At 45.5% G+C, this 246080-nt stretch overlaps 2 protein-coding genes across 2 annotated transcripts; both read left to right on the top strand.

The window, feature by feature from the left end:
* Positions 1-54538: 54538 nt before the first annotated feature.
* Positions 54539-55498, top strand: LOC144279994 (olfactory receptor 2AT4-like). Its single transcript, XM_077841692.1, is given in 1 exon segment — positions 54539-55498. A coding segment is annotated over 1 exon segment (960 nt).
* Positions 55499-85367: 29869 nt separating this feature from the next.
* On the top strand, positions 85368-199215 carry LOC144259713 (olfactory receptor 2AT4-like). Its single transcript, XM_077808012.1, is given in 5 exon segments — positions 85368-85377; positions 86328-86732; positions 86735-87212; positions 89402-89437; positions 199086-199215. Coding segments are annotated over 5 exon segments (1059 nt in total).
* The last annotated feature ends 46865 nt before the right edge of the window (positions 199216-246080 follow it).

Raw genomic sequence — 246080 nt, 5'->3', positions numbered from 1 at the left:
ATATCAATGGAAATTCCCTAAAGGATTAACAACTGCATGAGCTTTCTTGGCTTATATTGGTGGGTTGCAGATTTAATCTTTATACACATCACTGGTCCAGAGAGCTGTTATCTTATTCTAGCAGCTATTTCCAGCATTTTGTTTATTACCCCCTACTGTAATCTTGTAGCTTTCAAATATGCGGTCTCTTCCTCCTACTCTCTGCCCCTCCCACCTCCGCCCCAAATAAGAGCCACCATGAATTCATTTCCCTGCTCATTTGCTCCGAAAATCAGAATCAGTGAAAAACGGCTGCACCGGGCAGTATTTCAAGGGCAGCAGGCAAAGGTGGCAGATCAATCATTTTAAATAGTGTCATTGACCCTAGCACAAAGCTCTTTAAAAAGCAGCATTTCTCCTAGGGGAGCAGAAAACTGTTTACTTATTATATGCTTGAAAGTAAATTCTTAAGCTCTCAAGGAGAAAGTACTGCTCCCATAAAACTTGCAGGGACTTTCCACGTTTCTGACAGGCGTTAACAGAGCACAGCCAGATGCAAGGGCAACCAGATTTCAGTTCACGCAATCTAGGTCAAAGTTTCATGAACTGATATTTACACTGCAGGGGACTCGGACAAAGGTCCCTCTTGTTTGGCGTCTAAGACGAACAGATATAAAGCACTGAGATAAGCACCCATTTTGTATGCTTCATCTAACTCAGCCAAACCTTGGAGAGCTGTGGGAATGGTCCACCAGCCGCTAGTCAAGGTGCTGAAGGTTGGCTCACTTTCCTGTACCAACAATATTGAGGGGGAGTCAGCATATTATGCACATGGGCCTCTCTTAGCCATTTGAGGATTTTAGAGGTACTGGGGCAGACCTTCAGCTACTGTAAATTGTAACAGCTCCAATGGATGCCAGCAGAGAATCTGCCCCATTAACTTTGGGGATGAGAACTTCTCTTAGATGCCATTTTCTCCTTTTTATTTCTGTGGTCTCAGAGGCCCTGAGCCTCAATAACCCCCTCCTCTGGCCTGGGAGGATGTGGTTCCGTCCTAAGTCCATCAATGCAGATCCTTGAATCTATCATGCATGCGTTGCTTGGAGCAGTACTCCAAACCTTTTGAGGTGGGGGCGGGGGCAAGGTACTGAGCCTAGAATTTGAACTAAGATCTCGAACAAGGCCAGCCTGCTATAGTTATTTTTAAATTACAAAATCTTACTAATGTAAAGTATGACTACCAGGGATTCTGATGTTTTCCTTGCCTAAAGCTCTTATCATTGTACTCTGGATTGCTGCACTTGGGGGGAATGGGTGCAGCAAACCCTGAAGAAACACCCAGCAAAGGTACTGTAGGGAACAATTCTTTAGTGGTAGTGAGATAGATTACCTAGTCTAATACGTCTTTTCCATCTATAACTTCTAATATACTAGTCTTGATCCAAGTGCTCCATTCTCATTTATTAATAACACTTTTATTAATAGCAGCACAGGTCTTATTAGCTGGGGACTTGAAAAAGGAAACACTCCTGTTAGTACTTGAGCTTAGTGGAGCTTGCGTAAATGGAGGAATAAACGCAGCAAATTAAAGCTCAGCAAGGGACACACACACAGCTTAGCAATATCGAGTTAGCTAGCTTCCTTTTACTAAATTTGCAGATCATTTACAATTTACTAGCTATAAAACTGAAATACTTAAATTTGTGTGTATTAAGTGAAAATTTTCAGTGAAGAGGACAAGCTACCATACCAATAAATATAGATGACATACTATACATGACATCTTCTCCTTGGAATAAGAAAGAAAATGGATTTAAACATGTATCCAAAGACTGGTACCCAAACAGTACCCAACAGAGAGCAAAGGAGTGAACGCTAGCTAAGACTAACTTTATAACTCTTTATAATGGAAATTATTACAAGGATATTGGAGAAATCCCATAGAAATGAAAATAAAAATGAAAGAAACTATTTTTGGATTTTTTTAAGCCATCATGAGACATAAGAAGTTATTTAAAAGAAAGAGGAAAGTGTCCTCTACTGTAAACTGGTGTTGTTAATAAATATGGACTGAAAATAATACTCTGGGTTCAGGAGATTTAACAAAGCCACGGTTAACAACTGAGCTCTATTGTTATAATGAGCCATCATATCCTGCAGCACCTTTTGATTTTCTTTGGCAGTCTCCTATCCAAATACTCCTGGACCTACAGTAGGTTAGCTAATGAGATTTAACTAGGTCACAGCCTGAAGTGATATGAATGCACCAGAAACACCAATTTAAAATAATTTGGTTGCGGTTAAGACAATTATAAACTGAAAATATACACAAATCTTCCCATGGTACCCTCTCACCTGCTGCCCACTCTGCCTATCAGTTCTGCCTGCCCTGCCAAACTTTTCCTTACATCTAATCCTAGCAGAAGAATAGCTGTGCAATTATTCCTCTACATTGTGTGCATGTTAAGGCACCACACAATGGGGTTCTTAACCCCAAGAAGATAAAGGTATGTAGGAAGAGTATGTGGCAAAAGCCATTGGCTGAGTATCACTGTATTAGTTAGTTACAGATTTATGTACAAATCAATGTAAATCACTAGTTTACAGACACAATATTAACTTAGGGCATGTCTGCACTGCAAAATTAAGTCAACCTAACTTATGTTGGCATACAGCTGCTGCCGTAGTTACGTCGCTTGTGCTTGGTCCCCACCAGAAGCGCTTGCACCAATTGAACTGTCTGTGTGGGGCATTATGGGATGGCTCCTGAAAGCCAGCAACAGTCGATGTAAGCAATGCAGTGTCTCCGCTGACACTGCGTCGACCTAACTGCATCGACATTGACTCTACGTGTCTTGTGGAGGTGGAGTTATTAAGTAGGTGCAGCAGGTAAGTTATGTCAGTGGGAGCTAAATTTTAGAGTAGACACTTCCATAGTTTGATGGACATAAGCTGCCTTGCGTTGATCTAACTCTGTAGTGTAGACCAGGGCTTAATAAGCCACATTTCAGCTAGAGGCGTCTGAGCCAGGTGAGTACTGGGAATGAGAAGTGAACAGGAGAGAGAGTGGATTGCATACTAGTCAGAGGAAAGAAGACTGAGGAAATTAGGACCAGCTCTAAGTTCATTGGTGCTTTAGGTAATGCCTCTGTACTGGGAGGCTGATTGTCAGGAGCAGGTGTGGAGTGATTGCAGGCCTGAGTTCCAGGTTGGTTCCTGAGGGAGTGTAGTGGCTGGTGTAGGGGGTACTGGATAGTGAGGGACTTTTGTACATCACATGGAATGTATTTGGAAAAGATGTGTGCACAAAATGAAAGGAGCTGAAATGACTTTATGTTCAGGATCCTCATCTGCTCACCTTCCTGCTTTCCTACCTGTTGGTCTGTAACTGTGGCAGATGGTGCCATGCCAGGCATTAGAATGTGCGCTCTTCAGGACAGGGAGTGAGTCTGTGTTTGTAAGATGGATACAATGAATAAACAACAATAACAAAGGCAGTTCCTGTTTTCTTGATGTTTCCTGGGTTGTTCTTGATCCAGTTTTCCATCCCCTCCCCTCAGCATCTCTATCTATCCTTAAATACCACTCTTTAGGGCAGGGTACTTATCTTCTGGCCATCTGGTCTCCTCCTGTGATTATTATTTATTATGTGTACTCTGGTTGTGACTAGAGGCCAAGACCCCATTGTGCTAGGGACTGTACCTGTTCTATTGTATTGTATATAGGTTCTTATATCATGCTCATTGTTGTAGTATGTGAGCATTTTCCAGTAGTGTGTTAAGTGACGTGACATGTGGATTGTTCTTTCATCCTCTTCCCATGTGAAGAACTGTGTGTTCAATGGAGTGTTTAGTTTTAGTAGGGGTGGTTGTTGTTATGCAATGCACAGACAATCCAGGAAGTTTTTGGAGAGTGTTGGGGACAACTTCCTGGTACAAGTGCTGGAGGAACCAAGTAGGGGCCGTGCTCCTCTTGACCTGCTTCTTACAAACGGGAAGAATTGGTAGGGGAAGTAGAAGTGGGTGGCAACCTAGGTAACAGCGACCATGAGATGGTTGAGGTCAGGATCCTGACAAAAGGAAGAAAGAAGTGTAGCAAAATACGGATCCTGGACTTCAGAAAAGCAGCCTTAGACTCCCTTAGGGTACTGATGGGCAGGATCCCCTGGGAGGCTAATATGAGGGGAAAAGGAGTCCAGGAGAGCTGGCTATATTTTAAAGAAGCCTTATTGAGGGTGCAGGAACAAACCATCCCGATGTGCAGAAAAAACAGCAAATGTGGCAGGAGACCAGCTTGGCTTAACAGTGAAATCTTCGGTGAGCTTAAACTCAGAAAGGAAGCTTACAAGACATGGAAATTTGTACAGATGACTAAGGAGGAAATTTCTTTGAAAATTCATGGTGATCAGGGGAGGTCCTGGATGATTGGAAAAAAGAAAATATAGTGCCCATATTGAAAAAAGGGAAGAAAGAGAACCCGAGGAACTGCAGACCGGTCAGCCTCACTTCCGTCCTTGGCAAAATCATGGAACAGGTCCTCCAGGAATCCATTTTGAAGCACTTGGAGGGAAGGAAGGTGACAGTCAACGTGGATTCACCAAGGGCATGTCATGCCTGACTAACAAAATTGCCTTCTATGATGAGATAACTGGCTCTGTGGATATGGGGAAATCGGTGGATTTGATATATCTTGACTTTAGCAAAGCTTTTGATTCGGTCTCCCACAGTATTGTTGCCAGCAAGTTAAAGAAGTATGGATTGGATGAATGGACTATAAGGTGGATAGAAAGCTGGCTAGATTGTCAGGCTCAACAGGTAGTGATCAACGGCTCAATGTCTAGTTGGCAGCCGGTATCAAGCGGAGTGCCCCAGGGGGTCAGTCCTGGGGCCAGTTTTGTTCAACATCTTTATTAATGATCTGGATGATGGGATTAATTGCACCCTCAGCAAGTTCACAGATGACACTGAGCTGTGGGGAGAAGTAGATATGCTGGAGGGTAGGGATAGGGTCCAGAGCGACCTAGACAAATTGGAGGATTGGGCCAAAAGAAATCTGATGAAGTTCAACAAAGACAAGTGCAGAGTCCTGCACTTAGGACGGAAGAAACCTTTGCAGCACTACAGGCTGGGGACCGACTGGCTCGGCAGCAGTTCTGCAGAAAAGGACCTGGGAATTACAGTGGACAAGAAGCCAGATACGAGTCAGAAGTGTTTCTTTGTTGCCAAGAAGGTCAACAGCATATTGGGCTGTATTAGTAGGAGCATTGCCAGCAGAATGAGGCAAGTGATGAATCCCCTCTATTTGGCACTGGTTAGGCCACACCTGGAGTATTGCGTCCAGTTTTGGTCCCCCCACTACAGAAGGGATGTGGACAAGTTGGAGAGAGTCCAGCAGAGGGCAATGAAAATGATCAGGGGGCTGGGGCACATGACTTACGAGGACAGGCTGAGGGAACTGGGCTTAGTTAGTCTGAAGAAGAGAAGAGTGAGGGGGGATTTGATAGCAGCCTTCAACTATCTGAAGGGGGGGTTCCAAAGAGAATGGAACTAGGCTGTTCTCAGTGGTGGCAAATGACAGGACAAGGAGCAATGGTCTCAAGTTGCAGTTGGGGAGGTCTAGGTTGGATATTAGTAAACACTATTTCACTAGGCGGGTGGTGAAGCACTGGAATGGGTTACCTAGAGAGGTGGTGTAATCTCCATCCTTAGAGGTTTTTAAGGCCTGGCTTGATAAAGCCCTGGCTGGGATGATTTAGTTGGTGTTGGTCCTGCTTTGAGCAGGGGGTTGGACTAGATGACCTCCTGAGGTCTCTTCCAACCCTGATCTGCTATGATTCTATGTACATGTTGCTATATGCTTGTACAAGAGAAGGCAGGTCAAAAACTGCCTCGCACTTGGAGCGGAAGGTGGTGAGATTTGTAATGGTCCTTAGTAACATGAGCTGTTCATTTCACAGTCTGGCACCAGCCTCCAAAAAAGCTCTGTCTCCTGCACAGATGATCTTTATGCATGTATTTTGCAAACATATAATATCGATCTAACTCTCTACATGGTGGTTTAATCTGCACTAGAGGAATGTAAATTCTAATATGCACTAATGTGTTGCACACTAATATGCCCATGTGAACTCTGCTTTCAAACACTATTACATTGAGAGGCACTTGGGAACTTTGAGTGTGCACCAGGAGGGGCCACACTGGCCCGTTACAGAACACAATAGGCTACTGCAGACTAAAGCACCATGTAGACAAACTCAGAGAGACAGCCTCTGCCCCAAACAGCATTCTGGAGATAGGCTTCTGACCCATGACGTTCTTCCGGCCCATTGCGTGGTTCTGCAATAGAATTCATACAGGAGCCATGGAACTCTCCTTGCAACATGGTATCCCATGTGGCCACTTACTCAACGCCTAAAGCTCACCTTGGAGGAAACAGATTAAGGAAAGAAGGAGGGGCTGGTTTTGTAACTGGTAATTAGTATAGAGAATAGTCCTAAGGACTGGGCACCTCAGGCAGTGCTGATCTGAGCAACATAGCCACAGTAAATTGCACAGACAGTTCACATTCAAGGTAATTTGTGGTTGTCACTCTACACCAAAGCCACTCACAACTTCATGGAGACTCCAGGGAATAAAACTCCTGCTGCTAACACTCCTGTTATGTGGGCTCAGGGAGAATCACCTGTGGTTTATAGTAGTATAGGACTCCGACTCACAGCTGAGCACTTTTGATTCCATCTAGCAGAGGGCAGTGGTACACATACATACATAGGCAGCTCAACACACTACAGTTTTGTTTCGTGTCTTTCATACAAACTCAATCCCCAAAAGCTCATGGAATTGAATCCACCAGTCATGTCCAAAGATAAACAATTAAAAATAGCAGAGAGAAGGAAATGAGGAGGTTACACACAAGGCAGAAGAGAAATCCTTTTGCTGACACTTGAAATCTCAGCATGTTACATAAATGGAGAAGATGGGTATTATGCAATATCAACCTGTTTGAATAATTTCTCAAGACAAAGCTTCCCCATTGTGTTGATTATTCTGTAGCAGATTTTACACTCCTATCTTCATGCATCTGAAAAAGTGGGTTTTTTACCCACAAAAGCTTATGCCCAAATAAATCTGTTAGTCTTTAAGGTGCCACCTGACTCCTCATTGTTTTTGTGGAAACAGACTAACACGGCTACCCCTCTGATAGTCCTGTCTTCATGACCATGTTTACTTTACAAAATTTTCAAAGCAGTGTGTCTAAAGGTTGGCTCTAACAAAGGGATATGTAGAGTCAGTATTTTGAGAACGTCCAGAAGCAGGATGCCTTGTGCTGACACACAGCATTCCCATTACAGCCTCAGGACGTAACCAGGACTAGTGGTTTTTGCTAGCTGATGTTTGTTCTGAAGTTCAATCCACTTTGATGAGTGTTGATGAGTTAGTGGTTGTCTGGTTTTTGTTTTGTTTTTGTGAGGGTCATATTGCATAACTAGTACTAGCTGAAGTCAGCCCCAGGACAGGCAGAAACCAGACAAACTGCCTATTTCAGTCCTAGGTTTCTCTCAAGTATAGTCTTTCCCTCAAGTCCAAATTCTGTGGTGTATTAGCATTTGCAGTGCTGACAGATGACAGACTGTATTCTAGGCTAAGGCTACTGTCATAGGGTGATTGGCCCCTTTAAGGGGAGAAGGGGCCACCCACACTGTGCTATATTTAATTAGCTGCTTCCCAGCCTGAGAAGACAGGACTACAGAAGATCATATGATAGTCCAATGGTCCCCTGTGTCTTATAAAAATGACTGAGAGAGATCAGCCTGGGAGGATCCACAAGGAGTGGGAGGGCTCATGTAGAAGGCCCCGAGCCAGGTCTGCAGGAGGCTGGGTACTCCAAGGGATCCCACGTGGGGAACAAGTGCTCTATACCAGATCAGGGGAAATACTCTGAAAGGTAGTACAGAAGGGACTAGGAAAAGGGCCCAGAGGGCAGGCTGAAGAAAAGTTCTGAAGAACAAAGGACTATTTTTGTTTGGGGCTTTTTTGTTGGACTTTCGCTTCCTTGGAAAGGGTTAAGTTTATCACTTGGTTGTAAGGGCTGAACCATATCTCCAACACAGACCAGTGTCTGGAAAGCTGAGGAGACCAACATCAAGGATGGAAACTGAGGAAGGGAGTGCGAGCTCCATCATACTGTGTTATAGGGCAGCCATACCCAATGACAGCTACCAAATTATTTCAGTAGCAACCTTAAGACAGCATTTCGACCCAGGTCCCCAAATATGAGCAATTACTGCAGTAACTCTTTGTATCACTCCCTCATGGCTTTAATTCTGACTAATTCTTATGTTAGGTCTCTGCGAGGGTCCTCAGCCTGCCTTACTATATTTACCATCCTGCTCCAAAGATGCCCTGCTGTGCCTCACTATAGCCCTGCTCCAGTGCTCTGCTAAAGAAGGAGGCAAGAATCAGGTTTTAATTAATATCTGACCTGTTTGTGTTCCTGGGCTGAAGGAAGTCAATGGGGTTGCACAAGGTGTAAGTCAATGAACAGTTTGTGCACTTGTTTCACACCCACTGTCTGGGTCAGTTTGGATATTTGGATGCACATGCGTTGTGGGCAGAACCAAGGATTTTTAGTTCCCCAAACCAAACTCTACTCCCGCTTTGGCTAAAGGAGAATCTTCTTTAGTTGCAGTAATATTAGGCTTTCTAGCCTCTCTAGTTTGCTGCCACTAGATACAAAATATAGATACAAAAAATAGATAGCCACAGAGATACAAAACCTTTTAGCAATTCTGATGCCATCCAGCTGAGGGCAGTTGTGCATATGCCTACCTGCCCGCATATTGGGAGAGTGAGAGAAGCAAAACCTAGTTTTATAAAGATTTTAAGAAGTACTTTCCTTCATTCACAGTCTAAAGGAAAGTCCAGGCTGTCACTCAGATGCTCTCCCTTGTAGACTGACACTGAATGGGTATTATCATGTTTGGGAGAGGTTACAAATAGAAGGGACTGGTTATGATTTTCTGCTCACTATACGGTAGTTGTATATCAACAACAATCCTGAAGAGCTAGGAACTGCCGGAAGAGGGTTCTCTGTTAATACTTTTTATGGCTATGGCATCTTCTGTCTGAGGGGCTCAAACATTTGCTCATTGAGTCTCACAGCTCCCGTGTGCGGTAGGCAATTTTACAGATGCAGGAATCTGAGGCACAGAAAAGTGACAGCTCAGATCCAAAAAGAGATTTGTGCATTACAATGCTCAGCATCACAACACCTAAGTTTTAGGTGCCTAGAAAATCACAGGACTAACAGCACCAGCCACTGAGTTAGGCGCTTAAGCCCCCTATACAATGGATGGGGAGAGTTAAGTGCTTAACTATACAATCCACAAAAGCCAGCATGCTAAGCATGGAGCTGCCTGAGCCATCCAATAGGAGATGCCAAGGAGAGGAGGCTGTCCTAAGCCACACCCATCTCATAGAGATAGGCACTTAAATCAAGGCTATAGGGAGGCACCGATCGCTGCTTGCAGTCCACAGCCAGGAGCCCTGCACTGAAGTGACACGGCTTAGGTGCCTAAGTCATTTCTTGTGAGAAGTAGCGAGGCAGGCACCTAAATCCCTGCAAACTTGTCAGATGAGGAGGCGGTGCCATCACCCACCATATAACATTTAACTCAGCGGTTAGAGAGCTCACCTAGGATGCGAAAGGTCAGATTCAATTCCTCACTGTGCCTGAGGGGGAGAGAATTTGAACAGGATCTCCCACACCTCTCGGAGTGCTCTAACTATGGGATGTTCTGATGGGGAGTGTCCCTCAATCTCTCCTGGTGAAGCTGTTCCACTGTGGATAAATACTTAGAGTCATTGACCAGAGTGAGACAAGGTCGCCTGGTAGTTAGGGCATCCACTTAAGAGGCGGGAGATCCAGTCCCTCTCCTCCAAAGACTCTTTAATCATTTATACACAGTTGAGGCACCTACAGGATTGGGAGACATCTAAAAGGCTATTTTGTGGGTTGCAGTGATGCCTAAAACTGGGAATCGGGTGCCTAAGTACCATTGTGGATCTTAAGCCTAAGTCACACAGGCAGTCTGCGGAAGACAGGGGATTAAACCTTCATCTCCCATTTCCAAAACACGAGGGTCACCGTTCGTCTCCCTTGATAATGCTAGGTGAAAATGGAACAGTGGCATCTATAAAATGTTTTACGGTAGTGCTGTAGTTCAGAGCCTTTCCCCTAAAGCTCAACAGATCAAAGGCAGCCAAGTTTAGCAGTGACTGAAAGTCATTACCAACTGATGACTATTCAGTGTCCTTTGTGAAAAGAGTTGGATGACTCTTAGTCCAGTCCCTAGGGGACAGACATCCCCCTCATAAAAACTACCATCACAACTGGTATCATTGTCTCCCTGGCCCTGAAAGAAAATTTCAGCTGAAACATTTATATGGAGAAGAAGAATATCTAAAGTTCTAACAGTTAATGGTAGCAAAGGAAAATAGCACAGGAGATACAACGTCATGTTTCTGGGTTTAAATTATCTCGAATTATTAAGGACAGGGGAAAACCTTCATGGGAAGCAGTTTATCCCACATCTGGCTATTGTGAGGCTCTTATTTTCCCTTTGAAGCATCACATGCTGGCAACTGCCAGAGACAGGGTACTGGACTACATAGCTGGAGCTCTGGTCTGAACCAGCATGGCAATTCTATATTTCTGTGACCAAGGACTAGACGAGTTGTGGAGAGCAAAGCACTCTCTCCACCCTAGAGTTGAGCCAACTAAGTCAAGGCTGAGAAAGATTGCTGGGACAATGCAGGGGAACCTGCAGTGAAACTGCTATACTGCTAAACTGCTTGTTCTGTGACTTGAAGACTCCGCTCTCCAAAGCTAATAATTCCACCCCATTCGCCGGCAGGCTGTTCACATAATAAATAAACGTGCTGCAACATAGCATGATGTTCACTCTGTACACCTGCCATGCAGCCACTGGAACTGCTGGGATCACTGTCACCATACAGTCTGTGTAGAGATGCAGCTCCGCTAGATTAATGCTTGATTTTTCTGTCACTCTAACACCTACGAGCTCCTTGTCACAGTCTTTGTCATCTGGCCAAGGAGATGAAGCAGCAACATGCTCCTTGATTGATTAGATGAGTCTCTGGTCAGGAATCCAGTCCAAGTCCCTCTCCTTGCAATACAGAGCACTATTTCCATGTCACCAACTTCAGGGGTTAAATATACTCAGACATAGGAAACGGCTTATGTCTCCCTAGAAATCCACCCTGCCCTAAAATAAATGCAAGACATCAGAAAAGTGAGTCTGGGTTAGTGAAATCTCCTACAGTGAAATGACTTTCTTGAACAACACTGGAACTTTTGTTCTATTTCACTAGATTATTTCACTCCAAGTGGGTTATGCCTAAGGCTGCAGTGTAAAAGTATGGTTGTTTTGTTAGAACAAGAGACTCAAAGAAATAAAACAAGAACAGAGAACTCCTCATGGAACAAACAGTACAGAACATTTGTGCCCACTCCCTCTTTTTGAGCTGCTAAGAAATCCAAGTCCTGCACAGTCTAAGAAGTTGTATAAAAGTAACCCACTGGGGAAAGCAGCTCAGGCAGCTACGGATTTATAGACACATGAGCTGTGCTGAGGTCTGAATCTGGAGGAAAAACCAAAACAAGTTAAGCAACAAGCAGCTCAATTACCTTCCTTCTTATAACAAAGCACTCGGGATACTCACAATTTCTAGACACCCCTTTTCATAGTCTCAGTGCTGCTGTAGCAAACAACATTCCTCAGCCCATGTGTTTTCTAGCCATAGACTACTTTAGTTTTCAGCGTGGGGCGGGGTGTTTGTGTGGAGGGGAGGGACTTAGCGTATGCTTCTGATTTGAAATTGCCAAAAGTTTTTTTTCTAACTTCCAATTTTGCGATCTGTCTGTCTGCACTCGGATTTTCTGTGATTTGTGTTGGTTTTAAGCCTTTTATTTACACATTTTTGGAGCCAAAAATTTCAGAGGCTGTTTGTTTGAATTTTTAGCCAATAACTTTGAAAATGTAATAGCCCTTGATTTAAAAAAAAAATCCCAACAAAAACAGCAATCTTTGCTCTTATTCTATCCATATTGCAAAATTCCTGTTTCTCACCCCTTCCCCTCATATATTGCTAGGATCCACCTCATGTTGGATTATCAACCCTCCAGGATTGCCCTGGAGTCTCCAGGAATTAAAAATTAATCTTTCATTAAAGATTATGTCATGTGATGAAACCTCCAGGAATATGTCTAACCAAAATTGGCAACCCTAATCTGATGTGCTTTGTTCATCATGTTTGACTTATTCTAATTTGTTACTTGTGGCTTTCTAAGATGCGGTGTTGGTTATGCATTTGTGATTTAGAGCATTTGTTTCTATAACTAATCACTATAACATTTTCAGATAAGAACAAGAGACAATAAAGTACAGACACCACCAGCTAAATCTGTCAAGGGAGAACAGGGATTTCTCTCTTCAAGCTTGTCATTTTAAAAAATTGTTTACAGTGTTCATTGAGTACATACTGATCCACTGGAATTAGTGGTCTTCTCACTTTTATTTGCTTATATATCAAGGACACACACACTTCATGCAGTATTTTATATTTTTCCATGTAGAGATGGTCTCCTAACCAGGACTCCCAATCTAAGCAGCCTCTAACTTTAGAAGGGGTGAGGAGGTCATTTCAAATTGGAATCCAAATATAGTAGCGTGCACCTATATCTTTAATAGGCTGACCCAAACTTTCCTCGACTTTAGCAGGGCCTGTATCTGAACTTTGGTGTCAAATGTTCATCAGTACTCAGTTACCAGCACAATCATTCACTGCAGATTATAGATTAGATCTAATAGATTAGATTAGATTAGATATCTGGCAGCGATTGTGCTGACACCTGTATTTATCAAGCTAATCAGGATTGTTTCATATATATTCTGTCCTCCTCCTCCATCTATTTGTTTTATCCATTTGCTTTTATTTCATCATGCTTTTCAATTGGGACAGGGTGTGTACATCATAGCACCACAGGGTCCTGATCCCTAATCAGGTCCTCTAGGTGCTACTGTAATAGAGGTAATAAGAAATAACTTTTGAGAGCTATAAATAGGGACATTTAGGAATGGGGAGGAAAAAGACACACCTTCCAACTCCACTGAAGTACAGAGGCTAGCTGGCCTTTTTTGGAAGGAAAATATGTGCAGAATGGAAAATATTTTCCTAAAAATAAGGACGGCTGGACCCTCTTAAATAGGGAGAGTGCACTACTCCCATGCCTTGTTTTACCTTTTAGACAAGAAGAAAACCTATTCTGATAGTTAAAACACAACCTGGGATTCAGGAATTCTGGTTTCTACTCCCTACTCTGCCACTGACTCGTTGCTTGGCCTTGGCCAAGTCACTTAACCTCATCTGTAAAATGGAGGTCACACTTCCCAGAATAAGGTAAAGTTTAACTTTTTAATGTCAGGAAAGTGCTTGGAAAGTTTAGATGAAAAGCACTAGAGAAATGCAGCATATTAATATTGACCTTAAGTGTCAAATGCAGAGCTAGTATGAATGGGAACAACTCCACTGAAGTTAGTGGGACAAGTTCACTCACTGCATTCAATATAATTACACTTGGTTATGCCAGTGGTGAATTTAGCCCCAAGTGGCAGCACCTGCTTACACCAGGATTGGGCATGGCCCTATGTATTTTGGTCCTGAGACATAGCTGAGGTGGCCTTTGACAGGTTTGGAGATTTGGTTCAGATAAGCACCCAGACATATGGATCCTTATCCTAGTCCCTTCTGCTAAACTGGGTGTAAATGTCAACAGACAATGGCAATATGAGCAGTAGTTGCCCCTGATTTACTATGTACCGTGCTAATTAGGTTCCTTGGGAGGGAGGAAGAGATCAGATACACAGTACGTGCTGCTTTTTCTGCTTATCTTTTCCTGGTGCGTAATTTTTATTTCTGTTTGGAACAACTGGGGCCCAGTTGTTTTGGAAGCTACAGAATTAAAATATTGGTTGTGGTTTTGAAATGGGTCAAAGTCAGAACCTTGTTATCAAATCCTCATATTTGGTGGATCAGGTAAAATAAGACCCACAGCTGAGCAAGCCCAAGTTTTGATTCTACGAAATCCAAACCATCCCGTTTTCCATATTAATGTATTCAAGATTCTTTTATTTGTCTCTGCCTCCTTTTAGCATAAAATGAGGATCTCAGTGGATGACCTCAGAGACATTTTCTCAATGCAGTTCACTAGACACCCCCTGAGTTTCCTGACTTTCATTCTAGGACATCAAAACCTATTGACACACTGCTTCTTCCACATATATTCTTAAGGCGTCCACAGGATACACTACAATTAACTTAGGCTTGTATAAAGACTGGAAGTGGATGGGTCATTACACAAAGTAAAACTATTCCCCCCCACCCACTGTTCCTCAGACGTTTTTGTCAACTGATGGAAATGGCCCACCTTGATATTCACGACAAAAGGTTTCCCCCCCCACCCTCCCACTCTCCTGCTGGTAATAACTCACCTTACCTGATCACTCTCCTTACTGTGTGTATGGTAACACCCATTGTTTCATGTTCTCTGTGTATATAAATCTCCCCACTGTATTTTCCACTGCATGCATCCGATGAAGTGAGCTGTCGCTCACGAAAGCTTATGCTCTAATAAATTGGTTAGTCTCTAAGGTGCCACAAGTCCTCCTTTTCTTTTTGCGGATACAGACTAACATGCCTACTACTCTAAAACGTGACCTATTTAGGATCATGCTGTCTGACTGTAAGTTCCTTGGAGCAGAGTCCATTGTTTTGTACAGTACCCAGCATGCTGTTGGTTTATAAAAAATAGTATTAATAATTTAGAAATGATACTTGAGAAGAGAGAGGGTAACAGACTCAGTAAAAAGTGCAAATACGTGGAACTGTTCTACTTTGACTGTAAGCACAATCTTCAAGGAAGGAAGCATACTGAAGGCCCACAGTCTGGTGCTTTATTCCTTCAGCAATGCTGCCACCTAGGGACAAAGAAAAGGAGGACTTGTGGCACCTGAGAGACTAACCAATTTATTTGAGCATAAGCTTTCGTGAGCTACAGCTCACTTCATCGGATGCGTACTGTGGAAACTGCAGAAGACTTTATATACACAGAGACCATGAAACAAGCAGGAGAGTGAGTTTGTGTGTGTGTGGGGGGGGGGGGGTGAGAAAACCTGGATTTGTGCTGGAAATGGCCCACCTTGATTATCATGCACATTGTAGGGAGAGTGGTCACTTTGGATGAGCTATTACCAGCAGGAGAGTGAGTTTGTGTGTGTATGGGGGTGGGGGAGTGAGAAAACCTGGATTTGTGCTGGAAATGGCCCACCTTGATTATCATGCACATTGTAGGGAGAGTGGTCACTTTGGAAAAGCTATTACCAGCAGGAGAGTGAGTTTGTGTGTGTGTGTTTTGGGGGGGGGGGTGAGAAAACCTGGATTTGTGCTGGAAATGGCCCACCTTGATTTTCATACACATTGTAAGGAGAGAAAAGGAGTACTTGTGGCACCTTAGTCTGCTGCAGTTTCCACGGTATACATCTGATGAAGTGAGCTGTAGCTCACGAAAGCTCATGCTCAAATAAATTGGTTAGTCTCTAAGGTGCCACAAGTACTCCTTTTCTTTTTGCGAATACAGACTAACACGGCTGTTACTCTGAAACCTGTCATTGTAAGGAGAGTGGTCACTTTGGATGGGCTATTACCAGCAGGAGAGTGAGTTTGGGGGGGGGGGGGTGAGAAAACCTGGATTTGTGCTGGAAATGGCCCACCTTGATTTTCATACACATTGTAGGGAGAGTGTCACTTTGGATAAGCTATTACCAGCAGGAGAGTGAGTTTGTGTGTGTGGTTTTTGGAGGGGGGGGGGGGGGGATGAGAAAACCTGGATTTGTGCTGGAAATGGCCCACCTTGATTATCATACACATTGTAAAGAGAGTGGTCACTTTGGATGGGCTATTACCAGCAGGAGAGTGAGTTTGGGGGGGAGGGGGGCGGAGGGTGAGAAAACCTGGATTTGTGCTGGAAATGGCCCAACTTGCTGTTTATATTGGTGACCTTCTCTGACCAATATAACAGGCCTTGATCCTGCAAAGACATATGTGTGTGTATTGTTAGTTCATAGAATATATGTGTGTGATTGACTTTACATACCATGAGTTAGTCTCATTGACATAAACAGAAATAACTCGTTTTAAAAAATGCTTAATTTTTTAAAAATAGTCAAGGGGAGCTAATAAAGACTGATGAATGTGGGAAGTCTGAAATACCTGAGTCTTGAGAGCTTTAAGTTAATGTTTATGGACATGAAATGCTTTTAATAAAAAGTATTCATATTTATTTCATAACAGTGCGATTGTTCCTTATAGGGAGTTTTCTAGTGTTGAGTCTTCCAAAAGAAGAGGTGGAAGCACCATTGCTTCAGAAGAGATTATAAAGCCAAAGCGATCGTCTTGTCTGATCTCCTGTGTAATACATCCCATTGGACTTCCCTGAATTAATTCCTGTTTGAATTACAGCAGATTCTTTAGCCATATAAATAAAAAGAAAACAAGGAAAGAAGAAGTGGGACCACTAAACACTGAGGATGGGGTGGAGATTAAAGATAATCTAGACACGGCCCAACACCTACTAGAATACTATGCCTAAATTTGTAATGAGGGTAATGAGGATTTTAAGAATAGTGGCAGGGTGGACAATGAAAATTAGGATATGGAAGTAGAAATGACCACATCCGAAGTGGAAGTCAGACTCAAACAGCATAATGGGACCAACTCTGGAGCCTGGATAATTTCCATCCAAGAATATTAAAGAAACTGGTAAATCCACTAGCAAGGATTTTTAATGAATCTGTAAACTCAGAGGTCGTACCCTATGACTGGAGAATTGCTATTATAGTACCCATTTTTAAGAAAGGAAAGAAAAAAGTGATCCAGGAAACTATAGGCCCATTAGTTTGACCTCAATTCTGTGGAAGGTTATGGAACAAATTTTGAAAGAAAAAGAGAAAGTAGTCAAGGCCACAGAGGTAAATGGTAATTGGGATAAAATACAACATGGTGTTAGAAAAGGTAGGTCATGCCACACCAGCCTAATCTCTTTGAGAAGATAACTGGGTTTTTTTTAGATAAATGAAATGCAGTAGATCTAGTCTACCTGGATTTCAGTATGGTATTGGGTACAGTCCCACATGGGAAATTATTAGTTAAATTGGAGAAGATGGGGATTAATCTGAAAATTGAAAGGTGGATAAGGAATTGTTTAAGGGGGAGATTACAACTGGTCACACTGAAAGGTGAACTGTCAGGCTGGAGGGAGGTTACTAATGGAGTTCCTCAGGGACTGGTCCTGGGACCAATCTTATTTAACATTTTCATTATTGACCTTGGCACAAAAAGTGGGAGTGTGCAGATAAAATTTGCAGATGACACAAAGTTGGGAGGTATTCACAATACAAAGGAGGATCAGAATAGCATACAAGAAGAGCTGAATGACCTTGAAAACTGGAGTTATAGAAATGGGATGAAATTTAATAGTGCAAAGTACAAGGTCATGAATTTAGGGACTAACAGCAAGAATTTTTGCTATAACCTGGGGACTTATCAGTTGGAAGCAACAGAGAAGGAGAAAGACCTAGGTGTATTGGTTGATCACAGGATGACTATTAGCTGCCAATGTGATGCAACTATGAAAAAATGCTAATGCAATCCTAGGAGGCATTAGGAGCGATATTTCCAAGAGATGGGGAAGGGTCATTACCATGATACAAGGCACTGGTGAGACCTCATCTGGAATGCTGTGTGCAATTCTGGTTTCCCATGTTTAAGAAAGATGAATCCAAACAGGAATTGGTGCAGAGAAGGGCTGCTAGGATGATCTGAGGAATGGAAAACCTACCTTACAAGAGGAGACTCAAGGAGCTTGGCTTGTTTAGCCTAACAAAATGAAGGCTGAGGGAGCTCTGATTGTTTTCTGTAAATATGTCAGCAAGGGAGAGGAGTTATTTAAGTTAAACATCATTGTTGGCACAAGAATATATAGATATAAACTCTCCATCAACATGTTTAGGCTTGAATTAGACAAAGGTTTCTAACCATCAGAGGAGTTTCGAGACTGATCTTGATACATTTATGGAGAGGATGGTATGATGAGATTGCCTACAATGGGATGTGGCCCATCTGAGAACACAAGTAGCAGATATTCCCAATGGCAGGAGATAAGACAAATGGGGAGGGCTCTGAGTTACTGCATTGAATTCTTTCCAAGGGGTCTGGTTTGTGAAACTTGCCCATGTGCTCAGGGTCTAACTGATCACCTTATCTGGGATCAGGAAAGAATTCTCCCCCAGGTCAGATTTGCAGAGACTCTGCTTTTTTCCCCCCTTCCTCTGCAGCATGGAGCATGGGTCACTTGCTAGTTTAAATTAGAGTAAATGATGGATTCTCTGTAACCTGAAGTATTTAAATCATGATTTGAGGATTTCAGGAACTCATCTAGAGGTTATGGGTCTATTACAGGAGTGGGTGGGTGAGGTTCTGTGGCCTGCAAAGTGCAGGACACCAGACTGGATGATCATGATGGTCCCTTCTGGCCTTAAAATCTATGAGATCTTTTGGAAAAAATATCCAATTTGTTGTAAAAATTTCCAGTGGTGGAGAATCTACCACAACTCCTGGTGAGCTGTTCCAATGGTTAATTACCCTCATTGTTTGCACCTTATTTCCAGTCAAATTTGCTTAATTTCAACTTTCAGCCATTGTATCTTGCTATAGCTTTGTCTGCTAGATTGAAGAGCCCACTATTATCAAGTTTTTGTTCTTCATATAGGTATTTATAGACTGTCACCCCTCAACCGTCTCCTTGTTAAGCTAAACAGATAGACTCAAGGAGCTCTTGAAGGCATCCCTTCAAACCTTTAAAACTAGACGGGACAAAAGACTACTAGTATTTATTATGTGCTGAGTGGCACCAGTCTGCCAGAGTCTGTACAAAATATAGAAGAAATGGGTCCTGCCCCAAGGGTCTCACTGTGACAGATTTGGAAATTTCCTGCAATATCTTTAGGAGACCTTATTGAATTAAGTTTAAATACCTTTGGGATCCATAGTAATAAATTAATGGTTTATGTATTATTGTGGGCTGGGATTGTATGTAACCTCTTGAGACAGATGTGAGAGCCTGAGGGTTCAAAGGATTATACTGAACAGTGTGCCAGACAAGAGTGTACTCTTCGAACAAAACATGGTCAGTGTTTTTCCTAGAGAATATCTAGGGGAAAGTAAATGCAAATTCCCCACTTCTATTTATCCAAAAACTTTTGAAGTTATGTCCTGAGGAGGGGGCCATTGTCTGCTGATCACCTGTTACATGAGGCCAAAATCAAAGGCCCAGTCTGTGTAAAGGAAAGACTTAGCTATTCACGGTGGCTCTGGTTCTAAATATGAGACAGTAATGAGCTTGAAGGACTGATCACCTATCAGAGCCCAAGGTTAGAGCTGGGGTGACCCTGGTAAGTTTTTTAGCATACACATAGATTCTTGTTTCAGAGTAACAGCCGTGTTAGTCTGTATTCGCAAAAAGAAAAGGAGTACTTGTGGCACCTTAGAGACTAACCAATTTATTTGAGCATGAGCTTTGTAGGGAGAGTGGTCACTTTGGATATGCTATTACCAGCAGGAGAGTGAGTTTGTGTGTGTGGTTTTTGGAGGGGTGTGAGGGGGTGAGAGAACCTGGATTTGTGCAGGAAATGGCCCACCTTGATTATCATACACATTGTGAGGAGAGTGGTCACTTTGGATGGGCTGTTACCAGCAGGAGAGTGAGTTTGTGTGTGTGTGTGGGGGGGGGCGGAGGGTGAGAAAACCTGGATTTGTGCTGGAAATGGCCCAACTTGATGATCACTTTAGGTAAGCTATTACCAGCAGGAGAGTGAGTTTGTGTGTGTATGGGGGTGGGGGGGTGAGAAAACCTGGATTTGTGCTGGAAATGGCCCACCTTGATTATCATGCACATTGTCGGGAGAGTGGTCACTTTGGATAAGTTATTACCAGCAGGAGAGTGAGTTTGTGTGTGTGGTTTTTTTGGGGGGGTGAGGGAGTGAGAGAACCTGGATTTGTGCAGGAAATGGCCCGCCTTGATTATCATACACATTGTGAAGAGAGTGGTCACTTTGGATGGGATATTACCAGCAAGAGAGTGAATTTGTGTGTGGGGGGGCAGAGGGTGAGAAAACCTGGATTTGTGCTGGAAATGGCCCAACTTGATGATCACTTTAGATAAGCTATTACCAGCAGGAGAGTGGGGTGGGAGGAGGTATTGTTTCATGGTCTCTGTGTGTATATAATGTCTTCTGCAGTTTCCACAGTATGCATCCGATGAAGTGAGCTGTAGCTCACGAAAGCTCATGCTCAAATAAATTGGTTAGTCTCTAAGGTGCCACAAGTCCTCCTTTTCTTTTTATAGATTCTTGTATTCATTTTATAGTTTTTCTCTGTAATGCTTTCACCTTAAGAATAAATATGCTTGCTTATAAAGAGTTGTTTGTGGTAACTTGTGACGGTTGGCAATTATAGCTGTTCATAACCTTTTGAAAGGAAGCAAAGCATAAATGCTTGTTTGTTTAGGCAGTCTGGCTTGCTGGGGATACCACACTGTAGGCAGGGAACTGTGCAGCCTGAAAAAACTGTGGTCAGGAGTGAGAGAGATGTGGGGCTCAGCCCAAGAGAGATGACTACTAAGGACCCGGGAGCCTAGATTAGGTGTCTTCAAGGGACCATAGAGGGGGAATACAGCTGCAATTGTCCTGAATTGTGATGCTCACAGTCTAGAAAACACTATCTGGCAGAGAACGATCCCACCATTGCTTAGGGTGGAGAGTTGGGGGTGCCTCTCTCAACTCAAATATCTCTTTTGCTATGATCTCTTTCCAAGAATTATATAGGGTTTGAAGAGAGACTGCAGATGTAATACCATGCTGTGGGATCCCATTTATTTTCTACCAGTAACTTTCCTGTCAGATTCTTTCACTTTCCAGTGCTTCAGTAAATGTACTCTTCAGTAAAAAATGCAAGAGCTCGGAGTGTATCTTTTGCAAACATATGTGAGGAGAGGATTATCCTCTCCCAATCCGAAAAGACACAATGAACATAAGGGTACGCCTTGAAAACTTAAGCCCATACTAATATCACAGAAGCAGACAATGCATATGGGCTAAATTGACCAGGGACTTAATGAGGTTTGAAAATTTCCACTTGTTTCACAAGGACAGTATGTCAGCATATCCACAAAATGTGTTGTAACGCTGACAGACTCTAGTTGTCAGTGGGCAGGATTGAACCTGGGGCCTCTGGAGCTTAGTGCATGAGCCGCTACTGCATGAGCTAAAAGCCAAGTGCCTGTTAGCTAAGGCTGGAGAGCAGACTCATTTTATATCTCTAAGGGGTCTTGGTGCTACTAGATGGGACAGAACACCACACCCAGGAGGTATGTGAGTTACATTATATGACTATATATTTAACAGTGGACCATATAGTCTATTTGAATGAGACTAACTTTATTTTCAGTTATCAAAAGAACTCATTCCCAGATCTGTGTATAAAACTCATATATGCTCAAGTCTTTCAATTAGCGAATAGTGTAAACAACTTCCATTTGCAGTCAGAGATGGGACACCAGGATTGGGATATTAATTTTACAGCATTTACCCATAAAAAATCTAATCCTTCCAAGCCTATATATAACGGACCAGGCCCAAACCCTAGCTCCACTCTCAGACTGATCTCCTGATTCCCTTTCCTGTGCCTTACCCACAAGACTAGCTTTCCCATTTTAAAGAAAAGGGACATACAGGAGGGAATACAAATATAGTATTGTATATTGCGTACAAACTGTGTCCTAAAATATTTTAATAGAGAGAGAGAGAGAAACCTAAAGGTATATATTCAAATGAAATTTAAAATCTCACAAAGTCAGTGCAATGGAGAGATACAGGAAAACAGAAACTGCACTGAGGAAGACTCTTGTGCCAACAGTAGCAATATTTTTGAAGTGACTGAGGGGAGGCCCCCATTAGGTGAACACTGTGAAAGGAGTAGAAAGAGAAAAAATTTCATCCTAGCCCTGTTCTGCTCTTGGACAATTGTGCACAAAGGCCATGGAACTCATTTGGATTTGTTTTTGTCCACGGACAATATTTAACCCGTAAGATGCCTTCAGTCTTTGAAAATCAAAATTCCTTTTCCATAACACAGAAACAGTAATGTTGCCTGAAGGGCATGGTTTTTCTTTAATATCTTTCACGGAGGATTAGTGCTGGCATATGCGATGAGTTTGTACTATCTGTGTTATGTCCTTTTACATTGTTGCATAATTGCACAGACACATTTCTTTAACAGTCTCAGGTGCATTATACTGTTCACTCCATGATGATTTAGTGTATTAGAAAGCTGTAATTTATGGGCAGAGCCTGTCATATACTGAATACATGTGTGATTCGGACTAGGCTAGCTATGAGTCATATCTCCAAGATCCACTCCAGAGTTTTCCCCCATCATTAACTTTAACTGTTATGTCTTAATTAGAAGATCTTTGTTAAATATCATTATGCAAATGTTACATTTTAACAGACAAATAAAGCTAAATGGCTAAAATTTAAACAAGCATAGAAAGAGAAGAAAGTGAGGAAAACATTATACTCTTCTTTCTTTCTTTTCTTTCTTTCTTGTGAAAGATCCTGATTTGAGATCCTTTGGAGAACAAGGTCCTTCCTTAATCCAGGATGCAGCACTTCTGAGAGCTTTCTCACACCATCCTTTCAATAGATTTCAACCTTACTCTTAAGAATCCAACTCTAGTTGGTGGAACCATTAGCTCAGTTTTCATTGCCAATTATGATGGTGGTCCTTGGGTTGTAGATACTTGTTCCCCAGGAACTGGACAATGACAAACAAATTGTGTTATATATGGTACTGTGAAAAGCCATCAGATAGGAACCAAGTCAGCACTAACAACCTGATCTAAATTCAAATCGACAGATGAAAGGTTCTGCAGCCTGTTACTGCTCTCCATAGCCAACCTGTCAGTACAGGGTTATAAGTGCCCTTAACTGCTTTTAATGACCTGAATATTAATAGCACTACCGGGAGCTGGCTAACCTAGTGAGGAGGGCTTTAAACTAGGTTGACCGGGGGAAGGAGACCAAAGTGGGGAAGTGGGATACCGGGAGGAAGCACAAGCAGAGTGTGAGAGGGGAGGGCTCCTGCCTCATACTGAGAAAGAGGGATAATCTGCGAGATATCTCAAGTGCCTATACACAAATGCAAGAAGCCTGGGAAACAAGCAGGGAGAACTGGAAGTCCTGGCACAGTCAAGGAATTAGGATGTGATTGGAATAACAGAGACTTGGTGGGATAACTCACATGACTGGAGTACTGTCATGGATGGATATAAACTGTTCAGGAAGGACAGGCAGGGCAGAAAAGGTGGGGGAGTTGCATTGTATGTAAGAGAGCAGTATGACTGCTCAGAGCTCCGGTATGAAACTGCAGAAAAACATGAGAGTCTCTGGATTAAGTTTAGAAGCCTGAGCAACAAGGGTGATGTCGTGGTGGGAGTCTGCTATAAACCAGCAGACCAGGGGGATGAGGCGGACGAGGCTTTCTTCCAGCAACTAAAAGAAGTTACTAGATTGCAGGCCCTGGTTCTCATGGGAGACTTCAATCACCCTGATCATCTGCTGGGAGAGCAATACAGCGGTGCACAGACAATCCAGGAAGATTTTGGAAAGTGTAGGGGACAATTTCCTGGTGCAAGTGCTGGAGGAACCAACTAGCGGCAGAGCTCTTCTTGACCTGCTGCTCACAAACCAGGAAGAATTAGTAGGGGAAGCAAAAGTGGATGGAAACTTGGGAGGCAGTGACCATGAGATGGTCGAGTTCAGGATCCTGACACAGGGAAGAAAGGAGAGCAGCAGAATATGAACCCTGGACTTCAGAAAAGCAGACTTTGACTCCCTCAGGGAACTGATGGGCAGGATCCCCTGGGAGAATAACATGAGGGGGAAAGGAGTCCAGGAGAGCTGGCTGTATTTTAAAGAATCCCTATTGAGGTTACAGGGACAAACCATCCTGATGTGTAGAAAGAATAGTAAATATGGCAGGCGACCAGCTTGGCTTAACTGTGCAATTCTTGCTGATCTTAAACACAAAAAAGAAGCTTAAAAGAAGTGGAAGACTGGACAAATGACCAGGGAAGAGTATAAAAATATTGCTCAGGCATGCAGGAGTGAAATCAGGAAAGCCAAATCACACCTGGAGTTGCAGCTGGCAAGAGATGTTAAAAGTAACAAGAAGGGTTTCTTCAGGTATGTTAGCAACAAGAAGAAAGTCAAGGAAAGTGTGGGCCCCTTACTGAATGAGGGAGGCAACCTCGTGACAGAGGATGTGGAAAAAGCTAATGTACTCAATGCTTTTTTTGCCTCTGTCTTCACGAACAAGGTCAGCTCCCAGACTACTGCACTAGGCAGCACAGCATGGGGAGGAGGTGGCCAGCCCTCTGTGGAGACAGAAGTGGTTCGGGACTATTTAGAAAAGCTGGACGAGCACAAGTCCATGGGGCCAGATGTGCTGCATCCGAGAGTGCTAAAGGAGTTGGCGGATGTGATTGAAGAGCCATTGGCCATTATCTTTGAAAACTCATGGCAATCGGGGGAGGTCCCGGATGACTGGAAAAAGGCTGATGTAGTGCCCATCTTTAAAAAAAGAAAGAAGGAGGATCTAGGGAACTACAGGCCAGTCAGCCTCACCTCAGTCCCTGGAAAAATCATGGAGCAGGTCCTCAAGGAATCAATTCTGAAGCACTTAGAGGAGAGGAAAGTGATCAGGAACAGTCAGCATGGATTCACAAAGGGCAAGTCATGACTGACTAATCTAATTGCCTTCTATGGTGAGATAACTGGCTCTGTGCATGAGGGGAAAGCAGTGGACATATTATTTCTTGACTTTAGCAAAGTTTTTGACATGGTCTCCCACAGTATTCTTGCCAGGAAGTTAAAGAAGTATGGGCTAGATGAATGGACTATAAGGTGGATAGAAAGATGGCTAGATTGTCGGGCTCAACGGGTGGTGATCAATGGCTCCATGTCTAGTTGGCGGCCAGTATGAAGAGGAGTGTCCCAAGGGTCGGTCCTGGGCCCGGTTTTGTTCAATATCTTCATTAATGATCTGGAGGATGGCATGGATTGCACCCTCATCAAGTTTGCAGATAACACTAAACTGGGAGGAGAAGTAGATATGCTGGAGGGTAGGGATAGGATACAGAGGGACCTAGAGAAATTAGAGGATTGGGCCAAAAGAAATCTGTTGAGGTTCAACAAGGACAAGTGCAGAGTTCTGCACTTAGGACAGAAGAATCCCATGCACCACTACAGACTAGGGACCGAATGGCTAGGCAGCAGTTCTGCAGAAAAGGACCTAGGGGTTACAGTGGATGAGAAGCTGGATATGAATCAACAGTGTGCCCTTGTTGCCAAGAAGGCCAATGGCATTTTGGGATGTATAAGTAGGGGCATTGCCAGCAGATCGAGGGATGTGATCGTTCCCCTCTATTTGACATTGGTGAGGCCTCATCTGGGGTACTGTGTCCAGTTTTGGGCTCCACACTACAAGAAGGATGTGAAAAAATTGGAAAGAGTCCAGCGGAGGGCAACAAAAATGATTAGGGGATTGGAACACATGACTTCTGAGGAGAGGCTGAGGGAACTGGGATTGTTTAGTCTGAGGAAGAGAAGAATGAGGGGGGATTTGATAGCTGCTTTCAACTACCTGAAAGGGGATTTCAAAGAGGATGGATCTAGACTGTTCTCAGTGGTACCAGATGACAGAACGAGGAGTAATGGTCTGAAGTTGCAGTGGGGGAGGTTTAGGTTGGATATTAGAAAAACTTTTTCACTAGGAGGGTGGTGAAACACTGGAATGCGTTACCTAGGGAGGTGATAGAATCTTCTTCCTTTGAAGTTTTTAAGGTCAGGCTTGACAAAGCCCTGGCTGGGATGATTTAATTGGGGATCAGTCCTGCTTTGAGCAGGGGGTTGGACTAGATGACCTCCTGAGGTCCCTTCCAACCCTGATATTCTATGATTCTATGATTCTATGAGCAGGGGAGAGTGTTTCCCCCTAAATAGAGAATCTGACTGGAAAGCAAGTAGTTACTCAGGTTGACTGCACAATAGAGTTGAAAGTGCACTGCCACAGGATGCTTAACAATTGAAGGAGCTCCTGCTTCTTAGCAAAGCTTTTATCTTGATCAAATTGTCACAACATTTTAAGTGAAATTAAAATAATATTGAAAAAAGTTATTCTTTCCTCAGCTATCACAGTGATCTGAATGTTGATTCTCCCCACCCCTCCTTTTGCTAAGTCCAGCAATGAAATGATGTATAGCTAACCGTGCCACTAACTGGTTACAAACTCTGCTAAAAGTTGTAGTGTACACAGTGCCTAGCTAATACTAATCAAACTAGAGTGCCCTTTGTTTGGGAATAAAGCTGTTGATCTAGGGCTTCTAATATAGTAAAATTAGCCTTCTGAAAAGTTTTGTTAAGACTTTATTTTGTCTTGATTTTCAAGTGCTCTTCAGCTTCTACAGCCTAACCAAGTTGTGAAGCCAGATCTGCAGAGATAACAACACTGAACATGTCATTATTTAGGAATTTACATCTTCAAAGAACAGCACAATATGTAACTAATTAACCTAAGATGAAGAAAAGCTAGGGCACTGACCCATTCTGCTTCTGATCTCCAAGCCGCACAGTTACAGTCCTGTTATCAGACAACTTGGCCAGTTATCAGAAGCACTGAGCTTAGCTCGAAATGCACAAGTAAAATATCTTCCAGCAAATATGGTAAAATATGCACAAGAGGAATTCATGCTCATCACACCCTTCCTGAACAAATCTTGGTGCTGTGATCCTGTTAGCTTTGCATAGTAGGTAGCATCCAGCTAGGTTATTACATGCATGAGAAATCTCCAAGGTTCTCTGTGTGCTGCAGGAAGAGGGGTTGATGATTTGGTTGGTGGTGCTCACACAGCAAAGGAAGTGGGAGACCTCTAGATAGAAAACTGAGAGGGTTATAATACCCTTGTCTCCCCACTTCCCCATATGCTGTGATCCCTATTTTTCATCGTTTGCTGAATACATTCTTAGACAGTGACATTCATCTGATGACACATACTGTTGTGTATGCAGTACATATGAGATCTCTCATACGTGGCCCATCACTAAACTGAGAACTGCAGAGATCTTGTAATGTACAGCTATGGCCTTAACAGCATCTGTCAGGGTTCCCTCCCCACTCTGAACTCTAGGGTACAGACGTGGGGACCCGCATGAAAGACCCTCTAAGCTTATTTCTACCAGCTTAGGGTAAAACTTCCCCAAGGCACAAACTTTTTGCCCTTGGAGGGTACGCTGCCACCACCAAGTGATTTAACAAAGAATCAGGGAAAGGACCTGTCAAGGTTCCTTCCCCACTCTGAACTCTAGGGTACAGATGTGGGAACCTGCATGAAAGATCCCCTAAGCTTATTCTTACCAGCTTAGGTTAGAAACTTCCTCAAGGTACAAACTTTGCCTTGTCCTTGAACCCTATGCTGCCACCCCCAAACGTGTTAAACAAAGAACAGGGAAAGAGCCCACTGGGAGACGTCTTCCCCACAGAATATCCCCCCAAGCACTACACCCCCTTTCCTGGGGAAGGCTTGATAAAAATCCTCACCAATTTGCATCGGTGAACACAGACCCAAACCTTTGGATCTTAAGAACAATGAAAAATCAATCAGGATCTTAAAGGAAGACTTTTAATTAAAGAAAAAGTAAAAGAATCACCTCTATAAAAATCAGGATGGTAAATACCTTACAGGGTAATCAGATTCAAAACATAGAGAATCCCTCTAGGCAAAACCTTAAGTTACAAAAAGACACAAAAACAGGAATATACATTCCATTCAACAGAACCTATTTTACCAGCCATTAAACAAAAGAAATCTAACGCATTTTTAGGTAGATTACTTACTAACTTTTTATAGGAGTTCTGAGCTGCATTCCTGATCTGTTCCCGGCAAAAGCATCACACAGACAGACAGACCCTTTGTCCTCCCCCACCCTAGCTTTGAAAGTATTTTGTCTCCTCATTGGTCATTTTGGTCAGGTGCCAGCGAGGTTATCTTAGCTTCTTAACCCTTTACAGGTGAAAGGGTTTTGCCTCTGGCCAGGAGGGATTTTATAGCACTGTGGACAGAAAGGTGGTTACCCTTCCCTTTATATTTATGACAGGACCACTTTCCTATTCCCCCAAAATATCCCCCAAGCCCTTACACCCCCTTTCCTGGGGAGGCTTGAGAATAATATCTTAACCAATTGGTTACAAAGTGATCACATAGCCAAACCCCTGGGTTTTAGGACCATAGAGAAATCAGTCCCAGGCTCTTAAAAGAAACAGAACTTTATTAGAAAGAAAAACGGTAAAAGAAGCACCTCTGTGAATTAGAATGGAAGATAATCTCACATACAGTTAGATTCAAAACATAGAGAATCCCTCTAGGCAAAACCTTAAATTACAAAAAGACACAAAAACAGGGATACACATTCCCTCCAGCACAGCGAATTTCACAAGCCAAAAACAAAAGAAAATCTAACGCATTTTCTAGCTAGATTACTTTCTAACTCTATAGGAGTTGGATTACTTGCTTTCTTGATCTGTCCCCGGCAGAGGCATCACACAGACACACAAAGCCTCCCCCCCTCCCCAGATTTGAAAGTATCTTGTCCCCTTATTGGTTATTTTGGTCATGTGTCTGCCAGGTTACTTGCTTTATTTTTAATCGGAATCAACCCAGTGCTGTATTTATACTGAAGTTATAGCTAACTGTAGTAGGAAGAGAGCCTGAGACACAAGCCCTTTTATTAGAGGCCTGGTACGAGGCCTGAGGCCTGGGTTTAAGTAGCGGTCAAAACTTTGCTGATATAAAACAAAATCAGGCTGTGAGCTAGAGGCAGGCCCTGCTCACAGAATCTGCAAGATCAGAGCTGTTACTGCAAAAACACACATTCCTAAGAGGTGCAAGCCACAAAGCACTTATGCAAACACATTCCAGAACACCTCGATACCAACACATTCCCTAAAGATCACCTGCTTAGGGAACACGCTGGGTGATAACCGGCTATGTCAGAGGCTGTTAACTAAGTACATCAGAACAGCAGTACATAACTTGTTTGTATTGATGTATAAAATGGAGCCTCAAAGGGAGTGTCTCTGTCTAGTCTAGGGACGAATGGAAAGTCCCGCCATTCACTGAGCTGGTTCATTGTTATGGGCATACATGTATTAGTGGTCCAGTAGAGTCTGCGGGATACTAGTACCATGCTTCATCGACAATAAACCTGGCTGGGTGCCTTCATACCTTAACGGATCTTGTGGTCATTGGGTGGTTCGCTCGAGGTCTGCTGTGCCAGCTGTCTGCACAGAGCTGGGACAGTACATAGGAAGAACACACACACACACACAGAGCCAATATCTGACCACATACAGTTCTCGTGATAAGCTGAACAGTTTGCCTCTTTAGAGGAGTAAACAAACCTCATTAGTCCCTGAGCAGTTCAGGAAAGAGCTGGACATTGCAGAGCACATGGTTTTGGGAAAATCTGGGAGTCGGTGGGGGGTGCTGGGGTCATCTTGCCAAGTGTATCCAAGGCTAGTGTGTACCAGAGCATGGCTGCTGGACTCAGAGTTGCTGGTTCAGAGAAGATTATCACACACACACACACACTCAGTGCCTATCTGTGTCCAGGCTGTAAGCCACAGCAGAAGAGCTTTTAAGGCATTCAGGGTTATAGGGCAAGTGGTGACACAGCCTGTCATAGATCTAGATTGCACCCCAGAATATGACAATGGTAATTTCTTGGAAATTAAAAACGTTGTAGGAATCCCTCATTCCCCTTACAAAAAGATTAAGTTAACCAATAAGAAGGGGAGGTGATCACCCACCCTTTTGAAGAATGGGCATTTTAAAGTCTTTGCCTTTAAATACTGCTTTTCTGTACCATTTGCAGGGAAACTAGACAGCTGTCTTTGGGGCAGATCTAGGGAACCAGCCACTGCTGTACAACAAAGTAGAAAGGCAGTTTAAGTTGTAAGAGGTAAACCAAACCCGATCTTTTCAACAAGATGAAATACCAAAATAATGGTCTTTTTCCACAGGAGAGAGAATTTTTCTACATTGCTGTATTGTCAATCTAATACTCTCCTTTCATAATCTAGTACTTCCCAAAGGTTCCTGTTGAAATTCTCAATCTCAACCTCCATCAAAGGAAAATCCATCTCTGACACTCATCACACAGCTTTACAACTGCACTAATTACACCCTTTGGGAACTATCATACCAACTCTGTTCCCAAAATTATTCAATCTTTTATCGAACTGAAACTTCTGGAGAATAACTTCACCCAGGAACTAATTTCCTTGAAACCTTCAACCTACAATCTTAGCTGGAAGGAAGAAGCTTGGTATAAAAAGATCTATGGAACAAGCTGCCAAGATGCCAGGAACAAGCATTTATGGCTGATCACCACAAACAACTATCCCAAGAAGGGACTGAATAATGGGAATCAATAGTCGTGAGTGCCAGTTTATTCATAAACAAAGTCAACATCCAGATCTGCAATCTGACCTTGGACAAGACACTCAACTTTGCATTTGTCACCAAGACCTACTCAGATTATGATGTGTATGTAGGAAACCAAAATCTTTGGTCAAATATGAAAAATACACATGAGAACAATGGGCTAGATTGGGACATGGCGTATATACCTATAAAAGCAAGGAAAAGGTGAAAACTTCCCTTACACCTGTATGCCAGCTCCCTGGACTTTGTGTCCAGCGTGAATAAGAACATGGGCTGGGTGCCTGATTACTCCCATGCCAAGGAGCAGGTGGGAAGTATGCCAAGCACTGGTTCTGTTACCACCTTCTTGCTAGCCAGCACAGCTGATTGGATGTGGATGGGTTGTATAATTTGCTGTTGTATAAGCAAGCAACAAGTTACTACCCCTGCAGAGCAAGAGGGAAGCTGGAAAGCAATTCTAATTCAGAGGTATGTTTGCTTCACAATTTTGATATATATTTTGGTCACTAGAGGAGATGCTAAATACCCCCAAGGCTGGGAGGATCACAGTCACCACTCCCAGGAGGAAACATAGGGTAGTGTTGGTCGGTGACTCTCTTCTCAGGGGGATAGAGGCACCCATCTGTCACCCTGACATGGCATCCTGGGAAGTATGCTGCCTGCCAGGGGCCCAAATCCAAGATGTTACAGAGGGATTTTCAAGGATTGTCTGGGCCTCTGACTACTACCCCATGGTACTTGTCCATATGGGCACTAATGATACTGTGAGGTATGACCCTGAGCAGATCAGAAGTGACTGCAAGGCTCTGCAAGTAAGGGTGAAGGAGTTGGGAGCACAGTTGGTGTTCTCTTTGATCTTTCCAGTCAAGGGTAGGGGCCCAGGCAGAGACAGATGCATCCTGGAGAAGAAACCTGGCAGCAGATGGTGTTGACAGGAATGCTCCGGTTTTCTTGACTACAGGATGCTGTTCTGGGAAGGACTGCTAAACAGAGATGGGGTGTACCTATCAAGGAAGGTGAAGAGTATATTTAGATACAGACTAGCTAACCTAGTGAGCAGGGCTTTAAACCAGATTCAATGAGGGCAGGTGACAAAATCCCACAGGTTAGTCCAAAACATGGAGACTTGGAAGAAGGGTTGGAATCTGTGGGGAGCAGGGATTGTTATAGCAGGCAGGGATAAGGGAGAGACAAGAGAGAACATAGGGCAGAAATCAAATCAGTATCTTAGATGTCTGTATACTAATGTGAAAAGTACGGGGAATAAGCAAAAGGATGAGCTATTACCAGCAGGAGAGTGAGTCTGTTTGTGTATGAGGGTGTATGGGGGTGGGTTTTTGGAGGGGGGTGAGGGAGTGAGAGAACCTGGATTTGTGCAGGAAATGGCCTAACTTCATTATCATGCACATTGTGTAAAGAGTTGTCACTTTGGATGGGCTATCACCAGCAGGAGAGTGAATTTGTGTGGGGGGGTGGAGGGTGAGAAAACCTGGATTTGTGCTGGAAATGGCCTAACCTGATGCTCACTTTAGATAAGCTATTACCAGCAGGACAGTGGGGTGGGAGGAGGTATTGTTTCATATTCTCTGTGTATATATAAAGTCTGCTGCAGTTTCCACGGTATGCATCTGATGAAGTGAGCTGTAGCTCACGAAAGCTCATGCTCAAATAAATTGGTTAGTCTCTAAGGTGCCACAAGGACTCCTTTTCTTTTTGCGAATACAGACTAACACGGCTGTTACTCTGAAACCTGTCAAAAGGAACTTGAAATTCTTGTTAAAAAACACAACTTTGACATAGCTGGCATCCCAGTTTTGGTGGGCTAATACACATGACTGGAATATTGGTATAGAAGGGTACAACTTGCTCAGGAAGGACAGGCAGGGAAAATAGGGAGGTGGTGTTGCTTTATATATTAAAAATGTATACACTTGGACCGAGGTTAAGATGGAAACAGGAGTGCCCATCTATAAAAAGGGAAATAAGGGCAACCCAGGGAATTACAGACCAATCAACTTAACTTCACGACCCAGAAAAATAATGGAGGAAATAATTAAGCAATCAATTTGAAAATACCTAGAAGATAATAAGGGGTAAGTAACAGTCATCATGGACTTGTCAAAAACAAATCATGTCAAACCACCTAATAGCTTTCTTTGATAGGGTAACAAGCCTTCTGGCTAGGGGGAAGTGGTAGATGTGGTATATCTTGACTTTAGTAAGGCTTTTGATACTGTCTCACATGACCTTCTCATAAACAAACTACGGAAATACAGCCTAAATCAGTGATGGGCAACCTGCGACCCACAGGCCGCATGCGGCCCATCAGGGTAATCCGCTGGCAGGCCAAGAGACAGTGTTTACATTGACCGTCTGCAGGCACAGCCGCCCACAGCTCCTAGTGGCCACGATTCACTGTTCCCGGCCAATGGAAGCTGTGGGAAGCGGCGTGAGCTTCCCATGTAAACACTGTCTCGTGGCCTGCCAGCAGATTACCCTGACGGGCCACCACTGGCCAAGATGGAGCTACTATAAGTGGGCACATAACTGGTTGGAAAACTATCCCCAGAGTGCAGTTCACAATCAAACTGGAAGGGCATACTGAGTGGGGTCCTGCAGGGATCAGTTCTGGATCCGTTTCTGTTCAATATCTTCATCTGTGATTTAGATAATGACATAGAGAATACACTTATAAAGTTTGCAGACAATTCCAAGCTGGGGGTGAGGAGGAGGGGTTTGCAAGTGCTTTAGAGGATAGGATTAAAATTCAAAATGATCTGGACAAACTGGAGAAATGGTCTGAAGAAAATAGGATGAAATTCAGCAAGCACAAATGCAAAGTACTCCACTTAGGAAGGAACAATCAGTTGTGCACATACAAAATGGGAAATGACTGCCTAGGAAGGAGTACTGCGGAAAGGGATCTGGGGGTCATAGTAGATCACAAGCTAAATATGAGTCAACAGTGTAACACTGTTGCCAAAAAAGCAAACATAATTCTGGGATGTTGTCACGTTATACTATTAAAATATACCATGTAGATCATTGTTGCTACCACTGTTATATAATTGCAACTTGTACAAATTAAAGTGCCAATTGAAAAATTATGGTTTGCTGAATATGATTATCATATTTGTATACATGTATCATTTTGTATCTGAAGTTATTAATATTGACTATGTACCCGTATTTCAAATGAGTTTGCTCCAGAGGTAACACCCACAAGGTAGTTTGAATCCAGTCTAGCCAACACACTGTGAATGGACTATTCAAATTGATGGCCCATCCATGAACACAATGAGCCATGGAAGAAGCTTATCCCAACCTGATAGACTTTCCTGTGGACGTTCCAGCCAGAATATGGGTAATGGCCCTTGCTATGACTCATCGAAGCATGCAATGGCATGTGATCAGCTCATGCAACACTGGACTCCATGTTGTGCCTGTACTTTTCCACTGACTGTACTGAGAGCAGACCCACCTTAGGGCAGAAAGAATAAATGGCCCTGGAAACATCTCCATATTGCATCTAGCCCAGTATCCTGCCTTCCGACAGTGGCCAATGCCAAGTGCTCCAGGGGGAATGAACAGAACAGATAATCATCAAGTGATCCATTCCCTGTCGCCCATTCCCAGCTTCTGGGAAATAAGAGGCTAGGGACACTATCCCTGTCCATCTTGGCTATAGCCATTGACGGACCTATCCTCCATTAATTTATCTAGTTCTTTTTTGAACCCTGTTATAGTCTTGACCTTCACAACATCCTCTGACAAGGAGTTCCAAAGGTTGACTTTGCGTTGTGTGAAAAAATACTTCCTTTTATTAGTTTTAAACCTGCTGCGTATTCATTTCATTTGGTGACCCCTAGTTTTGTGTTATGAGAAGAAGTAAATAACACTTCCTTATTTACTTTCTCCATACCAGTCATGATTTTATACACCTCTATCATATTGCCCCTTAGTCGTTTCTTTTCCAAACTGAAAACTTCCAGTCTTATTAATGTCTTCTCATACGGAAACTGTTCCATACACCTAATCATTTTTGTTGCCCTTTTCTGAACCTTTTCCAATTCTTTTTTGAGATGGGGCAACCACATCTGCATGCAGTATTCAAGATGTGGGCATACCATGGATTTATACAGAGGCAATATGATATTTTGTGTCTTATTATCTATCCCTTTCTTAATGATTCCCAGCATTCTGTTAGCTTTTTTCACTGTTGCTGCACATTGAGTGGATGTTTTCAGAGAACTATCCGCAATGACTCCAAGATCTCTTTCTTGTGTGGTAACAGCTAATTTAGACCCCATCATTTTATATGTATAGTTAGGATTATGTTTCCCAATGTGCATTACTTTGCCCTTATCAACATTGAATATCATCTGCCATTTTGTTGCCCGGTCACCCAGTTTTGAGAGATCCTTTCGTAGCTCTTCACAGTCTGCCTGGGACTTAACTATCTTGAGTAATTTTGTATCGACTGCAGATTTTGCCACCTTTTTCCAAATCATTTATGAATATGTTGAATAGGACTGGGCCCAGTACAGACCCCTGGGGGACACCACTGTTTACCCTTCTCCCTTCTGAGGAACAGAAGAACCCTTTGGTTGATTACATTGGTTTTAAATAACCACTCATCATTAAGTCTAGTGTCTGGGTGTTGAAACAAGAGCTGGGATACCTAAGGACGCTGCATTTCTGCTTTCTTATTAGCCAGTGTGGTGAGACAGTTTACTTTTGTTGGCCAGGTAGCCAGACTCCGCAGTGTGGGGCTGGACCCTGCACCCTTCTGTGTGGAGTTTAGCAGCCAGGACCCAGACCTTGCCGCACGGGGCCAGGCAGCCGGGACCTGGACTCCGAGTCTCCCTGCACAGGGCCAAGCAGCAGGGCCAGGCAGCCTAAAACCTGCTGCAGCATCCCCACAAACCCCTATTTCCCAGTGGCCCCCACCCCATCACTGCCCAGAGTGTTCCCCCCTCCCCACAAACCTGCCCAGAGACCCACTGTCCCACACCCTGCCCCCTGCAGCACTCACCAGCCCCCGGCTAGTAGGAGCGCTCCAGCAGGCTGCCAGATGCTGTCTCCGCCTCAGCCAGCCCCACCCTCTTTCAGATCACAGTGGCAAATTCTGAATTTTTAGAAAATTTAATGCCTTAATACTTTGTACCTACTATTGTACCTTTCATCCACGGTTTTCAAAACCCTTTTAAGAAGTGGGTCATGATTTGCAAATGGAGAAAGAGCACAGAGATTACACCCCAGACTTTCAAACATCTAGGTACAGACATGTGTGCAATTTTCCACATTCCTGATTGATGTATGTGTCAAGCTAAATGGGGATTTTGCATATAGATATGGTAAGTATATGCAAGGGTATAAGCTCATACCAGCTGACTTGGGCTCACAGAGCTTATGCTAAGGGGCTGTTTAATTGCAGCATAGATGTTCAGACTGGGGCTGGAGCCTGGGCTCCAGGACCCTGTGAAGTGGGAGGGTCCCAGATCTTGGGCTGTAGCCTGAGCCTGCAAGTCTATCCTACAATTAAACAGCACCTTACCCCCACCCCACAAGCCTAAGTCCGCTATCGCAGGCCAGCTGTGGGTTTTTAATTGCAGTGAAGACATACCATAAGTGTAAATCTCTGATTTGTGTGTGAGCACTGAATGTTTTGCAAAATATGAATGTTATTTATTTACCAAAAATTACACAGCAAGTGATTGGCAAAGCTAGGAAGAGAACCCATAGCTTCCTGGGATTTTGGCTAAGATCAAAGGAAGGACCAGAATACAGGTTTACCTATTAGAACTATTCATTACTACTTCTCTAGTCCTTCACCTCTGCATATCTGCATTCAAATTGTACTCTGGGTCACAAGGAAAGTGAGGTTGGTGGTCTCAGTTTAATTCTTAATAATTAATACAATTATTAATTATTGGTCCACAATACACAACATGAGATCACCAGCCATTTTGGAAGCAAAGGCCTGACCAGAAGTCCCTTGTAGTCAATGGAAAGAGTGTGGATGTTTGCTGTTTAATAAGGCATTTATAAAAGGTGAATCTTAACTCGTGCTGAGGATTTTACTGAAGAAGCAAGTGGCAGGAATATTAGTGTCACCATCTGTGCTAGCCATAAAGGGTAGGGCATAGCCCGGGCCCACACCCATGAGGACTGTTGCAGAGAGAAGCACATGAAGTATCTTTCTCAAGGGTTTACCAGTTACTACTTGTCCATGTGCTTTCCCTATTTCTCTCAGAGATTATCTGCCTGCCAGTATCCTATGCAGTCTGAATGCCTCCAGCCATGCCCGTTGTGGCAGAGCCTGAGTGGTTTAAAACCCACAACGTATTCCTCCCTGTGTCCCCCAATGGCCAAAATACAATTAACTGATCATCAGTTTAAATTGTGGCTCAGGCCTCATTGAGGGTTGTTGTGTATCACAGTGATAATCCAATAACACAATCCAGTAGTAATAGTAAAAACACTGATCACAGTCCCTGGGTATTAATTACCGTGGAGAAACATTTTATATAACACAGAAGACTGGCAACCTCAGAGACCAATTTGCGGTGTTTTTTACTGGTGAACCACCCAAGTGTAAAAATTAATCTATCAAAATAAACATGTTTTGAAATGAAACGGTTCCAATTATGAAATGTTTACAGTAAGCTTTTTTTTCCACATAAAAGACAGGAGCTCTGCTGACAAATAGGCCACATCCATTTAAACAAAATAAAGAACTTGAACATCAAATTGCTTCAGCAAATCCTGATTTAAAATATCTGTGTAGGTTAGCTATGTGTCTATACTGTCCCTGTTTCAACTGTATACATTTAATGACCATTAGCAATAAGTGCTATAGCTCAGGTACGTTATTCTCCCAACATACCTCTCCCAGTCTTGGGCCAGATTTTCTGGCCTGAACCTGTTGTCTCTGTGCCATAGGCACAGAAAGGGAGCAGAAAGCCCTAATATTTTTCCTGCTGTGGATTTCCCTGTGGTGCCAAAAAAGACACTGAAGAAGTGACCACAGAAATAAGAGGAGAATCACGGGAGAACTGTGTCACAAAAGCCAAGGGAGGACAAGATATCAAGCAGGAGGGAGTGATGAACTGTCTCATAAGCAGCTGAAAGATCTAGGAGGATGAAGATGGAGTACAGGCCTTGAGATGTGGTCAGGAGGAAGAGGTTATTTTAAACCTCAGTGAGAGTAGTTTTAATGGAGCGTAGGGGACAGACATCAGATTGGAGGTGACCCAGGAAGGAGCTGGAGGAGAGGAACTTGAGATAATGGAGGAAGATAGCTTGTCTGATAAAAAAAGAAAAGGAGTACTTGTGGCACCTTAGAGACTAACCAATTTATTTGAACATAAGCTTTCGTGAGCTACAGCTCACTTCATCGGATGCATACTGTGGAAAATACAGAAGATGTTGTTATACACACAAACCATGAAAAAATGGGTGTTTATCACTACAAAAGGTTTTCTCTCCCCCCACCCTATTCTCCTGCTGGTAATATCTTATCTAAAGTGATCACTCTCCTTACAATGTGTATGATAATCATTTGGGGGTATTTTTGGCCCCCTGGTTAAGGGTTGATGGGTGCTAAAGGGCTTAGGGATCAAAGCCTTGTTAAGAAGCTCTCAGCCTTGCCTAGCAGGCTGCTAGGCTCAGCACACAGTCCCCCAAACAAGCAGATCACACGGTATATTTCAGTGAAACAGCAAACACACCACAAACACACACACACATACACACACTACAGACAACAAATTTACCCCAAGGATCACATAATTGCTCCTCCTTTGCTTGGAGAACTCCCTCGCAAAACTCCCCCGTTAGCCACTCCTGTTTGCTAGCTCTCACTGACTTCAATGGCACAGGAGTCGGCACCAAGAGAGGGTGCAGAGCAAAGTTGCTGCTGCAGGACCCTTAGGAGGCATTCTGGCTGATTCAAACAGAGACTCCCTGGGAACACACTGCAGTGACAGCTCTGACAGCTTTTAAAGAGGTTCAGTGTGCATTTCTCTCCATGCCTGCTCAGGTGTGTGCTTGAGGGAAGGGAGGGGGACCTCCTCCTCACATTCTTTGAGGAGGTTAGAATCCTGGGTAGCATGAACAGTGGCTTTGCTCCCCAGCCCCACTGATAGAGGCTACGCTACTCAGGACTATTCTAGAGAAGATGGTGGCCACAAGAGCAGTCAATGCCAGTGACCCTGCCTATGCTAGAGAGCCTCCAGTTACTGCCACTAGTGGAGATGCACGGTTGGCTGTGCGACAGTGGGATAGAGCTCAAAGTCGATTGCAGGCGGAGACATTTTGGTCCCTGTGCAGGGTTTGGGAGAGCGGTAAATCATAGACTCCTAGACTATCAGGGTTGGAAGGGACCTCAGGAGGCCATCTAGTCCCAACCCCTGCTCAAAGCAGGACCAATTCCCAACTAAATCATCCCAGCCAGGGCTTTGTCAAGCCTGACCTTAAAAACTTCAAAGGAAGGAGATTCCCCCACCTCCCTAGGTAACGCATTCCAGTGTTTCACCACCCTCCTAGTGAAAAAGTTTTTTCCTAATATCCAACCTAGACCTCCCCCACTGCAACTTGAGACCATTATTCATCATTCTGTCATCTGCTACCACTGAGAACAGCCCAGATCCATCCTCTTTGGAACCCCCTTTCAGGTAGTTGAAAGCAGCTATCAAATCCCCCCTCATTCTTCTCTTCCGCAGACTAAACAATCCCAGTTCCCTCAGCCTCTCCTCAGAAGTCATGTGTTCCAGTCCCCTAACCATTTTTGTTGCCCTCCGCTGGATGCTTTCCATTTTTTTCACATCCTTCTTGTAGTGTGGGGCCCAAAACTGGACACAGTACTCCAGGTGAGGCCTCACCAATGTCGAATAGAGGGGAATGATCACGTCCCTCGATCTGCTGGCAATGCCCCTACTTATACATCCCAAAATACCATTGGCCTTCTTGGCAACAAGGGCACACGGTTGACTCATATCCAGCTTCTTGTCCACTGTAACCCCTAGGTCCTTTTCTGCAGAACTGCTGCCTAGCCATTCGGTCCCTAGTCTGTAGCGGTACCTGGGATTCTTCCGTCCTAAGTGCAGGACTCTGCACTTGATCTTGTTGAACCTCATCAGATTTCTTTTGGCCCAAAGGCTCCTTGCACTCTCCCATCTTTGAGCCTCTGCCTGGGGCCACCACATTCTAATCCATAACATCAACCAGCAAATACGTGCACCCTTCAAACAGCTTTATGAAGTTCACTAACTGATTATACATGTAAACACCACTAGTATGGCCTTAAGGACATACATGACCAAGGGCATACAATGTAACTTCCAAGTGTAGCAATCTGCTTGAAACAGTGTAGTCCTTAAAGGCTTGATCCTGTTCCCATGGATGTCAATAGCAAAACTCTAAATACCTTAACTAGAAGCAGGATTGGGCCCAGAGTGTGCAATACATCCCAGAACACAAGAGGTTAAGAAATTTGCTGGTCTGAGGAAGTGATTGTCACTTTTTAGCACGTTTTCATGATCATTTGTTGAGAATGAATTGAGCCCAGATAATCCCAGGATCATGTACAGTAGCTGTAATAAATCTGTTTTTAATTAAAGTGTAGAATCTAGCTGACAAGACAAGACACGAGCACAGATCAAATGGTTTATAATCAGCAGTAAATGCCACATTACAACCCTACAATGACATTTTCTTGCTTGTTTCCATGGAAGAAATTCAGAGCAAGCTGATATTTCCGGAGTGCAACAGCAACATCCAGTGGCCATGAAAAGAGATTTCCAAGAAGCGTTTTATTCTCTGAATTTGGTAATGAATTAATGTGCTTTCCAAAATTTCAGATGCCTTTATTTGTGCAATGCAGGTAGATTCTAAGCACAGGAAAACTATATTCCATAGCTTCTGGGTGCTGCCAGTTTATTACTAAGTGGCCTCAAACAAGGGTCTCTATTCAATTATGTTTTGAAATTCCTATTGTGACACAGCAAAATGTAAGGGTCGAGTTTTACCACCCTCCAACGTAATTACTTGGAACAAGATACTGATCAACATAAGGCTGGAAGAATTGGGTCCACAGTGGAAGAACCCATGTGAATCTTGCACCACAACAAGCTTCGTGACCACTTTGAGGCGGCCTAAGGCAAACAGCCTTGTTCAAGGAAGTTTGCTTGGCTGTGACAGTAACAGTGCCATTAGTATAGGGATGCATAAAAGTAACTTCCAAGGTAACACATTACCTTAGTACTCTCTCCAGAACTGGACTGAGACAATATTGGTGGGACTCTGGGAAAGAATCTTGCAGTCCTGCTGTACTGGTACCATGGACAGAAGACTTCAGTCTCCAGTCCTGTCAATCTCGTACTTTTCACAAGCATTAAATTCACTAGCATTTTTTTCCCCAAAACCTATAAAGCTATTGCATATCCTTTATCTTTCAAAAAGTTTCTGACAACCCAAATAAATAAATTGATACGCAAACTTTGTTTTACATATTTAATTAGACAGAGAAATGCAGTAGTTAACTCAAGCACACACAGATCTCTCTCTGGTCTGCAGAAATCCACACATTTCAAATCTGAGGGAATCCACTTTTGCATGAAAACAACAATGTATTTTTTAAAGTAATGGGTTGGGCAATGAACATATAACAACTTAGCAAACCTCTTAAAGGGCCAAATCCAAAGCACCAAAATCAATAGGAGTGTTGCCTGAATAAAAATTGCATAACGACTCTTTGGCTTAAAGGACGGAAGTTCACGTTATGAGTAATTTGACTACTCTTAATGTATCCTCTTAATGATACTCTTAATGTATCCCCTTGTGCTAGGTAGACTTTGTTTGTATTTTTAACTAATTGCTATATTGTAGTGATTGGTAGTGGTCCCTCCTTGTCAGGCTCAGAGGAAGGCCACTCTGCCTCTCTGTGTCAGGCAAGAAACCCACGGTTAGTTAGTAGCCTAGGCCCTGGCCCTTTGGGTGACGCTGAGGAGCAAGTGGTCTTTAGCCCAAGCCTCCAGGCTGGGGCAGACAGAAAACAGCCTGGGGCTGTGACCTTTGGGGCAGGGCAGAGCAATAGGCAGTCTTTAGCCCAAGCCTCCTGGCTAGGGCAGACAGCAAACACAGTCTGGGGCTCTAACCCTTGGGGGTGGTGGGGAGAGAGCAATAGATAGTCTTTAGCCTAGCTTCCTTGTGGCCCTGAATGCACATAATAATCCACTCGTATGTTGAATCCTGCGAGACATATGCCCACATAAAGATGCTGTGCTCAAAAACCCTCAGCACCCTCATCTTTCTGAGACCCCATCCAGACATTGGGTAGCCATTACCCTGGACCTTATAGTCGAGCTCTCCATGTCTAAGAGGCACTCTGTAGTCCTCATGGTGGTCAACCAATTGACAAAAAATGACCCACTTCATCCTCATTATGCACCTGCCCTCCACAGAAGAAATGGCCCAGCTCCTGGTGAGTCACATCATCTATCTCCATGGACTGCCAGAGCAAGTCACAATAGATCGGTTTCCATGATTTGTATCATGATTTTGGAGTGAAAACCTATGATTGCTTGGGGTCTGTGCTTATACATCCACCACCTATCACCCACAAACTGACTGTCAGTCTGAACAAGTGAATCAAGGGTTGGAACAATATCTGGGCTGCTTCATGAATTTCCACCAGGACAACTGCAGGAGCCTCCTGCCCCAAGCAGAGCTTGCTTATAATGATGCTGATTAAATCTCCACTGAACAGAGTCCATGCTAAGCAAACTGTGACTTCCATCCCCAACTCTACCTATCATGTCTACCAATCCAGCAGGCGCCAACTGGGTGTGCCAGATCTATGAGAGCCAAGAAGAACTCAAGGCACATCTGTACAAGGCCAGGGATGATTACAAGCACAGAGCCGGGAAGCCCAGCATTCACCATCGAGCAAAAAATGTGGCTCTCAGCCCAACAGCTCTGCACTGACTGGACATGTTGTAAACTGGATTACTGATACCTCAGGTCATATTCCATCAGCCAGGTAATCAACCCAGTGACCATTAGGTTTCAATTACCCAGATCCCTCAAAATCCACCCGATGATCCACATATCCTTGCTAAAACACTACACCAACAACTCCTTCGCTCACCAGACCCAACCACTACCCTGTCCAGTGTGGGTCCAAGGACATGAACAGTAAAAAGTCCATAAGATACTGGACTCAAAAATCAAATGCAGCTCCCACTGGTACTATGTAGACAGGAAGGGCTATGACCCAGGAGAGCAATCTTGGGAGCCAGCATCCCAAATCTATGTCCTTGACCTTATGGCAGCCTTCCAGATGGCCCGTCCAGACAAACTTGAGCCAGTGGAGGGCACTTCTAGAAGGGGGACTAGTGTAAAGCCCAACAGGTCTGGAACATGAGCCTGCAGAGCTGCCAGGCAGAAGAACCCAGTGGCAGCTACAACCAGCTTGTGCTCTACTACACACGACCCACTGTGGACACAGACAACAGGAAGTCCCACCTCAAGGGGTCCAACAGGAAGCAACCTCATGGCTCCTGATTAGCTTCCCACCCAGTGTAAACCAATGGGTGTCCAGAAAGTGTTCAGGCAGCAGCATGCATCTCCTGTAGTGGCCATGACCAGTCCTTCTCCCTTCTCTTGAACTCCTGGCTCTGACCTTGTCTTGATTTGGACCTCTCCGTCTCACCTGGACCCTGAAACCTGAGACAGACTCTGATGCTTGGTATTGACCCTGGCCTGGAACTTGACTACAAACTCCTCTGGTACACTCAGCCTCAGGTTTGACCCTGCTTTGACCCTTGGTCCTGACTGCCCTTGTCAGGATCCTGACTGTAAAGCTGACCACTTATCTTCCCTAAAATCTATTAAAATCTAACATTGCTGTGATCTATAAATTGCTGCCGTCTGGATGTGGTTTGGCTAGCTGAAAGGTCTATTTTTCTGGTAAACTCTGTTCATTTTATGTTACCTCATCCTCCCATCCCCACCACATTCATCTATCTTCTCAACCTGTTACATTCTGACACCTAGACTGGATGGCCTCTGGGGCAGGGACTGCGCAGTATCTAATGCAATGACCCTTGACTGGGGTTCCTACACGCTACCATAATAAATGGTATGTTTTTCCATTAGCTTTAAGATCAATATTTCATCTAAGAGAAAAAATTACTGGAACGGAATCCAGTCATGTTTTTGGCAAATGAAGAGAGTATTATAAATGCAAGATATACATTTTGATTTTATCTCTATATAATGGAGCATAATGAGAGACAGATCTCAGGCTCATCCCACTGTGCCACTTACCTAAAAACAGCAGCAGGACCTTCATCAGAAGCTACAAAGCAACAAATGGGGAAATCTTTTAAGTGTTGGAAAGGACTTCTTCTATGCCAGAAGGTAAGAACATAGGCTCCTACACTGACATGCAACAGAGCACTGAGCAGGGCATATTATAAAAATGTAGCTAGATTAGACTACATTGACCATTCTTACATCTCATACTATAGGACAATTAATATAGGTCTAAGAACAGATGCTCTGGCATGGATGTAAGTATTATTTATTTGCAATTCTTTTATTTCTTTATATATCTGTGTGACAAATATGGGGGTACTCTTTAATAATTGTTCATGCTGGATCTGGCAGTAATGCAGTGGTTTTACACTGTACATGGGTAATGCATATTTTACATAAAAGTCTGTCTGGGTATCAGGAAGGGCAGCAAGAAGGAGGCCCTTTCTAATAGTCACCTAACAGATTCCATTTAAGGGCGGTTCAGGGCAATGCCTGAACAATTTGCTGTAGTGACTCTGGCTTGTTTGCTGAACAGCCTATCAAACTGCTTTGGCTGGCATATGACAAAGCCAAGGGTAATGGGGCGGCTGCCCCATTCCAAGGTAAAAGGGACTAAGAGCAACCGAGGGAGGCTGGCAAGGTAGTGTGCCCCAGGTGTGGCTGCTTAATCAGGCCACAGCTGGCCTGGATAAAAGGGCTGTGGGGCCAGGAGCTGAAGGAGTCTCACTCTAGCCCTGGAGTGGAAAGGGCTAGCTGCCTGAGAGGAAGGTACCTGAAGTAGAGCAGTGCTGGGGAAGGGCAAGAGGAGCTCCAGCCTGGTAACCCCCCAGGCTGCAGGCCTTGGTGAAGGCCTACAAAGGTACTGGGGCTATAGAGGTGCAGCCTGGGAATAGGCAAAGGCAGCTGGTCCAACCCCCCTTGCCAATGATGAGTGGCCATTATAGACTGCAGTTTGCCCCAGTGAAAGGGGGCTAGATTCATAGATACTAAGGTCAGAAGGGACCATTATGATCATCTAGTCTGACCTCCTGCACAACGCAGGCCACAGAATCTCACCCAGCCACTCCTGCGATAAACCTCTCACCTATGTCTGAGCTATTGAAGTCCTCAAATCGTGGTTTAAAGACTTCAAGGAGCAGAGAATCCTCCAGCAAGTGATCCATGCCCCATGCTACAGAGGAAGGCGAAAACCTCCAGGGCCTCTTCCAATCTACCCTGGAGGAAAATTCCTTCCCGATCCCAAATATGGCGATCAGCTAAACCCTGAGCATATGGGCAAGATTCGCCAGCCAGATACTACAGAAAATTCTTTCCTGGGTAACTCAGATCCCACCCCATCTAACATCCCATCACAGGCCATTAGGCCTATTTACCATGAATATTTAATTACCAAAACCATGTTATCCCATCATACCATCTCCTCCATAAACTTATTGAGTTTAATCTTAAAGCCAGATAGATCTTTTGCCCCCACTGCTTCCCTTGGAAGGCTATTCCAAAACTTCACTCCTCTGATGGTTAGAAACCTTCATCTAATTTCAAGTCTAAACTTCCTGGTGGCCAGTTTATATCCATTTGATGATGACTGGCAGTAGCCACTGAGGCAAGGTGGGGATAGAGGGGTGGGGGTTCCCCTGGGAGGGGAGATCCAGAGACTGGGGGTACTTCTGGAGCAGAACTCCAAAGTAAAGGGGCAGCGGGGTCCGGGAAGGACACGGGCCCTGAGGAAGGCAAGACACCAGCCAGCAGAAGATACTCCAAGGCTGGAAAAGAGCTAATTCCCAGATGACCAGCAGGAAGCACCACACCGGTGGGTCCGCAATCTGCTACACTAACCAACACTTGACAAATTCTTTGACACAGATGCGCATTAGTGGTTTACTATGTGTCCGCAACTCCTATGAAGCCTGACAAACTCACTACACCTAACACATTGCTCTCATGATATTTAGCTGTAAAGAATGTCGTGTGAGATATTCAACGAAAGGCAGTGACACACTGGTCATTAATATAACTGTGAAATGTGTGTATTAATGCTATATGAAGGATTATGGATACTTACTGATATTATGCTTTAAAGTCTGTGATCAAACAATGGGAAAAAAGAGATTTTGTTCCAGACAAAAGGGAGGATAGTTATTTCCCTGTCTCTAATGTAAATTGAATTGAGCATGGTGATGCCAGAGGCAGTGGGCAGTTCATTTGAATCAGAGGTTAACAGAAGGAACAAATTAAAATGAGGATGTGAAATCAGCAGGGGAAGAACTGAAAGCTGAATCCTAGGGGTTCATCCTGACTCTAGTGACAAAGACAAACTTTTGGGAACATAAGAAGAAACAAAAAGACGTGTTGGTTAGCCATTACTTAGAGTACAAAGCGGCCAACGCTTTTTGAATTGAGGATCTCCTGCCATGCGAGTGGGTGATGCTGAAAGGTTGCCTTAGGTAAGATTCCTTTAAGACAGTCTTAGTCAAGGATTGCAGCCGGTTAAGTGTGTTATACTTTTGTTTGCAATCATTTCTGTCTCCATTTTTCTTGCCCAGTATCACTTAATCTCGTTCTTTTAATAAACTACACTGTTTTATCATAAGTATATCTCAGTGCTGTTATACTATGCAGAGTATGAATTCCTGGTTAAATCGAGCAAGTTGGTGAGTATGCTGTCTCTTCAGATACAGTGGACTTGATAATTTTGGTATGTGTCCAGTGACAGTGGCTGGCTGTGGCACAGAGAAAACAGTTTGGAAACTGAAGTGCACCAAGGGTTTATGCAAGGCCAGGTTAGAGTCCAGTGGAGTCTTGAGGAATCTGTGGGGCTGGCTAACAATCTGGGGTGGCAGAGAGATGTGACTCAGTTTAGCACCAGCAAATCCCTTTTATGCCATGGCAGAGGGTAACAGCATAATTTGCATTTCTAGACACCCCGAGAAACTGTCTCAGTCTCCCTGAGAACAAAGCAGCATTGTAGGGAAAGGACACTCTCTTGGAGGGGCAAAAGGAGAACAAGATGGAGAGACACACAAAGACAGGAACCCACAGGATGTCTGAAGAAGCTAAGCCTCTGTAGGTCACCAATGGAGTACTTTAAGACAGACATGCATATTTGGTGGGTGTACATGAAGTAGTGTACTTGGGTCCCAGTCAAGGAGTAGAACAATTGCAAGGCTTAACCCTGATAAGGGCAAGAAGCCTAGCATCTGAATGGGTTGAATCCAAAGAGACTCAAAAGGTGATAGGGGTGCAGCTAGCCCCAAAACCGCAAAAATGGGCAAATGATGATAAATTGTCTTCTGAGATAGACTTCTTTAGGTACTTTAAAACAAGCCAACTACCTCTCTTTAAACTGTCCTGAAATGAGAAAAATCCTGGATAAAGGGTACCGAGGTAAAAGAGGATGCAGTAAATACATATCTAGAGACAGATTCTAATCCTAGGCATTCCCATGTAAATTTGGACTAACTCCATGTATATGTGAAGTGTCGCTGGATTTAAACAAAGGTAGTAACATCAGACTTTGGCCCTGGATCTCTGGTACTTTACACATTATAATTACAAGATATATTTTCTGGATATGGCATAATACTGATCTGTACCTTGTTAAACCCTTTCTCCAAGCTATCGAAAGACAAGACAGACTATCTGAAGAGCTCAGTTGCACCAGATTCCTGGACTTCTTGCACCAGATCTTCAGATTACTCCACAGTGTGTAACACAAGGAAGATGTGGAATGTTTATATGAATGCATTAGAATGGAGATCACCTTGTACAAGGATCCCTGTATTTTTCAGTCATGTCCTTAAGAACTGTTCTGTGGAGCACTTATCCTTGCTACAGTAAATCATTTGGTAGAAAAAAGTGAAAAGGAGATGCCAATGTTGAAGCTAATAGTTTGGGAAAGGGGAAATCTTCAGGCCCTTCCCAGGGTGAACAGACTGCTGCTTCCCCTTGCAGCTCAGACTCTTCTCTACCCAAAACTTTTCTGGAGAATTGAGGAGAAAAGGGTTATTTATCAGTAGTCACTTCCCTGGCCTCCCAGGCATGAAACCATTAGAGCAGTACTAAATTTTACAGTGAGCACACATGTTCCTCAAAGCCCAGGGTTCTTGTCACTTCTCTAACAGATTCATAGATTCTAAGGCCAGAAGGGACCACTGATCATATAGTCTGACCTCCTGCATAAGCAGGACACAAAATAAATCCCATGTCCCTGCTGACCTCCCTCAGATCCTCACTACTGCCAGGAAACTTAGGACATAAGCATTTTTTGATGATTAGTTGACTCCCTGGATGTCTGGCAAGTTTTAATGAATGTGGCCTTAAATTGTTTCACGTAATGCAGAAAGTTTGGAATTACACAATTGGATCGAACAATCTCTCATTGAAGCCAATGGCAAAATTCCAATTTTCAATGGGAGCAGGACTGAGTCACATATAAAATAATGGCTACCATGACACATACTGATGAAGTTGTATCATGCTGCGCACCCTGTATTTCAAACACCTTCCTTTCATTTTCTTGACTGTGCAAATCTTCAATGTCATTTACACAAATTATGAGCTCTGCAGTGCATTGATGTTCCAATCTCTGCTGGGATTGTTTATCATGAAAATAACTACATGCGCATGAGTCTCTTAATTTTAGATAAGAAAACAATGTTAATTTAATCTTTGGGGACATGAAGGTGAAGAAAAGGATGACACAGTTTGTTCAAAAGAAACGCAAAGCCTCAATCAACGTATTTGCCAGAGATATTATTGCAGAAGTCTTGCATCTATCACTAAAAGTAACACCAGTAAAAGCAAAGCTCTTGTAATCTCTGGAATCACAAGTGAGTTTCAGTTTATATTATTATATTAAAATGTCAATAAATTTCATATTAATGCTTCATTTTTATTTATTTTTTTCTCATAGTATCCAGCATGGAAAAAAACCTTTTTTAATATAATTTATGTTATGTTAACAGGCACCAAAGGATGTGATTTTTTCATTTGATTTACCATGTCTGAGAACAGTTTCAAGAGATTATAACAGTAAACTTCCAATATTTGTTTTCTGTACTAGGGATAGCAGAACTGAGCATCACAGAAAACTTGGTGGAACAAGGATAATCAATAGGACATGGTAATAGCAGGGTAGAAAATATATAGGAATGACAGAGTAGGTCATGATGATGGGGGAGTGACATTACATGTGAAAGAAAGCACAGAGTCAAACAGAGTAAAAATCTTAAATGATTCAAACTATACTATAAAATCTCTATGGATAGAAATTCCATGCTTGAATAATAAGAATAGAGCAGTAAAAATATACTAGTGACTGCCTGATCAGGATGGTGATGGTGACTGTGAGATGCTCAGATAGATTAGAAAGGCTATAAAAATAGAAAACTCAATAATAATGGGGGATTTCAACTATTTCAGTAATGACTGGGTACGTCACTTCACAACAGGATGCAGAGATTAGGTTTCTTGATACTATAAATGACTGCTTCTTGGACCAGCTAATCCTGGAACCCACAAGGGGACAGGCAATTCTTGACTTAGTCCTAAGTGGCGCACAGGATCTGGTCCAAGAACTGAATATAGCTAAACCACCTGGCAATACTGACCATAGTATAATTAAATTTAACATCTTTCTAGGGGGATGATAGCAAAGCAGCCCACCACAGTAGCATTTAACTTCAGAAAGGGGAAATACACAAAAATGAGGAAGCTAGTTAAACAGAAATTAAAAGGTACAGTCCGAAAAATGAAATGCCTGTAAGCTCCATGGAAACTTTTAAAAAACATAATAATAGAGGCTCAACTTAAATGTATACCCCAAATTAAAACACATAGTAAGAGGACCAGAAAAGTGCCACCAGGGCTAAACAACAAAGTAAAAGAAGTGGTTAGACGCAAAAAGGCATCCCTTGAAAATTAGAAGTTATAGCCTACTGAAGAAAATAGAAAACAGCATAAATCCTGGCAAGTCAAGTGTAAAAGTATAATTAGGCAGGCCAAAAAAAGAATTTGAAGAACAGCTAGCTAAAGACACGAAAATTAATAGCAAAACATTTTTTAAGTACATCAGAAGCAGGAAGCATGCCAAATAATGAAAGGGGCCACAGGACAATCAAAGTGCTAAAGGAACACTCAAGAAAGACATGGCCACTGCAGAGAAGCTAAATGAATTCTTTGCATTGGTCTTCACTGCGGAGGAGGTAAGGGAGATACCCATACCTAAGCCATTCTTTTTAGGTGACAAATCTGAAGAACTGTCCCAGATTGAGATGTGAATGGAGGAGGTTTTGGAATAAATTGATAAATTAAATAAAAAGAAAAGGAGTACTTGTGGCACCTTAGAGACTAACCAATTTATTTGAGCATAAGCTTTTGTGAGCTACAGCTCACTTCATCGGAGGCTCACAAAAGCTTATGCTCAAATAAATTGGTTAGTCTCTAAGGCGCCACAAGTCCTCCTGTTCTTTTTGCGAATACAGACTAACACGGCTGCTACTCTGAAACCCATAAATGAAACAGTAAGCCTAACTTCAGCGTGAGACTAATTGGTTGAAACGATAGTAAATAACAGAATTATCAGACACATACGTGAACATGATTTGTTGTGGAAGAGTCAACACAGCTTTTATAAAGGGAAATCATGCCTCACCAATCTATTAGAATGCTCTGAGGGGGTCAACAAATACGTGGACAAAGAACGCCTGCGCATGAGGGTGATCCTCTAGATATACTGTAATTGGACAAAATCTCTCACCAAAAGCTCTTAAGCAAAATAAGCAGTCACAGGATAAGAGGGAAGGTCCTCTCCTGGATAAGTTACTAGTTAAAAGATAGGAAACAAAGAGTAGGAATAAATGGTACATTTTCAGAATGGAGAGAGGTAAATAGTGGTATCCCCTGCTGATCTGTACTGGGAATAGTGCTGTTCAACATATTCATAAATGATCTGGAGAAAGAAATAAACAGTGAAGTAGCAAAATTTGCAGATAATATGAAACTACTCAAGATAGTTAAGTCCAAAGCAGACTGTGAAGAATTACAAATGGATCTCACAGAAGTGGTTGACTGTGCAATAAAAAGGCAGATATAATGCATTGTTGATAAATTCAAATTAATGCACATTGGAAAACATAATCTCAAATATATATACAAAATGATGGGATCTAAATTAGCTACTACTGCTCAAGAAAGAGAACTTGCAGTTTCCGAAAACATGTGCTCAATGTGCAGCAGCAGTCAAAAACACTAACAGAATATTAGGCAACATAAGGAAAGGCATAGAAAATAAGACAAAAATTTCACAATGCCAGTATAAAAATCCCTGGTATGCCCACACCTTGAATATTGTGTGCAGTTCTGGTCACCCCATCTCAATATATATATATATTACAATTGGAAAAAGTACAGAAAAGGGCAACAAAACTGATTGAGGGCACAGGTGTTGGAACTAGGGGTGCAACAGCATCCTCTGGCTTGAAGTGGTTTCCATCTTTTCAGGGCTTACAGTTTGGTTCAATGGCTCTCAGCACCCCGACTATACAAGTTGTTCCAGCACCCCTGATTAAGGATATGAAACAACTCCTGCATGAGGAGAGATTAAAAAGACTGGAACTTTACATCTTGAAAAAGAGATGACTAAGAGGGGATATGACAGAGTAAGTTCATGGAGGATATGTCTGTTAGGGGGCTTATTCCTTCACCCACCCACTTCCCTGGTCCTTCTCGCATGAACAGAGAGCAACAAAACCCGAAGTCCAAAGGTGCAAACAATTCGATGTTTATTGGGGTGAACTTCCAGCAAGCAGGATTCCAGTTTCCTTCCGTAGTATCCCCCTTCCCAGCTCTGACACCACAGAGCCTTATCTGTGTCCCTGTTCCTGTTCCCCCCTTAGAAAAACATTATTCCAATTTCCCCCCCATTCCCTGTTCCCATTTCCCCCCCCCTTACTTCCTGATTGACTGCAGACTATATAGTAAAACTTGAGTTCTGCTTTGCTATACCTTAACCAATCGTTTTACTGAAATTTAACTAACCAATCCTAACATATTGTAACATGATTGTGTAATCAATTATATCCCACCACCTTAATTAGTTTACACCCAGCAAAATTAATTATACATCAGACAGATACAATCACAGAACCAGACAGAGATTATACAGACAAACAATAGGGAAATGGGGACTATAGTGATAGAACAACAAAGAAATGAGGATTTCACATCTCAGCTATTGATAAGTGAGTTCTTGACAGACAAGATGCTATTAAACTAAGTTTCCTTTTACATCTTCTTGGCTCTTCCCTTTCTCTGGAGGTGATAGCCTTTATCAGGACAGGATTGTATTCCTAACAGCCCAATAGCACCTTCTTTCAATGTGACTAGTTTGGAATGTGAGGAGGTAACAGGTCGCTTCCCAGCTTATGGCTGCCTCTGCTGCTTAGCCAAAGGCCTTAGCCTAAGAACAGGGCCTCAGACTGTCACAGTAAGAGAAGGCCCTTACACCAGCAGTGATTTTGATTCTTTCTTTTATACCTCTCTAACTAGCTAAGTGATAAGAATACACCTAAATTCTTAGAGTATAGGCCTTTACAGACAGGCCTGAATATCTATATCCTAACAATGTCCATCACTGACTATTAGCCAAGATGGTCAGGGATGCAACCACATGCTTTGGGTGTTGCTAGCCTCTGACTGCTAGAAGCAGGCATTAGATGACAGGGGTTGGATTACTCGATAATTGTTTGTTCTGTTTATTCCCTCTGAAGCACCTGGCATTAGCCTTTGTTGGAAGACAGGATATGGCGAGGCAGACCATTGGTCTGACCCAGAACGGTCATTCTAATGTTATCTTATTTTGTTCTCTTTGTTAAGCTAAATAGATTAAAAGTTTCAGAGTAGCAGCTGTGTTAGTCTGTATTCGCAAAAAGAAAAGGAGTACTTGTGGCACCTTAGAGACTAACAAATTCATTTGAGCATAAGCTTTCATGGTTATGCTCTGTATAAAGTTGCTTTCGTGGTTTTGCTCTGTATAAGGTTGCTCTGTAGCTCACGAAAGCTTATGCTCAAATAAATTTGTTAGTCTCTAAGGTGCCACAAGTCCTCCTGTTCTTTTTAGATAGATTAAAAGGATATCAATCACTACAAGGCAGGTTTTCTAATACTGTGATGATTCTCAGGCTCTTCTCTGAACCCTCTCCAATTTATCAACATCCTTCTTGAACTGTGGGCACCAGAACTGGACACAGGATTCCAGCAGCAATTGCACCCGTGCCAAATACAGAAGGAAAATCACCTCTTTACTTCTAGTCAAGATTTCCCGGATTATGCATCCAAGGATCATATTAGCTCTTCTGGCCACAGCATTACGCTGGGAGCTCATGTTCAGATGATTATTCAACATGATTTTCAGAGTCACTGCTTCCCAGGATAGAGCCCCCCGTTCTCTAAGCATGGCCTGCATTCTTCGTTCCTAGATGTATATCTTTACATTTACCTGTTTTTTAAAGGATATTGTATGTTTGTGCCCAGTTTACCGAGCAATCCAGATCACTCTGAATCAGTGACCTGTCCACTTCGTTATTTACCACTCCCCCAATTTTTGCACCATCTGCAGACATTATCAGTGATTATATATTTTCTTCCAGGTTATTGATAAAGATGTTAAATAGCATAGGGCCAAGAACCGACCCCTGTGAGACCTCACTGGAAACAGAGCTGCTCAATGGCAATTTCTCATTTACAGTTACATTTTGAGACCTAAGTTAGTTAGTTTTACATCCATTTAATGTGTGCCAAATTAATATCTTAGCATTCTAGATTGTGAATCAAAATGTTGTGTAGTGCCAAGTCATACGCCTTACAGAAGTCTAAGTATCTAATGTCAACACTACTGTGTTTATCAACCAAACTTGTAATCTTATTAAAAAAAATTAGTTTGACAGGGTCTATTTTCCATAAACCAATCTCCTGTTGCAACAAAGATTGGAAAAAAGCAGGCTGGACAAGTGCTTATATCTGTATGTCCGTCAGGACTACTAAATCGATGATCCGGCAAACAAATCAAATAACATCTCCATCACATCCTGCGACCGATTCCTCTCTCCACCACCTTCACCTGAGTCTTAATTGCATAAAGAGAGCCTGAGCTAGTACACTTGGCCAGATGTACAGATGAGTAACTACATCATCGAGATCCAATGAAACAGATGTATTGTTCATCGCCGTCAACATAGTACTTAAACCATCTCACTCCCTCCCCAGTGGCTTTATATACATATCCTATGGGATGGAAGGCACTCTAAGTTAACTGAAATTGTGTGAGGGGGACTTAGCTACAAGAATATAGCCAATATGTTATTTTACCTACAAAGATCTTCAGCAAAACACACATCATTCATTACCCTACAATCTTTCTTGTAATAATTAGGATGGTTTCCTAACTGTGTTTTTCATTCTAGATGTTTTCAACAATCAGAATATGAATAAATGCAACAGCAATTCTTCCGCTAAAGATTTTTATCTCATTGGATTTCCTGCACTTCAAGATTTCTAGATCCCTCTTTTCCTTGTATTTTTGTTATTCTACCTGCTAATACTAATTGGTAATATCATTATTATAGCTGTAGTTGTGGTCGATCAAACACTTCACAGACCCATGTACTTTTTCCTAGCTAATCTTTCTGCCTTGGATATACTGCTTACAACTACTACCATTCCCAAAATGTTGGCAATGTTTCTGGTCAATGCCAAAACTATTTCTTTTCATGGTTGCTTTCTACAGATGTATTGTTTTCATGGTCTTGCGGTGACTGAATCGCTGCTTCTTGTAGTCATGTCTTACGATCGTTATGAAGCAATTTGTAATCCTTTGCATTATCCAGTTAAAATGACAAAAAGAGTAAACATTCAACTGACAGCATGTGCCTGGGTAACTGCATTGTTAATACCAATACCTGTCGTATTCCAGACCTCTCAGTTAACATTTGGAGACACAACCGTAGTTTACCATTGCTTTTGTGATCACTTGGCAGTTGTGCAAGCAGCTTGTTCAGATTTCAGTGCCTCTTTTCAGACTTTCTTGGGGTTTTCCATTGCCATGACTGTTTCAGTCGTGCCGCTTATGCTTGTCACCCTCTCATATGTTCACATCATTATCTCCATATTCAAGATTAACTCTAAAGGAGGTCGCAGTAAGGCATTTTCTACTTGCACTTCTCATTTGATTGTGGTTGGCACTTACTATTCGTCCATTGCCGTGGCATATATTTCCTACAGAACCGACATGCCTATTGATATCCATGTAATGAGCAATGTTATTTTTGCTATTTTAACTCCTTTGTTAAATCCACTCATTTATACTTTGCGAAACAAGGAAGTAAATTGTGCAGTAAAAAAGATTGTTTTTCTGAAGATTTTTCCTCCTTCTGAAAAACTGTAATCTCATGGGAAAAAATTAGCTCCAACACAGAAGTTTCACTGGGAACCTATACATCATATCATATACATATACCATACCATATACATCATATCAACCCCCTGTAAAGGGGTTAAGTAGGGCTTAAATCAATGGTTTTCAAACTGTGGGTCATGGGTCACGGAAGGTAAGGCACTGGGTCATGGTGGCTCTGGTCTGGAAGTGCTCCCTGGCTAAGGCAGGGTAGTTCGTACCTGTTCTGACACTGCAGTGCACCCCTGAAGTGGCAGGGGGGGCCACATCCGCTTCCTATAGAATGGATAAGTAGGGTTTAAATGGCTTGATATGGCTTCCTCTGCACTGGGGTGATTTTCATCCTATTTATATCAAGTATTTTTGAACATACTAACTTTCCTCTATATGCTGAAAGGGACAAAATAATTTGTTTTATAATTTTTTAGTTTCAGGCTGAACTGGGGGCAGTACTGCACATGCATTGCAAAATCTGCTACAGTGAAAGTGTGGTGTGTACTGGTGCCTTACAACATGTGTACTGTGAACCGTGACTTTATAAAAAGGGTGTCATCATGCATTGTGTTTATTATCTCCCAGTGATTCTGGATCAAATTTGTCCAGTTTAGAAGTGGAAAGAGCTTTTTCTTTTTCTAAATTGCAGCTCTTGGACCTGGGAGATGAAGTGAGATTGTTCTTTCCTTCTTTTGGACAATTACCTGTGAACCTGACCCAACTAAAGTGTATTAGAGGTGTAATTGTGGTATAGCTGGGCTAGGCTTTCCCCATAATATGCAATGTAATTTTAAACTCTGTTTACAATTAAAATATTTTAAAAGTCTAATGATGGGGTTTTATCCATGGTGCAATGGAAAGAAGTTAAAAGGTTGCTCTGAAATAGTTATAAAACTTTTGATCATTTTGAAATATCAACTCATAATATGCATAACAGTAATTAACTTGTATATCCAGCTGCTCATAAGAGCTGCCTATTGACTAACATTTTGCTTAGTCATGGAAGCATTTCCAGCACTAAAACTTCCAGTGAATATACCAAATAAAGGTAAAACTGAAATGTGATTCTTAATCCTTTCCTGTATACATTTCACCAGGTTGAATTGACCATTGTTTTATTGTCTCCATTTAAGAGATTCATACATGTCAGAAGTTATTTTCCTAGTATAGAGTCTAGAAATTACATTATACTGCATACTTCAGAATGAGGGGGAAAGAATGAGAGGAGCTTGAAATGCAGTATGTAGAGCATAATGCTTTTTCACCTCTAGGCAATAGGAAGTGCCATCAGCTCTCTTATTTTATCATATTGTGCAATTCTAACATTTCTGCATGTGAAGGAGTCCTATTCAGCGCAGGTACTCCGCCTCGTGGCTAGGTCAGGGAATTAGTTCTTGCCCCATCTGGCACCCCCTTCCATCAGTTGCTTGCACTGTGGCCCTTCTTTCTTTCTGTGACTCAGGTTATTCCCTCTTCATGACTTGGTCTTCCAGCCACATCACTCTGTAGTCTCCACTTTCCTAGTGGCTGGTAGGGGAACCTGGGTCTGCCCACTATTCCAGGGAACCTATGCCTAGCAACCTAGGTATGCTCAGTGTCAATACTGGTTGCTGCTTCTCTGGGCTTCTTCCTACCCCACCTCTCTATCTCCTTGCCTAACTCTGGGTTTACCACCAGGGTTTCCTCTGCTCTCCATGGCTCCTTCACCCCTCTCAGCATCTTGTCACAGACCCCAAAGTCTTTCTTTCCTCTGGATTTCCTTTTTGACCCTCGCCAATTCCCTTTCTGTCCAGAGAGTGACTGCAGACCTCAACCCTGCAGCTCCTTTCCTGCTCTTACTTCCTGGCTTTATAAACCTCTCCCAACTGGGCTTCATCTGCAATTAGTTCTTATCAATCCTTGGCTCTTCTCCAGATGCAGTAGGTAAAGTTACTGACTTCTGTAGGCCTACATTACTAGCTCAGGGCTTGTGCAGATGGACACCCCATCACACATGTTTACATAAAGTCATATTCAGTAAAATATTTTGGTGGATAAAACTCAAAAGGTTCTTACATTTAATTAAGCATGAACAAGTTTGGATGCTTAGCTGGAGTTTATATAGGCTAGCTTATCCATCTCAGACTAACCATCTGGTGCAATCAGGCGACTCTAAGATTACTGGTAATTTCTGGTTTCTTCCAGGCTGGAAATAGTGAAACAAGATCCTTTTTTATGGTATTTTACTATCTTCTCAGAACAGAAATAAAAAGTACACTTTGTTAAAAATGTACTGTTTCAAAGCTCATTCAAGATTTTAGGGTCAGTTGAGTTTGAGTTGTGGACACAAAGCTTTGGTCCACTCTCTTTTTATTTTTACTGAATCTCCCATCCATGGTTTAAATAAATTCAGCCAGCAGTGTCTGTTGGAGCTGTGCATGCACCTTGTAAGCCTTATACCCTCCTCCCAAGGCCATGAAGGACAGAACACTCCTCACCATCACTTAGCTCCTTCAGTGAGACAGATGTCCAAGAGTAGGACTCTATGTCAGTCAGAATGGACAGCAGGTTATGGAATCCATGTGGACAAAAGTATCTTGAGGACCTCCAATTATCATAAGGTAAGTAACCTCTCTGTCATTTTTGAACATTTGTCCACAGAGATCCTACTGAAGGTTGACTGACTAGCAGTTATTTCTCAATAAGGTGGGTTATAGGACTTCTCTTTGAATAATGACTGGGAGACAACCCTGCCATATTGGGCACCTGATCTAGAAGTTGCCACAATGGAGTAGTGACTGGTAAATGTATGAACAGAGCTCCAAGTAGCTGCCTTACAAATGTCTGAGATAGGCACCCCTCTAAGACATGCTATAGATCGGGGTGGGGAACCTATGGCCCATGGGCCGGATCCAGCCCGTTGCTTAATTTCATCCGGCCTGCACATGGGCGGCGGGTCCCATAGGCTGGGGGTGGCTGTGCCTCCCCAAATAATCAGGCGTGGACCCGCACATGCCCCGTCCTGCCCAGCGCCCCCTCCCCTGCACCCTGTTTACTGCCATGCAGTCTGTGGCTCCTCCAGTCACCCTGTGCTCCAGACTGGGCTGGGGGTCTGTGGGAGTGCTACCCACTCACGCTCGGGGCTGGGGAGACTGTGGCTGTGTGCCACCCACCTTCCCGGTGCTCCAGGGCTGGGGAGGCTGCAGCCACGTGCCGCTCGCCTTCCCGGCACTACAGGGATGGGCCCTTGGACCGCCCACCCTCCCAGTGCTCCTCTGGTGCTGGGAGGCTAGCCTGGGGTGGGGCTCGGAGCCGGTGGCCACAGTATTGTGGGGGACTCAGAGCTCCGGTGCAGGATGGAAGGGGCAGGGCTGGGGGCTTTGGATCAAATCCTTGCTTTTTACTTGTGTGACTTATTTTTTCTCTGGCTAAATGGCCCATGATAGAAAAAAAGGTTCCCCACCCTTGCTATAGATGTTACCTGAGGGACAGGGAGGTGGAATGCAGAGTTGGTATAGGCTGGAATTGAACTGAATATCCTTGCCAGGTAAATTCTAACATATACTAATTAGTTGAAATAACAGCCTTCCCCCAGCCCCCCAAAAAAGAAAGGCAATTATTAAAAGGAGACAAGTACGTTTATAGATTTTCTCAAGCTGGTCCTCGACTCTTGGCCACAGCTTCAAACCTGCAGCTTTTCTCCTGATGGAGAGTATGTAGTGCCAGTAGATGAAGAAGGCCATCTCTCTTTTTTTTTGGAAGTGAGGCCTCTTCTTATATAATCAGCCCTTTGATGGTACTCGTATGAAGACACAGGACCTTAAGAAGGATGGCCGATTAGACTGCTTCTGGTATGGAGTACAGAGGCCAAAATATTAAATGGTTGCTGTCGAGCCCTTCAAACTGTTGCCGGCACCCAGTGCCCAGAGGCAAAACAACAGCAGGGGTTCGTTGCCCGGTGTGCATCACCCAATAAACACAACGGGGTGGAGAAGCATAAAAGTTTATTTGGAATTCCAAAGAAAGGTACAGGGAGAGAAATCTCAAATCCTGCACACCAGAGCAGGTCATTACACACACTTTTATATTCCTTAATGCTACTGCACTACACATCAGCCAATCAAAGTTTTGCACAAATACTCTGCCTTCCTTATATGGGTTACAACAATGTTTATTTCCTGCAACCTCTAACAAGCATTCCTAGCAACTTAAACAACCAGCACATCCTGTCTGGCCTTGTAGCTGTCTCTGCTGTTATCTTTAACTTGGCGTCAGCGAACCTTACACTATGAGGCATTATCTACAACTGCAACATTGTTTTAAGAGCAAAAGAGCTTACTCAAACCAGTCAGGCCTGAGTTCTATTAAGGGGGGTTGAAAAGAAGCCCTTAGGCCTACAGCAGGGGGACTTCCTCAACCCTTATGGCCTTCCATCCCCTTGACTTAACTAGTGGCCATGCCCTGGGGTCTCCAACAAAACAATAAGATGTTTCATCTGTCTTTAAGCTGAAATTATTTCGACTCTCAAAAGGTAAGTCCTCAACCATGGTCTGGACTTCTTTTGGAATTCCAGGCTATTGCAGCCACAATTTCAGTGCATAGTTACTGCTATAGCCCTTGTCCTGGCTGCAGTGTAAGTAGCATCCAGTATTGCCCCACAATGCAGTCTTTGCCATCAATTGGCCTTCTGAGACTACAGCCTTCAACTCATCTTTAATATACTGACTGAGCTATTATTCACCAGCTGTAAGACTCTGTCCCACTAAAGAGAGCTGTATTTGGCCAACGAAGCCTGATAATTTGTTATCCATATCTGAAGACTAGCCAAAGAATATACCCTTTTCCCTAGAAAGTCCATATTTGGAACAGAGGGTCCTTATCCCTAGGCATCAATTTAGGAGGACCAAGCTGCATTTATTTCTCATGAGCAGTTGCTACTACTAAAGACTCAGGGGCTAGGTTTAAAAAGAAATAGCTCAAGCCCTCAGGCAGAGATTGGTATTTGCAGTGTGCTCTCTTTGATGTTGCCTAAATCAACACAGGGTTTGGCCACAAATCTTTAATGGGTTTGAGGATAATCTCATTGATTGGCAAGGCCAATTTGCATTGTGAAACCAGATGTAAAATGGTGCATAATTTGAGACCTTTCTTGAATGACCTCTGTGATGCTAAATGATTGAAATACAACCATGAATATCATTGATATTGCCAATGTTAGACAACTGCAACAGATCTTATACAAAGTATGTCATGTAAGGTGTCAAAGGAAAAGTGCTGATCTGCTAAATAAGATGCTCTTGTCTAAATCCATGTATCGTCACTGTATGTGAAATTATGAATATTGGCTATATAACTGTATCACAATTGTGTTTGTTCCTGGGGTAACACCCAACAAGGTAGTTTACATACAATCTACGCAGCACATTGTGAATGGACTACTCAAGTTTAATGGCCACTTAGCTCTCACAATAGTCCATAGAAGAAACTCATTCCACCCAGATGGCTCTTTCTGTAAATGCCTCAGCGTCCAAGAGGCCTGTCAGGGTTCCTTCCCCACTTTGAACTCTAGGGTACAGATGTGGGGATCAGCATGAAAGACCCCTAAGCTTATTTCTACCAGCGTAGGTTAAAACTTCCCCAAGGCACAAAATCTTTGCCCTTGGATTAGGTAAAATGCTGTCACCACCAAGTGTTTTAGACAAAGAACAGGGAAAGGACCACTTGGAGTGCTAGTCCCCCAAAATATTCCCCCAAGACCTACACCCCCTTTCCTGGGGAAGTCTTGATAATAATATCCTCATCAATTGGTACAGGTGAACACAGACCCAAACCCTTAGATCTTAAGAACAATGGAAAATCAATCAGGTTCTTAAAAGAAGAATTTTATTTAAAGAAAAGGGAAAAAATCACCTCTGTAAAATCAGGATGGTAAATACTTTACAGGGTAATCAAATCCAAAACATAGAGAATCCCTCTAGGCAAAATCTTAAGTTACAAAAAGACACAAAAACAGGAATACACATTCCCTCCAGCACAGTGAATTTCACAAGCCAAAAAACAAAAGAAAATCTAACGCATTTTCTAACTAGATTACTTACTAACTTTACAGGAATTGAAGGGCTTGCATCCTTGATCTGTTCCCAGCAAAGGTATCACACAGACAGACAAAAGCCTTTCCCCCCCTCCAGATTTGAAAGTATCTTGTCTCCTCATTGGTTATTTTGGGTCAGGTGCCAGCCAGGTTACCTTAGCTTCTTAACCCTTTACAGGTGAAAGGATTTTGCCTCTGGCCAGGAGGGAGTTTATAGCACTGTATACAGAAAGGTGGTTACCCTTCCCTTTATATTTATGACAAGGCCAATGGCTTGTTTAAGTAACTTTCCACAGACATGGGCTGTGAGCTTTGTTTGGGACAGTAAAATTCCAAACACATGGCAGAGGATATAAAAAACTCTGGAATATCTCCACGTTCCCTCTTTTCTGCTCTGATTCTCTGGACTATGTGATTTACAACTTAAAAGAGCATATTGGACTATGGACTGAGGACGTTCCAATCTTTTGAAAGTTACCAGAGACTTTACAAGCCAACAGTGTGTAACAACACTGCTACAAACCTGATATAAGAACATTGCCATTATTGTATGTATATGATTGATCTATTAAACATTTTAACTCTCTTCTTTTCTTTTATTAATAAACCTTTAGATTTTAGTTACTAAAGGACTGGCAGCAGTGTGATTACTGGGCAAGATATGAGTTATATGTAGACCTGGTTATGTGGCTAATCTCTTGAAATCAGAAGAACTCTTTGTTTGATGAAATTCATGTTCAGTAACCACTCATCATAAAGTCTAGTGTCTGCATGGTGAAATAAGGGCTGGAATGCCCAAGGAGACAGCATTTTTGACTTCTTGTTAACTAATGTGGTGAGAGAGAAATTTACTTTTGTTACTGGCTTGGTATATGTAATGATAGAATAACCACCAGTTTGTGTAAGTCTGCCCTGTTTCTCAGCAGTTTGTTCTAAATCTGGTCTTCTCAGCTGTCACCCACAGAGGCACAGTAACAACCTCAAGGGGTATGCAAGATCTCTGTGACCCGTAAGGCCTTAAAATCATCAGCTGTGGAAGGAACAGATGTAGTTACTACTTTATGTGGAGATAAAGATGATATAGTCAAGGGTATGGGTTGATCTTCATATTCTTCCACAAGATCCTCCTACTCAGAATGAGGTTCCTGCTCCACCTCTTAGACAATCCCCTAGATGATTCTTCGATTTGGATCTAGATAAATAGTGAGCCAGAAAATGCTGAGGGTTCCACACTGATCTGTAAGGCCAAGATAACATCCCATATGGGAAGGGCATATGATCCCACAAAGGTGGAAATCAAAATGCTGCAGACCTCTCAGATGTTTGGTATCTATGGCAAGGTGGACTCCTTTTAACCCTTTCAGAAACCATACTGGGAGAATGAGGAGAAAAATCTAGTGTGACAGGGCAAGGCCAGAAGGCTATAGAAAAGTAGTGGGAGATAGATATATTAGCTCCAGGCCAAACAAATCCCTGGTACCAGGATAAGTGAAATGGCAGCTGCTCCAGGTCAATTAAGACACCTAGGGCCAATTAAGAACTTTCCAGAAGGCAGGGAGAAGGCTAGGTTGATTGGGACAGCTGAAGCCAATCAGGGGCTGGCTGAAACTAGTTAAAAGCCTCCCAGTTAGTCAGGTGGGGGTGCATGTCAGGAGCTGTGGGAGGAAATTGCACTGTTGGAGAGGCTGAGTAGTACACACCATATCAGGCACAAGGAAGGAGGCCCTGAGGTAAGGGTGAAGTGGAGCTTGAGGAAGTGAGGGCTGCTGTGGGGGAAGTAGCCCAGGGAATTGTACATGTTATGTTTCTAAAAGGTCAGCTACCATAACTGATACTATTAGGGTCCCTGGGCTGGAGCCCGGAGTAGATGATGGGCCCGGGCTCCCCCCCGACCTTTGCCCCCTGATTAATCACTGAGACTGGGAGACAACAGAGACTGTGCAAGGAAGGATAACTTCTCCTCACCTCCCTTGCTGGCTTATGATGAAAATGGCTCAGTAGACTGTGACCCTTGTCTCTAGAGAGAGAAGGGTTACATGCAGGGTCACAGTGAGCCTCTGAGGCTAGCGAAATCCGCCAGGAAACGTGGGACCCACAGAGGCAAGGACAGAGCTTTGTCGCACTAGGAGAAGGGCTTTCACTGTTGTGAGATGATGAAGATGAGTAGAACTCCATGGGTGGTGCACACTTCTGTGGTGTTACAACAGAACAAGGAAGAGCAGACTCCAGTCTCTGATAAACATATATTGGCGCCAAAGATCATGGTTCTAGGGAGATTTTTAAAATCAGTACCCTTGGTTCCAATACTGGAATGGACTCGGAGCCAATAAAAATGGGAGAAATATATAAGAGAGTAGACTCCAGTTCTAGAGTAATGATTATGTCCACAGAAGTTGTAAAAGCAGTTTGAACTGGAGTAGGAAAGGGTACCAATGTATTTGGTACCAAGTTTGACACTATCAATGTCGTCATCTCAGAAGAATGGCCACTGACTTAGCCAAGAATTATAGAAGAGAAGGATCGGCAAGTTTGAGAAGCATGAGATCTCTTAGAGCCAGAAGACCTGCCAGCTCCTGGAGCAGAATCTGTGTTAGCCGGAGCTCTGATAGAAACAGGTATCAGAACAGTAGATTGTTTCCACAGAGGGACTCAGAGTCAGAAACACTCCTCATTGACTTATTCATTAGAAACATTGCTAAGCAGGTGTCATAAGCTCTCTGTGAACACTAATAGAAGAAATCGCAAATTGGACATTTGTCCAGAATATGTGATTCTCCTAAAAAAAGACATTTAGCATGTCTGTTGCTCACAGGTATAGGTGATTTGCAAATGGGACAGATTTTAAAGCCTAAAAACTGAGTCTCTGCCATGAGACTCTGGAGACTGAGGCAGTACCCTGAGGAGAGTCAGAGGAAAAAATAGTATTGTTGTTTTGTTTTTGGCACTGAGCATGAATAAAATTTATAACAACTACTAAAAAAACAAGAGAAACACTAACAGAGTAGAAAAACTCTCCTAACACTATCTCAGATACTGTGAAGCAGCGTCGTGGACTCTGTAGATCCATCTCGCTGCCATGGGTGGTAAGAAGGAACTGAGTGGCAACTGGAGCTGGTCCGACCTTCATGCCTGACAGGTGGGGGCATGCAGGGCACATTCACAGCCCTAACAGACACTGCTAGCTAAATGTTTCCAGCCTCACATGTGTAGGACAAACATACCAACAGCAGAATTCATGTTGACAAATGCTCAGAGAAGAAGTATCACTTACTGTACATCTGTGCAACCAGGAATATAGGTGCAGTGAGATACTTTGTCTACTGCTGCTCGTCAAGCACTGAATAGAGGGTTTGAGAGTATGATTGCCCTTTAATGGGAGTTAAGGGGATGAAAGAAGCAAAAGGTCACAAGTGGCTAAACTCTTAAAAGCAGTCAGTGTTCAAAGTTATGTGTTAAAGCATTTATTTATGCTATTTACAAGGCAAAAACCATACAGCAAAGAAAACAATATAAAGGACAATGCTGATATCCTATGTGTTTTTAGTAAGCTTTTCTTTGAGGAAGATACACATAAAAGTAAAAAATCATAAGCATCTGAGAAATCTTGATCTGGCTTGTGTCTTAGGCCTTTTCAGGCAGCTTGTATACTCAATGTAACTATCAGCATGGATGGATGAAAAATAATTTGTTCAGTATTAGGGAGTAGCCGCATTAGTCTATATCTACAAAAACAACAAGGAGTCCAGTGGCACCTTAAAGACTAACAGATTTATTTGGGCATAATCTTTCATTGGTAAAAAAACCACTACTTCAGATGCATGGGGTGAAAATTACAGATGCAGACGTAAATATACTGACACATGAAAAGAAGGGAGTTACCTCACAAGTGGAGAACCAGTGCTCACAGCGCCAATCGATCAGGATGGATGTAGTTCACTCTCAATAATTGATGAGGAGGTGTCAATTCCAGGAGAGGAAAAGTTGCTTTTGTAGTGAGCCAGCCACTCCCAGTCCCTATTCAAGCCCATATTAATGGTGTTAAATTTGCAAATGAATTTTAGTGCTGCAGTTTCTCTTTGAAGTCTGTTTCTGAAGTTCTGTTGTTCAAGTATGGCTACTTTTAAATCTGTTATAGAATGTCCAGGAAGATTGAAGTGTTCTCCTACTAACTGGCTTTTGTATGTTATCATTCCTGATGTCCGATTTGTGTCCATTTATTCTTTTACGTAGAGACTGTCCAGTTTGGGCAATGTACATGGCAGAGGGGCATTGCTGGCACACAATGGCATATATCACATTAGCAGATGTGCAGGTGAATGAGTCCCTAAATCAGTTAGTCTTTAAGGTGCCACCGGACTCCTTGTTGTTTTTGTAGATACAGACTAACCCAGCAACCCCCTGATACTTGACACCATGCAAGGCACTGAATTTAGCCATATGGAGTGGAAATCCATCAACCTCATCAAAAAACTAGCACAGATACAGGCAGACATAATCTTCCTCTCCAAGTGCAAACAGATGGACATCATACCAAAGGGACAAAAGGTAAAAAATCCATTGCTATCAACATACTACACTGACTATGGCGAAAGACTGTGCCACACACTTTCAAAGAAACTGAGGAACAACCTGATCAGCGTCTTGTACAGAAGACAGGAGAAGATCAAGAATGAACTCTCAAAACTGGAGACTCTCATACAAAACCAAAATTCCACACAAACTTCCACATGGCTGGACTTTACAAAAACGAGACAAGTCATTTACAACACACACTTCGTTTCTCCACAGAGGAAAAAGGACAGTAACTTATCTAAACTCCTACGTGCTACAGGGAGCTACAACAGTGGTACCCTAAACTCACCCAACAATATTGTTAATCTATCCAACGACACACTTAGCCCAGCAGAAGAGTCTGTCCTATCTCGGGGACTCTCTTTCTGCTCCACCACCCCCACAAACATGATACAGTTCTGCGGTGATCTGGAAGCCTACTTTCATCATCTCCAACTCAAGGAATATTTTCAATGCACCACTGAACAGTGCACTGATCCACAGGAAACCTCCTACCAACACTACAAGAAGAAGAATTCTGTGTGGACTCCTCCTGACGGTCGAAATGACAGACTGGATTTCTACACAGAGTGCTTCTGCAGATGTGCACAGGCTGAAACTATGAACAAACTGCATCACTTGCCCCATAACCTCAGCTGTACAGAACGCAACACCATCCACAGCCTCAGAAACAACTCTGACATTATAATCAAAGGGGCTGACAAAGGAGGTGCTATAGTCAAAATGAACAGGTTGGATTATGAACAGGAGGCTGCCAGGCAACTCTCCAGCACCACATTCTACAGGCCACTGTCCTTGGATCCTACTGAGGAGTACCAAAAGACACTACACCATCTGCTCAAGAAACTCCCTGCTATAGCACAGGAACAAATCTACACTGACTCACCCCCAGAGCCCCGACCAGGGGTATTCTATCTGCTACCCAAGATCCATAAACCTGGAAACCCTGGATGCTGGCACTCTTACAGCAGGATTATCTGGCTATCTGGACTCTCTCCTCAGACCCTACGCTACCAGCACTCCTAACTATCTTCGAGACAACACTGACTTCCTGAGGAAACTACAATGCATTGGTGATCTTCCTGAAAACACCATCCTGACCACCATGGGGATGTAGAATCATACAATATCAGGGTTGGAAGGGACCTCAGGAGGTATCTAGTCCAATCCCCTGCTCAAAGCAGGACCAATCTGCAACTAAATCATCCCAGCCGGGGCTTGGTCAAGCCTGACCTTAAAAACTTCTAAGGAAGGAGATTCCACCACCTCCCTAGGTAACGCATTCCAGTGCTTCACCACCCTCCTAGTGAAAAAGTTTTTCCTAATATCCAATCTAAACCTCCCCCACTGCAACTTCAGACCATTACTCCTCATTCTGTCATCTGCTACCACTGCGAACAGTCTCGATCCATCCTCTTTGGAATCCCCTTTCAGGTAGTTGAAAGCAGCTATCAAATCCCCCCTCATTCTTCTCTTCCTCAGACTAAACAATCCCAGTTCCCTCAGCCTCTCCTCAGAAGTCATGTGTTCCAGTCCCCTGATCATTTTTTTTGCCCTCCGCTGGATGCTTTCCAATTTTTTCACATCCTTCTTGTAGTGTGGGGCCCAAAACTGGACACAGTACTCCAGATGAGACCTCACCAATGTTGAATAGAGGGGAATGATCACGTCCCTCGATCTGCTGGCAATGCCCCTACTTATACATCCCAAAATGCTGTTAGCCTTCTTGGCAACAAGGGCACACTGTTGACTCATATCCAGCTTCTCGTCCACTGTAACCTCTAGGTCCTTTTCTGCAGAACTGCTGCCTAGCCATTCGGTCCCTAGTCTGTAGCAGTGCATGGGATTCTTCCGTCCTAAGTGCAGGACTCTGCACATGTCCTTGTTGAACCTCATCAGATTTCTTTTGGCCCAATCCTCTAATTTGTCTAGGTCCCTCTGTATCCTATCCCTACCCTCCAGCATATCTACCTCTCCTCCCAGTTTGGAAGCTCTTTACACCAATATTCCACATGAGGATGGACTACAAGCTGTCAAGAACAGTATCCCTGATGAGGCCATGGCACACCTGGTATCTGAGCTTTGTGACTTTGTCCTAACCCACAACCATTTCAGATTTGGGGACAACTTATACCTTCAAATCAGCGGCACTGCTATGGGTACCCACATGGCCCCACATTATGCCAACATTCTTATGACTGACTTAGAACAACCCTTCCTCAGCTCTCGTCCCCTAGCGCCCCTCCTCTACTTGAGCTACACTGATGACATCTCCATCATATGGACCCACAGGAAGGAGGCCACCTGGATTTCAACAATTTCCACCCAACCATCAACCTCAGCCTGAACCAGTCCACACAAGAGATCCACTTCCTGGACACTACAGTGCAAATAAGTGATGGTCACAAAAACACCACCCTATACCGGAAACCTACTGACCACTGTACTTACCTACATGCCTCCAGCTTCCATCCAGGAAACTACAATACCCACCACCTGGGGAAGTGAGGAAACAGATTGACAGAGCCAGAAGAGTACCCAGAAGTCACCTACTACAGGACAGGCCCAACAAAGAAAATAACAGAACACCACTGGCCATCACATACAGCCCCCAGCTAAAACCTCTCCAGCACATCATCAATGATCTACAACTTATCCTGGAAAACAATCCCTCACTCTCACAGACCTTGGGAGTCAGGCCAGTCCTCGCTTACAGACAGCCACCCAGCCTGAAGCAAATGTTCACCAGCAACTACACACCCACACCATAGGAACACTCACCCAGGAACCAACCCCTGTAACAAACTTCGTTGCCTACTCTGTCCCCATATGTACTCTAGCGACACCATCAGAGGACCCAGCCACATGAACCACACCATCAGGGACTCATTCACCTGCATATCTACCAATGTGATATATGCCATCATGTGCCAGCAATGCCCCTCTGCCATGTACATTGCCCAAACTGGACAGTCTCTACGTAAAAGAATAAATGGACACAAATCGGACATCAGGAATGATAACATACAAAAGCCAGTTAGTAGGAGAACACTTCAATCTTCCTGGACATTCTATAACAGATTTAAAAGTAGCTATACTTGAACAACAGAACTTCAGAAACAGACTTCAAAGAGAAACTGCAGCACTAAAATTCATTTGCAAGTTTAACACCATTAATTTGGGCTTGAATAGGGACTGGGAGTGGCTGGCTCACTACAAAAGCAACTTTTCCTCTCCTGGAATTGACACCTCCTCATCAATTATTGAGAGTGAACTACATCCATCCTGATCGATTGGCGCTGTCAGCACTGGTTCTCCACTTTGAGGTAACTCCCTTCTTTTCATGTGTCAGTATACTTATGTCTGCATCTGTAATTTTCACTCCATGCATCTGAAGAATTGGGTTTTTTACCCACGAAAGCTTATGCCCAGATAAATCAATTTGCTCTCAGTTTTAACTTATTAGACCCTTATTCCTCCCCATCTCCTTTCACAAGTGGCAAGGGACAGGTTACTTATCTGTAACTGTAGCTTTTCAGTGGTGTGGCTGCTGTACATTCCCTCACATAGGATGAGGCACAACAGCACAGCAGGGTCCCAGAATTAGATATCTGTGCCTGTTGGGAGCCACACAAAGGCCCCCTTGTGGCACCAAACGTGCAGGTCCTAAGGTGATATAAGGGAGATTCAGCACCAACCTCCTTCATTCAATTCACCTGAACTCTCACAGTGGAAGGCAGGCAGGGAGTGGGCAGGTTCTGACCCAGAGCTTGTTGCTGGGGGCAGGGCAGAAGACACTGTGATGGAAATGGGAGAGAGGAGCAGAAAGGCCTGGTGTGGAAGCGTCATGGGCTGCAGAGTCCCTATGCTGTCCCAGCCACTAAAGGATTAACAAGGAGCTGAGCTGCCTTTTCAGTTGTGGATGACTGGTAACCCTGCAACGATCTGGGAGATAAAAAGTATGCAGATCAACTGGGAGGGGTAGTTATTGGAAAGGCTGAGGTACCTCTGAGAGCAGGAGCCTTCAGCAACAGACTGGTGGGAAGCCATCCATGTGGCTGGCCCTACCATCCCCAGCAAAGGGGTTAGTAAAACCTGAAAAAAGAAGGGGATTCAATCTCAGGAAGCTGGAGGCTGTTGAAGCTGCCAGAGTGTTACCAGTCTCCTGACTGACCAGACTCTTTACTATGTAGGGAGAGACTATTAACAATCCAGCTCAAGGGCTGGAGTCACAGTGAAGAACTGCAAAACATGGGACTAAATGGTGATTGGCTGAACAAAGGGGAAACTGAGGCAGAATTGTGCTAACACCATGTTCAGCTCCAAGGGGGTACCATTGGCAGAAAGCAGACGTGGACAGGAAGTATAGAGAGAAAAAGGATACAAAGAATTCAGGGGAACTCCATTGATATGTTGGAGACTCAGTATAGGGACAATGAATTCAAACTGGGAGAAAAGAGGGATGGAAAAATGAGGGACTCGGTGGCATGGTGGAGAGAAAAGACAGGGGCATGGAAAGGGGTGTGTGTGTATGTGTAACCAACCATTAATCCAATTTAAACCAGTAGGAGCCAGACTTAGCTGTTCAGTGAGTTCTCCCAGTCAGACCCTGCTCTGCAGCACCTACTGTTACCTTGGCCTTCAGCTCAGGAGAAGGTCTTCAGCGCACAAACCCAATGCAAAGACTGGAGGCAGGAACTGGAAGCCAACCCCTGTGAGTCGGACTTACCAGCCCAGGTGGTCAGCGTGGTCACTTTCTTCTCCCACACAGTGGCCTCTGGGGGATGGGTCCCAATGGATACAACCAGACAGAGATGGGCCCAGACAGAGATGGGCCCAGGGCTCAAGTCCCATGCGGGTGGGACTAGGGGTAGGGGGCACGGCTAGAACGAGGAGGGGGTGGGGCTCAGGGCACTAGCTGGGAAAGAGGCTGGAGCTAGGTGGCAGTTGGAGCCTGGGGGGGAGCGGCTAGGTGGCCGTTGGAGCCTGGGGGCGAGGGGCTCGTGCTGGGCAGGAAGCAGCTGAGGTCATTTGTCTCAAGGCAGGTGCATGGCCAGTGTCCGTGTGAAGCCTGGGGGCGGGGGAGGCTGCGGGGCTCAGCACCACTGCAGAGGGCTCTGCTTCCGCTCCTCAGCCTGGGTGGAGATGGGGAGCAGGTCTGGTGATGCCAGAGTGGGGAGCAAGGCCTGTGAGAGGGAGAGGAGCTCTGGGGGAGCAGGACAGATAAAGGGCAGGGAGGCATTGGTGAAACAGAGCACAGAGGAGGTGCGGGGCGTCTGAGGGTGGAGCAGGGAAGCATGGAAACAACCAGAATTTTGCTAAGGAGGGGGCCCAGGTTACCTGTGCAGCTGCCCCAGATTTGTGTGGTATTCTGACCTTGTGCATTGTGATGGAGGCAGCTGGGCCAAATCTGTGTGGTGTTGCAACCTGCCACACTGGGATGCAATGCCACTCACCCGAATTTGGTTCAGCCACCTCCTGTCATGCCAGCAGGGAAGGGACTCTGCCATTGTGCCACCCAGCTCCAGTCAGAGGACAAGGGGGGCACCTGATCTCTTCCTTAATGTGCCCTTGCATAAGAGGGAGGGGTTGTGAATGGCAAATGGATGCCCCTTGAAGTGATTTGTTAGTTGAGAGGGAGGGTATGTGGCCTGCTGAGAGCTGGGTTGGGAGGAAGAGAATGGAGAGGAATTGGGTGGGGGCATCTAACTGTGAGGGGGGACTGACTGGGTGGAGCTGTGAGGGGATGATTCAGGGATAGGGGGAGAGCAGGGGCTGGAGCTGGGAGGTTCCGGAATCAAAATTGGGTCGGGTTCTGGGGGTAAAGATGTTGCTTAGAGGGAAGGTGATATCTTCTCAAGGCTGGTGCAAGCCTGGTGTCTGTGAGTAGCTGGTGGGAATAGGGCTGCCCCGCCTGGGACTGGGGCTCAGCACGGCTGCAGGGGTTTATGTGTCTGCTCCTCAGCCCAGGGGAAGAGGGGGTCTAGTGGTGACAGAGAAAGAGGAAAGGCCCATTGAGATAGGGTAGTTTGGGGCAATCAGCATAGATAAGGGACAGCTGGGGGTTCAGTGGGGAAGGCACAGAGGAGTTGTAGGGTCCCTGAGGCAGTGGAGCAGGGAATAAGGGCTAGGAAAGGGAGGAGTTGTGAATGGTAAGTGGGACCCCACTCAAGAAGGTTTGTGTGGTGGGAGGGAGCAGGGAAGGGAAGGAGTAGGGCCTGATGAGGGGAGAGTTGGGTAGCAGAGAACAGAGGGAGGATTAGGGCCTAACTGTGGTGGAGGATTGGCAGTGTGGAGGTACGAATGGTATCAGGAATGGCTGGGCAGGACGGGAGGAGGGGCTTGCCTATGTTGTGTGCCGGGTTGACATTTGGAGGGTGAAGCTGAGAAGTGTTGGAGTCAAGTTATGGCAGGGTTCTGGTAGAGGGGCATGCAGAGGTTGGAATAAGGAAGGGATGAATCTAAGACTTGGTGGGAAGCATCTGAGGCAACGTCTCTCAGTGCAGGTACTTAGCCAGTGTCGCAAAGGAGCATGTGGGGATGGGCAGAAGCCTCCCGCAGAAGCCTCCCATTGTGATCACCCAGTCTGACCTTCTGCATACCATAGGACGTCCCTGAATTAATTCCTGCATCTAGTCCAGTAGCTGTGGATGAATTAGATCATTTCTTTAATTAAAATAGTCAATCTTGATTTTATCCCCCTCCCCCCCAAAACTCACCACCACCATACTAAGCTAGTCTACTGGCTAATTAGCCTCATTGTTTAAAATGTGTGCCTTATTTCTAGTCTGATTTTGTTTAGCTTCAACTTCCAGCCATTGGATCTTGTTAAACCTTTCTCCATTAGACTGGAGAGCACTCTATTATCTATTTTTTGTTCCCCATATAGGTAGTTAATGGGTGACAGATTTTTATAATTTCAAAATGACATTAAAAGACTACCCCAATTCCAAATAAAATCTTTCATGCAAGCTAAAAGCCTTCCCTTCCTCTTGGGGGAAAAAAACCCTGAGTATAGTCTAAAGATCCATGAGATCTTCTCTCTTATCCCATGACAGCTTACTTTGCTTTAGAGCCTTTGTTGAGGGATCTTGTCAAGGGCTTTCTGAAAATTTAAGTACACTATATCCACTGGATCCCCCTTGTCCACATGCTTGTTGACCTCCTCAAAGATCCATTATCAGGTTCTCAGACTTGAAAGTGCAGAAAATACCACTGAAGGTCCAGCTGGTAAGAGAGAGAGAAAGAAGAAAAAGAGAGGGAGAGAGAGAAAACACCAGTTGGACCTGCTAGAGAAGCAGAACCAGAGACCTTCAACCTCAACGACTACCATCACTTCAAAAATCCACAAATGGGAACACTTATGTCCTGCATACAGTGAAGAGGGTGATATTTCTGAATATCTGACTACCTTCAAAAGGCCATGTGTAATACATGAAATCCCTGATGATAAGACAGTTCCTTCCCTGATTGTGAAATTAACTGGTAAAGGTCGAAATTTATTCAATGGAATGCCTATTGAAGATGCTTTAGACGATTGTAAATTTGAAGATACTGTTTTGCGAAGTTTTCAGATTATCCCTGAAAGATATAGAGTTAAATTTAGGAATCTTAAGAGGGATATTGGTATGAGTAATGGCGAATATGTAAACAAAATGAAAGATTTGCTGGGAAAATGGGTAAGGGGTAAAGAGGTGGCAAGTTTTGAGGGGATGTTAGATCTTGTTGCTCAAGAGCATTTCCTGATGTAAAGCAGCATCTATGGGACAAAGATGTAAAGTCTGTGGAGATGGATTTTTTAGCTGATGCCTTCGAACAGAATCAGGCATCTATTGAGGGCAGGTCACAGAAAGAGGGGTTTAAAACTGGTGGGAAGGGAGGGTCCCATTTTGCCTCTGAAAAGAGAGAAGGGGGTTGGGAGAGTAAACATTTTCTTACCCAAAACCATCCCTCTACTGCTAACCTTCATCCCAAATCTCCTGTAAAAGCAGAAGAGCCCAAAAGGTGCCATCAGTGTAATTCCACTGATCACCTGAGGAATAAATGCCCTGTGCTAGGAGGAAGTAGGCAACCAATAGCTGTCGTCAACACAAAGACCCTCCAGGCAATTGAAACTTATCATATTGGTTTTGTGAGATTAGCCTCTGCAGAACCAGATATGGAGCATGTTAAGGCTGTCCAAATTGATGGCAGGGAATACTTGGGGAAGAAGGATACAGGGGCTCAGATCTCTCTGGTTAAGCAGAATGTGGTCCCAAAGGCCAGTATGCTACCTGGCCAAACGGCAGAGATTGTGAGGGTGGGCGAAAGCAGATTACTTGTACCACTAGCTAAAATCCATGTGGTTTGGGAAGGTTTGGAAAGTGTTTTGACTGTGGGAGTAATAGAACACCTCCTAGTCAACCTGCTTCTTGGTAATGATTTTTTCCATGTAACTCGGGTTAAAGTATTTGCTTGCAGCAGGAGGGAGTTTTATGCTGGGACCCCTGAGGGAAAGTGTAAGGTCTCAGGAACTGCTGAGAGAATGGGAGAGAGTTTCCTTGATTCTTCTACAGCAGGGGGAAGGCACATGCTTCCAGATGGGAGGGTGGTTGAGACCAACTCCTGCACTGCAGCTGGAGGCAACACCACATCAGGAAGAGATGGGGGTGTAATGCCTGCCAGGGAGAGAACTGTCCAGGTTGTTAGCTGCCAGCCGGTCGTACCTGAACCAGAGGCAAAACTGGCTCTAGGGAGCATAGAGCAATGTGCCCCAGAGGAGAGCCCAGAGAAGGGGCAGAGGATCTCAGAAACCACTAAGGTGGGTGAGGATTTCTGTGACTCTGTAACACAGGGAAGCGGTGTTCTTCCAAGTATGGGAGGGGCTGATACTAATTCCTTTCCAGCAGAAGGCAACATGCCTTCAGGCGCAGGGGCAGGAGAGGTGTTGTCAGTGATGAAGGAAACTGTCCCAGTTGTTAGCTGGCAGAGTTTTGCAGTTGATAGAACCCTTCCTAGGGAGCACAGAGAAATGTGCCTTAGGAGGGGGCCCAGAGGAGGAAACTGTGGAAGGAATAGTTGGGGTACAGGAATGTCTCCTCACTAGTCACTTGGAACAGGATGCCCAGGACAGTAGGAGGATGGCTGGGTCAGCATCTGTGCACCCAGGCACTCAGCATGTGACCCAGGTTTTGAGAAGGAACTGTGTAACTGACCTCCTTGAGGGGAGCAGTCACACAGCTGACTTCTCAGGGACAGAGAAAGGGATGGGGGAGGTACCCCAATCCAGGTCCCAGTTTGTCAGGATGCTATTTTTGATAAATTTTTGGAACATAACTGTGTCTCTTTAAATCAAGATGCAGTTCCAATGCCTGTGATAACAGAGGAGTTGGGACCAGGAAATTGCTAGGTGGTAGTCTGTCAAATTTCACATTTGGGGACAATATATACCTTCAACTGCTGTGGGTACCTGCATGGCCTTACAGTATGCTAACATTTTATGGCTGACTTAGAACAACGCTTCCTTAGCTCTCGTCCCCTAACACCCCTACTCTACTTGCGCTACATTGATGGCATCTTCATCATCTGGACCCATGGCAAAGAAGCCCTTGAGGAATTCCACCATGATTTCAACAATTTCCATCCCACCATCAACCTCGGCCTAGACCAATCCACACAAGTGGTCCATTTTCTGGACACTACTGTGCTAATAAGTGATGGTCACATAAACACCACGCTATACTGGAAACCTACTGACCGCTATACTTACCTACATGCCTCCAGCTTCCATCCAGGACACACCACACGATCCATTGTCTACAGCCAAGCTCTAAGATACAACCGCATTTGCTCCAACCCCTCAGACAGAGAAAAACACCTACAAGATCTCTATCAAGCATTCTTACAACTACAATACCCACCTGCTGAAGTGAAGAAACAGACTGACAGAGCCAGAAGAGTACCCAGAAGTTACCTACTACAGGACAGGCCCAACAAAGAAAATAACAGAACGCCACTAGCCATCATCTTCAGCCCCCAACTAAAACCTCTCCAGTGCATCATAAAAGATTTACAACCAATTCTGAAAAATGATCCCTCACTCTCACAGATCTTGGGAGACAGGCCAGTCTTTGCCTACAGACAGCCCCCCAACCTGAAGCAGGGCCAGTGCAAGGACGTTTCACGCCCTAGGCAAAACTTCCCCCTTGTGCCCGCCCCCACCCCAGGAACCCTGCGGCAGCTCCCCTCCGCTGCCCCCCCTCCCCGGGCCTGGGGAGCTCCCTCCCATGGCAGCTCCCTGCCACCGCCCCCTCCCCTCAGCCCAGGGAGCCCCGCCCTCCCCGCGGCAGCTCCCCACCGCCCCCTCCCTCCCCTCAGCCCGGGGAACTGCATGTGGCAGCTCCCTGCCCAACTCACCTCTGCTATGCTTCCTCCCCGAGCGCGTCTCTGCTTCTCCCGCCTCCCAGGCTTGCAGTGCCAATCAGCTGTTTGGGACCCAAGCCTGGGAGGGAGAGAAGCAGAGCGGGGCGGTGCTCAGGGGAGGAGGCAGAGCAGAGGTGAGCTGGGGCAGGGAGCGGTTCCCCTGTGCTCACCCCCCACTTTACTTGCTGCAGGCGGCCCTCCCCACACCCCGCTGCCCCAGCTCACCTCGGCTCCACTACTGCCTCCAACCACTTGGAGCCCTAGGTGACAGCCTAGTTTGCCTAGTGGTTGCACCGGCCCTGACCTGAAGCAAATACTCACCAGCAACCACACACCACACAACAAAAACACTAACCCAGGAACCTGTCCTTGCAACAAAGCCCAATGCCAACTCTGTCCACATTTTTAGTCAAGTGACACCATCATAGGACCTAATTACATTAGCCACACCATCAGGGGCTTGTTCACCTGTACATCTACCAATGTGATATATGCCATCATGTACCAGCAATGCACCTCTGCCATGTACATTGGCCAAACCGGACAGTCTCTACGCAAAAGAATAAATGGACACAAATCTGACCTCAGGAATCATAACATTCAAAAACCGGTAGGAGAACACTTCAACCTCTCTGGCCACTCACTAAAAGATTTAAGGGTGGCAATTTTGCAGCAGAAAAGCTTCAAAAACAGACTCCAATGAGAAACTGCTGAGCTTGAATTAATATGCAAACTAGATACCATTAACTTGGGTTTGAATAGAGACTGGGAGTGGCTGGGTCATTACACATATTAAATCTATTTCCTTAAGCTAAATATCCTCACACCTTCTTGTCAACTGTCTAAATGGGCCATCCTGATTATCACTACAAAAGTTTTTTTTCTCCTGCTGATAATAGCTCATCTTAACTAATTTAGCCTCTCACAGTTTGTATAGTAACTTCCAACTTATCTGTGTGTATATATATATATATATTACTATATGTTCCATTCTATGCATCTGATGAAGTGAGCTGTAGCTCACGAAAGCTTATGCTCTAATAAATTTGTTAATGTCTAAGGTGCCACAAGTACTCCTGTTCTTTTTGCCAGAGTAAAGATGACCCAACTTGCAGAGGGTGCGGTGCTTTTCCCGGGCTGGTGAGAAACAGGAAGCAGTTATGGAAAAGCTGCTGGGGAAAGGTGCATCTGATCAAAGGGTAAACAAACCCTAGCCCAGAGAGCACAGATCACAGCCCTCTAGGGGGCAAGGAAGAACTCAGTGCTGAGAGGGGGAAACACAGGGTAACCCCAAAAAGGGAGCTCGATTTTCTGCATATGTACAGTCCTGGGGTTGGGAGACTGCTCCCAAAGGGGAAGCCTATGTGCAGGATCCCCCTGAACCCTTATCTTGCCAGACCCTGAGATATCAAAATGCCAGAAACATGATTAAATTAAGAGCCCAGACAGAAGGGAACACTGGAGGGAAAGAAAAGCCAGTGACTGATTACAAGGGAGAGAGTCAAAGGACACCATGGATAATGAACAAACTAACCTCAAACCAGATTATCTGAACAGAGGGCATGCTATCATAAAGATACTTGTAAACACCCATCTGTGATAAACATTTTTGATATTTATGTTAAGTTTTGGGAATAAGAATTTTGACACGGATGTTAAACCTGATGGTAACACTAGTTCTCAGTTAATACATGTAAACAGATTCAAAGCTATCACAGCAGAGAAACCATAATAAACCTGGTTTGTTGTGTGTGAAAGGGGAAACTGAGGCACACTGCCTCATGGCCTTAATGGCTGGATGTCAAGAGAACTATAACACAAACTGCCTTCAAGCTAGTCAGTGACTAACCCTCTTGCAGTAAACTAAGGACATCCTGTACCTTGTGGGAATACCCTGCACCTCCATGTTCATCCTTATAATATAATTGTGTGGTATCTAATGCAAAGTTTGTCATATTGGGTGTCTTTGGAAGGCTCATGGTGCACTGAGTATTGTCTTAGTGATGTTATAGTAATTGTTATAGGCTATAATTTCATGTATATAGTTGTGAGGCTGAAAATGTGTCTTCATGGCTTAAAATAAGTCCAGGCAAAAACTTTCCAAGAGCAGAGAGGCAGTTCACACTTCACTAGGGCATGTATAGGACAAACGCAGCCCAGCCTCACAGGAACAAAGGACGCTGGCCTAGGCAGCAACAAAAGGATCTGTTGGAATCTCGAGGACACACCCCTTTCTTTGGTCAGTCTGGGACTGTAATGAGGTAATGCTCACCTGACTCTGAAGGGGGGGCAAAGCCAAGAGGGAAGAAAGAACATGATAAAAGGAAGAGACGTTTGCCGTGCTCTTCCTCTCTCTTCCACCTTCATCTACAGCCATCACCACCAAGCAACTGAAGCGCTGATCTAAGGGGAGAGCCTGGCTGAAGGGCAACCAGCCAGCCTGTGGTGAGACGTATCTAAGCTTGTAAGGGCATTGAAAGTGTTAAGATCAGCTTAGAATGTGTTTTGCTTTTATTTCATTTGACCAAATCCAACTTGTTATGCTTTGACTTATAACTTATAATCACTTAAAATTTATCTTTGTAGTTAATAAATCTGTTTGTTTATTCTACCAAAAGCAGAGCATTTGGTTTGAAGCGTGTCAGAGACTCCCCTTGGGATAACAAGCCTGGAGATATCAATTTCTTTGTTAAATTGATGAACTCATATAAGCTTGCAGCATCCTGCAGGCATAATTGGACACTGCAAGATGGAGGTTCCTAGGATTGCATCTGGGACCGGAGATATTGGCTAGTGTCATTCGATTGCACAACTCAAGGAGCAGCTTACGTGCTAGAGGCTGAGTGTGAACAGCCCAGGAGTGGCGGTTCTCACAGTAGAGCGGGGTAAGACTGGCTCCCAGAGTCAAGTATTGGAGTGACCAATTGCCCATTGAAGCCAATGTCAATGGGAGCAGGACTGAATCAAATATAAAATAACGGCTACAATGGCACATCCTGATGAAGGTTTATCATGCTCTGTTTTTCAAATACCTGGCGTTCATTTCCTTGATTGCACAAATCTTCAATGTAATTTACAAAAAATATGATCTCTGCAGTGCATTTGAGATTCCAAATTCTGTTGGGATTGTTTATCATAAAAATAACTACGTGTGCACGAGTCTCTTAATTGTAGATAAGAAAACAATGTTAATTTCATCTTTGGGGACTGAAGGTGGAGAAAAGGATGACACAGTTTGTTCAAAAGAAACGCAAAGCCTCAGTCAGTGTCTTTGCCAGAGGCTTTATTGCAGAAGTTTTGCATCTATAACCAAGTGTAACACCAGTGAAAACAAAGCTCTTGTAATCTTTGGAATTCAAAGTGAGTTACAGTTTACATTATCACATTAATGTACATAAATTTCAGACTAATGCTTCCTTTTGATTTAATTTTTTTCTCATGGTATCCCGCATGGAGAAAAACATTTTTAACATAATTTAACAGGCACCAAAGGATGTGATTTTTTTTCATTTGATTTACGATGTCTGAGTTTCAAGTCAATGCTAATTTTAAGACTATTAATTGGTGAATGTTTTCATTCAGTACAGTACAACAATTTCACATTCAAATTGTATCGTCAAATCTTTACAGAGTTGAAAAAATAATAACACGGGGAAGAGAAAAATGAAGAGGCATAGATATGACAAATCCTTGAGATTATAGCAGTAAACGTCCAATAGTTACTTTCTGTATTAAGGATAGAGAAACAAAAAAAGGTTTAAAAGATTAATTCAGATTAACGTAGGACTGGAAGGAACTTAATGGCTCATCAAATCGAGTCTCTTGCTATCACAGGCAACCACATCCTATCGTCCCATCCATAAACTTGTCAAGCTCCATCTTGAACTATTATAGGTTGCTTTCTCCACTATTCTCCTAGAAGGAGACTGTTATAGAACCTCACACCTCCGATGGTTAGAAAGCTTTTTCCAATTTCCAGCCATTTATTCATGGCCAGTTTATAGCCATTTGTTTTTGTACCAACATTGTCCTTTATCTTAAATAGCCCTTCTCCCTCCCTAGTGTTTCTTCTCCTGATGTATTTTATAGAGGTCAATCATGCCCTTTCTCACCCTTTGTTTTGCTAGGCTAAACAAACCAAGCTCTTTTAGTCTTCTCTCATAAGATCGATTCTCCATTGCCAATAGAAGATATTACTTCACCCACCTTGTCCCTCTAAAATCCTCAGACTAACACGACCACAACACTGCATATAGCTGAAATTCTTATTAGTACTTAAGTGCATGACCTTCAAAAAATGTAGATGTTTATATGAATCTTTACAGTGTGGAAATCAAGTTGCCAATCTAATGAAAACCAGGCTGTTTTTGCACAGAATTCTGGTATTGCTATTTCTGCTGCTGGCTATAATCAGGGATTATAGAAATGAATATGTGGTCATGAAAATAATGTCACTGACTACAGTCACATATATTGGATACATAAGCTACGTAAACTTCCCAGCTTTACCATGACTTGACACGCATCTGTATTCTCTAGAGGCTCAGCAGCGTAGACGCTTTCTAACCTCTTCTGTGTCACATTGGCAGCAATAGGAATATTTAGGCTGAATACAGAAAAATCTTCCTAACAATGAGATTTATGAGAATGTGGAAGGGTCTCCCAAGAGAAAGCATGGGAATCCCTCCCTTGAAACATATACAATTAGCTTAACAAAACAGTGATAAATATATAATTTTGTATGTGTATGTTTGTGTATTATATATACCAGGAGAGAAAAGGGAACAATCCCGTACTGGCTGAGGGGATGAATTACATCCATGTCTAATTACTATTAATCTATGAATAACTTAGTATTTATTCATTCAGTTTATTCAGTGTAACTATCAATAACTCAAGTCACACAAAAATAAAACAACAACAAAATACTCTAGTTAGATTTTTATCATTTCAAAATGACATTAAAAGGCCACCCCAATTCCAAACAAAATCTTTCATGCAAGCTAAAAGCCTTCCCTTCCTCCTGGGGGAAAAAACCCTAAGTATAATCTAAAGATCTTCAGGTTGAATCTCCCAGCTGATCTCAACTGCTGAGTTGCCCTGTAGGGATAGGGGATCTTTAAAATTGCCAAGATCCAAATTAATAATGGCTCTATAGATCAAAACTGAATACTTTGAATTCAGAAGTGCAAGATACTGCACATTGGAAGGAACAGCGAGAATTACTCATACACATTTATGAGTTCTAAATTAACTTGTAACCACTCAGGAGAAAAACCTGCCCCTTATTGTGCACAGCTCAATGAAAACATTTCCTCAAAGCAAAGGACCACTCAGAAAAGCAAACACGATGTTAGACTTTATTAGGGAAATGATAGAGGATAATACAGAATATATTATAATGCTGTTACATACACTTATTGGCTGGCCTTGCATTGAATGATGTGTTCAGTTCTAGTACCAATTCAAAAACTGTTCTGCAAGGGGTGTCTCTGGTGCAAAAGTGTAAGATGTGCTCCTTCCCTGAATGGTGCACAGTAAGTGATTAGCTGAATTCAGGCTAGACCAGAAGACTACTTGGAAACTGCAGCAGTCTCTGAAGTACAGCATGTTGCAGTAACCATCTGAAGGAGACAAAAGCAGAAATAACACATATGTGATTGATGTGATAGAAAGATTTATAGATTTTGAGGCCAGAAGGGATCGTTGTGATCATCTAGTCTGCCATCCTGTATAACACAGGTCATAGAACTTCCCCAAAATAATTCCCCGAGAAGATGTTTTAGAAAACCATCCAATCTCGATTCAAATATTGCCAGTGAGGGAAAATCCACCACAACTCTGGATAAAAATTGTTCCAATGGTTAATTACTGTCACTGTTAAAAATATACCGTTAAAAATATACACCTTATTTCCATTCTGAATTTGTCTAGCTTCAGCTGCCAGCCACTGGATTATGTTATACTTTTCTCTGCTAGACTGAAGAGCCCATTATTAAATACTTGTTTCTTGTGTAGATACTTATAGACTGTGATCAAGTCACCCCTTAACTTTCTAGCTAGTGAACAGGAGCACCTAACAGGGGAGTTTTGCGAGGGAGTTCTTCAGGTGAAGGAGGAGCGACTATGGGATCCTTGGGGTGAATTTGTGTGCTGAACCTAGAAACCTGCTAGTCAAGGCTGAGCGCTTATTAATAAGTCTTCGATCCCTAAGCCCTTCAGCACCCATTAACCAGGTGGCAGTGCTACTAAGGGACAACAGGGGTTTAAAAAGCCAGCTCCTAAGGTATCAGATGAGCTAGCAAACAGGAGCAGCTAACAGGGGAGTTTTGTGACAGAGCTAAGAGAGGGAACATGAGAGCTAGATACACTTGATTAATATTCTCAAAACTTAGAGCAATAAACAGTTCCCGCCTCCTCCCCACCAAAAAAAAAAAAAAAAAAGACCAACAAAAAACACTACAGGAGTAACGAGAATGCAGGCTGAATTCCAGAAGCAGAATAGGGGTTATCCAGTTTATTGCACTGAATGCAGCATGTATGGTTACCTGCTTTGTGGCATGTGTGTGTACTAGGTGCAAGGAACTCATGGTCCTCAGAGATGGACTATGGGCTCTGGACACCAGAGTGGCTGAACTGGAGGAGCTAAGGGAGACAGAGAGGTACACAGGTGAGACTTTTTCTAGGACACAGTAAAGTGGTTCCATTCCCAGTCTGACTGTCTCTGTGCTGTTGAGGAGGATGAAAGTCTCAGGAAAGGAGAAAATCAAACTGGAGTGGAGGGAAATGATCTCATAGTTGGGACCCTCCTCCCAGATGATGTCAAGGAATCCTCTTGTACTGGGAGGAGGGAATCCTAGTTATTAGAAAGACATGGGTAATAGTTGTAACTCTTCTCCCAAGTGGAGCTGGCAGCAACCAGGGCTGCGTTTAATACCTAGGGGTTCCTTTGCAATAATACATCACAGAATGAGCTCAAGTCCCCACCCAGTAACCTGGGAAAATTACACACCACCCCTGGGTGCCTCTGAGAGGCAATACTTCCCCACTCACAAGCACAGAGTCTGAGTGTAGAAAAGAAACTTTTAATGAAAGGGGGGAAGTCACCTGACATTAATTAGGGAAAATGCCACAAGCAGGATTCATAATGATAAAACTGTGATCAGGACATCCACCCCAGAGTGCGTGGGGTAGTGCATTCTGCCTCATGTTCTTGAGTCCTACAACCAAAAGTTCCTTTTCTTCAGTCACACCTTTCTGCTCCCTCACTGTACCCCACTCATAGTGTTTGTCCTTGGTCAGTGAGGACCCAGAGGTCAGAGGTACATCTGCATGAGTTCACCTCCCACCCATGAGCATATGAGCACATGCTCTGGCTGACTGCCCCGCCAGCTGCAGCTCCTCTCTGCTGGCAGCCCCTCCAGCTGCTCATTCTCTTCCCGCCTGCTTGCTGCTCCCACTGACTGATGGTTATTTATCTTCTGCTTCCACCTGCCTCTCTGCTGTGACCTCTGCAGGTCAGTCTCTTAGTTATTGTCAGCTCTTTGTGATTTTCAGCTTTTAGCCAGCTGGGCAGAAATGCTGTCCCACCGCAAGTGATTTCAGGTCTCATTTAAGCAGTTAAAATAACAACGGTTCCTAATGGAGCCTATTTAGCTCTATCTTTGAACAGGTGGGAGGAACAGATTTAACCAGACCAGGGACCCCCATAGGGAGAGTCCACAGCTTCTGGCTGGGACACCTGTCCCCACCCCTCTTACTTTCACAGGGGTCTGGCATTTGAGTTCCTGGCTTAACGAGGTCCTTTCAGCTGAGGGTGACCACCTCATTTGGGACAGGTTAAGGACAGTTCTGCTCCCCTTTATTCATACAATAAAGATAAAAACATTGATAACAACATTTCACTACCCCTGTATTCAGTACTAAAGTGATTTGTAACCCAACAACAGCCAAAGTTTATCACTTTGAGCAACATCACTCTATCTGCTGGATATCTTGGAAGAGTAGGTGTGTTCATGTAAATACAGTTTGCTTCTGAAGTCTCTCCCCCCCCCACACTTAGCTGTTGGGGAGAACTCATGCAGACCCTGCTTACATAGTAATGGTGGATTTGGTCATTAGAAATATAAATAGTTGGGTTTGTGATGACTGGAAGAACCACATAATGAATTGCCTCACAGGTGTGATGCTCTCAAGACATCTAAACAGACTTATGTGCAGTGCTGAGGAGGAGCCAGTGGTTGTGGTACCAATGACATAGGGAAAAGTAGGATAAAGCTCCTGGAGGGCAAATTCAGGCTGCTAGGTAAGAGATTGAAGTCCAGGATTTCCATGGTAGCAATCTCCAAAATGGGAAAGGAGTCTTTTGGGAAAGGAGACGCCTATACAGGAAGGATGGGCTTCATCTAAACCAAAATGGAACCAGATTTTTGGCACGTACAATTATAAAGGTTGTAGAGGCACGTACAATTATAAAGGTTGTAGAGAAGTTTTTAAATTAAGGACTGGGGGAAAGCTGACAGGTGCAGAAGATCACACAGTTTGGACAGAGACATCTCTTAGTGGAAATTCTCCATAACCTAGTAAGGAGTATGGAAGTTGATAATGTACAGGTAGGAACTGAAGAGAAACAATCAAATGAAAAAAGAGTCCCATTCAATTACATCACATGAAGGCAGGCAGCTAAAAAGTGACAAGTTTTATAAATGCTTGTATTTAAGTGTTAGAAGTCTAAATACCACTGCATGAACTTGAATGCCTGGTATTAAATGAGGATATTAATATAATGAGCATCACAGAAACTTGGTGGAATGATGATAATCAATGGGACACGGTAATGGCAGGTGGTGGAATGACAAAATATATAGGAAAGGCAGAGTTGACCGTGCTGGTAGGGGAGTGGCACTATATGTGAAAGAAAGCACAGTGTCAAACAGTAAAAATCTTAAATGACTCAAACTGTACCATAGACTCTCTATGGATAGAAATTCCATGCTTGAGTAAGAGGAGTATACCTGTAGGAATATATTACTGACCACCTGACCAGGATGGTGATGGTGACTGTGAAATGATTTCAACTATCCCCATACTGCCTGGTTACATGTCACCTCAGGACAAGATGCAGAGATAAAGTTTCTTGACACCATAAATAACAGCTTCGTGGAGCAGCTAGTCCTGCAACCCACAAGGGAAGAGGCAATTCTTGACTTAGTTCTTAGTGGCACCCTGGATCTGGTGCAAGAGGTGAATATAGCTGAACTGTTTGATAATAGCAACCACAATATAATTAAATGTAACCTGCTTGTGTGTGTGTGTGTGGGGGGGGGGGACATGAAAGCCCACCAAATAAGTATTTAATTTCAGAAAGGGGAACTACACCAAAATTAGGAAGCTAGTTAAAAAGCAATTAAAAGGTACAGTCCCAAAAGTGAAGTGCCTGCAAGCTTTCTTGTTAAACCCTGGATTTGTGCTGGAAATAGCCCAATTTGATTATCATACACATTGTAAGGAGAGTGATCACTTTAGATAAGCTATTACCAGCAGGAGAGTGGGGTGGGGGGAGAGAAAACCTTTTGTAGTGGTAAACACCCATTTTTTCATGGTTTGTATGTATAAAAAGATCTTCTATACTTTCCACAGTATGCATCCGATGAAATGAGCTGTAGCCCACGAAAGCTTATGCTCAAATAAATTGGTTATTCTCTATGTTCCACAAGTACTCCTTTTCTTTTTGCGAATACAGACTAACACGGCTGTTACTCTGAAACCTGTCTTCTACTAAAGACTTTTATCTCATTGTATTTACTGCACTTCAAGATTTCCAGATCCCTCTTTTCCTTGTATTTTTGTTATTCTACCTGCTAATACTAATTGGTAATATCATTATTATAGCTGTAGTTGTGGTCGATCAAACATTTCACAAACCCATGTACTTTTTCCTAGCTAATCTCTCTGCCTTAGATATACTGCTTACAACTACTACCATTCCCAAAATGTTGGCAATGTTTCTGGTCAATGCCAAAACTATTTCTTTTCATGGTTGCTTTCTACAGATGTATTGTTTTCATAGTCTTGCAGTGACTGAATTGCTGCCTCTTGTAGTCATGTCTTATGATCGTTATGAAGCAATTTGTAATCTTTTGCATTACCCAGTTAAAATGACAAAAAGAGTAAACATTCAACTGGCAGCATGTGGATAACTGCATTGTTAATACCAATACCTGTCGTATTCCAGACCTCTCAGTTAACATTTGGTGAAACAACCACAGTTTACCATTGCTTTTGTGATCACTTGGCAGTTGTGCAAGCAGCTTGTTCAGATTTCAGTGCCTCTTTTCAGACTTTCTTGGGGTTTTCCATTGCCATGATTGTTTCAGTCATGCCGCTTATGCTTGTCACCCTGTCATATGTTCACATCATTATCTCCATATTAAAGATCAACTCTAAAGGAGGTCGCAGTAAGGCATTTTCTACTTGCACTTCCCATTTGATTGTGGTTGGCGCTTACTATTCATCCATTGCTCTGGCATATATTTCCCACAGAACTGACATGCCTATTGATATCCATGTAATGAGCAATGTTATTTTTGCTATTTTAACTCCTTTGTTAAATCCATTCATTTATACTTTGCGAAACAAGGAAGTAAAATGTGCAGTAAAAAAGATTATTTTTTTGAAGATCTTTCCTCCTTCTAAAAATTGTAATCTCATGGGGAAAAATAAGCTCTCACACAGAACCTATACATCACATCAACCCTCTGTAAAGGGGTTAAGTAGGACTTAGTTTTCAAACTGCAGGACGTGACCCAGTACTGGATCGCAAAATGTAAGGCACTGGGTCACGGTGGCTCTGGTCAGCACCGCCAACAGGGCCAAAAAGTCCTGTCGGCAGTGCTGCCCGGCTAAGGCTGGCTAGTTCCTACCTGTTCTGACACCACGCTGTGCCCTGGAAGCGGCTAGAAGCAGATCCGGTTCCTAGGCAGGGCAGCCACGGAGCTCCGCACGCTGCCCCTGCCCCGAGCACTGGCTCTGCCCTCCCCTTGGCCGCTGTGGTGGGCAGTGCCTGTGGGCGAGAGACATATGGACCCGCTTGCACACCTCCACCTAGGAGCCGGATCTGCTGCTGGCTGCTTCCGGGGCGCAGTGTGGTCTGCGGTGCCAGGACAGGCAGGAAGCCTGCCTTAGCACCCGTGTGCTCCGCTGATCGGGAGCTGCCTGAGGTAACCCTGCGCCCCAACCCGCTGCTCCAGCCCTGAGCCCCCCCCCAACCTGGAGCCCTTTCCTGCACCCCAAACCCTTCATCCCTGGCCCCAGCCCAGAGCCTGCAGCCCCAGCCCAGAGCCCTGACCACCTCCTGCACCCCAACCCCCAGCCCAGTGCCCCCTCCTACACCCTGAACCCCTCATCCCCAGCTCTGTTGGGTCGCGGGAATCAACAATTTTCTTCAACTGGGTTGCCAAAAAAAAAGTTTGAAATCCATTGGCTTAAATGGTTTATCTTGTATTGAGTTCCTCTGTATTGGGGTGATTTTCATCCTACTGATATCAAGTATTTTTGAACATACTAACTTTCTCTCTATATGTTGAAAGGGACAAAAAGTAACTTGTGTTTAAAGTTTTGCAATTTAGTTTACAGTTTTCCTGTACCTAGAGATCTGAATGCAGTCAGAATCTGAGCTGGGGGCACTACTGCACCTGTATTGCAAAATTTGCTACAGTGAAAATATCTGTACTGTGAACAATGACTTTGTAAAAAGGTATCATGATTCACTGTGTTTCTTATCATTCAGTGATTCTGGATTAAATTTGTTCCATTTACAAGTGGAAAGAGTTTTTTCTTTTTCGAAATGACAGCCCTTGGAAATCAACCTGGGAGATTAAGTGAAATTATTCTTCCCTTCTTGTGTAAAGTTACCTGGGAACCTGACCCAACTAAAGTGTATTAAAGGTGTAATTTAGGTTTAGCTGGGCTAGGGTTGTTATGTAATGTGCGATAGACTTAACTATTTTAATAGTAAATAGAGTTTAAAATTACATTGATGTGTTTTTTTTTACCTGTGATGCAGATGGAAAGAAATGAAAAGGTTGATCCTAAATCATCAAAGCATTTTATCAGACTGAAATATTGACTCATGCTGTGCATAACAGTAATTAACTTGTATCTTCAGCTGCTCATAAGAACTCCTATTCACTAACATCTTGCTTAGTAATGAAAGCATTCCCAGCACTAAAACTTCCAGTAAATACACCAAATAAAGGTAAAACTAAAACAAGATTCTTAATCCTTTCCTCTCTACATTCCACAAGGTTGAATTGAGCATTCTTGTATTGTCTCCATTTAAGAGATTTATACATAGCAGAAGTTATTTTCTTGACAAATAATCCCAGCAGAGTCTGGAGTGTAATTTCCTAGTGTAGAGTCTGTAAATTACATTATATTGTAGATTTCAGAATTAGGAGAATGTGACAGGGTCGGGCCAGATGGCTACAGGAGAGTAATTTTTTTTTTTTTGAAGCAAAAGTTGTATTTTTTATTTGCATAACACACTTACAAAGTAAAAACAGCAGCATATGCAATGTGTAACACAGCAACCAATCACAATTGTTTTCTCATTAGCTTCAGGGGAGGGAAGTGTTCAAGCTTGCCTGGGCCCAGAGCGGGGGTGCTTCCTCGACTCTCGTGGTCTTCCACCCTTCTGAGTTACCTGGTGGCCCAGAGCGAGGGGGCTTCATCGACTCTCGTGGTCTTTCACCCCCTCAAGTTACCTGGCGCCATGCCCGAGTGTCACCAACAATTCCCTCCTCTGAAAGCACCCAACAAGAGGGGCAGGCTGTGGGGTGGAGAATCCGGGGGGGAGGGGCACGTGCACCCACATGTGAAAGGACCTCTCTAAGGTGGTGGTGTCCGCAGCAGCAATGGCTGGGGTTGGGGTCCCTTACTCTCTCCCCCAATCAAAGGGTCAAACAAAGGGACCCGGACGGGGACACTGAGCAGAGAACCTCGGACAGCACCCACCACTCCTCAAAAGCATCAAGGGAGTTGGTGGATGCTGCCCAGAGGAACTGCGCCCGAATACGTAAACGGACCGAGGATCGGAAAACGGCCCCACAGTTACAAGAAACTCCATCGGCCAACCTCCTCTCTCTGGTTTTATAGATGGCCATTTTAGCCAGGGCCAGGAGGAGGTTAACTAGGAGATCCCGCGACTTTGTGAGGCCATGGATGGGGAGTGCATAAATAAAATGGTGAGGGGAAAAATGCAACCAAAAACGTAATAGGAGATTTGTGAGGACCTGAAACAGGGGCTGCAGCCTGGCGCACTCCAAATATACGTGCGCCAGGGTTTCCCTCACTTCACAAAAGGGACAAGTATCTGGGACGGGGGTGAACCACGCCAAGTACGCGCCCGTGCTCACAGCTCCATGAAGGAGCCACCAACTGATGTCCCTGACGGGCCTCAGAACCAAGGTGGAATATAGGCTGGACCACGGGGGCTGCTCACCCTCCAAAGGTGGCAGAAGGTCTCGCCACTTTATGTCGGGGTGGGACACTAGGGTGAGGGCGTGGAGGGTGTGAAGCACGAGCGTGTATAGATGTTTCCTTGGCGCGGTTTGGAAGCATACCGGCTGCAGTTCATGCAACCGGCTCGCAGTGAAGGGATGAGGGGGTCGACCGGGTCTGCGGGGCAGGGGTCCAATTAAAAGTTCTGGTGGGCCTGGGGTAGAGGGTGGGTGGGGCGTGCCCTCGAGTAGGACCCGGTCGAGGTAAGCTAGAGCAGCGGGCGGCAAAGCGGCCTTCGCCTCCTGAAGTACGCGCCGAGGGGTGCGAGGTCTGGAGAGCCCCATGCGCTGGGTGAGCGGCAGGGGATCCAGCCAGTCTCCCCGGTCGTAGTCCAGGTGGTCTCCGACTCTCATGACTTCTGCCAGGATCAAGCTCTGGTGCACCGAGTGGGACTCCGCCACCTGCACACGGAGCTGGGGGTTGTGTAGCAGGGGCTCCAAGAGGAGATCTACCGCCTCAGTGGCCATCACGGACCTGGTCATTAAAAACAGTTTCCAAGTCTGGAGGAGGTCCTGGTAGAAGACTGGCAGCCCCAAGAGGTCTCGCAGAAGACCTCCCGGATGGAGATAAAAGAGCTGCCGGTCATATCGGGGCCCTCGGATGTGGTGCAGGATGGTGTGCACCAGTGTGCTCCACGCCGAACTGCCTGCACCATAGAGGAGCCTCTGTAGGGCCTGGAGGTGGAAGACATGGACCTGAGTGTGTAGACACTTCAGGCCCTGTCCTCCTTCCTTCATGGGTAGATGAAGAACCCCTACAGGGGCCCAGTGCGTTCCTGACCAAAAGAATCCCAGAATTGATGTCCAGAGGTTGGTCAGGAAACCTGGGGCCGGGACCAGGGTGTTGAGCTGGTACCAGAGCATGGACAGGACTAGTTGATTAAGCACTGGCGCTCTCCCTCAGAGGGAGAGACATCAGAGTAGTCCCATCCATTTCCGGATCCGCTCTATCACCCCACCCTCTAAATTTTCCCAGTTTTCCGGCGGAGAGGGATACATGGCAGAAAGGTAAACGCCAAGGTAGAGCAGCGGACCCGCGCTCCACCGGATGGTCTGAAGTGCGGGTGGGAGGGAGTTTGCCTGCCGCCAGTCTCCTACCGCCAAGCCAGAGCTCTTGACCCAGTTGACCCGGGCGGAGGAGGCTGCTGAATAGATGGCCTGGCAAGCCTCCACCTGCGCCAAGTCGCTGGGGTCCTGGATCACGAGGAGCACGTCATCAGCGTATGCCGACAGGACCAGCCACAGCTCCGGCTCCCGCAGCACCAACCCTGTCAACCTCCTGCGGATCAGACAGAGGAAGGGCTCGATTGCCAGAGCATACAGCTGGCCCGAGAGGGGGCACCCCTGCCGTACTCCTCGCCTGAAGCTGACTGGTTCAGTCAGGGTCCAGTTGAGCTTAACCAGATACTCTGCGGAAGTGTACAGCACCCGGAGAAAACCCACAAACTGGGGTCCGAAGCCAAACGCCCGCAGAGTGCTCAGGAGGTACCCGTGGTCCACCCTGTCAAACGCCTTCTCCTGATCTAGGGACAGGAGGGCGAATGACAGACCATCTCTACGCCTGAGTTCCAAAAGGTCCCAAACCATAAATAGGTTATCAAAGAGACTGCGGGACGGTGTAGATCTGGTCTGGGTGGATCATGTCCGCCAGCACAGACCCTAGCCGCAGCGAGATTGCTTTCACTACAGTTTTGTAGTCCGTGCTGAGGAGCGAGACGGGACACCAATTTCATAAATCGCAGAGGTCCCCCTTCTTCGGCAATAAGGCGAGCACAGCTCGCCTGCACGAAAGAGGGAGGACCCTGCTCTGCAGAGACTCGGCCCAGACGGTGACTAGGTCTGGGCCGAGGACGTCCCAAAATACGGGGTAGAACTCCACGGTCAGCCCGTCCATGCCTGGAGACTTATTAGTGGGCATAAGATGGAGGGCTTCCGAGAACTCGGCCAGAGTGAGAGGTAACTCTAGCCAGTCTCGGTCACTCACGCTGACCGTAGGGAGCTCCTCCCAAAGCACTCTGTAAGTGCTAGGGTCGGTTGGATCTGGGGAGAAAAGACTTGCGTAGAAGACTCGGGCCCTCCCGCACATCTCCGCCAGTTCCGTGAGGGGGGTGCCGTCTTCTGCCAGGAGGCAGGTGACGTGTTTCTTGGCCCCCCTCGTTTTCTCCAGGGCATAGAAGAAGCAGGAGCCGTGATCCATCTCCAGAAGGAGGCGGATGAGGGATCGAACAAAGGTGCCCCGGGCCTGATGGTCCTTGAGGGCCAGAGCTCCGCCCACTTCTCCCAGCATGCTCCACAGAGGAGCAGGTGTTCGGGGCTGGCGCCTCTCCAGCTCTAAGACCTCCCGTTCCAACTGCTCTATCGCCGCATTTCTCCGTCGGCTGGTGCCCCGGCGGTAGTCGCAGCAGAAGAGCCTGGCGTGCACCTTCCCCAGGTCCCACCATCGCCGCGCCAAGGGAGAGGCGCGCCGCTGCCCTCACCAGGCCAGCCACAATTCCCGGAAGGACGTCATGAAGCCCTCATCTTCCAACAGGCTGTTGTTAAAATACCAGTAGGCCAGCCCTGGCCTCTCTGCACAGAGGGAGGCTGTCACGGTGGCTAGGTGATGGTCAGAAAATGGGGCCAGCTGAATGCTGGAGGAGTGGGCTTGTGAGAGATGGAAGCATGATAAATAAATGTGGTCCAACCGGGAATGGCTCGACCGATGGGCCTCCACCCAGACAAAGGTGAACGTGGAAGTGTCATCCGGGTGGTGTTCACGCCAGATGTTCACTAGGGAGTGATGTTTCACTATCTCCCGGAGGGTGTCCACGGCGGCTGGGCTCTGCTTGGTCCCCAAGCGGTCTCGCTCCTCGAGGGTGGTATTAAAATCCCCTCCTAGGACCAGGCACTCGTGAGAATCTAAGCCGTGGTCTACACTAGGACTTTAGGTCGAATTTAGCAGCGTTAAATCGATGTAAACCTGCACCCGTCCACACAATGAAGCCCTTTATTTCGACTTAAAGGGCTCTTAAAATCCATTTCCTTACTCCACCCCTGACAAGTGGATTAGCGCTTATATCGACGTTGCCAGCTCGAATCTGGGGTACTATGGACACAATTAGATGGTATTGGCCTCCGGGAGCTATCCCAGAGTGCTCCATTGTGACCGCTCTGGACAGCACTCTCAACTCAGATGCACTGGCCAGGTAGACAGGAAAAGAACAGCGAACTTTTGAATCTCATTTCCTGTTTGGCCAGCGTGGCAAGCTGCAGGTGACCATGCAGAGCTCATCAGCACAGGTGACCATGATGGAGTCCCAGAATCGCAAAAGAGCTCCAGCATGGACCGAACGGGAGGTACGGGATCTGATTGCTGTTTGGGGAGAGGAATCCGTGCTATCAGAACTCCGTTCCAGTTTTCGAAATGCCAAAACCTTTGTCAAAATCTCCCAGGGCATGAAGGACAGAGGCCATAACAGGGACCCGAAGCAGTGCCGCGTGAAACTGAAGGAGCTGAGGCAAGCCTACCAGAAAACCAGAGAGGCGAACGGCCGCTCCGGGTCAGAGCCCCAAACATGCTGCTTCTATGATGAGCTGCATGCCATTTTAGGGGGTTCAGCCACCACTACCCCAGCCGTGTTGTTTGACTCCTTCAATGGAGATGGAGGCAATACGGAAGCAGGTTTTGGGGATGAAGAAGATGATGATGATGATGATGTTGTAGATAGCTCACAGCAAGCAAGCGGAGAAACCGGTTTTCCCGACAGCCAGGAACTGTTTCTCACCCTGGACCTGGAGCCAGTACCCCCCGAACCCACCCAAGGCTGCCTCCTGGACCCAGCAGGTGGAGAAGGGACCTCTGGTGAGTGTACCTTTTAAAATACTATACATGGTTTAAAAACAAGCATGTGAAAGGATTACTTTGCCCTGGCATTCGCGGTTCTCCTAGATGTAGTCCTAAAGCCTTTGCAAAAGGTTTCTGGGGAGGGCAGCCTTATTGCGTCCTTCATGGTAGGACACTTTACCACTCCAGGCCAGTAACACGTACTCGGGAATCATTGTAGAATAAAGCATTGCAGTGTATGTTTGCTGGCATTCAAACAACATCCGTTCTTTATCTCTCTGTGTTATCCTCAGGAGAGTGAGATATAATTCATGGTCACCTGGTTGAAATAGAGTGCTTTTCTTCAGGGGACACTCAGAGGAGCCCATTCCTGCTGGGCTGTTTGCCTGTGGCTAAACAGAAATGTTCCCCGCTGTTAGCCACAGGGAGGGGGGAAGGTTGAGGGGGTAGTCACGCGGTGGGGGGAGGCAAAATGCGACCTTGTAACGAAAGCACATGTGCTATGTATGTAATGTTAACAGCAAGGTTTACCCTGAAAGAGTGTAGCCACTGTTTTATAAAATGTGTCTTTTTAAATACCGCTGTCCCTTTTTTTTTCTCCACCAGCTGCATTTGTTTCAATGATCACAGGATCTTCTCCTTCCCAGAGGCTAGTGAAGCTTAGAAAGAAAAAAAAACGCACTTGCGATGAAATGTTCTCCGAGCTCATGCTGTCCTCCCACACTGACAGAGCACAGACGAATGCGTGGAGGCAAATAATGTCAGAGTGCAGGAAAGCACAAAATGACCGGGAGGAGAGGTGGCGGGCTGAAGAGAGTAAGTGGCGGGCTGAAGACAGGGCTGAAGCTCAAATGTGGCGGCAGCGTGATGAGAGGAGGCAGGATTCAATGCTGAGGCTGCTGCAGGACCAAACCAGTATGCTCCAGTGTATGGTTGAGCTGCAGCAAAGGCAGCTGGAGCACAGACTGCCACTGCAGCCCCTCTGTAACCAACCGCCCTCCTCCCCAAGTTCCATAGCCTCCACACCCAGACGCCCAAGAATGCGGTGGGGGGGCCTCCGGCCAACCAGCCACTCCACCACAGAGGATTGCCCCAAAAAAAGAAGGCTGTCATTCAATAAATTTTAAAGTTGTAAACTTTTAAAGTGCTGTGCTTAAAGTGCTGTGTGGCATTTTCCTTCCCTCCTCCACCACCCCTCCTGGGCTACCTTGGTAGTCATCCCCCTATTTGTGTGATGAATGAATAAAGAATTCATGAATGTGAAGCAACAATGACTTTATTGCCTCTGCAAGCGGTGATTGAAGGGAGGAGGGGCGGGTGGTTAGCTTACAGGGAAGTAGAGTGAACCAAGGGGCGGGGGGTTTCATCAAGGAGAAACAAACAGAACTTTCACACCGTAGCCTGGCCAGTCATGAAACTGATTTTCAAAGCTTCTCTGATGTGTACCGCGCCCTCCTGTGCTCTTCTAACCGCCCTGGTGTCTGGCTGCGCCTAACCAGCAGCCAGGCAATTTGCCTCAACCTCCCACCCCGCCATAAACGTCTCCCCCTTACTCTCACAGATATTGTGGAGCACACAGCAAGCAGTAATAACAGTGGGAATATTGGTTTCGCTGAGGTCTAACCGAGTCAGTAAACTGTGCCAGCGTGCCTTTAAACGTCCAAATGCACATTCTACCACCATTCTGCACTTGCTCAGCTTGTAGTTGAACAGCTCCTGACTACTGTCCAGGCTGCCTGTGTACGGCTTCATGAGCCATGGCATTAAGGGGTAGGCTGGGTCCCCAAGGATACATATAGGCATTTCAACATCCCCAGCAGTTATTTTCTGGTCTGGAATAAAGTCCCTTCCTGCAGCTTTTGAAACAGACCAGAATTCCTGAAGATGCGAGCATCATGCACCTTTCCCGGCCATCCCACGTTGATGTTGGTGAAACGTCCCTTGTGATCCACCAGAGCTTGCAGCACTATCGAAAAGTACCCCTTGTGGTTTATGTACTCAGCGGCTTGGTGCTCCGGTGCCAAGATAGGGATATGGGTTCCGTCTATGGCCCCACCACAGTTAGGGAATCCCATTGCAGCAAAGCCATCCACTATGACCTGCACATTTCCCAGGGTCACTACCCTTGATATCAGCAGATCTTTGATTGCGTGGGCTACTTGCATCACAGCAGCCCCCACAGTAGATTTGCCCACTCCAAATTGATTCCCAACTGACCGGTAGCTGTCTGGCATTGCAAGCTTCCACAGGGCTATCGCCACTCGCTTCTCAACTGTGAGGGCTGCTCTCATCTTGGTATTCATGCGCCTCAGGGCAGGGGAAAGCAAGTCACAAAGTTCCATGAAAGTGCCCTTACGCATGCGAAAGTTTCGCAGCCACTGGGAATCATCCCAGACCTGCAACACTATGCGGTCCCATCAGTCTGTGCTTGTTTCCCGAGCCCAGAATCGGCGTTCCACAGCATGAACCTGCCCCATTAGCACCATGATGCATGCATTGGCAGGGCCCATGCTTTCAGAGAAATCTGTGTCCATGTCCTGATCACTCACGTGACCGCGCTGACGTCGCCTCCTCGCCCGGTATCGCTTTGCCAGGTTCCGGTACTGCATATACTGCTGGATAATGCGTGTGGTGTTTAATGTGCTCCTAATTGCCAAAGTGAGCTGAGCGGCCTCCATGCTTGCCTTGGTATGGCGTCCGCACAGAAAAAAGGCGCGGAACGATTGTCTGCCGTTGCTCTGATGGAGGGAGGGACGACTGAGGACACGGCTTACAGGGTTGGCTTCAGGGAGCTAAAATTAACAAAGGGGGTGGCTTTACATCAAGGAGTATTTCAGGCAGGACTTCACGGAGGGTTTCAATAGGAAATGGTGCACCTAAGTTATCGTTCTTATTGGAACAGGAAGGTTAGCCTGGCCTCTGATTGATACATGGCTAGATTTATCTTGCTGCACCTTCTCTGTGAGTGACTGCAGTGTGACCTAGAAGAATGAGTCCCCTAGACGGGGGATGGGGGGAAGCAAATGAATACAGAACAAATCTGGTTTATTTCTTGTTTTGATCCACTCCATCTATCTTTTACATCTTTGGCTGGCAGCAGACGGTGCAGAAGGACTGCATGCCATCCACATCTCATGGCTGCTCGGCAGAAGATGGTACAGTACGACTGCTAGCCATCCTCATCTCTTGCCTGCCTGGCAGAAGATGGTACAATACGACTGCTAGCAATCCTCATCTCCTGCCTGCCTGGCAGAAGATGGTACAGTACGACTGCTAGCAGTCCGTATCGCCTGCCCGCTCACCATAAGACGGTTCAATAGGACTGACTGCAGGACTAAAGAGAATGACCTGGTCAAGTCACTCCAAATTTAGTCCCTGCGCCCATGTCTGTCCAGGCGCTCCCAGCCAACGTGGCCAGGAGCACCTCGGACATGACGATGACGGCTACCAGTCGTACTGTACCGTCTGCTGCCACAAGGCAAGGGGTTGCTGCTACTGTGTAGCAATGCCGTACCGTGTCTGCCAGCACCCAGGAGTCATAGGGTGACGGTTACCTGAGCGGGCTCCATGCTTGCCGTGGTATGGCGTCTGCACAGGTAACTCAGGAAAAAAGGTGCGAAACGATTGTCTGCCCTTGCTTTCACGGAGGGAGGGAGGGAACGGGGGCCTGATGATATGTACCCAGAACCACCCGCGACAATGTTTTAGCCCCATCAGGCATTGGGATCTCAACCCAGAATTCCAATGGGCAGCGGAGACTGCGGGAACTGTGGGATAGCTACCCACAGTGCAACGCTCCGGAAGTCGACTCTAGCCTCGGTACTGTGGAAGCGCTCCGCCGAGTTAATGCACTTAATGTACTTAGAGCATTTTCTGTGGGGACACACACACTCGAATATATAAAACCGATTTCTAAAAAAACGACTTCTATAAATTCGACCTTATTCCGTAGTGTAGACATACCGAGGTGCCAAGGAAAGCGGACGCCTGCTGATAGAATTGCAGCCGCTCCGGGCCCGATGTCGGGGCATAGACATTAACGAGGTTAACCATGAGCCCCTCTATACAGACCCGGAGATGCAGCAGGTGACCCGGTATGGCCTCGGCGACCCCTAGCACCTCGGGCCGTAGGTTGGGGGAGAACAGGGTTTCCACTCCAGCCTATCGAATCGTGGAATGGCTAAAGTAGACCCTGTCCCCCCACTCCAGCCGCCAACTGTCTTCGGCAGTTGGATCCGTGTGGGTCTCCTGCAGGAAAATCACAGTTACACTCCCTCCCGAAGGAAGGAGAGCACCTGGGACCTGCGGAGAGCCATCCTACAACCCCGGGTGTTCAACGTTGCGATGGTGAGAGGTGTCATGGGGGGAGCTGGGGGGGATTCTCACTGGCAGGGACGCTCGCATCCCCCAGCGGGCCGAGCAACAGTCCTTGACCTATCCCGTAGGTGAGTAATTGGTCACGGAAGACGCGGACCCACCAGTAGACCGCGGCATCCTGCTTCCCTGTTCCTTTACCTTCCCCCATGAGGGCCCTTGTGGCCTGGAGGATTTGAAAAAAATCCCCCCATCGCTGGAGAGCAAGCTGTATCTTGTTGTGGGAGCCACGGACATCCTCTAAAAACTTCCGCAGCTCTCCTCGCAGCCCATGTGGGGGTGGGGTTACTGTTTCCCGGTTCTTTCCCTGTGGGGCCCTTGGTGCAGCCCTGTGGTCCACTAAAACGGACAAGCAGGGTGCAGACCCCCAATGGGGTGCCTGATGGGCTGGAGCTTCTAGGCCCGCCTCAAGCTCTGGGGCGATAGGGGGTGGTGGAGGGAAAATAGCAGCTCCTAATGTGTCGGGGCAGGAGAACACAAAGGCCGCTGCCTGGGGGTCATCAGTTGGGAAAGGGAAGGAGATAGCCCCGGGGGCGGCAATGATATCGCAGGAGGTAAATTGGATAGGGGCGGGGCAGAGGCGAGGTTCTGGGTTTCGGGAGGCAAGCAGCTGGATGGTGGTGCCTCCCGATCAGTCTCAAGGGTTAAGGAGGTAGGGAGGGAGCTCTCAGTCACACTGGGCATGCGCTCTGTGGTGGATTTAGCAGCCATAGCATCAGGAGGTGGATTATCTTCTGCAGGGCTCCCTCCTGGGAAGGAAGTCAATTGCTCCGCACCAACAGGGGGTGCCCCTGGTGACTCATGCCCCGGCCACGTGGCGCCGGCTGTCACCTGAGCAGGCTCGGTGGTCGTCAGCGGGGTGCCATCAGCAGCTGGGTCGGTGGAGGAGTCCAGGGGCTCCTCGGAGGTGGGAGCAGAAGCAACAGTTAAGGGGAAGGAGCATGGGGAAAAGAGGGGTGGAGTGAGGTCGCCCAGATCGAGATTTGCTGGCAAAAGGTCATCCTCCCCCTGGGCAACCGGGGTCAGATCTAAGGCCTCGATCTCCTCGAACATGGAGGAGAGGACACTTTCCGCCACCCCGGGGTTCTCCTCGCCGGCACCCCCCATGACGGTTGTCTCAGGGTTCACGTGGGCTTCGGGTAGCGTCAGGACAGAAGGGGCTTCCTCGAGGGTCTCGGACGGGAGGGTCTCCCGTGCAGGGGAGACACTACCCTCCGGTGCTGCCATGTCTTTCCCAGCTGACACCGCTGGATGGGACGCACTCGTGGGCAAAGCGAAAGGTTCGGCATCAGTGCCCCTCTTCCTGGTCTTCCGGGGGCCTCCGCCTCGGGTAGATGAGGTGGAGCTCGAGCCTTCCACTTGCCTCGCTTCCCCTGGACTAGGGCCCAGCCCTCCATGGCATCATCTGGGGTCTGGTTAGCAGGGGTTGTGTCAGGGGCTAAAGGCGATGGCTCAGGGACTTGGGGGGGGAATGGTGGGGCAGCATAAGGGAGGGAGGATTCTCCCTGGGGCAGGCTCTCTCCCATGCCTGGTGGTATCTCTGCCACACCCTCCTCCATAGGCGCCGTTAGCTTGTCAGCAACGAGGGCGGGGCTCTCCCGCTCCTCTGGGCGTTGTAGAGGAGGTGCCCCTTGCGCCGGAGCGGGAGTAGAGGTGGTCCGAAGATGAGGGGGGGCGGATTCAGGTACCGGGCAGCCACGGGCGTCGGCAATGACGGGGCCAATGTCCTGCCGGGTCTCAGGGATCCCAGGTGCCCCTCCTTGCAGGGGTAAGGGGCAGTCCCTCCGGACATGCCCCGACGCCCAGCAGAGGTAGCACCGGGCTTCCCCCGTAGAAAACTACACCCGGTAACGGGTCCCCTGGTGGGGGACTAGGAAGGACCCTTCAAGCGCCACTCCGTCACGCGCCGCCGACGGCAATAAAAGTTGCACTTGCCGGCAGAAGGAAAAAATGTGATGGAGGGTGGGGTCTTTGCAGCCCAAAGGGAGAGGGCTGATAACAGAAACAGGTTTCCCCAGGGTGGAAAGGGCGGGCAGCAGGACAGCATTGGGGAGAAAAGGAGGGACAGAGGTCAGGACCAGGCAGATGCCCAGGTCCTCCAGAGGCTCTAGGGAGACAAACACCCCCCCCCACTGCCAGGCCCCTCTCCACTGCTTCCTGGGCGGCAGCCTCCGATACTAAGAAGAAGACGACCTTCCCATACATTTTGGAGGTCGCCACAATGGCAGAGGGCCTCACTACCCTCACCAATGTCCGCACGTAGGTCTCCACATGGGGCGAGGCGGGGACCAGGAGGCATCGGACACCGTGCTTCCTTGTCATGGTGGGAAAGGGGCCCTGGCCACTATTGATGGTGGCGGAGGCAGTGGGCGGGAGAGATGACGAGGTGGCAGGCGGGGCTGCCGCTGCCCGGCCATACATCCTGGGGGCTGAGGGAGGGACATCCGCAGAACTGGTGGAGGGGGCAGCAGGGGAGGACTCCGTGGTCGGTGGCGGGGTCGCAGCAGTGGGGGTGGCCCCTGCCATGGAGGGCCTGGTGGTTTTAGCAGGGCTCTTCCCCTTCTTTTTGCCCTGGCCTTTCCCGCCGGCTGGAGGGGCTTCCCTAGAGTTTGGGGAGGTGATGGGCATGGCAGCGGTGGAGGTCACCCAGTGCCCTCCATTGCAGATGCCCCAGCGGTGGCGGTGGCAGGGTGGTTAACAGGAGTTGGGGTCAGATAGAAAGGGACAAGCTCTGGGGTGGACAATTCGGGGGGGGGGCGCATAAACCACCGTACGCTTGTCCAGAGAGTCCTGTTTGGTTGGCTGCTGCTTCTGGTCCACGAGTGGAATCAGGGCAAGCAGCTGAGTCCAGAGGCAGATGTTAGATAGCCAGCAAAGATGGCGGGGGGGGGGGCAGTGAGGAAGATCGTAGTGTGGGGGTTGGGAGGACACAGATGGATCAAGGGGCAGCTCCGTGCCACACCCCCCATGTCCCTACAAACACAATTAAGACACAGTCAAGGCCTCCCCCCACACGAGAGCACAGTTCGAAAGTTACTCAGTCTTAGGCCCCCTCCATGGCGATTTGTAGATTCCCCGGGCGGTGTTCCTCTGGTGGACGGCTTTTTTTCTGTCTATTCCGGGTTTTCTTTTTTTCAGCAACAGCATTCCAGAAATGCCAGAGTAAGTGATAAGAATCCTCTCGACTGAAAACGGGTCCGCAGACAAACAGCAAGCAGCTGGGTCTGGGGGCTGGGTCCTTCCACTCCCCCGCTCTGGGAAGCGGGCCGGCAGGCTCCCCCCCCTTCGGGGAGTTTCAGCTGAAGTGGCAGCAGCGTCCGAGGGCGGGCTAACAGCCGGCAGCTGGCCAGCACTCTAGCAACAGCAGGAAAGAAAAAAAGCAACAACAAAAAAAAGAAAGGGAGGAGAAGGGGGTGGAGCGTCTGTCCTGGTCGGGGCGGGGAAGCTGAAAGCAGGGGCAAAAAGCAAGGAAAGCCCAAGCTAGAGGGCAGCAGCAGGAGAGCAGGCTAAATAGGTCCCTTTTCCCTGAGTAAGGTAACAGGGAAGGTTTTTTTTGTTTGTTTGTTTGTTTTTGAAACAAAAAAGAATTTTATTTGTAACACTTACAAAGAATTACCAAAGAAAACAAAACAAACTATGCAACAAAACAACGCAAACAGAAGGTATAACACAGCAGCTTTCAGGAGGGAGAAGTGTTTAGGCTAGCGTGGGCCCAGAGCCGGGGGGCTTCCTTGACACTCGTGGTCTTCCACCCCCTCGAGTTACCTAGTGCCGCGCCCAGTGTTACCGATTATCCCTCTCCTGAGAGTGCCCGGCAAGATGGGCACAGCTGCAGGGTGGGCGGTTTAGGGGTGGGGGGTAGACACCCATGTATTATAGGACCCCTCCTAGATGACAGTAATGATGGTATCCACAGCGGCAACGGCTGGGGCTGGCGTCTCTTGCTCTTCCCCTCAATCAAAGGGTCAGACGGAGGGAACCAGACGGGGTCACCGAGCAGAGAACCCCGGACAGTGCCCACCACTCCTCGAAGGCGTCAAGGGAGTCGGTGGATGCCGCCCAGAGGAACTCTGCCCAGATACATGAATGTACTGAGGATCGGAAAAAGGCCCTACAATCACAGGACGCTTCATGGGCCAACCTCCCCTCTCTGGTTTTATAAATGGCTGTTTTAGCCAAGGCTAGGAGGAGGTTAACCAGGAGGTCTCGCGATTTTGTGGGGCCATTGATGGGGAGTGTATAGATAAAAAGGTGAGGGGAGAAATGAAGCCAAAAGTGCAATAGAATATTTGTGAGAAGCCGGAAAAGAGGCTGCAATCTGGCACACTCTAAATATACGTGTGCCAGGGTTTCCCTCACATTACAAAAAGGGCAAGTATCTGGGATGGGGGTAAACCGTGTCAGAAACACGCCCGTGCTCACAGCTCTGTGAAGGAGTCACCAAGCTGGAATACAGGCTGGCCCAGCGAGGTTGCTCACCCTCCAAGGGTGGCAGGAGGTCCCGCCACTTTGTATCGGGGCGGGACACCAGGTTGTGGGCATGAAGGGTGTGAAGCGTGAGTGTGTATAAATAATTCCGTGGTGCAATTTGAAAACTGACCGGCTGCAGTTCATGCAGCCGGCTTGCAGTGAAAGCGTGAGGGGTTTGTTGGTTTCGGCACAGTAGGGGCCCAATGGAAAGGTCCAGCAGGCCTGGGGTAGAGGATGGGAGGGGTGCGCCCACGCGCAAGGCTCGGTTGACATAAGCCCGAGCAGCGGGGGTCAAGGCGGCCTTCACCTCCTGAAGTACGCGCCGGGGGGTACGAGGGCTGGAGAGCCCCATGCGCCGAGCAAGCGTCAGGGGATCCAGCCAGTCTCTCCGGTCGTAGTCCAGGAGGTATCCGACCCTCATGACTTCCGCCAGGACCAACCTCTGGTGCACCAAACGGGACTCCGCCACCTGCACACAGAGTTGGGGATTGTGTAGCAGGGGCTCTGTGAGGAGATCTGCTCCCACGGTGGCTGCCACAGACCTGGTCGTTAGAAACAGTTTCCAGGTCCGGAGAAGGTCCTGGTAGAAGACTGGCAGCCCGGAGAGGTCTCGTGGAAAACCTCTCGAACTAAGATAAAAGAGCTGCCGGTTGTATCGGAGCCCTTGGAAGCGGTGCAGGAAGGTGTGCGCCAGTATGCTCCACGCAGAACTACTTGCACTATAAAAGAGCCTCTGCAGGGCCTGGAGGCGGAAAATGCGGACCTGAGTGTACAGACACTTCAGGCCCTGCCGTCCTTCGTTCAGGGGTAAATGAAGAACTCCAACAGGGGCCCAGTGCATTCCTGACCAAAAGAACTCTAGAATCAATCTCCGGAGGTGTGTCAGGAAACCCGGGGCCAGGGCCAGGGTGTGGAGCCGGTACCAGAGCGTGGACAGGACTAGTTGGTTAAGCACCAGTGCTCTCCCTCGGAGGGAGAGACATCGGAGTAGCCTCGTACATTTCCGGATCCGCTCTATCACCCCGCCCTCTAAATTTTGCCAGTTCTCCGGCGGGGAAGGGTGCGCGGCGGAAAGGTAAACGCCGAGATAGAGCAGTGGACCCGCACTCCACCGGATGGTCTGAAGTGCGGATGGGAGGGAGCTTACCTGCCGCCAGTCCCCCACCGCCAAGCCAGAGCTCTTGACCCAGTTGACTCGGGCGGAGGAGGCTGCCGAATAGATGGCTTGGCATGCCTCCACTCGCGCCAAGTCGCCCGGGTCCTGGACCACGAGGAGTACGTCATCGGCGTACGCCGACAGGACCAGCCGCAGCTCCGGCTCCCACAGCACCAACCCTGTCATCCTCCTGCGGAGGAGACAGAGGAAAGGCTCGATCGCCAGAGCGTACAACTGGCCCGAGAGGGGGCACCCCTGCCGCACTCCTCGCCCGAAGCTGACCGGTTCAGTCAGGGTCCAGTTGAGCCTAACCAAACACTCCGCAGAGGCATACAGCACCCGGAGAAAACTCACAAACTGAGGTCCAAATCCAAACACTTGCAGAATGCCCAGGAGGTACCCGTGGTCTACTCTATCGAACGCCTTCTCCTGATCAAGAGACAGGAGGGCGAACGATAGACCATCTCTCCGCCCGAGTTCCAAAAGGTCTCGGACTAGAAAGAGGTTGTCGAAAATGCTGCGACCCGGGACAGTATAGGTCTGGTCTGGGTGGACCACGTCCGCCATCACGGACCCTAGCCGCAGCGAGATTGCTTTCGCTACGATTTTGTAATCCGTGCTAAGGAGTGAGACGGGACGCCAGTTTCGTAGATCGCGGAGGTCCCCCTTCTTCGGCAGCAAAGCGAGCACCGCTCGCCTGCATGACAGAGGGAGGACCCCGCTCTGCAAGGACTCAGCCCAGACGGTGACTAGGTCTGGGCCGAGAATGTCCCAGAACGCGCGGTAAAACTCCACCGTCAGCCCGTCCATGCCCGGAGATTTATTGGTGGGCATGCGACGGAGGGCTTCCGAGAACTCGGCCAGGGTGAGAGGCAACTCTAGTCGGTCTTGGTCGCCCACGCTGACCGTGGGGAGTTCCTCCCAGAGCACCTCGCAAGCGTCAGGATCGGTCGGGTCCGGGGAGAAAAGGCTTGTGTAGAAGTCACGGGCCCTCCCACACATCTCCTCCGGATCCGTGAGGGGGGTGCCGTCTTCCGCAAGAAGGCAGGTGACGTGTTTCTTGGCCCCCCTCGTTTTCTCCAGGGCATAGAAGAAGCGGGAGCCGCGGTCCATCTCCCGAAGGAGGCGGATGCGGGACCGAATGAAGGCACCTCGGGCCCGGTGGTCCTCAAGGGCCCGGAGCTCCTCCCGCTTCTCCCGGCACGCTCCGCAGAGGGACGGGTCCTCGGGATCGGCGGCCAGGCGCCTCTCCATCTCTAAGACCTCCCGTTCCAACTGCTCTATCGCCGCATTTCTCCATCGGCTGGTGCCCTGAGTGTAGTCATGGCAGAAGAGCTTGGCGCGCACCTTCCCGAGATCCCACCATCGCTGCACCGAGGGAAAGGCACGCCACTGCTCTCGCCAGGCCAGCCAAAACTCCCAGAAGGACATCACAAAGCTCTCGTCCTCCAACAGGCTGTTATTAAAGTGCCAATAGGCCGGCCCCGGTCTCTCTGCACGAAGGGAGACCGATACGGTGACTAAATGATGATCGGAGAATGGGGCCAGCCAAATGGTGGAGGAGTGGGCCTGTGAAAGATGGAAACGGGATAAATAAATACGGTCCAAACGAGAGTGGTGTGACCGATGGGCCTCCACCTGGACAAAGGTGAACGTGGAGGTGTCATCTGGGTGATGGTCACGCCAGACGTCCACTAGGGAGTGATGGTCAACTATCCCTTGGAGAATATTCGCAGCGGCCGGACTCGGTTCGGCCCCTGAGCGGTCCCGTTCCTCGAGGGTGGTGTTAAAGTCCCCTCCCAGGACCAGGCACTCGTGCGAATCCAGGGTGCCGAGAAAGTCGGACACCTGCTGATAAAATTGTGGCCTCCTGGAGCTCATTTGCGGGGCATAAATGTTAACAAGATTAACAACAAGCCCTTCCATACGGACTCGAAGGTGCAACAGGTGGCCCGGCACGGCCTCGTTGACCCCTAGCACCTCAGGCCGTAGGTCGGGGGAGAACAGGGTCGCCACTCCAGCTTGCCAGGTCGCGAAGTGGCTAAAGTATACCCCGTCCCCCCAATCCAGCCGCCACCTGTCCTCGGCGGCCGGGTCCGTATGGGTGTCCTGCAGGAAAACTACAGAGTACCTCCCCTCCCGAAGGTAAGAGAGCACCTGGGACCTGCGGAGAGCCATCCTACAGCCCCTGGTATTCAGGGTCGCAATAATAAGAGGCGTCATGCGGAGGGCTGGGGGGGGTGGGGGCCTCGTATTGGCGGGGGTGTTCAGGGCCCCCGGCGGGTTGCACAGCAACCCGTAACCCATCCCGTGGGTGAGTAGATCGCGTCGGAAGCTGCGGGCTCGCTCGTAGGCCGCAGCACCGTGCCTTCCTTGCCCCCTGCCCTCCTTTATAAGGGCCCTTGTGGCCTGGAGGAGTTGATCAAAGTCCCCCCATAGCTGAAGAGCCAGCTGTGCCCTATCGCGGGCGCCACGGGTGTGCTCTAGGAACTTCCGTAGCGCATGCCGCAGCTCATGGGGGGGTGGGGTTACAATTCCCGAGGTGTTCCCTGATGGGCTTCTTAATACAGCCTCGTGGTCCGCTAAGGCGGGTAGACAGGGTGCGGACCACCGACGGGGCGTCTGACAGGCTGGGGTTATTAAATTCATTTCACGCCTTGGGGTGGAGGGGGATGGCAGGGGAAAAATTGCCACTCCTAATGGGTCGCGGCTAGAAAGTGCAAAGACTGCTCCCTGGGGGGAATCTGCGAAAGGCGGAAAGGAAATAACCCCAGGGGCGGCATTAACATTGCAGGAGGAGGGAACTTGGGCAGGGGCAGGGGTAAGGCTCTGGGATGCAGGAGGCAAGCAGCTAAAGGAAAGTGCCTCCTGAGCAGAGTCAAGGGTTAAGGGGTAAGGGAGGGGGCTCCCAATAATGCTAGGTGCTGGCTCCATGGTGGTCTTAGCGGCCATGGCATCAGGTGGTGGACCACCTTCTGCAGGGTGCTCACCCGGGAAGGCAATTAGGGGGAGGGAGCATGGGGAGAGGGAGGCTGGGGTAAGGCTGCCCAGCTCGAGGCCAGCCGGCAGCAGATCATCCCCTCCCTGGGTGACCGGGGTCAAATCTAGGGCCTCAATCTCCACGTACACGGGAGAGAGGCCAACTCCTGCCACCCCGGGGGCCTCTCCTCTAGGGCCCGCCTCAACGGTCGCCTCGGGGTCCGCAGGGGGTTCGGGTAGCGTCCAGGCAGAAGGGGCGTCCTCAGAAGTCTCGGAGGGGAGGGTCTCCTGTGGAGGGGGGATCCTGCCCTCCAATGCCAGTCCATCTTCCCCTCCCGACACCAGCGGATGGATCTCTCTCGTGGCCGTGGCGGGAGGCTCGATAGCAGTGCCTCCTTTCCTGGTCTTCCGGGGGGCTTCCGTGTCGGGTGGATGCAGTGGAGCTCGAGCCTTCCGCTTGCCTCGCTTCCCCTGGACTAGGGTCCAGCCCTCCATAGCATCATCTGGGGGCTGATTAGCAGGGGTCGTGTCGGGGGGCGGAGGCAATGGTTTAGGGGTTCGGGGAGGTAGCGGTAAGGCAACATGAGGGGTGGGGATTTCTCCTGGGGGAGGGCCCTCTCCTATACCCGATAATATCCTTGCCACACCCTCCTCCATAGGCTCTGGTGGATTGGTACTAGCAAGGGTGGAACTCCCTTGCTCGCCCGGGCGTTGTAGGGAAGGTATCTCTTGGGCCCGGACGGGAGCAGCGATGGGTCGAGTAGGAGGAGGGTTGGTTTCAGGTGCTGGGCAGCCAGGGGCGTCGGCAGCGACGGGGCCGATGTCCTGCCGGGTCCCGGGGGTTTCGGGTGCCCCTCCCCCCCGGGCCAAAGGGCAGTCTCTGCGGACATGCCCCGCTGAACGGCAGAGGTAACACCGGGCCTCTCCGGTAGAATAAAAGACCCGATAGCGGGCTCCCTGGTAGGGGACTAGAAAGGACCCCTCAAGCGCCTCTTCATCACGCGCCCCTGCCGGTGGTAGAAGCTGCACTTGCCGGCGGAACGAAAAAATGTGATGGAGGGTGGGGTCCTTGCAGCCCAACGGGAGAGGGCTGATGACAGAGACAAGTTTCCCCAGGGTGGAAAGAGCAGGTAACAGGGCAGCATTGGGTAAGAAGGGAGGAACGGAGGTAAGGACGAGGCGAACACCCAGATCTTCTAACGGTTCTAGGGGGACAAACACCCCCCCCACCGTCAGGCCCCTCTCTACCACCTCCTGGGCGGCATCCTCCGAGGCTAAGAAGAAAACGACCTTCCCATACATCTTGGAGGCCGCCACAATAGCCGTGGGTCCTACCACCTTCGCCAGTGCCTGCACGTACGTCTCCACGTGGGGCGAGGCGGGCACCAGGAGGCAACGGATGCCGTGCTTCCTGGTCAAGGCGGGGAAAGGGCCTCGGCCGCTGGTGATGGTGGCGGAGGTGGGGGGGGGGCAAGATGACGAGGCGGCAGGCAGGGGGGAGTCCGCTGCCGCTCGGGCATACGTCCTGGGGGCCGGGGGAGGGACAATTGCAGAGCTGGTGGAGGGAAACGCAGGGAGGGGCGCCACGGTTGATGACGAGGCCACAGCGGTGGGGGCAGCCCCTGCCATGGAGGGCTCAGTGGTTTTAGCGGGGCCCTTTCCTTTCCACCCGCCCTGGCCCTTCCGGCGAACCGGGGGGGGTTTCCTAGAATCTGGGGGGGCGGTGGGTGCAGCAGCAGCAGCGATCACCCTGGTGCCTCCTGCTACCGGTGCCCCAGCAGGGGGGGTGGCAAATATCTTGACAACAGTGGTGGGGGGGGGACCTTGGGGATCGGGCAGGGGTGGTGGTGGGGGAGGGACAACTAATTTTGTTGAAGCAGTCTCGCCCCTCTCGTTCCCCGCCATTGTGAGCAGGGAGAGACAGGAAGACACCGGAAGGAGGAGGGGGGAGGGGAGAAGGCGAAATAGCCCCTCCTTCCGCTAGGCTGCAGGCAGGGAGGGGGGGAATGCCGAGGGGGTTAAACTGGGGGAGGGGAGGGAAAACAAAATCGGGGTCCAGTAATAGGGGCAAGCTGTGGGATAAGCAATCCGGGGGGGGGGGGGGGGCGGGTGCAGACCCACACACGTTTGTCCAAAGAGTCTCGGTTGGTCGGCTGTTCTGTCCAGTCCGGAAGGCAAAGTTCAAAGCGAACAGCTGGATCCGAAGGGAGATGGCTGGTTGCCAGCAGGGACAGACGGCGGGGGGCCGTGACAGTTGTAATAACGATGGGGGGGTGGGGGCACCGATGGATCGGGGGTGGGGGTCTCCATGCCACACCCCCTGTGCCACCACAAACGTGACTAATCACAGTCAAACTCCCCCCCACGAGAGTATAATTCAGAAAATTACTCAGTCTTACGGCCCTCTCACGATGATTTATATTATTTCTTCTGTCTGCTGAATCTTCTTCTCCGGCTGTGTTGGCTGTGTTCCAAGCCCTCCGGCATGTTAAGAATGTTGGAAAGTCCGAGCTGCTGGCAAAACGGCTGGGTCTGGGGGTTTCCACTCCCCACTCCGGACAGCAAACCGGCAATCTTCCCCCCGCTCCTCCGGGGGCTCAGCTGAGGCAAGTAGCTGCGCCCGAAAGCAGGCGTGGAGGGGGGGGGGTGCTGGCAAGGACGTAGACGGGAGAAAAAAAACAAAGAATCAAGAAAAACCAAAAAAGCGTCTGGCCCGGTCGGGGGGGGACTAAGGCAGGTGCAAAAAGTAAGAAAAATCTGGGCCAGGGGGCTTTAGGAAAGAATAGAAAGCAGATAGCTGAGGAGCAAGCAAAAGACGTTCCGTTTCCCAACAGGGAAGGTTCCAGAACAATCAGGAACCTTCTGGAGATAATTAAGACAGACAGGCTGATTAGAACACCTGCAGCCAATCAAGAAGCTGCTAGAATCAATTAAGGCAGGCTAATCAGGGCACCTGGGTTTAAAAAGGAGCTCACTTCAGTTTGTGGTGTGCGTGTGAGGAGCTGGGAGCAAGAGGCACTAGGAGCTGAGAGTGAGAACGCGGACTGTTGGAGGACTGAGGAGTACAAACATTATCAGACACCAGGAGGAAGGTCCTATGTTGAGAATAAAGAAGGTGTTGCTAGGAGGCAATGGGGAAGTAGCCCAGGGAGTTGTAGCTGTCACACAGCTGTTCCAGGAGGCACTCTAGACAGGTGCATTCCACAGAGCCCTGGGCTGGAACCCGGAGTACAGGGCGGGCCCGGGTTCCCCCCCAAACCTCCCAACTCCTGGTCAGACACAGGAGGAGTCGACCTCGACTGTGGGTTCAGAAAAACGGCCAAGCTGAGGGCTGCCGTGAAGTTCCAAGGTGAGCAAATCTGCCAATAAGCACAAGACCCACCAAGATAGAGGAGGAACTTTGTCACAGGAAAAAAAGAATGTGAGGAACTTGAAATGCAGTACATAGAGCATGATGAAGTGTCATCTGTATGCAACAGGAAGTACCATCAACTCTCTTATTTTATCATATTGTACAGTTGCAAGATTTCTGCATATGAAGGAGTCCTACTCAGGACAGGAGCTCCTCCTTGTGCCTAGGTCGGAGAATTAGCTCTCAGCCCATCTGGAATTCCAATCCATCAGTTGTTCACATTATGGCCCCTCTCTCTTTCCATGACTCGGTGTACTTGGCCTTCCAGACACATCCCGATATTGTCCTCACTTCCAGAGTAATAAAGTCCACCAGACATGCTGTCTGTATGCTGTTTCAGGCAGTCTTCCATTTCAACTGCAGGTCCTGGACCACTTTCCCAATGGCTGGTAGGGGGACACGGCCTGCCAACTACTCCAGGTTCCAGCACAGGGACACTATGACTAGTAATCTAGATCAGCTCAGTCTCAGTCCCAGTTACTGTTTCCCTGGGCTCCTTCCTATGCCACCTCTCTATCTCCTGGGTTTACCACCAGAGCTTCCTTTACTCTCCATGGCTACTTGACACCTCTCAGCATCTTGTCAAATTTCCTACTCCAGGGCAGGAACCCAAGGACTCTCCCCTGGAATCATAGAATCATAGAATAACAGAGTTGGAAGGGACCTCTGGAGGCCATCTAGTCCAACCCCTGCCCAGAGCAGGACCAATCCCAACTAAATCATCCCAGCCAGGGCTTTGTCAAGCCTGACCTTAAAAACTTCTAAGGAAGGGGATTCCACCACCACCCTAGGTAACACATTCCAGTGTTTCACCACCCTCCTAGTGAAAAAGTTTTTCCTAATATCCAAACTAAATCTCCCGCACTGCAACTTGAGACCATTACTCCTTGTCCTGTCATCTGCTATCACTGAGAATAGTCTAGATCCATCCTCTTTGGATCCACCTTTCAGGTAGTTAAAAGCAGCTATCAAATCCCCCCTCATTCTTCTCTTCCATAGACTAAACAATCCCAGTTCCCTCAGCCTCTCCTTATAAGACATGTGTTCCAGACCCCTAATCATTTCTGTTGTCCTTCGCTGGACCCTCTCCAATTTCTCACATCCTTCTTGTGGTGTGGGGCCCAAAACTGGACACAGGACTCCAGATGAGGCCTCACCAGTGTCAAATAGAGGGGAACTATCTGCTGGCAATGCCTCTACTTATACACCCCAAAATGCCATTGGCCTTCTTGGCAACAAGGGCACACTGTTGACTCATATCCAGCTTCTCGTCCACTGTCACCCCTAGGTCCTTCTCTGCAGAACTGCTGCCTAGCTATTCGGTCCCTAGTCTGTAGCGGTGCATGGGATTCTTCCGTTCTAAGTGCAGGACTCTGCACTTGTCCTTGTTGAACCTCATCAGATTTCTTTTGGTCCAATCCTACAATTTGTATAGGTCTCTCTGTATCCTATCCCTACCCTCCAGCGTATCTACCACTCCTTCCAGTTTAGTGTCATCCGCAAACTTGCTGAGGGTGCAATCCACACCATTCTCCAGATCATTAATGAAGATATTGAACAAAACCAGCCCCAGGACCGACCCTTGGGGCACTCCGCTGTATACCGGCTGCCAACTAGACATGGAGCCATTGATCACTACCCATTGAGCCCGACAATCTAGCCAACTTTCTACCCACCTTGTAGTGCATCCATCCAGCCCATACTTCTTTAACTTGCTGACAAGAATACTGTGGGAGACCGTGTCTAAATTCTAACTTGCTAAAGTCGAGGAATAACACATCCACTGCTTTTCCTTCATCCACAGAACCAGTTATCTCATCATAGAAGGCAATTAGATTAGTCAGGCATGACTTTCCCTTGGTGAATCCATGCTGACTGTTCCTGATCACTTTTCTCTCATCTAAGTGCTTCAGAATTGATTCCTTGAGGACATGCTCCATGATTTTTCCAGGGACTGAGGTGAGGCTGACCGGCCTGTAGTTCCCAGGATCCTCCTTCTCACCTTTTTAAAAGATGGGCACTACATTAGCCTTTTTCCAGTCTTTTGGGACTTCCCCAGATTGCCATGAGTTTTCAAAGATAATGGCCAATGGCTCTGCAATCACATCCGCCAGTTCCTTTAGCACTCTCGGATGCAACGCATCCGGCCCCATGGACTTGTGCACGTCCAGTTTTTTTAAATAGTCCCAAACCACTTCTTCTTTCACAGAGGGCTGGCCACCTCCTCCCCATGCTGTGCTGCCCAGTGCAGTAGTGTGGGAGCTGACCTTGTTCGTGAAGACAGAGGCAAAAAAAGCATTGAGTACATTAGCTTTTTCCACATCCTCTGTCACTAGGTTGCCTCCCTCATTCAGTAAGGGACCCACACTTTCCTTGGCTTTCTTCTTATTGCCAAAATACCTGAAGAAACCCTTCTTGTTACTTTTAACATCCCTCGCTAGCTGCAATTCCAGGACTCTCCGACACCACCTGCGTAGCCATTCATTGATTTCCACGATTCGACGATCCCTACCCCAGCCTTTTCCTTCCACGGGGAGGATGGACGAGAACACCACTTGCACCTCATACTCCTTTATCCTCCTTCCCAGAGCCATGTAGTCTTCAGTGATCCACTCAAGGTCATTCTTGGCAGTATCATTGGTGCCCACGTGGAAAAGCAGGAAGGAGTAGTGGTCCGAGGGCTTGATGAGTCTCGTCAGACTCTCCGTCACATCGCAAATCTTAGCCCCTGGCAAACAGCAGACTTCTTTATTTTCCTGGTCAGGGCAGCAGATAGATGACTCAGTCCCCCTGAGGAGAGAGTCCCCGACCACCACCACCCGCCTCCTTCTCTTGGGTATTCCTCCTTGACCCTGGAAAACTCCCTTTCTGTCGAGGCAGGGACTGCAGACCTCATCCCTTCAGCCCCTTTCCTACTCTTACTTTCTGGCTTTATAATCCTCTTCCAGCTGGGCTTCATCTGCACTTTATCAGTCCTTGGCTCCCCTCCAGATGCAGCATGTAAGCCTACCGTTCTTCAGCCCAGTTAAGGGGAAGCAAGTACAGTGTAATTCTGGAACCCAGAGTGAAGAGGGGTGGGGGGGCTTCTGAGAAGGGTGGGGTTAGGATCACAGCTTCAGCTGAGAAGAAACATCCCCTCTTATGGGGCCTCAGAAGGCCCAGTCTTTGCTATCTACACTAAGAGTTGGACCAGGGTGTTGTTCATTTGCTGGATCAGGAAGAAGGCCCTGAGAGTGTTTAAAATCTTGCATAATGACAGCTTTCAGAGTAGCAGCCGTGTTAGCCTGTATCCGCAAAAAGAAAAGGAGGACTTGTGGCACCTTAGAGACTAACAAATTTATTTGAGCATAAGCTTTCGTGAGCTACAGCTCACTTCATCAGATGCATTCAGTGGAAAATACAGTGGGGAGATTTATATACACTGAGAACATGAAACAGTGGTGTTACCATACATACTGTAACGAGAGTGATCAGGTAAGGTGAGCTATTATCAGCAGGAGAGTGGGAGGGATTTCAACAATTTCCATCCCACCATCAACCTCAGCCTGGACCAGTCCACACAAGATGATTCACTTTCTGGACACTATGGTGCTAATAAGCGATGGTCACATAAATACCACCCTATACCGGAAACCTACTGACCGCTATTCCTACTTACATGCCTCCATCTTTCATCCAGACCACACCAGACGATCCATTGTCCACAGTCAAGCACTTCCATACAACCGCATTTGCTCCAACCTCTCAGACAGAGACAAACACCTAGAAGATCTCAGCAAGCATTCTTACAACTACAGTACCCACCTGCTGAAGTGAAAAAACAGATTGACAGAGCCAGAAGAGTACTCAGAAGTTACCTACTACAGAACAGGCCCAACAAGAAAATAACAGAACCCCACTAGCCATCATCTTCAGCCCCCAACTAAAAACTCTCCAAAGCATCATCAAAGATCTACAACCTATCCTGAAGGGCGACCCATCACTCTCACAGATCTTGGGAGACAGGCCAGTCCTTGCTTACAGACAGGCCCCCAACCTGAAGCAAATACTCACCAGCAACCACGCACCACACAACAGAACCACTAACCCAGGAACCTATCCTTGCAACAAAGCCCGTTGCCAACTGTGCCCACATATCTTTCAGGGGACACCATCACAGGGCCTAATCACATCAGCCACACGATCAGAGGCTCGTTCACCTGCACATCTACCAATGTGATATATGCCATCATGTGCCAGCAATGCCCCTCTGCCATGTACATTGGTCAAACTGGACAGTCTCTACGTAAAAGAATAAATGGACACAAATCAGACGTCAAGAATTGTAACATTCAAAAACCAGTCGGAGAACACTTCAGTCTCTTTGGTCACTCGATTACAGACCTAAAAGTTGCAATTCTTCAACAAAAAAACTTCGAAAACAGACTCCAAAGACAGACTGCTGAATTGGAATTAATTTGCAAACTGGATATGATTAACTTAGGCTTGAATAAAGACTGAGAGTGGATGGGTCATTACACAAAGTAAAACTATTTCCCCATGTTTATTCCCTCCCCACACTGTTCCTCAGATGTTCTTGTCAACTGCCTGAAATGGCCCACCTTGATTATCATTACAAAAGTTCCCCCCGTTCTCCCCCGCTCTCCTGCTGGTAATAGCTCACCTTAAGTGATCACTCTCGTTATAGCATGTATGGTAACACCTATAGTTTCATGTTCTCTATGTATATAAATCTCCCCACTGTATTTTCCACTGAATGCATCCGATGAAGTGAGCTGTAGCGCACGAAAGCTTATGCTCAAATAAATTTGTTAGTCTCTAAGGTTCCACAAGTACTCCTTTTCTTTTTGTTTAAAACTAGGCTATTTACCCAGCAATCCTTTCTTTGACTGTTGGTCCCTGGAAAATCCAGTGTGAATTGATAAATGCACACCTCTCCATGGAGTGGATTCAAAGAGCTGATAACAAAAGAAGTGCATTAGCATCTCCCTCTTACTAGAAAAGGCACATGTAATTCCACAATAACATATACTGAATTGCATTTTTAATACAATGGACCCACAAATGTATTAACCCTAATTCAACAAGATTTAATTTGAGTCAAGAAAGTTAATCTTAATTCCATAGGTTTGTCCAGGGTATTATAGGATATTGTCAGTCTGTTGCACCATATTTATATTTGGAATGTTAGAATTAAGATTTCTAGTAATATTTCCTGTGAGACATACATTGAATTCATCATAGACACATCTACCAAAGCCACAGATGCTTATGATGTCAAATTTTTTACATCTAGATAATGTATCGGACTATCCCTTAACATGAATCAAGAGTGCAGATAAAAGTTAGCATTTGAATTTCTAATTTTTTATCTTGGGTTTCAGAGGCACAATATCCAAAAACTTTCCATTTTTTACTTAGAATGAGAAAAGACAACTGATAGCAGATTATCCATATATTCAGGTAAGTGGGTTTTTTGGCATGTACCTTGGAGAATACAATATTGGGTAAAATTAAACTATTTCTAAAAAGGTTGGTTGAATAAAGGTTTACATTCTTGGTTGCAAATTCCTCGCAGGTTTATTGGACTACAAGATGAGGGTGTTTTTCTATGTAATGAGGAAAAACATGTACTGGATTGAAAGCTGAGAATTTAGCCCTGGATATTGTTAACAATCCCCTAGTTAATAATCCTGAGGTAAAAAGCTGGACCTTTAAATTAAAATAGCTAAATTCTAAATTAAAGGAGAAAAAGGATGGTCCAGTTTTTAGGGTGCTATGCTAGAACTTGAGAATCTGGTTTATGTCCCTGCTCCACCATGGACTTCCCATGTGATCTTGGGCAAATCATTTAGCCTCCCTGTGCCTCGGTTTCCCCAGTTAGTTTTCCTACCTTATAGAGCTGTTATGAGGAGAAATGCATTATAGATTGTGAGATAATCACATAGTACATTAATGGGGCGGGGTTATAAATACCTAAGGTGAATGGGGGAAAAACTCCAGAAAATTTGCTCTTTGAAAACACAGTTGGCCCTTCATACACCTTCCTCATTTCCCCCCTTACCTTCCCTCAGGTCAGTGGGGTTCTTCTCTCAAGAGCGGCTGTCAATTTATTACCTATGAAGGGAAGACAGAAAAGCAACATTTTAGTTCTCCCCCCCATTCCCAGAGGTGTCCCTATAACTTTAAGGTGGCTGGCTCCTGTGGACCCACTGGCTATGGGGGCCCTTGTTTGACTCGGGGAAGGCTAATCGGGGTCATTGGGGCACCTGGGCCAGGTCCCCCCACTAAATCCTTAAGGAGGATAACATGCGCCTTTAGATCCCTGTTTTCTTCCTGTAATTCTGTGACCTAGTATGACTATTTTCCAACCTGACTGCTGATATGGCAGCGGAGGCAGCAGGCGCTGAGGCTGTCTGAGCCTGAACCTTCTACAGATCACACACCCTCCGAGCCTCCATTAAGTCCTGGCAAAACGCCTCCATTTCCCTGGTGAGCTCTGCTTTGGTGGTTTGCCAAGCCCAACATGTTTGCCACAGAAACCATGCTCCTGCAGTGGTCTGTCCCCTTTTATCAGGTTTATACAATGCTAAATACGTCTCATAATTATTCTCCAGGACCGGATCATGTCCCCTCCCGAGATTACCCCAGGACTCCAGGGATCTGTGCCTAAATTCTGCAGCCATGCCACAAAGGGGGAGGGCCTGTTTACAGCAACCCATTCTCTTTTGTCTACTTCCTCTTTCTTTTCCTCCTCACTCTTGCCCTTTCCGAACATCAGTATGGTGGCCCCATTTTCCCCTCACACCGAGAGTACCCCAGGGACGTCAACCCACCCACGGTGATACTCAGGAAACAGAGGGGGAGGAGAATACTCAACGCTATCTGGGACTGCTAGCCTACCTGTGTGATAGTCGGGTCCTGGAAAACACACCAAACCTGTTAATCAGATACTGCTTCAGTTCAATTTAACCCTTTGTTTCCTGGCCAATGCACCAATTCATGTTCCCATTCTTGTAACCAGCCAAGAAATAACCACAAACAAAGGTTAAACTAAAGCAGTACCAGGGTTGATTTATTACTTGCTTCCCTTATTTGCACAATTATATTCACACATACATCCCATTCATACTGATGACATGCTGCAGGTGCGGATGTTGCTTTCGATCTTAGGTGACTGAGACTGGCCAGGTTCCAGCTGCCCAGAGATCAAACCGCTAGGTGACGAGAGTCCCGGGAATCCCTTCGGATCTGCGGGAGGGCTCTACTCCTTCAGGTCCGGTCCCAAGTTCTTGCTGTTGTAGGTTACATCTCCTTGTTGGTAACCGTCCTGGCCGACCATCTCAAGATATATATCTTTACCCAGATAATACCATGGTTCTATAAAAGACGGTATTTGCTTCTTTGCTTTGCCATTGGCTGTCACTCACACTATCTCACTCATTCCTTACATTGATTGATTACCTATTCATAAGCATGAATACAATTGGTGATATAGGACATTGCAGCTTTAAGGACCTTCCGTTGTTACTTGTGGTTTTGTAGCAGCACAACAGGAAACCATACAGACTATAAGCAAAAGAGCATAACTAATTTGATTAATCTCAGAGTTGCTCACTTTCCAGGGCAGCAAACAGGGCGAGATCCATCTTCATCTTCCAGATCTGTGGGCCTCCCAAAGTGGAACAATGATCAACAAAAAATACCATCAGCTTTGCTCTCAGGCAGGTCGACAGATGCTTTTCTGCTTCTTTGTATGGACCCCCCCCAACCTGTATGCCTTCCCTCCAATTGCCTTTCAATCCAGGGTCTTTGTTAGGGGGCTTTCCCTTCACCCTTGCCCCTAGTTCTTGTTACTCAGACAGAAAGCAGAAGACCAGAAGTCCAAAGTGCAGGCAATGTGATGTTTATTGGGTTAGTTTCAAGCAGGCATATTCATAGACCTACATGCCAGCAGAGTCTCTTTCCCAGTGTTCTGTTCCCATCTCTGACGCCACAGAGCCTTTCCCCATGTTACTGTTTCTATTGCCCCCTTCTCCTTCATAGCAGGCCCAATATACCTGCAGTGAACGCCCCTGGTCCCACCCCTTACAATTTATGCTCATATCACATCAGTCTGGGGGCATTCTCCCACCTCTTTTGCATCCTATGGGAGAGGAAATGAGTGAGATTCTGTTCTGGTCAGGGACAAGCTTTCTTTGGCTTTTCTCGTGTTTCTTATGCCTCTCCCCGACCCCCTTACTGCTCCTAATTGGTTGCTTGACCTTGGCTTGAGAAAGGAGCCAGGCAGGCTTCCAGTGTATGCTCATATATTAAACCCCCCCTAGACCCTGTAACACTTTTAACTCCATCTCTTATCACCCCATCTGCTTGTGGGCAGATGTAACACAGTGTCTTTGTTCACACATATTAGTGAGGATATAAGAGTATCAAAAAGCAAACCCAAAATTCTATCTCAGGCTAACTAACAGGCCTATATACTAACAGTCTTGTTCGGAGTCAAAGAAGACCATGCTCATTTCATCCTTATAGCACTGGCATGACCTCGCCAGCCCTTGTTCTCAAACCTACTGGCCTTGTCAATCAAGCCTCCACTGCCTCTCCTGCTGGATCCAGGTGTGACTTCTCAGTACCGTGGTTGCCTACTCCATCCCAACCATAGAATCATAGAATATCAGGGTTGGAAGGGACCCCAGAAGGTCATCTAGTCCAACCCCCTGCTTGAAGCAGGACCAATTCCCAGTTAAATCATCCCAGCCAGGGCTTTGTCAAGCCTGACCTTAAAAACCTCTAAGGAAGGAGATTCTACCACCTCCCTAGGTAACACATTCCAGTGTTTCACCACCCTCTTAGTGAAAAAGTTTTTCCTAATATCCAATCTAAACCTCCCCCACTGCAACTTGAGACCATTACTCCTCGTTCTGTCATCTGCTACCATTGGGAACAGTCTAGAGCCATCCTCTTTGGAACCCCCTTTCAGGTAGTTGAAAGCAGCTATCAAATCCCCCCTCATTCTTCTCTTCCGCAGACTAAACAATCCCAGCTCCCTCAGCCTCTCCTCATAAGTCATGTGTCCTAGACCCCTAATCAACCTGTGAGCTCTCTACCTAACAGCATGGAGGACTCATAGTTAACACCTTTGGAGAAGTCCTCTTCTAAAGATCTTCAGAAAGTGCATCTGAATAGTTGAAAACTCTCATCTAGGGGCAATTACCTGACTAAGTCTGTTGGAGGGGAGAGGCGGGGGCGGGGCTGGCCCTGAGGCAGTTGGAGCGGCGGCGGGGCAGGCACTGAGGCAATAGGAGCAGAGGGGGCGGGGGCTGGGCCTGAGGCAGTGGGAGGGGAGAGGAGGGAGCGGGGCTTGGTCTGAGGCAATAGGAGCGGAGGGGGCGGAGCTGGGCCTGGGGCAGTGGGAGGGGAGAGGAGAGGAGGGGGCGGGGCTGGCCTTGAGGCAGTTGGAGCGGGGGCGGGGCAGGCACTGAGGCAATAGGAGCAGAGGGGGCGGAGCTGGGCCTGGGGCAGTGGGAGGGGAGAGGAGGGAGTGGGGCTGGCCTTGAGGCAGTTGGAGCGGGGGCGGGGCAGGCACTGAGGCAATAGGAGCAGAGGGGGCGGAGCTGGGCCTGGGGCAGTGGGAGGGGAGGGGAGAGGAGGGGGCGGGGCTGGCCCTGAGGCAGTTGGAGCGGGGGCGGGGCAGGCACTGAGGCAATAGGAGCGGAGGGGGCTGGGCCTGGGGCAGTGGGACTGGAGCGGAGCTGACACTAGGGCAGTTGAGCAGAGGGGGTGGGAGACGCTGTCTCTGTTCTTGCTGCACGTGGTTGGCCGGTGTCTGTGAGGAGCCGCAGGGATGGGGCTGCAGGTCTGGGCCCTGCTCTTGCTCCTGCTTCTCAGCCCAGGTGAGGGGGGCAGTGAGTCTGGTGGAGATGCCAGAGCGGGTAGATATTTGAGGTCATGCTTGCAAGGTGGAGGCCATGCAGGGAAGGGGGGAGCCAGGAGTCAGAGCAGGGTTGTGAGGGAAAACGGGGCCAGAACAGGAGGAGGAGCAGGACTGGGGCACAAGGAGGGGAACAGGGGCTTGAGTGGAGGGGGAATATGGGATCTTGGGGGCAGCAGGGAGCACTGTGGGGTAAATCAAAGGGTGGGGGATTTGTGAATCCAGAGCAGGGTGCACGGACGGGAGATTCAGGAGGTGCCAGATTGGGACTAGGAGCAGGATTTCCTGATAGCAGGTCAGGGGCCGGAACCGGGTAAGAGGCAGAAAGGGGCTGTGGGCCTGAGGGTTCATGGAGGCAAACTGGGAAGGGGGGCAAAGGGACTCTTTCAGGGGCAGGGAAGAGTGAGCACAGATGACCAAGGTGGAGGTCCAAAGTATGGGGCAGGGAGGGGTTAGAGCCGGAGGTGATGGGCTTTGAGGTGTTTGGATCCTGGAGCAGGGTCGCCCTGAGCACCAGCTGGAAAGGGGCGAGTTGGATCAGGGAGGGGGCTGGCGGGATGCGGCTGAGGTGATGTCTCTCAAAGACAGTGCTTGGCTGTGTGTGAGGAGCCTCTGGGGTGGGACCGCCTCCCGAGGGTTGCAGGACTGGGCTGGTGCTGGGACTTTGCTCAGCTCAGTTTAGATGGGGAGAGGGGAGTGATGCCTGTCACGGGAGGCGGTTGGGGTGGCAATGAGGGGGAATGGAAGAGGGACCTATTCAGTGAGGTTGGAGGAGGGATGGGAGAGGGGCCCGCCAGGTGGGATTCAGAGGGAGGCAGAGCAGGGAATGAGGAGCCAGGCCCATTGACTTTTTGGGAGGTTGAGAAGGATTTTTGTGGGGGCAGGGGCAGAACAATGTTGGGGAGCAGGGGAAAGGTATGGAGGAAGGAATTGAGGGGTCATGGCTGAAGTCAGAGGTAGTGGGAAGCAGGGTCCACAGAAGACTTGAAGGGTGCTTTTAGAGGGAAGGTGGTGTGGACCCCACACAGGGTGAGTGTTCTGGGAGGTGGGGGGAGAGCCAAAGTGTGGTGGTTGTGAGGGAAATAGGCATGCTGAGGACTTTTGGGAGCAGTGCAAGGGGGGCTCGGTGAGCTGAACATGGAGCTCGGCCCCCTAAAGGATGTTTCCAGGAGCTGTTGTGAGTGAGGAGCAGTGCCAGCTGAGGTGGAGTTTGTGGGCGACTGAATCAGGGGCAGAGAGTGAGGCTTGGCAAAGTGAATTTGGGAGGAAAGAAAAGGGAAGGAGTGTGGGATTTGCTGAAGGCTTTATTTGGGATGTGGAGCAGGGAGGGCAGAGTGAATTCCTCTGCAGGGTGATTTAGGGTATAAAGGAAAGAGAAAGGAGTACAGCTTGCTGAATGGGGAAGTTGGGGGGACTGCAGGGAGCAGGGAGAAGGAAATGGGTCTTGCCCAGTGAAATTTTGGAGGGCCTGAGCAAAGAGAGAAAGACAGATCTCCACAATGGGGGTATAGTTGGGAATGCAGAATATAGATGAGGGGAATATAGCTCAATAAGGGGGGATTTTGACTGAGTAAGGGGGGGCAAATGTTGTTCTGAGAAGAGGTTTGCAGTGGCCAGGAACAGGGAATGGGGAGTGTGGCTTACTGAGTGTGGTTTGCAATAGTAGATGATGAAATGGGGTCCTCAGTGGTTTCAGGGGCAGAGTTGTTGACACCGAGGGAATAGTTGTGGCATGCGAGGAGGACAGAGCAGGGACAGTGAACGGAGGTATCTGGAGCATAGGGCTCATTGAAGAATACAGTGCAGCAATGGGAATATGGAGCTTGCCATGGTTGAGGGTTGTGTGATGCAGAGCACGGATAGAGGAGCAGGGCTTAACATGGGGTGTATTAGAAGAATGAAAATGGGTATGATGGGGAAGGTGGACCAGAGAGTGTGGAGTCAGGTAGAGAGGGTAGGTGTTTGCTTGGAAGAGAGCCTATTGAGAGGGGAATACAGTAGGGGTAGCTGGAAAATCAGGGTTATGGAAAAAGGATGGAAGGGGCCTGATGGAGAAATTGGCTTGTGTTGGGGTTGGGAAAGAGAACCAAAGGAGTAGTAGTGTTCTTTCTGTATTTAAGCTTCTCAAATGGTTTATGAACATTATTGAATTAAGATGCAGACTTCACCCATGTCCCTGGAATTGTTCCTCCTCGCACATTGTACAGAGTGGCTTCTGTATAAAATGGTTTGCAGTGTCAGAATCTAGAAGCACATATCCTAATAAATTGTAAATGCATATTCTATTTAACTTATTTGAAACTATTTCTCTTTCTAGGCTTTTCTGAAACTTTGAAATTCTCTTACTCTGAAGTAATAGTGCCAAGAAAGCTTGAACCAAGGGATGGCATAGATACTAAGGTAGTACTACTTTCTAAGAAACTTGGAATTGCTATGCTGAATCAGACTAATGATCCATGAATCCTGTCTTTGGTAACCACCAGTACCAGATGCTTCACTGGGAGGTATAACCACCTCTATAATAAAGTATGTAGGGCTGAAAGTTTCTTCCTAATCCTGAGCAATTAGTGGTTTGGTTCTCCTCTGAAGCACAAGGTTTGATAATCTTTAATATAGTCTGTGCTTGCCTGTGTAACTGCACTTGACATTTTTATGAGTGTAACTCAGTGTGCATTAATAACAGTTATCATTTGACCATAGTTAAAACATATAGTACACCTCTACCTTGCTATAACGCTATCCTCGGGAGCCAAAAATCTTACTGTTTTATAGGTGAAACCGCGTTATATCAAACTTGGTTTGATCCATCGGAGCGCGCAGCCCCGCCCTGCCCCGGAGCGTTGCTTCACAGTGTTATATCTGAATTCGTGTTATATCGAGTTGCGTTATATCGGGTTAGAAGTGTATGTTGTTCATTGCAAGAATCTAAGGAATTCAGAAGGTACTTATATGGTCCCCATTAACAAGGGATAGAAGCATTACACAATGTTTAAAATATTTATCCTCACAACATTCCTGTAAAGTAGGGAAGTACCTCTGTGAGCTGGGAAAATCCAATTTAAAGAATAGTCATGCCATCATAAGGCTCTTCTTGTCTGTAACTTCTGGTAGGGGGAAATAGCCCATTTGTCTGGGCTTCTTTAGATCCCCTGAGACAGGGGTGGCCAACCTGAGCCTGAGAAGGAGCCAGAATTTACCAATGTACATTGCCAAAGAGCCAAAATAATACTTCAGCAGCCCCCAATCAGTTCCCCCCCCGCTCCCAGCGCCTCCCACCCACCGGCAGCCCCACCGATCAGCGCCTCCCCACACCTCCCAATCAGCTGTTTTGTGGCTTGCAGGAGGCTCTGCGGGACAGGAGACAAGAGTGAGGGCACGGCAGGCTCAGAGGAGGGGGCGGGAAGGGGTGGAGTGGGGGCAGGGCCTGTGGCAGAGCCAGGGGTTGAGCAGTGAGCACCCCCCGTCACATTGGAAAGGTGGTACCTGTAGCTTCAGCCCCAGAGTTGGTGCCTATACAAGGAGCCGCATATAAACTTTGGAAGGGCCGCATGTGGCTCCGAAGCCACAGGTTGGCCACCCTTGCCCTGAGAAATAGTTCTGGCATTCTGACTGTATTGATAGTCAGTCTTGAACTGCCCCTTACTGTACTAGGATTAGATGTTCATGCTGTACATCCTTTAAAAAGGTAATTTTGCTTGGTATGAGGTATAGAATTTGACCTAAGTTGTCATAGTTTACAATTTCACATAGTTTAAGGATTCTTAATACATCTTTTCCTATTGGAAATATTCTACAAGACTTTTATGAGCACCAAGTGGTATAAGAATCATAGAATCATAGAATATCAGGGTTGGAAGGGACCCCTGAAGGTCATCTAGTCCAACCCCCTGCTCGAAGCAGGACCAATTCCCAGTTAAATCATCCCAGCCAGGGCTTTGTCAAGCCTGACCTTAAAAACTTCCAAGGAAGGAGATTCCACCACCTCCCTAGGCAACGCATTCCAGTGTTTCACCACCCTCTTAGTGAAAAAGTTTTTCCTAATATCCAATCTAAACCTCCCCCACTGCAACTTGAGGCCATTACTCCTCGTTCTGTCATCTGCTACCATTGAGAACAGTCTAGAGCCATCCTCTTTGGAACCCCCTTTCAGGTAGTTGAAAGCAGCTATCAAATCCCCCCTCATTCTTCTCTTCTGCAGGCTAAACAATCCCAGCTCCCTCAGCCGCTCCTCATAAGTCATGTGTTCTAGACCCCTAATCATTTTTGTTGCCCTTCGCTGGACTCTCTCCAATTTATCCACATCCTTCTTGTAGTGTGGGGCCCAAAACTGGACACAGTACTCCAGATGAGGCCTCACCAATGTCGAATAGAGGGGGACGATCACGTCCCTCGATCTGCTCGCTATGCCCCTACTTATACATCCCAAAATGCCATTGGCCTTCTTGGCAACAAAGGGCACACTGCTGACTCATATCCAGCTTCTCGTCCACTGTCACCCCTAGGTCCTTTTCCGCAGAACTGCTGCCTAGCCATTCGGTCCCTAGTCTGTAGCGGTGCATTGGATTCTTCCGTCCTAAGTGCAGGACCCTGCACTTATCCTTACTGAACCTCATCAGATTTCTTTTGGCCCAATCCTCCAATTTGTCTAGGTCCTTCTGTATCCTATCCCTCCCCTCCAGCATATCTACCACTCCTCCCAGTTTAGTATCGTCCGCAAATTTGCTGAGAGTGCAATCCACACCATCCTCCAGATCATTTATGAAGATATTGAACAAAACCGGCCCCAGGACTGACCCCTGGGGCACTCCACTTGACACCGGCTGCCAACTAGACATGGAGCCATTGATCACTACCCGTTGAGCCCGACAATCTAGCCAGCTTTCTACCCACCCTATAGTGCATTCATCCAGCCCATACTTCCTTAACTTGCTGACAAGAATACTGTGGGAGACCGTGTCAAAAGCTTTGCTAAAGTCAAGAAACAATACATCCACTGCTTTCCCTTCATCCACAGAACCAGTAATGTCATGATAAAAGGCGATTAGATTAGTCAGGCATGACCTTCCCTTGGTGAATCCATGCTGGCTGTTCCTGATCACTTTCCTCTCATGAAAGTACTTCAAGATTGATTCTTTGAGGACCTGCTCCATGATTTTTCCAGGGACTGAGGTGAGGCTGACTGGCCTGTAGTTCCCAGGATCCTCCTTCTTCCCTTTTTTAAAGATTGGCACTACATTAGCCTTTTTCCAGTCATCCGGGACTTCCCCGGTTCGCCACGAGTTTTCGAAGATAATGGCCAATAGCTCTGCAATCACAGCCACCAATTCCTTCAGCACTCTCGGATGCAACTCGTCCGGCCCCATGGACTTGTGCACGTCCAGCTTTTCTAAATAGTCCCTAACCACCTCTATCTCCACAGAGGGCTGGCCATCTCTTCCCCATTTTGTGATGCCCAGCATAGCAGTCTGGGAGCTGACCTTGTTAGTGAAAACAGAGGCAAAAAAAGCATTGAGTACATTAGCTTTTTCCACATCCTCTGTCACTAGGTTGCCTCCCTCATTCAGTAAGGGGCCCACACTTTCCTTGGCTTTCTTCTTGTTGCCAACATACCTGAAGAAACCCTTCTTGTTACTCTTGACATCTCTCGCTAGCTGCAGCTCCAGGTGCGATTTGGCCCTCCTGATTTCATTCCTACATGCCCGAGCAATATTTTTATACTTTTCCCTGGTCATATGTCCAACCTTCCACTTCTTGTAAGCTTCTTTTTTATGTTTAAGATCCTCTAGGATTTCACCGTTAAGCCAAGCTGGTCGCCTGCCATATTTACTATTCTTTCGACTCATTGGGATGGTTTGTCCCTGTAACCTCAACAGGGATTCCTTGAAATACAGCCAGCTCTCCTGGACTCCTTTCCCCTTCAAGTTAGTCCCCCAAGGGATCCTGGCCATCCGTTCCCTGAGGGAGTCGAAGTCTGCTTTCCTGAAGTCCAGGGTCCGTATCCTGCTGCTTACCTTTCTTCCCTGCGTCAGGATCCTGAACTCAACCAACTCATGGTCACTGCCTCCCAGATTCCCATCCACTTTTGCTTCCCCCACTAATTCTACCCGGTTTGTGAGCAGCAGGTCAAGAAAAGCGCCCCCCCTAGTTGGCTCCTCTAGCACTTGCACCAGGAAATTGTCCCCTACGCTTTCCAAAAACTTCCTGGATTGTCTATGCACCGCAGTATTGCTTTCCCAGCAGATATCAGGAAAATTAAAGTCACCCATGAGAATCAGGGCATGCGATCTAGTAGCTTCCGTGAGCTGCCGGAAGAAAGCCTCATCTACCTCATCCCCCTGGTCCGGTGGTCTATAGCAGACTCCCACCACTACATCACTCTTGTTGCACACACTTCTAAACTTAATCCAGAGACACTCAGGTTTTTCTACAGTTTCGTACCGGAGCTCTGAGCAGTCATACTGCTCCCTTACATACAGTGCTACTCCCCCACCTTTTCTGCCCTGCCTGTCCTTCCTGAACAGTTTATAACCATCCATGACAGTACTCCAGTCATGTGAGTTATCCCACCAAGTCTCTGTGATTCCAATCACATCATAGTTCCTTGACATCACCAGGACCTCCAGTTCTCCCTGCTTGTTTCCAAGGCTTTGTGCATTCGTATATAAGCACTTGAGATAACCTGTTGATCGCCCCTCATTCCCAGTATGAGGCAGGAGCCCTCCCCTCACAGACATTTCTGCCTGTGCTTCCTCCCGGTATCCCTCTTTCCCACTTACCTCAGGGCTTTGGTCTCCTTCCCCCGGTGAACCTAGTTTAAAGCCCTCCTCACTAGGTTAGCCAGCCTGCTGGCAAAGATGCTCTTCCCTCTCTTCGTAAGAGTCTAGAAGAATGCAAGTTTTATGACCCAAATCTTAACCAAGTGAGGCAAGTACCGGATGAAACATTCTCCCTGTAAAGTAAAACAGATAAAAAGCCAAAAACGAACTCAGCACTTTAAACTGAATTTCAGCTGTCTGTATCCATGTTTGACTCCTGGGGAACAACTCCCTCTTGAGGGCTGGTGTACACTACTGCTTAAGTCAATGTAATTACGTCACTCAGGGGTGTGAAAATGACATCCCCTTCAGCGACGTAAGTTTCATAAACTTAAAGCGGTGTCCACATCAAGAGAGGCTTTTCCGCTGGCATAGCTTCTGCCTCTCACAGAAGTGGAATATTTATGCAGACAGGAGAGCGCTCTCCCATCGGCATAGTGCATCTTCATTTCAGCCCTGAGTTTCCACCTGGAATTGTATGTCTCCCTGGCTCCTGCAGCTTTGTGCTCTGGCTAAATATCACAATATAGCCCTTATGATAAAACTGCAACCAGTAGTCTGTGATTAAGATAGTGACTTAGGACCAGAGTTTTGAAGGTATTTAGGTGCCTTAATATTCAGATAGTCATCTAAATACCTTTCAAAAGACTTTGGGCTAAGGGCCTGACTTTTTTAAACACAACTCATCTAAAGAATGCCTGCATCATAGAACACTATAAAGAAGTACGGTGTTTTCTTTCTAAAAATCAGAAGGTTTCCCTGACAGCCAGTCCTGACAATGGACTGGCATGTGTGGGATTCATGCTCTACAGTTAACATACAAACTATGAGGTTGAGACACCTTTTTTGTGGAGCACGCATGCTATGCAAGAATAAATCACAATATCTACTGAAAAGGTGTTATCCTACAGGGCAATGTGCAGTTCTGAGCAGCTGTACAGAAGAGGCTGCTGCCAAGTTAAGACAATAAGAGCATCAAACTCTGTTCGATTTGACTCTATCCATTATTCGAAAATTGTTGTTTAGCCTCAATTTGAGACTGCATAGTAGTGCTGTGGCAATGGTGTTTAGTGTCAACTGTGAAGCTCTGTCTATGTTAGGGGAATTCTCTACATGTTTCCCATTTTTGCTGACACTGATTTGAGCAACACCAGTTTTAACAATACTGGGAAGCCTAATGAAAACAACGTTCCCACAGCCACAGGCATTTTTCACGCCGTGAACTAGACTTGTTCTGAGCACATTTAATTGATATGGTGTTAAATACTGTTGGGACTGTGGGAGGTTGGTTTATATTGTGGATCCTAATACTGCTTATGGTGATCCAGCTGGACCAGTATTGGCAACTTTGGAAAATATTAGCAAACCTCACTACTATAGAGAGTCCTTTGATGAAAGGAAAAAAAAATCTTCTCTGAACACAGTCTGAGGAAATGTATGAATACGTTTTTTATAAAATGGAATACAGTATAGGTATTGATTAGTAAGAGTTTTAGAATACTATTGAATTATACTTTTTATTTGAATGCTCTAGGAGGAGGTGTCTTATCTAATTAAAGTAGAAGGAAAGTTCCATATTGTTCACCTACTACAGAAGAAGTAAGTGACTGCTGTCTTCCAAACCTTTAATCTGCTCTTTTTATACAGAAATAGGTGTGCATGGGGCTTTACAATCAAGTATGAAGACAAAAGCTCCTGGCCCCAGAAGCTGTCAGTCTAGATATGGAGAAATAACAGAAGTGGTAAAAAAGTAAAAGATGGGATGCAAGGAAAACTGCTTTTATAGGGGGCATTAGTTAGAGCAGTAATAATTAGGGAGGGACAAGTGCCTCCATACTTTAAAATTAAAGCTACCTGTCCATTATAAACTTTATTTTTTACATGTTTTCTAACTTTGCCAAGAGATACACTGGACAATGTATGCTAGGTGAGAACTCAGACCAGGAGGCTCTTCTTGGAGGTGGTCTCTGCTGTGATACAGCATGGCCAGAAGGCAGCAGGAGAGTGATATGGGAGAGAGATGTAAGCCCCAGGATGAGGAGAAGCCTTATTTCCTGTAGAGGGAAGAAAGGTTGCTATAGATTAATTAAAAGTACCTGAAGCCAATTAGAGAACCTGAAGCCAGTCACCTGATAAAAACCCACTGCTTCAATCAGCCAGAAAAAGGAGTTGGAGCAGTTTGAAGGAGTTGGAGCAGAGTGCAGTTTGGAAGAGTTGAAGTAGAGGAGAGTTTGGAGAAGTGCCACGGCTGGCTAGAAGACCAAGATCCTAGGTAAAGAGATACCCGGCCTGTGCAGAGAGAGGGCAGGAAGCCCCACAAGCTGAAGAGCAGAAGTAGTAGAGGGAAGTAGCCCAGGGGAAGGAAGCACTAGTTCATGTGGTTTGCCACTATACCTAGGGCCCCTGGGCTGGGACCTGGAGTAGAGGGTGGGCCTGGGTCCCTCCCTCGCCACTACCCTTCTCTGGGTTACTAGTGGGACAGTAGATACACTAGTTCAGGGGCAGGAAACTGTGCCCTGAACCCCTGCCGCCCACAAGAAGAGGAAGAGCAGGACCCATCATAATTGTGCCGGCAATTTGCCACACTGCATATTGGTACAAATAAGATTTGTGCTTCCCTGTGCTGCTGAGCTTTGGCAATCTTCTCTTAAAGAGGTGTCCATGGAGACCACATGAACAGTCCCTCCCAGAGCTAATGTTCAGAGCCAATGTTAGGAAATGTCATTGTGATGGTGTACCCCATAAGGCTTTATGGAAATATGCTTATGAATGTATATATGACATAACTGGAATATGTGTTATGCTACATATGCTGTGTAACATATCTCTGTAAAGGTTATGATCTCCTGAATCTATTCATCCCATTTGTATGCATGTATCATTTTTATATTTGAAGTTATGAATATTGTCTGTGTACTTGCTTGATTTTTAAGTAGCCTTAGTAAAGCATTTGGTTGGCTTCTTGAGAAAGGAATGTTCAAATTAAGTGTCCAATCAAGAAACACTTAACAAACAATGGATCTTGGAAGGCTCCAATCCACATAAGAAGTCTACTTGAGGACGTTCAAGGTAGCATATGACCCATGGCTGTGACCTGTAAGTTCTGAGTCATGCATGGACATGTGACTTGCCCATGTGACTCCAAAACTCCATCTTGGAGCTGGACTTTGCATGCGGGGGGTGTCTCCACCCACAAGAGAGTCTATGTAAACCCTGGGAGACTCCTCCATTTTGTCTTCAGCTTGCTCAAGAGATAGCCTCTTCATCCCCAAGGATACCTGAAAGAAACTGGAACAAAGGACAATAACTACAGGGAATATGAGTGATTGCTGGACCCAGACTAGAAAGAGACTAGTCTGTAAAAGGAAGCTTACTGGAACACCTCTGAGGGTGAGGTTTTATCTGTATTCAGTTTTCTTACTGTATTAGACATGCGTGTTTTGTTTTATTTTGCTTGTTGATTCACTTTGTTCTGTCTGCTATTACTTGGAACCACTTACATTATGTATTAATGACGGGAGGGGCAAACAGCTGTGCATACCTTCTATCAGAGTTATAGAGGGCGAACAATTTGAGTTTACCCTGTATAAGGTTTATACAAGGTAAAACAGATTTATTTGGGGTTTTGACCCCATTGTGAGTTGGGCATCTGAGTGTTAAAGACAGGAACACTTCTTAAGCTGCTTTCAATTAAGCCTACAGCTGTTAAGGGACGTGGTTCACACCTGGCTCTGGGTTTGCAGCAGGTGAGCAGGTCTGACTCAAACCAGGCAGGGCACTGAAGTCCCAAGCTGGGAGGGCAGGGAAAGCAGAGGAAGAAGTAGTCTTGGCACATCAGTTGGCAGCCCCCAGGGGGTTTCTGTGATCCAACCTGTCGCAGTCATACAATCCCTTATTGCATTGGCTTCTTCTTTTCGGCATGTAGCTGCAGGTATTGGAGACCATCTTTCTGTGCCTGGAGAGAAGTTCTACATTTTTTTTAAATTATCCTCACCATCATAATCACCAGTTGCTGTTATTCTGGCATCTCCCCCAAGGCACACAGGCTGGGATACAGCTTTTATTATATGTTGTTCTGATGCCCACTGTGGTTCATTTATGAAGGTTTTAACTTTTTTCTTATTTGAACTTGAACATAAGAAAGGCCATAATGAGTCAGACCAAAAGTCCATCCACCCCAGTATCCTGTCTACCAACAGTCTCCAATGCCAGGTGCCCCACAGAGAGTGAACTTAACAGGTAATGATCTAGTGATCTCTCTCCTGCCATTCATCTCCTCCCTCTGACAAACAGGGACACCATTCCTTACCCATCCAGGCTAATAGCCATTAATGGACTTAACCACCATGAATTTATCCAGTTTTCTTTTAAACCCTGTTATAGTCCTAGACTTCACAACCTTCTCAGGCAAGGAGTTCCACAGGTTGACTGTGTGCTGTGCGAAGAAGAACTTCCTTTTATTTGTTTTAAACCTGCTGCCCATTAATTTCATTTGGTGGCCCTTTGTTCTTATATTACGGGAACAAGTAAATAACTTTTCCTTATTCACTTTCTCCACACCACTCATGATTTTATATACCTCTATCATATCCCCCCTTACTCTCCTCTTTTCCAAGCTGAAAAGTCCTAGCCTCTTTAATCTCTCCTCACACTGCACTACTTTTGCGGTACCCTGTTTTTCATAGGCTAACTCATTAGTTCTCTTGTAATCATAAACCTTACGTTACTTTATGACAACAGTAAAACGTGGTTACGCTAAGGAAGTCTCTAACATTTCTTCCTGGCTACCAACTGTCACTTTGTGGAATCTACTCAGCTATTAATTTCAAAACATCAGGATATCACAAACATAGGCACAAGTTCAGCAGGTTTTTTTATTAAGTTACTTGTACTAATATATCCTAAGGCCTAATTATTGACTTCTACATCCTAAATTTATCTGATATCTTTTAACTCTGACTACACCTCATTCCATTTGGCTGTAAAAAGCCTTTAGAAGGGGAAAACCCCCTTTTTGACCGTTTCTTAAATGGTAATGACTGTCTGTTTTCTTTTCTTTCTTAAAAAAAAAAAAAAAGGTAGTTGACACGCTGGAGCTGTTGTTGCTTTTGTTGTTGGAGTTTGATCCCATTGCCTAGAAAACAAGACAAAAACACACAAAACGGGAAAGAAAATAAATCAGCAAAGATGAAAAATGCAGCTTCTGTCTCTGGTGTTGATTCTCATCTGCAGGGGCGGCCCATCCATGTAGGCGAACTAGGGTGCCAAGTTAAATGGGGTACCAAATTCGAGGGAAAAAAATCAATTTGAAAAAAAAATGAAATAGATGTCATTATTTCAATTCCTGTGTGTGTACAGAGGGAATATGAATTCTAATTCATTTATCTACGTTTCCAAGAATTTATTAATATGTCAAATCTTTCATTTACTGCAAAAATAAGTCATATTTTAGCAAAAAAAAATTTCAGTTTGCAACGCAGGGTCAAGATGATCCACTCTGCAATTTTGATAAGCAATAACTCAGCCATAATGAAACACATCCACCAGAGGCAAGAGCTGCAATGCTAGTGACACCTAACTCAAATATACATCAAGGTCGCATAGCTGGAAATTCATGTAGAGCGGAGATATCACGAGTTGATACATGTCAAACGGTCATTTTAACACACGTCGCAGGTAGATGGTTAAGAATTGATCGAATACTGTGAAATTGTTTCTTGGTGCCAAAGAATAACGTCTTTCAGCATCATAAATCCAAAATGAGTATCTTTAACCATTATTAAATCTTAGAGTTATTATCGGACTGTATAATTATTAACTTTGTTATAACTGGTTCACATTTAATAAATAAGGTCCATAAAACAAAAGTAACAGCGTTAACACTTAATAGACTATGAAAGTGATGTCACACTCCAAGCGGGTAACTGTGAGGAGGGGGATTACTTTCCAAACAACCGGTGTCAGGTTATAACGTTGAAAAAGGTCATTTTGTTTCCATGTAAATGCTGTAACTAACTGTTTTAATAGGTAGGTGAGTGTATGTTACTAATCATTGAAATCATTTAAGCAGTGAAAAGACATGTTGGAATGGCTGCAATGTGGTTTAAATTGCCAATCATGTGGCGTGTCAGCCATCCTGAACGCTATAATGCTTGCTGTCGGGAGCACAGTTAGTACATAACAATATTCAAAGGCCCCATTGCAGAAAGAGGAAAAAGAAAACCCTCAGGAGCTGAGTATCATAAATGAAATGTTGAGAAGGAAAAGGACCAAGCAAAACAGCAGGGATCCTTCTTGAAATATTTTCTCTTTAATCCAAATAAAGATGGAAGAAGTTCACAGCATCCAGAAGAAGGAATTTACTTGGAGAGGAGGTTAGCTCACATCCACATGGAAGTATTTTGGAACATCAAGATGAAGGTATATTACTTTGAGATGAGGGTAGCTCACATCCACAAAAAAGCAGTTTAGAAACTCAAGATGATGGAAACTTACTTCCAGATGAAGGCAGCTCACAGCATCAGACTGATATGGAAGTGTAAAAAAATTATTTACCTTCAGGGACATATGCAGAAATTGAAGTAAATGAAGTAGAATTCTGGAAGAAAGGATGAGGAAGTTACAAACAAGTTACAGTATGGGGCCCAGCTTTGTGGCCCAGATGTGATGACAGTGTGCGGCAAATTCTCGTGGAACGTGGACCCAAACAAGTTCATGAATTTCCATTCCCTAAGGATGGAAATAAAAGAAAATTCGCTGCTCAGCATTACAAGAGGAAACTCATTAATGGGGAAGAAATTCATTGAAACTGGTTACAATATGCAGTGTCGAAAGACTCTGTATTTTGCTTTTGCTGCAAATTGTTTAGAAATTGAGCAATTGGTACATCACTTATTGAAAATGGTTCAAAGGACTGGAAAAACATATCTTCAATTCTCTCTTCCCATGAAAGAAGTAACAAACATTTGGAATGTTTTCAAAATTGGAAAGAACTTTAATTATGATTGGAAAAAAGGAAAAACTATTGAAGAAAATTTACGTGTGATCAAGGAAAAAAGAATATTGGCAACAAATATTAGAGCATCTGATTGCTTTAGTGAGTTCTTGGTGGGCAAAATTTAGTACTCCATGGCTGTGGTAGAAATGAAAAAATTATACACTCCAGGTAATAGAAACTTTTTAACATGTGTTGAATACCTAGCTTTGTTTGATCCAGTCATGAAGGAGCATCTACATAAAATAACTGATCATGAAACACAGGGTTCATTATTTAGGAAAAAATATTCAGAATGAACTGATTCAAATCCTAGCAAATGTCATTAAAAAGAAGATTGTAGAAGCTGCCCATTCTGCAAAATACTTTTCAATAATACTGGACTGTACACCAGATGTGAGTCATGTTGAACAAATGATGATCATTCATTTTGTGGATATGGAAAAGTCTGCAGATGAAGATGGGATTTGTAATAATAAGTATAATTAAAATTTTAATGCATTTTTTAAAAATTGAACTGAAATATCATCTAGCTGTCATGTACAAATCTATTCTGAATTTTGTGTCTCTATTTTATCTGATCTCAGAAACATTGATTGGACAGACAGCTGGACAGACAAACTGAATAATTAAGCCTCTGTCTCTCCTTGCAGGGGAGAAACAGAAGCCTTTGACATATTTATCTAGCTCCAAGTTGGTGGAACACCTTATGTCCAGCTTTGGAGCCACATTAGAACTGAAGAAGCTGGATTTGTCTTGAGCATTTGTCAGTGCCAAGGGCTTCAAATTTGCCAACTGTAAGGCAGGAGCTGATGAGTGCAGATGGTGATGGTCCCTCAGTGCTGGGGACCTTGTCAGCACTGGAAAAGCTCCAAGTAAACATGCTTCTTTCAGTGCCACATTTCTCTCAGATCCAGCATTTATAAACAAATTCATACAAAACTCTCTCTCTCTCTTGCTCTGTCTCTGTGTTGCCATGTCTGCAATGTCTATAATAATACAGAACTGTCGAATGAGGTGTTCTTGGGTTTACTTAGGAAATGTGTGAGTGATGCCCAGGAGATAAAGCACTGGATTGGGATTCTATTCCCAGTACCACTGGTTCATTGAGCAACACTGGATATTTCATTTCATCATCTTGTGCATTTCATCATCTCATGCATTAGTATAATGGTATCTCTGCATCAGGTACATTCAATTCAAGTTTTTCTTTACAACCATGAGAACTAGGAATATTTTTATAATTAATGCATAGATGCTGGAGCACAGCTTTGTGGCAAGAAGAGAATTCTGCAGCAAATTCACATCTGCAGAATGCACTGGGTCTTGACTGTAGATTCACATAAGACCATTTAGGTGGCTAAATGAAGGTATTTAGCCATCTAAATTCCATTGAATTTAGTGAGAGACACCTAAATACCTTTGAGGAGCTGGGCCTTAGACCTTCTGTAGCCAACAGATCACATGCATCTATCACATTTTAGGAGATGCTCTTTTCCTGCCCTGGTCCCTCTCTGTCCCGAGAGAACAAAGAGAGCACAAACAAAAACTCCCCCCGCCACCAGATTTGAAACTATCTTCTTTCCCCATTGGTCCTTCTGGTCAGGTGCCAACCAGGTTATTTGAGCTTCTTAACCCCTTACAGGTAAAGGAGGGATTTTATGCTACCCTTAACTGTATGTTTATGACAGTAAGACTAAACAATGGCTTGTTATGTATGGTAGAGCAAGGAGGAGGACCCATCACATCATCCAGGAGTCCCGTGGTCTTGGCTGTCCAACAGGCCTGCTGAGCTAAAGCTTGATGCTCAAACCCCCTTTTTGTATTCTATACCTAAATGTCAAGTGCACATATTTGTGTCAGCTGGTGTTCTGCTTGTCTCAGATACATCCTCCTGCAACAGTTGCTAGTTGCCTCTCAATGCAGTTTTAACTAGCTTGAACTAGTTTTGCAGTTTTAGCTGACAGCAAAACACCCTTTCTTCTTAGAACAACTTTAATTTGCCCAACAACAGCAAAACTAATTATAACCAATTTTACCTAATGACTGACTATCCTGATCTATATTTCTTCAGCAGGGTCCCCTGCTTTTGGATTTCTAATTTTTTTTAAAACCTTTTATTTTCAGAATGTTCATAGCCCCAAATTTCCCAGTTTTTACTTACAATGAGAAGGAAGAATTAATAACAGATTATCCATATATACAGGTAAGCATGAGATATGTACTCTCTAAGGTACAATTCTGAATAAAATTAAACTGCCATACTCTAAAGACTAGATGGATGAAGTTTGTCAGTTTTGGTAACAAATTCCTGGGTTTTCAAATTGGTTCTAATTTGAGGGACTTTTCTGAGGAGTAAGACATTTCCTGGGCTGAAAGATGATTAATTTTAACCCTAGGTATGATTAATAAACTCCTAGTTAATTACCTTACCTTAGACTTTAGTTCCTTCTGAGTAGCTGACACATTGGGCAGTTGAGTTCCTTCATTTAAGGTCACTTGCTAGTTCCGAGGTGATGCCAGAGCATTCAGTATTCTCTGTCGCTGTCTTCTGCCAGTTCTTCCTCGGCGTTCCTCACTTACACATTTCATGGATAATAATCCTGAGGTAAAATACTGAATTTTTAAAATTCATTAGATAAATTCTAGCTGAAAGAGGGGATGACATGAAGAAAATGGGTTGTCAAATTGCTGAAAGTTGCAAAGATTTAAAATAAAAGTTTAAAACATTGTTGGCCATTCCCACTCTCTGTTTCCATTTCCCCCTTCCCTTGTTACAAGTGAGCAGGGCTCATCTTCCCTGAATTTAAAGCAAAAATATTTTGCCACTAATCAAATTGTTAGGGAGCAGTGGTTGTATTCTGCCAAGTATACAATGAATGTAGAGGCAAATGAATAGTTACTAGAGGGCCAACAGCCTTGCTGAGCTGTAGAAGAAAGTAGATTGGGAAAGTATGATGATGGAAAGAGCCACATCCTTTTCCCACTGAAGTAATTTGTTAACCTGATTTTTATAGGGCTGATTTATTATAGGCTCACCAATTATCTGACCAGAAGATAATTAGGTTTTTATCCCAAAATCAGGCTACAAAACTACACAAAGTAGAGAGTTCAATACTTTGCACAGACCCTCAGGGTGTGTGGCAAGGACATTCACACTGAGGACAAAGTCAGGCTTTAAGAAATGTTTATTAAAATAAAGGAAAGAGTTATCAAAGCTCCAAACCACAGAGCCAAAAAAAAAGTAGTAGTAGTAAAGTAGTTCTATAGACACTTGTGGTATCATCCCTTTACAAAAGCTATTTAAACTAGATTGTTCACACCCTTCCTCAGGGACCTGGTGATGGGAGACAAAGGACCAGCCTCTTGTCTGGCATGCCAAATGAGTTTGATAGTCCAGGTTCTTCAGTCTCAAGATGATGGAGATCAGGGTCGAGTGCTGAGTAGCTCAGCTATATTGCAAAAGCTGAGCTGGTAGCTAAACAAAAGAGGACTTGAAGCTAAAAGAAGGATGCCTCCACATGATGGTTTGCCCTCCTATAGGATCTTGGAAATATCCTGAATATTCATCTGTGCTCAACCTTCCATGCCCAAATGGATAAATCTTAGGGTACACTTACATAAGAATATGCTAGACTGGGTGGGTTTTTGGAGGGGGGTGAGGGAGTGAGAGAACCTGGATTTGTGCAGGAAATGGCCTAACTTCATTATCATGCACATTGTGTAAAGAGTTGTCACTTTGGATGGGCTATCACCAGCAGGAGAGTGAATTTGTGTGGGGGGGTGGAGGGTGAGAAAACCTGGATCTGTGCTGGAAATGGCCTAACCTGACGATTACTTTAGATAAGCTATTACCAGCAGGACAGTGGGGTGGGAGGAGGTATTGTTTCATATTCTCTGTGTATATATAAAGTCTGCTGCAGTTTCCACAGTATGCATCTGATGAAGTGAGCTGTAGCTCACGAAAGCTCATGCTCAAATAAATTGGTTAGTCTCTAAGGTGCCACAAGTACTCCATTTCTTTTTGCGAATACAGACTAACACGGCTGTTACTCTGAAACTAGACTACAGAGTATCAATAAGGCTAAGATTTTGTCATGGATATTTTTAATCAGTCATGGACAGGTCACGGGCAATAAAGAAAAATTTACAGAAGCCGTGACCTGTCCGTGACTTTGATCAAAAATATCTGTGACAAAGTGGGGATCTGTGAGTCCCCACACCGCCTGCAGAGGGGCAGCTGCACAGAGGCTAGGAGCTCCGGGGGACCCCACCAAGGGTTGGGAGTTGGAGCTCCAGGGTCCCCCACAGCTGACTGCTGGGAGCTGTGAGTCCTCCTGCTGCCTGCAACAGCTGGGGGCTGGGGGGTACCTCTGCTGCCTGTAAAGTAGTTCTAGAGACACTTGTGGTATCATCCCTTTACAAAAGCTATTTAAACTGGACCGGGAGATGTGGGGTACTCCCACAACCCGTGGAGGCCCAGAGCTGCAAGGTTCCCCTGCTGCCAGCAGCTCTGGGGGCCCCCACTGCCTGTGGTGGCCAGAAGCCTTGGGATTCGCCCACAGCGGTCGGGAACTGCAGGGTTCCCCCACTGCCCACAGCTCCAGGGCCCTCCACTACCCATAGTGACTGAGAGCTTGGGGCCTAGCAGCCAGAAGCTTGAGGGTTCCCCCGATGGCTGGGAGCTTGGGGGATCCCCCGCTCCCACAGCTCTGGGGGCCCTCACTGCCTGCCACTGCTGGGAGCTTGGGGGTTCCCCCGCTGTCCACAACTGCTAGGAGCTCAGGGGCTCGCCTGCAGGGTGTACCCCCACTGCCTATGGCAGCTTGGAGCTTCAGGGTTTGCCAGAGGCAGCAGGTGTATCCCACAGCTCCTGGCCCCCATGAGCAGCAGGGGACCCTGCAGCTCCTGAGCACCACAGGCTGAAGTCACGGAGGTCGCTGGAAGTCATGGATTCGGTGACTTCCATGACCTCCATGACTAAATCATAGCATTATATATCCATAACTTGTCCATACATATTAATGCTGATTATTTCATTCGTTGAACTGTTTCCTTTGGCCCAAACCATTTATTCCTTATTCTTGTGGTGTACTTTGTGATTACAGGTATGTCCCAGAATTTTGGTAAACATTCAGTTCCATAAAGTCAAAAAGGGTAACTGGCAGGCCATTTATCTATGCCAAAGTTTACAAGTACTTATGCTAACTTGTTCTGGTTAATCATACAGGATACAGGCCTGCAGTGTTCCTTGCATTACAGCTAAATATAATGAAGTAATTGTGATGGTGCACCCCATAAGGCTTTATGGAAATATGCTTATGAATGTATATATGACATAACTGGAATATGTTTTAGGCTGCATATGCCCTATAACATATCTCTGTAAAGGTTATGATCTACTGAATCTATTCATCCTATTTGCATGCATGTGTCATTGTTGTATTTGAAGCTATGAATATTGGCTGTGTACTTACTTGATTTCTAAGTAGCCTTAGTAAAGCATTTGGTTGGCTTCTTGAGAAAGGAATGTTCAAATTAAGTGCCCAATCAAGAAACACTTAAACGACAATGAATCTCGAAAGGCTCCAATCCACATAAGAAGTCTACTTGAGGACGTTCAAGGTAGCATGTAGGCAATGGCTGCTGCCTGTAAAAACTGAGTCATGCATGGACATGTGACTTGCCCATGTGACTCCAAAACTCCATCTTGGAGCTGGACTTTGCATAGGAGAGAGGAGCGGAATCTCCACCCCCAAGAGAAAGTCTATGTAAACCCCTGGGAGACCCCTCCATTTTTTCTTGAGCTGGCTCAAGAGATAGCCTCTCCACCCCCAAGGATACCTGAAAGAAACTGGAACAAAGGACAGTAACTACAGGGGATGTGAGTGATTGCTGGACCCACACTAGAAGGAGACTAGTCTGTAAAAGGAAGCTTACTGGGATTCCTGTGAGAGTGAGGTTTTTATCTGTATTCAGTTTTATCACTGTAGTAGACGTAGACTTGCATGTTCTATTTTATTTTGTTTGGTAATTCACTTTGTTCTCTCTGTTACTACTTGGAACCACTTAAATCCTACTTTTAATAAAATCACTTTTTACTTATTAATTAACCCAGAGTATGTATTAATGACGGGAGGGGCGAACAGTTGTGCATACTCTCTATCAGAGTTATAGAGGGCGAACAATTTATGAGTTTACCCTGTATACACTTTATACAGGGTAAAATGGATTTATTTGAGGTTTAGACCCCATTGGGAGTTGGGCATCTGAGTGTTAAAGACAGCAACACTTCATAAGCTGCTTTCAGTTTAAGCCTACAGCTGTTAGGGGATGTGGTTCACACCTGGCTCTGGGTTTGCAGCAGGTGAGCAGATCTGGCTGAAACCAGGCAGGGCACTGAAGTCCCAAGCTGGCAGGGCAGGGAAAGCAGGGGCAGAAGTAGTGTTGGCACATCAGGTGGCAGCCCCCGCGGGGTTTATGTGATCCGACCTGTCACAGTAATGTCTACTGAAATTTTTCAGTACAAAAATATAAGTCAAAATAATATAATCAATCAAATTAATAAAGAAAAACATCATATAATATAGCAAGCTAGCAGTCTAGCCCCGTAGACTACAAATTTGCCAAACTCCCATTGATTTCACAAGGAAAAAGTTTGTGCCTGAAGGAAGGAAATCAGAGATATAAAAAAAACACTCACTTTTAGCAGTTTGCAAGCCTCATTTTCTTTGGGTTATTGATAGTTTTTCCTTCTTTCATGTAAGCTTTGGTGCCCTTTAACTTCAACTGAGGGGAGTGAGCAGTGGAGGTGGCCATAATTGTTGCAAGCCATCATCTTAAATTCACCATTCCGGAGCCACTCAGAAGAGAGATCACAGTTGCCAGGCACACTAGAAAGATATGGTTGACATTCTTACCTCTCCCTTGCACATGCATTGTTGGATGAGCATTGCAGACCATGGTGCCCCAGTAACCCTTAATTTCCTTTCCAATGCATACATAGTTAAGCTGACCCTTCTTGCGTCTCTAGGGAGGCTTTTTACATACCAATATAAATACTGTCAAATGTGGAGGGGACACAGCAAAGGAGGCAATGCACTTCAGTGGCTAATTCACCAGAGTGGAACTGAGGCCTGGGTTTAATTCCCAACTTTATCTCTGACCAGTTGTGTGGCACTGGGAAAGTCACTTTACATCTTGTCCCACCGATTTGTCTATCTTGTCTATTTAGAATGTAAGCTTCTCGGGGCAGGGACTTTTCTTACTATGCACTTGTCTATACTTGAAACACTGCAGTGGTACAACTGCAGTGCTGCACTTTGTTACTGTAGCACTTCAATGTAGTCACTAGCTACACTGACGGGAGGGGTTCTTCCATCTGCATAGATAATCCACCTCCCCAAGAAGTGACAGCTAGGTTGATGGAAGAATCTGTCCATTGATCTAGCACTGTCTGCACCAGGGGCCAGGTTGGCTTACATGCTGCTCAGGGGGGTGGCTTTTTTTTTTTTACAGCCCTGAGCAGCGTTGACCTAATTTTTTTAGTGTAGACCAGGCCTATATATTTTCACAGTGCTGTTGTGTTAATTTTGATGGAATAAATGTGCCCAGAAAGTCCAAGGTGTTACTGTGACACTGTCCCTGTACATTGTTTACAGGGCTTGATTTTTTGGAATAAATACAGAGACCTTGGCCTGCTGAGTGCCATAGCAAACACGCCATTAAAATTATTTCTACTTTTTATTAAAGATACAGAAAAAGAAGCAAAAAAAAAAGTTGAAGCATTTGAAATGTAAAGTATTAATTAAAGCTTTTGTGTTAACGATATCCCTTATTCCCTTTCCCTTTAGCTATAGAGCTTTTTTTTTAAAAGGACCCCCCCCCCCATCCTGCCCCATCTGACAGTTTGTTCAATGGTATTAAAGATAGTGATATATGTCCTTTTTTGTCAGGGGAAAGAGAAACAGTTGAGATGGGATGGAGCTGCTGTTGTTTAAAATCTAATCCTGCTTCTTTTAAGACAAAAAATGAGAAACACACCCAAAGAGGAGAGAAAACAACAGCTAAGGTAGAAATGCAGCTTCTGTCTCTGGTGCTGACTCTTACTTGCACCCTCATTGCTGGAGAAACACGGGCACAGCACATATTCTTATCAGGCACTCCTATATCTGGCAGGAGGTTTAGGGCATTGTTTTTCACTACGTATCTGGTCTCAGGCTTACAACTTTGTTGCAGAATACGATCTTTGCCAGCTAAGCCAGACTGTTGTTTGGGGGAAAAAAGGACAAAAGGAGAGAGATAAGAAAGAGAAGAAATGAGGTGGGGAAGGAAAAGGATACATGTTGGGGAAAGGGAGATGACAGTCTCACAGTCCAGGTGGTGGTCAGGATTAGCCACATTCAGTGGAGGTGGTGTTATTGAAGTCCAGCAAACAGGGAAAGATTAAGAATAAGCTCTCAAAACTGGATACTCTCATAAAAAACCAACCTTCCACACAAACTTCCTCGTGGCTGGACTTTACAAAAGCTAGACAAGCCATTTACAACACACACTTTGCTTCTCTACAAAAGAAAAAGGACACTAAACTATCTAAATTACTAAATTCCACAAGGGGCCACAACAGTGGTTCCCTTAACCCACCCAGCAATATTGTTAATCTATCCAACAATACTCTTAGCCCAGCAGAAGAATCTGTCCTATCTTGGGGCCTCTCCTTCTGTCCCTCCACCCCCACGAACATGATACAGTTCTGTGGTGACCTAGAATCCTATTTTCGACGCCTCCGACTCAAGGAATATTTCCAACACACCTCTGAACAACATACTAACCCACAGAGACCTTCCTACCAAGACTACAAAAAGAAGGATTCTGGGTGGACTCCTCCTGAAGGTTGAAACAACAGACTGGACTTCTACACAGAGTGCTTCCACCGACTTGCACGGGCTGAAATTGTGGAAAAGCAGCATCACTTGCCCCATAACCTCAGCCATGCAGAACACAATGCCATCCACAGCCTCAGAAACAACTCTGACATCATAATCAAAAAGACTGACAAAGGAGGTGCTGTTGTCATCATGAATAGGTTGGAATATGAACAAGAGGCTGCTAGGCAGCTCTCCAACACCACTTTCTACAAGCCATGACCCTCTGATCCCACTGGGGGTTACCAAAAGAAACTACAGCATTTGCTCAAGAAACTCCCTGAAAAAGTACAAGAACAAATCCTCACAGACACACCCCTGGAACCCGACCTGGGGTATTCTATCTGCTACCCAAGATCCATAAACCTGGAAATCCTGGATGCCCCATCATCTCAGGCATTGGCACCCTGACAGCAGAATTGTCTGGCTATGTAGACTCCCTCCTCAGGCCCTACGCTACCAGCACTCCCAGCTATCTTTGAGACACCACTGACTTCCTGAGGAAACTACAATCCATCGGTGATCTTCCTGAAAACACCATCCTCGCCACTATGGATGTAGAAGCCCTCTACACCAACATTCCACACAAAGATGGACTACAAGCCTTCAGGAACAGTATCCCCGATAATGTCATGGCAAACCTGGTGGCTGAACTTTGTGACTTTGTCCTCACCCATAACTATTTCACATTTGGGGACAATGTATACCTTCAAATCAGAGGCACTGCTATGGGTACCCGCATGGCCTCACAGTATGCCAACGTTTTTATGGCTGACTTAGAACAACGCTTCCTCAGCTCTTGTCCCCTAATGCGCCTACTCTACTTGTTTTATATTGATGACATCATCATCTGGACCCATGGCAAAGAAGCCCTTGAGGAATTCCACCATGATTTCAACAATTTCCATCCCACCATCAACCTCAGCCTGGACCAGACCACACAAGAGATCCACTTCCTGGACACTACAGTGCTAATAAGTGATGGTCACATAAACACCACCCTATACTGGAAACCTACTGACCGCTATGCCTAACTACATGCCTTCAGCTTTCATCCAGACCACACCACACGATCCATTGTCTACAGCCAAGCTCTACAATACAACCACATTTGCTCCAACCCCCCAGACAGAGACAAACACCTACAAGATCTCTATCAAGCATTCTTACAACTACAATACCCACCTGCTGAAGTGAAGAAACAGATTGACAGAGCCAGAAGAGTACCCAGAAGTCACCTACTACAGGTGACCTACTACGCATCATCAAGGATCTACAACCTATCCTGAAGGATGACCCATCACTCTCACAGATCTTGGGAGACAGGCCAGTCCTTGCTTACAGACAGCCCCCCAACCTGAAGCAAATACTCACCAGCAACCACACACCACGCAACAGAACTACTAACCCAGGAACCTATCCTTGCAACAAAGCCCGTTGCCAACTGTGTCCACATATCTATTCAGGGCACATCATCATAGGGCCTAATCACATCAGCCACACTATCAGAGGCTCATTCACCTGCACATCTACCAATGTGATATGTGCCATCATGTGCCAGCAATGCCCCTCTGCCATGTACATTGGTCAAACTGGATAATCTCTATGTAAAAGAATAAATGGACACAAATCAGATGTCAAGAATTATAACATTCAAAAACCAGTTGGAGAACACTTCAATCTCTCTGGTCACTCGATTACAGACCTAAAAGTGGCAATACTTCAACAAAAAAAACTTCAAAAAAAACCAGACTCCAACGAGAGACTGCTGAATTGGAATTAATTTGCAAACTGGATACAATTAACTTAGGCTTGAATAGAGACTGGGAGTGGATGGGTTATTACACAAAGTAAAACTATTTCCCCATGTTTATCCCCCACCCCACCACTGTTCCTCACATGTTCCTGTCAACTGCTGGAAATGGCCCACCTTGATTATCACTACAAAAAGCTCCCCCCCCCCACTCTCCTGCTGGTAATAGCTCACCTTAAGTGATCACTCTGGTTACTGTGTGTATGGTAACACCCATTGTTTCATGTTCTCTGTGTATATAAATCTCCCCACTGTATTTTCCACTGAATGCATCCGATGAAGTGAGCTCTAGCTCATGAAAGCTTATGCTCAAATAAATTTGTTAGTCTCTAAGGTGCCACAAGTACTCCTTTTCTTCTTTGTCTGTCATCCAGTTTGGTCAGGCTATCTCTCACGATGAGAATGGTGACTGTTGCACAGTGTTAGGGTGGATCCTGGGGCCCCAGGAGACTGTGGGGGTGGCAGCCACGGTGGTGAAGTTTGTTCCTCCCAGTCTGCCTGTCTTCCAGCCAGCAGATACATCTCCAAAATCATGATTTCTCCCCACAGTTTCTCTGTTTAAGAATCCTAAAAGGGAGTGATAACCAGGATAGCCCATGCTTTCATTTTGTTCACTAATTAGGCCTAATTTGCGACACACCAGTTTAGGACCAGTTTAGTAGCCCCATGCTACTTTTGTTTACCAGACATGATTTCAGCAGAGTCCTTGAATGACATCACTAGGCCTTTTTGTTTGGACTAATTTGGCCCTTTTGTTTCCCTTTTGTATCTTTCCCCATTAACATTTGTTACAGGTGATTGGAACATTTAAGCCTCTGCTGCTCTGGATTCCCCTAACAGTCCTAATAGGTGGCCAACAGATGGTGCTTGCTAGGGTTTATGACAGAATGGTAGCAGAGATGGGATCTACATGTTAGTCTATGAAGTTTTTTTTCAGACACTTTTGGTGGGGGATTATACTTTTGCTCTACGCTGAAAGTCGGGAACAGGTCTGTTAGTTTGTCTCAGGTATAAGTTAATTAGCAAGCATGAATTATGAACACTTCATGAAAGAGCAGCTTCTGAGCATGTGTGCATTGCTGCAGAGCAGAAGAAATCTAAGTTGGTGACCATGCTGTGCTCATGTCTTGAGGCAGGATTGGCACTGCCTCCAGACCATTAGGTCAGAAGGTCTGGAGGGCTCCCTTTTTCTTCTGCAAGGCAGGCAGTTGACCGAAGAGATGGTGCCAGAGACTGTTCCACTGATGATTCTGCAGATGTAGCAGAAAGGGCAAGAGGTCCAGAGCTGTGGAGGCTGGAGTGGAAATGAAAGTTCTTGGAGGAGAGATGGTTGGAGCTGGTGGCCAAGTATCAGAAAGAACAGATTGAATTGGATCGACAGAAGCTTGTTGACCAGGTCAAACACTACTGGCTCAAAGAGAACGGAGTCAAGTCATGCCCCTGGGACCAAGGAAGAAGGATATACAACATGCCTAAACAGGGGCTAATAGGCAATCAGGTGGGCATAGAATGAATCCCATCACTCTGCCTTTAGCCTGAGTCAATATGGACACCAAAGGATGTTCTGGAACTCTGACTGTGGGAGCATGGGACGTTATTTCACTTGATGTGTTAATCTGTGTAATGATGTAATATGGTTAACTTCTGAAGGTTTAGGTGCAAGCTGTCAAGGCCAGAATCAGTGGCTGGGGCGTGAGATCTCTGTCTACCCTCACCTGGGAAACTAAGTCAAATGCTGAATGTGTCTGTGGCGCAGATTTCAGCTGGGAGCAGTGAGAAACTGGTACAGCTAAGAGATGCTCTGAACCAGACCTCCTCTGGGGGCAGGGAAGACTATGGCACAGCTGACAGATGCTGTGATTCAAAATTCCTCTGGAAAAGGGAAACTCAGGCACAGACAAAAGGTGCAATGTGTCAAAACTCCCCTGGAACGAGTGAGGCTAAGAGTGGCAAAAAGAGCTGCCAAATTCATGATAGTCACTAAAAGGTGGGAAATGCTCCAGAGGGGTGTGAAACAATCACTGGGAGAGTGTAAATGAAAAGGAGGTGGAAAAGTTCCCCTTAATCTCTGGCTTCCAGTTATTTGGTCATGATGTAATTAAACTTGAGGGAGATGGAGGGAGAAAAACACGTAACCTCTCGCAGGAGGTGTGAAGATGGGGACTGGGCTTGAGGGAAAGTGAATACATTCCACCTCGACCCAGCACCAGGACCACTCTTTTCACAGAAGGAGACCCAAGGATCTTGGGACCATCCCAACCAATCAGAAATACTGGGGTGACTAGCATACGGGGGCCTGCTAACTCTGCAGCTAGTTCCCCCTTCCCTGGGATAATGAGGGAGGGAATTTATATAATGTAGGTAGGAGCCTAACTATGATGTTTTCATGATGATTGGAACTGTTTAATGACTGAATGCATGTATTAGTTTGAATTAATAAGTAGTCACACAAGATGCACTGTCTGAAGGTGGGGTGCCAAAACATCCCTGGAGTACTGGTCAAGTAATCAAGCAAGAGTGCTTTCGATAAGGGAGAAATGTGATGGATTGGGAGTATGTCTGTACAATTTACGAATTCTGGTTCATCTTGGGAAGTTGTACTATGAAAATCTGCTGTGCCTATATGCATGTGGATCTATTATTGCTGACAGATCCTGTAGCAGGTACACATCAGGCAGAAATACAATAGGAGGATGCTTAGGACTCCATGATTCTATTCAGGAGCAAACCCTCTGAACAATGGGTGAGCTGCATTCTTAGCACATTGGTTTAGCTGACTCCCGTAAAGGGAAGAGGAAAAGAAAGAGCAGTGGAAAGTTACCCAAAAGACAGACTAAAGGAAGCCAGGATGGATTTAAAATAGCAAGCCACACAGAAACAGGGAGAGCCAGACAAGAAGGAGGCCTTGAGAGCAGGAGGGAGCAAAATCACCCAACATGTAGGAACCCTATGATGCAGGGGAGCCCTGCCTGCTTTTCTGAGCCCAGATGGCCCTACAAACTCTGGGCAACCCAAGAGACTGACTTAATCCCAAAGAATATCCTGGTGTGGTAAGGAAACTGAGACAGGTACACTGCATATAATGTTTACTGTTTTGTATGATCCATGCTCTCCTGTGCGTCACGTACTTAAGTAGGTCTGTTGTGTCCAGATATTACAATGGAGTCTGCACAATGGGGCCCTGATTATCCTCTTGTTATTTAGGCCCTCCTATAGTATAAATAAATAATTAATAGGAAACTTCATCCAGGCTTATGAGTATCCTTTTTAGTATCCCCCACATCTGACAGTCTGACTCTCCCTTTGAGGATCCACTCATTTATTAAGTAATTTGAAGGAGAAGATTGGTTTATTTTCTAAAGAAGTATCCCCTAATCTCTTATGAAGGCTCTGTTGGAAATGACTGGAATCAAATAGTACTTAACTTTTATGTAGTTGTCTTCTAAAGTGGAAAAATAATATTGTTCTGGAATTGGTCTGCCTCCAGTTGGTGGGCAGAAAGGGAACAGTCCCTTGTCTGGACATGGTGGTTCCTAGGAAGAAAATACACAGATAAGATTGCATTTTCACTTCAGTTTCTTGACAACACGCCTATATTTTTCAGAAGCTTGTTACAGATGGTGTCATGTTTTCATATAAATCAGTAGTCTTTCCTAAACCTTTTGACGGAGCAGGTGAAGCACAGTTACGGAGTTTGGGAGTTAAATTGAATCTGATTTATCCCTCTTCCTTCACCTTCCTTGGACATGATTCCTTTGGAAACATTCATGTCATTTCCAATAGGCCTCCTTTTCTGTTACTATCAACAGCTCATTGAAGATGTAATAAGGTAGCAGAAGCGTGAATAGTAAGGTATTAGGAATTCATTGTGTGAAAGATTTAATATTTGAGAACCTCTCTTTGAAGCTCACTCAGTTTCAGCTGCATTATCTCTGCACTGTTAACATGAGTGTAAAGCAACAAAACTTGGGTTTGACACCAAAGTCAGCAGATCTGAGTACACAGGAGAACAGATCTGCTGAGTGAAAAGGTAGCATTTATACAGTCATTTTTCATATTAGAACCGCATTTTGAAATCAGATACAAAAAAATTAGCCATTGCATTGTGTATATTTAATTTAGTGTAACTAGAATTTGCTATTCTATTTGACTAAAATTAATGATAGAAAAGGAAAACATTTTTTTTGGACCATGCAGGACAATTGCTACTACTCTGGATATGTGGAGGATGTCCCAGAATCTGTTGCAGTTCTCAGCACCTGCTCTGGACTCTGGTAATGTAAACTACTCAGTCTGCTAGATTGCAAACATTATGAATTTTCTTCTTCTGAAATGGGAAAGTAGATACATAACAGAATAACTAGTTTAGTGTCCTTTTACTTTTTCCTAATGCAGATTTCATGCTAATGACCATGTTAAGGGTCATTTGCTGCCACTGCATAGGGCTCGAATCAGAAATTTATAATCTTATTTTTTTATTCTATTTTATAGATTGTAAAACAGTATGTAGTGCAGTGATGACTGATCTGTGGCCATTTGGGGGCCTTCTGGCTTCTAATTGTGCCTCCCAAAGGTGGCAGTGTTACCAAGAACACTGATACTCAATTGTAAATTGGAAATGTTTTTCCCTCGATACCACTTTCCTTTTAGAAGGGAAGGGAGGAAGTTTCTATAAAAGTTCTACAAAAACTGCATTATATATCAAAAATAATTCAGATGGAAAATTCTGGACCAGTTCTAATATTTTTATAGAATTTTTCAATTTTTCCAAATCTCTAAATCACACTTCAATTTTGCAATTCTCAGGGGACATTTGAAGATTTACGATTTAAACTATGAAATTGAACCTATTAAATCTTCCTCTGCATTTCAACACATTATTTATCGAATGGCAGCTGATGAAGACTCACCTGGTCGATGTGGAGTAACTGATGAAGATATTGAAGATCAAACAGCTAAAGGCAGAGAACATCAAATATCTAAGGTTCAGATGGAGAGACAGCTTGTAGTAGATGTAAGTGTTTTATATGGGTTCACATAAAGTAAATGGATATTATGTGCAGGGGTAGTCAATAGGCAGACCGAGGGCCAAATCCAGACTGCCAGGTGCTTTTGAATGGATGCCAAAATCTTTTTATTTATTATTATTGGATTTTTTATTATTTTCTCTGGAGTCTGGATCTTGACTGTAGCTTGACCAAGAAATCTGGACATTGATAAAAAAAATAATTGACCACCCGCAGGTGGAACATACTAAGCTATTCATGTTAGGCCCATTTTTCAAACTCATTGTCGGAAGTGACCTCAGTTGTGCTGGAAATTCACTTTGTAGTCAGGAGAACAAATTAATTCTGTTCCTCCTGAGTTTATCCATCCATAAATCTGGTAGCTAAAAGTATTCCTATCTATTGATTGTGAAGTAAGTAGTTTGTCAGCCTCATGGAATCTATTCAACATGTGCCTAAATGCCCCAGTTGGTAGTCCCAGCTCTATTTCCCTTTGCTGATTTCTTTCAAGGAATTTTGTCAGTTCCCTTCTTTTTTTTCAGGTCAGATAAAGTCCAGTATTCCACTTCCATCTGGCAAAAGAAGGATATCTCCTTCCCCCCATGTGGGGAAAGAGAGGGTACTGGGTCTACACTCGACTGTATTAGGACCCAGACCCTCAAATATCCAGTAAAAAGTCTCTGGGAAAGACAGAAGATTTGAAACCAAGGATAAGGTTGTGGTCTGTGGGACATGTGTTTAGACACTGGCTGAAAGAATTCCCTCTGGCATATGTAAGCTTTTGGGGTAAACCCCTTACTAATAGCTAAAATTCTCTGCTGTCCCTTTTGCTACCCACAACTAAGTCTCCTTCCCTGGAAGACCACAGTCTTGGTCTCAGTGGGGTACTGTGATGGGGTATGTGAACCCCACACTGGATAAGTAAGGATTAAGGAGCAGCTCTGGGCCCAGAAAGCCCTGTGAAGCCACCCTTGGTGGGCATGCTTACAGTGGAGGCTGAGCTCAAAAGGGTGCTGTTTAGCTCAGTCTGGGTGGATGGAGCAGGAAAGCAGCTGTGTGTTGCAGACTACAGCCGAGAAGCCCCACGCACCTGGGCCCAGTCCTCAATGTCAAGCTGCCACAGGCCTTTTGATCGCGGAGATCAGCAACAATGAGCTGTGAGTGCGAGAGGAAGACCCTTTGGAGTATGGACAGAGAGAACTCCAGAAGGGACTCAGAGGCAAACCAGTGACACCAACAGAGGAACAGAATCCAGAGTAGGAAGTGGCCCAGGGAAGAGACACAGAAGCATCCATCCCATAGGCTGCACATTTTCAAATTACTCCTTAATTGGGATCTGAGTTGGAACCTGGTGAAGCAGAGAGGGCCTGGGTTCCTTTACTCCCAGCCATTGATGCTTGCTGCAGGGTGACATAACTCAGAGTACTGCCACCAGGGGATGTTGCTGGAATTGGACCCAAACCCACCCCCTCCTATATGTGGTGGAGAACATTGGCAACACCCAAGTCCTGTTAAAAGGACCACTGGAGCACTGATTGAATGACCTTGAAGAGGCCATGGATATAGGAAAGCTGCTGAAATGGATTTTGGAGAACTACCAACAGCAAGGACAAGACTGGGGCGATTGGGTAGACGCAGCCGTGGTGAAATAATTACCCTCACCCCACCACAAGATGGGATGGGATGCACTTTCCCTGTGACAGTCCACATCTTTCCTGAAGTGTGGCACCCAAAGCTGGACACAATACTCCAGTTGAGGCCTTATCAGCTTGGAGTAGAGTGGAAGAATTACTTCTAACATCTTGCTTACAATACTCCTGCTAATAAATCCCAGAATGATGTTTTCTTTTTTTGCAACAGTGTTACACTCATATTGACATTTAGCTTGTGATCCACTATGAACCCTGTGACATTCTATACCTTGGGGGAGCATCTTGTAACCCCCATATTCTTCATTTGTATATAATTGTGATATTGCATATAAAGCATGCCATGTGACCTGCTGAAAGTCATTTCTCCATCCATATACGTATATCATTAATGCATATGGAGTTATGAGAATTGTGTTGTATGGTGGTCACTAAAACATGCTGTAAGTTGGGGAATCAGCCAGATAGTAGCTCCCCAGAGGCAACAGCAAGGAAAGTTATCAAAATCCGAGTGGGGTGTCAAACAACCCATCAACAACCACTGTCCAGCAGGGGAGCTACAATGCAATGACTCACCTGCATGGGGCCACACCAGGGGAATTGCTCAACTTTGCCTGGAGACTCAGCAATGCCCACCCAGACATGCCTGGATTTCTGTTTTCCAAGCACATGGACTGAGGGTATAAAACTGAACACAGTGGGTCCATGGTTGGCCTTTCTCCTGCACCTACCTATGCTGAAAGCAACAAGGACACTCCGAAGACTCCAACTGAGGGGACTGACCCAGATTTCAAGGTGAAATCTGTGTACTATGGACTGAAATATCCAGTGGGGTGAGAAAAACTGCTTAATCTAGATGTTGCCCAGTCTAATAGGGTTGAGAGTTTAGACTGCGTGCTTAGATTTTATATTATTTTGGTAACTAACTCTGACTTTTTGCCTATCACTTAAAATCTATCTTTTGTAGTCAATACATTTGTTTTAGTGTTTATCTTTACCAGTGACTTTGTATGAAGTGTGTGGGAAATCTGCTTAGGTTTTGCAAAGGCTGGTGTATATCCACTTTGCATGGAAGAAGTAGTGAACCAATTAATAAATCTGTGTTGCTCATCTTGAGCAGTGCAAGACGGTATATTCCTGAGGTACAGTGCTGGGAGCTGTGGGGTGGAATTGGGCTGGTGCCTTTCTCTGTGTGATTCATGAGTGGCTCTGGGAGTATTCATGCAATCTAGCTGGATGTTGGGCTCCACATGTGGTTGTGCTGAGTGATAACAGCACCTGGAGGGGTTTGCTGCTGATCACTAGCAAGACATTGTGAGAGACAGCCCAGGCTGGAGAGAGTTTAGGGAGCACAGCGGTCCCATGGTCCCAGGCTGCACCCTGGAGATCTGTCACAACTTCCAGGTCCCTTCTGTAGTATTCCTTTCTAGGCACTTATTTCCCATTTTGTATGTGTACAACTGATGGTGCTTTCCTAAATGGAGTACTTTGCATTTGTTCTTATTGAATTTCATGCTGTTTCCTGCAGACCATTTCTCCAGATCATTCTGAATTTTAATCCTAGCCTCGAAAGAACTTGCAACCCATTGCAGCTTGGTATCGTCCACAGATTTTATAAGTGTACTCTCTATGCCATTATCTAAACTGTGAATCACTGATAACTACTCTCCGGAAATGGTTTTCCCACCAGTTATGCAGTACCTTATAGTAGCTCCATTTAGGTTGCATTTCCCTAGTTTGTTTAAGAGAAGGCCATGTGAAGCAGTATCAAAAGCCTTACTAAAGTCAAGCTATACAACATCTACCACTTCCCCCATCCTAAAGGCTTGTTATCCTGTCAAAGAATTATAATACTGTAAGATTTTCCCCTTGGGAGAGTGACATAATACAGGAGAGTATGATTCTACATGCATTTAAACGCCTCAATTTACTCTACATAACCATGCTTTATGTGTCTTTACTTCCAGAAAAGTGAACTAAACACTTTGTACACATCTACCAGATATTTAGAGTGTTATTTTGTTGCAGACAAAGCAAAGGTAAGTATTCAAATGATAGTGTTTTGTTCTAATTATTAATGTCAGACTTACAAACTATTTTAGTAATGATCCTTCTGCTCTTAAATCTCCCAGTAAAAAATATATATGAAACACTTAAGTTTGATGTATAGATTAGGATGTGAATTATTCTCCTTAGTCATTGGTTAGAAATATAGATATGCCCTTTAGTTGATGAAAGTTGGGCATTGTAAAATCAGCAGGTCCAAATAACTTGCGTCAAACAGTTTTAAGAGAGCTGGCTGATGAATTTGCTGAAACACTGATGCTGATTTTCAATAAGTCTGAGAACACTGGGGAAGTTCCAGAAGAATGGAAGAAATTTATGTTGTGCCAATACTATAAAGGGTAAGTGGGATGATCCAGTTAATTATAGGTAAGGCTTTGATTTAGTGACGGAGGTCACAGAAGTCACAAATTTGTGACTTCCAGTGACCTCCATGACTTCACGCTTCGGTGGTCAGGAGCTGCAGGGTCCCACAACACCTGCAGAGGCTGGGAGCTGCAGCATTCCTTGCCGCCAGTGGAGGCCGGGAGTGCAGGGTTCCCTGCCACCTAAAGGGGCAAGGACCTTCGAGGTACCCCTGCCACCTCTGGTGGCCCCCGGAACTCCAAGTCGGTAGGGGAAACCCCAGAGCTCCCAGTTTCCGGGGACAGTGGGAGAACCCCCAAGCTCCCTGCCGCCGCCATGGCCAGGAGGAGGGGCACCCCCCCAGCTCCCAGCTGCCCCACTTCAGGCAGTGTGGAGACCAACAGATCTCCATTTTGTTACAGATTTTTTTCGTAAAAGTCACAGACAGGTCACAGCTTCTGTGAATTTTTCTTTTTTGCCCATGACCTGTCCGTGACTTTTACTAAAAATATCTGAGAAAATCTCATCTTTAATTATAGGCCTGTCAGACTGACATCGATCCCAGGGAACATAGTGGACTGACTGATACAGGACTAGATTAATAAAGAGTTAGAGGAGGGTAATATAATTAATGCCAATTAACATAGGTTTATGGAGAATAGATTCTGTTAAACTAAGCTGTTCTCTTTTTTCATGAGATAAGTTGGGCTGATAAAGTAACAGTGTTCATGAAATAGACTTATTTAAGGCACTTGTCTTGATACTGCACAACATTTTAGTTAAAAAACTAGAATGATATAAACTTAACATGGCACACATTAAAAAGATTAAAAGTTGGCTAAATGGTTTGTTCTCAAAATATCAGGGTGTAGCCGTGTTAGTCTGTATCCACAAAAACAAGAAGGGTCTGGTGGCACCTTAAAGACTAACAGATTTATTTGGGCATAAGTTTTCGTGGGTAAAAAAAACACCTCTTCAGATGCATTTTTACCCACGAAAGCTTATGCCCAAATAAATCTGTTAGTCTTTAAGGTGCCACCAGATTCCTTGTAGTTCTTAAAATGTAATTGTAACAGGAAATCATTATTGAGTGGGTGTGTTTATAGTGGGGTCCTGCAGGGATCAGTTCTTGTCCCTATGCTATTTAACATTCTTCTTTGAGTGCTTGTTCATGTCTATTCCATTGTAGGTGTGTGTGCTTGCCATATGCACCAGTGCTGGAAGTTTTTCCCTCAGTGGTATCTGTAGGGGACTGGCTCTGGCACCCTCCGGAATGGCGTGTGTATGCCGAGGCATAAGGGACACTGCCAGCGCCACCCACTCTCAGTTCCTTGTTACTGCCATTGTCAGTGCTGGAATGTCTACTTGCCTTGGCAAACTTACTCCCCTCAACTGCTCATTGTGAACTTTGCTGTATATAGTTGTTGAAAAGTTGAGTTTTTAATTTCCTTAGTGTAGTTTAGTGTTAGTTTGTAGTCCCTGTTGGAACTTAGCCTTGGGACACGGCATGCCCCGGTCCTTGGGCTTCAAACCCTGTGACTTGCAGAAAACCTACGCCAGTCAGTGACCCCCCACAGTATTTGTTTGAAGTGCTTAGGGGAAACCCATGTTAGCAACAAGTATTGTATTTGTAAAAGCTTTAAACCTTGGACCAAAAAGGAGTGGGCCATTATGGAGCTGGCACTTACACCGGCACCAGAGCCATCCAGATCAGACTGTGCTCCTAGCCCCATGGTCTCTGTGCGGAGCACGCCACCGGCAACAACTTTGGACCGGCGTTGATTCCCCTCCCTGGTACCAGCTAGAAAGCAAAGAAAGGCCAGGAGGGGACATTCTCCTGTGTCCCATAAAGGGAAGGAGAGGGCCGGAAGAGAGCAAAGACCTGTGAGGGGCAGCTCTTCACCTCCAGATGGAGGTGGGTCCCCAGCTCCTGCTAAGTGAACTAGCCCACTCCAGGACTTGCCCACCACCCCAGGAAGCAGCAGAGCATTTGGCATCTGGCAGTGTCGTCCACACCGGAGGCCTTTCAGGTCTCAAAGGACATTCTGTCCCTACCAGTGTCACCCATGCTGGCCACAGAAGTTTCCCGTTCCAGGGGAAAACCTGCTTGGGACCCTTCCAACGGTCCCCATCAGTGTGGCACTGCTCCTCACCAGAGGGAGTGTCCCCCCCAGTGCTCACCTGCACAGAACCACCACGCCCCAGTTATGGGTCAGTCCACTCATCAGAGTCATAGAATCATAGAATATCAGCATTGGAAGGGTCCTCAGGAGGTCATCTAGTCCAACCCCCTGCTCAAAGCAGGACCAATCCACAACTAAATCCTCCCAGCCAGGGCTTTGTCAAGCCTGACCTTAAAAACCTCTGAAAAAGGAGATTCCACCACCTCCCTAGGGAACCCATTCCAGTGCTTCACCACCCTCCTAGTGAAAAAGTTTTTCCTAATATCAAACCTAAACCTCCCCCACTGCAAATTGAGACCATTACTCCTTGTTCTGTCATATGCTACCACTGAGAACAGTTTAGATCCATCCTCTTTGAAACCCCCCCTTCAGGTAGTTGAAGGCTACTATCAAATCCCCCCTTATTCTTCTCTTCCGCAGACTAAACAATCCCAGTTCCCTCAGCCTCTCCTCATAACTCATGTGTTCCAGTCCCCTAATCATTTTTGTTGCCCTCTGCTAGACTTTCCAATTTTTCCACATCCTTCTTGTAGTGTGGGGCCCAAAACTGGACACAGTACTCCAGATGAGGCCTCACCAATGTCGAATAGAGGGGAACAATCACGTCCCTCGATCTGCTCGCTATGCCCCTACTTATACATCCCAAAATGCCATTGGCCTTCTTGGCAACAAGGGCACACTGCTGACTCATATCCAGCTTCTCGTCCACTGTCACCCCTAGATCCTTTTCCGCAGAACTGCTGCCTAGCCATTTGGTCCCTAGTCTGTAGCTGTGCATTGGGTTCTTCCGTCCTAAGTGCAGGACGCTGCACTTATCCTTATTGAACCTCATCAGATTTCTTTTGGCCCAATCTTCCAATTTGTCTAGGTCCCTCTGTATCCTATCCCTGCCCTCCAGCGTATCTACCACTTCTCCCAGTTTAGTATCATCCGCAAATTTGCTGAGAGGGCAATCCACACCATCCTCCAGATCATTTATGAAGATATTGAAGAAAACCGGCCCCAGGACCGACCCCTGCGGCACTCCACTTGACACCGGCTGCCAACTAGACATGGAGCCATTGATAGCTACCTGTTGAGCCCGACAATCTAGCCAACTTTCTACCCACCTTATAGTGCATTCATCCAGCCCATACTTCTTTAACTTGCTGACAAGAATACTGTGGGAGACCGTGTCAAAAGCTTTGCTAAAGTCAAGAAACAATACATCCACTGCTTTCCCTTCATCCACAGAGCCAGTTATCTCATCGTAGAAGGCAATTAGGTTAGTCAGGCATGACTTGTCCTTGATGAATCCATGCTGACTGTTCCTGATCACTTTCCTCTCCTCGAAGTGCTTCAGAATTGATTCCTTGAGGACCTGCTCCATGATTTTTCAAGGGACAGAGGTGAGGCTGACTGGCCTGTAGTTCCCTGGATTCTCCTTCTTCCCTTTTTTAAAGATGGGCACTACATAAGCCTTTTCCCACTCCTCCGGGACCTCCCCCGATCACCGTGAGTTTTCAAAGATAATGGCCAATGGCTCTGTACTAATGTACTCAATGCTTTTTTTGCCTCTGTTTTCACTAACAAGGTCAGCTCCCAGACTGCTGCGCTGGGCATCACAAAATGGGGAAGAGATGGCCAGCCCTCTGTGGAGATAGAGGTGGTTAGGGACTATTTAGAAAAGCTGGACGTGCACAAGTCCATGGGGCCAGACGAGTTGCATCCGAGAGTGCTGAAGGAATTGGCGGCTGTGATTGCAGAGCCATTGGCCATTATCTTTGAAAACTCGTGGCGAACCGGGGAAGTCCCGGATGACTGGAAAAAGGCTAATGTAGTGCCAATCTTTAAAAAAGGGAAGAAGGAGGATCCTGGGAACTACAGGCCAGTCAGCCTCACCTCAGTCCCTGGAAAAATCATGGAGCAGATCCTCAAAGAATCAATCCTGATGCACTTGCATGAGAGGAAAGTGATCAGGAACAGCCAGCATGGATTCACCAAGGGAAGGTCATGCCTGACTAATCTAATCGTCTTTTATGATGAGATTACTGGTTCTGTGGATGAAGGGAAAGCAGTGGATGTATTGTTTCTTGACTTTAGCAAAGCTTTTGACACGGTCTCCCACAGTATTCTTGTCAGCAAGTTAAGGAAGTATGGGCTGGATGAATGCACTATAAGGTGGGTAGAAAGCTGGCTAGATTGTCGGGCTCAACGGGTAGTGATCAATGGCTCCATGTCTAGTTGGCAGCCGGTATCAAGTGGAGTGCCCCAGGGGTCAGTCCTGGGGCCGGTTTTGTTCAATATCTTCATAAATGATCTGGAGGATGGTGTGGATTGCACTCTCAGCAAATTTGCGGATGATACTAAACTGGGAGGAGAGGTAGATACGCTGGAGGGGAGGGATAGGATACAGAAGGACCTAGACAAATTGGAGGATTGGGCAAAAAGAAATCTGATGAGGTTCAATAAGGATAAGTGCAGGGTCCTGCACTTAGGATGGAAGAATCCAATGCACCGCTACAGACTAGGGACCGAATGGCTAGGCAGCAGTTCTGCGGAAAAGGACCTAGGGGTGACAGTGGACGAGAAGCTGGATATGAGTCAGCAGTGTGCCCTTGTTACCAAGAAGGCCAATGGCATTTTGGGATGTATAGGTAGGGGCATAGCGAGCAGATCGAGGGACGTGATCGTTCCCCTCTATTCGACATTGGTGAGGCCTCATCTGGAGTACTATGTCCAGTTTTGGGCCCCACACTACAAGAAGGATGTGGATAAATTGGAGAGAGTCCAGCGAAGGGCAACAAAAATGATTAGGGGTCTAGAACACATGACTTATGAGGAGAGGCTGAGGGAGCTGGGATTGTTTAGCCTGCAGAAGAGAAGAATGAGGGGGGATTTGATAGCTGCTTTCAACTACCTGAAAGGGGGTTCTAAAGAGGATGGCTCTAGACTGTTCTCAATGGTAGCAGATGACAGAACGAGGAGTAATGGCCTCAAGTTGCAGTGGGGGAGGTTTAGATTGGATATTAGGAAAAACTTTTTCACTAAGAGGGTGGTGAAACACTGGAATGCGTTACCTAGGGAGGTGGTAGAATCTCCTTCCTTAAAGGTTTTTAAGGTCAGGCTTGACAAAGCCCTGGCTGGGATGATTTAACTGGGAATTGGTCCTGCTTCGAGCAGGGGGTTGGACTAGATGACCTTCAGGGGTCCCTTCCAACCCTAATATTCTATGATTCTGCAGTCACATCCGCCAACTCCTTTAGCACTCTTGGATGCAGTGCATTCAGCCCCATGGACTTGTGCACATCCAGCTTTTCTAAATAGTCCTGAACCACTTCTTTCTCCACAGGGGGCTGGTCACGTCCTCCCCATACTGTGCTGCCCAGTGCAGTAGTCTGGGAGCTGACCTTGTTAGTAAAGACAGAGGCAAAAAAAGCATTGAGTACATTAGCTTTTTCCACATCCTCTGTCACTAGGTTGCCTCCCTCATTCATTAAGGGGCCCACACTTTCCTTGACTTTCTTCTTGTTGACAACATACCTGAAGAAACCCTTCTTGTTACTCTTGACATCTCTTGCTAGCTGCACCTCCAGGTATGATTTGGCCCTCCTGATTTCATTCCTACATGCCCGAGCAATATTTTTTACTCTTCCCTGGTCATATGTCCAACCTTCCACTTCTTGTAAGCTTCTTTTTTATGTTTAAGATCCTCTAGGATTTCACCGTTAAGCCAAGCTGGTCGCCTGCCATATTTACTATTCTTTTGACTCATCGGGATGGTTTGTCCCTGTAACCTCAACAGGGATTCCTTGAAATACAGCCAGCTCTCCTGGACTCCTGTCCCCTTCATGTTAGTCCCCCAGGGGATCCTACCCATCCATTCCCTGAGGGAATCGAAGTCTGCTTTCCTGAAGTCCAGGGTCCGTATCCTGCTGCTTACCTTTCTTCCCTGTGTCAGGATCCTGAACTCAACCAACTCATGGTCACTGCCTCCCAGGTTCCCATCCATTTTTCTTCCCCCACTAATTCTTCCCGGTTTGTGAGCAGCAGGTCAAGAAAAGCCCCCCCCCCCCCCCCCAGTTGGCTCCTCCAGCACTTGTACCAGGAAATTGTCCCATACGCTTTCCAAAAACTTCCTGGATTGTCTATGCACCGCAGTATTGCTCTCCCAGCAGATATCAGGAAAATTAAAGTCACCCATGAGAACCAGGGCGTGCGATCTAGTAGCTTCTGCGAGTTGCCGGAAGAAAGCCTCATCCACCTCATCCCCCTGGTCCGGTGGTCTATACCAGACTCCTACCACTACATCACTCTTGTTGCTCACACTTCTAAACTAAATCCAGAGACACTCAGGTTTTTCTGCAGTTTCGTACCGGAGCTCTGAGCAGTCATACTGCTCCCTTACATATAGTGCTACTCCCCGACCTTTTCTGCCCTGCCTGTCCTTCCTGAACAGTTTATAACCATCCATGACAGTACTCCAGTCATGTGAGTTATGTGGGAATGGTTTTCAAACACAGCGCCCTCATTTCCCATACGAAGTAGCCGTTGGGTTGGCCATTTAAAAGGAGGGGCTGTGGTTTCTAGGTTCACGTGCAGCAGAAACCCGTCCACCCCCTCCCCACACACCCCCCCATTTCTCTGGGATGATGTCTTCACCCCTCCCCCCACCGCATGGCTAACAGCGGGGAAGATTTCTGTTCAGCCACAGGCAAACAGCCCAGCAGGAATGGGCACCTCTGAATGTCCGCTTACTAAAACCACCCTATTTCAACCAGGTGACCATGAATGATATCACTCTCCTGAGGGTAACACAGAGAGATAAAGAACGGATGTTGTTTGAATGTCATAAACACCCGGACCGTACGCTGCAATGCTTTGTTCTGCAATGATTCCCGACTACGTGCTACTGGTCTGGCATAGTAAAGTGTCCTACCATGGAGGACGGAATAAGGCTGCCCTCCCCAGAAACCTTTTGCAAAGGCTTTGGGAGTACATCCAGGAGAGCTTTATGGAGATGTCCCTGGAGGATTTCCGCTCCATCCCCAGACACATTAACAGACTTTTCCAGTAGCTGTGCTGGCCGCAAATGCCAGGGCAAATTAGTCATTAAACACGCTTGCTTTTAAACCATGTACAATATTTACAAAGGTACACTCACCAGAGGTCCCTTCTCTGCCTTCAGGGTCCTGGAGCCTGCGTTGGGTGGGTTCGGGGCATACTGGGTACAGGTCCAGAGTGATAAACAGATCCTGGCTCTTGGGGAAACCGGTTTCTCCGCTTCCTTGCTGCAAGCTATCTATAACCTCCTCATCATCATCTTCCTCGCCCCCAAAACCCGCTTCCATGTTGCTTCCCACTCCTTCGATGGAGTCAAAGCACAGGGTTGGAGTAGTGGTGGCTGCACCCCCTAGAATGTCTGGGGCTCTCAACCGGAGCGGTCGTTTGCCTCTCTGGTTTTTTGGTAGGCTTGCCTGAGCGCCTATTAATTTTCAAGCGGCACTGCTGCAGGTCCCTGTTATAGCCTCTGTCCTTCATGCCGTTGGAGATTTTTTCAAATATTTTGGCATTTCATCTTTTCGAACGGCGTTGTGCCAGCACGGATTCGACTCCCCATACAGCGATCAGATCCCGTACCTCCCATTTGGTCCATGCTGGAGCTCTTCGGTGATTCTGGGACTGCATGGTCTTCTGTGATGATGAGCTCTGCATGGTGACCTGTGTGGGTGAGCTCGCCATGCTGGCCAAACAGGAAATGAGATTCAAAAGTTTGCAGGCCTTTTCCTGTCTACCTGGCCAGTGCATCTGAGTTGAGAGCGCTGTCCAGAGCGGATAGCTCCCGGAGGCCAATACCATCGAATTGCATCCACACTACCCCAAATTCGACCCGGCAAGGCCGATTTCAGCGCTAATCCCCTCGTCAGGGGTGGAGTAAAGAAATTGATTTTAAGAGCTCTTTAAGTCAAAAAATAGGGCTTCATCATGTGGATGGGTGCAGGGTTAAATCGAGATAATGCTGCTAAATTCAACCTAAACTTGTAGTGTAGACCAGGCCTAAGGCCTAGGCAGGGGTGCCCTCTCAGATGCCTTTCTCCTGTCATGGGTGGGGGATCTGATGTACACATTCCCACCAATTCTGCTGATCATCAGGGTCTTATCAAAAGTGACAAGGCGCGAGTCATTATGATCGCCCCGGTGTGGCATCACCAGCACTGGTTTGGCAAGCTCATGGATCTGGCCATGGTTGCTCCATGGCCACTGTCCAGTTTCCCGGACCTAATGTCACACAACCACGGTTGGCTCCTGCACCCAAACCTTCCCTCTCTTCACCTCATGGCTTGGCTGCTGTGTGGATCAACCCAGAGGAACAGGCCTGCTCTAGTCAGGTACAACAGGTTCTCTTGGAAATCAGAAAGCCCTCCACCCGAGCGACTTACCTCGCAAAGTGGAAGCAGTTTTCCTGCTGAGGGTTGGAGCGAAGCATCTCCCCGACCCGGTCATCTCTGCAGTTCTTCCTGGATTATCTGCTCCACCTAAAGCATGAAGTCCTCATGCTTTCTTCCATCAAGGTGCACTTGGCAGCCATATCAGCCTTCCACCCATGTGTCCAGAGCAAATTGGTGTTCTCGCATGAGATGTCGATCCGGTTCTTAAAGGGCCTTGAAAAGCTCTTCCTGCTGGTCCAGGTCTCGGTTCCCCATGGGATCTCAACCAGGTCCTCTCTAGGCTCACAGGCCTGCCCTTTGAGCCTATGGCTTCTTGTTTCATGGAAAGTTGCTTTTCTTGTAGCCATTACTTCGGCAAGGAGCGTATCTGAGATTAAGGCCCTGACTTCAGAGCCTCAGTATACAGTGTTCTACAAGGACAAGGTCCAGCTGCAACCTCATCTGGCTTTCCTGCCTAAGGTGGTGTCCCCTTTTCATGTCAACCAGGTTATCTTCCTCCCAGTGTTCTGTCTGAAGCTGCAGTCAACCAATGAGGAGAGGCAGCTACATACATTGGATGTCCGGCGTGCCATAGCATTCTACCTGGAGAGCCCCAAGCCCTTCCACAGACTGACCCAGCTCTTTATCACAACAGCGGACAGGATGAAGGGTCTCCCGGTGTCCTTGCAGAGGATCTCTAATTGGATTACCACCTGCTTCCAGACCTGTTGTGAGCTGGCTTAGGCCAAGCCACTGCCTATAGTGAAGGCCCACTCCTCAGTGGCCTTCCTGGTGCATGTTACTATCCACGACCTCTGCAGGGCTGCAACATGGTCTTTGGTACACATGTTCATGATGCACTACACCATCATCCAGCAAGCAAGAGATGACACTGGATTTGGCAGAGCTGTGTTGCAATCAATATGTCCATGAACTCCTACCTGCCTCTGGTGGTACTGCTTGGGAGTCACCTACAATGGAACAGACATGAGCAAGCACTCAAAGAAGAAAAGACAGTTATATTTTTTTGTAACTGGTGTTCTTTGAGTTGTGTTGCTCATGTCCATTCCATGACCCGCCCTCCTTCTGAACTGTCAGAGTTTCTGACAAGAAGGAACTAAGGGTGGGGAGAACCGGTAACACCCCTAATACCACGGCATACATGCACCACTCCAGAGGGCACCAGAGCCAGTCCCCTACGTTACCAATGAGGGAAAAACTTCCAGCACCGGTGCATGTGTCAAGCACACACATCTACAATGGAATGGACATGAGCAACACATCTTGAAGAACACCATTTACAAAAAAAAGGTAACTGTTTTTTTAAATCAGTAATATAGAAGAGAACATAAAATCAGCATTGATAAAGTTTGCTAATGACACCAATGGGAGGAGTGGTAAATGTTGAGGACAGGTCACTGATACAGAGCAGTCTAGATTGCTTGGTAAGCTGGGTACAAGCAAACAATGTATGTTTTAATATTGTTAAATGTAAACGTATAACTCTAGAAACAAAGAATGTAGGCCATACTTACGGGATGGGGGACTCTATCCCGGAAAGTGGTGTCTCTGAAAAAGATTTGACCATAGTCAAGGTTCCTTCCCCACTCTGAACTCTAGGGTACAGATGTGGGGACCTGCATGAAAGACCCCCTAAGCTTATTCTTACCAGCTTAGGTTAAAATGTTCCTCAAGGTACAAACTTTGCCTTGTCCTTGAACCCTATGCTGCCACCACCAAGCGTGTTAAACAAAGAACAGGGAAAGAGCCCACTTGGAACATCTTCCCCCCAAAATATCCCCCCAAGCCCTACACCCCTTTCCTGGGGAAGGCTTGATAAAAATCCTCACCAATTTCCATAGGTGCACATAGACCCAAACCCTTGGATCTTAAGAACAATGAAAAAGCAATCAGGATCTTAAAAGAAGATTTTTAATAGAAGAAAAAGTAAAAAAGAATCACCTCTGTAAAATCAGGATGGTAAATACCTTACAGGGTAATCAGATTCAAAACATAGAGAATCCCTCTAGGCAAAACCTTCAGTTACAAAAAGACACAAAAACAGGAATATACATTCCATTCAACACAACCTATTTTACCAGCCATTTAACAAAAGGAAATCTAACGCATTTTTAGCTAGATTACTTACTAACTTAACAGAAGTTCTGAAGAGCATTCCTGACCTGGTCCCAGCAAAAGCATCACACAGACAGACAGGCCCTTTGTTCCCTGCCCCACTTCAGCTTTGAAAGTATCTTGTTTCCTCATTGGTCATTTTGGTCAGGTGCTAGCGAGGTTATCTTAGCTTCTTAACCTTTTACAGGTGAATGGGTTTTGCCTCTGGCCAGGAGGGATTTAATAGTCCTGTATACAGTAAGGTGGTTACCCTTTCCTTTATATTTATGGCAGCCATCATGGCAGATAATCAGCTGACCTCCCAGTGTGATGCTCTGGCCAAAAGGGCTAGTGTGATCCTTGGATGCATAAATAAGGGAGTCTCATGTATGAGTAGAGAGGTTATTTTACCTCAGTATTTGTCACTGCTGCAACCACAGGCATGCAGGAGTGAAATCAGGAAGGCCAAATCACACTTGGAGTTGCAGCCAGCAAAGGATGTTAAGAGTAACAAGAAGGGTTTCTACAGGTATGTTAACAACAAGAAGGTGGTCAGGGAAAGTGTGGGGAGGCAACCTAGTGACAGAGGATATGGAAAAAGCTGAGGTACTCAATGCTTTTTTTGCCTCTGTCTTCACAAACAAGGTCAGCTCCCAGACTACTGCTCTGGGCAGCACAGTATGGGGAGGACGTGACCAGCCCCCTGTGGAGAAAGAAGTGGTTCAGGACTATTTAGAAAAGCTGGATGTGCACAAGTCCATGGAGCTGAATGCACTGCATCCAAGAGTGCTAAAGGAGTTGGCGGATGTGACTGCAGAGCCATTGGCCGTTATCTTTGAAAACTCATGGTGATCGGGGGAGGTTCCGGAGGAGTGGGAAAAGGCTAATGTAGTGCCCATCTTTAAAAAAGGGAAGAAGGAGAATCCAGGGAACTACAGGCCAGTCAGCCTCACCTCAGTCCCTTGAAAAATCATGGAGCAGGTCCTCAAGGAATCAATTCTGAAGCACTTCGAGGAGAGGAAAGTGATCAGGAACAGTCAGCATGGATTCATCAAGGACAAGTCATGCCTGACTAACCTAATTGCCTTCTACGATGAGATAACTGGCTCTGTGGATGAAGGGAAAGCAGTGGATGTGTTATTCCTTGACTTTAGCAAATCTTTTCATATGGTCTCCCACAGTATTCTTGCCAGCAAGTTAAGGAAGTATGGACTGGACGAATGGCCGATAAAGCGCATACAAAGCTAGCTAGATTGTCAGGCTCAACAGGTAGCGATCAATGGCTCCATGTCTAATTGGCAGCCAGTATCAAACAGAGTGCCCCAAGGGTCAGTCCTGGGGCAGGTTTTGTGCAGTATCTTCATAAACGATCTGGAGGATGGTGTAGATTGCACCCTCAGCAAGTTTGCAGATGACACTAAACTGGGAGGAGAGGTAGATACGCTGGAGGGTAGGGATAGGATACAGAGGGACCTAGACAAATTAGAGGATTAGGCCAAAAGAAATCTGATGAGGTTCAACGAGGACAAGTGCAGAGTCCTGCACTTAGGATGGAAGAATCCCATGCGCTGCTACAGACTAGGGACCGAATGGCTAGGCAGCAGTTCTGCAGAAAAGGAACAAGAAGCTGGATATGAATCAACAGTGTGCCCTTGTTGCCAAGAAGACTAATGGCATTTTGGGTTGTATAAGGAGGGGCATTGCCAGCAGATTGAGGGATGTGATCATTCCCCTCTATTCGACATTGGTGAGGCCTCATCTGGAGTACTGTATCCAGTTTTGGGCCCCACACTACGAGAAGGATGTGGAAAAATTGGAAAGTCTAGCAGAGGGCAACAAAAATGATTAGGGGTCTGGAGCACATGTTTTATAAGGAGAGGCTGAGGGAACTGGGATGATTTAGTCTGCAGAAGAGGAGAATGAGGGGGGATTTGATAGCTGCTTTCAACTACCTGAAAGGGGTTTCCAAAGAGGATGGATCTAGACTTTCTCAGTGGTAGCAGATGACAGAATGAGGAGTAATGGTCTCAAGTTGCAGTGGGGGAGGTTTAGGTTGGATATTAGGAAAAACTTTTTCACTAGGAGGGTGGTGAAACACTGGAATGCATTACCTAGGGAGGTGGTAGAATCTCCTTCCTTAGAAGTTTTTAAGGTCAGGCTTGACAAAGCCCTGGCTGGGATGATTTAGTTGTGGATTGGTCCTGCTTTGAGCAGGGGGTTGGACTAGATGACCTCCTTAGGTCCCTTCCAGGGAAAGGTATAACGTGATCCATTGGCTGGAAATTGAAGCGAGACAAATTCAGGGTCAAAATAAAGTGTAATCAACCATTGCAATGACTTACACAAGGGTCATGGTGCATTCTCCCTCACTGACAATTTTAAAATTAAGATTGTGCTCTAGGAATTATTTTGGGCAGGTTTTATAGCCTAAGTGATAGAATAGGTGAGACTAGATGACCACAATGGTCCCTTCTGGGCTTGGAATTTATGAATGAAGGAAAAAGTTCACTTATACAATGTGCCTGACCATGAAATATAATTGTCATTTGTCACTAGCTGTGGTTGTAGTTGTTCAGCCTCTGTGAAAATTATATTGATTAAGGCTGGATGAATCCACTCAAGATTGAGGAAGGGGTCTTAAATTATATCTAGAAGAATATGTTCTGAAATAAAATCCACAGACTGTCTCCTGTTGGCATCGGTTCTGCACCAATACGTTGTGGATTGTTTTCCGAAAACACCCACTCAATATGCAGCAACAGTCACAAAAGCTAACAGAATGTTGGGAGTTAGGAAAGGAATAGATAATAAGACAGAAAATATCATATTGCCTCTGTATAAATCCATGGTACACCCACATCTTGAAGACTGCACACTGATGTAGTTGTTATGTCTCAAAAAAGATATATTGGAATTGAAAAAGACACAGAAAAGGACAACAAAAATCATTAGGGGTATGGAACAGCTTCCATATGAAAACAGATTAATGAGAATGAGACTTTTCAGCTTTGAAAAGAGATGACTCATGGGGGATATGATAGAGGTCTATAAAATCATGACTGGTATGTAGATTGTAAATAAGGAAGTGATATTTATTCCTTCTCTTAACACAAGAACTAGGGGTCACCAAATTATATTAACAGGCAGCAGGTTTAAAACAAACAAAAGGAAGTATTTCTTCACAAACTGCACAGTCAATCTGTGGAACTCTTTGCCAGAGGATGTTATGAAGGCCAAGACTATAACCAGGTTTAAAAAGGAAATAGATAAGATCAAGGAAGATAGGTTTATCAATGGCTGTTAACCAGGATGGGCAGGGATGGTTTTCCTAACCTCTGTTTGCCAGAAGATGGGAATGGATGACAGTGGATGGATCACTTGATGATTACCTGTTCTGTTCATTCCCTCTTGGAGCACCTGGCATTGGCCACTGTTGGAAGACAGGATAGTGGCTAGATGGACTATTGGTCTGATCTAGTATGGATGTTCTTATGTTCTAATACATATTTTGCTCAAATTTATAAGTTATTATTATATAATAAATAAGGCTAAAATTTAGTCATGGGGATTTTTAGTAAAAGTCATACACAGGTCATGGGTAATAAACAAAAATTCATGGCCCTGTGACCTGTCCATCATTTGTACTATAAATACCCCTAAATCTTTGGTGTTCTGGGGGGCTCTGGGGGTACAGCTGCTGCTCTGGAGGGGTTTTTCTGGGGCACCCACTGGTGCTGGGGGGGTCTCTGGGGCACCCGCTAGTGTTGGGGGGGGGGGCCTCTGGGGTGCCCATTGGTGCTCAGGCAAGGGGCTCTGGGACACCTGCTGGTGCTCAGAGTGGAGGCTCCATGGTACCTGCTGGTGCTTGGGGGGAGAGGGGCAGCCTGGGACAGCAGCAGCCACTGCTGGCTGGGAGTGGCCCTGCCAGCCCCAGACCACGGCAGCTGCTGCTGGTGGGAAGCAGCCCCGCCAGCCCAGGACCGCAGCAGACACTGCTGGTGGGAGATGGCCCAGAACCGCCACTGTTGCTGGTGGGGGGGCGGTGTGGCTGGCCCCAGATCCGCCAGAGCTGCTCGGGCGACCATGGGGTCAATTGTTCTTGCTGGCTGTAGAAGTTATGGAGGTCCCAGAAAGTCATGGAATCTGTGACTTCCATGACCTCTGTGACAGACTCGCAGCCGTAATAATAAATAATAATAAAAGGCTTGAAGCTAAAATAGGGAATTATAGTAGCTAATTTGTGAGTTCTTAATTTACTAGAAATTATTAGCTATTTTTAAAATAGGCTATGGAATTTCATTGTTGTGACTGCTTCAAAAATATTTCTGTGCAGCAGCAGTTACTATACCAAATCCTTGCTTAGAAATCATTAGCCATGTCACTCTCCAATATAATTTAGGTGATTTGAAAACTACGAGAAAAATTGTTATGGGGCACATATTGAGCTACAGGAGAGAAATAATAAGATCATCTTCTGCCTTTCATATTGTATTTACTTAACTACTTCTATCTCTAATTACATAGAGAGATATGAATACCTAAAAAGAAGAAACTAGCCAAGCCTATACTCTGATATTACTACAAGTTTAGGTGATGTATGTATATACATGCAGTGGAGGGGAATCACAGCTGTAGCTCATATTGTAGACATAGCCATAAATGCAGAACTGGATTTACTTCAGCTAAATGCACTGACAGGGTAAAAATGCTCCTGCACAGGGGCTCGATGAACAGACATTTATAACTGTAAAACAATCCCTAGAGTGATTCCAGCTAGAGTGGTACTAAAAAACCCTTGATACACCTCCAGAAATGTTTGTGCCAAACGTGTCGCTGTAATACCAGTGTGGATGTAGTTACATTGCTATGGGCCATATATGACTCTGCAGTGCGGATACTCAAAGGAGGGTTTGTAAAGCACATATTTGCATGTATGGGAGCTCAGACACCTGTAAACTCTGTAGTGTAGATAGACCCTTAATAGGTGTCCCTGCATTTGTCTGTATTAAAATGGGCTTAGTTAACTAAGCAATCCAGATAGTTCTGTGTAACGGAACTGTCTTTATTATAAACTTTACTAGTGATGAGAAACCAATTTAAAATTATTCAAGATCAAATATGCCTACTGGGAGGGGGGAGACCCAAAACGAACAAAACTAGAAATGTTTCAAGTAGAGAAACAACATGAAGAAAGAAAATCTCCACACTCTGAATGGAGGTGAATGCATGAGTGAGAATCCAAACATAATGTAATCTTCTCTTCTCTAAAAATAATACCAACCATTATTCCCACTCTTGCAGAGCTAGAAGCTCAAATAAGGCTGCAATGAGTAGCAATCAGCTTAAGTGGTGATTTGATCAGCCTGTAACATTGGGAGATGATTTCTGATAGTAGAAGATTCTCTAGTCTACCAGACACAGACATAACAAGACTTAATGTCTGGAAATTGAAGCTAAATAAATTCAGGCTGGTAAATTTTAACAAGGAAGTTAATTAACCATTGGAACAACTTATGAGGGGACATGGTGAAGTTTTTTAATCAAGATTGGATGAGTTCCTAAATGATATGGTCACTCCAAACTGAACATAAGCTTCCAATGTGATACTGTGGCCAAAAAGGCTAATGTGATCTTTGGATGCTTAAACAGGAATCTTCAGGAGGAGCAGAGAGGTTATTTTGCCTCTGTATTGGGTACTGGTGCAACCACTACTGGAATACTGAGTCCAGTTCTGGTGTCCACAATTCAAGGAGGATGTTTGATAAACTGGAGAGGGTTCAAAATGCCACCATGAGAATAATTAAAGGATTAAAAACCATGCCTTATAGCAATAGACTCATGGAGCTCAATCTATTTAGCCTCAACAAAGAGAAAGTTAAAGGAGTGACTTCATCACAAACTATAAGTATCTACATGGAGAACAAATATTTGACAATGGACACTTCAATCTAGATCAAAGGGTGAAAATCCTGACAGAATATATTCAGAGGAGCAAAATCACAGAAATATAATTGTCATGAAAATGGAAAAAGTAAATGAATAACAAAAAATGAGAAGTGAAATGATATGTAGGCATATTTGTGTGAATCACAGTTAATTTGGAAAGATTTTTTTCATGAAACATCTGCTGCTGTTTAAAGATCTCACATAGAATTAATTCTCTGTTCAGAATGGAGATTCTAAGATGTTTTGGTCTTTTTACTCCTAGTTTCGCCACGAAGATTCCAATGAAACTTTGTTGACATTGAAGATGCTCCAGTATGTACATTTAACAGACGAGGTGAGTTATTTACCCTTATTTATTATGGGCACAAATGTGACTGACATTATACATCTGCACTGGGGAATTGGGACATAAGAGGCCCTCTTAGCCCCTATACAGGTTACCTGTATAGACTGTTGCATCTCTGGTGTAGATTAAGTCCAAATGATGTATCACCTTCTTTCCCATTGAAAGCAAGGCCTGTCATAATTTGAGGAGGAATTCTGTATTTTGGAAGAAATCAAGCCAGCTTTGTCTCCATGCTCCCACTAATTATCATCTTCATACCCTGTTTAAAAGTTCTAACTGTTTTATCTACTAGGTCATTGGAAACTGATGGTAAGGGGAAATTTAAATATGTTTTATCGCATTCCTGTTGTTGCCCCACTTTAGGTGAGTCTGCATCCCTGCACCTGTGATCAGAGCTTCTTAGTAGTAGTGCCCATTTGGGCCATACGTACCCCCCCCCCATTTTGTGTTGCCCCCGGCGGCTATATGGCACTGTGCGGCCAAACCGCCCTCAGTTCCTTCTCCACCACCTTTGGCCTGAGATGGAGCCCTTGGCAGCACCTCCTTAGTTTCTTCATGTTTACCTTTTAGAGTTAGTATTAGTATAGTTATGCAGTAGAGTTAGCTATAGCTACCCTCCTCTCCCCCATTTATTTCTTTTTAAAAAATCAATTATTAGTTACCGGTAAAAGTCTGTTCACCCTTATAGGGTTGTCTAGTTTTCACTTCTTTCACCTGAGGGTGATCCCATGTATGATGAAATGAAGTTGACCTCACATTTAATGATCTCAAATTCATGCTTAGGGTTCCTGTTTCTGATGCAGTAGTAAGTGGACCAATTGTACAAACTGTGTTTAGTAGCCTTCCATCCAAGGGAAGGTTCTTGTTGTGCCACTTTCCCTTTAGAGATTACCTTTCCTGTTTCCTGCAGGCATGGAGTAGAACCACTGTTCAACAAAACATAGTCTATATGCGATGGTGGTACAGTCCCCACACTGTAGAAGCCATGAAAGAGTTGATAAGTGGATCAGTTATGTCTCTAGCCACAACTGTGTCCAATTAGCATCAGCTCAGATAAAAGTCTCCAAATTAGGCAGAATACGTGGCTGCCAGAGAGGCTGAGAGCTTGAGGAAATGGGCAGCAGCAGACTGGGAAGAAGCGGCCCAAGGAGACAGATCTCTGTGGGGAGAGGATTAGAGAGTAGCTCTGTGAAAGATGCTTGTAAACAGGCATAGATGGAAGCAACCCAGGGAAGCAGCAGGGGATTGTATGAAGCAGACTTTAGCTGATTAACACAGGGACCCTGGGCTAGAATCCAGAAGGGAGAGAGGATTAGCCTGGGTTCCCCTCCCACTCTCCACAGAAGAGAGGTGTGAGCCTCGGGAGTAAATGGGCAAGGAAAACTGAGCCTAAATTAGGTCTGAAGGCCTGGTCAAAGGTCATCAGACTTTAGATTTATTTGGACTTTTTGTTTCCCTGGGAGGGATGAGGCTCTAAGTGACTTGGTCCAGCAGCTGGGTAGAAAGAAGGGACAGAGCATCTAGTGGCCAGAGCTGCTGCTGGCGGGAGGCAACAGACAAAGGAGCTGCTATGCCATGTCTAGCCATGAGGGGATATAGCAATCTGCGCCTGGTCTGGAGCTCGCCAACTTCCAGTCATCAGGTACCTGAAAAGGCTTCTGAATTTAAAACCTCCATTTAAAAATCAACGGAGTAAAGAAACAGCCCTCACTGCACCCCCACCTTCCTGTGGGCTCCCCTTGCTATCGAGCACTGTGCTACGTGTCTGGGAAGATGGGAGCTCCCCTGCCCTGTCACTAAGTTTCCACTAATTCCCTGCCATGTTAAGGGATCTGGATGATGAGGAGGAGATTTTTCTCAGCTGCCCCCTTGGCTCCTTTGCCCTTTAACTACATGCAGAAGGAAAGGAAACCTTGGATTTTTGGGGGGGAGGTGTGAGTGGGAGAAACAGGCCTTACCTGGTCTAGGGCTGTTGTTTTCAGGCCTGTCCGTTCTCCCTTGCTGAAAAGACCCTATAAATATCAATGGGATCATAAGAGCCGTTATAAATAGCTTTTAAAATAATTGTATTTTTCAAAATGTCAGGACACACTTATTTAAAAGATGCTTTACCAGAAACTTGAACTTTGGAAATCTGTAAGGGTTTTTCTTTTTTTTTTTTTTAAATAAAAAGTTGTGTCCCTTTAAAAAGTTTTACTTAGTATTAGTGCAGTTAATACATAGGTCTTCTATCAAGCCTCATTTAGTTCAGCGTTCTGCTAACATACTGTTGGATTGTTCTCTGTAATATAATTTTAAGTCATTAATGGTAATCCCCCGACTCAGTTACAGGAAGCACCATCCATGAGGTCCCCAGAGCTGTGCATGAGAGCAGTGATGTCATGTTAATGCATGAGAAAGTACAAGTGACCATCACCAAAACAGAACAGAGAAACTGGCTGTATACAAAGTACTACCAAACGCAAAAGTAAACAAAAGAAAGAAATAGATATTTTTCTGATAAATTCTTTCAGCTTTAGTAATCATGAGTGTTGTTTGTAACTATAACATGTAAACATTTTTCCAGACAGAAATGAGATTTTTCAGATCAACAACAGTGTCCCTTTAATATTATGATTTTATTTTGAGCTCCAATGCAGCTTCTGTGGCTGAAGAGGTAAACTGGAACACAGACTGGAGAGTGACACCAGCAGTGTGGATTATATGAAGGATTGTATGGTTATATATAGCTTCAAAACATTACATGTAGATGATTTTTTTTTTTAATATTTATGTTTTTAGATGTACCGTCCATTTGGCCTTCATGTTGTTCTGATTGCATTAGAGCTTTGGACAGAAAGGGATCTCATTACAATTACTCACCTTTTGGAACAGGTTATTGTATTTTATTCAACCTATGTTGGAAAATTCCTGATGGGCCGTGTACATTTCGACCACACACAATTAATTGTGTAAGATTCTTTTATTTTAAACTTTAAAAATATGGTAATACTGTTCTTTATATTTATAACTGTCAATATTAAATTCAGACCTTGAAGATATTCTGCAAGATTTTGTTTGGAAACTAGACAAAGTACCCCCACCCCAAATATATCCATTATTCTCCTGCATAGCCCAGCCAGCCATTGCAACATTAGGTTTTCCCTTGGGTTCTGTAGCCTAAGAGGCATGCACAGCTTGATAGTCTCCACCTACTTGGGAAAATCCTCAGTTCATTCAACCTCCTATGCAACAGCACAGATGGCTTCCAGACCTCCAGGCCCTCATTGTACAAAGCAAATGTGAAACCCTGCTCAAATTCTAAATGTTTGGCCAGTCCTACAGTTTCTTATTCAGTTTGTTTCTTGTAATTGATTTTTTGGGGCAGATTTGCTCAGACTTCAGTTCTACATCACTCTGCTTTATTCACTGTTCATGAACCAGAGTCCCAGTATGCAAACGTTCATAGATTATAAATCCAGATGCGACCGTTTGATGTCTTGTCTAACCTGCATAACACAGGTCATAGGACTTGCTTGAATTAATTCCTGTTTGAACTAGTGCATCGTGGTAGGAAGAGATCCTGAGACATAAGCCCTTGTATCAGAGGCCTGGTATGAGGCAGGACCTGCTCACAGAATCTGGCAAGAACAGAGCTGATATTGCAGAAATACACATTCCTAAGAAGTGCTGGTCACAGAGTACTCACGCAAACACATCCCGATATCAAGTGGTACCAGAACATCTCAATATCAAGGATGGTATAAAAACATTCCCCAAGGGTAACAGGAACACACTGACCCCTCCTAAAAGATAAGGTCAGGATAACAGTACATAATAAAGGTGTTTTGATTGAACCAACATGTACAAGGTAATGGATAATAACTAGCCATGTCAGGGGTCAGTAACTATGTGAGAGGGGGAGTACTAACTTGTTTGTATTGGGGTATAAAGATGTATCTCAGAGGGAGTATCTTTGTCTAGCCTAAGGAGGAACGGAAAGTCCCGCCGTTCCCCGAGCTCGTCTATTGTTACGGGCATACATGTATTAGTGGTCCGGTAGAGTCTGTGGGATACTAGTACTGTGCTTTGTCGACAGTAAACCTGGCTGGGTGCCTTCATCCTTTAACAGAGCTTGTGGTGATTGGGTAGTTTTGCTCAAAGTCTGCCGTGCCAGCTGTCTGCGCATGGCTGGGGCAGCATACAAAGGGAACACATACACTCAGCCAAACAGCTATCAACATCTAACAACAAACATATCTTTTAGAAAAACATCCTATCTGATTTTAAAATTGCCAGTGATGGAGAATCTACCACAATCTTTGATAAAATGTTCTCATGGTTAACTACCCTAACTTTTAAAATATTTGCCTTATTTATGTCTGCATTTGTCTAGCCTCAACTTCCAGCCATTGGATCTTGTTGGGGGAAAAGCACTCCTCCAGGTTCCCCGGGTTTTAAATGCTGCCTCACTTGCAGGTTTCAATACTTGTCTCAGATGGGCACTCACAGTGTGTCCACTAACTCGGCAAGAAACACATACCTCAGAAGTGCTTGTACTGCCACAACCTTAAAGCCCAGACCAGAAAGGTGAGAGACTTACAACTTAAACTCCTCCTCCTAAATTGAAACCCCATGCATTGGCATTGGCAGAGCCAACTAAACACTCAGCACTGAGTGGCTCAGCACATCTGCATCCAACGGCACCATCTTCTGCAAGCACCATGAATTCGGTACGCACTCTGGCACCCACAATCATGCTGCAAAAATTAGTACCAATAGATATGTCTTCTACGGTACCAATGCCACCAACAACACAACAATTCCTGCACCACAAAGACCTCATGGTCAATTTGACACCTGGATCCCCTATTCTCAGCACTGACACTGCCCCCGCATGGTCAGTATTGAGCCACCTCACAACTCCATCATGTTCTGCTCCACCATTTTCGAGCAATAAGAATTATGAGGACAAAGGGGAAATATATTCTCCTCAATGTTCTTCTCTGGGCCACGATCCACAAAGACCAGACCCTCCGCACAGGGGATATTACATTGACCCCAAAGACACACACTGGTACGGTTACCCATGGTTGCCACCAATGCCATTTCCCCCACCGTGGGCATATTGGAACCTATGGGCAACATACCCCCCACAACACAAACCTTCCAGCCCACCCAGGGTGAGCCTACATCATTCACCCATACCTTTGGTACCAGGACCATTGGAACATATAGAAGAGGGGGCTGAAGAGGAGGAAGAACCCTCTGACCAGGAGATGGTGCCAGCAACCCACTTTTCTTCATCTTCCTCTGAGGACACCATAATGACACCAACTCCCAACACAGGAGATGATTTCAAACAATTTCAAGATCTCTACAAAAGAGTTGCGAGCTCACTAGACATCTCACTGGAAGAAGTTAAGGAGGCACAGCACAAACTCCTGGAGATTTTACATACATTGGCCTCTTCCAAAATCACACTTCCTATGAATGATGCGATTATGGAGCCAAATAGGTCAATCTGGCAGACTCCAGCAGCAATCCCATCTACGTGCAAGAGGTTGGATAAAAAAATATGTACCAGCAAAGGAAACAGAATTCCTCTTCTTGCACCCTGCTCCCAATTCATTGGTGATGGATGCAGTTCATGAACGGGGCAGACAACAGCACCCCAAAAACATGCCCTATGACAAGAACTGCAAGAGGCTCAACCTCTTCAGCCATAAGGCATACTTGACTGCAATTCTACACCTGAGGATAGCCAACTATGAAGCGTTACTGGCCAAGTACAATCATAATAATTACGCCAAACTCTCAGAAATTATTGAATTTATTCCAGAATAGAAAAAAGAGCAATTCAGGTCCATAATATTGGAGGGACAACTAATAACCAGGAAAGTACTGCAGTCTGCTCTGGACTCAGCGGACACAGCAACGAGGTCTGTAGCCACTGTGGTGGTGATGAGAACAGCGTCTCGGTTCCATCAGTTGGACCATGTGCTTGCTTGTTTGAATTGGGAGTGCTTTGTTCCAGATGGGCCTGATTGTTATGAAAAGGCAGCCAGTTGCGACCCAGCTGAGCGGTGAACAGCGGAGAGGCTAACAGAGGGAGTTTGACTGGGAGTTTGCCTGGGGAGAGCCTACTGAGGCTTTCGTCTTGCAGGTTTCTCTGAGTAGTTACTGCAACAGCTGAGGAAGCTCTTAGAAGGAAGGTAATATGGATGGTGAGCAATCAGCTGTTGTGACCTGCACAGGATGTGCCAGGTTTGTCTTTCTTCCACAGGACAGAAGCGACCTTGTCTGTACAAAGTGCAAGCTGGTCTCCATATTGGAAGAGAAGGTTCAAGGTCTGGAGAATCATAGTATATCGGGGTTGGAAGGGACCTCAGGAGGTCATCTAGTCCAACCCGCTGTATCAACCATGCATTGCATAAGAGAAAATGAAGATTTGCTGGACATACATCAGGATATGCTTCTTCGGGCACAACATTCTGAAGAATCAAAGCAGGCTGCGCAGAGGGGACAGAAGGACAGTAAAGAAACTTGGCAGCATGTGACCTCCAGAAGAAGAAAGAGGAGCATCCATGGACCAGCAATGCAGATACAGGTGAGCACCTGTTTTCATGTTCTCTCCACAGGTACTAATGTGGAGAGTGGACTAGATGATACATCTGAGGGAAGGGAGCAGAAGGAGACTCAACTGATTGGAAAGGTATGAGATGCACCGTCCTAGGGATGGGGGTTCCACGACCATTACTCCCAAGAGAAGGAGGTGGGGGGTGATGGTCGGGGACTCCCTCCTAAGGGTGACTGAGTCATCTATCTGCTGTCCCGACTGGGAAAACTGAGAAGTGTGCTGCTTGTCAGGAGCTCGGATTCACGATGTGACAGAGAGACTGCCAAGACTTATCAAGCCCTCGGATCACTACCCCTTCCTGCTTCTCCACATGGGCACCAATGATACTGCCAAGAATGACCTTGAGCGGATCACTGCAGACTACATGACTCTGGGAAGAAGGATAAAGGAGTTTGAGGCGCAAGTGGTGTTCTCGTCCATCCTCCCCGTGGAAGGAAAAGGCCTGGGTAGAGACCGTTGAATCAAGGAAGTCAATGAACGGCTACGCAGGTGGTGTCAGAGAGAAGGCTTTGGATTCTTTGACCATGGGATGGTGTTCCAAGAAGGAGGAGTGCTAGGCAGAGACAGGCTCCACCTAACAAAGAGAGGGAAGAGCATCTTCGCAAGCAGGCTGGCTAACCTAGTGAGGAGGGCTTTAAACTAGGTTCACCGGGGAAAGGAGACCAAAGCCCTAAGGTAAGTGGGGACATGGGATACTGGGAGGAAGCACGAGCAGGAGAGCGCGAAAGGGGAGGGCTCCTGCCTCATACTAAGAAAGCAGGACAAACAGCAAGTTATCTCAAGTGCCTGTGCACAAATGCAAGAAGCCTTGGAAACAAGCAGGGAGAACTAGAAGTCCTGGCACAGTCAAGGAATTATGATGTAATTGGAACAACAGAGACTTGATGGCACAACTCACATGACTGGAGTACTGTCATGGATGGATATAAACTGTTCAGGAAGGACAGGCAGGGCAGAAAAGGTGGGGGAGTTGCATTGTATGTAAGAGAGAAGTATGCCTGCTCAGAACTCTGGTATGAAACTGCAGAAAAACCTGAGTGTCTCTGGATTAAGTTTAGAAGCATGAGCAACAAGGGTGATGTCATGGTGGGAGTCTGCTATAGACCACTGTACCAGGGGGTGAGGTGGACAAGGATATCTTCTGGCAACTAACGGAAGATACGAGATCGCAGGCCCTGGTTCTCATGGGAGACTTCAATCTCCCCAATATCTGCTGGGAGAGCAATACAGCGGTGCACAGGCAATCCAGGAAGTTTTTGGAAAATGTAGGGGACAATTTCCTGGTGCAAGTGCTGGAGGAACCAAGTAGGGTCAGAGCTCTTCTTGATCTGCTGCTCACAAACCGGGAAGAATTAGTAGGGGAAGCAAAAGTGGATGGGAACCTGGGAGGCAGTGACCATGAGCTGGTTGAGTTAAGGATCCTGACACAAGGAAGAAAGGAGAGCAGCAGAATACAGACCCTGGACTTCAGAAAAGCAAACTTTGACTCCCTCATCCTCCCTCAATATCTTCATAAATGATCTGGAGGATAGTGTGGATTGCACTCTCAGCAAATTTGCGGATGATACTAAACTAGGAGGAGTGGTAGATACACTGGAGGGCAGGGATAGGATACAGAGGGACCTAGACAAATTGGAGGATTGGGCCAAAAGAAATCTGATGAGGTTCAATAAGGATAAGTGCAGGGTCCTGCACTTAGGACGGAAGAACCCAATGCACCGCTACAGACTAGGGACCGAATGGCTAGGCAGCAGTTCTGCGGAAAAGGACCTAGGGGTGACAGTGGATGAGAAGCTGGATATGAGTCAGCAGTGTGCCCTTGTTGCCAAGAAGGCCGATGGCATTTTGGGATGTATAAGTAGGGGCATAGCGAGCAGATTGAGGGACGTGATCGTTTCCCTCTATTTGACATTGGTGAGGCCTCATCTGGAGTACTGTGTCGTTTTGGGCCCCACACTACAAGAAGGATGTGGATAAATTGGAGAGAGAGCAGCTAAGGGCAACAAAAATGATTAGGGGTCTGGAACACATGACTTATGAGGAGAGGCTGAGGGAACTGGGATTGTTTAGCCTGCAGAAGAGAAGAATGAGGGGGGATTTGATAGCTGCTTTCAACTACCTGAGAGGTGGTTCCAGAGAGGATGGTTCTAGACTATTCTCAGTGGTAGAAGAGGACAGGACAAGGAATAATGGTCTCAAGTTGCAGTGGGGGAGATTTAGGTTGGATATTAGGAAAAACTTTTTCACTAGGAGGGTGGTGAAACACTGGAATGCATTACCTAGGGAGGTGGTAGAATCTCCTTCCTTAGACGATTTTAAGGTCAGGCTTGACAAAGCCCTGGCTGGGATGATTTAATTGGGGATTGGTCATGCTTTGAGCAGGGGGTTGGACTAGATGACCTCCTGAGGTCCCTTCCAACCCTGATATTCTATGATTCTATAGGCAGGATCACCTGGGAGAATAACATGAGGGGAAAGGAGTCCAGGAGATCTGGCTGAATTTTAAAGAATCCGTATTGAGGTTGCAGGAACAGACCATCCCGATGTGTAGAAAGAATAGTAAATATGGCAGATGACCAGGTTGGCTTAACAGTGAAATCCTTGCTGATCTTAAACACAAAAAAAGAAGCTTACAAGAAGTGGAAGCTTGGACAAATGACCAGGGAGCTGTATAAAAATATTGCTTGAGCATGCAGGAGTGAAATCAGGAAGGCCAAATCACACTTGGAGTTGCAGCCAGCAAGGGATGTTAAAGTAACAAGAAGGGTTTCTACAGGTATGTTAGCTACAAAAAGGTGGTCAGGGAAAGTGTGGGGAGGCAACCTAGTGACAGAGGATGTGGAAAAAGCTAATGTACTCAATGCTTTTTTTGCCTCTGTCTTCACAAACAAGGTCAGCTCCCAGACTAGTACAGTGGGCAGCGCAGCATGGGGAGGACGTGACCAGCCCTCTGTGGAGAAAGAAGTGGTCCAGGACTATTTAGAAAATCTGGACAAGCACAAGTCCATGGGGCCGGATGCACTGCATCCAAGGGTGCTAAAGGATTTGGCGGATTGCAGAGCCATTGGCCATTATCTTTGAAAACTCATGGCGATCAGGGGAGGTCCCAGATGACTGGAAAAAGGCTAATGTAGTGCCCATCTTTAAAAAAGGGAAGAAGGAGGATATGGGGAACTACAGGCCAGTCAGCATCACCTCAGACCCTGGAAAAGTCATGGAGCAGGTCCTCAAGGAATCAATTTTGAAGCACTTAGTGGAGAAGAAAGTGATCAGAAACAGTCAGCAAGGATTCACCAAGGGCATGTCATGCCTGACTAACAAAATTGCCTTCTATGATGAGATAACTGGCTCTGTGGATGAGGGGAAAGCTGTGGACATGTTATTCCTTGAAGTTAGGAAAGCTTTTGATATGGTCTCCCACAGTATTCTTGCCAGCAACTTAAGGAAGTATGGACTAGACGAATGGACTCTAAGGTGGATAGAAAACTGGCTAGATCATCGGGCTCAACGGGTAGTGATCAGTGACTCCATGTCTAGTTTGCAGCCGGTATCAAGTGGAGTGCCCCAAGGGTCGGTCCTGGGCCCGGTTTTGTTTAATATCTTCATAATGATCCGGAGGATGGCATGGATTGCACCCTCAGCAAGTTTGCAGATGACACTAAACTGGGAGTAGTGGTAGATACGCTGGAGGGTAGGGATAGGATACAGAGGGACCTAGACAAATTAGAGGATTGGGCCAAAAGAAATCTGTTGAGGTTCAACAAGGACAGGTGCAAGTCCTGTACTTAGGATGGAAGAATCCCATGCACCGCTACAGACTACAGACCGAGTGGCTAGGCAGTATTTCTGCAGAAAATGATCTAGGGGTTACAGTGGACGAGAAGCTGGATATGAGTCAACAGTGTGCCCTTGTTGCCAAGAAGACTAATGGCATTTTGGGCTGTATAAGTAGGAGCATTGCCAGCAGATCGAGGGATGTGATCATTCCCCTCTATTCGGCATTGGTGAGGCCTCATCTGGAGTACTGTGTCCAGTTTTGGGCCCCACACCACAAGAAGGATGTGAAAAAATTGGGGAGTCTAGTGGAGGGCAACAAAAATGATTAGGGGGCTGGAGCATGTTTTCTGAGGAAAGGTTGAGGGAACTGGGATTGTTTAGTCTGCAGAAGAGAAGAATGAAGGGGGACTTGATAGCTGCTTTCAACTACCTGAAAGGGGGTTCCAAAGAGGATGAATCTAGACTGTTCTCAGTGGTAGCAAATGACAGAATGAGGAGTTATGGTCTCAAGTTGCAGTGGGGGAGATTTAGGTTGGATATTAGGAAAAACTTTTTCACTAGGAGGGTGGTGAAGCACTGGAATGCGTTACCTAGGGAGATGGTGGAATCTCCTTCCTTACAGGTTTTTAAGGTCAGGCTTGACAAAGCCCTGGCTGGGATGATTTAGTTGTGGATTGGTCCTGCTTTGAGCAGGGAGTTGGACTAGATGACCTCCTGAGGTCCCTTCCAGCCCTGATATTCTATGATTCTATGATCTCTCTGGGTTCCCCAGAGAGGTGCAGTCAGTGGTCAAAGATCTCCCATTTGTAGGTCCCAAACTCTTCGCAGCCAAAACATGAGTCCCTCCATATGCTCAAGGACTCGAGGGCAACATTGAGGTCCCTGGGCATTTATACACCTAGGACCAAGAAAAGACAGATAAATTATTATGCCCTAGAGAGATTCTGACCCACTCCCTATGCACAACAGCACAGACAATATGAGCAACTGGGATGGAAACAGAGACCCACAAGGAGATGACAGCCTACTCCTCTGACTACTACATTCTAACCATTGACATCAATGCAGCAAATTTGAAACCTTGGTCAAGGGCCTGAGATTCCCACATCTTGCAGCACTGGAACCATCTCCTAACTATTCGGAGATCACCTCATTCCCTTTTACCCAATCTGGTAAACTATTACAAGAGATGGAAATTTCCACTACATGCGTTCGACGAAGTGGGTATTCACCCACGAAAGCTTATGCTTCAATATGTCTCTTAGTTTATAAGGTGCCACAGAACTCTTTGCCACTTTAACAGACATATGGGTACTGGAAATTATCGAGACTGGGTACTCTATCACTTTTATCTCCAACCCCCAAAACTTGACCATATCCTAAGTTTTTAACCTAAGATTTCCTCATCATTACACCTCAACTAACCCATCCACCTAGCAACATTCTACCCAAAATCCCATGAGAGCAGACAGGAGTCAACACTCCATACCTTAGATGTCCGCATGGTGCTGGAATTTTACATAGACAGAATACAAGAGCTTGTGGAGGACATCCCCGAGCATAAACGTCCTCAATTCAACACCATTATCAATGAGGGTCAGTTAATAGCCTGCACAGTGCTGCAAGCCTCAATGGATGTAGCAGACACAGCTGCCCGAACAGTTGCAACAGCTGTGGTTATGAGAAGAACATCATGGTTGCAGGCTTCAGGAATTCCAAAAGAACTACAGCTAAAAGTGGAGGACCTTCCTTTCGATAGAGATAAACTATTCTCGTCTCAAACAGACGATGTCCTCCATACCATGAAGGCCTCCCAAGCAATGCTGTGTACAGTAGGCTTACACCCACCACCTGACAAAACCCCTCGTTTTACACCATACCTGAGGTCACGAGACACCTCATTTAACCATCAACAACCAAGATACTTCACTCAGAACAGACCCAAACAATGGGCTCAGAGATGAGGAGCTCCACAGAACCAGGCCTCGTCCACCCGTCCATCTACATCTAAGGCACAATTTTGAAGTCTTGGTCAAAGGTATGCATGATGTCCCCACACCTCTACTGCCAATAGATACCCAATCCCACAATTTTGGTCACTGCCTACGCCCATTTTACCATGCCTGGGCTGCGATAACCACAGATCAATGGGTTTTGGAGATCATATAATCCGGCTACACCATTCCTTTCACAGCTATACCACTCCCCTCCCCCATCCCTCTCCAGGACCCCTCTCATGAGCACCTTCTGCAACAGGAAGTAGACCACCTCCTACTGCTGGGTGCAGTAAAACCAGTATCACATCAATACTGAGGGAGGAGTTTTTATTCAAAATATTTTCTGACAGAGAAGAAAGGAGTGGGATGGAGACCAATCTTAGATCTCTGAAAACTCAACAGGTTCGTAAGCAACCACAGGTTCAAAATGGTCACTCTGGCCACAGTAATCCCAGCGCTAGGCGGGGGGGACTGGTTTGCAGCCCTCGACCTCCAAGCTACATACTTCCGTATTACAATACGTCCTGCCCACATACGGTTCCTGAGGTTCACAGTAGGACCCAACCACTACCAATACAGGGTCCTTCCCTTCTGACTGTTCACTGCTCCCTGCATATTCTCAAAAATGCTTGTGGTAGTAGCAGCACGAAAAGAAATCCACCCTGGAACTAACCCAGCAATTGGAGTTTATCGGAGCCGACCTAGACTCCATACAAGCCAAGGCAATATTGCAAAACCACAGATTCACTACACTGACCTTATTTCCACTGATCTTATTTCCACGGTGACTGTCAGCCCACAAACTTCAGTGAGGGCATGCCTTCAGATTCTGGGACATATGGCAGCTATGACTTTCATAGTAAAGTATGCCAGACTCCATATGTGCTGTGTGCAGCACTGGTTGAGCATGGTCTATGCACCCAGCAAACACTCTCTCAACAGATGTGTGACACTACCACTAAGGGTTATCCTCTCCCTACAGGTTTCAGAGTGGTAGCTGTGTTAATCTGTATCAGCAAAAAAAAAAAAAAACAAAAAAACGAGGAGGACTTGTGGCACCTTAGAGACTAACAAATTTTTTTGGGCATAAGCTTTCATTGGCTAAAACCCACTTCATTAAATGCATGCAGTGGAAAATACAGTAGGAAGATATATATACACAGAGAACATGAAAAAATGGGTGTTGCCATACCAACCCCTAAAACCAGCTTCTAGCCAGTGACCGTGCCGCACACCTCCACCTCCCAAACTCATCCACCAAACTCCATCAGAGCCATGCCAACCCCAGCTGCCACCTGCAATGTCTATATCCCAGAAGGTCCCATGGTCACAACTCTCCCCATTCCAGTTTCCCTCTCTTCACCAAAATGCACCCCATATCGGACTGGCTGCCCCCTGGTTGCGGCAAGCCAGGCATACCACACCATGTCCCCTTCCCCGACGCTTGCCTCACACCATTTACCTACCCGCAACTCAGGTGCGTGCAGCCTCCCTCCCTCAGCATCCTATCCCATCTGCCCTGCGAGGCACCCAGCCAGCCGCCCTGATGCACCAGCCCAGGCGCGCCCCCACGCCACTGGCTCCCTTCACCCCATGATACACCCACAGCCCCTGCCCCACCTGTCCCTTCACTCTGCCATGGGCCCCCCACACACACCATGCAGCCCAATCACACCGTCCTGGTGCCCCACAACGTGCCCCCCACCCATTCAGTAGACAAAAGAAAGTAGAGAGTTTCCTGTATGTAGATTCCTGTCACCTATATGGCTAAGTGTAAGGCGTTTTGCCTTCTCTCTTTTATGTTCTAGTTCTTTGCATGCTGATTCCCAGTTGTACCACATGGTGTACACATGCATGCCATGTGCCCAAGTCTGGAAATTCTAACAAGCAGTTTCCTTTTTCCTCACATGCCCAGTAGACCTCCTCATGCTCCTGACCAAGGGCATAAGAGGGAGTGTGCCTCACCAGTTTCTTCTTATCGCTTTGTGGCCTGAGTCAGAATTCCTATGTTCACAGATTTCTCGAGATTTTTTTTAGATAGAACTTGTAAATAGATTTCTAAAGTTTTTATTCTTTGTAGCTTTTATATGAGTATAGTTAGAGTTTTATATTCTTCTTAGTATAGCTTCAGAGGGGTTGCCGTGTTAGTCTGTATCAGCAAAAACAACGAGGAGTCCTTGTGGCACCTTAGACTAACAAATTTATTTGTGCATAAGCTTTTGTGGGCTAAAACCCACTTCATCAGATGCATGGAATAAAAAATGCAGTAGGCAGGTGTATATATATATGTTACAGCACTTGATGTCAGCACTTGGTGTCCATTTATTCTTTTGTGTAGAGGAAAAAAAAAAGAAGAAAAAAAGAATAAATGGACACAAATCAGACATCAAGAATTGTAACATTTAAACACCAGTAGGAGAGTGCTTCAATCTCCCTGGACACTCAGTAACAGACTTTAAAGTGTCTATTCTTCAACAAAAAAACCCTTCAAAAACAGACTTCAACGAGAAACTGCAGAGCTGGAATTAATTTGCAAACTTGACACCATCAGATTAGGCCTGAATAAAGACTGGGAGGGGCTGGGTCACTACAAAAAGTAATTTTCCCTCTGTTGATACTCACACCTTCTTGTCAACTGCTGGGAATGGGCCACATCCACCCTTGTTAGCACTACAAAAAGTAATTTTCCCCTCTGTTGATATTCACCCCTTCTTGTCAACTGTTGGGAATAGGCTACATCCACCCTGTCTGAATTGACCTTGTTAGCACTGACCACCCCCCCCATTTGATAAGGAAACTCCCATCTTTTCAGGTGCTGTAATATATATCCTGCCTACTGCATTTTTCATTCCATGCATCTGATGAAGTGGGTTTTAACCCACAAAAGCTTATGCACAAATAGATTTGTTAGTCTCTAAGGTGCCACAAGGACTCCTCATTGTTTTTTAGTATAGCTTGGGTTTTATACCTTATTGGAGACTCCCTCCTCATAGTCTGAGATTATACTTAAGAGTCCAAGGGCTCAATAATTGTGTTTCCTGTCCTTGCTCCTTCACTGTCAGTGACAATCACATTCTGTGACTCTACTGCTTGGATGAGATGCATATCTCTGCAAAGTGCAGAATTTGTGTCTTGTTTCCACCAAGACTTGGGCAAAGCTCATGACCTTCATCAAGGAAACACCTAATGGAGAAGATATGAGGCCCCACTCTGACCCAAGCCAGGGAAACCCCCCTGTATATCAGCCCCAACAGGTAAGCAGTGCCCCTCCAAGCACATGCTTAGGAGCGGAGTCTGTGGGTCCTGGCCCAAGGACTTTCTCCATGGCTTCCCATGAGAGTAGGGTGCAAACTCTTGAGAACAAGGACAGATCCCCATCCAGGACTGTCCATATGAGGTGTGATCCTTCCCCGAGCCCATCAAAGTAGGGTGAGCCTTCATGCATGGATCCTAAGAGACCATCTGGAAGCCCCCAGAGCAAGCATGAAAGAAAGATCTTGTTCCATCAGTGATTCTCTCTGTGAAACACAAAGACAGTCATCTGCAGTGCAGGAATGCAGGTCTGGACCAGTCATTCATATCAGCTTGCTCACCCAAGGACTGCACTACCTCCCAAGGGGTACCAGAACAATCGGTCCTGACAGTCAGAACCCCCTGGACACCGGGATATACAGAGACATATATGACACTGGAGGATACCTTCCTCCCTTATCCACAGTCTCCCATCCTCTCTGGCCCAGGCCTCCTCAGGGACATTGCTACACCGGAGGAGGATACCACTTCAGTTTCTCAGAAGCCGTCTCCACTCCAGCCATCAGGCATGAGTGCCCCAGTACTGATTTCTCCACCATTGGAAGGAGAGCAGTTTTTGGACTCAGACTTGTCCGACCTTTTGGCCACTTATCCACCTCCTTGGAGAGAGACAAGTTCTGATGGTCAGTTGAGATCAAGGTGCTACCCCTCCAGATATGACTTCCCCAGGGACCGCCAGTACCCAATGCAAACAGGTCATCCACAATCAGCAGAACCCTTTTTCTGGCCTTATTGAGGCCCAAGGGATCTCTATGACATAGCCCAGGACCCAAGTAGGAATCCTACTATATTTTTCTTCTCAGCTCCCACTGGATCCATTAGAGTATGAAGAGGAGCATATTGACCCATATCTACAGGTACTGATAGTAACAACGGGACTCTCATCCTTGTCTCCAGATGAAGCAGTCCCTCCTTCCTCTCCATCTCTTCTGGACAATTATAGGCAGTACCAGGAGCTACTGCAGAGGATTGCCAATGACTTTCTGATACTGATGGAGGAGGTCCAGGACCCACAACAGTCAACTCCTGGATATTTTGTAACCTGCAGGCCCAAGTAAGGTGGCGCTTTCAGGTAATGAGGCCATTATGGAGCTGATTAGATTGGCCTGACACATTTCAGCATTCTGTGCCCACACATGTAAGAGTCGAGAGGTGCTCTTTTGTCTCCCATACGGGAGCTGAATTTCTTTTCTCACATCCAGTCCCCAACTACAACAGCAAAGGAACAACCTGATTAACAAGGGTTAAAAGAGGTTGGATTTCTTGGGGAAATATGTCTTTTCTTCTATGGGACTGGAATTCCATATTGCTAACAATCAGATCTTGTTAGCAAAATATTGATTGTAACAGCTGTTTCAGGCTAGCGGACTTTAAGGACAACCCTGAGGACAGAGTCCAATTTTGGTCCTTCATTGAGGAGGGCAAGTTAGTGGCTAGAACATCCCTTCATGCTGCAGTGGATGCATCCAGAGACCTGGTCACTGGTATAATCGTGAGGAGGAATTCTTAGCTACAGTCTTTGTGTTTCCCCAGGGAGGTCCAGAATACCATACAGGACCTTCCCTGTGATAAGTGGAATCTCTTCAATGAGAAATGGATGAGTTCCTGCACTTTTGAAAGAGCTCAAGATTGACTTTTCACTCCCTGGGGATTTACAATCTGGTCCCAAGGAGAAAACACCAGAGACAAGCCTATTGGCCAAGGCCACCCCCTCCTCAAGCGTTCTACCACCAGCATCCATTGATCATGACAGACAGTTGACTCTTTGAAATTATCGATCAAGGTCACTCTATCGAGTTCATCACTGTCTCCCTTCACAAACCCCCTTCCTGGTCCCCCTTCAGGGACCACTTTCACATCAGGTTGCAGACTCCCTCCTGCAGTGCATCTCATCTGAGTCTCAAGGTAGATGTTTCTGTTGACTGTATTTACTAGTTCCCAAAAGCGCAGAGAATGAAGACCCATTCTGGACCTTTGGCAACTCAACATCTTTTTTCTGAAAGTTGAAATTCAGGATGGTTAAGTTAGCAACAATAATCCACTCCCTTCAGAAGAGGATGTAGTTTGTGGTTCTCAACAGGAAGGACACAGGCTTTCATTTAGACATTCATCCCGACCAGAGAAAATTCCTGTGGTTTATTGTTGGCCGAGAACATTTGCATTTCAGAGTTCTTTCCTTTGGGCTAGTAACAGCAACCAGAATGCTTACACAAGATTTTCTTTGTGGTGACAGCCCAAATGAGATGTCAGAGTCATCCAGTTTTCTCATCTCTGGACGATTGGCTCTTGGTAGGTTGCTCCTGCCAAGAGGTCAGATCACTGATGGAGTTTCTGCTCCATCTTCTAGCAGCCCTGGGTATCTGCATAAACATAGAAAAGTTATTTGTCACCCACAGAGATGATAAACGACATCAGGGTCTGTTTCCGTGACAGCAGAAAGATTTCCCACAGAAAGATTTCCATTAATGAGCAACCAGATAACAAGGATACTTGCAGACCAAGAACTACGGTGAGAATGTGCCTCTTGGTGTTAGACTATGGACTAGTCTACACTGGCAATGTTAAAGCGCTGCTGTGGCTTGTGTAGTCATGGCAGAGTTCTGGGAAAGAGCTCTCCCAGCGCTCTAAAAAAACCACATTCGTGAGGGGTGTAGGGGTGTACTGTCTACACTGGTGCTTTACAGCGCTGAAACTTGCTGAACTCTGGGGTGTTTTTTCACACCCCTGAGCAAGACAGTTGCAGCGCTGTAAAGTGGCAGTGTAGACAAGGCCCTATATGGCCTTGTGTACTTTTGTGATGGTGTTTTGCAAGTCTTCCTCCACAATATCTGCAGGCCTGTCTCTGGTTGGTCTACTCACCAGATAGATCACATCAATTCCAGAGCGACTGTTCTCACCAGAGTTGTCACGTCCCTCATCTGGTGGCTGAATCAAAAGAGAGTGAGAATGGGTGTTCCTTTCAACTCTCCCTCCCTGTCACCATCATAGCAGACACTTCTCTTCTGGGGTACCCACCTGAAAAGCCGTACTGCTCAAGATACCTCAACCCCATGGAAGACCAGACTGCACATCAATATACTAGAACTGAGAGCTGTCCATCTGGCCTTCACAACCTTTCTCCCACTTACACATTAAATTCATATCTAAGTGATGTCAGACAATATTACCATTGTCTTTTACGTGAACAAACAGTTCAGAGCAAAATTTCTTTCTGTTTGCCTGGAAGCAGTCAGGCTTTGTAAGTGTTGCTTCAGAAACCGCATCACTATCCAAACTATATACCTACCTGCAGATAACCTGAGTAGGCATTTCTCTGTGGGCGACGAGCGAGAGGTTCATGACTCTGCCCTGAGAAAAATATTCACTCAGTAGGGTACACCTGTTCCCAAATGAACAGAATACTTCTCTGTTTTGCTCCAAAGGAGCTATGGGTCACAGCTGCCAGGGCAACACTCTCCTGTTATCATGGAAAAACAATCTGAGATATGCCTTTCCTCCCATTCCCCTGGTACCATACGTCCTGAGAAAGATCCATCATGACAGGGCTAGAGTCATTTTCCTAGCACCCAGTTGGTCCAGGCAATTTTGATTCCCAGAGCTCTTCAAAATATAAGCCCGTCACCAATCAGGATCCACTCCTTTTCAGACCTCCTAACTCAGGAGGGGGGAAGAATCAGACACCCTAATCCAGATTTGCTCTGTCTCATGACCTGGTGTTTGGATGGGCATTGGAAATAGAATACTCCTCTTCTTCACCTTTTCAGGCTATTCATACCTAAAATAGGAATGATTCAAGTAGGACCTGCTACCTAGCTAAATGGAGATGTTTCTCTGCGTGGGTGTAGCATAATCATCCTTCTCCAGGCACTGCAAGTATTCTGGTCATTTTGGATTATCTCTGGTCTCTAAAAGCTTAGGCTTTTCCATTAGCTCGCTATGTGTCCATCTCACAGCAATTAGTGCCTTTCTCTCTCCAGGAGACAGACATTTTGTTTTCACTCACCCAAGTACCATTCCTCCAGGGGTCAAACCTTCACCACAATGGGACCTCAGTCTTGTCCTGTGAACACTCAGCAGACCACTATTTGAAGCCCTGGTGACGTGTTCCATGTCCTACCTGTCCACAAAAGTTGCATTTTTAGTAGTTATCACTGTGGCCAGGAGAGTAAGTGAGTTGGGAGGCCTCATGGCAGACCCCTCTTTTATGGATTTTCACAGGGAAAACCTCTCCCATCACCTCTAGTCTAAGTTCCTCCCCAAGATTATTTGTGAATTCCATGTCAACCAAAGTATCCTTTGACCTGTCTTTTTTCTGAAGCCCCTTGATTCTGTCGAAGAGAAAAGACTTCTTTCTCTCAATGTCAGACGTGTCTTGGTTAGTATGGAGTCAGGGCATACTCCACAAGAGCACAAAACTGCCTCTACAGCATCCCTGCAGGAAGTTCCAATACTAGACATAAGCAGGGCAGCCACCTGGAGCTCCATCCACATGTTTGCTAGATATGAAATGCTGGGTGAGGCCACTGCTGCAGGTGGGACAGTGGGAACTGAAGGACTTCAAGCATCTTGGCTGCTGGCTTCCTTGCACTCCCCTCCAGTTTGAGCATTGCTAGTCCATCATCCACATGTGGAATACACTTAGGGACCAGCACTTGAAGAAGAAAGTAATGTTACTCATCTGTAACTGGAGGTTCTTCAAGATGTGTGGTCCCTATATGAATTCTATTACCTGCCCTCCGTGCCCTCTGTTTTGGATTCTGTTGGGTTCGCAGTAAGAAGAGGAACTGGAGAGGCATCAGCCTGTGCTGCTTCTTATGCCCTTGGTTGGGAGCACTAGGTGGTCTTCTATGCATGTGTAGGCCAACAGACACTGCTTGTTAGAATTTCCAGACTCGGGCGCATGGTGTGCATGCAATACTCTGTGTGTGGCTTACTGATAAAGACCACACATCTTGAAGAACTTCCAGTTTACAAGTAAGAAAATTGAGATTATTTATTTTTTAAAAATTTTCTAGTTAGTTTTGTTGTCTAGTTATAACCAACCACCTGAAAGGAATTTTGTAAGTGCTGTAAGTTATAGATTCAGAATTGGAGTTGCTGCATGGGTGAGAAACTAGGAGAAGATCCAAAAGTTTTCATATTTCTGATTAGACAAGTTGTTGTTTATTAACAAGGATGCTTGGGCATCATGATCCAGAAGTTAGGAGTCTGTGTTTGAAGACAGAGAAAATAAATTAAGCTGATGAAATTTTGGATTTAATTTCCTCGATTGTTTTTACTTGCTCTTTCTTAACGCCCTTCATTCCAGCTCTCTGAGGCCCATATTCAACTAACCTTTTAGCATGTGGTTAAATCCCATTGAAATCATTGGGACTTTGCTAAATTGGAACCTGAAAGTGCAGACAGCAATAGTAGGAATATTCAGAGCCCACCAACAGCCCTATCATCTCAAGATCAGGTACCAGAATTCTTGAAGGCAATTTCTAGAATTAAATCACTTGTCAGATATCCTGCAGCAAAGTGAAATCAGCAGCTGGAAACAAATAGATACTTTATAACGTCATATAAAAGTTCACAACCTGGGTGTATCTATATACTTTTACCAAATACTGTAAAATAAACTTCAACTCATTGCGTGATGATGGGCCTTTCTAAGCTGCCATGTTTGTATAAATACTTTCATTGCAACTTTTTCTGTACTACCATAAACCAGTTAACCAGTAGTGAAGATAATTTGGGCCAAAGCATCAGATGATATAGATTGGTATAGCTCCATTAAAGCCAATTTACACCAGGTGAGGATCTGGCCCTATGTATGTGAGAATGAGACAACTGCATTCTTACATGTATATTTGTCCTCACATAACATAAGTGACTTACTGAGAGCAAGAAGACAACCTTCACGTGGTGCTTCTGTTAAGTGTTGGGGTTTTTTTGTGTTTTGTGCAAATTCACTATCATACAAATCCACTGGAGTTCGCATTACCAACCTCCTACTGAAAGTAGCAATGATTAGATTTCCTTAACCTGCACTTTTCAGAACTAAAAAAGAACAATTGGACCAGTCCTCCAAATATACCAACTTAATGTAGAAGGGATTTCCAAGAAAAAAGTGGATTACCTCTCGAGGACTCTCAAAGACCATCATATTGACATTGTGGCCCTTCAAGAAACACATATGAAAGAAGACGACAAAGCTGCCAGACATAAAAATCTATGGCTATACCAAAATCACTGCTGTCAACCATCCAAAATATGGGCTAGGAGTGTACACATGGAATGGATTAGAGGATGTAGAAGTTTTGGAAGAATCATCGACTAGCAGAAGAGAGATCAGCATGGTTAGAATCAGGGACATCATTATAGTAAACATATACAAGCCACGTAACATAATGTGGCCTGATCTCATCTTCTCTTCCCTTCCTCATCCGGCCATCTACATAGGCAATTTTAACAGCCATCACAAAGACTGAGGATACTGTTCAAATAACATAGCCAGAGAACGGAGCACAGAATGGGCCTCCCTCAAAGACCTCCACCTACTCTATGATCCGAAGCAATCCATATCTTTTCTGTCTGCAAGTTAGATAATGGATCACAACCCTGAACTGTGTTTTGTGACCCATAATAGCACAGGCATCCCACTGGCCACAAGAACCATCTTGAGTCACTTCCTGCATAGCCAACATCACCCAGTTATCCTCCAGTTAAGCCTGAAAGTGCCTCTTCTGCAGTCGGTGCCAAAGCTGTGTTGGAATTTCCATAAGGCTGACTGGCCCACCTACACTTCAGAAACAGAACATTGGATCCCACGGCTAGAACTGATACCTAAAAACTATGGCCATTTTACAAACATCCTAAAATTGACCACAAAGAAGTACATCCCATGTGGTCACCACAAGGCTTTCACCCCCTGCTGGACAAAATCTGAGTCTCTACTGAGGAAACAGGAAAGGAGCATGTGACGGAAGCTGCCCCTCACTGGCTGGCAAAGGGTTAATAGCAGCCCTTGGAGCATCTGCGCAGAACCCAGCCAATCAGAGGAAGGCTTAGAAGCAGCCAATCAGAGCTAGGCTGGGCCCTATAACAAGGGCTGCAGGGCAGAGAGGAGCTCTGACTGGCTACATGTAGAGAGAAGTACTTGGGGCAGAGCAGTGCTGGGCAGGGTCAGGAGAGCAAGTGGAGCTCCGGCCTGGCTGACTCGCAGACTGTGGCCTTGATACAGAGACCGAGTAAGTGCTGGGGCTACAAGGAAGTGGCCCAGGGAAAGCAGGTAGCGGCAGAGGTGAAGGAGAGGCAGTGAGTGGCTACCAGATTGGGGCCCAGAGTACTGGGCAGGCCTGTCCCCCTGACTTTGCCCCACTGGCCGCCGAGCGAAGTGGCCAGCCAAAGGACTCCAGTTTGCCCCTGAGCAAGGGGCTGGACTAGGGTCTGCAGTTCACCACTGCAGCGAGAGGCCAGGCGAAGGACTGCTGGTTCCCACTAAGCGGGGAGACAACAGAGTTGGAGCACATGGTCAGGGAGTGACGTGGGTCCCCACAGACAGTGGAGACAGTGGAGAAGCAGTGACAGAGAGTGAGACAGCACAAGAGGAGGGCACTCTGCTGATGGACAGAGCTAATTCCCAGAGCAGCCAGCAGGAGGTGCCAGGGTGGTGAGCATAACCTATTACAGCAGCAACCCAGATAAAGCCACTGCACTGCTTCAGTCCTTGAATTCGGTGCTCCTGGAAATGTGGGAAGAGATTGTTGAATCTTGATTTCACCCATTTGAGCTACAAGGCATGGGCTCTTTTGTGGCAACTTGGAGGATCCCATCCAGTAATGCTACACCTGGCAAAGGTAACTGAAAATGCTGTCACCTCTCATCTTCTTTCTAACAGCAAGATGCCAACAGTGCTGGGGCTAGATTACACACCAGGAGGTCCAGCGGCAATTCCACAGAAACGTTCACCAATGCCCGGAGGAATCTCCACTCTCCTCTGCATACTCTGTTGCAGAGATCAACGTTGTGCTATCAGAAACCAAAAGCTGGAAAGCTAATGAGATTGATGGCATTCCTCCAGAGTTTTTCAAGAACATGGGGAGACATTGATGGGAATGGCTGGCAGCGCTTTTTATTGCTGTGCATAGAACCAGAGAAGTGCCAACAAGCTGGCAACAGGCAACAGTGTTTGCCTACTGAAGCCTGGGAAACTCCCAGAGGATGCAGCCAGCTACCACCTCATCTCTCTCCTTTCAACCATCAGCAAGCTCATGGAATGGGTGCTGCTCCGCCATCAGTCTGACATTCTCGAAGACATCCTCCCAGTGGAGCAGGCAGGATTTTGCCTGAAGAGGAACTGCTGTGACCAAGTGGCATCACTTACCAGCCACATTGACAGGATTCCAACATAAATTGAAGATGGGGATTGCCCTTGTTGATTTGTACTTGGTATACGACACCATCTTGAGACAGGGCCTCCTCCTCAAGATCCCCCATGTAATTCACTGCTAGCAAACAATCCATCTCTTGGTGGCAATAACTAGGGACTGAGGTACACCTTAACGGCCACATCAGCAGACGAAGAGCTCTTAACTCAGGCATCCTTCAGGGCTCCATCATGGCCCTAATACTTTTTAATCTATGTGCCATGCATATACCAACCAGAGAGTTGAGGAAATGTGTACATGTGGATGACATTGTCCTACCTGCTTAGCACACAAGCCTCCATGCCATCAGCTGCACCCTAATCCAAGATCTTAGCACAATGGCTAATTATTTCCAACGCTGGAAACTTAGGCCTAACCCGAAAAAAAACATGATGATTACTTTCCATCTGAACAATAAAATGGCTAATACCAAACTTGATGTGCAGTTCTGAGGTGAGATTGTCGGCCATGAGGCTAACCCAAAGTATCTCAGCATTACACTGGACCAGAGTTTGACCTTCCAACAAGATTTTGAGAACACCCACGTTAAGGTCAGGTCTCATGTCACCCTTATCAGGAAAATGGCCAGAACATCCTGGGGCTCCAATCTATAGATCCTGTGAACTGCAACAATTGCCTTTGTATATTCTGCTGCTGAATAGTGTGCACCAGTATGGTCTCACAGCATTCACACTAAACTCCTTAATACCCAATTCAGTAATGCCATGTGCATAGTGTTAGGGATGCTCAAATCAACTCCAGTTGATTGGCTCCCGTTCATATCACATATCCAGCCTCCACAGATTAGAAGAGCTGCCCAGACATCTCGCTTTCTCAACCATGTCAATGCAAACAGGATCCCTTTGCACGATGATCTGCACAACCCGCCAAAGACAAGATTAAAATCTCTCAACCCTCTATGGAACTGCTTCAAGTCCCTGTCATAAATACAAAGGGAAGGGTAAACCCCTTTAAAATCCCTCCTGGCCAGGGAAATGCTCCTCTCACCTGTAAAGGGTTAGGAAGCTAAAGGTAACCTCACTGGCACCTGACCAAAATGACCAATGAGGAGACAAGATACTTTCAAAAGCTGGGAGGAGGGAGAGAAACAAAGGGTCTGTGTGTCTGTCTATATGTTGTTTCTGCCGGGGATAGACCAGAAATGGAGTCTTAGAACTTTTAGTAAGTAATCTAGCTAGGTATGTGTTAGATTATGATTTCTTTAAATGGCTGAGAAAAGAACTGTGCTGAATAGAATAACTATTTCTGTCTGTGTATCTTTTTTGTAACTTAAGGTTTTGCCTAGAGGGGTTCTCTATGTTTTAAATCTAATTACCCTGTAAGGTATCTACCATCCTGATTTTACAAGGGGAATTTCTTTATTTCTGTTTACTTCTATTTCTATTAAAAGTCTTCTTGTAAGAAAACTGAATGCTTTTTCATTGTTCTCAGATCCAAGGGTTTGGGTCTGTGGTCACCTATGCAAATTGGTGAGGCTTTTTATCCAACATTTCCCAGGAAAGGGGGGTGCAAGTGTTGGGAGGATTGTTCATTGTTCTTAAGATCCAAGGGTCTGGGTCTGTAGTCACCTAGGCAAATTGGTGAGGCTTTTTACCAAACCTTGTCCAGAAAGTGGGGTGCAAGGTTTTGGGAAGTATTTTGGGGGGAAAGACGTTTCCAAACAGCTCTTCCCCAGTAACCAGTATCTGTTTGGTGGTGGTAGAGGCCAATCCAAGGACAAAGGGTGGAATATTTTGCACCTTGGGGAAATTTTGACCTAAGCTGGTAAAGATAAGTTTAGGAGGTTTTTCATGCAGGTCCCCACATCTGTACCCTAGAGTTCAGAGTGGGGGAGGAACCTTGACAGTCTCTTACACTTAACTTCAACACTGAGGCTCAATGGAGAGCCACGTGGAGTGTTTCGATGGCTCAAAACAAACAGCTCATCATCGACCCCGCCAAGGAACCACTGGGTTTTGACTAATGTTGGAAAAACTGGTGCAGATTGAATCACATCAGGACATCTCATGGGAGATGTGGACAAACCTTCTAAATGTAAAATGAGGCAAACACCGGTATGCAACATCGTGCTGGCTATCAAACATAGATATAGATTTGTAATTGTTGCTACCAAGCCATATGGAGGAAGAAGAAGAAGTGACTTATCTTTTAATACAGTCACTGGTCTCAGCAGAAGACACTTCAGCAAAGATGTTTCCAGTTGGTTCTGATGGGGCAGACTTTAGCTTGTAAGTAATTCTGGATAGGTGGACATTCATGTTATGAGAAGACATATTTACAAGTAAGAGCATAATGTTTTCTTATAGATCTAAATACGGATCTTATATTTCACTCTTTTATTTATACTGAATTTATTTACAGCTATAAAGAACAGTTTAATATCAAATGCAATTCTGTATTTACTGTATTTACATTTACTTTATTTTGTATTTTAGGGGTGGAAAATATCCAGGGATTGATGGATATTCATATGGAGACTATCTGTGCACTAGTACTCCCTCAGTAGCTACTGTCAAAGTATGTGAAATATAGTCTACAGTATGTACACTTCAAAAATTGATATTTTAATTAATATAAATATTTTCTCCAGTAACATTACCCTAATTATTGATTGTTTCATAGCATTTAAGTCTAGAACTATTAGATCATCTAGACTGACATCCTGTATATCACAGGGTATTAAATTTCGCCCAGTTATCCCTAGATAAAGCCCAATGACTTTAGTCAGACCAAAGCCTTTCAGTCCTTAGATGACTAAACTGTTGTGTGCCACAGCAGAGAACAGAAGAGACCAAGGTGCCACCAGGGCTCCTGCAATGGCAGGGAATTGACTAGGTGAGTTATGCCTAGATGATTCCAGCATGTGATCCATGTCCCATACTGCAGAAGAAGGAGGAAAAACCCCAACGTCCCAGCCAAACAGATCTGGGGGAAATCCCTTCTTTAAAATCTGGTGATCAGTTGAGCCCTGAGGATATGAACAAGGCATACCAGCCAGTCATCTAAGAAGGAGGACTCCCTGCACCTCCTCAAAGTCCTAGTCCACCCATCCACTGTCTCATCTCCAGCTGTGGGTAATTGAATACACTCTGATGAGTCAGAGGAAGGTGGGGAAAAAAACCCAGGGTACATTTGATAAATTGTGCATTTTGGGGGCAGGGGAAATCCTTCCTGACCCCTGCAAACACCTGAAATCCTGAAGCATTCAATTTGATTATATTCCTTGTACTAATGCAGAGCTGCAAGTATTATGAGCATGTTGAGGGCAATGCAAAGCTTTCTGTTCTCCATGGCTCATGAAGAAAGGTAATGAACAGGGGATTCATAGATTCCCAGAAGTCACTCAGGAGGGACCACTATGACTGTCCAGCCAACCACCCACACACAAAGGCCATAGAATTTCTCCCAGAATCTTGATTAAAGCATATCTTTTAGAAAGATACCTAATGGCTATGAATTTGCATCTTATTTCAAGGTTCAATTTGTCTAAATTTAACTTCCAGCCATTGGATCTTGTTATTGCTTTGTCAGCAAGACTGAAACTCCCCCCTCTTTATCAGATATCTGGTCCATGTGTAAAAAGCTATACACAGCAATCAAGTTGCCTCTCAACCAGCTCTTTAATAAGATGAATAAATTGAGCTCCTTAAGCCTGTGTCATAAAACTTGTTCTTTAAATGCTTGCTCATACTCATTCCTCCACGTTAGGTGTATGCGTGCCATCTGCACAATCACTGGAGATTTTTTCCTCAGTGGTATCCATCGGGCTGGCTCTAATGCCCTTTGGCACTGAGCACTCATGTGCCGATAGGGACCCAGTTGGTTCTGCATCCTCTCAGTTCCTTCTTACCTCCTATGACGGTTGCTGGAACAGCTCCTCTTGCTTACTGGTTTCGCTATCCCGGTTCTTTATTTTCTCAGTCTGGACTGTTGTAGATTAATTTTATATATAGTTAGTGAACACTTCTTGCCCTGTTAGCAGATTTTTGTCTGCTCCCAGTACTGGGGCATGCCTCGGTCCCCGGGTGTCAAGCTCTGTGCCTCCTATAGCAAGCCCATGCTTGTGAGTGACCCACACTCCATTTGTCTGAAGTGCCTGGGAGACTCATATCAGGGACCGCTACCAGATCTGTCAGGACTTCAAGCTCTGTATGAAGAAGGACATGGAGGCCAGGTTGAAGTTCCCCCTGATGGAGGCGGCACTCCATCCCTATCAGAGCTGAGCCAGTCTGACTTGGCACCCAGTATCTCAGCATCGGTGCGGAGTGCTCCTTCTGACATGAGAGAATCTCTGCACTGTTCTTTGCTGGTACCAAAGAAAAAACGTAAGAAGCAGCTGGCAGAGAAGGGACATTCTCAGACTCTGGAGAAATCCAAGCACGTAGAGTGCCATGGAGTATGACCTGAGTCTGGCAAGTCTTCTGCCCCCCACTCTGAGGGCGGCACCATGAACTCCACCTCATAGGCAAGTTCCACTGAGTCCAGTCCTGGACCGTCCTGTGATGGGTTGGATCACAGAAACCCCCTTGGGGCTGCCAACTGATGTGCCACGGCTACTTCTGCCCCTGCTTTCCCTGCCAGCTTGGGACTCCAGAGCCCTGTTTTGTTGAGCCAGACATGCCAGTCTGCTCCAACACAGACCCAGAGTCTGAACCACGTGCCCCAAATCTGCAGACTTAACTGAAAGCAGCTTAAAAAATGTTCCTATCTTTAACACTCAGATGCCCAACTCCCAAAGGGGTCCAAACCCCAAAGAAATCCATTTTACCATCTATAACGCTTATACCGGGTAAACTCATAAATTGTTCACCCTCTATAACACTGATAGAGAGATATGCACCGCTGTTCCCCCCCTCCCCACCAGGTATTAATACATACTCTGGGTTAATTAATAAGTAAAAAGTGATTTTATTAGATACAGAAAGCAGGATTTAAGTGGTTCCAAGTAGTAACAGACAGAACAAAGCGAATTACCAAGCAAAATAAAATAGAACATGCAAATGTATGTCTAAGAAAACTGAATACAGATAAAAACCTCACCCAGTAAGCTTCCTTTTACAGACTAGTCTCCTTCTATTGTGGGTCCAACAATCACTCACACCCCCTGTAGTTACTGTCCTTTGTTCCAGTTTCTTTCAGGTATCCTTGGGGGTGGAGAGGCTATCTCTTGAGCAAGCTGAAGACAAAATGGAGGGGTCTCCCCAGGGTTTACATAGACTTTCTCTGGTGGGTAGACACCCCCTCACTCCCCCTGTGTAGAATCCCAGCTACAATATGGAGTTTTGGAATCACATGGGCAAGTCACATATCCATGCATGACTCAGAACTTACATGTAGCAGCCATGGGTCACATGCTATCTTGAACGTTCTCAGGTAGACTTCTTATGTGGATTGGAGCGTTCCAAGATCCATTGTTCCTTAAGTGCTTCTTGTCTGGGCTCTTAATTTGCACAATCCTTTCTCAAGAAGCTGACCAAATGCTTTACAAAGGCTACTTAAAAATCAAGCCAGTACACAGCCAATGTTCATAACTTTGAATACAAAAATGATACATGCATACAAATAGGATTAATAGATTCAGCAGGTCATAACCTTTACAGAGATATGTTACATGGTATATGTAGCATAAAACATATTCCAGTTATGTCATATATACATTCATGAGCATATTCCCATAAAGCCTTATGGGGTGCACCGTCACACATCCCTTGGCACCGGAGGAGCAATGCGACACCAGCAAGATTGTGGTACCATCTATTCTGGAGGCATTTGTTGTAGCCAGGGACCTGCTGGCACTTTCGGTACCACCATTGCCAGTGGTACAAGAGTTGGTGGTGTTGGTACCAGGCAGCAGAAAGGAGCCTGTGGCCCTGGGCTCCCATTCGGTACAGCCACCTCAGTACCATCTAGGCGAAAACTGTCCTTGCTTGTGTCAACCCAGGTATTCCCACCTCAGCACCATTCCCCAGCACCGATGGATACATCCCTTCCATGTTCCCCAGAGGAAGGCTCATCATCATACTTGGAGGTACAATTGTTTTCCCACTCAAGGAACTGCTGTCAGTTCCCCGCTGGGCAGCCCGACCAGTTGATGGACCTGGGCGCAGGGGTGTTGCTGAGTACTTGGCACAATGAGCACTGGCTTATGCAGATACAACAGCCATTTTGGAACCTCTGGGGTTTTCCCCCTATGCAAGGGCCCTCTTTCAGACACTCTTACTCTGTAGTCTCGGAAGGAAGAATGCTCCCATCCTACAACCAGCACGTGACGCGGACTCCAGTACCAAGCCTTAGGACCTAGATTTCTGGGACCCAGTCAGTGCAGAAAAAGAGGAGCAGGACCCCCTTCCAATATAGGCCTCTTCTTTCTCTTCCCTGGATGAGGCAGTGTCTGGGATGCCTGTATCCTCCCCTCATGATGACTTTGCAGCTGACCAGGAGCTGAAAGTGGAGGTAGTCAAAGAATCCTCCTATAGCCTGGTTGATATTTTGTCCACTCCGAGCCCATTGAAAGTGACCTTCCCTCTCAATGAGGCCATTATGGTACCAGTTAAAGCCTTGTGGCAAACCATGTCCTCCCTACCTCCCACTGCAAAAAGTGCTGAAAAGAAGTACTTTCTTCCCACCCAAGTCTATGAGTACTTGTACTCTCAGCCCCCTCCAGGATTCCTGGTGGTCTTGGCAGCCAATGAGAAGGACAGACAGGGACAGCAAGGAGTGACTCCCAAAGCAAAGGACATAAAGAGACTAGACCTGTTTGCAAGAAAGGTTTATTCTACAGGAGGTCTACAGCTCCACAGCTCCAACAAGCAGGCGTTGCTGGGGAGATACAGGTTTAATGTTTGGAAGTTGATGATGAGATTGAAAGACTGTCTTCCCTACAAGTCCAGATAGGAGTTCTCTGATTTGGTGGAGGAAGGGAAGTCTGTGGCCACTGCCTCCCCACAGGCCACTGTTTTTGGAGGCTGGATCCCTGGCTTCTGCAGTGCTCATGCATATTGTGACAGGGTCAGCCCAGATGGCTACAGAAGAGTGATAGAAGGCAGATATATTAGTCCCAGATTAAGTAGATCCCTTTTCCCTAGGTAAGGTAACGGGCAGTTCCAAAACAAGCACGAACTTGCTGGAACCATTTAAGGCAGGCAGGCTAATCAGGACACCTGGAGCCAATTAAGAAGAAGCTGCTAGAATCAGTTAGGACAGGTTTCAGAGTAACAGCCGTGTTAGTCTGTATTCGCAAAAAGAAAAGGAGTACTTGTGGCACCTTAGAGACTAACCAATTTATTTGAGCATAAGCTTTCATGAGCTACAGCTCACTTCATCATCACTTCATAGGACAGGCTGGCTAATCAGGGCACCTGGGTTTAAAAAGGACCTCACTTCAGTTAGGGAGAGACACGTAAGGAGCTGGAGTGAGAGGACGTGCTGCTGGATGGCTAAGGAGTACAAGCATTATCAGACACCAGGAGGAAGGTCCTGTGGTGAGGATAAAGAAGGTGTTGGGAGGAGACCATGGGGGAGTAGCCCAGGGAGTTGTAGCTGTCGCACAGCTGTTCCAGGAGGCACTCTAGACAGCTGCATTCCACAGGGCCCTGGGCTGGAACCCAGAGTAGAGGGCAGGCCCGGGTTCCCCCCAAACCTCCCAACTCCTGGTCAGACACAGGAGGAGTTGACCTGGACTGTGGGTTCCACCAGAGTGGAAGGTCTCTGGGCTGTTCCCCGACCTACATGGTGGATCAGCAGAGACTGCGGGGGTTGTTCTTTTTTTCCCCATGCTGGCCAGTGATGAGGTTATCTGAGTGAATGGCAGATTTGAGCCACGAAAGTAGCCAAACTGAGGGCTGCTGCGAATCTCTGAGGTGAGCAAATCCGCCAATAAGCGAAGGACCCACCAAGGTAGAGGAGGAACTTTATCACAATATATATTCTGGGCTCCAGGCCTTGGGTCTGGAGGTCTAACAGTCTATCCTGAACCTTCCATTTGAATGCACTTTGCTCTTCTCCAAACAAATGGATGTGAAGTTTTACAGCCTGAAAGTTTCTAGAGCCACCCTCAAGTCCCTAGGTCTATATGCCCCAGTGCCTTCAAGGAAACACTTCAGGCCTCAACAACCAGTCCACTTTTCAGCTCTGCTACCATGCCAGGACCTGTTTAAGACGCAAAACAGGGGTTATAAATGCAGACATTTGCCCCTGTCCACTTCAGCCTCACTGCTGGGCCATCACAGATACTTGGGAGGCCCCAAGCAGAACTTTTGATGTGGCACCTGAGGACGTTATACCAGTTCCTGTACCATATCTGTCCACCTTTTTGTTTTCAAACCGTCTCTCCCGCTTCAGCCTGGTGTAGTCCCTCATCACCTCGGACCACTGGGTACTGAGTATGGTGGAAGAAGGTTGCACTCTTTAGTTTATTTCCACCCCTCCCTGACACCCCCCTTCCCCACCCCTCTCCAGGAACCCTTCTCACAAGCAGTTTGAGCCCAGGAAGTGCAACCCCTTTTCCGGATAGGGACCGTGGAGGACGTACCTCAGAGCTTGAGAGGGAAAGAATTTTACTGCCATTATTTCCTAATCCCAAAGGCCACAGGGGTCTCAGACCCATCCTAGACCTGCGTTTCCTCAGCAGTTATCTCAAGAAATGGAAGTTCTGCATAGTCTCCCTGGCCTCTATTATTCCCTCCCTGAGTCCAGAGAACTGGTACATTGCCCTCAACTTAAAAGCCACCTATTTTCACATCTCCGTATTTCAGGACCACAGAAGATTTGTCAGGTTCATTGTGAACCAAACCCAATACCAGTTCCCTGTCATCCTCTTCGGCCTGTTGGCAGCCCTTCAGGTATTCACGAAATGCATGGCAATAGTGGTGGCCTTCCTCAGAAGGCAAGGGGTGTGAGTCTACCCTTACCTTGACAACTGGCGGATCATGGGCTTATCCGAGGCCCAGATGAGAGCCAGCATCCATCTGGTCCAATCTATGTTCCAAGCACGGGGCCTGCTGACAAATGAGCAGAAGTCAACACTCATCCCCATTCAGGGGACAGAGTTTATAGGTGTGGTGCTTGATTGCACCTGGATCTGAGCCTTCCTCCCAGAGGCTTGCTTCCAGGCAATGTCATCCCTAATATAGCAGGTCAAGGCCCACCCCGTCATGACAGCCCATTTCTGCCTCATACAATTGGGTCATATGGCTGCGTGCACATACATGGTACAATACACAAAACTGCATCTTAGACCTCTTTAAGCATGGCTGGCCTTAGCATACTCACCAAACCATCATGATTTGGATTCAGTGCTTACAATTCCCACCAAGGTTCTCACCTCTCTAGATTGGTGGAGGGACCCCTGGAGGTTGGCTTTGGTATTCCCTTCATCAGTCCCCAACCCTCAGTATCCCCAATCTTGGATACATATAAGCTAGGTTGGGGGACTCACCTTGAGCACCTCAGGACTCAACATCTGTGGTCCCAGGAGATGTTCTCCTTGCATATAAATGTCAGAGAGCTCAGAGCAGTCCATCTAGCATGCCAGGTGTTTTTACTCCATATCGCAGGCAAGTTAGTGAAAGTCCCCAAGAACAACACAGAAGCCATGTTTTACATCGACATGCATGGAGGGGCACACTCTTCCCCCCTGTGAAAAGAGGCTATTCACTTGTGGGAATTCTGAGGGAAGCATTCGATCCACTTTGTAGCTTCTCACCTTCTGGGATCCTAGATCAATGTGGCAGGTCCCCTCAGCAGACCTTACTTCTCTCACCATGAGTGGTTCCTTTGTCCCAATATAGCCATGACCATCTTCTAGTCGTGGGGGACTCCCCTCATAGACCTGTTCTCAACCAAGCAAAACAGGAAGTGTCAGCTGTTTTGCTGTCTGTGTGGGCTTGTTCTCAAATGCCTTCATGCTCCCTTGGAAAAGCACCTGTTCTATGCATTTCCTCCCATTTATCTCATGAACAAAGTCTTACTCAAAGTCAAGCAGGGTAGACTATAGGTTATTTTTAAAGCCCCATGCCAGCACTGGTTCACCACGTTATTGCACCTGTCAGTAGCAACCCTGATGATGCTTCCTCTCCCAGACCTGATCTCACAATATCACAGCTGATTGCTCCACCCAAACCTCAAGGCCCTCCACCTGACTGCAGGGAAACTTCGTGGTTAAACCCAGTGGAGGTGGCCTGTTTGGTGCAAGTTCACCAGGTATTGCAAGATAGTAGGAAACCATCTATTGGAGCAAATTATCTTGCCAAGTGAAAGCGTTTCTCCATGTGGTAATTCCAGTGAGGCCTCTCACCTGCTAGGTCACTTCTCCAGTCCATGCTGGAGTATCTGCTTCATCTGAAACAGCAGGGCCTAGACATTTTGTCCATTTAGGAACACCTAGCATCCATTTATACTTTCCACCCTCCAGTGGATGGTATGTCGGGTTTTGCTTCACAAAATGTCCATTCGCTTCCTCAAGGACTCAGAGAGACTGTACCACAGATTTGCGAATCCTTTCCACCGTGGAACCTAAATCTTCCACCGTGGAACCTGTCCAGACTCACAGGCCCTCCCTTTGAGTCACTGGCACCATGCCCTTTGTAATACCTCTCCTGGAAGGTTGACTTCCTGGTACCAATTACTTCGGCAAGGAGGGTCTGGTTGATCCAGAGCTCTAATGTCAGAACCTCCATATGCGGTGTTCTTTAAGGACAAGGTGCAAGTTCACCTTTTCCCCATGTTCCTCCTTAAGGTGGATAGTAATCAGACTATCTTCATGTCAGTATTCTTCCTGAAATCACATAGGAATAGGGAGGAGCAGCAGCTCCACATGCAGGATGTTAGAGGTGCCCTGGCCCTCTATATCAAAAGGACCAAATGGTTCTGTAAGTCCACGCAGCCCTTTGTGGCAATAGCAAATGGAATGAAAGGCCTGCCAATTTCGGCCCAAAGAATTTCATCCTGGATCATGTCCTGCATTTACATGTAATATGAGCAGGTGGATGCCCCAACTCCTGCCATCATGACTGCCCACTCAACCAGAGCTCAAGCTTCCTCAGTGGCATTTCTGGATATTTCTAGAGTGGCAGCTTGGTCATCGGTGCATAGTTTTTCATCCCATTATGCCATCACCTAGCAGGCTAGAGATGATGCTGGGTTTGGTAGAGCAGTCTTGCAATCCGCATATCTATCAACTCTGAGCCCACATCCTAAGGTACCACTTGTGAGTCACCTAGTATGGCATGGGAATGAGCAAGCACTCAAGAAAGAAAAAACGGTTATTAATCTTTCTGTAACTGTTGTTCTTCAAGATATTTCACTCATGTCCATTCCACAACGCACTACCCTGCCCCTTGCTCAGAGTTAGCCAGCAAGAAGGAACTGAGAAGGTACAGAGCCGGCCAGGCCCCTCATATGTACACATGAGCGCATGATACCAGAAGGCATTAGAGCTGGCCCAACAGATACCCCTGAGGGAAAAATCTCCATCGACTGTGCATGTGGTGGAATGGACATGAGCATCACATCTCGAAGAACAACAGTTGCAGAAAGGTTAGTATCTGTTTTTTTTCCAGCTCCTGGATCATTTTTGTGGCCCTCCACAAAAGTCCACAAAACTCTTTCCAGTGTTTCCACAGCTTTCTTGAAGTATGGAACCAGAACTGGAGACAATATTCTAGTAGCAGTCTTACCAGTGTTATGTACAGAGGCAAGACCACTTTCCTACTTGTATTTGATATTCCTCTTTTCCTATGTTCAAGGATTGCATTAGCCCTTTTTGCCAGAGCATGCACTGACCGTTCACATTGAGGCAATTAGCTTTGATGATCCCCAAGTCCTTATAATCACTGCTTTCCAAGATGGTGTCTTCCATCCTGTATGTATAGCATGCATTTTATTCATCTTTCTCAGATGTGCTATCTTACATTTGCCTGTATTAAAACTCATTTTGTTGGACTACGATCATTTAATCATGTGGTTCAGATCTATTTGTAACAGTAGTCTGTCTCATTATTAACTTCCCCAACAATATCTCATCTGCAAACTTTATCAGCCAAGGTATTGTATCATCATTGTGATGGGGTGTACAGGCCCTGAGGCCCCCTGCTGGAAACCTTGTGGTCCTGACGCCCCACATCCCAGAAAGGAGCAGGGGAGTTGAAATCTCCAAGTGGCCTAGAGAGGCTGCAGGGAAGCAGCCAACCTGGACCTAGACAGCCCATGTAAAAGGAGCTGCAGTAACAGAGTTAGTCAGTTGCTGCCTGGAGCCAGAGGAGGGAGAACAGTGCTTCTGGCTGGTTAAAGGAACTGCAATACCAGGGACAGAGCAGTTACTGGCAGGGACTGGGGGAGCAAGAAGCAGCACCTGGCTGGCTGCTGGGACTCAAGAAAGACTTCAGCCTGAGCTAAGGGTGAAGGAAAGGTACTGGGAGTCCATGGAGAAGTGGCCCAGGGAAATGCAGCAATTAGTACCGGGATGCAACAGGTGGCTGCTATTTCTAGGGTCCCTGAGTTGGGACCCAGAGTAGCGGGCAGGCCCAGGTTTCCCCCCCCCCCCCGAAGAGGGTCAGTAATTATGAAAATGTGATACACCCTGGAAGGGGATCAAATGAACTGAATTGAAAGTGACTCAGCGGGAGACCTATTTTCCCAGTTGATACACCCACAGCTTAGTGGTTTTGTTATAATAGCTTTGTAGGGAACATTGTGCCACTTGATCATTTTTACAAGTAAATATCCAGGCACTCTCCAAAGTGAGGGGAATTTAAACCATATTTTCTGCCTTAGTCCTTAGTCTCACCAGTATGAAGTCAAGAATCCAATTGGTCTGTATCCTGTGCAGTTATTTAGAAATATTAAAAAATGTGGACTCCCTACAACCAAGATATGGAAGCAATAGGTGAAAGTTATTTACCTACTCTTATCTTATCTGAAATTGATATCAGTGATCCATTATGACTAAGTTCCTTCTGCTAATCTTTCAAACATAGGGTCTCCATTTTCCCTCTCCCCCATTACCTACTTTTTACTTTCACATGAATGGTGAAAAATTGGAAGTGGTTTAGATGAGGTATAAGAATGATTGTCTGAAAAACCTGCTTTAAGGTGAGAGACTTAAAAAGTTCAACTATTTGTCTTATCAAAGAGGAGAATCTGAAACTGGATGAATTTGGATGGGACATAAGGCACAGTGAAGTTAATTAACCTTTACAAAAGCTTGCTAAGTGTTATGGTGGATTCTTCATCACATGGAATCTTTAAATCAGGAATTGATGTCCCTATAAAAGAAATGCTTTAGCACAGTCAGAAGTTCTGGATTTGATGTAGGAATTATTGGGTAAAATTCTATGGCTTGGGAACCTTGGCAGAACTAGACATATCACTTGTGAGTGGTTCATTTTTTCCCACCTCTTAAAATGATCTCAGAGGGCAGTGTAAAGAAATTATTCCTTCACCCTGAAAGTTCTCTTGTGGGATTCTGCAGTGTTCTAGATACATGTTTGCAAATGATATTATCCAATGTGTTCATGCAGTGTCACAACACTTAAAATTTGGCTTTTTTATGTTCATATGTAAGTCATAACGCCTTGTCTTGGTATTTTGTCTAACTGTGTACAGGCAAGATCTAGATCAGTGCTTTATGATGCAATCAGTGTTGCACATGAGATGGGCCATTCTCTTGGCTTCCCTCATGATAATACTAAGAGAAATACAGCTAGAGGCTGTGTTTGCAAATGCCCTGGAGGAGGAAAATGCGTGATGTGGTCATATGCCTCGTGAGTAATGCTTGATTTTAAAGTTTATAATACAATAATTATGTCTTTTGATTAGCTCATTGTAAAGAAGTCACCTACATTTTTTCTCCCAGATGGTGGGATGGTTATTTACACTGGGTGGCTCCAGCACAGGCCCCAGTTCCTTCAGTTTTGCAAGGAGGCCCTGCCCTTTGTGGGGTTCCTTGAGTCTTTCTGGATGGTGGAATCAAAAGGAAAATTAAGTACCCCAATGGACTCGAGAGTTTCCCCTTCCCGGGGCCCCTCCTGGGGGGAAAGAAGGTCCACAGTGCTGCCAACAATACAGGACCTGTGTAGTGGGTTTTAAGAAATCTCTTGGACTGGGCTGCTGAGTCAAGCTTACTCTGTCCAGCTTACCATGGGTGTTTGCTATACTGCCCATAGGTTGGGGATAAGGTATCCTGGATGAGAGTTCCCCTTGTGACTCCAGGAGTCACTCCAGCAGCCTCCTGCTTAGGGTAATCTTCCTCCTCCCCCTCCAACTGATTGCAGTTTCCTCCATTTCAAAGACCTCCTCCCTACCATATATGATTGACAAGACCAGCAGTGTGGGGCCAGCCCTTCCCCCATGGCATCTCTGGCACCTTCCTCATCAGTGTACACCCTATCACAGTCACTGGAAAATTAGGAGATTGTGGTTTTATTTGTATGAACTGGTTGCCCCTGGTGCACATAAGACAGGATGGTCCTTCATCTACATTGCATATTATATAGGAGGCACAGAATACCAGTTGAAAATGTTCTCATGTTCAGTCACTAACTCTTTTGCCCTTCCTTTTGACATGGATATTAGGCTTCCTGCCTTTGAAGAATCAATTAAATTCAGAAGTCTTTTCTGATTTGTATATGTGATATTTTTCCTTTGTTTTTTTTTGTGTGTGTGTCTCTCTCTCTTGGCTCCTTATTCCACATTTGACCTGATATCAATTGCTTTGTGGATTAGTTTGGAGTTCAGGTTGAAACCAAGAATACTAAGGGATTATGGGCCCTACTCTCCTTTTACTGGCCTGTATCACTTTGCAGCAGTGGTTCTCCTTCAAGTTATTGCAGATGTATACATTCCATTGTAGGTTTATGTGTGACCAGTGAACTAGAGTTGAAGATTGTTGCAATCATTACCACTGGGATTGCAAATGTGTGCTGTGTCCTTGTACTCATACCTGAAGGGTATAAAGGACAATGCTTCTCCAACTCCCTCTCAGTTCCTTCTCTCTGGTTGTGATGGATTTGGAGCGCCCTGTGTTCCTTCAAGCCCTGGTTCTTTCAGCTCTCTTTCTCATCTATTGTTACTTGCAAATAGTTAAGCAGCAGAGGTGAAAGTAAGCTGGTACGGCGTACCGGCAAGAGCCACTACGCCGTGCGGGACCGGACTGGCTTCTCCAGGCTGGTGCTTTAAAGCACCCCTGGGGCTCCCTGCAGTGGCCAGAGCCCCCGGGCCCTTTAAAGTGCCACCTGAGCCCTGCTGCCGGAGCCCTGGGGTAGTAGCGTCAGGGCTTCTGCAGTGATTTAAAGGACCCGGAGCTCCACTGCGGTAGCAGTGGCCAGATCCCAGGGCCCTTTAAATCGCCCCTAAGTCCCGGGGCTCCCAGCTGCCTCTGCAGCTGGTAGCTCTGGGGGTGATGTAAAGGCCCCAGGGCTCCCAGCCTCAGCCAGCACCCTGGGGCCTTTAAATCTTGATTTAAAGGGCCTGCCTCTTCCGGTCGAGGCCACGCCCCCTGTTCAGGACTCCGGAGTACCGTTAAGTCCTTTAAGTTACTTTTACCACTGTTAGACAGTCACTAACGTAAATAGATTAAGTATTTGTTAAATGTTAGTTCTTCTTTGTGTGATTGTACATGTGCATTCCACTCTTAGTGTGTGCATATCCCCGTGCACAGTTGCCAGAAATTTTTTCCCTTGGTGGTACCCATCAGGGTGGCTTGAGTGCCCTCTGTTGCTGTGCAACGGTGTAACGGGTACAAAAGACTCACCCAACCCTCCTCGGTTCCATCTCACCCCCTGTGACAGTCACTGGAACTGCTCTTTTTGCATTTGAAAGTTCTCCCAGTGAACTATGTTCTCTTGTTTTGTAAATAATTAGTGTTAAGGTTATTAGTGTTTAGTTAGTTAGATTTTTTTTTACCATCTCAGGATTTCAGTCAACTCCCAGTACCCAGGGATGCCTTGATCACCCAGCTTCAAGCCCTGTGTTTCCTGCAATAAGGCTATGCCCATGAGCGACCTGCACTGAACTTGCTTGAAGTGCCTTGAGGAAGCTTATATCATAGAGTGTTGCCAAATGTGTAGATTTTAAGCCACACATGAAGAAAGATCATGAAGCCAGGCTCAAGTTTGTACTCATGGAAGAGTTCTCGAGATCTCCATCTGAACCACCTTCGTCAGACTCAGCACCGAGTGCCTCGATGTCAGTAAGGAGTGCATCTCCTGCCATACCTGAGTACTGACACTGCTCGCATTCCCCAGCGGCTAAGAAGAGGCATAAGAAGCAGATGGCCGAAAGGGAGAGATCTCTGGCACTGAAGTCTGCTAGGCATGGGGATAAGAGTAGACTGCGGTCCAAGCCCAAGCACTCTTCTGAGACTGCAGAATAATACACTGTTGACTTCAATGCCTAGGCAGTTTTCATCTAGTCCAGAGACAGAAGGAGCTCCTTCCTCATCTGCGGCACCACAATGACACTATCTTAATAGTGAACCGCCAGAGCCATTTGTGGCTGCCCGGAACATCCTGACCCTGTTGGTGCTGGTATTGCCAGCAATACAAGCGTCAACGCTATCGGTGCTGGCACGCATGGGACAATGGGCAGGATCGCTACTACACTTGGTATTGTACCAGCCTCATGTACCCCTGACAGCTCACCCTTCAGTACTGTTGAAGAGGGAACCTGCAATGCTCGCTTCTCTGTGGGCCTCTCCACCTCAAGCACCAGTCGCTGGCATCATCTGAAACTGCACCTCCATGGTGAACAGAAGGAGAGGAGTCGTCTTCTGAATCAGAGGTTCAATCCTATGTTTTCCGTCCTCTGAGCCACTGTCACTGCTCCTCCTCCAGACATTTCCACTCTTCCATGGATCCACTCATAGGAGTACCATTGAGTGGTTGGCCAGGAATTCACTGGGGGCCTACACCTGTCCCGTGGGGTCTTTGGAATCCGTGGGGCTTTCCCCCATTTACAGATTGTATTCCAGGCACTCCAATTCAGTTACCTCAGAAAGGAAAGCAGCACCTACCCACTGGCAGCACCTGTTCTTCTTCATGTAGCATCCCTATGGGTGCTCCACTGTAGGTGTGCTTACATTCCTGCACTGCTAATCGGAGAACTTCAGTAGCAGTGTCCATTGGGCTCGCACATGCACTGTCTCTCCTCGTGCTGTGCCACAAGGCTAGCCCATGTGCATAGGCTAGCCCTCCTCAGTTCCTTCTCAACCACCTCTGGCTAGAGACAGAGCCATTAGCAGTCCGTTAAGACTGTTGTCTTAATCTACATACCTATAGAACAAAAAAACTTCAAATCCAGACTCCAGCGAGAAACTGCTGAATTGGAATTCATTTGCAAATTGGATACTATTAATTTAGGCTTAAATAGAGACTGGGAGTGGCTAAGTCATTATGCAAGGTAGCCTATTTCCTCTTGTTTTTTCCTACCCCCCCCCCCCCGATGTTCTGGTTTAACTTGGATTTAAACTTGGAGAGTGGCCAGTTTGGATGAGCTATTACCAGCAGGAGAGTGAGTTTGTGTGTGTATGGGGGTGGGTTTTTGGAGGGGGGTGAGGGAGTGAGAGAACCTGGATTTGTGCAGGAAATGGCCTAACTTCATTATCATGCACATTGTGTAAAGAGTTGTCACTTTGGATGGGCTATCACCAGCAGGAGAGTGAATTTGTGTGGGGGGGTGGAGGGTGAGAAAACCTGGATTTGTGCTGGAAATGGCTTTTAGATAAGCTATTACCAGCAGGACAGTGGGGTGGGAGGAGGTATTGTTTCATATTCTCTGTGTATATATAGAGTCTGCTGCAGTTTCCACGGTATGCATCTGATGAAGTGAGCTGTAGCTCACGAAAGCTCATGCTCAAATAAATTCGTTAGTCTCTAAGGTGCCACAAGTACTCCTTTTCTTTCTGCGAATACAGACTAACACGGCTGTTACTCTGATACCTATAGTTAGTTAGTCTCCTAGTTATAGTTCTAGTTGCAGTTTTTCCCTTTAAAAAGAAAAAGAAACTTTATTTTTCCTCCCATGTGTTTTCTTCCCCATTGGGGATCTTTCCCCCAACAAGGTATGCCCCCTTCTCTGGGCTTCAAAAAGTGCCTCATTTGTAAAGAGGTGATTCCAATTGCAGATAAGTGCACTCATTGCATTTGCTGCCTTGGGGAAGGCCACATACAACAGAAGTGTGGTCTTTGCCAACAACTCTGGCCAAGATCCTGCAAAGAGAGAGAGCTTTCCCAGAAGATTAACTTCATAGTGGCAGCTAAAACACCAGTTTTCTGGCAGACATGAGTCTTCTGTACAGCTTTCTACATCTAAGGACTGAGGGTTGAAGAAGCAGGCTGTGGAGATCTCTCACAAATCATCTAAGAAAAGAGCAGGAAGCCCCCACAGTGAGTCATGAGATAGCTGCAAGCGATCACCATCTCCCTTGGTATCTTTGGCAATGAAGCCTTCTCAATCTGGCACCCATGGCTCATGGAAACCTACAGCGACCAGTACCGCTGACAGGCCCATGGATTCAATGGGCATGGGCACCGAGTCATTGGCACCAAAGGACAGGAGTAAGCACTCCTTTAAAAAGACATTCCTGGTACCCAAGTCCACATCGATACCACCAGCAATGGCTCACCCAGCATAGGAGCCACCGGTGTGGACAAGATCTTCATCCCCCCAGCACTGTCACCGATGCCAGGATGATTGGTAAAGGCATAAGTCTGCCATTCAAGAGACCTCTGCATGCTGGATGCACCCGAGTCCCCTCATCTCAGTAACCAAGACCTCTGCACCAAGCCTCTACCAAGCACTGGAATTATCCCCGCTGCCATGCCATATCATGCTCCTCTGCTCTCTGCCGAGGGTTCAGACAGTTATCCTGAGGAGGTAGTTTTACAGTACTCCTGCCTCCTCTTTATGGTGCTCACTACCAACAGAGCCCAAGGATATACCCACTGATGGCTCCACCACCACCATCCTGGTGTGGGAACACATGGGCATCATCACCAGGCTCTATGCCATCACTATCCCAATAGCCATATTGGGACCCTTGGGCAGCACACTGCCAGCATGTCTCTCAAGCTCTGAGCCTCGCCCAAGAACCCTTGAGGCACACTCCCTGGGCTGCACCATCCAAGGATTCAGAATCATCTCACGATGTAGAGGAACAGAAAGCCAATACTGATGAGGAAGTGACTCCAAGGACCATATCCTCCTCCTCTCCAGATGAAGCTGTCATGGCTTCCCCACCATCTTTGGTTGATGACTTTCGTCTCTTCCTGGAACTGGCAAAGAGGGTGGCAGACGCTCTCCAGATTCCACTGGAGGAAGTCAAGGATACCCACCATCAACTCCTTGATATCCTTCACCCTTCAGATTAATGAGACCATTTTAAACTCAGCAAAGACTATGTGGCAAACCCGGCATCAGTGGCCCCAACCTGCAAGCGAGCGGACAAAAAATACTATGTCCCCACCAAGGAATCTGAATTCCTATTCTCCCACCCACCACCCAACTCCGTCGTGGTGGGCACTGTCAACTGTCACAGCTGACAACACCAGTCAAGGGCTTCTCCCTACGACAGAGGGAGGCACCAGGAAGGTGGGAGCCAGGGGGGTTTTCACTTTCCTCTGCAGCATTTGGCATGGGTTACTTGCTGTTATGAACTAGGTTAAATGATGAATTCTCTGTAACTTGTGTCTTTAAATCATGACATGAGGACTTGGATAACTCATGGATGGGTGAGGTTCCGTGGCATGTGATGTGCAGGATGATGATCACGATGATCTCTTCTGACCTTAAAGTCTAAGTCTTAATCTCTGAAAGGATCTGAAGACAGATGACTCAACCCTCAGTAGTGTCAGTTTATGGAGGAAGACGTCTTCTTTTCTAATTAATCTCCCTGAGGAATATACTCAATTAGTAAATGCTCTTTTGGTGTCCAGGGATGAATTAAGGGCAACTTTTGACTCTTCAGTTGCTTCAGCCAAGGCTATAGCCTCAGCCATTTCTTTAAGGTGTCATGCCTGGTTGAGATCAGTGGGCTTTCCTCTGAGACAGGAATGAGAATTGAAGATATTATTTTTGAGGGAGATTGTCTATTTAATGTAAAGACAGATGAGATTCTGGAGAAAATGTGAAATCTATAATGTCACAGCTGGGTCATCGCTACTAGTCAGAGCCAGAGTCCACACTCATGAGACAGGAGTTGAGAGTCAACTGGGTCAGGATACTGGGACATCAGAAGCAGGAGATAAACTTTAAATCAGAACCACAAGTCTGGAACCAGAGTCAGGCTGGGTCAGGATACCAGAGGGTCATAGTCTGCAGACAAAATGGAGCTCAGAACCACAAATTAGATACCAGGAAATCAAAATGGAGGAGCAGGAGTAGGAAGCACAAGGCACAGAGTCCAGAACAGGGAATAGTGCAATTGTTTGGAGAGCTTGCTGTTCTTCTTCAGGTGTTGAGCCTGTGAATGCTCAACTTCAGGTGTTGGTGTGTCCCAGCACTGTTGATTGGAGTTTTTCGGTAGCAGTGCTTGGTCAGGACACATGTATGCAGTAGACATCCCCTGGTGCCATTGGAGTCTCATCTAGCATGCTCATCCCGACCCCCTCAGTTCCTTCTCAGCCATCCTTGGCTAAAGACGGAGCTTGGGACAGTGTAACAGCTTCTTCCCCTGCAGATAGAATAAGAGACATAATAGTTAGATAAATTAAATAAGTTAGTTATAGTTCATAGTTAGTTTAGTAGATAGTAAACCTGTTCAAAAAAAGAAAAGTTTTTTCTCCTGTTCCCTGATGCCTTCGGAGCTCTCTGAAACATGCTGGGTTCCCCTGGCTTTAAAAGCTGTAGCTACTGCTGGGAAGCAATGCTGAGTTATGATGGAAACTCTATGTGTAAGATGTCTCAGTGAATCACATATACCCAAAAAGTGTGTTCACTGTAACAACCTGAAGGCGAGAGCCTGGCACATCTGGGACCTCCCCCCTCAAGATGATCCTAATGAAGATATCGCTTCAACCAAGCCCAGAAACGGGCCACCAACAGCCTCTCCGTAAGAGCTCTCAGACAAGGTTGGAACCAACGAAGAGCTCAACTCCATCCTCTAAAGATAAGAGGAAGCCAGCATCGGCTTCTCTGCAGAGGGAACCACACAAAAGGAAATGGTACCCTGTAAGTCGTTACCATCGGTGCCGACCATGTCTAGAGTCACACTTATGACTGACCTGGCACCTCCAGCACGGGCCTTACTGTGGAGCCCAAAGCAAAGACCACGGAGTTGAGACACAGGCACAGCCATGCCTCCTCCACGGCACCGCCTACACCGGCACATGAGGTGGACCCAGCGCCGAGCATGCTGCCACCTCCGGCACTGAGAACAACATCAGCACTACTGACATCGGCACCGCCACCACCACTGTCAGCACTGTCGCCTTGTGGGTCCACCAGCACCTACAAAGGCAAGCCACAAGATGACTCCACACTATTCGACCGCACCGAAACCCTCGGCACTGCATTCATCAGCACCGGAGCAATTCCTAAAACAGAGGAATATATCAATATCTTTGGTGCTGCAGTTGCCACTTCTCAGCACCAATGGATCTCCCACCAGAAGCAGCATCATGCAGTTCACTTCTCCCATGGCACCATCGGTACCAAGAGACAGTGAGGATGAGGGCCAGGGCGACAGGATCTTCTCCTCACAACACTCCTCGCCTCATCACCACAGACCTGTTGGAGGCACACTGAGGGCCAAAAGCAACCATCATACCTATTGTACGGACAACTACGGATGTGTGTCCCCATTGAGTTTCCCATGCAGTGACCGCCCTGGTCTTCATGAGCTGCCTACAAAGTCCACTATGCCAGAACCTCATTGCCACCCAGAGTCAAACTTAGGTCTCCTCCATTGTCCCTATACAGAGGAGAAGAAATTGGTCCAGAAGATGTCACGAACACACAACTCTTCTTCTTCCCCTGACGAGGCCATCATGCCACCTCCACCTACAATGGCAGATGACTTCAAACAGTTTCAAGAACTCTTTAAGAGAATTGTGCTGAGCCAGGACATACTGTTGGAGGAAGTCCAAGAAAACCAGCATAAGATGCTCAAAATCTTACAACACTCATCTTCCTCAAAAATTGTACAACTAATAAACTATGCCATTCTGGAACCTGCCAAAACATGTGGCAGACACCAGACACCATCCTACCCACATGCAAACGGGCTGACAGAAAATAATATGTGCCAGCCAAGGGAATGGACTTCCTCTTTTCCCACCCATCACCAAACTCACTAGTGGTTGAGGCGGCAAACCATTGCTCCAAACAACCTCACTTCAAATCCACACCTCAGGGTAAGGACCACACAAGACTGGACCTCCTCGGAAGGAAGGTAGTGAACTACAGCACCTTCTTGGCAAAGTATGACTACTACAACTATGGGAAGCTTACCAAGTTCATGAATGACCTTCCAGAGGACAGATGAACACATCTAGTCCCTATGGGCCTATGTATCTCTACATGGACCAGTTCATCTTTAATTTGTTCCTGCAAGCCCCACTGCAATTAGTACAGGTGTGCTGCTTCATTCCACTCTGTATCTACTGTGAGGCGGTGGAAGTGTGCTGCACAGGATGCCACTGTGCCTTGCCCCTGCTGGAGTCTCCTCAGAGTGGCCTCGTCTGTTCAAACTCAGTGCGGGTCATCAAAGATGGCTGATATTGACTGCAGAAAATCTTCCCAGTTTGAGAGTACCGGGCTATGACCTTCCATCAGAGGGGACAAAAGAACATAAGAATGGCAATACTGGGTTGACCAAAGGTCCATCTAGCCCAGTATCATGGCCAGGTCGTGCGCAGCCAGACCTACTGGTCAGAGACAGAGTCCACACTCAGGAGACAGGAGTCGAAAGTCAGCTGGGTCAGGATACTGGAAGGTCAGAAGCAGGAGACAAACTTGAAATCAGAACCATGAGTCAGGCCATGTAAGGATACCTGAGGCTCGGAGGTAGGAGTTAAACTAAAGATCAGAACCATAAATCAGATGCCAGGAAATCAAGCTGGGGGAGCAGAAAGCGCAAGGCGCACAGTCCAGAACAGGGAGGGGCCCAGTTGTTCAGATACCTTCCTCTTGCTGCTGGCTTCAGTAAGACCAACAGGCCCATCAGCTGTTTTAGGACTCTGCCAATAGGACCTCAGGGGCAGAGCTTCAAACTGGGACTGGGCTTCATGGGCCCTAGGTAAACAGTTGGCAGCAGGCTGTTGGGTGGAGGATGGAGTTCGGCTTAACCCTGTGGGCTCAAATTCAAGACCCATGAGTTATGACATACAGCTAGTTCTTTAGGTGTTTGTTTATAAAAAAAAAAAAAAAAGATCATCATCTGTCCATTGTTTAGGTATCAGAGATGATACCCACCTTCTTCTTCAACTTCTTCTACATGTGCCAAAGAAGGAATTATTAAATGGAAAAAAAATGTGTTAATGTAGAGATAAGGTTGCCAGGTCTTAACTCCTGCCCTTCCAGAATATTGAGTTCAGCAAAACTCAAAATTCTGAAAACCAGGAAATACAGAGTTAAGGTCATAGCCCACACAAGCTTAACTGTGCTCCTCTGGACCTTGCCATAGCCTCTGAGATTTCTCTGCATTCACTCCAGTGGCATTCATTGTGTTAGGTGTAGCTGTATTGAATGGTGGAGAAATAAACTGGAGCAGCTTGGAAGAGTTGTGATTGTGATATATGGAGATTTCATTGTGAGGTGGGTTATGAGATCAGTCTGTGGATTTAAATAGTGTTAGGGAAAAATATAGGTTTGGGTGGTATCCAGCGTGCAGGTGTGAAGAGGATGTAAAACAGTATGAAGTGGTTGTTAAATTTTGCAAGTATAGTATTGGTTGGGGGAACAGGATCAGTATTTTGAGTGTAGGGGAAGTGCAAGTACTGCCTCTCCATTACAGGGAAAAGGTAGAATGGGAGTATGTGTTATGGGCATATTGGGGTATCAGTCAAAGAAGGCAGAGTTGAGGTTGCATGGGCTTTTATATTAACTCAGAATGTCCTGGTGTAGAAGCCATGAACATATAAGAAGTTGCTCCTTGCTGTCTCCTGCCCTGTGCTGCTGCATACATATGTTGTAGGCAACAGCTTATCACATGTTACTTTGCTTGTGTAGCCCAAGGTACATGCTAAGTAGGGCCCTTTCTGCCTTGTACTCACCTCCAGCTGTGACTCCTGCCTTGGCTTCAGCCAGGCTTCCCCAGCCATGCCCCAAGTTGACCCACTCTACTCCTCCTCTAATCTGGTCCTTTCCCTGACATGCCCTGCCCCCTACCAGGACATGTCCAAACAGAATACCCCCTTATGGAGTGTGAGTATGCCCAGGTATGGAGAGCAGAACAAGGACCCATTAAAATAATGGTCCCTGTATAGATCAATGGGACAAAAGTACAAGGTCTGTTGGACTTTCTACCAGGGCTAAGGAAGCTTCTATGGCTTTTTCCAAACATGTTCCTCTTGTGGAAATTTGTAGAGCAACAACCTGGACTTCAATGCATACTTTCACTAAGTACTACTCATTAGACTTAGAATCTATATCAGATGCAAAGTGTAGTATGGCTGTTCTGCAATCATTGATCAGTTAGGACTCCGTATCCCACCATCTTGGATTACAGTTGCTGCTTGTTCGTCTATCCCATGAGTGGGAGTATGCAGAGGCCCCGCAAAGAAATAATTAAGATTACTTTTGTGTAACTGGGGTTCTTTGATATGGACTCTGCCTGTGGACACTCCTCGCCCATCTTTCCCCACTTCCTTGGAATCCTACTTACCAAGGGACCTGGGATGTGGGGGAAGGAACTGAGGTGGCTGGAGAGCCACACCCTTTTATACCCTTACCATGGAACATTAAGTGTCTACTAAAGAGGTGTGTGAATTCTCCAGTGGGCATTGCTAGCTTGGGTTCCACTGATCAGAGCATCCCATGAGTGTGAATATGCAGAGTCTATCTCGAGGAACTCTGATTACAGGTAAGTAACCTTCATTTTTCAAAGATTACCTTTCATAGGCCCTTGCTAGGAGATCACCCCTGCCTAGTTCTCCAAAGCCACAATGTCTGGTTCTTTCTGACCATTCTTCTCCCTCCTAGCCTCTGCTGGGAAAGAGGATATTCCTTTCAAAACAGCTTTGTCTATCATCATGTTACAAACAGGATGCAGAAGAAAGAATTTCTCACCTGGGAATTTTTTCTGTGAATGAAGTCCAAAACTACATATCCCCCTCACTTCAGTTACTGGCTAACCTAAGCTGAAGTTATAATTTTGCTAAACTTTGACTGGAGAATAACAGAGAGGAGTCAGTGGACAAAGCTGGAAAACTCTCAACTACTACTGGTAGGCTCTAAGTTGATTTACATATACAGGAAGACTACCGATCTGGTCTGTACTAATGGAATCAGTCTGCAGGAAAGAATGACCCAGGTACGGAATTCTTTTTTTAAAATGGGATTCATTACAAAATCAAAAGTATTTTAATTTATTTAAATTTTAACTTGTTGACCAGAGACTATTCCATTGAAAATGTAATACAGGGTTGGTTTGGTACTACAGTATATACATTTTTAATGATCCAGTGTTATTCCTGAGTCAAGCATAGTTAGTCTGATTTTATATCTAAGTGCATAGTCAGTTGGTCTCCGTTCTATGTTGTGTGTTAGAGAAGTTCATTTAATTTTAAATTAAATCTTCAAATCTTATTTGGGTGAACAGCCTGAAGGTAATACATGTTTCTGCTTCAAGAAGAATATTGTTTGGGTTGCAAAGTCAAGCACTTAAAAACTAGGAAAGTGCCACATTTAAGATTCCCATTATACCTTTGAAAGTGGCAGAGTCCTGTGGCATGTTATAGACTAATAGACTTATTGGAGCATAAGCTTGTATTCTTGCTTGCATATTTATACCTGCCTCTGGAAATGTCCACTACATGCATCTGAAGAAGTGGGTATTCACCCACGGAAGCTTATGCTCCAGTACGTCTGTTAGTCTATAAGGTGCCACAGGACTCTGCTGCTTTCACAGATCCAGACTAACACAGCTACCTCTCTGATACTTGACACCATTATACTTTTGTGCATCCATCTTGTGTGCTGAATGAAGCTATTTGTTCCATTTTCTATTGTTTGAATTTGTCTAGCTTCAATTTCCAGCCATTGGATTTTGATATATTGACAGATTAAAATGCTCTCTAGTATTAGATATTTTCTCCCTGTGCAGGCGGATAATGTGCACAGAGTTCAGTAATTGCTCCAGAGGATTCTATTTCAACACGATAAGAAAACCAGGAAAAACGTGCCTTCTTAACATACCAGAAAAGAAAATATTTGGCACACAGATGTGTGGTAATGGTATAATAGAAGATGAGGAGGAATGTGACTGTGGTATGGATGAGGTTAGTAATTAAATACTTTAGTTTCATGCACATTTTACAGAAGCATTGTTAAGTTTGGTTTATCCAACTTCAAAACTACTCCATGAGACATATGGTTTTATGATGGAAGTGCTGTTCATGGTTCCAAAGTTAAGACTCAGAGTTGAGTTTTGCATTTAAAGCAGGATTCAACTTTGTTATTACATATCAAGAACACATCTTATGCACATCAAAATTACAGTTTTGAGTACAAAGCAAATTACTCTTTGAGTGTACAATACATTTTATGAGGATATTTTTAAAAAAAGCAGGAATACATTTCCCCCTTCTGTTTAATTAATCCATAAACTCAGGGATCACACCATATGACTGGAGAATTGCTTAATATAGTACTTATTTTTAAGAAAGGGAAAAAAGTGATCCAGGAAATTACAGGCCTGTAAGTATGACCTCAATTGATGTATGCAAGGTCTTGTAACAAATTTTGATAGTGAAAGTAGTTAAGTGCATAGAGGTAACCAGTAATTGGGGTAAAATACAACATGGTTTTACAAAAGGTAGATCATGCCAGAGCAACCTGATCTCTTTCTTTGTGAAGATGACTGATTTTTTAAGACAAAGGAAGTGCAGTAGATCAAATCTACCTGGATTTCACAAAAAGAAAAGGAGTACTTGTGGCACCTTAGAGACTAACCAATTTATTTGAGCATGAGCTTTCGTGAGCTACAGCTCAGCTCATGCTCAAATAAATTGGTTAGTCTCTAAGGTGCCACAAGTATTCCTTTTCTTTTTGCGAATACAGACTAACACGGCTGTTACTCTGAAACCTGGATTTCAGTAATGCATTTTATACACTTACACATGGGAAATTATTAGTTAAATTGGAGAAGAAGGGGATTAATATGAGCATTCAAGGGTGGATAAGGATGGTGAAAGGGGAGACTGCAAAAACATCATATTGAAATGTTAACTGTCAGGCTAGAGGGAGGTTACTGGTGGAGTTCCTCAGGGATTGGTCTTGGGGCCAATTTGATTTAACACTTTTATTGGCACAAAAAGTGGGCGTGTACTAATAAAATTCGCAGCTGGCACAAATTCAGGAGGCCAATATGGAGGAGGACCAGAATATCATAAAAGAAGATCTTAATCACCTTGAAAATGGAGCAATAGAAATAGGATGAAATTTAATAGTGCAAAGTTCAAGGTCTTGCACTTGAGGACTAAGAATAAGAATTTTTGTTAAAAGCTGGGGACTTATCAGTTGGAAGCAACAAAGGAGGAGAAAGTCTTGTGTGTATCGGTTGATCACAGGATGACTATGAACTGCCAATGTGATTCATCAGTGAAAAAGGCTAATGCGCTTCTAGGATGTATCAGGTGAAGGGTTTCCTGTAGAGATAGGGAAGTGTTAGTACCATTATACAAGGCACTGGTGAGACCTCATCTGAAATATTGTGTGCAATTCTGGTCCCCTGTGTTAAAGAAAGATGAATCAAACTGGGACAGGTGCAGAGAAGGACTACGAGGATGATCAGAAGAATGGAAAACCTACCTTATGAGAAGAGACTGAAGGAGCTTAGCCTAACCAAGAGAAGGACTAACCAAGGCCTAACCAAGAGAAGGCTTAGCCTAACCAAGAGAAGCTTGAGAGGAGATTTCATTGCTCTCTGTAAATGCATAAGAGGGTAAATACCAGGGAGAGGAGTCATTTAATTTAAGTGCCAATGTGGACACAAGAACAAACGGATATAACTGTCCATCAACAAGTTTAGGCTTGAAATGAGATGGTGGTTTCTTACCATCAGTGGAGTGAAGTTCTGGAACATCCTTTCAAAGGGAACAGTGGGGGCAAAAAACCTAACTGGTTTCAAGATTGAGCTTGATATGTTTATGGAGGGGGATGGTATAATGAGACTGTCTATAATGGAATGTACCCAATCTGTGACTGCAAGTAGCAAATATCTCTAACAGCCCATGGTGAGACAAAGATGGGGAATGACCTGAGTTACTACAGAGAATACTTTCCCTGGTGACTGGCTGTTTGGTTTTCTGCAATGCTAAAGGTCCAAATGACTGCCATATTTGTGGTCAGGAAGGAATTTTCCCCCAAGTCAGATTGGCGGAGACTCAGAGTGAGGGGAGTTCGCCTTCCTCTGCAGCATGGGGCATGGGGCACTTGCAGGTTTAAACTAGAGGAAATGGTGGATTCTCTGTAACTTCAAGTGTTTAAATCATGATTTGAGGACTTCAGTGACTGAACCAGAGGTTATGGGTCTATTGCAAGAGTGGGTGGGCAAGGTTCTGTGGCCTGCAAGGTTCTGTGGCATAGGCGTAGATGATCATGATGGCATTTTTTGGCCTTAAAGTGTATCAGTTTGAGCCCAATACTGATCATAAGGCCTACAACTTCCATTCAAATCAACAGAAGTCATGTATAATGAGGCACCACTTTGAATGCATTTCTTATGTGAATTCTACTATATGTACTACTTGCCTACAAACAGGATGAAGCCCTTTGTGTACAAACCTAGCCCCATCTTCCATGACCACAGAGAGCCCTTTTGCAACAGGCCTGTATGCTTCCACTGGTAAAGGGAGGGTGCAACAGATGTGGGGGATTGTGCAAAGGGTGTGCAACGCACAAGGCCCCTGCAATGTTTACTTCTGCTATTGGGATGTAGCTTTTGTGGAAGAAAGAACTAGAAGTCATTGAGTCCAGTCCCCTGCTATCACAAGCAACCCCTTCATATAATCCCATCAAGCTCCATCTTAAAACTAGTTAGTTTGCCCCCTACTACTCCTACTGGAAAGCTGTTCCACGCCTCTGATAGTTACTTCTAATTTCCAGCCTGATTTCATTTATGGCCAGTTCATTGTCCTGGTAGGCTGGATCTTTCCTTTTTTATGTATCTTCAGAGTGCATGCCAGACTTACTTGGTCCTAGTGTTTAAAATTGGATTTCCTAACACTTGTGTTAATGTCAATGCTCAAGTCTTGTACACAGTAGTCAAGTCTGGAGCAAGACTGATGGATTAGCCATTCACACAGAGGGAACTGAGAGTTTTTAATTCTGCTTCTTCCTCTCTACCCCACTAGTGGCACCAAACCTGGACCCCAGCAGGAGTGCTCAGAAGTACTGTCCCCTTACTTCTTCTTCAAGTGCTGTCCCTGTGGGTGCTCCACTTCAGGTTTTGATGCATCCCGACACCATCAATCAAAGATTTATGGTAGCAATGTCCACGCACTAGACCTACCTCTGCTGAACATGGAGCTCTGGGGCAGTGTTCATCACTCTTGCCAAACTTTTAGAAAAATAAGTTTCAGTAGTTAGTCAGTCATTTTAAAAGTTATAGTTAGTGCTAGTGATAGTTTTCATTAAAAAAAAACACATTAACTTTCCCCAGTTTTACCCTCCCCGTAGTTTTGCCACAGCGGGGTTGGTTAACCATTAGACATGCCTGGCTTCCCAGGCTTTAAGCGTTGCGGCTCTTTCCCCATAGCAATGCCCATTTCAGACAGGCACTCTTTCTGTGTCCAATCTCTTGGGGAGACGCATATCCTGCAAAAATGCACTCACTGCAGTAATCTTAAAGCAAGAGCCCAGCATAACCAGGATCTCTGCTTGAAAATTATACTGATCGAGAAATCTCTCCAACCAGAGCCAGACCAACTAACCTCCTCTCTGGGCACCCTCTTGGCAGGGACAGGAGACATGCCTTCCTCTAAAAGACCGAGGAAGAGGGCACAGATGTCTCCGCAGAGAGCACCGCAGAAACATAGGCGGTCTCTCCCCATTGGCACCGATGGTACCGACATCAGAACTGCCACAAAATCTACTGCAATAGAGAGATTTGACTGTCGTGTTGGCACGGCAGTCCCTACTATTTGGTACCGAGGGCTCTCCTGTAAGTTATAGAGGAGATCCCCTACTTCTCATAATGCTGTACACTCGTCCAATGAAGACGATGATGATGTGCAGGAACCATGCACGCTCCACGCACCACACCACTCATGACCGAAAGAGTGATGACCACCCTGGAGCCAGATGGGGTCCAAATGCCCTTACAACCAGATAGCTGTGGTACGGATCGCTGTGGATGTATCCACCGATGGTCTTCCCAATGCAATGGGCCCGACCCTAGGCAACTTACCAGGGCCTCTGCTCCAGGCCACCCAGGGCTCATAGAGGTGAGCTGTGGTCTAATCCCACGTCACCCATCCCGCAGCAAACGGAGGCTCAGGATGTTGGGGATGACACAAACAGGCACAGATCGGGGAGTGACATCTTCAGCTCACAATTCTTCCTCCTCCCCAGATAAGGCAATTATTCCACCACCGCCTATCTTGGTGGATTACTTCAAACAGTTCCAGGAACTGTTTAAGTGGGTCGCCCAAAGCCAGGACATCCTGTTGGAGGAAGTGTAGACAAACCAGCACAAGCTGGAACAAATTCTACAACCTTCATCTGCTTGCAAAAGCACTTTGCCCATCAATTATGTGATTTTGAAACGAGCAGAGACAGTCTGGCAGACACCAGCCTCAATTCCGCTGACATGCAAAAGGGCGGATAAGAAGTATTCATCCCTGCTAAAGGGGTGGACTTCCTCTTCTCTCACCCACCTCCCATCTCCTTGATGGTCAATGCAGCTAATCAATGAGGCAAACAACAACAGTTTAGATCAACTAAACAAGATAAGGAACACAAGAGGCTTGACCTCTTCAGGCAAAAAGTTTACTCCTCAGCGACATTTCAATTCCAAGTCACCAACTATTCAGCCTTGGTGGCTAAATATGATTATGATAACTATGGCAAACTTAGCTCATTCACAGCAGAGCTCCCCAAAGAGAAATGACCACAATTTCAGGCCATGGTAAACGAGGATCAACTCATAGCTGTCTCAGAACAATGGTCGCACGCTTCACTGGAATCCGGAGAAACTCCACCTTCAAGCGTGGCTCTTGCATGTTTCGATTATGGTGAACTAGCCTGCTCGGAAAAAGTTAAACACATTTATTTCTAAACAGCAGGAAAGTGACCATGCATAATAACTTCCTTCAAACATGGAAGAGATTCTCTGCCTGGTGTGAAGAAAAATATGTGACGGCCTCCACAGCACCACTACCAATACCTACTGGAGCTGAAACATTCGGGTTTAGCAATGAGCGCGATCAAAGTGTATCTCGTGGTCATTACAGCATTCCATCATGAGATTGATGGGACCTCGAGCTACGCACACTCCATTACTAAACACTTCCTCACAGATTTCCAGAACATTTACCCAGAAATTTGCCAACATACTTTGGCCTGGGACCTCAATCTGGTATTGAAGTGCCTCACCAGATTGCCATTTGAACCATTAGCTGTTTCCTCCTACATTTATCCATGAAAGTGGCCTTTTTGGTTGCTATTACTTCTGCCAGATGGGTGAGTGAGACCCTCTCATGACCAATCCTCCCTACACAATATTTCTCAAAGACAAGGTCATGCTACGTCCGCACCCAAACTTTTTACCAAAGGTAACACGATGCTTTCATGTGAACCAACCAATCCATCTTCCTGTGTTCTATCACAAGCCTCATGGGACTCCAACAGAGACTGGCTTCCATTCATTGGATGTTAGGCGTGCGTTATCATTTTACCTGGAAAAGACCAAATCTTTCTGGAAATCTAGAGTTTTCGTTTCTACCACTGAGTGTCCGAAAGACTGTGCAATATCCACTCAGAGACTGTCCAAATGGGTCTCCGTGTGCATTCAACATTGCTATCGTATGCTGAACATGGACCCCCCTATGCACATCAGAGCGCATTCCATATGATCAGTTTCTGCCTCAATAGTGTTCCTCAGCAATGTTCTGATATTAGGGTGGCCACTTAGGCTTCTGTCGACATATTCACTGAGCACTCAAGACTCCAGGGCTGATGCCATAGTTGGCCTAACCTTACTCACCTCTGTGACTCAGATGAACCCGAAGTCCTTCCTGCCTTCTGAGGGATACTGCTCTACAGTCACCTGAAGTGGGGCACCCACAGGAACAGCACTCAAAGAAGAGAGGGTTACTCACCTTGTGCAGTAACTGAGGTTCTTCAAGGTGTGTGTCCCTGTGGGTGCTCCACTACCCATCCTCCTGCCCTCTACTTTGGAGTTCACAATAAGGACTCTGTGGTAGAGAAGGAACTGCAGGGCTCAGGTCATGCACGCGCTAGACGCGGCGCCAATTGCACTGTGAGACACCTACTACGCGCACCTGACCCCCATGGACACTGCTACCGTAAATCTCTGATCAATGGCACTGGGATGCACTGAAACCTGAAGTAGAGCACCCATAGGGACACACATCTCAAAGAACCTCAATAACTGCACAAGGTGAGTAACCCTCTCTTCTGCTGCAAACAGGACTATTATTCTGAATATAGGACACTGGCCCTCCCAATGAAAGTGAATCCTGAATTGAGAAGGTCCCTTATATCATGAGTGAAACTCTTTACCCAAGAGTCTCCATCAGTGAATGTGAGCAACCAGCACAGTTACATTGTCAAAGTGGAGTGGTTCCCAGAGGAGCAGTTGACAAGAGTAAGGCCTGTAGAACTTGCTGCTGGACTCAGCCAAAGGGAATCCACTCTGCAATTGTGAACCTGATGGGCTCTTGAATCTTGTTTCCCTGCCTGCTGATCTGGTTTCTGTAAACCCAACTATACTGTCCCTAATTTCAGCAAACCATGGTACGTCAGGAATGCCTTGTGATATGCTTGTCCACCCAGAAATCTTTCTGTTTCTGACTGAGATATTGTTCACACACTCACATTACAATCCATGGCTACTCTGGATACCATAGCAAAGAGGCTGAATCCTGGCTTTAAGTGCAAAGTGGAACTCAACTTAAATTATGAAGTCATTGCCAGCACCTCCATAATAGATGTGTTGTACTAATTTAGATGGAATATATGAGTCCAAAGAATCAAAGTTGTTAACATAACCCAGTCACTATCCAACATTAACCAGTGTTAAACAAGGTTTGGTTTTCAGACACCACAACCTACTTAGTATCATGGCAAGCATCCTAAATCCATTTAACCTATTATTAAAGATGCAGAAGAAAAGGAAAAACAGTTCAAGCATTTGAAATATAAGGTATTAAATAAGGCTTTTATTTTAACAATATCCCTTATTCTTTTTCCTTAACTGGGCAAAGATTTTAGAAGGAAAAAACCCCTCATTTGGCAGTGTTTTAGATGGTGTCAAAGATGGTAATAACTATTCTTATTGGGGAAAAGAGAGGAAGGTCAGTTGAAATGGGCTGGAACTGTTGTTTTGGCTTTTTTTCTTGAAGTCCAGTCCTGACAAACCAAGACAATTACACAAAATGAGATAGAAAAGAACAGCAAAGATAGAAAATGCAGCTTCTATTTCTGGTGCTAACTCTTACTTACAGCCTTATTATTGGAGAAACACAGGCACAGCACACGGTCTTATCAGCCACTCTGAGACCTGACAAACTTGTACCAGCATTGGGCTGTTTAGGGCATTGTTTTTAGCTGCCTTTCTGGTCACAGGCTTACAGCCATATTGCAAAATATACAGTCTCGGCCAGCTAAGCCAGGCTGTTATTAAACAGAAGGAAAAAGGAGAGTGTTAGAAAAGAGAAGGAACAAGGTGGGAAAGGAAGAGGACAAGCTGGGGAAGATTAGGGTGGGAGCTGAGAAAGATGAAGTCTCCCATCCGAGCTGGGGTTCAGGATTTAGCCAGAGCAGGTGGAGGTGGCAGTGCCCTTCTGGGTTCCTTTCTGTGGACTAAGTTGGTCAGTGGTATCAGTAAAACCCTCTTTGTTTAATTTAATTCACTCTGTCTCCATCCTACATCTTTTCTTAAACAATTACATATAATTACAGGTCATTGTGACAATTTATAAACCTTCACTTTCTTTGAGGCCCTATTTCCCCCCTGGTGAAAAGCTGACATATATCCTCTCTATCTGGTACTATTCACTTCTTGGTTCTTTTAGACTTAGAGTTAAAGGGCTTGTCTTTTCTCCTCAGGAACTGGAAAACCAAGAGATACACTCTTGCTTGTGGTATTATTAGGTAGCATCACTTCAAAGCCTAAATCACATAGGGCTTGTCTAGAGTTGAAATGCAAGGGTACCACAGCTGCAGCACTGCAGTTCTGTCTACACGTGGTGTCTACACCAGAGATGATTTCAGCTTAATGATGTCACACAAGAGTGTGGATTTTTCACACCCTTGAGTGACGTAGCTAGGTCAACCTAACTTTTTAGTGTAGACCAGGTACACTATCATACACCATGATCTACTTACATGGGAAGCTTCTGGGGCTAGGGACATCAATCTCAGCTCTCTTCAGCCTCTTCAGTTTCCCTTCTCAGAGCTCTACTAACGTTTCCTCACTTAGCCCATTCTGTAGGCAAGTCTAGCCTGTGACTGTCCTGTCAAAATTACCAGATCTCCCTCTCTCAAGATCCACTTTCCAACTGTCACCTTGACCAACCCCTCCCCGTCTGATGATGTCACCACGACATCACCACAGGTGTTGTCACCAACCTGAGCAGTTCCTTCACACTTACATTTTACCATTAAGCTTATAAGTAGGGTAAATGTGTAGACCCAATTAGTACAACCGGCTACAAATAGACAGGTCAACAGCTTGGGTAACTTCACTGCGGTCAGTGTGACATCAGTGCTAACTCAACCACCTGTTGTCTCAGCTAATTTGCATGCCACAATTCTATTGGTTATAATGACTCTGGTACAAGGAGAGACTGTACATGTGTAGCTTTCTTGGCCAAATTCACAGCTCTTTAAAGATTATGTGGCTGCATACTATCTTGGACATCAGTGCTTAAAAGGCTCTCCACCTTAAAAGGTTGCCTTGGCACCACTCCCATTTTGGCAACACAGCCAAGGGAACTAAGGCAGAAGTACAGGGGGTGCCCTTAAAGCATGGAGACATTAGGACTCAGGGACTATGCTATCCACACCCCTAATATCACATAGTACCAGTCTCACTAACACAACCCTGCAAGCCAGTAAGTCTATTACAAATTCAGTGTCGTGTCAGAATCACAAGTACACTTTGGTTTCTTTGTTCCACTCTAGTGTATTGGTGAATCTACATTTAAAAGTTTACATTAAAATAAAACTATTTAATTTTGTTTGCACATATCTTAAAATCATTATAAATATTACATATATCTGTGGTACTTATGTGACCCGCGTCACTGTAAGGACTAGTACCTCTCCATCTTTTTAATGTATTTATACTCACAACCTGTGAGATAGTATTTCTCCATTTCCCCATTTTTACAGATAGGGAACTGAGGAACAGAAAAACTTAATGACTTGTCCAAGCTCCAGCAGAGCAGGGAATTGAACCCAGTGTCCTTTGTCCCAGGCTGCTGGATCATCCTTCCTCTCTTGGTAGCATTCTCTTTGGATTCTTTGTGTAGCAGAAAGTGCAAATAATAATAATATTAATACTTTATAAAAATGCTATGTATTTAGAACTATGGTTAGGGTGACCATTTTTTCCAAAAGGAAAATGGGACACCATGTCGGGCTAGCCTAAGCTCTCCACCCTCTCCACACTGAGCTGACCCCAGCTGCTCATCTGGGCCCTGCCTGGCCCAGGCTATGGCTGGGGCTGGCGTTGCTGCTCAGTGGAGTCCTGCCTGCCCCCCACCCAAGCCCTGCCTCCTCCCCTGTGTGGGGCTGGCATCACCACTCACCCACTCCTGCACATTCCTCTGGACCCCACTTTTTTGACAAAAGAGGCCATTTGTCCCATTTGTTGGCAAAAGCAAATGGGAAAAATGCCCACTTTTGCCAAAAAAGTTGAGTCGTCTGGGACAGGGCTTAGAAAAGGGATTGTACCGGCCAAAACAGGGTGTATGGTCACCATAACTATGGTGAGAAATGGGAATTTGTCTCTCAAGTTCACTGAGTTTTGTTACTGTTTGAAATCAAACAATAAATGGTAAGAGTGGTGTTATTACAGGAGAGTCCCACAACAGATTTTTAAGGTGAGGTGCCATTCATTTTGTACTTGAAGGTGTGCCTACGGGGTGGTTGTTGCCTATCCAATTGTACAATAAAGCCAGGTGCTGCCTGTGTTTCTGGACTTTGCTGCCAAAACTGTCAGGTAAGAAAAACCTGTAGTAGATTTTGTATTTTATGGTAAACTGAATGTTTAATTACTTTCTTTTAAAGTTAATACCAGTGGCAATGCTATTCATTTTCACAATTTCCTTCTCAAGTACTAGATCTACTAATCCCATGTAGATGTGTTGGGATTACAGTTTGGCAACTTGTTATTAGCAAATAGTTGCCTAACCCCAACCCAAAACTATTTACTAATTCATGTAGAGTTCACTGAATGATTTTGACTAAACCAAAATATTAAAATGTTTCAATAATGTTCAAATGAAATGTTTTATTTCACCTCAAATAAAATGTTTTTGTTTTGACTTTAGGCATTTTGACAGATGCAAAGGAGGAGAAATTTGCAAAATTCAGGGGGCGGGGCTCCCTTATAACTATTAGCTCAATGGCTAGGATCTTCTGCTGGGATGTGGGAACCTGATATACAATTCCCCACTTTGGCTGATGAGGAGAAGGGAATTAAATTTGGGTTTCCTATATTACAAGAGAGTACCCTAGCCACTGGGGTATGGGGTGTCAGTGTTTCTCAATGTCACCTGTTGAAGCTGTTCCATTTTTAAGAAATAATTAAGTAGTCATTAATCAAATAATTAAGTAGTAGGGACTTGAACTTGGATCCCCTACTGTCAAGGTTCTTTCCCCACTCTGAACTCTAGGGTACAGACGTGGGGACCTGCATGAAAGATCCCCTAAGCTTATTCTTACCAGCTTAGGTTAAAAACTTCCTCAAGGTACAAACTTTGCCTTGTCCTTGAACCCTATGCTGCCACCACCAAGTGTGTTAAACAAAGAACAGGGAAAGAGCCCACTTGGAGACGTTTTCCCCCCAAAATATCCCCCCAAGCCCTACTACCCCCTTTCCTGGGGAAGGCTTGATAAAAATCCTCACCAATTTGCATAGGTGAACACAGACCCAAACCCTTGGATCTTAAGAACAATGAAAAAGCAATCAGGATCTTAAAAGAAGAATTTTAATTAAAGAAAAAGTAAAAGAATCACCTTTGTAAAATCAGGATGGTAAATACCTTACAGGGTAATCAGATTCAAAACATAGAGAATCCCTCTAGGCAAAACCTTCAGTTACAAAAAGACACAAAAACAGAAATATACATTCCATTCAGCACAACCTATTTTACCAGCATTTAACAAAAGGAAATCTAACGCATTTCTAGCTAGATTACTTACTTAACAGAGTTTCTGAGACTGCGTTCCTGATCTGTTCCAGGCAAAAGCATCACACAGACAGACAGACCCTTTGTTTCCCCCCCTCCAGCTTTGAAAGTATCTTGTTTCCTCATTGGTCATTTTGGTCAGGTGCCAGTGAGGTTATCTTAGCTTCTTAACCCTTTACAGGTGAAGGGGTTTTGCCTCTGGCCAGGAGGGATTTTATAGTTCTGTATACAGAAAGGTGGTTACCCTTCCCTTTATATTTATGACACCTACATTCTAGGTAAATGCCAAAACTACCAGATTAAAAAATCATTCTCACTTTCCTTCCTAGGAATAACTATCCCAATAACTATCCACTATCATTATACATGACTGAATAGTCATTAGGTCAGGGAAAGCTTGAGAATGATTCTATAACCTGGTAGTTATGGCACTCACCTAGGATGGCAGCTAAAGCTATCAATGACAGAGTGGTGAGAGGTTGAAAGGACCTGCCCATCAACATCCTCTCCAGAATGTTCTGCCTCTATTGGCAATGCATAGATCCAAGCCCTATTGGAATGTCTACTCAGCTTTTGGGAGTGAGCCTCCCAGCCTAGGTCATCAGACTTGTGCTAGCAGTGTGTGCTCTAGTGTGCTGTGTAGACAGTGCTTTGATATTGCAGCTTGGGGTGGAGCTTGGACTCCAAAGCCAGGGTGGGTGGAGTGAGCTTGAGAGCACAAGTTGCAGTCTGAGTCAAAATGTCAAAGCACCGTCTACACAGCTAAAAATAGTGCACTAGCATGAGCTCTGCTAACACAAGTCTGTGGCCGTTGGCTGGGAGGCTCACTCCCAAATACTGTGTAGACATAACCTATGTGACTTCAAAACATCCCCAAATTGATATTTCCCCCAATATTATCTTCCTACATAGACTTATGATTTCTCTCTATTGTTCTTCTCTTCCTTCATCATCATTCTTGGCTTCCTGACATAGCCTGGAGCACTTTTATTTCCAGAGTCATCTGAGCCTGGGCACTCTCAAGATGGCTCACATGAAGAAGAAAAGGATTGCCTATTCTCCAGCTCCCAGTACAAGGCATCCTTATTTAGGCAGAAAGAAATTCTTCTGCTCCCTCTGGAGATCTCTCTGAGATTCCTCAGATCAACTGGAGAAGACATAGTTGACAGCCAGGCTCCCAACTAAGAGTTCTGCAATAAAGGATAAAGTCACCTCCTCTGGACTCTAGAAAAGCCTATGTCAATAGCAGAGAGTTCTTGTGCTATCACTGATGCAATAAATGTGGCATCCACCACCACGGGATCCAGTACAGTAGCAGAAAGTACTTCCATTCAGCCCACCCTCCAGATCATTATCTTTACTGGTCAGGACATACAGGACTCAGCAGAGAAGCTCCCTGGGATTGGAGAAAATCTTTCTCTACCATCGTTTCAGCCCTGTACTTCTGTTTTCATTGCTCTCAGAGCAATCCAGCTTCACCACATCACCCGATCCTTCCACCCCAGTTGCTCAGGAAAACTGGGCAAACATTCCAAAGGATATTTTCTGATAGATGTTTAGCACTGGGCACACAGCCAGGCCTTCTTTTTCCTCAGTGCCCAGTTATTCAGAAATATTTGCCACAAGGCTGCATTTACTCAAAGATTCATGGAATTCTCTAGAATCAACATAGGAGGATGCATCCAGACTATACTTTCAGGCCACAGATAAAACAAAACACATTCTTACAGATCTACTTTGCTACTCCAGACCTGTCTTTCTTTCTCCAAATGGAAATTTCAGCCTCTCTCTCTGATTTCTCCTTGTGGATGTCCAGCCATCAGCTCAAGCTCAACATGACTACAACAGAACTCTTCATCTGTTTCTCTCCAGCCCTTCCATGCCCTCCCCACCACCTCCTTTCTTGATCACTGGACAATACCATCATGTCTGTCCCTTAGGCCTGTAATCTGGGTGCCATCTTTGACTTAGACCTCTGTCTAGGACCTCAAATCCAGGCAGTTTGTAAACCTTGCCAATTCTTTCTGTATAACATATCTAAGATATGGCCTTTCTTATACAATCACATACCTAAAACTCATCCCTGTTTCCATCTTCTCAACTTGATTACTGCAACATCCTTTTCTCGGGTCTTGACAAATGCAATCTTTGCCCATTCATATCCTTTCAGTGCTGCTGCAAATTTCATTTTCCTAGTGTGTCACTTTGATCATGTCACCTGTCTCTTTGCTTCCCTCCACTGACTCCCTCTTCTCTATCACATTTGTCTTCACCTAATTTGTCTTTACCTTCAAGGCCCTTCATGGCCAAACCCCACCATATCGTCTTGTTTGCTATTGAGCACTCGACGCTCAACTCCAATCTACCCTTGATGCCAGCCTCCATTACCCACTTGTTAAATTTTCAAACAAGGACTTTCATTCTTTCTCCCATGCTTCCCCTCATATTTGGGTGGAGCTCTCCATAAACACTGATTAAAACTAAGTAATTATCCTCCAAAACCTATGTCAAAACTCTCCTTTTCCTTAATGCCTACCAAAAATTCACAATAGTTAGGTTGCTGGTGAGCTGAGACCACTGCCTAAAAAGCTGTCCAATACTGTCAGATTGTTTCTTGTATGCTCCCACATCTGTCTGTATCCATCATTTGTCTCTTGTCTTATACTTGGGTTCTGGCTCTTTGGGGCAGGGACTGTCTTGTTGTTCTGTGTTTGTACAGCACCAAGCACAATGGGGTCTGGTTCCTTGACTACGCCTCCTAGGTGCTACAGTAATACCACTTGTACTAAGTGCTCATTCTGAAGAGGATATTGATAGGTGGGTCCCATCCCCCTCTCCCCAGCGACTGACAGATCCAGCTTCTGAACACTGTGGGTGAAGTGTCCCCAGCTCTAGCCTCAGCAGACTCAACATGGAAAAAAATGAGTAGATGGGCAAAAACTATTTTTCCTTTCTTCATTGTTATTGATTAAAAGCATGAAGAGTTGATCATCATTTGGGAGTGGAAAAGAATCACAAATATTTTAAATATTGGAATTAGAGTGCACTACTTAATAAACAGTACAAGGAGTATTTATGTTGCATCTTCCTCTTATCTATGTTAAAATAAATGGCAAAGAAACTTCAGGTGGCTTTTTTCTTATCCGTTGGATGTTTGGGGACTTCTAAAACAAACATATTTTAAGAAGGTAAATGGTGGCTCATGAAATAGGCCTCCAGAGAGAAATCTCATCCAGATCCTTGTATTCTTATTTTAACAGCTTCATAGACAAGGGAAAATATGCAGAGAAAGTATTGGTGAGTGTGACCTTCCCGAGTACTGCAATGGGACTTCAACCTGGTGCCCACAGGATATATTTAAGCAAGATGGAACTCCATGTGGTACCAAAGACTGTTGTTTCCAAGGGAGATGCCATAACCATGAAAGACAGTGCAAAGCTGTATTTGGCAAAGGCAAGACCTGCATTATTATTTATAAAAACACATAGCCGCATCAATTAACTCTTATGAAATTGGCCAGTTCTTAAATGATACCTAATCCCAAGATGGCAAACAGACTTTTTGGCCAGGGGGTTCTGCACAAAGGAGAGAGAGTTTGTGTCGCTGCTGAGAGTGGCTGCAGTCTTGGTTGATCCTGCCTCACCTCTGCAAGGAATCTGTCCTTCTTCCTGAGCTTCCCCTGTCTAATCAGTGGATTTTGCATATCACACCTAAAGATAAGGATTGTTATTCTATAACACCAATCACTGAAATATCTAAACAGTCTCACTGTGCCCTACTTCCCTTGCTGCTGGATTCTACACACTTCCGCAGCTCAGGAAGCAATAGAAGAGGTTTGGAATGGCTCCTAGCACACAAGACTGCTGACTTTTGGGAACAGGTGATTTGGAAAGTTGGGGTAGATACCTTCTTAAGTGGTATGGGTGTCTTCTTTGGCTACAGAAGGTGCTTGGTGAGAACTAATGAGATGGGAAGCATTTTAAAGAGGAAAGAGTGCTGAAACACCCAGGAAGAATGCAATCATTCTCAGTATCTACTTTGGTGTGATAGGGTGGACTAGATCCGGAGGCCCCCTGCTGGAGGCCTTGTGGCCTGCCTCTTCCCTCCTTAGAAAAGAGCTGAGGAGAAGTCCTCCAGTCAGCCAATCAGAGGAGCTGCTGGAGTGACCAATCAGGGGGCCAAAAGGGCCATATAAAAGGAAGCAGCAGTGGCAGAGCAGCCAGTTCCTTCTGGTAGGTCAAAAAGGGAGGACTGGGTGCCTGGAACGGCAGCAGAACCATGGACAGGTCAGTGCAGGCAGTCTGACCCCAGGGGCTTGAGCCCAGAATCTAGCCAGACTGGGGGAGGGCTGTGATGGGCCCTGCTGTTCTGGTTGAAGACTGAGCTCAGGAAGGGCTGCTGAAAGGACACCAATGGAAGGTACTGAGGTGGGCCCCTGTTGTGCTCTTAAAGAAGGTAGTACCTCTGGGGAGGAAGCCTTGGTGCTATGGCCACATTCCAGGGCTGTGAAAAAGAACTGGTGATGGTATAATCTGGAATGGGGGACTGCGTGTGACTGAAGGGCTGAGTCACTGAAGAGCTGCTGAAAGAGCCATCAGCTGGGGAGGTACTTGTAAGAAGCAGGTGCCACCCCATTGTAAGAACTGAAAGAAAAGCAGGCATACACCTGACCAGAAACGGAGTGCCTGTGAGAAATGGGTGCTGCCCCGTTCAAAACTGAGTGATTGCAGCCATATATCAGAACAGAGGGGGGGCGCTTATGAGAGGCGTATGCTGATACCATTACATTTGGTCTGAAGGGTGAATATCCTAAACAGATGTAAAATTCCCAGTTTCTATGTGTTTGGGTTGTTTGCAGTGCTCATTTACTATTTTTATGGTACTGAAGCACACTGCATTAGATTTTTTTTTAAATTAGATACTTTACTCAACAGATATTGGCTATATTAGGCTGATGAAAAGGTGACAACCCTCATTCTCAGGGATCAAATGACTCAAACCCACAGTGTCTAGTTACTAGTTATGAATATTTCCTTGCCTATTGTACACGCCAAAGAAAAGATGAATGCTCCCAATTCTTAGATTTGTAGATTTTTTTTCTTACTAAATTTATGGGTGCTTCCTTTTCTGGAGACTAGATTCCAAAGAAAAGGATGAATGTTCTTTTTCTCAAGCATCAGAGCCCTACAGTTAACTTTTGAGGAGAACCAAATGATTGTGAGAATCTGGGGAATCAGACATGGGACTGAACTACTTCATTTCTGTCTGATTGTCAGGAATGCAGGAAAGGAACATAATCTCTTGTGAGGAGGCTCCTGATTACAGGGAATTATGTGTAATCTCTTGCTAGATTGAGCATTTCCTCAAAAAATTACTGTACTCAAGATATTCTATTTTAGAATTCTTCTTAGGATAAGACTAAAGGCAAAACCAGAACTGTCAGTCAGGATAGGACTTGATTCCCTTACCTATAGTTGCCTGGAAGTTCAGTTCTACTTCCAGGCAAACTAGACGATAGTCTCCAGAACTCTTCCTTCACTCTTTGAAAATCCCATGAATGCCTGTCCAGAGAAGCCAAAATAAAACTTTTAGCTGTTCAGACTTCTAAATTTAAAAGTAACAGTTTTAGAAATTTCAGGACATAATAACCAAGAGCTATATCCACTGGATCACCCTTGTCCACATGCTTGTTGATCCCCCCTCAAAGAATTCTAGTAGATTGGTGAGGCATGATTTCCCTTTACAAAAGCCATGATGACTTTTTCCCAACAAATCATATTCTAAGTTTCTGATAATTCTGTACTTTACTATAGTTTCAACCAATTTGGCTGGTACTGAAGTTATGCTTACCAGCCTGAAACTGCCAGGATCACCCCTGGAGCTTTTTATTTATTTATTTTATTAAACTCAGCATCGTGTTAGCGATCCACCAGTCATCTGGTACAGGGATTGGTTTAAGTGATAGTTTACATACCACAGTTAGTAGTTCTACAATTTCATATTGGAGTTCCTTCAGAACTTGGGTGAATACTATGTGTCCTGTTGACTTCTTATTGTTTAATGTATCAATTTGTTCCAAAACTGTCTCTACTGACACCCCGGTGTGGAACAGTTCTTCAGATTTGTTGCCTGAAAAGAGAGGCTCAGGTGTGGAGCTCTCCCTCACATCTTCTGCTCTGAAGACCAATGCAAAGAATTCATGGCTTGATAGTTCAGTGGTCCCACTGATTGTTTGGTATGCATCCTGCTTCTGATATACTTTTTTTTAAAATGCTGTTAGTTTGCGTGTCTTCGGCTAGTTGATTTTCAAATTCTTTTTTTGACATGCCCAATAATATGTTTACACTTGACTTGCCAGTGTTCCTGCTCCTTTCTATTTTCCTCAGTAGGGTTTGATTTCCAATTTTTAAAGGATGCCTTTTTGTCTGTAACAGTCTCTTTTACTCTTTATATCCATTCTGGCATTTTTCCTCCTCTTCCTGGCTTTTTTTCTTAATTTGGGGCATACATAGAATTTGAGCCTCTTTTTTGGTGTTTTTTAAAAGTTTCCATGAAGCTTGTAGGCATTTCACTCTTGTGACTGTTCCCTTTAATTTCTGTTCAACTAGCTTCCTCATTTTTGCATATTTTCCCTTTTTGAAGTTAAACACCGGTATGGTAGGTTTCTTTGGTATTTTCCTCCCTGCAAGGATGTTAAATTGAATTACATTATGGTTGCTATTACTGAGCAGTTCAGTTCTTGCACCAGATCCTATGCTCCACTTAGGACTAAATCAAGAACTGCATCTCCCCTTTTGGGTTCTAGGACTACCTGCTCCAAGGAGCACTCATTAATGGTGTCTAGAAATTTTATCTCTGCATCCTGTCCTGAGGTGGCATGTTCCCATTCATTATGGGGATAGTTGAAATCCTCCATTATTACTGGGTTTCTGTTTTTGTTGCCTCTCCAATCTCCCTGGGCATTTCACAGTCATTGTCACCATCCTGGTCAGGTGGTTGGAAGCATATTCCTACTGTTGTACTCCTCTTATTGAAGCATGGAATTTGTATTCATAAAAATTCTGTGGTACTGTTTAATTAACTTTAAGGTTGTTACAATATTTGACTCTATTCTTTTTCACATGTAGTGGTGATCTCCCACCAGCATGACCTACTCTGTCATTCCTATGTATTTTGTACCCTGGTATTATTGTGTTCCATTAATTATCATTCCATCAAGTTTCTGTGAGGACTATTATATCAATATCCTCATCTAATACTAGGCTGTCAAGTGAACCAATCTTAGCATTTAGACTTCTTCCATTTGCATACAAGCATTATTAAAATTTGTCAGTATTTGTCTGCCTTCATGTGATGTAAATTTCATAAGTCCTGAGAAGTGCAGACCAATTTTGAGATATTTCTTATCTACCCCATTTGAAGACTGCCATGTCATGTCTGACAGGACAGCTAGAGTGCTATATCACCAGAAAAATTGATATTAGAAATAATACAGAGCAGATACACTATCCAACTCAATTCTCTTCCTTTATTATAATCCCAATTCAGAGTCAACTCTCATGTGAACCTATTTAGAGCAGAAGCTCTCTCCGCAGGAAGAAGTGGTCATAGTACAGGGAGTCAGTGTTAAAACATTTTATTTCAGGTACTTCCTAATTCCAAAGAAGGACTGAGATCTGTCTTATAATAGACCCAAAGAAACTCAATTCTTTGACCCTGGCTCAACCAGACTATCTTCTGTGATCTGAAACTCAAAAAAAAGTCCTACTAAAAGTGGAAACTAGGTCAAATTACAAAGGATGAATATAAACAAAGACCACAAGTATGTAGAGAAACATTAGACAGGCCAAGGCACAGAATAAGACTAAACTAGCTAGAGACATAAAGGGTAATAGGAAAACATTCTACAACTACATTAGAAGCAAGAGGAAGAGCAAGTAAAGGATAGGCTTGTTACTCAATGAAGGGAGGAGGAAACAGTAACAGAAAATATGGAAATGGTTGAAGTGCTAAATGACTTTTTTGTTTCAGTTTTCACCAAAAAGGTTAGTAGCAATTGGATGTCCAACATAATGAATGCCAGGGAAAATGAAGTAGGATCAGAGGCTAAAATAGGGAAGGAAGAAGTTAAAAATTACTTGGACAAGTTGGATGTCTTCAGGTCATTGGGGCCTGATGAAAAACATCCTAGAATACTCAAGGAGCAGACAGAGGCGATGTCTGAGCTATTAGCATTATTTTCAAAAAGTCATGGAAGACGGGAGCGATTCCAGAGGACTGGAAAAGGGGCAAATATAGTGTGCATCTATAGAAAGGAAAATAAGAACAATCTAGGGAATTACAGACCAGTCTGCTTAACTTCAGTCTCCAGAAAGATAATAGAGCAATTAATCAAGCAATCAACTTGCAAACAACTAGAAGATAATAAGGGAATAAGTAATAGTCAGCATGGATTTGTCAAGAACAAATAGCCAAACCAAACTAAGCTTTCTTTGTCAGAGTAATAAGCCTTCTGGCTGTGGGGGAGCAGTAGATGTGATATATCTAGACTTTAGTAAGGCTTTTAATACTGTCTTGCATTGCCTTTTCATAAACAAACTAGGGATATTCAACCTAGATGGAACTCCTATAAGGTGTGTGTGTAGATGTTATCAGTGGTTTACAGTCAAGCCTAAATCTGAATAAATGATTGCAAGCAACAACAGAGAGCCTCAAGAGTGACAGCCTGTGACCTCATACTAAAAGAACTGACTAATTAGTGGTGTTAGAATAAAGTCTAGTGGGACCCATATCCTACACGTGCTTCGTACTTAGAGAAGTAGGTCTAAGAATATTGGGGACTTCTCCCAGTTTGCCCACTGCCTTGTGGATATCAATGTTGGACTCCTATATCAGCACAGCCTTCTTGCCAGAGGAAATTTGGCAAAGATTCTATCAGCCATAGCCTTGCTGCACCAATTTCCATGTGAGAAAGTAGTCATCTTGCTCAGATTAATGGACCTCATAGACTCAGCTATGCAGGTGAAACATTATACCTAACTGGAAATGTGGTCTATCTAGCAGTGACTGACAAACAAGTAGACCTATTTTAGATATGTCTTATATTGACCATGTCAAAGAATGTGACCCTGTGCCTCTGTTACAGTGGACTGTCTCAAGATGAAGAGAGTAGTTTTAAACTATACAGCAGTATCAGCAACAATAGTTTCAACTACATCCAACCTTGGCGGGGAGCTCACATTGATAGCTTGTGGCCACTAGAACTCCCAGGACACTAAACTAGACATCAGTGTGCTGGAACTCAGAGCAATATGCTAAGCTCTCAAGTCTTTTCTGCCTCACTTAGTTTTGACCACAGTGCAGCTTAGCAAGGACAACATAGGCCAGCTGCTATCAAGTAAAGTGATGTTTTATATAAACAAGTAAGAAGGCACTCATCTACACATCTATGCAGAGAAGCAGTGGCTGTGGGGGAGTGGTGCAGTACAGGGAAAATCTTGTATTGAATGCTACACCTTGCAGAGAAATGCAACAGTACTGCAGACCAACTGGGTAGACACACAATAGAACTCCAGGATTGGTCATTAAAGATTTCAGTGATACACAAGATCTTCAACCTGTGGGGGTCCTCTGCGTGGAAGAAAACAAGTCCTCATTCTGCATTTGTTAGCAACAAGCCAGAGACAGTTTATTATGAGCAATTGCAAGGGAAGACTGCGGTCAGACAGGGAGGGCCCCTGACCATAGGCAGATCTTCCCCTTACAAGCAGTATAAGGCAGGTATTTATACTTTTCCGTTACATACATCAACAGCTAATGGTTATCCTTTTGTTTATACAAACTCCCTCCGGATGCTGCCTTATCTCAAGGTTTCTGCTTAAGTCAGCATTCCATCCTTATCAACTAAAGCAAGGCGAAGACAGTATTTCTTACAACTCTCGCGTGGTTAGGGTTAGAGTTACGTTTCACTCTATCCTAAAATTGATTAAGACCTCTTCCCCCAGATCCTCCTTTTTCTCTTAATTCTGCTTCCACATCTGCATATAGACCTGATTGCAAGTAGCCAAAATGTTCCAGATTTTGCTCAAAAGCAGGAAGAGACAGCCAATCCATCTCAGACACATTCCTAGTAAACTGGTGTCACGGTTGTCTATATGCTTCCCCCCCACCCTCCGATTTCCCCTCATTCACAAAGTGATAAAAATGATAAAACTGGACAGAGCCAAAGTAATTCTAGTGGCTCCATTGTGGCCAAGATATTTAGTGTTTGCCAGGTCTCCATTTAACAAAAGGAGTTTACCAATCTCTCCTTCCTCCAGGTTTGTTGAAGAGTTGATCACCCAGATCTGACAACCTGGACTACAGGTCTTTGATAGAATTAGAACAATCTTGCTGTCTGCTGGCACATGTCCTACTTTACTGTAGGAAAGAATCAACCTATAAGTGTTATAGCTTCAAATGGAAGAGATTCAGTCTCTGCATAAAGAGTAGTAATGTAGTTACACCAATGGCTCCAGTTCATCATATTTTAGAATAACTGCTACAGCTGAAACTTTCAGACCTTCTTTATCAGCAGTTAATGTCCATCTAGCAGTTGTATTGGTATACCACTCTCTCATAGATAACTAGTCTGTATTCACACACAACATAGTTAAGACCTTCATGAAAGGGTTCAGTAAATCTTCCTACATGTAAAAGGACCTGTATCCAGCAAGGAAGCTCCAGTAGCTAATGAAGCTTCCATTTGAGCCAATAGCAGAATGGTGTCTATTTTAACGCTCAGTGAAAACAGCTTTTATCATAGAATCATAGAAATGTGGGGCTGGAAGGGACCTTGAGAGGCCATGAAGTCCAGCCTCCTGTGCTGAGTCAGGATCAAATAAACCTAGACCATCCCTGACAAGTGCTTGTCCAACCTGTTCTAAAAAACCTCCAATGGGGATTCCAAAGCCTCCCTTGGAAGCCTATTCCATAGCTTAACTAACCTTATAGTTAAAAAGTTTTTTCCTAATATCTAATCTAAACTCCCTTGCTGCAGGAAGTGAGAGAGCCATACCATCTGTGTAATCATGGCGGGCTGCTCTGTGTTGAAGTACTCTAAATTCCTGAGGTACTAGCAGCATGCCTGGTGTACAGCAACTTTGAAGCAAGTCCTGTAGGTGGTTCAGCAGCTAAGCCTTGTAGATGCTAGACTTGGTAGGTCCCAATAATCACTCAGCCCAATGCTTAAGTGAAAGGGTAATGTGCTAGGGCTGGCAGGGAAGGGAAAGTCTGCAAATACGCTAGGTATAAAGGCTTAAGAGTTACAGTTCAAAGTTCTCAATAGGGGTTCTTGTTTTGGGCCGGGGCAGTCCTATTGAAAATCAGGATAGTACCTGGGGTGCCCTTTCCAATCTAGTCCCTATTGAAGTAAATAGGCTCTTGCCAGTTTCCAAGCTAGGCTCAGTTTCTCTCATTGGGGCCCTCTACTCTGGCTTCCTGCCTCTGCCTCATAAGTCCCATACAGACTTGCTCCCAGCTGTAATATTCAGCCTGTTCCACAGGTGGCTCCGCATACAGTTCCTGGGATTTCTTCTTTGCAGCTCCTGGTTTGTCATGTGGCTGCTGCTTTTTAAACAAACAGAGCCCAGCCCGCTCCCGGTTCAGGACCTTTTCTCCTCCTGTCCAGAGTAAAAGGAAATACTGTGAAGGACTTTGCTAGAAGAGAGTAAATTGCAGGCCCTCATGGTTGGCCCACCATTCACTCCTTTTTCATAAGGATAGAGAGCTACATCCCCATCGCTAATGTGGTGACTGAGTTTTAACTTTATCTGTCAATTAACTCACTAGCCTTTTTTCTAAGGCCACACCTGTGCAGGAGAAAACACGCTTCTTACTGTAGGTGCCCAACAGTCTTTAGCTTATTTCTTCAATAGGGCTAAATGATTCTGATAGTGCCATAATCTATTCATTTCTATCCTGATAAAAAGAGACAAGTACTTAAGTCTCATACACATTCAGAATTGGTTAAGCTGTACTTCCATGAGACCTACACTTTAGCGTCAGACCCTATTCTGGATAGAATTCAGTCACATTCCACTAGGACCAAGGCAGCTTCTATGGTATGCTTTGACATATTCCTTTTATACAGATCTATAGTGTTGCAACTTTGAACTCTTTGCAAACATTTTACAAAACCCTATTCTTTGTATTTAGGATGCAGATTGGATGCACAATTTGTCAGGGCAGTACTTCAATCTTCCTCTATTATAGGGCCCATCTCCACCCAATGGGAGTACTGCTTGTCAGACTGTCCCAGGAGGTGGAATATGCAGAGGACACTCAAAGAAGAAATGGAAGTTATCAACCTGTAGCCAGAATTCAAGATGTACTGTATATTCACTCTCCACACACACCCTTCCTTTTCTTTAGAGTCCTAAGTACAACCTGAGAATTGGATGAAGTGGTTGAAGTCACTGAGGTGGGTGAAGAGCCATGCCCCCTTTTATAGCCTTGCCCTCAGAAAATTCAGGAACAGCAAGGGCAGGGGTAGGAGAGGATGTGAGAGTTCCAACCGGCACTGCTACCTAAAGGTTCCACCATCACATCTGCACCAGGGGTGCCTCCCATGAGGGTGAATATGCAGACTTCATTCCAAAGAACTCTGGTTACAGATGAATAACTTCAGTTTCCCCTTAACTCCTTGAAATGATTGGAGGAATTAGTAGAATATGTTGTGTTTTATTTCTGTCTTGTCATTTACCTTGTGCTTCTCTCCCCCCACTCCTGCCCCCGCTCCTTGCAGCAGCACAGCTGGCCCCATTGAGTTGTTTCAAAGCAGTGAATGCTAAAGGTGACCGGTGTGGCAACTGCGGTGGAGACGGACTTACTTACAATAAGTGTCAAGACAAGTAAGTTTTTTCTATATATGTGTCTCTGAGCCACTGAATAAAGTGCTATAAAATCCCTCCTGGCCAGAGGCAAAACCCTTTCACCTGTAAAGAGTTAAGAAGCTAAGGTAACCTCGCTGGCACCTGACCCAAAATGACCAATGAGGGGACAAGATACTTTCAAAGCGGGAGGGGGGGAACAAAGGGTTTGGTCTGTCTGTGTGATGCTTTTGCCGGGAACAGATCAGAAATGCAGCCTTTCAACTCCTGTTAAGTTAGTAAGTAAGCTACCTAGAAAATGAATTAGATTTTCTTTTGTTTAATGGCTGGTAAAATAAGCTGTGCTGGATGGAATGTATATTCCTGTTTGTGTCTTTTTGTAACTTAAGGTTTTGCCAAGGGATTCTCTGTTTTGAATCTGATTACCCTGTAAGGTATTTACCATCCTGATTTTACAGAGGT

This window comes from Eretmochelys imbricata, chromosome 1 (genome assembly GCF_965152235.1).
Source record: "Eretmochelys imbricata isolate rEreImb1 chromosome 1, rEreImb1.hap1, whole genome shotgun sequence".
NCBI classification, from domain to species: Eukaryota; Metazoa; Chordata; order Testudines; family Cheloniidae; genus Eretmochelys; species Eretmochelys imbricata.
Note: the sequence above shows the minus strand (reverse complement) of the source record. Positions and strands in the feature narration are given on the sequence as shown.